The sequence below is a fragment of the Odontesthes bonariensis genome, chromosome 10 (genome assembly GCF_027942865.1).
Source record: "Odontesthes bonariensis isolate fOdoBon6 chromosome 10, fOdoBon6.hap1, whole genome shotgun sequence".
NCBI lineage: Eukaryota > Metazoa > Chordata > Actinopteri > Atheriniformes > Atherinopsidae > Odontesthes > Odontesthes bonariensis.
This window is the reverse complement of record NC_134515.1, coordinates 18,901,816-19,166,350: the sequence shown is the minus strand read 5'-3', so window position 1 is coordinate 19,166,350 and position 264,535 is coordinate 18,901,816. Positions and strand designations below refer to the sequence as shown.

General features: G+C 41.0%; 12 protein-coding genes across 35 annotated transcripts; 5 read left to right on the top strand and 7 right to left on the bottom strand.

Moving 5' to 3' along the window:
* The first annotated feature begins 23,053 nt into the window (after window positions 1–23,053).
* On the top strand, window positions 23,054–27,002 carry tmem9 (transmembrane protein 9). Its single transcript, XM_075476730.1, has 6 exons — window positions 23,054–23,170; window positions 23,283–23,425; window positions 24,551–24,642; window positions 24,736–24,844; window positions 25,135–25,266; window positions 25,375–27,002. The coding sequence occupies exons 2-6, from the start codon at window positions 23,336–23,338 to the stop codon at window positions 25,513–25,515; spliced, it is 564 nt and encodes a 187-aa protein (XP_075332845.1). The 5' UTR covers window positions 23,054–23,170; window positions 23,283–23,335; the 3' UTR covers window positions 25,516–27,002.
* Window positions 27,003–27,971: 969 nt separating this feature from the next.
* On the top strand, window positions 27,972–45,523 carry LOC142390879 (dihydropyridine-sensitive L-type skeletal muscle calcium channel subunit alpha-1-like). 2 transcript variants are annotated; one of them, XM_075476725.1, is made up of 45 exons: window positions 27,972–28,396; window positions 29,716–29,821; window positions 31,972–32,111; window positions 32,311–32,444; window positions 32,593–32,745; window positions 32,835–33,040; window positions 33,146–33,249; window positions 33,341–33,486; window positions 33,565–33,646; window positions 33,739–33,899; window positions 34,001–34,226; window positions 34,317–34,524; window positions 34,677–34,797; window positions 34,901–35,015; window positions 35,111–35,210; window positions 35,288–35,357; window positions 35,718–35,850; window positions 35,956–36,085; window positions 36,179–36,238; window positions 36,781–36,887; window positions 37,022–37,109; window positions 37,509–37,616; window positions 37,760–37,812; window positions 37,903–38,049; window positions 38,251–38,452; window positions 38,549–38,707; window positions 39,068–39,178; window positions 39,264–39,347; window positions 39,988–40,035; window positions 40,492–40,518; window positions 40,604–40,729; window positions 40,831–40,896; window positions 41,038–41,129; window positions 41,222–41,381; window positions 41,526–41,653; window positions 41,747–41,843; window positions 41,985–42,087; window positions 42,172–42,273; window positions 42,364–42,497; window positions 42,682–42,807; window positions 43,130–43,335; window positions 43,430–43,494; window positions 43,705–43,751; window positions 43,844–43,918; window positions 44,102–45,523. In XM_075476725.1, the coding sequence occupies exons 1-45, from the start codon at window positions 28,212–28,214 to the stop codon at window positions 44,405–44,407; spliced, it is 5,547 nt and encodes a 1,848-aa protein (XP_075332840.1). In that variant the 5' UTR covers window positions 27,972–28,211; the 3' UTR covers window positions 44,408–45,523. The 2 variants fall into 2 exon arrangements, with proteins under 2 accessions (XP_075332840.1, XP_075332839.1); XM_075476724.1 differs by having other exon boundaries at window positions 35,956–36,238.
* A 321-nt stretch (window positions 45,524–45,844) lies between these two features.
* Window positions 45,845–57,562, bottom strand: smc1a (structural maintenance of chromosomes 1A). The gene is made up of 26 exons (XM_075476728.1): window positions 57,171–57,562; window positions 56,432–56,620; window positions 55,815–55,927; window positions 55,461–55,664; window positions 54,185–54,423; window positions 53,817–54,075; window positions 52,356–52,496; window positions 52,164–52,246; window positions 51,975–52,074; window positions 51,468–51,575; window positions 51,128–51,313; window positions 50,639–50,818; window positions 50,376–50,522; window positions 50,052–50,189; window positions 49,837–49,953; window positions 49,648–49,754; window positions 49,411–49,552; window positions 49,180–49,325; window positions 48,918–49,071; window positions 48,724–48,831; window positions 48,338–48,494; window positions 48,093–48,247; window positions 47,798–47,949; window positions 47,637–47,706; window positions 47,412–47,522; window positions 45,845–46,688 (listed from the first exon to the last, which is right to left on the bottom strand). Exons 1-26 carry the CDS (start codon window positions 57,277–57,279, stop codon window positions 46,608–46,610), a joined length of 3,696 nt encoding a protein of 1,231 aa, XP_075332843.1. The 5' UTR covers window positions 57,280–57,562; the 3' UTR covers window positions 45,845–46,607.
* Window positions 57,563–57,655: 93 nt separating this feature from the next.
* On the top strand, window positions 57,656–61,886 carry ribc1 (RIB43A domain with coiled-coils 1). Its single transcript, XM_075476729.1, has 8 exons — window positions 57,656–57,884; window positions 58,125–58,345; window positions 58,473–58,690; window positions 58,814–58,928; window positions 59,219–59,337; window positions 59,926–60,162; window positions 60,502–60,668; window positions 60,782–61,886. Exons 2-8 carry the CDS (start codon window positions 58,147–58,149, stop codon window positions 60,861–60,863), a joined length of 1,137 nt encoding a protein of 378 aa, XP_075332844.1. The 5' UTR covers window positions 57,656–57,884; window positions 58,125–58,146; the 3' UTR covers window positions 60,864–61,886.
* Window positions 61,008–101,235, bottom strand: l1cama (L1 cell adhesion molecule, paralog a). Of its 2 annotated transcripts, XM_075476726.1 has the most exons (29): window positions 101,090–101,235; window positions 81,634–81,994; window positions 80,271–80,285; window positions 78,710–78,812; window positions 78,017–78,219; window positions 76,927–77,049; window positions 76,201–76,371; window positions 74,983–75,097; window positions 74,466–74,650; window positions 73,182–73,313; window positions 72,951–73,097; window positions 72,749–72,860; window positions 72,289–72,446; window positions 72,018–72,177; window positions 71,556–71,680; window positions 71,283–71,384; window positions 70,616–70,813; window positions 70,459–70,529; window positions 70,135–70,360; window positions 68,364–68,479; window positions 67,686–67,902; window positions 67,284–67,406; window positions 66,875–67,051; window positions 66,667–66,780; window positions 66,403–66,552; window positions 65,876–66,007; window positions 64,422–64,494; window positions 64,262–64,273; window positions 61,008–63,734 (listed from the first exon to the last, which is right to left on the bottom strand). In XM_075476726.1, exons 2-29 carry the CDS (start codon window positions 81,761–81,763, stop codon window positions 63,491–63,493), a joined length of 3,834 nt encoding a protein of 1,277 aa, XP_075332841.1. In that variant the 5' UTR covers window positions 81,764–81,994; window positions 101,090–101,235; the 3' UTR covers window positions 61,008–63,490. The 2 variants fall into 2 exon arrangements, with proteins under 2 accessions (XP_075332841.1, XP_075332842.1); XM_075476727.1 differs by lacking the exon at window positions 64,262–64,273.
* A 10,205-nt stretch (window positions 101,236–111,440) lies between these two features.
* huwe1 (HECT, UBA and WWE domain containing E3 ubiquitin protein ligase 1) lies at window positions 111,441–152,596 on the bottom strand. Of its 18 annotated transcripts, none has more exons than XM_075476706.1 (82): window positions 152,535–152,596; window positions 150,080–150,181; window positions 147,427–147,476; window positions 147,188–147,257; window positions 146,378–146,476; window positions 145,625–145,831; window positions 145,373–145,525; window positions 145,208–145,291; window positions 144,963–145,040; window positions 144,792–144,839; window positions 144,537–144,705; window positions 144,350–144,450; window positions 143,981–144,131; window positions 143,755–143,882; window positions 143,529–143,669; window positions 143,308–143,413; window positions 142,345–142,452; window positions 142,168–142,269; window positions 141,921–142,001; window positions 141,655–141,761; window positions 141,169–141,346; window positions 140,989–141,080; window positions 140,676–140,896; window positions 140,487–140,544; window positions 139,561–139,737; window positions 139,117–139,362; window positions 138,427–138,560; window positions 138,227–138,339; window positions 137,961–138,143; window positions 137,607–137,823; window positions 137,405–137,527; window positions 136,681–136,918; window positions 135,761–136,108; window positions 134,789–134,911; window positions 134,593–134,688; window positions 134,105–134,374; window positions 133,828–133,980; window positions 133,593–133,720; window positions 133,371–133,452; window positions 132,827–133,003; window positions 132,159–132,710; window positions 131,797–131,992; window positions 131,477–131,644; window positions 131,212–131,360; window positions 131,039–131,105; window positions 130,519–130,742; window positions 130,218–130,429; window positions 129,910–130,092; window positions 129,222–129,394; window positions 128,998–129,137; window positions 128,074–128,149; window positions 127,767–127,865; window positions 127,115–127,242; window positions 126,876–127,035; window positions 126,138–126,366; window positions 125,836–126,014; window positions 125,657–125,746; window positions 125,010–125,170; window positions 124,453–124,495; window positions 122,933–123,304; window positions 122,546–122,756; window positions 122,209–122,333; window positions 121,886–122,106; window positions 121,360–121,751; window positions 120,517–121,162; window positions 119,685–120,396; window positions 119,491–119,576; window positions 118,129–118,285; window positions 117,917–118,048; window positions 117,518–117,733; window positions 117,187–117,422; window positions 116,406–116,508; window positions 115,752–115,901; window positions 115,415–115,660; window positions 115,199–115,316; window positions 114,972–115,112; window positions 114,597–114,884; window positions 113,765–113,870; window positions 113,523–113,640; window positions 112,953–113,134; window positions 112,385–112,575; window positions 111,441–112,292 (listed from the first exon to the last, which is right to left on the bottom strand). In XM_075476706.1, exons 4-82 carry the CDS (start codon window positions 147,230–147,232, stop codon window positions 112,190–112,192), a joined length of 13,746 nt encoding a protein of 4,581 aa, XP_075332821.1. In that variant the 5' UTR covers window positions 147,233–147,257; window positions 147,427–147,476; window positions 150,080–150,181; window positions 152,535–152,596; the 3' UTR covers window positions 111,441–112,189. The 18 variants fall into 18 exon arrangements, with proteins under 18 accessions (XP_075332821.1, XP_075332827.1, XP_075332834.1 ...); XM_075476712.1 differs by having other exon boundaries at window positions 117,518–117,720; window positions 117,916–118,048; window positions 150,112–150,181; XM_075476719.1 differs by having other exon boundaries at window positions 117,340–117,422; window positions 117,518–117,720; window positions 117,916–118,048; window positions 150,112–150,181.
* A 233-nt stretch (window positions 152,597–152,829) lies between these two features.
* On the bottom strand, window positions 152,830–164,444 carry phf8 (PHD finger protein 8). Its single transcript, XM_075476703.1, has 22 exons — window positions 164,146–164,444; window positions 163,241–163,547; window positions 162,991–163,076; window positions 162,588–162,714; window positions 162,096–162,256; window positions 161,313–161,454; window positions 160,965–161,151; window positions 160,683–160,845; window positions 160,407–160,494; window positions 159,041–159,147; window positions 158,842–158,933; window positions 157,932–158,021; window positions 157,564–157,845; window positions 157,377–157,459; window positions 157,122–157,291; window positions 156,933–157,018; window positions 156,293–156,414; window positions 155,829–156,160; window positions 155,626–155,721; window positions 155,421–155,530; window positions 154,959–155,319; window positions 152,830–154,856 (listed from the first exon to the last, which is right to left on the bottom strand). Exons 2-22 carry the CDS (start codon window positions 163,336–163,338, stop codon window positions 154,768–154,770), a joined length of 3,072 nt encoding a protein of 1,023 aa, XP_075332818.1. The 5' UTR covers window positions 163,339–163,547; window positions 164,146–164,444; the 3' UTR covers window positions 152,830–154,767.
* Window positions 164,445–165,270: 826 nt separating this feature from the next.
* Window positions 165,271–205,543, bottom strand: wnk3 (WNK lysine deficient protein kinase 3). 4 transcript variants are annotated; one of them, XM_075476699.1, is made up of 25 exons: window positions 204,979–205,543; window positions 197,149–198,318; window positions 187,669–187,841; window positions 186,850–187,070; window positions 186,279–186,436; window positions 185,992–186,080; window positions 185,677–185,896; window positions 185,131–185,458; window positions 184,870–184,982; window positions 184,547–184,747; window positions 180,600–183,986; window positions 177,980–178,023; window positions 176,695–176,830; window positions 176,452–176,568; window positions 176,270–176,371; window positions 176,134–176,179; window positions 175,857–176,009; window positions 173,739–175,765; window positions 173,266–173,512; window positions 170,795–170,880; window positions 170,362–170,705; window positions 170,049–170,281; window positions 169,868–169,963; window positions 169,619–169,779; window positions 165,271–169,312 (listed from the first exon to the last, which is right to left on the bottom strand). In XM_075476699.1, the coding sequence occupies exons 2-25, from the start codon at window positions 197,851–197,853 to the stop codon at window positions 168,740–168,742; spliced, it is 9,960 nt and encodes a 3,319-aa protein (XP_075332814.1). In that variant the 5' UTR covers window positions 197,854–198,318; window positions 204,979–205,543; the 3' UTR covers window positions 165,271–168,739. The 4 variants fall into 4 exon arrangements, with proteins under 4 accessions (XP_075332814.1, XP_075332815.1, XP_075332817.1 ...); XM_075476700.1 differs by having other exon boundaries at window positions 173,407–173,512; XM_075476702.1 differs by lacking the exon at window positions 180,600–183,986.
* A 1,269-nt stretch (window positions 205,544–206,812) lies between these two features.
* Window positions 206,813–214,129, bottom strand: fam3a (FAM3 metabolism regulating signaling molecule A). The gene is made up of 10 exons (XM_075476698.1): window positions 213,825–214,129; window positions 212,555–212,586; window positions 212,357–212,464; window positions 211,968–211,991; window positions 210,836–210,959; window positions 210,445–210,503; window positions 210,294–210,344; window positions 210,117–210,201; window positions 209,441–209,567; window positions 206,813–207,976 (listed from the first exon to the last, which is right to left on the bottom strand). The coding sequence occupies exons 2-10, from the start codon at window positions 212,565–212,567 to the stop codon at window positions 207,878–207,880; spliced, it is 690 nt and encodes a 229-aa protein (XP_075332813.1). The 5' UTR covers window positions 212,568–212,586; window positions 213,825–214,129; the 3' UTR covers window positions 206,813–207,877.
* Window positions 214,130–214,319: 190 nt separating this feature from the next.
* idh3g (isocitrate dehydrogenase (NAD(+)) 3 non-catalytic subunit gamma) lies at window positions 214,320–221,812 on the top strand. 2 transcript variants are annotated; one of them, XM_075476696.1, is made up of 13 exons: window positions 214,320–214,436; window positions 214,657–214,704; window positions 215,062–215,073; window positions 216,659–216,756; window positions 216,841–216,956; window positions 217,109–217,169; window positions 217,285–217,417; window positions 219,400–219,533; window positions 219,662–219,764; window positions 219,856–220,002; window positions 220,127–220,221; window positions 220,328–220,388; window positions 220,840–221,812. In XM_075476696.1, exons 1-13 carry the CDS (start codon window positions 214,356–214,358, stop codon window positions 220,939–220,941), a joined length of 1,191 nt encoding a protein of 396 aa, XP_075332811.1. In that variant the 5' UTR covers window positions 214,320–214,355; the 3' UTR covers window positions 220,942–221,812. The 2 variants fall into 2 exon arrangements, with proteins under 2 accessions (XP_075332811.1, XP_075332812.1); XM_075476697.1 differs by lacking the exon at window positions 215,062–215,073 and having other exon boundaries at window positions 214,321–214,436.
* Window positions 221,813–240,926: 19,114 nt separating this feature from the next.
* On the top strand, window positions 240,927–258,029 carry avpr2aa (arginine vasopressin receptor 2a, duplicate a). Its single transcript, XM_075476693.1, has 7 exons — window positions 240,927–241,261; window positions 242,325–242,383; window positions 247,652–248,031; window positions 248,815–249,060; window positions 249,298–249,444; window positions 250,427–250,982; window positions 252,213–258,029. The coding sequence occupies exons 3-7, from the start codon at window positions 247,654–247,656 to the stop codon at window positions 252,410–252,412; spliced, it is 1,527 nt and encodes a 508-aa protein (XP_075332808.1). The 5' UTR covers window positions 240,927–241,261; window positions 242,325–242,383; window positions 247,652–247,653; the 3' UTR covers window positions 252,413–258,029.
* Window positions 258,030–258,381: 352 nt separating this feature from the next.
* On the bottom strand, window positions 258,382–262,787 carry ssr4 (signal sequence receptor, delta). Its single transcript, XM_075476694.1, has 6 exons — window positions 262,602–262,787; window positions 262,275–262,393; window positions 262,109–262,183; window positions 260,441–260,530; window positions 260,255–260,320; window positions 258,382–259,064 (listed from the first exon to the last, which is right to left on the bottom strand). The coding sequence occupies exons 1-6, from the start codon at window positions 262,651–262,653 to the stop codon at window positions 258,960–258,962; spliced, it is 507 nt and encodes a 168-aa protein (XP_075332809.1). The 5' UTR covers window positions 262,654–262,787; the 3' UTR covers window positions 258,382–258,959.
* Window positions 262,788–264,535: the final 1,748 nt, after the last annotated feature.

Sequence of the window (264,535 nt, the reverse complement as noted above, 5' to 3'; positions counted from 1 at the left end):
TTATTGGTTTGTTAAATAATTAATTTCATATATGATGATACACCAAGTATAAATCTCAGTCTTTTGTGCACATGCCTGCATAAATTGAGCTCTGGATTTTCTCAGCTCTATTCTGTATAAACAGACTAGAGATGAGCAGAAACTTATTTATTGCCACATTACTCTTTAATGTGAAATTTCTCTTTTGCTTTGACTGTTTTGCCTGCGTGGTCTTTTAAAGTCATGCCAATTCTTCAGTTCAGCCATCAACAGCAGCATTTAAATAATTATGGCTTTAAACAAACCAAATCTAGCATGTAGAGTGGCAATCAGTGAAACGAAATAAGCAATTTAAGTGATACACTGATACAATGTGAGGCATATTGTGTTTAGTTTGGGTGAAGCACCATGACACAGACCACACCACGGTTGTACCTCCACTGACTCATAGAGAGCACCAGCTCTGAAATGGATGATGACATGTTGCCCCCAGGAGGTATGTTGCTGCCAGTGGGCCGTCTCCCCCGTGGGACCTCTGTTCATGTTTTCCACAGTTAACAACACTGACAGATATCTAGCTATCAAGCTCCAATTCTATAACTATATAGATTAGGTTACTGTTTAAAGATTCAAATCATAAAAAATATGAATATAAACAGTGGTTCGTTCCATTTTTGTACAACTGAGGAAAAAGTTGCTGAAGACAGGCATCAGTAGTGCTACATTTAAAAAATATATCCTCACATGACTTGAAATTAGATCATTTATACAGGGATGCACTGACTGTAAAATTCTGGTTCGATACCAATACCAATGTTAAGGATGACTGACGGCCAATAGCCAATACTGATTTGGTTATTTGATTTTTGTCAGTTCAAATATATATATATATATATATATATATATATATATATATATTTTTTTTTTTCTCAGCAAGATAATAGAACATTTGCTTATTGAGACCCATAAAGTTCCTATGTCCCATTGTTTCCACAGACTGTTAAAAAAAATGCATTATTTTCTCTCTTGTTTACTTGAGCGTGCGTGTTTACTGTACCACAAGTGCAGCTCTGTAAGCAGAGTACATGGGTGTGGATGTGACTACATCCTGGTGCTGCGCTATTTCATTAGGCTCTGATTATGGGGCCTGATGCAGAGTGACAGTGTGCAGATTGAGTTGCACAGCCACTCTAATTCTCTCTATTAATAACAACCCTCCACACTGCCGTCCAGAACCACATTTATTAATCACAATTTGTCATCTGTCCGATGCTACACCCTTTCCTTCTCCTTCTCTCTCACCCCCTTTCTTCTTCTCTTTTTTGTGTTCTCTCCTCCTTCCCAGCAGGACCAGTTATTCCCTGCAACTCTCCACCTCCTCCAACCCTCAACATAGCCCAGAGAAATGGTCCAGCATACAGAGAGATGTTCTCACTCACACACACTCTCCCACTCACTCGAACTGCACTATGGAAGGAATCAAATTAATCAAAAACTCTTCAGCTTTAATTGACCAAAATAACTATTAACGGCTTGGATTCTGTTGACTGTTTTAGTAACACTCTCAAGACTCTAATAAATTGCACTAAAATAAACCTCAATTTGCAATCACAGAATGGTTGTGATGTCTTACAACACATTCAAACCATGTCCAATGTAATGCATCATTATAGGCACGCTCAACCATTCACAGAGAAAGCATGCAATGGCCTTTTGGAACACATTGATTTTTTTTCCACCATTAATCAGCCATCTGGAATTTCTGCGTGCACAAATACTGGCATTTAATCAATGTGTGTGGTAGGATATGCACAATGTATCATTGCATTTGTGAGAAAATATCTTCATCACTAAAATCACATTTCTGTTCATGTCTCATTCAAATGGCCTTTGACCCCACTTGGAAAGATGATTTATGAGTCAGTTGGTCCCCTAGGTCTTACTCTGCTACTTCCATTTTCAGGCTGTATTTTTGCTCGTTTTATTGGAAGTTTGAGGATAGTCATTAACCCTAAACTCCAATTTCATCCCATGTTAGAACTTTTCTCTCAGTACACTGTCCAGGAGCTGAAACCATGTGAAATCAGTCGGATCTTTCCCTGCAGTTTCAAAGCAGTGCCTTCACTGCTGTGCAATCACCCTCCACCAGCCCCCCTCACACAGAACGAGGGTCCCTCCACTGTTTTCTTTTAGCAGAACCGGTGTTTGGGGGGGAAACAGAGGCGATTTTCATGTGCAAATGTCAGTCAGTCCGCTTGCAGCAATCACAGGCCCGTCTTCTCCAGAGATCGGGGCTGAAGACACAGCTTGAATAATTTAGCAGCTCTGTGCCGCCGTGCTTTAGGGTCGCAACCTTCTAAAGTGATGACAGAAAGACGTTGGCTGACTTCCCCTCCCATTCTCTCCCATTACCACTTATTTACCGTTCATGATTCCAGGCAGACAAAGCAGAAGGCCACGCTGGGGAAGAAAAATCATTGACGCTGTATAAACTGTGTCATAAAGCAGAGCACAACCAAACAATGACATTTTCAAAGCATCCCCAAGTCGGAGGCGATTTGGCGATGGCCTCTTGTGCTACACTATGAAAAAACCACATGCCGCACACATGATCACCCAAGCCAACAGCCACAGACAAAAGAGATGATGGACACTCACAAAGAGAAAAGGTCGAGAAGTGAAACACAGCAGGGACCAATGTCAGATTGAAAACCGTACCAATGTATAGGTGAGGATTAAGATTCAGATAGTGATAGTAAAAACCCACCCAAATCTTCTCCTCCACAAGAGGAGAGATTACAGTGATTTTCAAGGTATGACAGGGGAAAGAACAGAGACAAGGAGGACAGAGTGAAAGAAATTGATCCATCCTTCCCGTACATTTCCATCATTCAGAGAGACAGACTGCACTGGGTCTGACAAGGGTGGTCATCGCTCGTCTGCAGTGGGGTTCTGACAGCAGCATGACGAGGACGAATGGACTGTCTGGCTATACCAACCAAAACACGTGCTGGTGGAGAAATTATATATTTATCTGGCTCATGTTTTTTTTTTTTCAGTCATTTCAGTTCCTTGTAATCCTTTTACCTCCACTTTTTTCTTTCTCTAATGCATTTTGTTTGCCTCATATCCTGCATTACGCAGCTTATGTTTCGTATACCGCTTACACGTAACATTTTCTTATATATCTATGACATTTATTTTTACGTACCAGAATTTCTGTCCACTGACAAATCTGGCATTTATCTGTGGCTTTTATAACACTACATCTGTAAAAAAAAAAAAAATCAAAGAAACAGAAAAAACAAGAAAACCATGGCTGACTTTTAAAGTACAAGAAGATATCATTGGAATGTGAAAAAGCAGCGGTGAACTGTGCATTAGTGATGCAGTGGGACGTTTCCATGGAGATGTCAATTGTGAAAGCCTATTAGGCCAGTCTGTGAGATGCACGATTGCTAAGAAACTCTGGGAGGAATCAAAGACATATCCTGCTTTTTCCTACACCCTCTTCTTTAACTCGTTGTCATTCACTGCAGCAATCCAGTCAGTCAAGTTTAATGTGGTCTGGTCAAACTGCGTTCACGGAAAGCTCAAAGTGTTGGTGGTCATGTTGTTTGACCTCATGTCTTCAGGACGCATTTCAAGGGCAGGCAGAGGGGATAGGAGGACAGATAGAGTGATCCTTCTGAATTATTGTGAGTGATCATTTGGTGAATAATGGTTGGGGGATGTCGAGTGTGCCATGATAAATTGTGGAGAGGAAGAATTACACTTTCTCATTCCTCTACTGTGTGTTTATCAGCCTTTCTCTGCCACACCACACCTTCTATATCGAAAACATGCATCCAACTTTCTCATATGTCCTTGTCCTAATAAGTTTTTAGACAGACTTTGTGGAAATGTCCTCAGAAGTCTTTTAATAAAGCAGCATTGTAATTGCTTAATGTGTTAACTATGTCAGAGATCGGCAGGAAATAATCAAATCAAGGCAAATAGGTTATCAATCAGTTGATAAATGTTTCAAAAAGACAAAAGGTGGAGCAGAAAATGTCAAAGAAAAAAATAAATGAAATAATAACGACGTTGCAAAATTTTTAAAGTTAAATTTGTTCAAAAGCAACAAAGCAGTGTCATGGTCAGTGGTTTTTTTTGTGGAGCTCTTTGTCTCCTTTTAGTGTTAACCTTGTCTTTGGGATTTTAAAGGATTTCGTTGAGCTCTTTGTTTGGTATTGATTTTGTTTTTTTAATTCAGGTTTTATTCTGCTCTGTAGCTTTTGTTAATATCTAGTGATTTTGTTTGGTTGGTCTTTATTTTCTTGCTCTATTATTTTGTATATTCACATCTGCCTGTCTCCCACTCATTTAGTCCTGTGCTTGGTTATTTCATCTCACACCATGAACCGTGACAAGCCAATGCTACTTTTGGCCAAAATTTCAACTTTGGTTAACTGCAGTGATGACTTTAACTGTCCATTGGTGCAAGATGAGAAGGCAGAGTAAAGAGACTGGGTAGTAGCTGATTCTGGTGGAGAGAGTTGGCTGCCATCAAGGACGAGCAGCTTAATGGCTTTGCAGGTGATACCTCGCCAACACTACAGTTGCCCCTCAGTTCTCTTCTAATCTGTCCATCCCCTTTACTCTGGGAAAAGAGGATGGTTTACTTTGGCGAGGCCACAGTGACATTCACACACCACTTTGAAGTCATGAGAAGAGAGTAATATTGGCAGAAATGATGTGATTCTGTGAGAGTTGTAAGGGGAAACAAATTGCTCTGGTAAGAGTCGAACCTTGGCCCTGTCCAACATAGTAGCTGGTAATATTTCAATGCCTATATATTCTAATTGCTTTAGGAACAATTGGTTGTTTTTTTTTAAAGATAAAAACTGAAAAATTTGGAAAAAAAACTGACATATTTTTCCTAATTTGACCCTGGCACAGATCAGCATCATATCACTGCTTGCATGGATGTACAATATCAGTCCCCCCCCCCCCCCAATTTTTTTTTTTAACATATGACTCAAAATTAGATTAATTTGATTCAGAGCGAAATTCCTTCTCATCAGTATAGATGCAACATAAATAATGAAGAAATAGTCAGGAACGATGTGCTTTTACAATACTGCAATACCCAAAATGCAGGTTTAGGGGTGGGGGTCAACCATTTCACACCAAACTCTTAAGAGACTGGAAATGTGTCCACTGTGAAACCAAAGCTGTTTTCATACATAAACAATAAGGAATGTTCGGAAAAAAAATCACATCTGGAGTTTTTCTGCAATTGCTCTATCACATATGGGCTCCATATCTACGATTCCCCATGTGAGATTGGTTCTCACAGAGAGCTTTGCAGAGCTTACATGAGGCAGGGCATGATGCAAAAAACATGTGCTGCGGGAATCCCAGTCTTTTGTTAACAACACACTGAAAGCCATAGATTAAGCTCCCCACCTACCCATGATCATCAACGATTTTGTGTTTACCAGTACTACATTCATTCGGACACATCTAAGCACACTCTGCATACACAGCAGCTTGCTAGAAATGCTACATTAGGAGTATCTGCTATATTCTCACATGGGTTTATTTGGTCTATTCAGTTATTTCTATTTAACTGACTGGTTAAACTCTCCCAGAGGTTATTACAAGGGCTGCATGTGACATATGCATTCTCACATTCGGCCCCTTTCTCGGCATGTGCAGAAAATTTCAATGCCGCAGTGCACGTATGGAAACGGATTAAGAGAAGAAGCAATTTTCTCAACCTTAAGTTAAAGTCAGGTGACCCTCCAACCTCCACATATCAATTAGTTTGCTGATATATCGCCCACATCCTTCATGGCATAAAGAATAGCAAAATGAGGAAAATTGAGATAATACTTATCTGTAGTTTGTGTGAACAAAAGCGCAAGGTTTTACTCTTGACATTAGGTATCTAATTTTGGGTGCAAAGTGGGGGGAAAAAAAGACTTTATCCTAAGAAGAGAGATGGATATTTTTGAGAAATTAGGGTGAAATGATATGATGAAGCCAAACAATTTGGATGTTAACAATTACCATGGAGGACTGTTTTTGAGAGGCAAAAATATCCAAATGAGGATGAAGGAGGGGTTGTTTTACTCCAACATCAGAAGCTGTCATCCAAATTACCCAAGTTTGCCTCACATCCAAAACAGTAGATTTTAAACTTAATGCAACAAGCACCTCAACAAATAATTTAGGTCATCACCAGGTTAGGTCAAACTCGTAGAAAGTACTTGGTTAAGGTTAGTTAGATATAAAAGACTTACCTCAAAACCAATCACTTCCTAAATGTTAGTCTTCCACCTGTTATGAATCTCCATATTTAGTTTACCAGGATACCAGTCTATTAGCTCATCTGGAGACAAAGCAAAATGTGGTGGAGACATGAACATAAAATCCCTCTGAAATACATTACTCTGAAAGTTGTGCTGGCTGTCATGGGGAAAAAATGTACAATTTGAATAAAATGTTTTTCATCTTGTGAATATTTCATGATTTCCCATTAGACCAGGGTGGATGTGGAGATGTTATGAAGGTGGGTTTTTCTTTGTTTGTTTTTGGGTTTTTTTCAGTTAAAGATTATGGACTGTCACAGACCAGAGCTAGAAGGTCAATCTCTTTCTAGGGACCCAGGAGGAAAAAGGACAGTGATCATGGAAAGATGACGGAGGAAAAGGTGAGCTAAAAAGCTCATAGTGACCAGTGAGTACAGCCTGGCCTTGAGGCATGGACTGAGGGCTCTTACTCAAGCTCCAGGGTTTAAGTTTAGCAGCAAATAGCCTGCGGCACCCAGGAAAGCAAAAAGGAAAGCCATAAAGAAAGAGACAACAAAGTAATGGCAGCCACATCTTTCTGAACAATTAGAAGATGCAGCAAGAACTGCTTTGATGGCGTATGAGGAGTGACCGCCAAAAGATATTTTTAAAGCTTTAACATGGAGCTGGGTTGAGTTTCTGGTATGATGCAGTGCACACCATGGATGAGTTCACTCAGTGAAATAATAAACTGATAGATGATGAGTTGACAAGCAAACAAGCGATAATGGCTGAGCGCATTAAACTGAGTTCCCCTTGCTCAGTAAACCATTTCTAAAGAATATGTGTTTTTCAAGACTTTTCATGGTGCATGTTATCATCTTCCTTCTCTGTGAGTGGCTTTGTTTTAATTCTTTTTGTGCACATACCAGGAGGCCCATTTCTCACTTTCTAATTGACATTCCCTGTTGCATAATGTTTCTAACTGACTGATCAGGTATCAGAGATAGAGTTCTTTGTGTAAATGCAGCTTGAATAATTCATACAGGGCTTTCAGAGCGAGAGAGAAGGGGCATTTTAGAAATCAGCTCGCTAGGCCCCTGACCATGAATAATTGATCTGAACTGATTAAAGTTTGCCGTGATTACCCCTCACCTCCCCAACAGAGAAAGCGCCACACCTGTGTTTGCTGTCTCTTTACTAAATCTTCTCTTTCTCTCTTTCCTCTCACTCAAACCTGTTTCCACTGACGACATATGGTCACACTGTATATGAAATTATGCAGCACACTTCAGTATTGTTGCTGTTTCATATTATCCATCAGAATTACTTTTCTTTGTAGGCCTTCGTTTATGCGCTTAAACAGAATTTTGGTCAATCTTTATATAAGCAAAATAAATGGCAAGGCAAGTTTATTTGTGGAGCACAATTTGTACGCAAGGCAATTCAAAGTGTAATATTGTGCTGCTGTTCTTTTTGCTGTAAATGCAAAAGTGCAGTTAGAGTATTCCAACTGCAATTCCTAAAGTTATTGATTAGCTCCAGAAAAACACATCTTTTTCCCTCCTTTCCCCTCAGGCTGTGAATCTTCTTGTTAGCCATGATAGACCCTGTATTTAAGCAAGCGTAATTGCAACAGGCAAACTGTCTGATACAATGTAACACTTCAGTATGCTGTGCTCAAAGCAGATTAGCTTTTATCAACCTGACCAGGCTAACTGCACATCTGCATTTCAGACAACACACATGAACGCAGGCACAGAGAACTCCTCCTGCATTTGGATCGTCTCTCACTTCTTTTAACCTTCAAAGTCCAACTAAGGATGCCACCTTGATCCATGTTCCAAAGCCATAGAAAGAAATGTGTGACAGAGAGCGACTTGAAGGAGGAGAGAAGCAGGGAAGGGGAGGAAGTGTGAGAGAGTGACAGCTAATGACAGAAGCTACAAGCTGTGACCTTTCGAGCAACCACACAAGCATGACGAACCAGGCTCAAGGTGACAGAGAAACTGGCTACTTTGGAGGGAGATAACAAAGCTCTGGGTGTTTGTGGTTTACCAGTCATGGTGCGACAGTGGTAAAGAAGATTATTGTTACACAGGTGATCAATAATATGAATTTTAGTTAGAGAAAAATAGTTGCTAGGAAAGGTGAAAGGTGAATTGACGACGCTGAAAAAGTTTTGCTGTCATTTTCCATCATTTCAAAATTTCATCAACATCCTCCATGGACTGTATGAGTGGTTTGCATGTTTAAGTGACAACCTGATCACAAAATTCATCATTGCAATCGCTATAGTTTTTAGAGAAAAATATTTTTCCGTTTGGATTGGATTTGTGCAGTAGTTTGGGGGCGATTTTTGACACACTTTTTCTTTTGTTATATGCCAAATTTTTTGCTCGGTGACCGATCTGGATGGCAGACAAACCACTTTAGCACACAGGCTCTTACTTAAACCAATGCTTATTGTAAAACCTATAGAGTGGGTTTTGACATTGTCTTGATACTATAAGCAAAGCCTTCCTTTGGCACGTTGCTCCAAACTTGTACATATTGCTCAGCATTTAAAGTGCCATAACGGATATGCAAGTTACCTATGCTAAGTCCACTATGCATTTGTTATGAAATGCAACATACAAATATGGACGTCAGGGAAGCTCCCCACCACACACTGTTTTCTTGGATGCATGATTTTTGTGATTACAACGCCAAGTGATAAAGCCTGGCCAAGTGGGAGAGGAGTGAATGGTTAACTACTGGGATTAGTTTTTGTTGTTGTTGTTTATGAAGGCAGGTAGAGTCCAAGGGGAGGTTTGTAATGTTCTTGTGTGCAGAAAGGAATTGAGTAATGCCACTGATGAGGTGCACCACCTGAATGATATCCAAAGATGATCCCTCTGTTTTAAAGAATTAACTGTTGTGCTATGGAAGAGTGGACTGGAAAACATGCAATACTCTACAGGAAATATGCTATTAACTTACCATCTCTAGGAGGCTACCCTTTACGTATGGAGAAGCTGCAGCTGGAGAGCAGACATTAGGATGTGTACTCTCAGCTGCTGGAGCGGAGGTGCCTTCCCTTGCAAAATAAAGCCTGAGTAGAACCAACCTGACCCTGAATGTAGTGTTAATGGGCCCCTGGGTGTGAACTGGAACTCTAATCATCCTCCTTTTTCAACAGATGAGCTCCAAGGGAAAAACAAGTGAACAGACATGTCCTCAGAGTTGGTGTGGTGGTTTTTATATAACTCTTATAGTTTGTTTGACTCTTTTCAAAAGGACTGAAAACCATTTTTTCACCTCTTAAAACACACCAATTTTATCACTGATGCTGGTTTTTGAATAGTATGCTGATAAAAAAGTTAGTATATACCCTCCCCTACCCCCCTTCTCTTTAGATTAGTAGATGCAAGGGACTTTATTATAAAATATAGTTTCAATGTTGATTTTTCTGTGGAGTATACCACAGAACATCTTAGTGTGTTTTCGCTGGTGAAAGTCTATGTCAAGGTTTAGGGTTTTATTCAATTCAAATTCAAATTCAAAAATACTTTATTTATCCCAGAGGGAAATTAAATGTTGATGTAACTCAATTAAATCAAGGAGTTATTATAGATGCTGATGGCTGTGGGCAGGAAAGATTTCCTGTAACGGTCCATTTTGCATCCAAACTGAAGAAGCCTTTGACTGAAGAGACTCTGTTTTCCGATAACAGTCTCATGGAGAGGATGTTCAGGTGTGACGAAGCCCCCGTCACTACACACAGGTGATACATGGTAAAGCACCCTCAGTCTCTCATACATGGATCATATTTGCATTGTTCCCCACTGGTTTGGTGGTGAGTGCACGCACCACATTAGACTAATGCTCAAATGTCATATCTCCAACAGAAGCACAAAAAAAAAACTACACTACTCATCATATTTGTTTTCTCCAGTTTTCTTTATTTTAAGATAGTTACCTGTACTGCTGCTGCCATCCTCCTGCTCCTCTGTGCCTGCCTGGGAGAGTAAACAGAGCAGCAGAAGCAGCAGCCTTTTATAATATGGTCGGCTGCGGACTATACCATCTCCCCTCTAAGTGGAGGGGGAGAGTTCAGGGTCTGTTCATATTTTCTGTTGTAATTGCTCAAATGGAACGTGATTTATTATGGTGATGGTTTGTATATGTTATGTAATGTTAATGGGGTTATTGCAGAGCCTGTGTGTGAAATGTGGTGGCCAGAAGTATTGTTTTCTCCATTAATTGGGTTGATTGGTCTTGAGCCGGGGCTTGGGGCTATATAAGGCTCAGGTCGACCAGACACTCCGGGGGAGAGTGTGAGGGCTGAAGTAAGGGCTTGTTTTGTGTCCACATAACTGGCTTCTTTATAAGATGTCTCTCCCTGTAAATAAACCGCACAGTTGAAGCACTACCTGCGACTCCAGCCATTTTGTATTTGCATCCCATGTATTTGTGACAGGGTTGTCCATAATTCTCTTGATTTCATGCAAAATCCTTCTTTGCATTATTGTCTCCAGAGGTTCCACAGTCGTCCCCAGAACAGAACCAGCCTTCCTTATCAGGTTGTTGAATCTTTTTAGGTCCCTGGTTCTGATGCTGCTGCCCCAACAGATGACGCCAGAGGAAATGACGCTCTCAACAGCAGACTTGTAGAAGATCTGCAACATCTTGCTGCAAACCTTGAAGGACCTTAGCTTCCTCAAGAAGTACAGTCTGCTCTGTCCTTTCTTGTAGATGGCTTCACTGTTGTGTCTCCAGTCTGTTGTCCAGATGAACACCAAGGTATTTATATTCCTCAACCACCTCCACTTCTTCTCCCATGATGGAAACAGGGTTTGATCTGACCCTGTTTCTCCTGAAATCTACAATCATCTCCTTTGTTTTGTTAACATTCAAGATGAGATGATTGTTCCCACACCATGCCACAAAGCGGTCCACCAGCTCTCTGTACTCAGCTTCTTGTCCATCTCTGATACACCCGACAACTGCAGAGTCATCTGAATATTTCTGTAGATGACAGGAGTCTGACTTGTACTGGAAGTGTACAGAGTGAAAAGGAATGGTGAGAGTACAGTCCCCTGTGGTGCTCCTGTGCTGCTGATCACCTGGTTAGACACACAATTCTTCAGTCTGACAAACTGTGGTCTGTTTGTCAGGTATTCATTAATCCAGGTGATTGTTGAGGCCTCCACCTGAGTCTTCTGGAGTTTCAGACGAAGCAGATCAGGCTGGATTGTGTTAAATACACTGGAGAAATCAAAGAACATGATCCTCACAGTGCTGCCTGCTTTGTCCAGATGACAGTGGGTTTGTTGAAGCAGGTGTATGATAGCGTCTTCAACTCCAACTCCATGGCGATAAGCAAACTGCAGGGGGTCCTGATATGTGCTGGTTTGCTTACACAGGTGGGTCAACAGGAGTCTCTCCAGGACCTTCATGATGTGGGATGTCAGGGCAACAGGTCTGTAGTCATTGATGACTGAAGGGTGAGTTTTCTTTGGTACCGGAACCAGACAGGATGTCTTCCACAACAGTGGTACCTTCTCTTGGGTCAAGCTAAGGTTGAAAAGGTGTTGCAGAATCCCACAGAGCTGCTCTGCACAGGCCTTCAGGACTCGGGGGCTGACACCATCTGGACCTGCAGCCTTGTTCCGGTTCAGTCTCTCCAACTGCCTCTTCACCTGACTTTTAGAAACAGAAAAGTGGGAGGGGGAGGCAAAGGGGACAGCAGCATCTCCTGTTTGGTTGAAGACAAACTAGTGGAAGCAGAAGAATCCATGACTGAGGTGGAGGTGGAGATGTTACAGGAAAGCTGTGGGTCAAAGGAGGGTGGGATGTCTCTTTGGCTGGGAACAGGAGGGGAGGATGGTGAGCTTGTTCCTGAACTGAACCTGTTGAAGAATGTGTTCAGCTCATTTGCTCTGTCCAGACTTCCATCCATCCGATCCTCCCTCTGCTTGAGGCCTGTGATCTTCTTCATTCCTGACCACACATCTCTGATATTGTTCCTCTGCAGTTTACTCTCAAGCTTCTTTCTATACACCTCCTTGCTCTCTCTGATCTTGACTTTGAGCTGCTTCTGTATACTCCTCAGTAACTCCCTGTCTCGCTCCCAAAAGGCTCTTTTTTTCTTGTTCAATAGTTCCTTTAGCTCACTGGTGATCCAGGGTTTGTTATTAGGGAAGCATCTCACTATTCTGGTTTGGATGGTGTTGTCCACACAGAAGTTTATATAGTCAGTCACACACTCAGTCATGGCATTACTGTAATGTCCTCTCCATGTGGCTTACAAAGAGAAATCCAATCGGTTGCATCAAAACAACCCTATAAGGCTTCTTCAGCTTCCTGTGACCACTTTCTAACAGTCCTTTTTGTGACAGGTAGTCTCTGGACAAGGGGTTTATATGCTGAACAGAGAAAAACAAGGTTGTGATCTGATTTACCCAGGGGAGGTCTTGATTTGGAAATGTATGAATCCTTGACATTTGTGTAAAACAAATCCAATGTCTTGTTTTCTCTGGTAGAGCAGCTGACAAACTGTTGAAAAGTTGGCAGTGTAGCAGAGAGTGAGGCATGATTAAAATCACCAGATATTGCCACAAAAGAATTGGGGTGTTGTGTCTGTATCTTAGCAACAACGGAACTGATGACATCACATGCAGTGTCGGCAACAGCTGAGGGTGGAATATAAACAGCCACCAAAACAACACTGGTGAACTCTCTTGGCAAATAATATGGACGAAAACTTACTGCCAATAGTTCAATGTCAGGACTGCAGAGACGACTCTTCACAGTAACATGTCCTGGGTGACACCATCTGTGGTTGACAAGCACTGCCAATCCACCCCCTTTCCTTTTCCTGCTACTCTTTAAATCTCGATCTGCTCGTACAGTCAGGAAGCCCGGCAGAGAGACGCTGGAGTCGGGGATATGAGCCTGCAGCCATGTCTCAGTAAAACACATAATGCTACATTCCCGATATTCTTGCTGAGTCCTTGTCAAGGCTAGAAGTTCATCCAACTTGTTAGCTAACGATCTTACATTGCCCATGATGATGGATGGCAGAGATGGTTTGAACTTCTTCTTTCTCTCTCTCCTCTTTGCTCCTGCTCTGCATCCACGACGCCTCCTTTTCAATTCCAGTGGGATTTCTGGCTTCAGTTGTTGAATTATTTCTGCTTTTCCAATGTTAATCAGCTGCTCCCTGTTGTAAACCACCCTGTTGCTATGGTTATGCATCATAACAAAAGAGCAAAATATACAAAAGTATTGGGAAAAATCAATCCAGCTGCACAGCATCCAAGGCAGGAAGGAACAGTTGTCAAAAAAATGCAATTTCTTCCAAGAAAAAACAGGAATGAAATTTAGAAAAAAGAAAAAATCTCAATGTGAGGTACAGAGCTACTCCAACGTGCTGCCACCCTCAGCGGCGCATTCTATAACGCATTATGGCACTCTATACACTTGGGTTAGGTTTGGTGTCTGCACTTTATTAATTACAAAGGTCACAAGCAGTTTTATGTGACATACCAATGTCCTGCTATCATTGTCTGAATGATCTGTATCACTGTAAACTTGGCACTGATTGGAATATAGCGAGACACATGTCTGTATCATCCTTCTAGTGTTTGGCCTGAACAGGCTGAAACTCAAGACTAGTTTGACTTTGCGCAATCAACGTATTCATCATATGAAACCTTACTTGTAGTTGATGATAAGGCCTCCTTTGTTATCCTGTGAGTTGTCCTGCAGGCCATAGAAATTTCTTTTGGTTCTGACCTTGGTCCAAAAAGCCCAAAATTCAAGGAACAAATTAGGTAGGCGTGAAAGCAACTTTAAATGAGCTTGGAGTCAGAAAAGGTGGCAATGTTTCTGGATCTAATTTGTATATGTTTTTTCTTTGCCTGTAGACTTTTAACTTTTATTTGTAGAAGCAGCGATGAACTGTGTTCTCCATTATGTTACTGAACTGTGGCTAACCCAATGAGCCTTGGCATTATATAGCTTTTTCCTATCTTTTGTTGCCCCATCCTTTATCTTTTCTTAGGCTGACATCAAATACTCATAATTTGAATTTTACAAGGATACATCTTGTCACGTTCACTGATGCTGGCAAAGGAGAACCCAAAAGCATGACAATGAGGCAGGCAATTAGCAAGGGTAGATCAGTTTTACTTAGTCCAAAAAACAGTCACGGTCAAAACCAGGCGATCAGAATAATGAGTTGACCAATCAGAGGCCTCCTTTCTCTCCCCCCCTGCGACGATATCTGCGACACTGTCTGCGGTGAGTTACAATTTTGAGGAGGTGCACCAGAGTGTCTGCGTAGTGTCTGCGTAGGGGGCGGGGGCATGTCTGCGTTAACTGCGACACACACGCAGACGACCTGGTTTCCGACCATAAATCAGGCTTTAGTGTACCGGTAACTATGTTACAACATCTATAAAATTAGATTAATTTATCTACATAATTAAATGCTCAAATTTAATTCCATGGTTAAACACGAGCATTGTTTTTAAGTATTAAATTTCTCTATAGTTCTTATTGTTCTTAAGATATTAGTTCATGGGGCGGTCGGTGGCGCAGTTGGTTAAGCAGCCACCCCATGTACAGAGGCTAAAGTTCTGCTGCAGCTGGCCCCGGTTCGAATCCAGGATCGGACGGCCCGTTGCTGCGTGTCTTCCCCCTCCATCTGCTTCCTGTCTCTCTCCAACTGTCCTATCCATTAAAGGCATATAAAAACAAAAAATAAAAAATAAAAATAAAAAGATATTAGTTCATGTTACAAATTAGCGCAGTAAAGTTAAAAAAAAAGAATACCCTTGTTGAATTCTACACAAAATACACACACACGCAAAAACAAAATAATCTGATCCTGACCAGGTTAGGTTCATAGGGTCTGTTACTATGGTAACTGGCCAAGAGGTTAAGTTACCTCTCTTTGTGAAACAGGCTAGAGCTACCCCTCTTTCTCGGGGTTGAGTTACCTCCCTTTGTGAAACGGAAAACTCAGAGTTTCCCTCATTTCAGGGTAAATCAACTCAGAGTTTTCACTAAACCTGCTTCGTGAAACGGACCTCTGGTCCTAAATTTTGATTTTGTCTAAGGTAACCTCAGGTGAACAGCAATACAAGACATAGTGACATAGAGCAAAGTGTCATTATTCATTCAATATAAGCTAGCCGAAATGCAGAAGCAGTATGTGAAAAACTATGCACACCCCATTATTTGAGAGCTTGTAGAGACATTTTTAGCAGCGATAATTTGAACAAATAGTTTTCTGTATGGTGTTTTCAGTGTCTTACATTATTGTTACAGTGTCTTGTCCAGGGATACTTGGACATGTGGTCCTGGGAGGCCAACAAAACACCAGCCTTCCAATGACCGCTCTTCCTCCTTAGCTACAACCACCCCAGAATCGAGAATACTTTGATAAATAGAAGAGTTCATGCTCAAATCAATGACTGGGTGTTCAGTTCCTGAGGCTGAGGTCCTGAGAACCTGCGCATACATGGGGAGAACATGCAAACTCCACACAGAAGGGCCCCAGTCAGGAACCCCCTCGCTGTGAGGTGACCACCGTTCAGCCCCACACTTGTTCAGTCTTTTTTAAATCATACACTGAGATATTTCTTCTGGTTTTTTTACAGTTTATCTGAGCAGTGCATGGTCTGACCTCAAAATTAAATTGCTGGGCCACCCACTCTTGGGATGTCTGTCTTGAATGCTTTCCACTTGTGAATAATTTTTCTCTCTGTAGAATAATCGATACTATATTTTGGAAAATGGCCTCATAACCCTTCCCAGATTGATGGGCAGCAACATTTGCTTGTCTAAGGTCCTGATGTCTTTCCTTCTTATCATTTTGTTAACACACAACTGATTGCTCGAGACCAACAAACTGCCAAATGTCTGCTTTTATGGATGTGCTCACACTTCATGAAGATCAATTATGACATAATTAGCCAAACCAAGCTTAAAATTGCCTCTAAAATCTATAGAAGCAGTAAAGGTGCATTTATTTTTTTCACATTTTGTTCAACCAAATTTATTTACCTAATTTTAAGACCTGGTTTATCACTGCACCCTCCATGGTCACCTGTATACTCCATACTATATGGTTCATGCTGCCTGAACACCACACCCACTGATCTACAGAAGTAGAGAAGAAGAAAGGGGGCCGTAAAGATATGTCCAGTTCAGGTCCCTGGTGGAGGTTTTCAAGTGGCTGGGTGCTCTGTCTGTCCTGTCAGCCCTGAGCTAACACCCATTCTAAAAAGGAAGAAGGGGGAAGAAAAAAAAACAAAAAAACTCCCAGATAGCATCACACACGGCTGGCCAGGGCCTCACCAGCAGTCCGCTTGTCTGCTCTCCCTTCTGCAGAGCCTTCAGAAGAGATGGGAGGAATACTAAGAGAGCAGGCATAGATTTTCTTGTGGGGGGGTGGGGGGTGAAGAAGAGAGCAGAGGCTGTTGGAGGGTGGTGGGCTTGACTGCTCACATCAAACTCCCCTCCTTCTCTCTCACCCCTCTCCTGCTCTCCTCCTCTTCTTCTCATCTGTTTGGCTCTGGAGGGACCCTGTGTTTGTCAGCCAAGCAGTGGAGCGTCTCCCTCTAACCCCACCTCCTACTGCTTCTTCGTCTTTTCCCTTTTCTTCCACAGTTTCTCAGTCTCGCTAAACCTCCACATCTTACTTGTTGTTTCTTTTGTAATTTTGTTCACCATCCTTGTTTTTTGTTTTGCCCACATTTGTCCAACAGCCTCTTTTCCTCTCCTTTAATAGAGAGCCTGCTGATGAATTCAATAAATATCAGAGACAGAGTGAGATATGACAGAGGCTGCGCAACAGGGTGGGTTGACTTTGATCTACTTGCCGCTGCGGCAGAGGGAAAGAAAATGGGAAGGGATCTAATGCAAATAAATTCTTTTAGTGAGGGAAGGTAACAGAATTCACTCAGTTAAGGATAGACAATGAGACACAATGAGCAAAATATATTGCACTTCTGGTCATTTTAGGTGTCACTGAGGAGCGCTGTAGAGAGCAGGCTACAAATTAAGTCTGACTTGAAGGGGAACTCGATCACTTTTACACATCAAATCCTGTTTTCAGGTCTCCTGGGTTTTTACTGCCGATGTGAGAAAATAAAAGTGCATCTAAATCCTTTTGTGGCTCCAACCAGAGCTGTGTTGGATCTGAAGCACACAAGTTTGAAGATAAAAACATCCGGGGATGTGAAGTTAAAAAGAAGGGGCAGAAGTTACATTGTTGAGGCGTCAGGGTTTGACAAAGAAGAAGAATATGAGGAATAAAGAATACAATATCTGTGGTCCTAAAGGGGAACATTGGGTTTTATTTTCCCTGATTTAGAGATTTCTTCCACTTCCTCAAAATGCTCGGGGCGAAATGAATTTTCTTTGTGATTCTCACATCAGCGGTGCTATTTCTTCATCTCTGCCTTGTCCACAGCTTTCACTGTCAACACAAAGAGTGTTGCTCCTATACAATTTCTGATAACAAAACATAAACAGTGAGGTAAACAACGAAAGCAGCATTTTTTGAAGGGCACATCACTGATCAATTTAGTTAAGTATTCTTTTTAAAGCACCCCAAACAAAATGCCATCCACTTGCAGTGTACTGATGTGGATGCAGATGTTTGAAAAACAGAAAGAAATTTTGGACAAATTAAATAAAAGCTGTGTGCTGAATCAACAGAGTTTCGGGTGTTTTTTAAACCAGAGACTTGGATTCATAAATATAGGGTACAAATCCATTTTGGACAATTTTCTTTTTCCGGTACATATCCCTATCCTCTATCTTCACCTCTCTCACCATCTCCTTCACTTTTTTCTTCCTTTTTCCTCCCTCTGTTTGAGCATCAGTCAGCTCAAGCTTGCTCCACACGTGTGATGAGATTATAGGGAGGATGTGGGGCTCTATTGATTTCTGAAGCTGTGAGATGACAAGTTTGGACTCATATCACTCTGTTAACATCTGATTCATTGCGAGACACAAGAAAATAGGGTATCAGATAGAAAAATACAACAGTATATCCATTCATCGTGTCATGATGCATGTGCAGGCATCTCTGTTGCAAAGATTCTATGTTTTACAACTTTTTTATCTAAGTTTTTGTTGAAATGCTAGGGGCAGTCCATCAGGGCACACTGCTAAGCTGCCATGTCAGTTTCAAGCAAATGCCAAAAAAAGGGATGCTGAGTTGCAGTGGCATTCGGTGTAGGTGGCCCCTGTGGACCAAGTCCATCATGCCTGCAGATGTGGCTCACAGCTGGGGTAAGTGGATCACAAACTGCCATAACAAGGGAATTGCTGAAGATGGAGAATGGGGGTGGCACTGACTATACCCTGATGAATCAAAGACACCCAAGTGAGTGAAAGTTTTCTCTTAGAGACCCCAATTCAGTTACACCAAACTATACAAACACCCAGAGCTAAGTGTCACATGTGATTTCCACATAGGTCCCTTTTGTTGGGACATGCATGAAAGATGTTTATGTGTTCTGTTTTGCTCATTGACTCGATTGGCGTCTTTCATTTTTGTCCTTAAGTATTCTATGCATCAGTGGATGAATAAATTAGATTCTGGACTGAAGTCACTCAGATGTGGGCATAGCTGGCATCTGTTGACTGGCCGGCCAAGCTTTGTTAAATTAACTTGAAGCTTTTCCAAGACCAAAGCCTATCACATCCTTTTATACCAACAACAAACCTCCTTCCTCCCCTGAAGCTATTTATCTACCTTTCACTTCATGTCACCTTTCATTTCTTGCCATTGTTTTCAGCTGTCTTCTTGTCTGACCCCTTATCTCTCTTGTAAGATGCATGCAGATTCATGGGTGCTTGCTGTTATATTTTTCTAACAATTTTTTTTTTCTACCAAAGCTCTCTTTGAAGCTTTCTCGCATCTCTCAAAACATCTTGGCCAACATCAAAGACCACACATTACAAGGGGCTAGAGTTCAACTGAGAGCCACAGCAGTTCAAGCATCATCTCTTCTTTTTCCTCCCCCCCCCCTTTTCCAGATTAGCTTGTTTCTCTGCGGCACTGCTGAGGAGGAGGAACAGCGACGGGGGGAGGTGTGTGGCTTCTCCTCCTGCATTTGTGTCTGTCATGTGTCATGGCCGCTCTTGGTTTTCATGTTCTGTCTGGCTGAGTCTCCTGCTCCAGCAGTCTCTGTTTCCTTGCTGTGTCCCTCGGAGGCAGGAGACACTCTCTCCTCTGCATCCATTTCAGCTCAGCTCAGTGTAGCTGCGCTCTGATCTCACCTTGATGACACAAGCTTCTCAGCAGACACCTTTCCCGAGCATGGGCTCAGCTGGCTGACAGGCAGCTGTCCGTATGGATAAAGCAGAACAGGACACACACTGTACGTTGGGTCACCATCACTACAGTTTTAACACCTTTGCGATAGCCACCCCTTTGATTGAGACACTTCACATTGAAGTGTCTCACACAAAAAGAAACATTCCTCAAACTAATATCTGGTGATGTTTTCCACCCTTGCTTCCTTCTTCTTTGACTTAAGCATGTTTAAAACAAACACAAAATATTTGTGGAGACATCTTACTGCGAGCATCTCAAGTGACTTTTAATTATTGAGCCTAATAAAGAGGACTTTGACTCAAACACTTGAGAAATAGTCCTTGTTTGATCACCGCGGGAAAGGAAAATTCAGTCACAGGGGCCCAAAACAAGCCAGTGGATGATGAAGACAAATGTGCAAACACATGTTGGCAGAATTGCTTTTTGGTTGAGCGTGATCGGCTACGCTCAGGAGGGCAGGCGCAGGAGTTGTGATTTATAGTTTTGTGCTGTCCCTGGACCACCACTGTCTGCTGCCTCCAACCACTGTAATTACCATGTGTGTCTATTAGAATAGTCCTGCTGCCCACAGTGTATCACCAGCTGAGAGGAGAGGAGAGGAGAGGAGAGGAGAGGAGAGGAGAGGAGAGGAGAGGAGAGGAGAGGAGAGGAGAGGAGAGGAGAGGAGAGGAGAGGAGGAGAGATCGCTTCCCACAGATAGTCTTGTTATTCAAACTGTGTTCTCTCCAAAAGCATGATACAGAGAAGAGTGGAGAGATACTGCAGATGATTACATAAAGGTCAAAAGGAAACATGCAGAAAGGTTAAATGTATCCAAACATGAAATTCAGGATGCAAACCCTCCACAGCAAGTCAGGTGTGGGAATTTAATTGAATTAAAAATCTCTGATAAAAACGTTTATATATATATACTTACATATACATTTAACACTCTGAATATATATACATATCACGATTTATTAATATTGAGCTTTCAGCCTTCATTATTAGGTGAATTACCTGCTATTAATATAGTTGAAACTATCATTTAAACCATGTGAGGAATACTCCTATGGGCTCTATGTGCAGCCTCACCTGTATATTTCACACTATTCTCAGTCCTTTTCTTTTTTAAATGACACTTTCTACATATTATCTGGTTCCAAAGTCTGCTTTGACTGTCTGTCTGCTGGGCAGGATTCGGTTTGCTTTACCTTGGGCCTTATAGCATCTCCTAGTGGGCAAACTGCCTGGCTGTTCTCAGGTCCCTTGAAAATTAAAGCTTTGAATAATGAGATACAGTCAATACTCCTCAGGTACCTTGACAAATAAGAGAAGTCGACACCTTCTGATGTTGTTTATTAGGCGGTGTTTTGCTGTAGTGTTTGCAATATGGATCATTTTCCCTTTGCTGTTTCATAATCAGGGCGTGAGCACAGTTCACCACTCACAGATTTTGTCAGAATATTTGTATCTGTCTGTACCAATACCGTTTTTTCTAGTTAAGTGCTAATAAACCATTTTACATAAGAGAACTAGATTTCTATTCTTCCTCAAAGAATTTTGCAAAGACTTCGTAAAAAAGGACGGATCACCTTTAACGTTTTCTTGAGGAGTCTGAAATTATAATGAGACCTGGCATTGAGCTCTGGTCGGTGTCACTTATGCTGTAATTGGCCTGAGGACGTAAAGGGCAGTCTTTCATCAAAGAGCACTGAGAACTAAGTGACTTACAATGACAGAGGTGAGAGAATAAGATTCACTGTGAGCAAGGAAGGGTGCACAAATCACCACCTGAAGAGGGTTTATGAGCCAATTTTGATAAACAAAGACTATGATTAGACAAATGAAGTAGTCCGCAATCTATTATTTAGCTAAAGTGTGAAAGCAACAGCATTCCTCCTCCTAAATTTGGCTCACATTTGCCATTTGGTGAACTACTGAAAAACAAATGATCTGAAATATACACTTCCTTTTCAAGCCATTTTTGCGACCATCAATGTAACTTGGCCCCAGTGAGTTTTATTCAGTCCTCCATCAGTTATAATCATTAAATTATCCTTCTGTCTACATTCACAAATAGCTCCCAGAATCCATCAAACATCAAACGAACCTAACCGGATCCCTTCGGATTCTTTGTGAAATGAAATGCAATGTCACAAATCTCCATAATACAAATTGAATAAACAAGTTCTCTGCCGCTTCTTACTGTGTTTTTTTCTTCTTCATTGTTTAAATTAAGGGTCACATGAATGATTGAGGTTGCGCAAAGGATGGTGTGCTGTTGTTTACACCGATGTCATAGCTCATTAGAGAAATAACCGTGGTCTCAATTGATCTCTGTGACCAAAGGCTCAAGTGGTTCAGGCTGAATTTGTGAGTCATTGATTTCTATGGCTTATTAGAGGTATGAGTAGCTTACTATACAGAGACATGTGAAAGCAGGATTACCAGGAAATAGGGATATTGATCGGGTCAAGAAGCTGAGACTTACATTACAAATTCTAAGACAGAGGCAGGATTGGACATAAGAACAGTGTTGGCGGTGAGATATGGGAAAATGTTATGATAAGCCACAAATTCCTTTATAAAAGATGATATAATTGTACTTTTATAGGTAATGCACATTATTCAGGTGATGTACTGTAGCTAATTATTTATCATACCACAGGGTTATCATTAATCAAACATCAATTTGTTGGCAGCATCTTAATCTTTTGTCCCATTTTATCGCTGCTTCAGAAACTCTCCTCTTCCACACTTTATATCCATTTGTTGTTGCATCTGTATAAATAAACGAGTGCTATGTGGACAGTGTCAAAGTGTCAACAGCAAGTTTAAGTTTGCACGACATAAGTCGTAAGTCTACACCACTCTGGGCATATTTGAGGCCTGTTTGAATTGCATTCACCAAGGCACAGATTTTTGGGGTTCTAAATATCATGGAACAGTATGTTATATTGTATTTTAAGGTATTCATTATTATCATAATGGTGAAAGACATTGAGGGCTTGCATCAGACATACTGAAAGCCCTACTTTTCACCTTAAAAGACTGGATTAACTTCATAAACTTTTGTGATGCTCCCGCAAGGTTATTTATTGTTCAAGAAGACGACATTTATTTCACATCAATCTTGCCCATAGAACTACTTTACTTTTTAAGATAAAAACAACTATTTAAATTTTACTTTTGACGAAAAAGAAATAGATTATTTCAGCCTCTTGTGTGACAATCCATATTTCATTTGAGGAGTCATGTAAGATACACAAATAGGTTTTTCATTTTCACGTTTCATTCAAAATGGTAATTCACAAAAAAAACCAAAAAAAAAAAACTGAAAAACCAATGGCAAGGTTCGCATGTAACTAATTCCAACAGGTCAGATTTCATTTTCCAATGTTTATTGTTGTGTTGGTCCAGCAGGCGGCGCTGTCGCTGCATGTTTCCTTTTCCGGAAGTTTGATGATTGTGACGACAATTCGGAAGCAGGAAGAACAAAGTGTACACATTAACTGTGGAGACGCAATTTAAAGCTGTATCGTGAATGCAAAGCGAAAACAAGGACTTCAGTTGGTGTTGTAAGGTAAGTTTATTGTAGAAGCCTGCGGAAGCCGTTTTTAGGCTCAGTATCACCCACTTTGCGTGGTGGCTGACTCTCACACCTGCTAAACCAGCCTCCTGCTGTGTTTTGACAGAGCGTTGATGGTCATCGTGCACCAGCCGTGCAAAACGTTTTCCTGGCAGTGAAATGTCGTCCGGCAGGGAAGGATCCTGGATCACTGTCGCCGCGGTGGTGACCGTGTTTCTGCTGGATGCTGCGGTTTTGGTCCAAGCTAAGGTAAAAGCACCTGGTTGATGCAGCTAACCCGCAGCACTCACATTTGGTCAAGGGGCTGGTGTTGCTTTTAGTATAGTCACTTACTTTCTCTTTGCTGGAGCGTTTCGCATACAGTATTTTCTTTAAGGAAATTAATAACACATTTTGTGTTTTGAACATGATGTTTAAAAATTCTCAATGTGATTCTGTGCAGTGTTGGGGTTGTTCACTGAAACGAAAACCAAGTCAAGTTTACTGTTCGTAGGCAAAACTGAGCACTTTTTGGAATAAACCTCAGTTCTATTTATTGTGATCAACATTTCAGTGATCTTTGGAATTACTCGCCATGCAGACAACACTGAAAACAGATATACCAGCGTTACTCAAACAGGAATCAATGTAAAAAATCTGGTCTATAAGTCAGTTGAGTTTGTTGGAATCCAGGTTGATCCACTTCAGTGTAATTGCACTTATGTTGTGCCAATTCTTAAAGAGCTTTTTGGCCCAAAAGAAATATTAATGATCGATTTGATTCTTCAATTCAATTCAGTCTCCGTCCTGAGCGTGCAAGGGGCGTCAGGTCACAGTGGAGAGAAACAGTCTCTTCCTGTTTTTCAACGGAAAGAGACTTCCAGCAGAACCGGATCCAAGGAGGGTAACCATTTCCCTCAGCTGGTTTGAGGGCTGGGAATACAGAGCAACAACACAAACAAACACAAAAACAATATCTGCAGTGAGAAAGGAAAAAAAACGTGAAGTAAAGGACAGCAATAATGGCACGGACATATAAAAAGAGCAGAGAGAGGGGAGGAGCTCTGTGCATCATGAGACATCCCCAAGCAGCCTAAAAAAAAAAATAAGAGATAGTTCAGGGTTGCCAGAGCCTGCCCTTAGTATAAGCTTTCTTAGAAAAAAAGAGTTTAAGTTAGTGTCTGCTTCCAGAACACAAAGGGGGCTGATTCCACATGAGAGGGGCCTGGTGGCTTAATCTTAAAGAGTTCTCCTCGTTTGCAGTGTAATACACAGTATGCCTTCCTGGAAAGATGCTGTTGTAAGAAGATGAGTTTTGGGAATAATCAAGGTGTGTGGCTAATGCTAATGGGGGTAAAAACAAGCCTGAGTCACCATTTTGACTTTCCATTGCAGAACTTTGAAGATGTTCGCTGCAAGTGCATCTGCCCACCATACAGAAACATCACTGGCCACATCTACAACAAAAATGTCACCCAGAAAGATTGGTAAGGGGAGCCTTTGATTTTTCTCCTTTCACAGATAAACGCTGCTGTGTGTGTCAGCTGTGTAGACAAACTTTTTTTTTTACTTGTTCACAGTAACTGCCTCCATGTAGTGGAGCCCATGCCTGTTCCTGGCCACGATGTGGAAGCTTACTGTCTGTTGTGTGAGTGCAAGTATGAGGAGCGAAGCAGCAACACCATCAAGGTATTTCGGCTTTCTTTTGGTTTCTTTCGGTCTTAAATCTCGAATCACACTAACCACCCGATAAAGGCTTTGTCTGAAAGTTCCTTTAGTCTGTTTGCTTAATTTAAAAAAATATATTAATTGTGAAATGTTTCAGTGGATACAGAGACGAGAGGTTAAAGTAATTCACTAATGGAAATAAATTAACTAATAAAGACAATTAAATTGATTTACTGAGTACAAACTTTTTAGTTGGAGTATGTTTCTGGCATTGTAACCTTAAATTCTGTGTCCATTTCTAATCATCACAGATAACCATCATCATTTACCTGTCTGTTGTTGGCGCGCTGCTGCTCTACATGCTGTTTCTGCTACTGGTTGATCCTCTCATCCGCAAACATGACACCTACACTCAGCCTCTGCACAACGAGGAAGACTCCGAGGTAAATCTGCAAACAAACAACGCACACACTGTAGATGCATTGATTAGTTGGATGTGACGCAGTGGATGTTGAATGCTCCTGGTGTTTTTTTTTAATGTGTTTGTTCAGGAGATGCGTCCGCCAGCGGACAGCGCGCAGGCCAGAGGGAACACGGTGTTGGAGCGGGTGGAGGGTGCGCAGCAGCGCTGGAAGAAGCAGGTCCAGGAGCAGCGCAAGACTGTTTTTGACCGCCACAAGATGCTAAGTTAAACCTCACTGGGTTTGGTGCTTTTCACTGTCACCAGCTGTTTAACTGCACATGTGCACCTACTGTATTAGTATTTCATCACTGAGAAATATTTCAAACAATGATCATACAAGCACTCATTTAATTTATTTTTAATTTATTTACCGTAACATAAGCTAAGTTGCAGTTTGGGGGGGGACTGCATGTTTTGTGTACTCTTACTGAGTAGAAATGCTCCTAATAATTTTCAGCAGATTTGGAATGTCTATATAGAGGGCAAAAAAATATTTTCGCCATTTGAGCAATTTTTCTTGTGGTATGATTTATAAACGTGCCTCACAAAGCGTATATTGGGTTCAATTAGATGACCTTGCTTATGTCGTTGCCAGTCGTTCCACATTTCTAGTTTACCACTGGTAATTCGTTGGTATTGAAGCTTGAACATACTCAGTTTTGTTTGCGATATCGTGTTTTTTGTTATTTAAAGTCTGTGTTGCTGCTTTCAGCCTCAATCTTTGCCTTTTCCTACTCCATGTGGGGAAATGTGTTTGACCAAACTCAAGATGTGTCTCCTAAATATTGCCAAGTTACAGCTTTCAAAACATAACAGATGGTAGGGCCTCCCAAGGAATTTGGCTGATATCTTCTTATTATTGTACTTTTATGAAATCATTTGTCTTACATTTATTGTTTTATATGGGAAAAAGGGCTTGGCTCTTGTAGACACATGGCCGATTCCTGTCCTTTATTGTTGCAGCACAACTTGAAGTCACATACTGTACTTGGAATGAAAGAAATGGGGAGTGGGACATTTATCAGAGTTTTAAAGCAACCCTTTTGGTGAGTCAGATCTCTACCACAGGAGAATGTCTGAAGTCTGTGACCCCATCAGTAGTGTTTAGTGTGACAGAATGACAGTAGGATGCCTCGTGGAATTGAAGGGTTCAATGTATTAAAAGAATTAAAGGGAAAATGACACATAACTTCATTCACAATGTGATCTGCTTATGTTTAGTTGCCAGTAATGTTTTATCATTTTTATTGATTTAAATGTTCTTCATACCTTTGCTCTCAGTGTATGTTTATTTAACAGATGGTTGACACACATTAAAAGAACAATCTTGATGCTTGATCCCTACAGTTGATCTGATGTGTACTAGAAGCTTTTTTTTTTTTTTCTCTCTCTCTTGTCCTGTTTGATGGAAATCTCCCACTCTGGTCTTTGGATTTGTCAAATCTCACCCATTTCAACATGCATGAGAAATTTAGGGCTGCTGTGTTGGACAGCATTCTCCATCACTATCATCATAACACAATGCGGTGGAATGTTTTCTGGAAGGTTCCCGCTTCATACCTCCAGCAGCACCTCAGACATGTAGAATCAATGCCAAATCGGTGTTTTAAGTTGGATTTTCCTTCAATTTTTCACCCATCTGTGTATTCATCTCCAGCCAAATGTAGGATTGATATGTGTATGGCTTGGTGTGAAATAAAAAAAATTACCTAGTCATTTTTCCAGATGTTTGGGGGCTTCTTTCCTTTTTCTTTTTTTTCTTTATATTTTTCCTGTTGAATGCACAGCTTCCTGTTATTGGCATTAGGGGGCGACATAGTACACAAGTGAACTCTTTCTGTCAGCAGCATGACTTACTTCTTTGTCATCAAATTTAGTGTCACATTGAAGACTTGACACTAAACTATTATAGTCTTATATTAACATTTGATAAGTCAGAGGCCCTCAGCCACAAGAAGAGGTCTATTTTGAGCTTAGTGGAAAACTTTTTTTGTTTCAGATCAAATGCTATCCAACTTTTTTTTTTTTTTTTTTAAGTCTCAAAATCTCATGTAACACCACCTCAACTAAAATTATTTTTATGCTTGGGTCACTGATCGACTTTCATTAATAACATGCATTGTTAGATGCATGTTATTAATGAAAGTCGATCAGTGTATGCTACAACAAAGGCACTCTGTATTTGCCTGCAGTTTTGACTTTTTCCCCATTAGGACATTATGTTTTTACCGCTGTGTGTTACAGAATATTGTGTTTCGATTTGCAGGTCACATAAACTAATATTCAGAAAAGCAAAACATATCTAATGTTGAAAGTGAGAGTGAGACAGTTTGCATTTTTAAAAGTGTACTTAAGTTATTTACATATGGGACTGAGATGGAACATGTCCTACTCCGTCCAACTCCTCTTTTGTTTTGTTTACAGTTTAGGGATCAGCTTCAGTGTCTTGTAGTCTAGCCCGCAGGCCCTCTTTCACCCCCACCCCCCAAGATGATGTTTCTCCCCTTCTTTTTGCTTTCGCCCCAACAAAGCTGCCCTTCTTGTTCCATCTTCCTCCCCCCTGCCCTCTTAATCATCCCCAAGCATGGCCTGCCCAGTGGTTCACAATCTAAATTTAAACCTGAGCAGGGCCAACTGCTTCTCCAGCCACTCTGGGCTCCTGTTATTTTTCTCTGCCGAGCTGAGCTTTTTCTGTCAGAGGCCCTCAGCCAGGAGGAGAGGTCAGTAGCTCTGCGTTAGGTAAACGGGAGCCAGAGGAAGAGGAGAAGAGGGGAGAGGGCAGCGGGGAACCCGCACAAAATCAGCTGGTCTGAATCCCGGAGGCCTTCACGAAAAGGAGTTATATTGCACCCAAGTTTGGGATTTTACACCAAGTGGTGACGTTTTTTCTGGAATTGGGAATTTTTGTCAGGTGGAGGCATCGGGATGGCGAGCAACGCAGAGGCGGCCAAGCCGGTCATCATGAATGAGGAGGAACTGAAGAGGAAGCAAAGGGAGAAGCTCAAGAAGCTGCAGGCCACAGGGGGTAACCCTCGCCCTGCAAGATCCCTCTTCTTCCTCACCCTCAAAAATCCCTTCCGGAAGGCCTGCATCAACATTGTGGAATGGAAGTATCCTTTATAGCTTACATGAATGTACATTTGCTATATATACACCTCTTAAAAGTGTTTCACTCTTAAATCGACAGTAATAACATTGTGTAGTGCTCTAATTGGTTACTGACAGCTGGAATACGCAGAGCTTGTTTCTGCACAGCAGTGAATTATCAGCTTTATTCACCTGTGGTGAGCATGCTCAGGCCAAGCGTCTTTCTAATCTGTGATAAGGCGATCACTGAAGTGTAAAGACCTCTGTCAGCTTCCCGTATTGTATCGATGTCTGGAGCCCTCTGATTTTCACCTGGAGCAAATCCATCTGACAGAGCAAAACAATGAATGAAATGTCACATTAAGACTCTTGAAAGCCTAAAATCTTCATTTTTATTTTCTATTTTGAAATAATGACTTAAATGCAAGCAGCCTGTGAGGATTCATGAACAAAGCGCAGGCTGTGTTTGTGAGTGAGTGATGTTAAGAACCCTATAGGGACTTTCCTGCTTTTAGTCTGATGTCCATTCCTGGATCGTACATATTTTCTTTCCAGAATAGAATGACTTAATCATATCTGTCCAGTGATGACAGCGTTATCTGCACAGCCGTTTAAGTTCATTATATATGAACTTGAAGTTTCACTGTGACTGCATTTGAAGTAAACTCAACCGTATTTTATATGCGCATGTTAGGGCAGGACATGTGTTGTTTACTGCTGAAAGTTAACCACATTGGTATGTGATTCTGCACCATTGGGTTTGCGTGTTATGAAGAAAACAAAGAAATACAGAAAATCTAATGACAGAAACATCTTTAGAACTTACCATTGCTCACAGATTTAAGCATAAATGAATGTTTAACAGTAGGACCGGACGTTTTTTTTCTCTTGATCAGTATATAAATGGTTTGTCATATTCTTGGGCCCTGCAGCTGTCCCACGGCATCACAGAGAGACATGATGCTGACCTGGCAGGGGAATTCTCTTGGAGAGCCCCCTATGGACGAGAATGAGGCAGCACGGGGGGCAGGGTTACATTAGCTGCGACAGCTTTGCCGGCTACCCGTTTTAGGGATGATGTTTCAGGCAGGATTTAAAGTCACTGATCAGTTCTGCAAAGCTGTTTGACTTGTTTTATTTAAGTGTAACAGAAAAGGCAAAGAATGACTCGCACAGATAAAGAAAAACTGACCATTTCTTTTCTTTTAAAATAATTCCTCACCTTTTCATTGTCCCTCAGTGTAACTGTGAAGTACTGTCTGTGTAATCCAAAAGCCTATGTTGATATGAATTTGGGGTCTCTGCATCATGTGTTGTTATAATTCTGAGTTTTCCCGTCAAGAACCTTTGAGATCATCATCCTACTGACCATCTTTGCTAACTGTGTGGCTCTGGCTGTGTTTCTGCCCATGCCTGAGGAAGACAGCAATAACACCAACTCAAGTTTGGTAGGTTTGAACACAACCCCCCTCTGTGATATATCACACATGAATAAATGGGAACTCTTTCTTTAGTGGATGTAGGTGATGTTATGTCCAGTATTGTACCATGTAGATTACTTTGTAGGAGGACATTTTCAATTTCGGCATATTTATTTGTTGAACATAGCTACAGCTTTAAGCCTGTAAAGTCTGATACTTAATGTCTAAAGGTTTCAGCTGCTCACTGGCCTGAGCGCCAAGCTCCATTTAAATAACTCCAGACACAACTCAGTTCTTAATTTGGAGTCCCATCTGTGCAGCAGAGTCATCAAACAATTGTGCCCTTTGCTCATCCGTCCGTGATGATCTTTTCATCCTTTGTGACCAGTGTTTTGTAAAGAGGACAATAGAATCCATGAGAATGAATAATGAAAATGAGGGCTATGTTGTGAGCAGAATTTTCCCCTGCATGGATAAGTTTGCCGAAGATCTTACATCATGAGCATGCAATAACATAAAATGATCAAAACATTTGTATTCTGCCTGAAAATCTAAGCACTAAGGAGTTTCACAGCTCCTCGCGGGTTATTCAGAGTCCATTTTTAAAGACGTGTAAATAAGCTGATAGATTCTGCTGATGTATGTTCAAAATATAATGTATTTCAGCATTGTAGGTGTGTGTTTTCACGGCTGAGAGGCTGTGGGTAGTGTGTTACGTATCAGAGACCACACAGCCCAAGGATGATTTAAGCCCTTGTGAACTTTATAATGTGCAAAAGATATGAAATCCTAGTCGGTGATATTGACATCCAAAAAAGTTGCACAAAAGTTAATCGTGTTATTGTATGAGAGTTTGCTTTCATAAAGTGTTATTAAAAGAAATACAGACAGAATACACAGTTATTGGAAACTGTTTGAAATAGCAGCTCAAACATGAATGAAACATTTCTATTGCTTGCCAGTGCTTGATTACAGCGAAAATGCAATTCACAACTTAATACATCTAAAGGGTACAATTGTTAAAGATCTTGAAATCCTGTCATCTCAGTGTTCAATGTTTTCTTGGAGGTTCAATCAGAAAGCCTTTAAGATCCTTTTCAAGACATGGTGCTAAGAAGAAACTCGGTGGAAGAAGCTGTGAAGGATTTCTTCTTATTATTTTGATTTACACAGCACAGCTAAATAGGCTTCAGGCTGACCTGGAGCAATCTGTGATACTGGTTGCAACCTGTATCATATGTTGCACGCTGAACCTAGAGGGTTAGAATCACAGTTAGAATTCATAGATAATCCACAGTCTTTGTGTGATTATATTCTGTAAACCGACTAATCCAATGCAAAGCTCTTTGGGAAAGAGGTGCGTACATCTGTTTGAAGAGATGTAAAAAGATTTACATTGCAAAATATCTGGCCTCTCGTGAGCATGAGATAATCCATTCTGCTAGGCTTCAAGCTGGTGGTAAAACACAAAAATTTTGACCAATCAACAAGTCATCATTCAAACTGTAAGCATGTTTTAATTGTGAGGACCAATTAGTGCATTTTTTCAAAGAATGGTTGAGGTAGACAAAATGGACTGTAACAGCATTGAGTCAAGTCCCATTGATTACTATTGGAGAGAGCTAAAATTCCATTGCAAAAAAAAAAAGATTCCTGCAAACTTGAAAGAGTATGGCAATGAAGAAGCAGCAGAAACTTCCTTCAAGACTAAAATTGACATTTCTCATAAATGTCAAATCACCAGCCATCACATGCTCTTCCACACTGAATTAAGTAGAGCCACATATTGCAAGGTAAACATTTATGTCAGTCTTGTTGATACACATTCATTTTACTTGTACCCTAGCCAAAATCATCAGGTACCCAAATCTGGCCCCATTTCTTTAACTTCTTTGCTTTGGCTCACTCACCAGCCTTCTCCAAAAAACCTTCTCGCTTCTTATTGCCATTCCTCAGAGGTGAAAAATGTAAGAAGAGATGGTTCACATGTGCTGAACATGTTGTGCTATTAAACATAGAAAGTCCAGCCTTTGCTGACCTCCAGTGGTTTAACTTGCTGTAGTTGCATGCAGGTGTACTCAATGACTCACATCACGACAACAAAAGCTTCATGTTTCTTTTTAAAACCTGCTATAAAGAGTACAATCCTAAAATGTGATCTGCTGCTCTTACTGCAGGAGAGTCTGGAGTATATCTTCATGATCATCTTCACGTTAGAGTGCTTTTTGAAGATTGTAGCGTATGGGTTCGTGTTCCATGAAGGGGCCTATTTACGGAACTGTTGGAACATATTGGACTTCGTTATCGTCTTCATGGGGTAAGATGAGCTCTGAGCTGCAGCAGGACACCTCAATTGCTAATAGACACAGCTTCACTTTGACACAGTAGTTTTAAGTGTTAGAAATGTAAATCTGGATCATGGTTCTTCAAAAGGCCAATTTTGTAATGCTTCATTTATTTCAAAGTTACAGTTTTGCAGTGTTAGGCACTTATGGCTTTATTATTATCTCTTGCAGTCTTTTCACCTTTGCTTTGGATACCATAAATACGATAGGAGGAGTGCCAAAGGAGAAAGGTGGAGGGTTTGACATGAAGGCGCTGAGAGCCTTCAGAGTACTGCGACCCCTTCGACTCGTTTCTGGAGTCCCCAGTAAGAGCCTGTTTTATCAGTCCACACATACTGCACACAGGTTCTGTGTAATAATGTCTGGATGTACAGCATGTTTCATTATTTGTGAGGAAAATAGTTCTGAGAGCTTGTGGTGCAGTAATTGCTTGGCTTTATTGCTTCCTTTCAGGCCTTCAGGTGGTGATGAACTCCATCCTCAAAGCCATGCTGCCCCTGCTGCACATCGCCCTGCTGGTCTTCTTACTGGTCACGATCTATGCCATTATGGGACTGGAGCTCTTTAAATGCAAAATGCACAAGACCTGCTACTACACTGGCACAAGTGTGTATAAAAGAACCCCATCAAACATACACGCACGTGAGCTTTTATGTTAAGTTGCTTTATATTTGTCTCTTTTTCTTCCCTCACAGATATCTATGCAACAGCAGAGGGTGAGCTGCCCGCACCATGCGCTCAAGCTGGTAATGGACGCCGCTGCACCATCAATGGTTCAGAGTGTCGGCCTGGCTGGGAGGGTCCCAACAACGGTATCACCCACTTTGATAACATTGGCTTTGCCATGCTGACCGTATACCAGTGTATCACCATGGAGGGATGGACTAAAGTGCTCTACTGGGTAAGTGATTTGTGAACATTTTTAAAGCATCCTTACAACTGCTCTTAATTTGGATCTAATTAATATTGGATGTGAATTGTTTAACAGTCTTAAATTGTGTCCCAGGTGAACGATGCCATTGGAAATGAATGGCCTTGGCTCTATTTTGTTCCTCTCATTCTCGTGGGCTCCTTTTTTGTGCTCAATCTTGTTCTGGGCGTGCTCAGTGGGTAAGACAGCTGTTATCCTCCATACACTCTATTTTGTGGTTTTGCTTTGGATAAACACTTTTTTTTTTTTTTTAATTTTGGTTCCACACAGAGAGTTTACCAAAGAGCGCGAAAAAGCCAGGTCACGCGGGGAGTTCCAAAAGTTGCGAGAGCGCCAGCAGCTGGATGAAGACCTTCATGGTTACATGGAGTGGATCACTCACGCTGAAGTCCTGGATGCTGACAGAGAGGGCAAAGGTCAGCGCTAAATATCACCATAGCACCCCTTTTACTTTAGAGGAAAATATCAAATTCTAACAATTATTATCTTGTTAGGTCTCCTGCCTTTGACCAGTGGTGATTCTGACACAGACAGCCTGTATGACCTAGAAGGCAAGAGTCGTATCATTTACTACTAGTGAGTCCCCTGTTCTGTAGGTGCAGTCATGCTGCCACGCATTATATCCATGAACGCTTGGCACAGTAAGTTGATGTTATTTTTGTGTTTAGTCGCCTGGCCCGTCGCTGGAACCGTTTCTTCAGGATGAAGTGCTTGGTGTATGTGAAAACCAAAAGCTTTTACTGGGTTGTGATGTTCCTCGTCTTTCTCAACACTCTAACCATAGCCACAGAGTACCACCATCAGCCTGGCTCGCTAACTGCCCTGCAAGGTTGGTGATTAACATATTTATTCTCATTAAACTTTTTGTTTCCCATAAACTCTTCTCCTCACAGCTTTAATCATTTTTCTATTCTTTTTTTATCTCAACAGATGTGGCCAGTCGAGTTCTGCTGGTGCTGTTTGTCGTTGAGATGTTTGTAAAGATGTATGCTCTGGGACCCAGAGCATATTTCATGTCTCTGTTTAACCGTTTCGACTTCTTTGTGGTGCTATGTGGCATCCTGGAGATGATCATGTTGTCAGCAGGCGCTGTGGCCCCCCTTGGTTTCTCTGTGCTCAGGTGTATCAGGCTGTTGAGAATCCTCAAAGTCACAAAGTAAGTCTGTTCCCTTCAAATCTTCATATTGCACTACTTTGAACCGGTACAGTGTAATTTGTAATCTTTTAACATCTAACTGTTTTTCAGATACTGGAAATCTCTAAGTAATCTTGTGGCCTCTCTCCTAAATTCGGTTCGCTCCATTGCCTCGCTGCTCCTCCTTCTTTTCCTCTTTATTGTCATCTTCTCACTCCTGGGAATGCAGGTGTTTGGGGGGAAATTCAATTTTGATGACCACCGACCCAGGCGCAGTAACTTTGACAATTTCCCTCAGGCCCTGATTAGTGTATTTCAGGTGAGTAAGATGCTTATCACCAGATGCTTTGGTTTCAAACCAGACTTATTTGATCTAAAGCTTTACAGCAGCTTGCCTACAGGAGCTCTAACCTGATGTATTCATTAGGATCACATTCAGTATTATAATTTCTCCCTCTAACTGTCTCACAGATCCTCACAGGAGAGGACTGGACCTCCATCATGTACAATGGCATTATGGCCTATGGGGGGCCCGTCATCCCTGGCATTCTGGTTTCCATTTACTTTATCTTCCTTTTCGTCTGTGGAAACTGTATCCTTCAAATTATTCACAAATTTAATCTTGAAATTAATTATGGCTTTTATGACAAATTCATAAACTGCTGTTCTTGTTTTCCTGAGCTCAATACAACCAGATATCCTCCTCAATGTCTTTTTGGCCATTGCCGTGGACAACCTGGCTGAGGCTGAGAGTCTGACTTCAGCTCAGAAAGAAAAGGCAGAGGAGAAGATGAAGAGGAAGCTACTAAGGTAGATAAAATAACATCTTTGAAACAGGTTAGAAAGTTTGATCTCTCCATGCATTACTACATTTTTCCCCCTATCCCTCTTTGTTAACCCTGCAGGTCCAAAATGCCTGACAAGACTGATGAGGAGAGGGAGAGGATAGCTAAGAAACTGGCAGAACAGAGGGCCAAAATAGAGGGCATGCCCACCACAGCCAAGGTTAGTGTTGTGTTTGGTATTACATTACAAGTTATGGAGCAGAAGTAACTTTAGTACACATATTTTTTTTCCCCCAGCTCAAAGTTGATGAATTTGAGTCAAATGTCAATGAAGTCAAAGATCCATTTCCCCCTGCTGATTTTCCAGGTAAGACAAAAAAAAGTTTGAATTTCTATTTTTGACAGAAAAACTTTAACATTTCTCAGTGATGTAGTTGTCACAGAAGGAGGTCACCAATGGCAGGAATACGTATTACTTTACACTGGCTGTTAACCAGCGCCGCTTTCTTGGCTATGTTCCAGTATAAGTATAGTAACCCATCATCACTATTAGACTCAACTATTCCTGGAGTTGTTTATAGAAGAGTTTAAAGCAATTTTCACATCATTCTGGTGTCCACTATTTAAAACCTGCCACATTAGTCAGTATCAGATTACATATCATACCCCTATTAAATGAATGTGTCACTGTACTGTAGAATTTTGAGTCTGGTTTTCTGCGTCATAGGTGATGATGAGGAAGAAGAGCCTGCAATCCCCATCAGCCCTCGGCCCCGACCAATGGCGGACCTGCAGCTGAAGGAAGAAGCGGTTCCATTGCCTGAGGCCAGCTCCTTTTTTGTTTTTGGCCCCCAGAACAAGTAGGAATCTGACAGGAATCCTGCACCACACATTGGCTTATGTTCACTGTGAACATAATCAGATATATTTTTGCCTGCGTGCACAAAATATTCTTTGCTGTTTAGGATCCGTAAGCTGTGCTACAAGATCATCAATGCTTCGTCCTTCACCAACTTGATCCTCCTGTTCATCCTGCTGTCCTCCATCTCCCTGGCAGCTGAGGACCCCATCGATCCAAAGTCCTACAGAAACAAGGTGATATCCAGACCTAAGTCAACATTCTCGGCAATGACTGTTGAAAGAAGGCCAGACTTGACTAAAAACTGTTTTCCTGTGCCCTTTTTCCAGATCTTGGCCTATGCTGACATTGTCTTCACAACTGTGTTTACCATTGAGATTGTACTGAAGGTAGATTCAACAGCAAGGAATGTGCTGTACATATCATTTAAGGCTTAATTTATTTCTGTGAACTGAACACCAAAGTTCAGGGATTTGAATGAAAATAGTGATAGAAATAAGTTCACCACATTTTCAACTGCAGCTAACATTTTGTGTTATTTCTGATTAACAAGTGTATTATATTCTCCAATACGGAACTGATGGATTAAAGTAGAGGGTGATGTTTTAAGATGTCTCCTGTTATTTTGCAAAGCTCAGATACTCACTGAAGCATTTTACATGATAAATAGATGCAAATACTTACATTTTAGAAGCTGTCAGCTGTGGCATTTTCTTCCTGAGAAATGACCTGGAAAAAAGAATAGATTATCAGAATAGTTGATAAATCATTTTCAGTTGAGTGACCAGTCAATAAATTGACTAAACAGTTCAACACAATATATGTGTTTTTTTTGTTGATTTGTTTTTTTTTTTGTCTATCTTTTAAGCGTAAACACACGCCCTTCTGAATCAGTTTTACTTTGTGTAACTGCAGTATTTGCCTCTGACAGATGACGGTGTACGGAGCATTCATGCACGAAGGCTCTTTCTGTCGTAACTCTTTCAACATCCTGGATTTGATCGTGGTCGGAGTTTCACTCCTGTCCATGGGAATGGAGTGAGTTTACACTTTAGAATCATCAAATTAGATGCAGAATATCATTGTCGCTGCTTTTTCTGGATTGCGTCATTTATCATTTCTACACTTCTTCATGCAGATTAAGACTTCTGTTTGTTATGTGTAAATTGCAGATCCAGTGCCATCTCTGTGGTGAAGATTCTCAGGGTGCTGAGGGTACTGAGGCCTCTCAGAGCAATCAACAGAGCTAAAGGATTAAAGGTATAGCACATACTTTTGATTATTCCTCTTGGTGAAATGTCTGTTTTTTCAAACAGTTGTAGAAATACAACAAGGGAATGACCCATGTGACATCATTAGATTGAGATCATATCGATACATTAAATGTTTGTCCCCTTCTACTGCAGTTGTCTGTTGATTCGTAGCAAGTTTAGATGTGATCAGGTAGTTTAATCCAGAGCTTCCTAAAATGGAAGTCAGGCCCTCTCTGAAGGGTCACAAGAAGGATCCGAGGGGACACAAGAAAAAATATGAACAAAAAATCGAAAATCAAACATCTTCTCTGATTTTTGTTTTAGTGATATTTTGGATTATTTTGGCTTTTTTGGTTCCCAGAAACCCTCACCTTTTCTCAGTATTGACTGTTTATTACTTTTACAGCATGTGGTCCAATGTGTGTTTGTGGCCATAAAAACAATTGGCAACATCGTCCTGGTCACCATGCTGCTGAATTTCATGTTTGCCTGCATTGGAGTTCAACTCTTTAAGGTAGGTGTTTTTTTTTCTTCTTTTTAACAAATATTGCTTCTATTGTACAATGGAGTAAAGATCACATTAACAATCAATCTTCAGTAAGTATAGAAGCTTTGCTGCTTTTGTATTGAATGTGTCACTAATCCTTTCCCTTCCAGGGTAAATTCTACAGCTGCAATGACTCGTCTAAAATGACTGCAGAGGAATGCCAGTAAGCAAACACCCTTCGCATATCAGAGATTTTTATCTGTTAGAGCTGTGATGCTATTCTAGAGTGAACACTCATTGTGGCTCCTCTTAGGGGATCCTTCGTGAAGCACATGGATAATTCCCTACAGGACACAGTGGTGGCCAGTAGAGAATGGGTCAACGGTGACTTTAACTTTGACAACGTGCTAAATGGGATGCTGGCTCTATTCACCGTTTCCACATTTGAGGGCTGGCCAAAGTAAGCCCTGAATGCATTTTGATTTGATAAATTGCATATTTTCATTCTATCTGTTTGATTGAATTGGAGGTCATTATATCATATCAGGTTGATCAGGAATTAAAAGCAATCTAATTGCATGTAGCCTGTACAAATTAACTGTATTGTATCTCTGACCTTTTTTTTTTTTTTTTTTTTTTTTTACTGCCAACTTGTTTCCAGACTCTTATATCGAGCCATAGATTCAGACCAAGAAGATATGGGTCCAGTTTACAACAACCGTGTTGATGTGTCCATCTTCTTCATCATCTACATCATCCTCATAGCCTTCTTCATGATGAACATCTTTGTGGGCTTTGTCATAGTCACCTTCCAAGAGCAGGGCGAGCAGGAGTATAAGGACTGTGAGCTGGACAAGAACCAGGTACACTAAGATGAAGCTTGGGACACTTAAGATCCAGTAATTTCTACTAAAATCTAAAACTTGTAACTGTTGCTGTTCTGTCCTGCCTCCCCTCAGCGTCAGTGTGTGCAGTACGCTCTGAAAGCTCGCCCTTTGAGGTGCTACATCCCAAAGAACCCCAACCAGTACAGGGTTTGGTACATTGTCACCTCCTGCTACTTTGAGTACCTCATGTTCTTCTTAATTATGCTCAACACGCTGTGTCTGGGGATGCAGGTATGTTAATCACTGTCATGTTGCAACCTAAGAACACAGAGATTGTACACAGGGTCACTTGGTATAATTCAGTGTCATGTAATGGTGTGTCTTTAGATGGTGGTGTAATTTACTTGAACATTTTAAATTATATTTAGAACATTGGTCTTGGACAATAAAAATTAATTTGCATTTGTGGATGCAGTGATGAGCTGTGGCATTAAAGGGAACCAGCTATCATCCATTCGCCAAATTATGATTTTCAACTACGATATTGGCCCAGTATTTCACAGCTGGCTCTCCCCTATATTTTACTCTCTGACATCAATTTAGTAGTTCTACCATGTTCATAATTAATGATTTTCTTTCCACTCTGAACAGCACTGCAACCAATCAGACCATGTTACCAAGCTGTCAGACACTCTGAACTTGATCTTCACTGTGCTCTTCACAGTTGAGATGATACTAAAGCTCATGGCCTTCAAAGCGAGGGTAAGCGCTTTCATTTTCTTTTTTTCTCCCAGTTACACACCCAGCCTTATTTCTTTATGTCAGAACGCTGTATGTCTTTGTCCAGGGCTACTTTGGAGACCCCTGGAACGTCTTTGACTTCGTTATTGTCATTGGTAGCGTTGTTGATGTGATCCTCAGTGAAGTCGATGTGAGTATATATACGTTTCATTTTAAACATATAGAATTCCAATTATTTCAGATTCTCATTACAGGTGCTGTCCAAGTCCCTTGTGGTGTGGAAATTAGGCATTCTCAGCCCATAGTGTGATACGATTTGGAATGATGGGATGCATTTTTTCAGTAGTCTGACCCAGAGTCTTAGAATTGTGGCCCAACAACTGATTGGTTGCAGGAGAACTAGCAGATGAGAAGGGGCCGGTAATGTGGTTGTCCATTTCCTCCTCACTCCTCCACCTCTACCCACCTCAATGCGTTATGCGACTTCTGATCCACTTCCATCACAAGGAATAATCACTATTATTGCTAACACTGTTTTCAGTTAATTTGTGTCTCATGTGTGTAGTGTGAGCACTTATAAAGAGCACATTAGTTGAGGAACTGTTGATATTCTATGCCACACAAACTCAGTGTTTTTTCTCTGGCAAGTCACATTTTTTCTCCCGTTGTTGCACTGCATCGTCCTCATTGTTTCATCCACAAACACAAACTTGTTGCAATTTCTGCACCCAAATTTTTTTCCAGTTCTTTCTTTCTTTTTTTTTTTTTTTGTATCTCCATCAATCTCTGTCCACCATGCACCTCACTCCTCATATGTCTATTCTCCACAGACCGCCCTGGCCTCCAGTGGAGGACTGTACTGTTTCCATGGCTGTGCTGTAAATATCTGCACCGCTGCATGAGTCTTGCTGTGTGAGCACTCCACTATGTTCGCTACTAAACCATAGATGTACTCTAATGAAACGTGTGCTGCTCGACCTGTTGGTGAGACATTCGTGTTCCTACTTTCTGTTGGATCTGATGCAGTAAATGTAAGAAAGTCAATAGGTTTGCTATATTGTGATACAGTCTGGCTCAACACTGTCATCATATTGATTGCTTAACTAAAGTGTTGATATTCAAGCGGTAAATTGTGTGTATTTTGTTCATTTTGCATGGGTTACAAATTGCAGCTGGTCATCTGGAAGCTTTGTAGCTCATCAAAGTGGATAAATGACTATCATTAACCCTTTTTGAAACCTTAATGGTGCTTTGTAGTTGATCAAACTACCTACTATTAATAATATTAGTATTTTTAATACAACTAACGCACCTACGACTTCTTCTTTGTGCAGGACACAAATCCTATGCAAGCAATTGCGGTACGTCCAAATTCTCCCGACTTTCACATTAAGCCATGTTTTTGCTTTACGTCTTTTATTCAGTTTGTGCCCTTTTTATCCATAGGCCTCTGAAAATGCTTCGGTTTCAATTACATTCTTTCGACTCTTCCGTGTGATGCGTCTGGTCAAACTGCTGAACCGCTCAGAGGGCATCCGTAACCTGCTATGGACCTTCATCAAGTCTTTCCAGGTCTTCATAGTCATCATATTGTTATTGTCGTCATTATTTTTTTTACATCCTTTTCTCCACTGTGCTTCTTACCGATATGTTTGTTTCTTTTTTGCCTACAGGCTCTCCCACATGTAGCCCTGCTCATAGTGATGCTGTTTTTCATCTACGCTGTCATTGGGATGCAGGTAGTCATCAGTATTAATTCTGTGAAAGACAACAATGTTAAACCTCTGTGCATTGTCGTGTTCATGTTTAAAGGTTGTCAAAACAGAGTCATATCTAGATAACTGGAAAAAGAATTTGACTTGGATTGTAAAAACCTTCAGATCTTCGGAAAGGTAGCCTTAGTGGATGGCACCCAAATCAACCGTAACAACAACTTCCAGACATTCCCTCAGGCTGTTCTGATGTTATTCCGGTGAGTATCTGAGTGATGTGGGGGTCACAGGATGTTGTAAGTTTAAAAACGGAGCCAAGATCTCACTCTTTGTTATGTGTTGATGTCTCCAGATGCGCTACTGGAGAGGCTTGGCAGGAGGTCATGATGGCTTCAATGTACGGGAAGAAGTGTGACCCCAAATCCGACTTCCTGCCAGGAGAAGAGTACACCTGCGGGTCCAATTTTGCTGTCTTCTACTTCCTCAGCTTCTACTGTCTCTGTGCCTTCTTGGTGAGAAGCAGCCTTGTGTTCAACAATCATTTTTGAGCTACAGGAACATTTGTGTTTTAGGAATTATCAAAGAAATGAAAATCATATTTTCAAAATGAAACGTTGTACATAGTTTTGATCTTTTCTTTGCTTCTCCTTCTCCAGATCCTCAACCTGTTTGTAGCTGTGATTATGGACAACTTTGACTACCTGACACGGGATTGGTCCCTTCTTGGTCCACACCATTTGGATGAATTTAAGAAAATCTGGGCTGAATATGATCCTGAAGCCACGTGAGCTTGATAGGACAAATCAGATTTGACATTAATTTACACTTTGAATACAGTGAGAGCCTTTCGTGATGAGTATAAATGTTTCTCTAACAGGGGGAGGATCAAACATCTGGATGTGGTGACGTTGCTGCGAAGTATCCAACCCCCACTTGGCTTTGGCAAGTTCTGCCCTCACGGTTCCGCGTGCAAGGTAAATGCAGCCAGAAAGCAAAATCATTTACAGTAGAAGCAGCTTGTGTCAAATGTAACGATGCAAACGGTCATTTGTTCAAAATAATTGTATGCAAAGCCATAAAAATAAAGTGTTCTGTTCTATCCCTTCTTTTTGTAGCGCTTGGTTGGTATGAACATGCCTCTCAACAGCGATGGCACAGTCACCTTCAATGCCACTCTGTTTGCTCTGGTCAGGACAGCACTCAAAATTAAAACAGAAGGTACAGCACATCAATGACAAGTAATATATGCATGTCCTTCCACTGTATGCACTTATTTGAACTGTTCTTAAATATTTCCATCAGGTAACTTTGAGCAGGCCAACGAGGAGCTGAGAGCTATTATAAAGTCAATCTGGAAACGCACCAGTATGAAGCTGCTGGACCAGGTCATCCCCCCTATAGGAGGTGAGTCAACGGACACAAATGACATAAAGAACATTTCAGCTTTACTGTGTAATCCAAAATGTCTCACACAGACAGCTCTGTGACTTACAGATGATGAGGTGACCGTGGGGAAATTCTACTCTACCTTCCTGCTCCAAGACCATTTCCGCAAGTTCATGCAGCGTCAGGAGGAGCTGTACGGGTACCGGCCAACTAAGAAGAGCGCCTCAGGTCCAGAGATCCAGGTGAACTGCAAATTCATTATATAAGTCACCAAAATATTGCATAACAATGTCCTTTATACACTTTGCAGTTACAGTATGTCCCCAGCTAACCTTTGGCTTTCTTTTACATTAGTGTTCATTTTCAGCGTGTGTCTTCTTCCTAGACTTTTGATTTTCATTTCTCCAACACTCCATGTTTTTCTAGGCGGGTCTGAGGAGCATAGAGGAAGAAGCAGCTCCAGAGATGCACAGGGCTATTTCAGGAGATCTACAGAATGAGGAAGAAATTGAGCGAGCAATGGCGGAGGCAGGAGAAGAAGCCATTTACCAGGTAGAAAAATCCTTTCTTCAGTGAAGTACAGTGCAATTAAGCAGATACATACTATCGAAAATACTTGTGTTGAACTTTTTAAATTAAAAGAGAATCTTCTTTAGTTTTTTTGGCTTTTGATTACATTAAATCTTTTCAAAGGCCTAATACGGATCAATGTCAAGTTTAAAAGTTGCCATTTGTATATCTATACATATATGTATATCTATATATATATGTATATGTATATATACATACAGTATCTCAAATCAGTGACTTCTTTATGTGATCAATAATGTGAGGCTATACCTGCATGTGTGCTTTACTTGCTTGGTTCTTCCAGCGTTCACATGGTCTGTTTGGTAACCGAGTAGACTCCTTCTCCGATGAACCAGCCAATGCTCAGCAGCCCCAGATGACCAACCAGCGACCCCTCCAGTTCTCCGAGAGCCAGCCTGAGTCTCCACCAAATTCCTCTGCCTTGGTGCCCAACACAGAATTTTTCCCTACAACTGCACCAAGCAACACTAACAACAATGCCTTTGCAGAGTGAGCGCCAACACTCACGCACCCTTACTGCTTTGATGGCATATCTTCAGAGTGGCGTCACGTCTGATGAGTTGCATTATTTGTTGTTTTTCAGGTTTTCATTTGAAAGAGAAGGCAGTCCAGAGGAATTTTACAATCCGTATGAGGACGAGGAGTCAGGTATGGTTCAGGAGAAAGAGGGCCACAATACACCTGCACGCATGTAAACACACTCGCATATAAAAACCAACATCTATACAAATTGTTCATTACAAAATGAATGAACTAATCCCGCTTGACACTAAAGACTTATAAAGACTAAAAGTAAAGCAATTTCTCTTCGTTGATTTTTGTTTTTACTATATTCATTTCTTCACCATTTTCTTTTAGACAACAGACGCTCCTGGAACTTCACTGTGAGAACAGACAAAACACAGGTAATAATTATATTAAAGCTCAACTCCACCCAGTGTACATTATGATGAGCAGAGTACAAATTTTAATGCATGAACACTTGTCATTTATGCAGTTCCCTTATGATCCTAACTATGGGAACAGTCAGAAGAGTCTGAGCTCGCATACTGCAGCCGACCAGCTCCGGGATGTGAGTGTGAAAGCAAACGCCACCTCCATGTTTAGGAAGTTTCAAATGCAACTGCATTACTAAATTACAGATTGCCAACCAAAAAGAAACAAAGTCTAATAAATTAAGTTTTTTTTCATAAAAGTGCTGCATAGAAAAATGGAACTGTATGTAAATAACACCCTGCTTGTTGCTTTTTTTCAGGCTCTAGTAAAGGGAGGTGTTGTCTCCTTGGCCAAAGACCCGGGCTTTGTAACCGAGAAGCAGATGGCTGATGCTCTGCACGTCCCCGTCCCTGAGATGCAGGGTGTGGCCCAGGGCATCCTCGACGAGCACTCCGGAAGCATCCCCTCTGTCAAAAAGAGACGCCCTGTTCCCGTCCCTCCTTCGAACCCCGCTGAGGTTAAACTAGAAACAGGCCGGCCTGATCCGGCTGTAAGGAGAAAGAGGCGTCCGATTCCCACGATTCCCACACAAAAGAAGTTGGATGAGGCCGACTCTGAAGTTTAGAGGCTTTTACCTGAGTTTACATCGTTAAAGTGGGTTTTTACACTAGCAGGTGGCTTCACCTCACGACGCACTACTGAGCTCGTTTCCCTTTTGACAATTTGTATCTGTTAGCCCGACACGAGGCCTAAAACACAGATAAATAAATTGTCAAGTGTGGTTGAAACTTAACCAAGGTAAAACAGTATATCTGATGATGCGACATCCTTCAGATTTATTGAACTAATAAAAACACTAACCTATCTCAAAGTTTACAGATTGACGCACTTCTTTCTTTGCTGAGGATATCCATTCCACTTTGGTTACAACCATGTGGGTGAGGAAAATGTCTTACTAAAGCCTCACAGAGGGGGGCAGGATGGTGGCCAGTGGCTTAAAATGTCTGGTGACTCTTTGTGTAAACCGAAAGAAGACTGCCATCTAGGTTGTGCTGTATTATATTGAGGACGGTGGTCAAGGACTTTTACTTTGTGGAGACAAGTTTCTCTGCATCCAGACCCAGAAAACTGCACTTTAAGGGACTCTCATTCTTACAATGCAAGTGAAAGGATTTTCTGGTGCGAAATTTCTAATACGAGGGTTTATCCTGTTTTCTTTGCTTGAAACTGTTGTTGGATGCAGTCGACAGAGAAAACGTATGTTTAAATCTAAAAACGACATATCCAAAGATCTAGTCATAATGAAGTATTTGCTCGGATTTAAACCATATAGTTAAGACTGCGTGTCACTCTTCTGCTACAGGTTTTATGTTTTTTTTCTTCACATAAACTTGTAATCTGTGTAGTAAACAGAAGGATTCTTCAGAACACCTGGTGTGGGGTATGGTTGATTTAGCTTGAAAGCTCTTTGAAAATTGTCATTTTATCATTTTTTGCGCTGAAAAGCTAACAGGCTTTCCGAAGGACTGTATTCTTGCTTCTTCTTTTTTTTTTTTTTTTTTTTTTACATCGTCCTCTATCTGCCCGTGTTTTGCTGTCGCACATCGTGTTTCAAGGTTTTGGAGATTCTGCTCGTTTGAGTGGACCTCCCACCTTAACGCTCGTTCACTTCTGTGCCATTAAGGCTGATGTTACTTTTTGTGTTCACACCAGTGGCAAATGAAATAAATAATGTAAAACATTTACGTCTACATTAGCTTTCTTTCTGAAACCAAACGCGTCAAGGCGCAATCACTTGGATCTGGAGAGAGTGGAAAAAGGACAAGAAAACGGGCAAGGATGCTCAAAATAAGTACGTAAAAACTGATGACGGATCCGAGCGCACCTCCAGCAGAAGCTGGTGGGAAACTACATGGACCACAAATAGCGAGACTCCCCCTTATGGACTGAAAGCTAACGCAGCAACATGCATGCTGCACTTGGAAGTTAAAAATAATCACGAGGAACAGCACCTAAAATTAGAAAAGGGTGAATTAAAAAAAACAAAACAAAGGGCCTTAAATAATTTAAACTGTATTTATTGAAGCAAAGCAATCAATAAAACAAACCAGACAGAATCGTTTCACTTGTGCTGACTTCTCAGTTTCCCTAAAGCTGATTCAGAAAATGAACTCAGGGTAAAAAAAGACTGTTGGTATTCCCACAGATGTAAGACCCTCTTTACATTTTCTTTGAAATAATTCTATTTAAACAATTTCACTAAGCTTAATGATCTCATTACAGCTCTGCCCGCTGGAGCCAATTATGGGTTTTATTTAGGTATAACACAAGGGAATGTATCCACCACACTGTATCAATGGTTTCCTGATTAAGATTTTTTAAAAAGTAGCACATAAGAAATGCAAATACATCTTTAAGTACACTCAACAAGGACAGACGAGGGCTTTAAAGCGCACAACTGAAGAGGGCCATGACAGTATAAAAAGTCGACTCAAGAATAATCCTCATATTTAACCACATGATACAAGTTAAAAGGTTTGATTCCCCATACACTTTCACTTGATTATGAATAATTTTAATAATGCTTTATAATGGCCAAATCAAGAAAAGGTCGCCCCATATAAATGTACATACATCTTGGGTTGTTTCTGTCTACACAGAGCAACCCCCTGCAAAACAATACTAATTTACTAGTCTAAAAAAAAAAAAATAATACATAATATCAAAAACAAGAGGAAATAAACACGGGGGGGCCTAATAGATATCTGTGACTACAGAGTACATGAATCATCCAACTTGCCAAACTGCTGGGGTTGGGAGTCACCTTATTCATTTGGATTTGGGTTGGCATCTGGATACTGCGAGAGGTCAAAGGTAAGCACTTTGCTGATAACACAATCTCCTTGCTGTGGAAGAAGAGAATAAAAATCTGTCATCTAATGTTTAAAGACTTTTACACTTAAATCTCAAAGACGTTGACATGATCATCGGACCGTTTCTTCTGGGGTCTGAAAGATATCTTTAATCGTGCCAAGTTTTAAACTAAATATGACAAATGTGCTCCAAATTCCTAATCCTAACCACTGATCACTGTTGTAGCGTCTAAGCGATTGGTCGGCGTCATTCACAACAGGTATCGCGGCGCACAATGAAACGACACAAACACAGGAAGTTTAAGCACACCTACCGAATATGAGAAGATACATCTAACTTTTGACTGGTGCTACATGTGTTCATATTTAGAGCATCTGGACATTAAAGCATAGTTTCAATCAGGTCATTTTTTATAAGGAGATTCACTTCTGGACCCAGTTTCACCACCTCGGGAAGTACAACTCATTCTGCGCTTCCTGAATGGATTCAGACACAGTTCGTGCTACACAGATATATCATGGCTTACAGGGTGGAATATCCTGATGACTTCAGTAGCTGCATTTAAAAATTCATACTTGAGAAAGGGAACTTGTCTTGATTACACTACGGCACCATCTAAAGCTCAACCCCATATCATATAGTTCTATGATTGCAACATTTCTCTGTGTAAGCTTGTGGTCTTACTGCTCCACAATATATTAATTTATGGATTCTATAAATCATTTGTTCGAAAGTTTAGAAAAATAAAAACAAACCTCTGGATAAACTCCTATGAGTGAGTCTGCCTTCGTGTAGAATTCCTCCTTCAGAGAAATGACGATGGCCTGGAAGTTTTCCACCGACTGGTCTTTGATGTAATTCGCCACCTTTCGGGGTACAAAGAGAAGGACTCACTCAGCCGCAATGTAAAGCCGCTCTGCTTAAATGACAAGCAGCACCAAATAGAACCTGAAAACACTGAATCTGAAGTCTGTGCAGACCTTGCCAATATTCGTGTTGTCCAGAGCTGCGTCGATCTCGTCCAGGACAAAGAAGGGGGCAGGTTTGTAGCTACAGAGTCAGAAGAGATGCGGTTAAAGACATTAATTCACAAGCAAGTCAAACATGAGTTAAGAGTCTCTCCTTATTTCGCGCTGTTTACCTGTGTATTGCAAATAGCAGAGCCAGGGCAGCGACAGTCTTCTCTCCTCCAGACAGGTTGTCCATTGGTCTGAACCTCTTCCCTGGAGCCACACAATTGTAGTTGATACCATCCAAATATGGTTCCTCTGGGTTTTCTGGGCCCAAAAATGCCTAAACAAAAAAGATTCAGTTAGTGTGTAAAAAAAAAAAAAAAAAAAAGTAGCTTTCAGTATATATGTACGGTATATATACTGAGAAACAACAGAGGATTATCAGTTATACACCAACTTAATTCATATAATAGTTAAACATACCTGGGCACTGCTGTTGCGTGACAGCGCCTTGTAGATTTCATCAATGTTGGTGGCCACAGACTCAAAACAGGTATTGAAACGATCAAATCTCTCCTTCTTGATCTGCTCAAAGGCTTGCTTGGCCTTTTTGGCTCTCTTACGAGCCGCCTCAAATTCTGAAGTAAAGACAAATATAACCATGAGATCACACAGAGTTAGGATAATATGGTTTTAAACCAACCGCCACCATAATTCTGCCATCTTACCATCGCTGGTCTCCTGGAACTTGTCCCTAACACTCTCCAGCTTTTCCATGGCCTTCATGTTGGGTGCGCTGATCCTCTGAAGGATGCTCTGCTGCTCATTCAGACGCTGCTGCAGTGTGTTCGTCTCTGCCTTGATCTCTTCCTCTGACAATGTGTCCTGTAGGGAGTCAAAGAATGAACTGAATAAACCTTCATATATTTAAGAACTGTGCCTACAACTATGGATGCATCTTTGCTTGATAATAGTTGGTATATAATCAACATTAATATCGCTCAGAAAAGCGAGTAGCGCAGGTTCAGAGTGCTCACTTTTTAAATAAAACAGCTGGCAGGGGACACGCAACACTATTAAAATCAAAGGTGTGTATGTTATTTAGACCATCTACCTTTAGGTCTTCTGACAGGCTGCTGTAGTCAATCTCTATGAGAGCTTCTTTAGCCAGAACACTGCTGGATGTCCTCTGGCTGCTGGACTCTTCTGTTTGGGAGCTCCCCTTGAAACACCACAATGAAAGAAAAGTGTGATTTTTTTCTGTTTCAGTCTAAATAAATGATAACATTTACGACCGTATTTATGTACCTCTCCCTGGCTGATGTCATCCATTGTTCCGGAGCGAAGCGGCAACCTGATATCCTGCATTTTGCAGGCCTGAAGCAGGTTGTGGCGGTCACTGCGCTTCTGCTCCAGTTTGGTCTCAATGGCAGTCACCTCCTTCTGAAGCTGGGTCAACTCTCTGAAAAAAAAAAAAATTAAATACAAAAATTTGCAAATTGGAATAACAAAAACGGCACCTTTACGTATGGAAAAACTATATTGAATGCATGCTTTCGCAGACACTGACTTGTTAGCGCCTCCCAGTTTTTTGCGGATCTCCTCCATTTCGTGATTTTTATCATTGACTTCAGATTTCTTTGTGAGGTGCTGGTTCTTCAGGTCCTGGAGCTGGGCCATTGTCTCATCAATAATTTTCATGTGTCTGTGCTCCTCCTACAAAAAACACGTCAGATTGAATTTGATCTCAGAACTGACAAATAAATGAAAAAGTTTTCATCTTTCACTTGATATTTTTTACCTTCTTAAGTCGCTCTATTTCAGCCTCATCCTTCTTAACAGTCTGTTCCCACATCATCACCTTCTCTTGATCCTCCTTCAGCTGGTTCTTCTCATAGTCCACCTGGATACCCAGACGGGTCTTCTGGGTCTCAAATTCAAGACTGAAGGCAAAATGGCATGAGGTTAGACAAGCATAAAAAAAAAAAAAAACAGGGCAGTTTCACCTCACGCAAACAGACGGATTTACTGAACTGACCGCTTCTTTGCAATCTCATTCTGCCTCTTCACTTTCTCCTCCTCAAATTCTCTGATGTTCCTCACTCCAATCTCCTTACAGAATTCCACAAACACCTCATCCTCCACCTGGAAAACAGAAAGATTTGTGTCACTGCAGTTCCACATATTCAGAAATTTGCTTCTGGGCCTCGCTTAGTGTGAGTCTCACCAGATTCATGCGGTCACGGAGGTCAGTGATTTCCCGCTCGCGGGACTGGATGATCCTCTTGATATCGTTTATGCGGGGGCCAAAGTTTGCAAGTTCACTCTCCAATTTGGACTTCTCCTGCACAACACAAAGGGGAAATAAAACAGATTTTAATACAACAGTCAGCATTTACAAATGGTGAGAGAAAAACACAGAACCGTAGCCCCGGGTCACACCTGCATGTTGAGGGACAGGTGTCGGGTTTTGGTCTGCTCCAGGTCACTCTGGGAGTACTTGAGTCTCATCTGCAGACCGTGGGCCTGAGACTGCACCTGACGCAGCTCTGCCTCCTTCCTCTTCGCCTTCATTTGCTCCTACAAAGAAACACAAAGAGGACAGTGGGATGAATTTACTTTGAGGGACAATTAAGTTGCAGTCAGTGAATATAAACTCTTTGAAACTTTGTTTTCCAGGTAATAATCAGCTTCATACCGTCTATAAGGGACAAAAACACAATCTCCTTGCGGTAGGTAAAAAAAAACAAAAAAACAAAACCTTACCTTGAGCTCTTCAGTAAGTTTTTCCTTTTTCTCCTTTAGCTTGTCCACTGCCTTTTCATCCCAACGCCTGGCCTTGGCTTTCAGGTCGCTGGCTCCTCCAGAGATGACTCCAGACTTTTGGAACAGAGTACCATCCAGGGCTACCGTCTGGACACACATGAGCGATGACAAATTAGGCAAAGAGAGGACGGTCCTCATATCTAAAAGATTATCAGATGGACTCACTAGCTTTCAATATTCTCATCCCAAACTAAGGTAAGTACCTTGTGTCTGTATGGCCCTCCAAAAGCAATCCTTCGTGCATCCTCTACGTTCTCGCAAACCAGAGCGTTGCCACAGGCATACTGGAGGGCTTTCTTGATGTGAGGAGGTTCATAGCGAATCACATCAATAACCAGCTTGGCCCCTCGCAGTTCTCTCAGTTTTTCATCTGTTGGTTTAACCTTTGACGAGACAAAATCAGTTAGAATTTAAAAATTCAAAAGAAACGTTTGTCCATTTACTCATCAGTGAAACTAACTGAAACCTTGAAACTCAAGACATTTTTTGGTGTTGGTGTACTTCAACACAAGTCGGAAAAACATAGTTCTAAGGTTGACAAACTTCTCTAAGGATGCTTTAATGTGGATTTAAGATTTATCAATGCCTATAAAATAAAACATTTATTCTTATCATTTTTTTGGGTTAAAAATACATATTCTTTTCAAACCTTTGCATAAGCAAAACCATCTGATGCACATTTTCATATTCACCTCAAGGTAGTCGAGAGGAAGGAAGGTCTCAGGCTCTCCTCTCTGCTCCTTGATGTATTGAATACAGTCTCTGCCAGTCTTCTCTGAGTCAACAATGATGGCATCCATGTTCTTGCCCAACACTTTGGTCACAGCAATCTGATACTTCTTCTGAGTGGGCTGACACAGGTCGATCAGACGACCATACTGAAAACAGAGAAGCATATTCCTCATTAAAAAGAATTTACTTTGAATCTACTCTGTTCTTTCATTATCAACCAAAATGGGAGGAAAAGCAGATGGGTTATTGACGGGGGGGTTTCTTCTTTTTTTGTACTGCATGCTGTCAGGATTGTCTCACCACTGAGCCTGGGTAGAGTCGTTTGATACTCTCCATGATCTCTGCCTTGCGCTGCTGTCGACTGTTCTCTTGCCTGTCGATTCTGGCATCGCCAAGTTGCTCCATGACCTACAGCAAAAAAAAAAAAAAAAAAAAAAAAGAATAAATAATAAAGGAGCAGACAGAGTTCTTCACAGCAGACATTTTCATAAGTTGACAAAAGTAAAGCCTAAGTTCTATGCGATACTACGTATGTAAGCATGGATTAGTAGTCCACATTGTTCAGAAGTCTTATATTCACTCTTCTGCTTTTCCCTCATAGGAGAAATGTCTGCAGTGTGAGAAATTGTTTGATTCACATGGAGATGTTTGTTGTTAATTATAGAAGAAGGCTACTCCCCTGCTAAAGAAGACGCTTTAAACATGCAAACATCAACTCAACGGCACACTAAAAACACCCACAACTAAGGAAACCATTTGAAGTCACCTATTTTTCTTTGGTTCTTCTTTTTCTTCTGTATCAGTTACCTGGTTAAGCTCCGTGTTGATCTCATCAATCCTCCTCTTGGCCATCTCCACCTCGTCTGTCAGCTCCTCTTCCATGCGCTTTTGCTCATCAAGTGACTGCCTGAGAAGGTAACCGAACAGAAGCATGAGACATATGACAACGATGAGCACAGCACAGAAAACTCCAACGCAAACATAAGAGCAGCATACCTGCTGGTGGTAATGTAATCCTCTAATTTCTCAATACGTTTCTGGTTTTCCTCAATTTCACGGATTTTCTGTTTGATCTTGGCCTGAGGAGAAATAACCAACATATGGTTCTATAAGTAAGAGCAAATCGATTTGTCCCACGGCAGAAAAAAAAAAAAAAAAAAAAAGACCCGATAATGTCCCCTTCTTTACCTCCGTCTCCACTTTCTTCCTCTCCTCCAAGTCAAGGCGATCCTGATCGGCCTTCTGGTCACGGTTGAACTTCTCCAGCTCCTGAGCCAGAGTGGCAGCGCGTTTACTGGCCTCCTCCTTCAGACGATGGTATTGTTTCACCTGAAGAAAGACAGAAACAAAGTTTATCATATTCAAAGTTCAATTTTACATTATGATATTGTAACAAACCTGAATTTATGAGAAATTACTGGATGAATAGCGATAAGCCAAAAATCATAGTTATAACAACGTGTCATGCGATTATAGAACATGTCAGAACGAGAATTATGTACTTTCAAAGCATAGTGACAGATGATATCCTTTACCATTTGGAATGCATTTAATCAATTAAAAAAGGTTAAAAAATGTGAATTGCACTCTCCTTAGGAGAGTTCAAATCTTTTGAATCTCTCAAGGAACAATATTCTTTGCCAAATAAGGATTTTTATAAATATTTGCAGATAAGGCATTATGTACAACAAAAAAATAAATCTCTTAAGTTTACTCCAGATTCATATCACTTAGAAATTTTCCTGATCAATAATAAAGAACACAAACACTTTATTTCTAAATTTTATTCAGAAATATGCTCCCTCAGTGTGGACAAACTTTCTTGGTTGAGGAAATCGTGGGGAGTGCTATTTAAATGTGAAATAAGGGTACAGGTTTGGGACAGAATTCTTGCTTTACCATCTAACATCTCAATCTGCAACAAGTTTAAAGAACTGCAGTACAATATTATGCATAATGTTTACATTTCTCCAAACATTTTCAGTAAATATAATGTGGGTATGTCACCAAATTGTCAAAAATGTAAAGTTCATGTGGGTACAAGGTACCATCGTCTTTGGGAATGCATTTACATTCAGAAATTTTGGAACAAAGTGTGCTCTGATATAAGTAAAGCAATAGGACAACAAGTGATTGAAAATCCAATGGTGTGTTTGCTTGGTCACGTCCCTGTTTCAATTGAAAAAATGAGAAGGTGGTTCAATCACTATTAATGCTAGCTAGGAAGAGTATAATGTTGAAGTGGGTGGGGGAAGACCCTCCATCTATTTCTGTATGGAAGTCCTTGATTGTCAACCTTATGACCATGCTGAAACTTGGACACTTTATTGATGGCAAAACTCAGTTATTCATAGACACTTGGAGGAAACCTCTGGAAGCAATGGGAGTTGAATGCAATGGAGACCTAAATGGGCAACCACTTTGGACCTGATCTGCTTTACTTGGACGCTGTGTTACCGCTATAACCATTGTATCTCTGACCAGTCCGCATTGGTTATTGTTTTTTTTTTTTTTTTTTGCTTGTTTTTTATTTTTTATTTATTTATTTATTTTTATTTTATTTGTTTTTTGTTATTATAAACGACTGTAAAAGTTGATAAATAAAAAATTAAAAAAAAAAAAAAAAATGTGAATTGCATCTTGTCAGACCTGATTTTCCTCCAGAGTGAGGTCCTGGCCCTGGCTCTGGGCTTCCTCCTCCATCCTTTCCTCAAACTCTTGCTTGGCCAGCTCCACCGCCTTCATCTCTTTATCCAGCTCATCCATGTCTCCCTTGCGCTTCTTGTACATCTTCTGGGCATTCTGCAGGGATTTTCGAGCTGCCTCAAGCTTCTTGATTTTGTGTGAGGTGTTCTCTTTGGCCTTGATGTATTGCGGCCTCTTTTGGTTCAACTCAGAGTCCTTCTCTCTGCGAGAAGAATGAAATGATAAAAAAAAAAAATGTGTTAAAAAAAAAAGTGCTCAATGGCACAGGATCAACGGTGCTATGAGGAGGCTGTGAAGACACGATCACTTACTTGATTTCTTTCTCGATGGTCTGCTGCTCCCTCATCAACCTGCCCAACTCTTTCTTCTTGTCCTTCAGCTCTTCCTCCACATGGTCCATCTTTTTACGGTCCTTGTCAATCTCCTTGTTCCGCTGGCCAAGCTCTTTGTTCAGTTTCTCAATCTCAGTCTCATTGTGGTATAGCTTGAAGAGCTGTAACTGTACACTGGCCCTGGCTACTTCATCCTTGAGACGCTGGTAACGCTCAGCCTGATAAAACAACGGGACAAAGAAAAACAGTGCAGTTAGAGATGCACCCATATGCCAGGGCCAACAACAACTAATGTTGAAATGTATTGCAGTTTCAGATAAGATAACCAATAACAATAATGGAAGAAATCTGATAAAGAAAAATGTTTTACTCTCACAGTTCTTTTTCTAGTGCAACATCAACCCTGAAGGCAGCCTAATAATAAGAACATATTGATTTACAGTGTAATTGTTGGCAAATACTTGTATTTTTGTTTCACTTCACTATTAAATAAAATGCAAGTATTTTACATTAAAAGAGCCAACAGCCCTGTGATATCGTTCCTCCCTTCTTCTGTTCTTAGGAAGCTAAAGGGAAAAAGACACGCTGCTCCATGGGTACTGTTGGCTGAGTAAAGGAGCTTGTCTTAATGTCAAAGTCAAACAGAATTCAAATATGTTTAAGATACACAACTAATTAAGTTAAATGATTGATGACAGAATAAATGTTCTTAGCTCAAGCACAGCTGGACAGAAATAACAACTGAAGATGATGCAGCTCTGCAAGTGTATGTTCTGCTTGTTCAACAAGATAAATTGTTCATTCATACCATCTTTATTATTGATGGGTTTAGGTGTGCTTACACAGATAATGAGGATCACCATTAATTTAATTAAAACAACCAGCACGGACTGTTTTACTGTCCAAGCTTTCGTCTTTTCTCGTTTGTGTGCACACGTGTTGAGTTGTGCATCCAGTATTCACCGCGCTCCATTTTATTGGACACAGTTATGACTCATCAACCACCGATATATCGCACTTCTTCACATGAATAAACGTTTTAGGTGTTTTGAATACCAACAAATTTTAACCAACAAAGTCCCACCATAAGGTCAACTCTTTGTTGAGAATGTGGCAGATGTGCTAAAACTTTTTACTAAAATGTAAAGGACCAAAAGTTAGGCAAATGTTTAATTTCAGTCCAAACAGGACAAATATATATGGAAGAAAACATCACTGCAGAGACAATGTATTTGATTCCTCCCTAAGAACATACCTCCTCTTTCTCTTGCTTGGCTTCTTTGCGCTCTGCTGCAATGTTTTTCTTGCGATGATAATTAAACTGCGTGTCCTCTTCTGCCTTCACCATCTCTTTTTTCCGTCGGTCATACTCCTGGGCCAGCTCTCCAGAACGCGAGATCTCCTCAAACAGTGCAGTACGCTCTTTGGGGTTCTTCATGGCAATAGACTCCACAGCTCCCTGGACGTGATGAAAAAGAATCAAACTGAGGTGAGCGAGAGGAACCGGCAAAATAATTTATCCACAGCTGTGTTAGCTAGTGAAGACCACTCAACACTTCTGAACTAAGATTAAAAAAAAAAAAACGGTGTGCCGATTACTTATTCTCACCTGAAAGACTAGGAAGTTCCTGGCCTTAATGAGAATGCCAAGTTTTTCCAGCTCTTCGCTATATTCAGGCAGGCCAACCACCTTACTGTTGATGCGATACTCAGAGGAGGAACCTGACATGGCAAAAACTTGAGTATTAGTTTATCAAAAACATTCAAAAACTGCTACAAATGTATTATGCTTATCATTCTCAAAATAAGTGAAATTAATAACAATAAAAACACGTGTTACATATCCAATATTTAGATGGCCAGTAACAAAAAAAAGAAAATAGAACAACTAGACTTAAGTGCTACAAAGAGGTCAACTGAGAGCAATCATAATTATTAACTGGATTTTGGGTTTATGGAAATCAGCAGTTGAAAACATGTGCATTTACATAATAATGTGAAGAAGTGCAGCCTATATGTACATGACTCAGACAACAGAAATAAACCACTTATAAATGTACTTTTTTAAGTTAAGTACCAGCAAACTCATAAATGAAACAAAGTTTACATGGCTCACTAAAACCCAACTAATCTATTTGGGAATAAAATTCTTGATTCTGATTTTTAAATGAATTAATGAGCAACTGAATTGCACAGTGTGCCACGACTGTCAATGACAATTCTTACCAATAATGGCCCTTGTGAAGGAGCGTTCTTCGCCATTATCTTCCTGGTAGACCATACTGACAAAGGCTCGATTGGCAGCTGGTTTTCCTACCGGCGCCCCATGGATTAGATCCTTCAGAGTCTTTACACGCAGGTTACTAGTCTTTTCTGCCAATACAAAGCTGATGGCATCCATAAGGTTGGACTTTCCTAAAAGAACAGCATTGAGATTTTTAGTAATGAGTGCAAACCTTGGAGAGAAACAAAAACATAAACTTGGTGAACTGTTTACTTGATAAATCGCACCAATTGATGCGATCCAAAACAACAATCCTGTAACATATAACATGATTTTTTTATTAGCTAAAAGACCACGACTTGTTGTGAAACGGCACTGTGTTGTTGTACTGTACAGTATTCTAATCCCCTCGTATGTACGGGTGAGTGAAACATCTAGGACTGCAAAGTATGAAACATGACAATATTAGATGTTTAAACAATCCACAGCAGAGCTTAATTAGTTCTATAACACACTGATGAAGGACTTAACGCATTCTACACGTAGGTAGCCGCAATCCCTAACCTAAATAACACTGAACAATATACCTTATAAGTGCTTTCCAGCAAATCATGCACAAATATACTCAAAGTACAAACTGCACATTGTGCTGTGTAAAGACAGCGTGTTTACCGTTAGACAATTCAAGCACCCGTTTGCATTTCCCTTAGAAGCTAGCTGATATTTGCTATCATAACATACCAGATCCATTAGGTCCGATGATCGCAGTGAACTTGTGAAACGGTCCAATGATCTGTCTTCCTTTGTACGACTTAAAGTTTTCGATCTCTATGAGTTTTAAATAACCCATTATTGTTGTTTTTGTGTCGCTGTTTGAAAAAGAAAAACTGGACGGAGAATGTTAGCTTAGCAAAATGCTAAAATTCAGTGTGTAGCGTACAAGTAATCTCGAAGACGAGGTGTGCATGCAAATGGATGAACCTTCCCGTTCAGTCTGTTGCTGGTCTGCGCCTACGTTACATTATTAAATGCACGTAAGAATTGACAAGCTAACAAGCGTTATATATCAAATAGTCTCGGAACAGTTGTGACAACAAAGCGCCATTTTACAGTTTAGCAGGAAGACCACCGAGCGCGCGAGACACGAAAATTCACAATTTCTCGCGAGACAAAGTTGGGCTAACGATTGTAGTCTCATGTTGACTCTGACAAGTTAGCTACTTTATAATAACTCAAGCTACAGAGTTTTGTTTGTTTTGTTAGTTGTTTTTTTTTATCACAGAGAGTCTTTGCCTTTTGTATATCTGCACAAATCTATTTTTTGTGTTATATTTGTGTGCAGATGTCACCATGGTTACCACGGGCATCCAAACACAGCAGGATTCGAACTGCTAGCAGGGACATTTATTCACTGATATTAATTCAAATAATTTTTATGAATACGTCGCGCTACAGGTAAGCATTGCTTTAGACAAGCGATTACCCAGTGTTTTTCAAGGCAAACAGAACTCATTTGAAGAGCTTACATCCTGTCTGATACTCGTATTAATGTAATAGTCAGTCCTTATGTCATGTACAATCAGTGAAGCCACTTTGGTATGTGATGTTTTCAGCTCATGACAACAGCAGGTTTGTTTGAAGATTAACTCAATGAGGTACCGGCCACAAATGAGTGTTGAAATTCTGTCTCTTCAGAGGCTGAGCAGAAACTGTGAACATGTACAAGGTGGACTTGCCTATAGACCAATCCACAGAAAAGGCTGTGGAGAGACGAAGGTCTGCAGAAACGGCCCGCAAGGCCCGCGTCTTCAACACCCGGTTACGTGTGATGGGCCTCGACCTAGATGCTTTGCATCATCAGGTCGAAGTAAAAAAACATCAGCAAGATATGGAAAAACAACGAGACAAAGCTTTTGGTAATTTTTTAATGTTCAATATAGAGACACTTTTTTTTCTTTTTTTTTTTAAATCGAGACCCTTTAAGTTTTTTATTCACCTTTCACCAGTTCTTATGATTGCTTACTAGTGTCGTTTTAATCTCAGATATGCTGAGAAAATGCCAAGATGAAGTACTTCTGAAGCAAGATACTGATGAAAAAGAGAAGCAAGAAGCTTTGTACACGGACCTGACCAAGTACTGGGCCACTCAGCAGCAAGTGGAGGACTCTCATGAAGCTGATCTGAAGTGTGGCCTGAAGGGGGCATTGAAGATCACCACGCCAGTGGCAGAGCTGGGCCCTGCCAGTATGCAAATCTTTCAGGTAGGCTTACAATGTGAGGCGGCTGCATTGTGTGCTTCAAAGACTAGTGGAACAAAATCCTGTGAATGGGTAGATAAATAATAGAGTAACCCCTGAAGCACGTTGTCCTTGTTTCATGTACAGGGAGAAGGCATCGGAGAGAAGGAAATGAGGAGAGAACAAATAAAAAAGACTGAAAGGGAGCTGCTAGCACAGATGGATTGCAATAAAAAAAAGCACATGGGAGAGAAGCACAGAGGTAAAAGGAATCAAGCAAGCAATCCCACACAAACACATCCAGACAATAATCACAGATGAGCTTACATAATGTACACCATAGCTGCTGTATATCACACACATGGTTCATGCTTTCCTGCACAAACAATCACACACTCCCACACGCAGTCCCATTCGCCAGATGACTTTGATGGATGCTCATCCCCAAGAGCTGTAATGTATGTGTGAGTGTGTCATTGAAGAGCTTTGTACAATGTGTAATGGGTAATTCAAAACACGCATCACATGATTTCTGATTCACGTGTGCCACAGAGACGTTGGTGAACAAAGAGCTGCTGCATCAAGACTTAAGGGGAGTTCAGCAGGCTGCACTAGAGGCGGAGTGTAAGAAATCTGTCCGCATCGCACTGGACAACTACAACCAAGCTCTGGTACAGAATACACATGTGCACACGCAGACAGGCAAACACACGCTCATCATTCCACTGATGTGAATGCTTGAAACAAAGCCCAGTGGGGTTCAGAGCTGTGACAGAGTGTGCTCAGGTGGGAATCTTAAATTAGAATTAAAAACTGAAAATGTTAAGCGATGCATACACACACTTTGCACAGGGGAGCAGCAATCACATTGTTTATGCCAAATAACATTGATGGTTTAACTGGTTTAATGTAAGCATGGGGACTGGGTGTCTTTAAAAGCCCTCATTTTGCTTTTCGCTCATTTGTCTGAATGCACTCATCTATATAAAATCATTGTAAATCCTTCAGATCGTAGTATTTAGCATGGCAGTTATGTGCTTTCATTAATAACCACTCATATAAATGATGCACAAGCAAATTCAACTGGCGAAGTGGCTCTCACAGGAGGACATGAAGCATATGGCTGAATCTTGGCTTTATTCTAGAAGTAATCATATTTTAGAGTTTTGTAGGGCTCCTGCTGTTTCAATTATTGAGGGAATAATTGATTAACACTCCCTGGGTCAGTGGTAAGGCCTGACCATATGTTGCTCCCACAGGCTGCGGAGCGAGCAGAAAACCTTAAGGAGCAACGTAGGAGAGAGGACAGGGAGAATCATGCAGAGTTGTGGCATACAATGACATCTGACGTGATGACAGAGTCTGCAGAGGCAGCAGAAATAGATGTGGGGGGAGGGAGGCCACCACAGATTCTGCCGGACAGGTGGAAGGGGATGAGACCTGAGCAGCTGAGTACCATCCAGAGGGAGCAAGAACGACAGCGCCTTGAGAAACAGGTACTTGAGACAATCTAAGATACATCGAAACCTCCATAAATGAATGAATTGTTCATGCTCATGTTGCATATTTCTCCAAGGTGCTGTTGTGTTTTTCCCTCCAGTTTTTCTTTCCACTTGTGTCAACTTCTCCACACAGGGTGTGTGCAGTATGCCTAAAGGTTATAACCAGTTCCAACCAGTACTCCAAAAGAAATAAAAGATTAAATGTGAAGAAAAAAAACAACAACAACAAACAAACCCTGTATTTTCTTATCATATTAACACTTAAGATGTGCCACTGCTTCAGAATAACAGCATTTGATCCCACTTAAGGCTTTTATTTCTTACTGTCTGTAGAGACATCTTGATGCTGAAAAGATTCAGAGTGCAGCTTGGGACCTCCACCTCCTGAAGGTTTCCAGAGAAGTAGAGGAAGAGGAGAGGAGAACAGCAGAGCTGAGGAGAGAGCACAGGATTCAGATGGACCAGTACAACATGCAGCTGGCCAGAGAGCAGCAGGCACAGTGAGAACTGCACACACAATTACACTCACTATCTGGCATACTTTGGTTGTAAATTAAGATTTTTTTTCAAGTTTCACTTACATATTATGTGGAAATGTTTGTTTCGGCCCCAGTCAGGAGAACCTGAACAAGAAGCTGTACACCAACAAACCCACCAAGGACTACTTTCATCAGTTCAACACCAGTTCCCGCTGACCACCTCACATCATCAGCTTGTCCTCTGAAATGTGCTAATATAATATACTAACTATATATCGATACTCAGTATGAATTCATTTTTGATAGCCAACATTGACATTTGCTGCCTGATACTGACAAAAAAGAGACAATATTTGTACAGATTGTTCCAGGTACTTTATTTTTCAGTCATATCCATTACATTGGTAGATTCATAATGCAGTTACAGTTATATTGGCCCATCTGTGGTGCAAGTCCACTGAACTCCTTTCGAACACAGGCGTCATCATTTCGCTAATGGTGCATTCTTAGCCCTCCATGTCTCCACCTGTTTTCTCTCACTTCCACTCAGGCGTTCTTATTTAAACTCTTGGTTTTTTAGATCTACAGAAGCTTCTTTTAAACAAACCAATTCCTTTTTAAGAGATTGTATTAGTCTTTTAACTATGGAAAAGCCATAGAAAAACCTAGATTTCATCTCAAAGCATGAAAAGCAAAGAGTGAGTGGCAGACCAGTGAGTATCTGTGTGTGTGTACACTCATCCAAAGCTAACATTTGCCCCAAATACCGACAAACACAGATGTTTAGCAGCAGATTAATGAGATAGAATATCAGCATATTTAATGTCAGGCATTGCTCCTGTACGAAAATAGATTTTTTTTGTTTCAAGTGTTATTTATCCTGAAGGGGCTGCTTCGGTGCTCCTAGCCTTTTTTTTTTTTTGACATCCCAGTTACTTGCTCAGGGACAGCCAGGTGACGTTTGGCCATTGGAAAGCTTTTATTTTTGAACAGGACAAGGACAAACTGGCTCACTGCAATCTTGCCCACATAACTGCATCAGGCAAAAACTCCACAGATATTCACTGTGCTGCAGCACATAGCTGGATGACATGTGCATGAATCCAAACTTAGTTTTCAGTGTGGTATACCTACTTTCACGAATGACACTAATATTTTTTTTGTTTGTTTTTTCTTTTTCTTTTTTTACATTTTGTGAACATCTAATGAACAAAGTCGTTTTTTTTTCCTTTTTTTTTTCCCTTTTGTTCCTCAACTATGAACTGTTTTTTTCTACGCCCAAATCTCACTGCAATCATTGGTCAAAAAAAACCGCAAAAGTTTGAATTCATAGCAATAGTACAGAAAAAGAAAACTTACAACTTGAAACATTTTTTTAAATTAAGCCGGGTGATTTTCAACCTGCGCATTTTTCTATCAAACATGTCTTTTTTTTATTATTATTATTTACATTCAGTGAAAAAAAAAATGAAAAAAAGTCTCTCTTGGTAACTTAAACATCTCAGTTTCTTCAGAGTCTTGGCACTCAAATGAAAACAGCCAAGTACAACATCTACCTTGCCCCTGAAAAGAATACATTCTTTATTATAAATACCAGCTGTCTACCTTCATGTCTATCATACATGAAATGGCAGTCATTACTTCTGTCTACAATATGCAGCTTGCATTGATAAAGGTCTAAAAATAAAGCTTGAGAGTGTTTGACCAAAAGACTCCACTCTCTAATCTTTAATAAATACTGCTTCTCAATCAAATTGTGTGGCATGAGATGGAAAGGTATGAAAAGATTGTTAATTAGACACAACAATGTTTTAATACAGTGTAGAAAGAGACAAAGACAGATACAGAAAGCTACACATTGATCTCAGAACTGAAAATTACAATTTCTTTTCCAATAATGACATTACACTTCAACAGGAAGGCGAGATTGTAATGATGTCAGTCTGGTGCTTTATGCAGACCCAGCAGGCACAGGAACCTATAAGGAGCATGTACATATCTATAATACTGTAATATGGCTGAATAGATAGATGTAGATGCAGCTATATACACCAGATGCTACTCCGCATTTTCACTGCAAGTTCCACTCAAACTTTTGCTTCACTTGATTTAAATTAAAACATCTTTATGAGATATGTTCCAGAGAAACCATGGGCTTATATACATAATGTAGAAAACAATAGGAAAAAATATATAGAAAAATCAGAAATGTCAGATATGATTTTGAGTTAAGTCACAGTTGTAAAAAAAAATAAATAAAAGATATATCACTGGTAAGTACAATCCGAGACATCAAATGGCAATGGACATACAAAATTATGTAAGAAATAATATCAGACATAATAAATATCTAATATTCAAGACTTGTTACAGCAGCATATGCTGTCTGTTTCCCTACACTGGGCTCCATCATCATCCTCAAAATTTAATTAATGCACTACTCTGCATCTTTAAATGACCACACCTGGACACCAAACCCCTGATATTTCTCAATGTACAATATTCTGTCTATGTTGCTGCAGGGCTGTTTGTTGGGAGAAATGAAAAAAAACTGGAAAGGGTAGAAATGAATTTTAGCTGTTTAGATTAGTTGTAAACTCTGCAGTTAAAGGACGATGGGAAGGGGGAATCAGACTGGTGTCACTTGGTCCATTGTTTTGGACTCTCCTTTGGTCAAAATAGTCCAATCAGTCAGTTGACTGCCAGGGGCATCTGAAAAGTCAGTGTATGATTGTGTATTGAACATCAACATACAGATCAGCAAGTCAAAAGGGAAAAGGAGCATATGGGCACATAAGTGTTGATATATATTGGTCTGATGGTCCCGAATGGAGGTGTGGGGGTTAATCAAGAATAGTGACTGAGTTGGGCATGCCATTGGTGGTAGGGGACACGATAGTGGGGTTGAGTGGGGAGTTATCTGGAAGGCCGTGGTACCCTTCTTGACCCTCGCTGACCAGAGACCCATCCAGATTGACCTCTGTGGTTATGGCACTGCTGCCATTGAAGTCCAGGTTGTCCTCGCTGCACAGCTTGCTCGCCTCACACAAGGACGGCTGGCTGGCTGTGCGCTTCTCCTCAAGATCGCTGCAAGTGGTGAAAGTAGACGTCAAAAGAGAAAATGTAGAACTATAAGAGGCTTTAAAAGGACTTTACTATCGTCACAAAACTGTGGGACAAATTGTATCAGCGATGTGAAAAACAGGTGATCATATGCCAATGTGCAAGTTGGGAATTCATAAAACTAGAATTTCATTATTTACTCAATTTAATGACGTCAGCGGACTATATTTTTACATTCTTTCAAGTAATGTTTCAAGCAAATGTGTAAAGAATTAATAATTCCAGACTATGAAATGTGAAATGTGCAAATTTTTATTTTTATCTTTATTCATTATCTTTATTATTAATATTCTAAGACTGTTGGCCAGACATATCAAGATTGATGGAGTCATCGAAGAGGTTGTGATGGACATTTTTCATGAATTTAGAAAGAGGCCAGATTACGATTTGATAAGGTTTGCATGCTCAAGGATGTAAACAGGAGAGTTAGTGGGCAAGTAAGGCATCGACAGGGGATAACAAATAAGTAGGTGAAACTCATCACAGCATACCTCTCTAGAGATCTGCAATTCAGGGGCAGGCATCGGACAAAAATGGGACAAGGAAAGGAACACAAAGGGTTAGGAAAACCAAACATTGCTGAGGGAATCAGGGCTGTGTTAGATATTTAAACAATCCATAGAGACCTAGTGTTAAATTAGTTTGACAAACCTGTACTCCCCAAAGGTTTCATCCTTCATTGGTCGTGCTTCTGAGTCCATTGGACCCTCTTCTTTATCTTTCACTGAGAATGAAACAGATCATTGGATTTTATTATCAGTAAGATCTTAACCATGTTTCTCTCTAAGCCACTGTCTCAGACATCAATAATGGCATGGTGTCAGACAGCAAGATAAGACGAAGTCAGTGTATGTGGAGCAAAAAGATTTACGTAATCTTCGTATGGTATTCATCTGGGTTTTTTCCCCTTTTTTTCTTTGACTTCCAAATGATTTGACAACCACCACTATCTAAATCTAAAACTACCAACTAAATAAAACACCTTTATTAATTACTTGTCGCTGGCAGAACAGACATTAGCCGCTTTCGGACAGACCGTTCTAAGAAAGTAGTTATCAGAACTACCCTCCTCGAATTTCGTTCTGATAACTATCCTTCCCCAGCGGAACTGTTTCAGTCTGCATTCGCACATGAGTCGGGACCTGATAGGGACTGATGCGCCGCGCGCAGCCGTCTGCTTCAGTGACGTGTTAGCCGTTAGCCGTTTAGCGCTACATTCAAACACAAAACAAAACGGTAAAAGTAATGAGAGTAGAAAAAACACCACCAAGAAGCTAATATGGAGAGTGGGGAGGCCACTGTGTTTATGGTCTGCATGATGGTGATATTAATCATGGACAATCACATCAGGCGTCTAATATCGAGGCTGGAAAAGCTCACAGAGAGAGTCAGGAGATACTTTTTCATTTCATGAAGGAAGAAAGGAGAGCAGAGCGCTGGAGACAAATGAGACCAGTGTAAGTTTAACTTATTAAACACCCGCCGGTTGTGTATGAGTAAACATTTCAGCCGTGATAGCATGACATGGGGCGTAGCTACCGACCACCACACACCTCCTCAGATCGTTCTATAGAACCATGAAAAGACCCGACCTCGGAGAAGGAGCTAAATAGTTATAGGAACTAAGGGAGAAAGCCCCGAGTTCCTGTATGTCCGAACACGGGAGAAAACGGCCCCGCGGATTAAAAGGTTATTAGAACTGCCAAAGGTTCCTACAGTCCGAAAGCGGCTATTAGCTGGTGTTTTTCTCTGTCCAGTCAGGACTGCAAGGCTGCAGTTACACTTGTACTGTGTGATTATCATTTCACACACATTTCAGGGCAGAGCCTCATCCTTACCAACACAGCAAGAAAGTCAGAAACACAGGCTTACAAGTCGTGTCTGAGGTGAGAGCGTGAGAGGGCTGAAAGGGAGAGGGGAGGCCTAGCTGTATCTGATTACAGAGGTATAGAAAATATTTAGGAAACCTTTTTTTTCCAAGTCAGAATACTCTTCTTTACACTGCTTCTTTCCAGGGTCCCCCAGTTGTAACACCAAGCACATTTTTTTCAGTGTTATCTCTTTACTAATGAGTGCCGAACACTCACGCCGTTGAGCCCACTTACCTGAGTACTTCCCCCCTTTACTCCTCTTGATGAAGCAGAGGATGAGCAGGATCAATAACAACAGCACAATGGCACTCACAACACCGATGAACCAACCCTGTGTTGCAAAGCTCGGTTGCACCTCTGTCACGTCTTTGGAGGGAAAATGAGAAGAAGGTTAAAAAAATAGTTCTTTTTTTTTGTGAAGAGCAAACAGGAGGAAAGCAGGAAGATAAATGAAAATCATGAAAAAGGAATGCACATGATAAACGAGGGAATAGAATCTAGAGCACACGAGACAGAGCATTATGCATCCTGACAGGGTGGCATTTCACCAGGGAACCAAAGAATACAACAAAATACACCAAACACACAAGTAACGGATGATTTGATATGGCTAACTGAGCTCTCTTCTCACAAAAGTCTTTGAAAACACTTCAGAGGAAGAGAGAAAGAACTGAAAGGCACTCTCTGTAGGATCCTGCTTTATATTTAGATATGGGAAGCTCAGAGGACAGAGTGGAGAAGATGAAAGAAAAGAGTGCTACCTGTTCCTTCTGTCTCAATATCAGTCTCCAAGAAGGATTTGTTGCTGTACATAAACCGTAGATGGTAATGAGAGCCAGGAGTCAGGCCCTGGAGCTGGTAGAAGCACTGAGAGGAGTTCACTTTCTCCGACTTCTTCCATTGATTGACGCCTGCACAAACAACATGAATCTCAGTTTCTTTTTTTGTTTCTGTTCAGGATACTAATCCTATGTAGTGACTGCACTAAGGTTTAACTTCTGCATACATTAGTGTGTATATTATACCTTTCTTATTGAGGTATAGGATCTGGAAGTCAACATTCCTGTGTCTCTTCTTGGCCACCCAGCTGACATTAACCGAGCTTTCCCCCACAGACAGGCTGATGTTTGCAGGGGGGGCTGCAATACATTTCGCCAAATATATTTAATGAATGATTCATCACAATCTCCCTGCAGGTTTGATGGTGGGAACAATGATAAACATGAAATATACCTCCATCTAGTGTGGTGGCACCCGTCATTTTGATGGGCTCTCCGTCTCCAGCAGCAGTGCGACCCCTCAGGTAGAAGCGGTAATGGCTCTGACGGTCCAGGCCCCTCAGGGTGAGGTGGGTGACTGTGGGGTCATCTATTGTCTCTACCTGCATGGGGCTGTCATCTTTCTCTGTCACTGATCGCAGCAGAGCACAAAAGACATTCAATCACTCTTGGATTGTCAAAGCATTGTTGTGGGTGGCACATAACTGATACACATAATTAGGATGTTATGACATCCTCATAGTAATATTGATTTAGCTAAGATTGTATTGTGTGATATCGTTCAAATAAAATTCAGTCGAGTTCAGAAGCACCAAAAAGGATTTACAGTGGATGGATGAGGGTGAAATATAAGCAATGCTCACTCTGTTGGTACTGCAGTAGATATCCAACAAGGATTCCATTGGGGTGGGCTGGAGGCATCCAATGCAGGGTCATTTCTGTCTCTGATGGGCTGTTTAGGATCAGGGATGTGGGAGGGCCGGGTACTAGCAGCAACACAAACACGCGTGATTAAAATCTGCCCTGTTTAAAAAGGAATCAATCATAATCTTTTATCAAAAGCCAGCCAGCACAAAAATAAAAATAAAAAAAATCTATCTCAAGTTTCACCATCCCTGTCCGTTATGTCCCATGCCAGCCATTCTCTTGTTCCACCTGTTTTTCTCCCTTTCTGTTATTAAACCTCTCCACATGCTTTGTGTATCACTTCCCTCATTTCTGCCATCATTCTCACCCCTCCTCTACATCCATTCTCTTATTCTCACCTCCCTCGTCAGTCTTGAAGGAGAGCTCTTCAGAGACAGGTCCTTCTCCCTTTTTGTTAAACACAGAGACGGTCAGGACATAGTGGGAGTACGGCCTGAGAATACTGATGACCTTCTTCACATCGTTGGGTCCAGCATCTTCCACCACACGGCTTTCAAGGTCCCTGGACCTTCGGCCCCGGTGGTGGCCCCTAGAGCCTTTTCGGACCAAGTATATCTGGTGACAAAAAATCATGCGTTAGCTTTTTGGAATGAATTCACAATATCTAATTATAACCATATCATGATCATATTGAAGGATGTAGTTATACGGTTATACATCTTATGAAAGCTGGCTCTCTTAAAGGAAAATGTATGGTCACGTTATAATGCTGCCCAGTAACTTCTTATCAATGACATGCCTTTGTTATTAAGAGATAACAAAATGCTGACAAACATTTAGAAAGTTAAAGTTTAGCAGAGAGAGGTGTGGGAGAAAATCTCAGACACCACCATTAATGGTTTAGGGTGTTGTTTTTGTAGCTCTCCACATCTACCACATCTACTCACACTTTCAAGAGTGTGAAATATGTTACCGTACACAGAGCTGAAACTATGGAACACCTAAGCTAAGCTGTTATCTTAGCCAAAATATAACACATGCGTTATTCATGAAAAGAGCTGTTACAGGAGCGGTACCTTGTATCCCAGCAGGTGTCCTCTGACTGTCTCTTTGTCTATTGCCGCCCAGGTTACTTTGATTGTGGTGCTGTTTATTAGTTTGACACCCACATCCATCGGAGCCTCAAGTGGAACTTGAACAGTGGAAGGTGACAGGTGAGAGCATGAGTTATGAATTGTTGTCTTTGGGTAATAAATTACCTCTGCATTAAGAGGCAGAGAACATCCCTAAATACTTTTTTTTTCTTTCTGAAATTTGAAGACTTGACCTAAAGGGACTCTAACATTAGAAAAAGGAAAATATTTTTTTTCATATTCCTATGTAAGCTGCTAACCATCAGGGTACAAAGATTGTCTTTAAGTTATTTTATGACACAGTAGTTAAAATCACAGTCACAGAGTGAGACAGAAAGCAATTTCAACTAATGCCTCTGCATGCAGAGGCTGTAAAGGTGCCGCAGATTACAGTACCCCCAGTTCTATGGGTGCTATAACCATGAGTGCACGATTCACAGCAGAACAGGCCCAAGAGGGAATTCTTTCAAGTGTCCAGCAAAACAACTTTGATTAAGAAAAGGATGAGGTATGCATACATGAGACAGAAGAAGAATACAACCCAGATCATGATGAATCATCCTCAGATGCAGAAGAAATACCCCAAGGTTTCCAAAAATTAGAGACAACTGGAAAAGGACAGCTGAGACTGATCTGCGTGCTTACATGGGGCTGCTAATCATAGGAGGTGTTTACAGTTCCCAAGGCGAGGCTGCATCTAGTCTCTGGGAAGGGCGATTTTATATGGCACAATGCCAAGTTTTCAAGAATGCTACGATTTGTTAGCCATGACTCAAGATCTGAAAGACATGTTACAGACAAACTATCAGTAGCAAGTGGGTTGAGTGGCTGCCATACCTCGACAACCCTGGGGCTGAAGTAACAGTGACTGCTTTGATTCAGAAGTACATTTTAATTATTTTCCAAAATATAAATGATTTTAGCTGTTTGACACTGATACTAATTCCTGATTTTGATCTCTTGTTAAAAGGTTGTTGTCCTTTCTGGCAGTAAATGCCCAGCAAGTAAGCAAAATATTGCATCAGTATATGGGTGGCCTGCCATGCACGATGCAATTATGCTTGGGAGATGCAAGTCTACATAAAGAAGCCGACCAGTGGAGGCCCAGACAAGAACCAAGTATAAAAAACAAGTATAACAAAAGGCGTGGCTGAGCCGGATGACAAAAACTAAGCTGTGGGACGAAACATGAACATGACTATGACAAAAACAAAACAAATGAGTAGACATGGCATGGAAACATTTAACATTTATTATTGACTTTGCGTGGCGTGGTGTGGCATGAGGGGTGAAAAACTTGGATTGATTGGTGAATGAGTGCAGCTGGGGACAATGAATACAGGTGACATGAGTGAACTAATGATCAGAACATGGGGACTGAGGGGAAAACCAACGGCAAGACTAACACAAAACATGAACTCAAAAACCAAGACATGACACAACCATGATAAAACATAAAACTAAAAACATGGAGAAAACCCCACGGACATGACAGCAACAACCTCATCTCACCCCCTACGTGTTAATGTTCTTGCTGTGTTTTCTTTTGTGTTCTTTTTGTTTTAGAAAAAAATTACATTAAGGTTGAGACTCCATGACAAGTAATTAAAATAATATACATATTGAATTTGTCACTGAATGTCAATAAAAAGTCAATTTCAACATTTCAACGTTTTTTGTTCATGTTAATTTGATTAATCATTTTCTTTTTTACCATCCTCCCCTGAGTAGCCGATGACAGGATCTGGTTCAGGTCCTTCGCCTATCGCATTCACAGCCTGAACTTTGATTTCAAAGGCAGAGAAGTTGCCGACGTCGTTGACAATGAACGGTGGTGTCGTTGTGTCGCTCATGTGCCACTTGGGCCCACTGCCCACCGCTCGTCTCCACTCCACCTTGTACTTGAAGTCAGGTCCATTGAAGTTACGTTTGTCCATTTTCTGCAATGACATGAATAGCAAGCAAGAAAACACAAATAAGTTTAGAAATATTATCTGGAGCTGCTTCAAATAATAGTACACTCAGATACTTGGTGTACCTTCCAGTTGATGACCAGAGTGTCCAGGTCTGCAGACTCACTACGAACATCTTCCGGGTTGTTGTCTGGAACTGAATTTGATCAACAGGTCAGTGTAGTTTAATTTGGGGCTTATCTTGACATCAAAAAGTGTTGACGACAAAATGCTGGGTTTTACCTGTAGGAGTTGTGTTGTGTATTTCAGACGGCTTGCTGGGGTCACTTTTGCCCACGTCGTTGATGGCAATGACCCGGAAACGGTAAGACATGTAAGGCCACAAAATGAGGACTGCACGCTCCTCGTTTCCACTTACTCTCCTCAGCTCTTCCCAACCCTTCTCTTTTGAATCTTGATCTTCAAACTCCACCACATACTCTGTTGAGATGGCGATAAGGAGCGATTGGAAAAGGCAGCACGAGAACCAAAAGGAAGTGATAGAAACATAAACACTCAGTGGAGCACAAAAATATGTTGAGCTTGTGTGATTAAAAGGTCACATGTGTCTCAACCCCCCAATCCCAGGTCACCATACATCAAATTAAGTTGAATTTTAGGTTAAATGTTTGGGCAGGTTATACTATAGTTAGGGTACATGTAAAGTACAATCTTACAAAAATTAAAGTAATTCAGTGTGATGTTGTCTGAATATATGACAGCAGTTTTAGTTTCAAACAGAAGAACAGAGCAAGAGCAGAGTAGATGCGGGTACTTAAAATCCCCATGGATGTAAAGAAGGCATTAAGTTGTGTAGGATGGGGGGGTAGGAACTGCATTGTGTCAGTGGACAGTCTCTGTGGTAATATAAACCAGGCTGTCTGTGTATGTGTGTGTGCGCGCACTAAACCTTGCACAAGGCTGTTGTGGTCATCTCCAGGAATCCAGCTGAGAGAGACTTCACGATGCTTTGAATCAGAGATGTGGAGAATACCAGGAGGGTCTGGACGGTCTAAGCATAACAACATTATCATTATTATTATGTCTGTGCTCGCCATGTCTACAAACATCATTTCAGAGGTTATATTAAAACCTGTTAAACAAATCTGTATTTATACAGTAATGTTGTGTACTCTGTCTAAGATAATTGGTGGTTTATTATCATGTAGCGTTGTGATCTTACCACATAAAGTAAGAGTGCCATTGGCTTCAGCCATGTCCAGTGAAGTGATGATCTGACAGGTGTAGACACCCTCATCCACTAGTTCCACATTAGCTATAATGAGGTTCGATCCTTCAAATGTGTATCTAAGGAAATATATCATATGTTAATGAAGATTCTCAGTCATGGAGGTCATGGTAATCATAGGAACTTGAATGAGGGCAACTGGACTTCTGAACAGAAGAAGCCTTTCGGATGGGAGGTAAAACGTCTTCAAGATCCAATAAGAAGTCCAGTTGAACTTATTCAAGCTCTTGTAAAATTATATGATAGTTATTTTCATTATCCCGTTCCCTTAAATTGATTATAACACATTGGTATGGTGATGCATGGCAGCAAGAAATGTTTTGTGTTTAAGCTTGTGTTAAGTTTCTAACATCATCTTTTTTTATAAGTGTCTATCATGTAGAGTGTCAGTCTAACTTTTCATCACTGTGGGATTCATAGAGCTTCTGATTGTTCTTCCTCCACTGAATGACAGGAGTGCTGAGACTGGCATCGATGAAGGCCACACACGTGAAGATTGCCGTGTTTCCAGGCTGCACCTTCAGAGCCTGTGGTGGTGACAGGATCACTGTCTTGTCTGGAGGGGAAAGTAAGGAGACACAAAGCTGAGACGAGCTTCAAGAGGTGCAAATAACATAAGTTGCTTCGGGACTCTGCTTATGTGGTTGCACATGTGTGTCTCACTCACTGAACACCTCCAGCTCGGCACTGATTGACAAGTTGGAGTTCTGCACTGAGCAGGTGTAGATGCCCTTGTCGTCATGGGTGACATTAGAGATCTCAAGCCCTCCATTGGTGAGCGGGTTAATTCTGGGATCAGCCAGAATGGAGGATGTCACCCTGTCCCTAGAAAGCACACACATCAGAAACTTGGTGAGCTGAGCACAAAATAATGCTTTACAGTTTCTGCCGATAAATTCACCGGTTTAAATGCCACTTTACCCTTTTAACATAGAAATAAAGCCTTTTTGGATACCTGCCACACTGACAAAATACACAGTCACAGCCCAGATGTACAGGCATTTAGCTCTTAATTTATGCAAATGAAGAGCTACTCATGCATCAACATTAGCTCTGTGAAGTACAATATAAAAGGCTACCAGAAAGCACTAGGATATTCAGAATAAGGTCACAGTCATCTGCCTTACCATATGACTTTGGGTTTAGGAGAGCCAAAGGTCTCACACTCAAGTAAAGCCTTCTGGCCTTCTGTATATGAGTAGATTTTCCCATCTTCAGAAAGGATCTGGGGAGGTAGCTCTGAAACAACATACACATTCATGATATGCAGGGAGATACACACACTGAAAATTCAGTTGAATAAGCGACATGTAGAGAGCAAACACCCACCAATGACATAGACATTGGTGTTGGTGAGTATGGTTCCATGTTTGTTGGAGCCCCGGCACTGGTAGATGGCAGTGTCTCCAAAGTTGACATCCTCTAGGATCAAAGATCCACTTGCTGTCACAGTGCGTCGTGAATCCTCATCAGTTTCTGTTGAAAGGTTACATAATGTCAGTTCATCTTAAGTTTCCAGAGATGTGTGTTGAAGTATGTTCAGGTAAGTTTGTGTCTCACCTGTGAGTGGGATCCCATTGATGGTCCAGGCGGTGGTAGGAGTGGGGATGCCATCTGCCTGACAGTCTAGTCTGACAGTCTCACCTGGGGCATATAACTGACTGGCTGGTTCTTTGATCCAATAAGGGGCAGCTACAATGAAGAGGATAAAAACACATGTGCTAAGTAAAATATTACATTTTTAGATTTTATTGCATCAAAACAAAACATTAATTGGTCAATGACTGCACTTGAACAACCGATTATTAACTATAACCCTGTTTTCTAAAAAAGTGCAATGTGAAATGTAAATGAAACTGAGAAATCATGTAGTCCTTGGGAAAATATTGTATTCACTTAGAATATTCACTTATTATATTCACTTACTGAAGTGATGCCAGCAACAGGTTTTAAAAAAGTTAGGATTGGTAAAAAAAAAAACACGTAAACAGAAACAGACAGCTCCATATATATGGTTTATACAGAGTGTGGGGCAACATATGATGCCATCCAGATTACGTTTTAATGGAAGGTCTTTCTTTTTTAAGAAGCAAAGACAAAACCAAACCTCGTCTTGCATGTACTGTATTACAACAAAATGGCTTTGTGATAAAGAGTCTAAACAGGCCTGTCCAGACTCGTCACCCTCCTAAAACAATTAGTGACAAAGGAGGTCCCAAACTGTATATCAGAAATCCTGTATCAAGCAAATATTTCATTTTTGTTTTACATTAATTGAAATGTGTTGCTGGCATCTTAATTTGATTTGTTGTCTTTGTACTATTTTCCAATTATAAGAAAACCATCTCATGCAGAATCTTTTACTTTTTTACAACGTTCCAACTGGAGACTGCTATTTCTTCTTCTTTTTTTTGGTTTACTTCAAGCAGAACTACATTGGTTTTACAAATCAGTACGATTTTACATGTCACACTGTGTAACTGTGAAAGACATGCTTACGAGGTAGGGGCAGAGTTATAAATAGCAGTTTGATGTTGCTTAGTGTGAAGTGTACAACAATGATTATGTGGTATCCTCTGTGACTAATGCTATTTCTGTAAGTGCTCCAACCTTACAACAGCACCAGAAAAGGCTCTAAAATGTATTTTTACCATCAAAATTAATGTGTTATTGTAGTTAACAATGTATTGATGGTGTGAGGTTAACATATGATATGTATGAACTATGAACTTCAAAATATCTAGTTGAAATGATATCAACATTTATGGTCTTTCGTATTTGTTAATGATGTTTCTCTTTAAAATTTTGTTTGTGTGTTTGTGCACGAGAGAGAGTGAGACACACCTTCTACGGTCACCATGTAAGTGTGAATGGCCTTCCCTTGGGTGTTTTCAGCGATACACTGGTACTCGCCCCCATCACTTTCTGAGATATTTGTGAAGCGCAGGCGGCGATCAAACATATCTCTAACAGTCCGAGATTCAGACATCTCGCCATCCTTCCTTAACCACGTAACTTCAGGAGTTGGCCTGAAGAAGGACAGTTAAAACAGGCACATGTATTGCAGGAAATCAGAGAAGATGTATGTTGAGATATGCAGGTGCATAACAGAGAGAAGAAATGGATGAGTATGTAACAGACAGGAAGAGAGAAAGAGATATGATGGAAAAAGTAAGCAATATATTAAAGAGAGAAGGCAGCAGGAAGCAGAGTTGGCAGATGAGAGCAAATTAAGTCAAGTGTGGGGAGGAAGGGGGTGGATGAAAGGCAGGAGCAATTGATTTAAAGGAGCGGCTTTAGTTTTCTGATTTATGGAGGCAGAGGCACACATATATGCCCACATGTATGCACAAATACTCACAGGCCTTGGACGATGCACTCAAGCTCCACTGTCTGGCCTCTGAGGGCGTGGTATGTGCTGTGGGATCCAGAAGGTCTCATCATGTGTGGTCTCCGGTTGCGCAGTACCGAATTGGCTGGACAAGGAGAGGTGGAAATGCATAGAAAAAGAGAAAGACTCATTCATATGTATGGGGATTTTTCAGATTGCTGTGCTGCTGACACAGCAGCTACCCTGACACACATACACACCAGGATGCAGGGTGGGGGATCATCTGGGGATTACTTTACCTCTCTAACAAATCATGCAGATTTACACATATAGGTCTGATGTGAACATGTGCTCATCTTTCTGACCTCTAGTTGGACCACAGATGCTGGCAGCCACCTCTCAGTGTGAGCTGCTTCTCATTACAACTGGGCCGAGAAGGTGATGGACCCCTTGCTGGCTTTGGGACATCCATCGGATACGGTCTCTGCTTTAGTCAGCGCAACATGCCACCACATGGTGCACTGACTTTGGTTTAACTACACAGTCTCTGAAGATCTCAGTAAAAACAACACTGCACATGCCAATTTAATACTGGCTCTTTAACATCGAAACTAGCATACACAGTGTGATTGATGGAAGCTCTACAAAAAGAGGAAATTGGTACATACATCTGAGTGTCATGTTTGGAAACAGAACACCATGAATCAAGGTTGTTCAAATTTATGGTTTAGGGAGAAATGTTCCAATGGCCATTTTACAGATTTCAAAGACCTCTGCTATACTTATTCCATTCCTCTGATTTTATCATGTCCATCAATTTTCTCTGAGCACTGAAGACAAAATTCCACTAACGATTCATCGAGTTGAAGTGGCAGCACAAATCTGAAAATCAAACTAACACTATGTAGATGTCTACAATCATTGCCAGCAAACTGGAAATATAATTGGTGATATATGGTTGAACAAGTTACTTTGATTTTATAAAACAGCAAAGAGAATTTCAACTGTTTTACAGAGTTTTACATAAAACTAATTTCCAATCTAAATTCATCTATCATAATTTACTTTGTACATGGTTTGTGATATAACCAGTTTGACGTGGAACCTGGATCAATTTATACCGTCACATTTTATTGGTTTGGATTTGAAAGAAATTTACTGTTAACCAAATTGTGTTTTTAAGTATCACCACTTCAGTTTATGTTGCATCAGTTGTGTTTTCATCAGCTGATCCAGAACAAAACTCACAGGGGTTGACCTTCAGGGAGATGGGTTCTTTTGTCAGAATCGTCCGCGTCGCCAGGTACTGGACGTTGCACGTGTAGTCATTCCTGCTGTCCTCTGTGGTTAAATGAGCAAAGTATAGGTTGCCATCCCTCCCTACCACCACACGCTTACTAAGCTGGATATGATGTAGCCCTGATGACAAAAGAAAGAGAGGAACGGAGAATGTGTCAGAAAATGTATCTGTATCTGCTGTCATAAGGAAAAACATTTTAAAAGGACAGAGAAGCTCAACATGATGTTAACAAGACAATAACACAACGAGACGATACAGAGGAAGGAGGTACAAGGATACGATATTTCTATGTCAGCTCTTAGTCATCCAGGACATGGTAATCCTAAAAGCTGACACAGAAAGCTGTGGGACTTTTCATTTACATATCTATTTTTCGGTAGCCTATTTGAAATAAACCAAACAAAAGTTTACTTGCTTAATACTTTCCCTCTTGGGATAAAATAAATAGTAAAATGATCATAAAGTATAAACAGACAAGGGAGAGTAGAGGCAAGAATAGATTCTTAAAAACATGAGAGAACCAATTGTGAAAAATACTATTTTCAAAACAAATTATCTCTTTTTCTCATGAGGATCGTGGAAAACAAAGGAAGGGTATGTAGTCTAATAGTCAGTTTTATGAGGGAGACAGGAAGCATTTAATAGATGCAGAGATGGAAAGGTAATGTACTCACTCCAGTCCATCCAGTGAATGATGGGCTCCATGGAGCTCTGTGGGGGGTTACACTTAAGAACCATACTGTTTCCCTCGTCAGCCTTCACATTAACTTTCTTTTCTTTCTGCTGAGAAGGGAGGACTACAGGGAGGCAAGCAAGGAGCAAATACACAGTGGTAAGTCTGTGAGAAAACAGGTGATAAACAAACACAAACATATGCAAAGATCTCCTGAGGCAATCCTCATCAAGTGTCACCTTAAAACACACAACACTGTGAAGGAAGAGGGTGATTTATAAATTTCCATTGGAGGAACTTCATGGAAGAGGTCAGGTAAGGTCTTTTGTGTAACAGATGATGAACAACGTGATTTCTCAGTCATGTGTGCATACTCTAACCTCCCTCCCCGCCTCTGCCCATTGTTGATAACCCCACAGGAGCCACTGAAAAGTGCTTCGCATGACATCAACTCAAGAGTGTTTCTGGGGAAACCGTTGTCAGGGAAACTGCGAGGGAAGGAGGTTGCCCAGGAGAGAGCCAGTCACACAGGTGGATGGATACAAAGGTGCTCTTTACTTTTGCTCAGGTCGTGTGTGTGTGTGTGTGTGTGTGTGTGTGTGTGTGTGTGTGTGTATACTGATTGTTATGTTATTGCATGTAATTATGTTGTGGGTGGTAGACATCTGAGCTTTGAGCATGAGCCTCTATCCACTAACTGAGCTATTTATAAAGCTGGCAAAGGTTTACCGCTTGCTCAGCTTGCAGCTTTTTAAATTACCGGTAACAATATAAATCCACAACAACGCAGCTCACTTCTAATCTGGACCTTGAAGGTATAAACACAGGCATAAACGAGAAGGAATACTGAAGCTGACATTTATGGAGGATATGGTCATTTTTCTGATAATTGAAAACATATCAGAAGATCACTGATTTGTTTCAGACCATTTCAAAGCATGTAGACTTGTTCCTATGGCTAAGGCCAAATGATTTCAAATCTGCAAATATAAGATTTATTGGTAAACGTATTGAGCATCCTCAAAACTGGACAGTTCTATCTTTGAACAACTAGTCAGTGATTGCTTTATAAGTCGTCCATGTGTTCTCACCATCAATTCTGAGGATGGCCTCGTTAGACACAGCTGTTCCCAGTCCATTGGATGCATAGCAGACATATTTGCCTTGGTACTGCTTCAGGGAGTCCATGGCATTACTGAGCGTGTAGAATGCAAATGTGCCTAAACGTTCAGTAACTTTCAGTTCTGGGTCACTGCCTGGGTCGAACTCTTCTCCATCCTTGGTCCATCGGAAACTTGAAAGAAGAGAAAACAAGAATAAATTGACACTGACACAGGACCGTTCATTCAGACATCAAAGTCACAGTCATTTCTATGTTCCTTTGATAACAGTCATTAACGTGACAAGATGTCACTGAGTTTGAAGGAACAAATGAATTGCTGTACATTTTACACAAGATGCTCCAGCGGGACTCAGAATCTTGTGCTCTGTAATTGCGATATTCATCTTGTCCTAGGCAATCGGAGCAGTTTTCCACTTCAGAGCAGCTAAGACACTCTGCGAGGAGATTGCTCGAGGGCTTAATGACATTTATCCCCTGTTGAAACAAGAACTCTGACTGCGAGAAGCTGTTCTCTCATGTAGTACTAATATGTAGATGTCAGCTGAACAAGGAGATGGAAGATCACTGTTCACAGATTTCTTAAAAGAATCTGTGAGTAATGTGGCAGCCTAAGACATAGACAAACAAGGTTTATTTTGTCTGGATGTGTGTGTTGACTCACATGGGTGGAGGGTTGCCAGAGGCTTCGCAGTTCATGGCAAAGTCCTCAACGCTGAAGACAGTGACAGACCCTGGCTGTACGGTGATCGCAGGAGGCCTCTTGACTGTATGAACACAAATAAAAATTAGTGCAGTCCCAACATGATTATAAAGAAAGAATCGTTGCACATAAAGACACACGCATTTTGAATAGTCTTGCAGGCTTTCAATTGCTGAATTCACCTGACCTGCTTCGCAAAATATGCCACCATAACTCCAGCTATGGCATGCAAACATAAATCACCCTGCAGGAGTGATAGACATTTGCATAGCCACGTTTAAAGGCTTAATAGACAGCACAGAATCACTCTAAAAACAGCTGCCTCCAAGTAAATTCAGTCAATATCACTTAAAAACACTCCCCAGACAAAAAGATGAAATGTAGGCCGTGGAAAAGAGTAAGAGCAAGAGAGAGAGAGAAAATGGGTTGAGATGAGAGGAAATTGATACAGCATAATGTAAGACAGAGAGTTCGTGTAAAGAAGATATATGGCAGAGTAAGAGACGGTGAAAAGGATGTGCAAGTCTGTGGGGGAAAGCAGAGATAAAAAGAGAAAAGTAATGACCACCAGTAGAGGTTTCTCTTTCTTTTGCATTTCTAATGTCGCACATTGAAAAAAAACTTGCTTGAAGATGTGTTAAAAAAGCAGGTTTGAAATTTTTACATGTTTTTATAAATGTACATCGAAAAACCTTTGATTACTACACACATGCGCTGTTTGCAGTGGAATATGAGTCAAAGCGTGACACTCGTGGGTATAGTCTTTAATTTGACTTAAAGGAAAAGAGACAGAGCTTGAATTAGGAATAAATCCACATTATGTAGGTAAATGGGTAAAGCTGTAAAGGGGGGGGGGCTGCAGAAGAAGAGGAAAAGGCACTGAAGATGGAGAGCTAAGCAGACAGAGGAGACAGATGAAAGTGCGGCAAAGAGAGAGAACATGCAGGGCAGCGAAAAACAGAGCAAGGGAAAAAAACAAACAAAAGGGTGAATACACAGAGAGAGGGAGAGTGAAGAAATTTAATGAAAGAATTCCCACTGATAGAAGAAATAAGCCGTTTCCTCAGCTGATCAAATTGAAGTTTAGGCTGCAGGCACTGCTCCAATATTGGCAGAGGAGGAGGAGAGGAGCTGGTGCTTAGTGCTTTAACTCCTCTTTATTTCCCGATGTCTTTGATCTGACAGCCCTGCTGCCTCCTTACAGACAGCAGCTACTCAAACTTCCTCCTCCCTGCTCCTGCAGGGATGTCACCTATTGGGAGCCAATGATGCTAAACACACTCACACAAAAACAGACACATGTTCACAATACCACGCTCACATTGAAAAGCTCACTAACATTGCACTACAAATGCACGGTAACCTGAGATTAGTTGAAGAGCAACATCATGTAGGGGGAGTATTTTTTTTTATGTTTGCAGAAAGGGAAAACAACCTCTGGGATAAAGGAAGCGTTTACAATAAGCTTTGACAGCACATGCATTAATACAAGAAACACATCGATAAGGTTGAAAGCACTTACGATCACTTATGTTGTCTGTTAATCCACAATGTTGGCCAGAGTAAAAGCAATGAAGGAAAATATTTCAGTTAGAGTAGATAGATTGATCAACATATAGATCAATATATATCGATAGATAGATAGATAGATAGATAGATAGATAGATAGATAGATAGATAGATAGATAGATAGATAGATAGATAGATAGATAGATAGATAGATAGATAGATAGATAGATAGATAGATAGATAGATAGATAGTGTCATGCTGTCACACAAGGGAACCAAGGTTAAGTCCAATTTGACCAAATATTGTCCAACATTTTCACTTTTCTAATATACTGTCAGGCGCAGTTGGCTTAGTTGAGCACAATAAAACACTTGGTAATTGTTGAATATCCATAATTGCATGGTTACAGGTTTGTCCTCTGTAATGGTGCCTGGCTTTTTTTGCTTCCTTGACACAGATTCTAACCCATCTCCCGTTATTGATCGCGATCACTGCCTCAGTAGCTCTAATCGACATGTCAGAGGCTGCCTAATTTAAAAGCAGAGGACACCTTGACCTTTTCCATCTTTTACCTGCTCCTTCTTCCACCTCGTCATCCGTCTTTCATCCTCCTCAGCCTTCTCATCTTGTGTCACCTTTCCCCTTTGGGGATTAGATGAGGAAATTTACTGCATTTCATCAACTTTTGAGTGATTTATGTGTGTGAGGCCACACACTGCTAGTTTGCATTCATACACTTTTGAATTATATGTGTAGGTAGTAATAGAGTGTGACTCATAGCTAGTAGTCTTCGATGAAGAGAGAGCAACAGAAGCAGAAGAGAAAACAATATCCACTTTCTCTCCACTGGAGCTTTGTGGGCAAGTCGGCAGCAGCAGAGGAGATGAAGATCAATTTCCCAGTAGGGCCACAAGCTCAGCTGTATTTCTAATGCCCACATATTGCATCGAGGAGGTGGAAGAAATGAAAACGAGTGAGGAAAAATCTTGCTGGATTTTTGTTGTATAACCAAGTTGTTGATTTAATTACTCCTTTATCAGATTCTGGTTCTCACCAAGGGAACCAGATCAATAGAGGGACTAATCAATGCAGTATGAGGGGATCAGTTACAAAGTAATTAGACACACCACATGCCCAGATGAAATCTAACCAAAGAAACGTCTTAGAGCTGTATTTTGAGCAAAACACACTCTGTGTTACTGAAGGAGAAACACATGCTCATACTCTTTTTCTTGCACTAATTAATCATGATTAAAGATCTTTATTAGGGTGTTTTGATGAATCAACAGTGTAATTAGCACAACAAATAGATCTTTGAACCACACTGTAGCATTTGGCTATTGTTATGTATATCATGATATTAATCAGTACTCACAGTTGAAGGGTATTTGTATGGCTGCTTGGCTGGACTGCGCACTGAGGAAAAGGAGGGTGAGGTAAAGGGGGAGGAGGTGGGGGGAGCGCTGCCCCCTACTGCAAACCTGCTGTCGCTGCGAGCGAGGCATTGCTCACTGTCCCGTCAAAGTTCCACCTGCTCACACACTTAGTAAAATACACAGAGACGCAACCTCGCTCTTACACACAAAAACGCACTGAAGCTGAGCAAGTATGAGGCTGTGTCTCCCGTGCTAGGAGCTTTGGCTTTTCCTTATGTGTCTTTTGGTCCCGCTTGTCTTGTGTATGTCCTTTGGTTTTCCTCTTTAAATCAGGTCAAAGCCCTCCTGCAGGTCTCCTCTCTGAAAGATGAAAAAAGAGAGAAGGGCAGGGAGGGGTGTTGGAGGAGGAGAGAGAGGGGCCATGTGTCAGAATGGGAAAAGATTACCGTGCACCATGTGGTCACACCAACAGACTGAGACAGCGAGTTAACGCGCCAATCAAAAGTCAAGAATACACATGGAAAGGACAAAACATTTACAATGGCTGTAAAAAAAAAACCTGCCCCTGCACACGCCCACACACAAAGTCTGCATTTGGTTTGAATGACATGACCAGTGGGCCATATGGAGAGGCCAGTCAGCAGGACAGATGGACAGAATGCCACAACAAGATGCTGAACAGAGCCTCTCAGCACCCAGATGGGCCACGAGCGAACAAATACAGACTGATGAAGAGTCAAATCTGATAATACGCAAGACAGACAAACAAATAGTTTTATAATTAGGTTGGCTGGTCGGGGCTGCATTGCGTGTACTGAACAACTCATAGCGAGATTGGGTGACAGTACTGTGATAAAGATGCGATAAAGATGCTATCACTCGTGGTGAGTGAGGCAAGCCACCCCTCCTGGGAGTCCATCCATCCTCCATCTGTAACATTGGAGTCGGTCCCCGCCGCAACAAGCAGGCTGTCCTCCCCCGCAGCACCGCGTGGCGCAGCCCGCTGACTGTTTACACTACTCAGTATCACACACAAAGAGCTGTTATGGCACACCATGATTGAGACATACATGCGAGACAAAAGAAATTGGCGAAAATAGAGAGAAAGGGTTGCTTGGCAGGTCTGCAAACTGGTTGAAGGAGTTTTGGCCCAACTCTCCACCGTTTGTTGGCAGTGCCTCAACAGAGTGATGGGTGACCTTGACAAGATGAAGGTGAGTGTGGAGAGGTGATGATGATAATGAGCAAGCATCAAGGGTGGGAAGAAGGTGGAGAGTGGTGATTATCATTCATTTTCTTCTATGAAGTGGGTGGAGGCTGGCACATGACTGTTGATATTTCACATGTCACTCGTGGAGAGATCATAGACCGATGTCTTTGAAAAAGAAACAGGAATGAAGGATTTGTCTAAAACAAAAGAGCCCAATTAGATCAAATGAAAGAACAAACAAGAGCTAAGTCCCTAATAAGGCAGTTTAAACTAACAGTATTAGGAGTAAATGAACCATTACACTTACTCGTTTGCCTTATCAGAAGAATGGCAAGCGTACTAAGATGGGGGAGATGAAAGAGTGGTAGGTGGGTGGAGGACTTAAGGAAAGATAAAAAGTGAAAAGCGGGGTTCAGGATGGGTGCGGAGGAGAACGAGAGGTGAAGCAAAGAAAGGAGACAGGGACGCTGATTGTAGGGGTGGAGAGATGAGATGCAGGAGAGGAGGGGTGACAGCTGTGACACTAATCCTATCCATCCCCTTGCACACATATACACGTATATGTGCAAGATCTTTCAATCAGTGTGCATCATTGACTTTCTTCTTTATCCTGTTCTTCTTTTCAAGTCTTTCCATTAGACCAAAGCCTCTTAAGTTGTTGTCCATTGGAGACAGACAGCCAATTAGTCTTAAACTAGCTTCTCCGAAATGCCATTAGAGGCAGATGAATGAAGAGCTAGTTGGGGTATTACTACAGCTGTTAATGTGATCTTAAGTTGGAGCTTCCCTGTCAGTTTCTTTACCATGGAGATGGCGAACTTTGTCCTGAGTGGAGCAAAGTAACTTGCTAATCAATGATGAGCGGCACATGCACGTGCACATGAAAAACATGTGCGCTTGTTGAGAGGTATACACAAAGAAGGTTGTAATGCATGAATAGGCTGACTGAAAGAAAAACAGGACAGACAGACGCACACCTCAACGGGTCTGACAGAGGACACCACGGAGATAAAAAGGGCACGGTCCAGTGGGCTCCAATCAAGGGGCAGACCTTGCTAAAGAATATTCCACAGATGCTTGGGATGGAGCAATAAAAGGGAACGCTATAATAAGTTGGGAGGGGTGAATAAATGACTATGTTGTGAAAGAGAGGCTAAGAGGTTGCCATGTAACAAGGTCAGCCCAGAAACCCAAACATGCTGATAGCCCAGACTGATGTGGCCTGAGACAAAAAAACTACACACACATACACGTAGACAAATTGCAAGCTGTGTGCACGGCAAGGAGCCAAGAGGCCACTCCATTATCGCAGGGGGGAGAGGCTGACACTGAAGCAGATGCCTGATTTCACTTCTTCTGGGTGACTGCTGTGTAGCTGTCAATGATCCAATCTCAGCACTGTTACCTGCTTCATTGGACGGGGTCAGAGGTCATGTGTGGGATGGCTGCTTGCAGCTGGGCTGAGGTGACCCGACAGTGTTTCTGGGTGCTTTTAAAAACTATTATCGCCACTGGGATGTCATACAGTGCAATCAGAAGTCATTCAATCACCGCGGAGACGATAGAGTGAATAGTGCATGTGTTGAGATTTGAGGGCGTGGTTGTTGGTTTTTTTTCTGCAATAAAGCCTGACTGCAGAAAATTAGCTGCCAACGGACCATGTACAAAACCAGCTAAATCGACCAAGTCAATTTTTTAGGTCAGTTAATTATTAATGAATTGCTGCTCTGAGGTGTTTTGCTTAGATAAAATGCAAACAACCCAGAGACATTGGATGATGCTTTTGGTGTTGCTGTCATTATCAAAGTTACATTTCAGAGTGCACCCCAACTGCCACCCATTAGATAGAAAATTACAACCCTCTTTCCTTTGTAAATGTTGTAATTTGCACAAATTTGATATGATGGTCGTTACCCAGCACATCGAGTGCTTAATAGGCTCCTCTGTCTGTGGAAAGAATGAAGCAAAAAGGCAAGATCAAATTTCAAAAGCCTAATCGTGTTCTGAGTTTCACACAAATTTTGATCTTTATCGTGAAACATAACAAAATCACTGTTTGATTTATGTTCTCACATCTTCACATAAAAAGCTTCTTTCCTTTTTTTTTTTAATATGAATGTACCAGGGTATATTTTCTCTCCATTACAGATCGTGTAAAATGTGAACACAGAAAGCATTAATCAGATGTCACTGGATTCATGGGTTTTTGCGTGTTGTGTGTGTGCGTGCTCAAACATGTGTGCAGGTCTTGTGTCCTGTCATGCCTTGCTTTTAAATATTAACTACTTCCAGCTGTGAAGATGTGTAGTAGAAGAGGATGCAGGACAGAAGGTGGGGGGGAGTAAAATAAATGAACACATGCCCCCCTTTACCCCTTCCACTACCCCCAGGGCTCGTCTGTCTCAAGAAACATCAGATGAAAGGGAGAAGGATGGAAGGATATTGGTTGAATGGATGGATTTAGAGAAAAAAAAAGAAATTGCATACTAATAAATGGAAAGATGGAGAGAGGCCATAAAGGAGAAGGACGGTAAGAAGACGGAAGGGTCAATAGGGACCTAAAGTGAGGAAGGGTGTCTTAGAAACAAGGTGATGCTGGTGGGGGGTATATGATCAGGCACCCTACAGAGTGAATTATTCATAAAAATACCCTTCCTGTCGGCACTATTTGCCCTAAATTCACCCAGATTCATAATTCATTTGCTTCCCTTGCCATTCATTTTGTTTGGCCTAGACTGGTGTTGACCATCTACATCGGCTGTCTTTGGCATGGCTGTCTGATTCTCTCATATCCACCCTCCCCTCTTTCTCTCTTTGGCAGGGTAATACGTAATGCATGAGCATGTTGCAGTGAGACCAGTCTCAGACCCTCTTTGTCGCCACCAAAGAAATATACCACAAATCATATGAAATAACAAGAGCTACCTGTTTCCTCTCTGCCCCGCAACTGTAACACAGTCATTTGTCATCTGTTATTCGCCACAGAGAATTACAAGTCGTTCTGTCATTTTCCAAAACTGTTTCTACTTAGGAGTCCAGATTTATAATAAAAGTATTTCCAAGAAGATGAGTACCCCATTTTCCTGTCACCTTTTGATCAATCTTCTTGTCTGTCTGCCTGCATGGTATCTGACACTAAAAGCTTTCTTAATATCCCCACCGATCCCTTTTCACAGTACATTTCACAGTCCCTCTTTCCTATCCTCTCCTCTTCTGTCTGCATTCAACTTATTTTCTCTCCATCACCTTTATAAACTGCTGCGGTAGCACTCTGGCTTGGACAATAGGCAACATGGCTGCTTAATTCAATATTTGCAACTTTAATGGAAGAGGGGCCTCACAGTGTAGCGCAGTGGGAAACCAATATCTTGCACGTGGGCAAGATATCCGTGGGCAAGATATCCGGCACTCTTTGTTTAAAAGGCCAAGTAACATGTGTTTCGAGAATGATGATGCATGGTCAACGCCATATGGAAATTTACCAGCTGAAAAAAAACGCTACAGCTTATCAGGCTACACAGACAGCACATTTATCAATACTGCTATTAGCATAAGCTCGGCAGTTGGATACTTTGCTACTCCCACTGGTGCCAAATGCGGTATAGTATGTCCCTCATTTTCAAAAATCCTGCACCTCTTAAGAGGACCCCCTCCTCACCATAACCCCTGTTGTTTTTGTCAAGGGTTAGAGGTTAATATCAGTGTGGCACAAAGATGGAGAAAATAAAGGTTGTCAGAGGATCCGTGAGGGCAACCGCCCACTCCCTTTCCATCCTGGTTGCTATGACAACACGGTCTCCACACAGCATCCCCCTTGTACATACAAATTCAGTTATTCACACACATGGTCACTAACAGGTTTGCAGTATCGCTTACATATGCACACGCACGTACACACTCTCTCATATGCTGGTGCAAATAAATTCACACACATTTATATATAAGAGCAAATACTGACTTCCTTCCTTTCTACACTATTTACACCTACTTAAAGTGACATAAAGCCGAGGGTGTTGAACTTTTTCAAGGATTTATGAGGACAAATAATTTATGGATTTGTCCAACAGAACGTTAAAATGCAAGAACAATGTACAAAGTCGTCTCATTCTCTCTTCGGTGCACTTTAACAAACACACCCTGTAGCCAAGACAGCAAAAAAAGTTACCTATAGTGTGATTTATTTATTGATGTTTATCCCCTTAAGATACAATGGGAATGTCAGAAAAAAAGAGGTGAATAATTCAAGATGGAAGGAGTGGACTCATTAAGATATAAGGGAGGGCTGGAGAAATGGATGGAGGGAAGGAGGATAGAGAAAAGACAACCAACAGAGAAAAATAAGGGCAACACCTGCGGGAGATCAAAGAGGGATATAACAACAAAGTCAACAACAAAAAGTCTGAAAAATTCATAGAAAGCTGAAACAAAGAGAAAAGAGTGGGATGCAGGGGGTGGGGGGGGTAATCACAGACATGAAAAAGGAGATTTGGTTATGGGATCACAGCCCAGTAATGATCAAAACAGGGTGTTACCCCATTGTACTCTTGTAGTGTATCAGATTCCCTCTGTGTACGTGTGTGGGTGTGTGCGTGTGTGTGTGCGCGTACCAGAAAAGATCAGTCCGTGTGTCAGCAGGGTCAGCTAATCTCTCTTGTCAGCTAATGGAGCTAGTCTTGCAGATGGAGTGCTGCCTCCAGCCCTCTTTTTTCCCTTCCAGCATATTAGCTGATGCTCACTTAAGTCCACAACTGATAAAGAAATTTGTTTATAGTCAGCCTGTCATTCACTTAGTTACAGGAAATGAAGACATATAGAATCACTAAGCAAAAAGGAGAAATAAAATAATAGAGCAGAATCATGACTGTCGACTTCTATGAGGAAGGAATAAATGGGTACAACATTTGGCTGGTTGTTTCCCATTTCCATTTCTTTTCAATTCATCTGTAGTATGGAGATGTAAAACAGATAACTTATTTTAATTATTTCTTTGTTGTTGTTTTTTCTTTTCTAATTTTGTTGTGTGTTCTGAGATATTTTATATTCTGTTTTTGTGTGTGTATGTGTGTGTTTTCTGTTTAGGTGTTGTGGTTTCTAACATGCTCGTGCGTTTTTCGTTTTTTTTTTTGAAAATGTTCCCTGTGTTTTTTCGAGTTGCTGTTTTGCGCCAAGGGGGTCACCGTACAAAACAGATAAAAACAACACACATAAGCAAATCCTTTTTTTTGTGTGCATTTCTACACGCACACGCACAAATACACGCTCTCCTTAAGCCGCAGCACTTGTGCTTGTGGGTGTCTTTTGCTTCATTAGCAGCACCGCGCCTGCAGCACAAAGCGCACTAATTACAGACACACCCTAAGTGTCATGCAGGACATAAAAAATACGCTGCATGCAAGCATCCCGTCAAATACCTCACATCCTCAAAGATAATATGCATAAGATGCACGGTGGTACTTCAGCATACTAGAAAATAATCTATAATTACAGCATTTCACATCCTGCTGCTTAAATACACACATTCAGGTACTCTAAGTAAAGTAGGAGCATGTAGTGAAGAATATATACAGCTTCTGAAGACATTCCTTGTGGAAGAGTGGTTTATAGTCCATACAGCAGGTAGTTAATTTTGTTAGCTCGAGTAAAGAGGGACAATCATGACGTTATGAAATTACATGGAAGAGCTATTAGGAGTGACCTTCTCTCTTCCCTCCTCCCTGGTTGATTTCCTCCTGCTCCATCACACCATCCCCACTTTCTCTCTTTATCTCTCGCAGTCAGCCTCTCCTCTTTTCTCCTGTTCTTTTAAAACAAATAGCTTCCTTCGTATTTCTTCTCATTTTGACGCACATTTTGACCTTCACTGACGCTTTTTCTATTTATGCCTTTGTGCGACATGTGCAGCTGGGAAGTGAGTCTCAGCAAAGAGGCTTCAGAAAACACGTTTGTGCGCAGCCATTTGTCGCTTGAAGAGAAAATTTAGACGAAGATCAGACGGATGAAAAGGAAAATTTAAAGTGTGTGAGCGAGAACAGCCTTCGGGGATCAAAGCCAAATCAGGCGGGCCAGTAGAAAGTAACCAACATCAGTGTCTGTCGCTGTTTGCCCTGAAAGCAGATGCAGCAGCTTAACACAGATGGAGATGACAAACCAGCTGCAGCAACACAAACACCAACACGACCAGAGGGAACCCCGGCACTGCAGCAGATGCTTGTATGTCTACACCATGGCCTTTATTAGGGCTCAAATCATTAACATTTACATGGCAATATTGATTGTTTTTCCATTCAGGTTACATTGTTATTCATAGAGAAATTGCAAAGAGAAGCCTGTAGTGCTCTCTGGATCAACTTCGAGTATGAAATGGAGCTTATGTGTGCACAAGTGTGCATGTCTGGGTTGCATCAAGTGAGGAGAGCAGGTGGGGGGGAAAGGGGCTGGAGGTGGCTGTTGCAGGTACTGATGTCTGAGGAGGGTCTGTGAAGGCAGTCCTTCTGCAGACAGAGAGGAGGGAGTGGTCCCTCGGGTCAGGTGATAAGTGGTCCATATAGCGCTGCAGGATACAGCTGCCAGCCACTCGTGTGACATGCAAGTACACGTGGCCACCTCCGCAGGGAAATTAGGCACGCCACAACATGAAGGGAGTGGCAGAGTGTGTGTGCATGTGTGTATATGAGACTTATTACCTTCATAATCAGATAGAAAATTGAGAGGATACGTTCTGAAAAAAAAAAACACGTGAAAATTAGAAGCCATTAAAAAAATCTAAATTGCTTCATCAAGCCCACATGGAATGCCACGTATCATAGCGCTATTTTATTCTGTAAACTGAACACATTATTCTATCATCATCATATGTCAGTGGATACATAAAGAGTCGTGTGGTTCAGTATTTTTCTCGAGAACACTGACACAAGCAGTGAAAAAAAACAGGGATCAAACTGACAGCTTTCCAAGTGGTGGAGGTCCCATGTTATATGTGTTCTTAACAACAACATTGTTTGAATAACATCCATAAGGTCATTTTTGCAACCAGCCTCCCTGTCTTCAGCTTACTGCCAGACTTTGTCAGAAACATTTGTCAAGGTCTTCTTAGGTTGGATGTAATCCCATATTTTCCACCACTTCAGGGAAATGAGCGGCTGGAAGGGCAAGGTCACTCAGTGCTTTGCTAACACATTTGCATGGAAAGGCCTCAGTGGCTTAACGACTGTGGGAAAGTTGATAGGTTATTTTTTCTAGTTCTACCGGGCTTGTGTGGACAAGTAGGAATCACACATGAAATTACAGAATTAATTAAAACATATAGCTGACACGCTTGCATCCATGCACAAACAGCATAGATTCATTGTCAAAGCAGTGCAAGAGGAAGAAAAATTATAAATCAAGAAATAAAACACTGCAGAGGCATAACCAATCAGATGCCACAAACAAGAGACTACAGTGCAGGTGGAGGATGTGCTGTGTTAGCTCAACGGTTTTAGTTAAACAGCTCACAAGACCGGGTGTGATTGGTATCTTCAGAATGATTAACCAGTTCAGACAATAACTTCGTGGCAACCCCATTAACTTTGTTTTAAAGTTGCAAAAGCAGCGCTTCTGTTTAAGTGCTGCCCATCTAATCAGATGCAAGGTCTTCTGGGGATGAGGAGAGAGATGTAGCATCCTCTCACAGCTTATGGAGTGGAAATTGAGTGGAAAGAGATGCAAGTGATGGTAAATGAACAGATGTGAAAGAATGAAAGAAGAGAGATGAAGCATAATCGATAGGTTCATCTTTTGTTTTCAACTGCAATTATTCAATCCTACCTCTCAAGACAAAGCTAAACCCACATTTGATATAAGTGCTGGTGTCCTGAATGCAATTGTTTATGGTTTTCCCTCATGGAAGTCTTTTTTTCTTCCTGCTGTGTTTGCGCTTTGTTTTTCTTTAGTGCTTTGAATTCTCTTCTGCAATCTGTCATATTGTCACCGATGTTTGCCAAAGTTCTGATGCTTTGCTTAAAAAAGGTGTTTCATAATAAAGGGAGAGAAATTTGCTCCGACAACACAGTTATGAATTACCATAAACTCATCCACTCATTAACCTCTACATCTGTTCTTCCACTTAGTAAAAAAGGGAAAAAAAACTAAAGAAAAGATCATTACATAGGTGTGTACACTGAACACAACACATCACCACATCAACATACACAGCAAAGCTCAGACATGAGAACACACACATGCACTGAGCAGTAGAATTTTGGTTTGGATAATTCTCAAGTCAGACGAGTCAGTTTACGATTTGCTTGCCATTCAAATGTGGCTGATTGATGATGAAAGACAGCAGGGAGACATGGGAAACAGAGTTTGCATGGTGATGTGGCTTTGGGGCCTTGTGCATGCATGGCCTCAGCTCAACTTGTTCACACCACCTGTGTGTGTTTGTGTGTTTACTCAGGGCGTGACGGGTCAGTATTGTTATGCATGACTCACTTTGTTTGTTGTAGCTTGTGCTTTATTGTGTGTCTAAGTGTACGTATGTGAATATAGGTGTCAATGCCTCTGCCGCCCCTCTCTTTTCTCACTTCGCAAATCACCATGACAACCTCCTGACTCCCGCTCAGCAGCACACAGCAAATATTTCTCTCCCTGCCCCCTCCCACATGTTCATCCTCCTCACCCTATCCCCCCATCCCCCATCTCTTTCTCGCTCTGTCATATATCTACTCTCCACCTTCATCTCCTGTCTCCTGCGTCTCCATCTCTTCCTCGCTCCCTATCTCTGTCTCAGTTCCCCTCTTATGTCTACATGCTACCATAGTTGAAAGAGTTCATCCTTCCTGGCTGTCGTCTTTGCAGAGAGTCTATCTTTTATTTGTGCTCCTCTCTGTCTGTCTTTCTGTTCTCTCACCCCTGCTGATTGCCTCTCACTATTAGTATGAAACCCCACTTTTTCTTTCTAAACTCCTTAACCTCTTGTCCTTATAGAAGCTAATGAAAGCTGGCAGAAAGCTTTGGTCCACATCTGTCCAGTACTGCACCCTCAGTACAACCACCTTATCAAGATAATACACATTGCAATTACAGGTAGCTTTCTATCAACCTGTACCATCAACCATTTTAGAGCTAGAGAGAGACAAGCCAGTCTAAAGGGAAATTTGAAGGCTGGCACAGCATCGATACAGTCCCTCGGTCCTAAGTGGCTCACTAACTCCCGTCACATCTGCTATCATTATCATCAGCAAACCATTTCTGCTCTGTAACTAAATCCAATCATTACCAATGGAGTCAGCAACGGAGATGTATTTGAGGCGGAGCAGCTTATGCTCTCCAACAGAGGAAGGCCAGGCGCCATCAAAGGCTGCAGTGTTATCTGAGGCGTACAGCCCTTTTTCTGCAGACCCCCGTCTCTGTAAATCCCCCTCCCCATGTCTTTACAGCCCCAGCCCCTCACGCACCACTCTGTAGTGGCGCAAAGAGATCAAGGACATGACATTTTCCAGAGCGCGCTCCAATTTTCAGCAAAGCGCGTTATGAGAGAGGGTAAACAGACAACCTGTTCCATCCCGTCTGGGTTTGTCTGCATATGCATCATCCGCAGTCATTCAAAAGGGAACAACAAACATATCTGGCTTTATATTTATATCTATTTATCTATTCTAGGATGGAGACAGAGTGAATAAGGAAAAAAAAAAAGTGGGATGTAGTTTAATCTCTTGTCTATTTATATTGTTTTGTGGAGCTGCACTGCTCCCTTCCTTTCTCTCTCCCCTTTTTTTTGCATCACATTCTCTTCCTTCTAGGATATTGCCCGTACACTGAAACCCAGCTATGGGTTATCTCTTTTTCCCTCTCATTTTGCTTCAGTTATGGGAGATGACAGAAAGAGTTTGTCTCTCATTCCAGAGAGAAAAAGGGGTAGAAAAACAGATACATAGAGGGAGGCCGCAGAGGTGCAGGGAAAACAGCGCTGACCTTTGCCTACGGCTAAACAGTCATATGAGATTCATATGAGACTTGAGCCAACAAGGTTTGACAATCCATATTTACTGTTCACACACAAACAAAACAAGAATCCTTATGGCCAGCTGTTTATACTCATGCAAATACACCCATGACTAGGTTTACAAGCAAAATAATTCATACAGGCACACACCTTCTCATGAAGAAAATAGTCCAGAGGCAATATTTTTGGAACAGTAAATCTTCTGTTACAGTGGCAAATATCTCAATAATCTCCAATCCCATGATAGCACAGCTTAAAACATGCTGATTGTGCTGGTTCCTATATAGGCCACCCATCCTAGCACTTCAGCAGCTCCTGCCAGACAGCACACTGTTCTGCATGACAATATTTCTTGGGCAAGTCAGAGACATTTTTCTTTATTTACACTGAAAGGAGAAACCAGCTTTCCAGACACCTGTGGAGGCGGATGGGACAAAACACAAGAAGTGTGTATGACTGCTGCACTGCTTGTAACAACCCTGTCACTTACAATGACTGTTTGCTTATTTGTCCACTTTGCAGCTATATGCTCGTCAAAACAAGGTTCACTTCACATATAGATAAAAAGACAAATATGTCTGGGCTTCTTGGAAGAATAAATGAAAAAGACAGAATAGATGGGGGAGTTGAGGGAATGAAAAACAATTTAAAGTTGGAAAATAGAGGTACTAAGAATTAACACTGCGGGTGTGCGTTTGACATTTTAATCACTACAGGATCTCTGTCCTTTACCCTTCCCATCTCTCTCAGCTACCTCTTCATCTTCATATCTCACAATGTCCTCCCATCTTCACCTCCACACTCTCACTTCCTACTTATTGCTCTGTTCAGGATCAAATTTTAATGATTCCATCAAGATTGTTGAATAGTTACTGAAATAAAAAAAGTCCTTTCTCTCTCTCACTGGCTTTCCTCCTTTCTCCCCCAACCCCACCTATCTGTATATGGCCTGGAGGAGGAAGTCTTTGCTTATGAGTATAATTACTGCATTAAGCTTGTTAACAATGTCCGGGTCCTCTGTGCAGTCCCTTCAGTTTTTTGGGGGTTTTTTTTTAGAACTCCATGCGGTTTGTTTGTGCTCCTCATCCCCCTCACCACCACCACCACCACTGTGACATCTGCACGCCTGTGTTTCCTTTCTTCTTGTTGCTTTCTCTTGGGGATTGTCCCTTTTATCTTTTCTTCGCATTAACAAGAAGCCTCACCCCATGCGCCCTCAGTGCTTCCTGCTACATCATTAAAGTCCTCTGCAAAAAAAAATTCAACAAATGATTTGCGAAAGTGGGCTCATCAAGTGTGCCTGGCATGTCCAGCCACAGCAACAGCTCAATCCCACCTGCAATGCAACAGAGCGTGATATGTGATGTGGACAGACAGTTTTATAGCAAAATGTAGAGTCTCTCCGCTGCAGCTTGTGCTTGCGTGAGGCTCTTTGCAGCGCCATACTCGATTAACTCTAATAAATACGAGAGAGCCAGCTCAAACAACTCCAACACCAACCTGATTTAAAAAAACGCCAAGTCAGAAGAGGCTAACGGGAACACTTTCCCAGACAGCATTCTGTTTAGGAATAAAGGATGTGGTGTGTAGTATTTCATTATACCTATGGCCACACCAGAATGGATGATGAGAGGGATATTGATCACAAAGAAAACAACAGTAGTTAGGTTATATAACTTCTTGCTTCACTGTGTAAAGTCTCTGATGTGCATACTTGAATGTTTTTGTCTGTAGATACAAGGATATTTTTCTATGTTCCAAAGAAAAGATTTTTTAATTTTTTTTATTCTGTCTGGATCTAAGTCGCGAGACACCTGGAAGGTACGTCCTGCTGATTAAACTGAAAGATGAAGCTTCCCACTCCAATTGGAAAAAAGCAAGTAAAAATGACATATGAAACTCAAAGAGCTCCTTTCTCTTAATCTAATCTGTCTCTTCTGATAATTCTTTTTTTCCCTTGACATCTGATATGCCTTTCTTCATACTTGAATCTCTTTCCTGCTGTTTATAATCAATTTTCCCTTCTTTAAACCGCTGTTCTCACAACCCCCCACCCTGTCTTCAGGCCTCTTGTCTGACATTACCCCATTTTAACCTTGTATGTCCCCCTGTCTGCTCCTCCAGCCAGCGGCTGCATCCATGTGGTGGGTGTTGTGTGTAATAGGATGGCACAGTAGGTGAGATTAAATTAGGCTAGTGTATGGGGATTACAACCCACTCCAAACCTGATCCCCTCCTACTCTCTGTAATCCAACTCTAATGAATATATCATGGCTGACACAGCAGATAAAACCGCTGGCAAGGACCTATAGTCACAACATCTCTGACATATGGAGAAGAGATAAATACAGACAGCCTGTTTACTTACATCACTTTAGTATTTGAGGATGCTGTGTCAGTTAAAGTGTGTCTGGATCTTTGTGCTTCGTTCCCAATCTATTTCAGTTATGTTTAATTCAGATTAGGTGTAGAGTGGGAAAGTGTCAAGTGAACCAAAATCAATAAACTTTGATGTAAACACTCCAAATGAATAAACCACAAGATGGATTCAGATAAGCCACACGGTGTTTCACAAATAAGGGAACAATGTTGCACTTCACCAATCAAGGCCACAAACCTAGTTTGGTCAGGTTATGACACCCCTGACGATGCTGCATGTCCTTTTAGAGCAGTTTAGCTTTCGACGTCATCAGTCCAGATCATGATTTGAAAGTCAAATTTTCAGACTTCAAAGGAACTTAATTTTGATAAGTAAGTCAAATCTTGGGCGTGCCCCTGCAATACTTTAACAGACCGAACACACTGGCATAAGCCTCCACATTGCAGTCTTGTCTAGTCTTCCAGGAAGCATAAAGAAACCTGCCGACTCATTGTCTGTGATGCGCCAGTCCCAGAATATAAAAGGCTGAACATTCCCAGATTTGGCGAAACAGCTCACAACATCTGCAAACATTCGGTGATTATTGTAAAGTACTTGTGTAACACACGTATCTGATAAGAGAGTCTGCTGATTGTCAGAATAAAACTGTTTTAGTGAGTACAACTGTTGGTAAAGGAGTAAACTTGGACTTTGAAATACATTCTCTAAGGGGGAAATACCAAGAACAACAATGACAATGGACCAATAAACAACAAAAAATTTTGAAAAACCGTATCAAAACCAGTAATAGTGTAAAACTACTGATCTAAGTTACCATGCCCCCAAAGCTTCATTAAAAATGCAGCTGGCCTCTCAGAAAGAAATCAATGAATTAGTAAACCAATAAACAGATAGTGAAATGTAATGAAAGCCAGAATGGAGCAATGACACATGAATTCCCTGAGGAATCACAATGTGGTCAGTGGTGTCAGAGATATTGTCAATTTTCTTAAATAGATTTTACATCATATTGAGATATCTGTGCTTCCATGGAATTTCCATAAACATTCTGCAGAGGTGCTGATGATGATCAATTTAATCCTGAATCAGTACTTTCCTTCACAGACATACATAAACTAAGCAACCTACAAAATTCTTCTTTGTATCAGGAAATGTGTAAAAGCTAACTGAAAGGCAAATGTAGCTATCTAGTTCAGGCTGTGTCTTTGCCTGTATTTTACACAAAGAGCAAAATACATAAAAAAAATTTACAAGGTTTCCTATTTTTAATTTTTTAATATCAACACAATGTTTTCATCACATAGCCAAGTATGAAAGGTCATTATATGTTCTGTAGATATAATTGGCTGCTAGTACGACAACTACCATAAAACACTGATGATGATATAATTAATTTTCTTGTAGTTTCTGTTATGAATAAATCCTGTATGATTCTATCTAAGCAGGACTGGGAGACCTTTCACAGTCTTAGCTCAACAGAAATCTATGAAGCTGAGAGACAGAAATGGAAGAAAAAGTAAGCAGCTAACCATTATTTTGTCCAAATTATTTTGGCGACCTACATGGTAACTACTATGACCAAAAGCAGGAATATGAAGGAATAGGATGCAAAAAAAAAGGCATAAATATTTTGTCTCTGAAGGACCAACTGTGATTAATACTTAATTCTAAAGCCATTCGCAAGCCATTTTCCTAATGTGTTATCACCAGACATCATTTTTCACAAATGAAAGGCAATAACCCAAGAATTTAATTGATGCATAAATAATGAATTCATCTGACAGTGGCCAAAATGAGAATTCATGCAAGCACAGAAATACTCAAAGAAATATCTTTGACAATCAACAGATGAGTTCATAGATACAGACCGATGCAGTCAGGAAACACAGGGTCAGTTTAGTGTAATTATAGTCACTGATGTGGACAATAAAGCCTCTGTCACAGAGCTGACTGTGGACCAGAAGGAGTGACGCTGCGGGGAATTCTCTGTGCTGCTGAAACAAAGATGTAATTTTGCTGGATGAAAAAGATCAGGACGGTGTCAGGGGGGCAAAGAGATGGACAGTCTCATATCCCCTTTCTTTCATATTCAATGAGTTGCCTTATTGTTTTGCTGCTTCCACTATGATTTATTATTTTATACAATGGCACTGAAGAAACTGAATTCTAAAGAATGCGAGCTTTTTTTGCACCATGAAAGAGAAACTAAATGACAAATGTTTTAAAAAATTATTTCATTTGAATATTTTCCTTCCATGATTTCTGAGGTTTTATTATTGGTTTGCCGGTAATTAATTTCTCTGCTGCAGTATCCACTGCAGGGCGGCGGTTTTGTCATTTTAACTGCCAATATCTTATTTGATCCCCACAGGAATTCGGCACTTCTCTCCCTCTCATGCCATTACACAAAAAGCTGTAATAAGGTAATTCACTCTGGCAAATTAAATTCATTTCCATACATGAAGCTTCTTTTTGTGCCCCTTTCCCCATCGCAGGTTCAATTGTATAACAGGGTTGAATTTATGAGTCTTTGTCTGCAAGCCTCTTTCCGGGAACTAATAGAAGCCTAAGTCATTATTTTGATTAAGACCCAGATGTGTTTTCCTCTGTCTGCGGCTTGAATACTGATATGACTGGTGAAACTTAATAACTATATTGGCATTAGGACAAGGAAAAGGGGAACAAAAACACAGAGGAAATAATAGGAAATTGTTCCTTAGTTTGAATGGTTTGATCCGTCTGAAAAGACCAAGTAGGAATTTTAATGTGATAACTGGAACAAGTTCTCTTCCACCTATAAAAGCCTTGATATGTACGCAAGCTATAAACCAACCAGCTGTCTTTTAAATCAATCCTTTCCTTACCCCCCTCCTGCCTCATCTCCCCTTTGCAAATTTCGGTCTCCCCTCTTACAGGCTTCCTTCCCACCTCCTCTGTTCTCTGTAAGCATTTACCCAAATCTGGCCTGTCAATCCACCTGACCCTTAGCATCCTAAATCACCACAATGTATTCTCCACCAAACCCTGACAGCATGTCTGCATGATCCCATGCTTGACACCCACTGGGCTGACTCCCACCTGCACAGTCTAAATCAAACAGCCTTCAAGCTGCAGCTTGATGGGTAACGGGGACTCTAGTTTGACAGCACGGTGAAGGTGCATTGGATCTTGACGCTGAACTACATACACACATGCACGGCGTTGAAAAAACATGTGCGCATGCTGGCAGTTAACTTAGGGTGATTCACTCACAATTCTTTGAAACAGAGCCAGTGAGTTTGTAGCTTTACAACTACGAATCTCAAAGGAGAATAAAAAAGGAGCCCAGAGATTAAAGTATTTTTGTTGACACTTCAGTCTGAGAGACTGTTCTCCCTCTTAACCCTTATTCTACAGCTTCAATGGCTGAATCCCAAGAAAGGGCTAAGTGTGGTCTTTGATCAGAAGCAGACGCTTAAGTAATCAGGCCGGAGAGGCAACATTAGAGAATCTTTAATTTAGTGCACTGCTGAGGGATGTTTACAGAGGGCTTGTTTGTGCTGCAGAAGATGTGTACGACAAAATGCGTTTATGTCTGTATGTGTTCATGTATCTTTGTTTGATGAGCAAGATGACTGACAAAGAGGTCCTCTGGCTATAACAGGTGGCTGAGGAGAGAGGGACCAGCACCGCACTGCTCTACTTTGGAGCTCCTCCTAACTTGGGAGCAGGTCAGTTTTCCCCTCCTACTCAACACCAGCTCTCCACTTCCACACAGGACCAACATGCCGTAAAAGGAATATGACAGAAGCATGTATAACTGACCAGCCATTTCAGGGTTTTAACTTCAGTTCAACCTATAATCTTTTTCAGTCATAATTAGTCTTATAATCTTTTAATAAATTATACAGACATCCTCCATTTGATCTTTTTTCCCTCTGTTCATATAATTCTTTATTTTGCTACAACACATTTTCCCTTGTGACCTTGCCCCTTTTTTGTATCCTTGCTGATTATCTCCTGCTGCACCTGTCAATACCTATTGCAGTGAACAGGCCTTATAAGATGCAAATTGCTTTGCCTTTCAAATGGAAGACCAGATTGCTCTCATCCATGTTTTTCATGCTGTTTACAACATCCTCCGTTGTCTTTCTGCCGCAGATTCCTGTCTTTCTGTCCATCTCTTCTCACATAAATCCCCATTTCCATCCATCTCTTTGGTGGAACAGCTCAATTAGCCAGTCAGCGTCAGAGGGGAGATTTCATTCTGCTCCATAATGTAGCAAGAGTAATCATAGACTCCAAGTCAAGCTACTCTGACAAAAAAAATCCTTTCTACACCAGCAGCTCCCATGACAGCCTGCCACAGCCAAACAAAACCGACTGCATTAAATAGAATGGTAATGTGACCAGCAGTGGGTCTCTGGAGCATTGCTGCCACACAGAGGATCCATACACACAGACTCATTCACTCCCACACCCTCCTCAGCAGCTGTATCTTGATCTATTGTGTGGCTGTGTGCAGTGCAGTATGTTTATGGGTGTTGTACAGATGGTAACAAGTCATTGTTGGGCAGTGTCTTCCCTCCCCTCTGGTCTCTCGATGGGGTTCATCTGGGACAAGCTGCAGGCAACTCAGGCAGAGGAAGAGCAGGCTCAACATCCAACAAGCACACACATGCACTGCCACGATAGAGTTGATACTGTTAGTGATCAAACTATTAGTTATATATTATTGTGAGTCCAGTCATGTCGTCGAGCACGAAACGCTCATGGTGTCCACAAGACACCAGACAGGCAGTAACAACCTTCACGGAACAAGCTCGCTGCCCGAAGCAACACTTCTAACGATTCAGGATCCTACATCATTAACATAACTGGTGGAGCATTCTCTTTCAGCGGGTCTAGAACAGGACATTTAAGAGGCCAAAGTGCTTGACAGTTGGCATCTGTATGGCATACAGCCAGGTGAGTGCCTCTTTTTCACTGGCACGCCTCCACAGTCTGCTGTGTGCGCTGCCCCACCCTAATTTTCTTCTTCTGATATCTCCTTCAGAATGACTATCTCTCTTATTGTCTCCTTTTGACATCTGAATCTCTCGTTCTTTCTGTCTTTATCGCAGTTCATCTCAACTTCCTCCTCCTTTACTTCAAAGCATTTTGTTCAGGATTACTTATCTCGGTCACTGCCTTGCCAAAAAATACAGACACTACAGCTACAAGAAATAGGACTGAAGGACTGGGGAAATTGTTCTAGACTGCTCTGCTGTGTTGATCACCACATAGTTAATCACACGTCTTCATCCTCCACAACAGTAAAATTCCTACTAGCGCATTTCTTGAGTCATTATTGCACGTAGCTTTTCACACATCTCATCTCAGGTAAGAAAGTAGACATGAGGCAATATTAAACTAAACTTATGACCAGTAAAGGGTTCAGTGAGGTGGTACAATAGTGCTAAGCACTGCTACATATTCAATATTAATGTCAGAGGAGACCCTGTTGCATGCAGATGAAAGATTAAGACACGGGAACAAGAAAAAAAGCATTTTTTTCTCCGACAATATTTTGTACCAACAGGTTATCCGTGACATCTGGTGATCCAGTGTTACAGTTACCTCAGTTAAGTCCAGTGACATTCGTTTGATAGTGTGTTGAAATCGACATCAACGTATTGTTTCATCTAACAATCCCCATAATGGATGGCAATGATGAAATAAGAGGCTGATGTCTATGATCCAGACATTCATCCTTTACTGCCTAAAGATGAGCCAAAGGTGAGATTCCATAACAAGCCCCCTCCACCTAACAGCCTAATTAATCTGCTCACCACAGCTCACTCCTGCTCTGTTTGCATTTGATGACAAACTGTCCCTCTCGTCCCAAAAAGACCCTCTTACCTCCACAGTGTGGCTCCTTTCCTATGAGAACTCCTTCCGTCCTCTTTCTCCCTCTCCTTCCTTATCTACTTGTGTCTTTTCTTCCTCTTCTCTGTGAAATTGATTGTGCCCCTCGCCTCTCGCTGATGCTGCAGTGATAGAAAAACACACCCTCATTCGACCGCACTCTCTCCCTCCCTCCCTGACTCTCATTGGCTGCCTGTTAGAGGTGACATCACCCTTCTTCTCTGCTTGCCTCCCTTCCTCCTCCTCCTCTGTTCCCTCCCTTACTCTCTCCTCACCTCAATCTCTGAGGATTCTGACCATTCCTTTATTGTGTTATCTTCCATCCTCTCTCCCGTCTCCTGTCCTCATCTTCCTCTGTCCACAGTCAGGATTACTAGGTCCAATGACTCTCTATTTTGTTTCTTATACTCATTGTCATGCAGTGTCAGGCATTATGATACATACTGAGCACATTGCCTGTTGCCCTTGAGGATGTTCTGTGCTATTCAGCTTCTCAGTCTAGGAGCTAATAAAGCACGAAGGTAAAACAATTTTTATTTTTAGTATTTTTAATCTCTGGGCTCAACTTTTACAGTGACTGGATTTCAGCTGAGCTTTGGTATCATGGTATGATCACAGGCTCTACTGGGATGAACGTTACGTAACGCTGCTGAACAAAAATGTGTCTGGAATCACTGTTGTCTCTCATGTGAGTGATAGTGTTGCACTGATTTACAGGAAATAAAGAGCTGGGGAGTCCAGGGAGTGCCTGGCTGTGTTAGTTTGCGCTGACAAGATAACACAATTGTTAAATGTCATTGTGTGGCTATAACCCAACAGACACGATGATAGAGATCTTTTGTTGAGCATGCTTTTGTCTGCTGCACTGTGATTAACAGTAATTTCTGTTTTTGTCATCTCTGCTTCCCCTGCAGCTCATCTAAAATTCAGAAATGCAAAACTGAATGCGCTTTCATTTCCTTTGAAAGAACTGTGTAAACTGGTGCTTTATACTTGAAAGCACTTCAGTTCTTATTTTGTTCTACAAAACGTTTTAGATCCTCTAAATAATTACCCTGCTCAATTTCACCTTCACGTCTACTTGGCCTTTTTCATTTGTTGCCTGCAGACTGTAGAATACTTTGCCCCCTCGCTGTTTTAAGATTACTCTAACTGGCACTTATTTTCTATTATGTAGATTTATTTATGAGTCTGCAGCTCCTGAGCAAGTACAAATGCGAAACCCCTGTCAAATGCAATGGATGCTAAATGTAGAGAACATAGTTCCTTTAAATTACTTTAGGGATGGCAAATCTGGTCTGTGGCAGATTATACAGCAACAGTTGACCACTTGGGTTACATTGTACAGAAATTTACATTTCTCAATTACAAGCAAAATGATCAGTCTTTGACATTATGGGACGGTGAAAAGTTACCGCTGTCGTTTTAAAGTGAAGTTTTGAGCAGGAGTTTGTTGGAGCACCCAGCAGCCATCAGCACTTTAAGGCAATGCCACAAAGCTTCACATCTGATGATCGATAACTTCATCCGTCTTTACATAAAATCTGTGGTGAGGCTATGTATAAGAGCAGTTCATCATTGTGCTACAGCGCATCCCAAATTCACATTGTTGAAGTTTACCACATAATGCTTAGCAAGGTTTACATCTTTGTTTATCCTGTTATCATTCTAACATTTGATACGTAGCACCATTGGCTTATCACGGTTGCTATACAAAATCCTCTGGGGAGGTAGGAGGTCATCTACAATCTACAGGAAAAGGACAGAGTTGCCCTGATGCCACTCACTGGTTTGTTGACTACTATTTCAAAGAAACTGAGACTGACAGATAAATACTCCAAACAAGTTTTAAGAATCGCTCAACATCCCAACTCTGTACCAAATACAGTCACTCCAAAAAGACCAAGATAGCAGGAGCTAAGTGTAGATATTGAGACTTCGAAACAGTCAAAATGATTTTGACTACTTCTTATACACAGATCCTCAAGCATAGCTGTGGATGTTCTGAAGTTTTTTTTTATATATATATGTAAAAATCAGCAAACATTTTACAATATATCTAAATGTATCACCTGGGCCCTTGTTTTTGTGATTGTGGTCTAAATTGGCTCTCTGTTGTAGCTACATAAGGTGGAGATTAACAGTACAGAAATACACAAGTTCTAGTACACAAATAACTTTTGATCCTGTTCCTGAAATAAAAGTGGAGGCAGAAAGACAATTAGCACAGTTACACTATCGGTCCACATCTGTTGCTAAATATAAAGCTCAGGAAATTGGGGCAGCACCTGGTCCAGTCTGGAAACCCTCTTCTCACTGATCTGCTGGTGATTTTCTTTGTGCATCTCCAGCTTGAGGGTGCCAAGCGTGCCCATCTGCCACTGCTGTCCAAAAAATCTGCCAGGCATTTGGACAAAAGATGCCACAGCAGCAGACAGCGTGGAAATAAATGATTGATGATGCCAGTTATGTGTGACCCTCAAGAGAGGCTTGATGGCCGAAAAAGGCTGCGAAGTCAAGTCAATAAAGGCACCAACTGTGGAGGGACATGGGGAGGAGTCAAACTCAGCTCCTTCTTCCAAAGAAGTGATTTCTAACAATATTTTGAACATAAAACCAATAGAGCAGATATCAGAACATAATGTTTTTGCAATTTTCCACAGAAGCTGAAGACTGACTCTGACTTTGTCAACAATATGGTTTCGGACGGCCAATATGATTCAGCTTCTGTTCAGTGCAGGCTCCTAAAACAGAAGGCCGTACGGTGAGATTTAAAGAGATGGAAGGAAATTTGCATTTAGGAAAGGAAGTCTCCCTCGAATCGATCTGTTGAGAGAATGCCTTGATTGTTTCACCTCGTCATTGCAAATGTTTCATGTCTGCTTAACCTTTAAGAGGACGCTTTTACTTCAACTGTCAATCTGTCATATAGCTGGGCTTTTACATAGGAATATTCATCTACGAGATGTGCCTGCACTTGCAAAAGCTCTCTGCCCATTTTTCTTTCCTCCCGGAGTTGACCGTAAGTGAGTTAGCTGGCAGACTGTCGGAAGAGATGGAATGATATACGAGTAGGAAGACAGGTTCAGTGAGAGGGAGGGGGTAAGCTTGTGAATGAACAACTTAAAGTCTGGAGTTGCAGGAAAAACATGCAGTCAGCAAAAGACGGAGAGAGAGGGCAAGACAATTCCATCAGCTTAAAAAGCAAGGAGAGCAGGGAAATGTAGCAAATGGCTGCAGCGAGAGTGGGGAGGTCCAGAGGAAGAGGAAGACAAGTATCGAGATGGAAATTGCAAAGTATCAAAGTAGATAGGGACATGAGAATAGTATATCAGAAAAAAAAAAGGGTTTTGGACACAAAAACACATAAATATTCACAGCTGGAATCTACAAACATTGTTTAATGTCCTCAAAGGTTCTCTTTGGTTCAGTCAAAGAAGAAAGTAGTTTAAAAGCCCAACATCCCTGCACCATCAGGGCGTATGGACGCATGAGGATAAAGTTAAAATGGGGACAACAGCTATGGTCTGGCTTTACCACAGACAACTATCTGCAATGGAGGACTGATAGGCTGAATGAAAGGATATGAAGAAAACAAGGAAATGCTTTAAGCCTATGAATCGAAAAATGAAAAGCATCTGTGGGTGTTGTGGCTGTAGAAAGAAGATAAATAGAAACAAATGGCAAAATAAAATAAAAAAAAGTCTGGATTTCTTCATAGTTTATGGGAAGCTAGCTTGGCAAAACATGAGGTTTATGGGATATACAATTCCAGGAACACAGATCCAGTGAGGAGAAATGCATCATTACTTTTACTATTTCCCCATCACAACATTATTCTTATTATTGTGACACGCCAGATGTTGAGGTTATAGAGCACTTTGTGTATTGAATGCCTTGGATTTCGGACAACACATTTTTTCTTTTTTCTTTACATATTTTTGACATTTCACAACAGGAAAAACACACTTATATAAATAATACAACTGCTTTAGTTCATTCACTTTTGCTGATTCAGTTTCACAGTTTACTGACTGGACATATGCAGTCTCGTTTATAAAAAGGTTCAAAGTTTTTACTTCAGTTAAAGCTTGAGATAATTCCTGACAATGTGCCTTGCATTAAACGAATAAAACCCTCATTTTACACCAAAGCAAATGAGAGTTCAGCCCTGCACCCAAAGAGAAAAGTAAACATTTGATGGATGAGATCAGGAGACTGAAGCGGGCAACACAACTTATTCAGAGGGTTGACAAAAAAAAAAAAATGTTCATATTCATCCATCCCTGTGTCTTCTAATTAATTACTCACAACAGCTGATAGGATCTCCAAAAGTGTTCATCAGGCTCATACAAAGATCCCCACAAGCTTGGACACATGCATATAGATGTGTAAAACTATAATATAACCACTACTGGAATTTTCTGCTCAATCAGAGAACTGATAGTGTATCCGTTTTATAAATGAGGCCCTTGTGCTTTTCCTCCAGGTGCCCTGGCTTGTAAAACACAAGATAAAAAAGATACAACTAATTTAAGAAAAAAAGTTTTTCTCAAAGCACAACAACAAAGCAGAAAACTAGCCAACGTTTTGGAAAACATGACAATGAGAGACCAGAAAAAACATTTAACAAAATAGAAAAAAAAAAAATTTAATTTGTTAATTAGTTTTTATGTGTTTTTTTATTTCTTACAGATGGCGTCAAAGGAAATTCGGAACATGCTGAAAGTGCCAGAAAAAGTCAGAAATTAAGCTTGAGTCAGCAGCATTTGGTGAAAACTGAAAAGAAAAAAAGAAAAAGAAAAAAAAGGGTGTTGATGTGACACAGAAATAGAAAGGTGTTAAACAACAAAGCCACAGATAGATCTTGAGTGAGAAGTGGGCTCGTTTTCTCCTACATTCCAGCTGTCGATGTGGCCGGCTTTTGGAGGTCCATTGATCTGGTTAAAGTCATTAAGCGGGCAGAAGGTCAGTCAGACGTTTGTGACCTGGCGTTAATCACTCGCTAATTGAAGGGAAATGACTGATTTAGTTTTCTGCCATGCTCAGAGTGGCTTGGCTTCTAAATATGACCAGCACTTTACCCACCAGAACATATCTGATTAAGCACGCTAACTGAATGTAAATAGCTCTGAGTCAGCCTCAAACAAACGAGATTTACCAAAGGTTAGAGCTCCATGACAGATGAGATGTTGTTGTTACCAGAGAGACAAAAGGAGGGCAGTGTCTCAGAGTGGAAATGACCATTTGCAGCTTTTATATACCCAAATTTAGCACTTATATTCAAATCAAGGCTTCGTATAGAAGTTTCTGCACAGTGTGCCATGTTTTTAATGCAAAGGAGTGACTGTGATTGCTTGTAAGTATAATGTGTTAGTATTAAATTGTATTTATCTTTTATCTCTAAAATATAAACAACCATCCCTGTCCTCGCAGTTCCTAAATGTCGTGTAATGGGGCAGCCACTGACACTATGCACACAGGTGGAGATCTGTTTAAACGGAACATTTACAGACGTTTATTTCAGATAATCTTTCAGTAGCTATTGCCTGCTGCTATATTACGTCTCTGCCTGTGGCTCAACAATATCACTACAGCCAAGGATAGCCTTCAGTAGTCGACCGCATTTTGTGATCTCTAATGTGACGAGGCTGAATTTCATGCAGTTGCTTGTCTCCTCTGAAATGCCACAAGGTGCCCACCGCTGCGCCTCTGAGGGGAGGTGAAGCAGAGGCTGGAAGGGGAGGGGGTTGCCCAGGCAAAGTGGTAGATAGCAGAGCGACCACAGAGACATGGAAACGCAGAAGTAATAAAGACTACGACCTTTACAGCAGGCAGACTTGTCATTTCTAGTTTGGATGTGGTCTCTGTGCTTGTGCTACACTTAATGAGCCAGACCTGAGCCCAGCTTAAAAAAAGAAAAAAAAATGAGAATGAAAAGATTTTCACAAATCCTGGTTCTTGAAGGACAGCGGGAAGCTAAAAAAGATTAGTCAATATGCGAAAAAGCAGACTCTAGTTGTTGTTGCTGCTCACCTCTCCAAACGCTGTCCTCACAAGGAGAGCAAAGATGGCAGCCTTATCAGGAGGTGATGACACACCAGACAGATTCAAAACATCACATCACACCTTCTCTAAGTTGTCACACTGCTGTCAAAACTGGAGGCTGCTCCTGTCCACCTTGATACATCAGGTTTCTCCTTCATCTACACATTTGCCGCAATAATTCACAACGTTTGCAGCTAGAAGTTCCAGAAATAGTAGAATGTGAGAGAACACACGACACTGAATCTGATCTGAAAGCTTCCACTGGGGTGCTTTATATGTAGAAATTCTGCCATGATGAAACAACACGTTATTTGCCTCGACAGTGAGCAAATAACAATAGTGCTGACTGATATTCTCTGTTACTGAAACCAGAGTTAAGCGATTAAGTGTAGGCCTACATCTCGCTTCACACGGTCTCTTCTATTGCTCTGAAAGACCATGAGACTTGACTGGGAACATTTTGAATGAATTCAGCAAAGAAAGGGTTAAACACTGCCAATTTACTTCAGTATGAATTAGAAACAGAAACCAGTTAGTCTAATGAACTGATTTTGTCCCTTTGCCCATTTGGGCTCTGCGCTAAAAAAGACCTTTTATCATTTTGCTCTGTGAACACAAACAAAAGTGATTTATCCTGCAGCCACTGAAGGCAGCAGCAGTAAACTATAAGACTGAAAGCTTTCTCGCTCATACACAAAGCAGCCATTATTAATTAACTCCACCAGCCTTCTTTCCTTCCTTTCCCATCATCTGTGATGAAGACAGAATCCTTTGATAGTTGCTCTATATCACCAACAAGCTATTCTTGGGTACAGTAGGCAACACACACACATACACTAGTTGATGTCTAACTTTGAAACAAATCCCAATCCATTTGTCTCTCAAAGTGTGAAATGTAAAAAGCTGAAGTACCACAGTCAACACACAAAGTTTCAATTCTTGTAGCAGTCAGTCCTTTATTGTTTCCTGGAAAAACAAATGGAAAACAGGAAGCTCGTGGAGAACTGGAGCAACTTGTTTGCTGTGAAATCCAATGATCCCCACGCAGTGGAGCTGGAACAATGAACTGGAAAAGCTATTTGGCAGCAGTGCTGAGAGATCCAGCCCCAGCTGACATTCACTGTAAACTGGCAAACTCGAGCCAAAGTCGCAACATGATTTCAGAGAAGTTGACTCGCATGTGAGGAAACGTGCGGTGAAACCTTTCGACAGGCAAAATTCTCTGCAAGGATTGAGTTTTCTCCTGTACAAGCAAATCAAAGCCTCGGCACAGCAACAGATGCTCGCAGAAGGCCGTGCGTGCTCCAGACATAAAGGGATGTGGCGGGCCAATGCACTGAAAAACCAGGTCTTAGAAAAGGGTCTGAAATCTCTGCATGACAGCACTGTAATTTCATTTATCACGCCTCAGCATGCACTAAATCAGACATGGACGTTCTCTATTCTGCCACCGGTGGGAGCAGGTTTGCAGCGCGAGCTGCGGTGGGGGAGGGTCAAAGAGGCAGAAAAGACACATCAGCGGGTGGGTGGGTTCAGTTCGATTTCCGCTGTTGTAGGGGGTCCTCGAGTGGAACGAATTCAGCACGCGAGAGTGGTTAAAGGAAGGTAGGTACACATGGGACAATGGAGAGAAAAAGAGGGAGCGACAGGTGCAGGCATGCAAGAGCTTAAGTGGAGGGGAAACCCAGGAAGGCACAACACTGGGTATTATGGCAAAGCAAGTTATACAAAATGATGAGCTCCAAATCTCTGGTGACATATGGGATTTTGTTAGTAAAACGAGGACTGTTACAGCAGAGATGCTTAACTTACGAGTGTGTAGATGTGGAAATATCAGCTTGTGTGTTATGACACTAAGAAAAGGAACTTTGGCCATATGCACAGTATGTCAGGATGTTGAGTGGACACAGATGGTAGGAAAAAACAAAAAACGTGTAGTTTACGAGAACCAGTATTAAGAGTTCTCTGCAGGAAACGAGTATGTTTGGGGCGTCCTCCTCATCCAAATCCACATTATAGGACACCGCCTGCTGCTTTAACTGTCATTTGGCACAGTGATGCTTATCAGGAGGAACTCGCAAGGATTTTCTCACCAAAGGATTTAACTCTTCAAGCGTGAACATCAGTAATCCAGAGACCTCTACATTTTCAGACTGCACTGTGGAAACTATAAAGTGTCTCATGAATAAAGCTCTTTGGAAATATTTTGTAAAATATGAAGTCGAGGAAAACGAGAGCAGACATAGAAAGAGTTGTCATATAGCAAAGGAATCTTTGCATGTAAGGTGAGCTGGTAGGCTGGTGAGGCCTCTCAAGCCATTTCAAGCCAAGTGATGCGGCTGTATTCAGACATGCGAGTTATAAACAAGCCGTGTTCATATCAGGTCTGGTCTGAAGGAGAAACAATTAGTTTGCGAGCGACAGATCATTTTAAAAACATCGGGTATGTTCAGTTTAAGAGTAAAATGCATTTCCTGTCAAATAACCCTGATTAAACTGAATCGTTTTTTTTTTCTAAATCTTTTTCTTTAAGGAAAATCACTTTCATGTACTACAAATTCTACAAACACTCCATTTACAGTGACTAGCAAAAATGTATTCTCCCCTTTAACATTTTTCCTATTTTGTTGACTCGTCACCAGGAATTTAAATGGATCTTTAGTTCCGTTAGTTTCCCCAGTGCCTGCTGATGAAAAAAAATATCCACAGCACAATGCTGCCACCACCGTGCTTCACTATATGTGGGGTTCTCGGGGTGAGGAGAGGTGTTGGGCTTGTGGCAGAGGAAGCATGGTGAAGAAATCTATTTCTCGTCTCATCTGAACAGAGGACTTTGTACCGTCTCCCACATACCTTTTGGTTAAGTTATCTGTAAGCAGTGTTTTTGTTTTCTGGCCACTTCTCCGTGAAGCTCAGCTCAGTTTATAGCGGCCCTATGGACAGACCCTTTCCATTTTGTCAGGATGTTTCTAAAAGTGCTCCAAGGGACTTTCAAAGTTTGGATATTTCTATGTATTTCTTTAATACCCCAACTCTGATTTGGACTTCTCCACATCTTTGTCCCTGACCGGTTAGGGAGCTCTTTCATCTTCATGATGCCTCCTAATTAGAGGTGTTGCAGACTCTGGAGCCTATAAGAGCAGGTGCACATATACTGAGGTCATGTGACAATTAAGTAAGGTCCACCTGTGCAACTGATTATGTGTCTTCTGAAGGTAGTTTGCAGCAGCAGATCTATTTAGGGGCTTCATAGCAAATATGTATGCTGATGTTTTTTTTGTTTTTTTTTCAACAAACAAATTTCTTTTCTTCATGTCAACTGAGTAATCATGACCAAATTGTTATGGTCAATTACACACCTACACAAAAAACAAACAACGAAACAGGTTATAACATCTTCTGGAGAAAAAAGAAAAACAGCAACGGGGTGAATACTTTCAAAAGCCACTGCTGCTACAATTTAAGCAACAATTACTGCAGAAAAACAGTTGTTTCAATGTTTAAAAAGGAAACATTAATTTTAAATTAAGCAAAAGCTGTCTGCAGTTGGCGTTAACCTGATCGCCAAGGCAACGGCTGAGGTGCTACAGGTCGTTTATAGGATTTCACAATAATTACTTGCTGAAATTTTATGAATGACATTCGTAGCGTCTACATAACTTCCAAGACTGCAAAAACTATAAAATGTGTTCATTTTAACTGTCGACATGTCACTCAACTTAAAACTGTGCAGAGGCTCAGTGCCTCAGGTTCTTAAGACTTTGAAACTAGACAAATAAACATGCCACACATTCATGTTTGTTTTGTCCGGTTAAAAGAAGGGCAAGTATAGCCTCTTCACAGCAAGACTTTTCTCCCCTCGTGGCAGTTTAGTCACATTGTCGTTTAACCCCCAGACTTTCTTGATATGAGCCAAAAATGTCTGCTTTAGCACAGGTCTATTCCCAGCCACGATGCGCTGATGAAGACGAGCAGATGAAAGCTGCGATAACACCGCCCCATCAAAACCATGTCAGTGCTGTCATCTGCATTTCATCAGCAGTGAGGACTGAAAGAGGGGACACTGTGGGCTGTGTGACATGAAGACGGCAGCGTCTGCAATGAGCTGCTGCTCAAAAGTGATGGTGTCAGCACAGCAAGAGAAAGAGGACAGTTGTTTGATTCACTGGTGTGATTAATGCAATGTGGGATTAATATCAGAGTCACTGTCCACGAGTACTCTGAGTGGACACATTGAAATTTGATTGAAAGAATTCACTGAAAATAAGGGCTAAAACACTGTTAAGAGACAATGAACGAAATTTTATGCATTTATTCATGTTATTCCACTCTGATTCAAAGGCTCAAGGCTGGGTCAGCGATTTAATAGCCAAAAATACTCTAGAATTTATGGTTATTGTCTTTTAAATCACCTTCAGGGTTTTCTCTTCATTTTTTTTTTGGTAACATCCTTCCTTAAAAATGCCACAAAACTTCGAAAAGTGCATTTTTGTGGATATCTCCAAAACATCTCAAGTCGTTCATAAAAACGTTCCCCATTGTCAAGGCTTGTGAGGTCACAAATTTGCAACAGGAAACCACCAACATTTTTTCCCCAAAGGTTTTATAACCATCCTGTTCAAACAACATTCTTTTTTTTCTTTTTACACAGCCAGAGAACAAAAAAAGATTTAACATAATAAACTCCCAAACCTTTTGTACAGAGAAATCAAACTAAATGAAGAAAACATCTCTTATATTAGTCCATGTTGTATCCTCTGAATTCCCCATTGCATTTACCTTAAATTGGGAAGGGAGACACATTTGTGTCAAAATGAGGCTCTCTGTGTTGTATGCAATGTCAATCAGTCTATTTCACTTGCTGGTTTTATCGGTTTTATATGGAATAGAAACCAGCAAGACTAGGCCATTCAACAAGTAATCCAGTAATGTCTATGATAGTGTGTGTGTGTGCGTGCGTTCAGAGGTTATCGGTGTGAATGCATCAAGAGTAGGCAAATCTAAAGTAAGTGTATGCATGTCTGTGTGTGTTAAAAGTCTCATGGTTTAAGCCAGTCCGAATCCCTCCGAGCATTCCTGAATGGCCAACAGCAGCATGTGTCTCAGCTTCTCATAGCTCTCATAGGCTGGAAGGTCCAGCTGGTTAAAGCTGAGGGTGGAGAAAAAGAAGAAAACATTGTAGAAATATACGCTTAAATTAGGTCAACGCATTTATTACTTGTAAACTTGCTGCATGTTTACCAGGTATGAGCGGATGGCAGGCGGTCAGTTGACCGATCGTCGCGGTGGATTTGGAACTTCTGGATGCCGTTCATTCCCTCCAGAGCAGCAAAACCCTGGAGTGGAACCTTGGATGTACCAGTGACAAACTGTAGGAACTTGGCCCGGTCTGCCTGGTCAAAGGACCGCAAGGCCCTCCAAAACCACTGGATCTACAATTTCAAAGTGAGCAAACGTGTGATAAATTAGTTCATTTCTGATTTTTTTTTTTTTTGCAGTAATGCCAAAAAGGGAAGCAGTGAGGTTCATGTTGTTTTGATAAAGACACGATTCAGATCATTTACATGGAAATTCTATCTTGCCTACTCTCACAGCTGCATCCTGTATTTTCTAGTTCACCTGGAATGTTCCACAAATAAACACTTGCCAGATCAGTTCGACTGAGCTGGAAATATAAGCAAAGCCAAAATATGTCCATCTCATCTTTTAATCTCTTAGGTGTAGGTTTAGATAGTCAAACTCCAAACTAACCGCTTTGTCACACACTTTAATATAACTAATATTTTTAAATGCATTTACTCATCCATACCTGGATGGAGCTGGACTGGTATTTATGATATTCAGTGTTGGCCTTTAGGTCATCGATGTCAATTGTAGGCAGGCCAGAGATGAGCAGCTCCAGCTCTTGCTCAGTGAAGATGGAAATCAGTCTCTTGGGGATGATCTCGTAGAACCCTTCAAGGAAGGCTGCCAACTGTTTGCGGATTGCTCCTAAACACACACAACAAACCCAACAACAACAAAAAACAAACAAAAACAAACAAACAGTGGGAACATTATTTTGGGAAACAACTCTTGGCATTCGGTCATCATTTTTTAAGGTAAATACGTGAAAATTCAAAGCTTCACATGCTAACGTAGCTGTGCAGCAGCTTCCTGCTGCAGAAACATATTTGACTTTGCTGCAAATTCAAAATCTGACTGCTGCCACCAAGTGGCTTCATCTATAATTACCAATTATGATGGTTTTAGCAGATTTAACCAATTACTTAACCAAGCATAAATGAGCACACATTTGCAAGTTATTTTTTGCACTTCATCGTCTGAATTCAGCCATAATGCTTATGGAAAATTAAATCTGGTGAACCTATAACCTCACCTGTCATCTTCATCTGGCACACCAGGTGTACATACTCCTTTTTGTTTTCCTCCGTGACAAGAATATTGGCGCCATTTGGCTTGAGGTCTCTCACTTCACACACTCCAAACTCCTGGACCTACAAACAAAAGTCAAATTTTAGTGACATGTTGGCACAGTAACAAATCACCTTTTTTGGACATCAAGTGCGATGATGAGGGAAAACAATAAACTATATCAGAAACACATAAGAAGACACAAACCTCTGTGCTGAATGTCAGCTCATAGCCCAGTGTAGAAACATCATTCTCCAACAAGTACACCAATCCTTGGAAGAATGGGTAGTCCTCACTTTCCATGTCTGTGTACCTGTTGAAACCACATGCATGAGTTCAGCATGTATTCAAGAGCAGGGCGGAAAGAGGGAGCTTAAAGGCGGGGTAGGGGATCTTTTTCTGGAAATTTTTTTTACATATTGCTTGAAATACTCTTCACACCCCCATTGCAACCAATTAATTAAAAGTTTTGACAAAAATATGAAAAGTTTTAGTGGCCTCTAGAACGTACAATCTAGGAAAAACAGTATCCAATCATTGTGAACGGACCGTTCACAATGATTGGATACTGATGCCGTCTATCAAACTGCAATCTGCTCCTCCCTCCCCCTCCTTCCCCCTGTGCGCGTACCCTGCTCCGTGAACGTCCAGAAGCTTGGCAGGAAGCTAAACTAGAGCCAGCTTGGCTAGCACCTAGCATTATTAAACGTATAGTTAGCATAAACTAAATACTAAATACTAAATACGGCAACGATCGATGCTTGCTGTCAGAACAGCGCTCGTGCACCTTCGTGCTCGTTCATGTACTCTAGAGGCGTGCCTTCGGGGGAAAAGTGAAGAAAAGGGCTGGGACTTTTTACCTGTGTATTTTCAAAATGCAGCTTCGCTGGACTCAAAATTCAGGATCTCCTACCCTACCTTTAACAGCTCTCATACAATTACACTATTTTATGTAGTTATAAAGAACGCTCGGCTAGGATAAATGGTGCATTTGAAAACATGTCTAGAACAATTATGTAACTACTGAGGGTTCATATACCTGACACTCTTGCCCAGGATGTGCTTGTAGAAGCTGCGGGTGAAGTAGCACTCCAGTAGCCTGTTATCATAGACGGCTTTGGCCACAACGCGACCCACAAACTTAAAGTAGCTGAGGTGGTTGGGATTGCAGTGGGATGAGGGGTTGATGGTGTAGGTGACACGGTCCCCTGGCGAAGTGCGGAACAAGGCATACATGGGGTTGAACATCTCCCGGGAGATTATCATGTACCATTCCCTCAGCAGGCCACCGGCATCCTGGCCCTCCTCCCCTTCAAATACAATGTACCTGTAACAGAGAGGAAGCACAGTATGAAGCAGGTTGAGCGTTTCTGAACTGAATAGAGATAGAAAAAGAAGAGTAATCAAGCCTTACAGCCTATTCTTCATGTCCTCTGGGCTCTTGCGATGCAGCTCCCTGTAGGAGTCTTCAAACACATGATCTCGCCTCACGTGGACAGCCATGTCCTCCTTCCTCAGCCCTTCGTCAAGTCGTTCCAACTCCTGGCGGAAGTACCTGCAAAGATGAACAGGAAGACCATTAGTGAATTAAACTGTTAAAAAATAAGGCACAGGACAGAAAGGTAAGATAATTCCCCTTACTTCCTCTTAACATCAAAGTCCAGGATGCGTATATAGTCAACGAGCACTGCAAAAGGCCCATCGGCCAAGTGAGTGGTAGACTGTCGCAGGATCTGATTAAGCACTGTGCGGTGAGTTTCTAAAAAAGAGAAAAAGCACATGTCCTATTAAAAACTATACGACATATGAAAACAAAACTCTACCCCCCCTCTGCTTAATAAGATATTTCAGACTAACCAGCAAACCGAAGGAATTTCTGAGTGTCTGGTGGCAGATTTGAAGAGATATGCATGGAGGATGGTTCCCTGGAGAAAAATGGGTCTAGGGATGAGGGTGTGGCAGGAGTAAGGGGTGCTGGGGATAGTGGTGGAGGCTCATCTTTGATGTGCGAAAGCTGGCTCTCCCGAGTGTCCCTAACAGGGGGTTTACTCTCCCGCTCAGTGGCATGAACCAGAAAGAAGGCCTCCACAGCAGGCTGGAGCACTGCAGAAACAACATATCAGTTATAGAAACATAGAACTAAACTATTTAAGACATACAAACACAAAATAACAAAGAAATTAATTTCACCGACCCAGTACGGCGTGCTGGTCATGCGACTCCTCCAGCTCTTTCAGGCACTCCCCAAGCATGTCCCATAATTCATCCAACAACAGCTGCTCACTGAGCAGAGGCAGGTCTGGAAGTTTCTCTTCACTCTCTGACTGACCATTTCCCTCTTCATCTAGAAGATCAGAAGTTTCAAATATGGTCAGAAATATTAGCATCATGACTTTTTGATGTTAGACTGCTCCAGAGTTTGCAAAGAAGTGCCCATTTGCCTGGTGATTGCGGCATGTACACCATACACTTAGTCTTAAATTCAAGCAGACTTAGGGTCAAAATACAAATGTCTGCATCAAGTTTGGATCATTGTTTGAGCAGTTTACTACGAATGCTGTCCCGCATCAGCCGAGTTCCATGTAACCAGTAAATGTGTCATTTCTTATTGCTTAGATTAAATTCTCTGTGCTAGGAAAAAAGACATAAAAGTAAAGATTTTATTAATATATATATATATATATATATATATATATATAAATAATAAAAAAAAACATTTCATCAAGGACAGACAATATTAATTTTATGTGTCAATTGCTAAATAATTTACAGGAAAAAAACAAAAACAAACAACAAAACATTAATAGAGGTTTTAAGCTGGCATTATCAAGCTGAAAGTGAGTTATACCCAGAGGCGCAGGGTCCTGCTCAAGAGGAGATGGCTGGTCCACATCCATTGGAGAATCATCTCTTTGTGCTGCCTGGGCTTCTGGCACTGACTGCACTTCAGACTACAGAGAACAAACCAGACGGAGGATGAAAAACAGGAAACGTATACAAACAAAGAGAACTGATTTTCATAGGAATGCAGCTTGACTAAGATTGCCATGCAAAATGTCATTCCCATGATTCACTCAGAGGAAGTATTTAGGGAAGGGGGCAGGGGAGGAAGCATGAAGCCAAATCAGCCAGCAAACAGACATCAATACAGCAGGCAGGACATTCACATTTACACTATCGACAGTGGTATTTGTCAATGCAAAGACACTGATACACAATGCAATGAATCACTGGCACATCTGATTGTCTGCTGGGCCTGTCAATGTTCATCATGTCAGCAGAGAAGATGTCGCACAGCATAAATGACCTGAGGTAGCAAACGATTGGGTGAGAACACACTGCAGCATATTTGTGGATTATAAAAAAATGATCTGCATTAAAATGCCAGGGTTTGCTTATTTTCCAAATATGCATAAAGCCAGTACAGCCGTATTCATATTAGACACGAGGCATTAAGTCAGTGGTTAACTGCCATATCATATCCATCTTGATGACCACCACAGTGATTATGAATCACTTTGATGCTCATACATTACTATTGTTTTTCATCATTTAAATTGGTCTTCTACTGTACATGTGTGCAGTGTGTGGGTAAGAGTATGCCTGCTGTCAGTGCAACCCATGCTAACCGTGGCAGCAGCAGCCGTGCCAGCAGGGGGAGCAGCACCAGCGGGAGCATGGGGGGCAGCCACTGAGGATCCGGCAGCGACGGCGGCAGAGGCAGAGGGGGCGGTGGGTGGGGGTGCCTGTTGGAGACGACGTGCACGTTGCCCCTCTCTCACCATCTGGATGATGGCATCAGCTTCTGCTTCAAGCTGACGCACAGCAGCCTGGATACTACTGGCGGAGCCCAAACTGCTGGAGCCTGGCATTTTAGAAAGTGAGGAATGCTTAAACACCGTTGTGAAAATAATGTATATGCAGATTAGGAATGCTGTGTTTATTACGTCATCTTGTTACCTAATCGCCCTGTCTGTTTGGCTTTCTTGTTGGCGCGTCGTGTGTCTTCACGTAGCTGGATAATAACCTGCAGCACTCGCAGGAAAAACTTCTGCGTCGAAGTCTTTGATGTTAGTGAGCTCATACAAGGAAGCTGCAATTCACGTCCCCCCAGCGTCCTCTTCTGTGCAGCCACAATAACGACACTCTCCGACCCGTCAAACCTGTTCCCAAACCAACATATGCAAACAAGCCAAGAGAAACTTTAGTTTTTGGCAAACCATGTGAACCACCAGAAGATACTTCGAGTTAATTTAACAAGAATATAAAAGTCTGTCAAACTCTCCTGTCTCTTCTCCGAGACATTTAAGTGTTGACGACTTAATGTCAGTAAGCAGACCAGAATGAAGATCGCAAACCTGCTAGTCATCTTGCCCTTCAATCTGCCAGATATGGAGGATTCCTCAGGAGGTGCATCTGGGGAATGAGAGTCAGCTTGTGCTCGTCTCTGTTGCTCTAAATTGTACTCCCTAAGTTCAGCAAGTAATGTGCCTGAAAGGAAAAAAACATGTTTAATTTGGGCAGAAAGAGGGGCATGAGCTGTAGCATCTGAGCAAATGCCAAAAACTGACCGATCTGCTTGCAAAGAGTGTATCCAAGGTGTCTGGCTCCACTGAGCAACAGTCTGAGCACTGTGTCTCTGGTGGAACCGTCTCCTCTAGATAACTGCAACAGAATGTTAGCAGCATCCTCCAGACCCTCCTCTGAGCATGAGTGAGATGTCAACACCTTGTAAAGAGGGATGGAAGAGGGGGGGGGGGGGGGGGGGGGGGTGGCGGCGGATCATCAATCAAACTGCATAAAGATGTACCCAAAAACAGATCAATAAAAGTGTATAAAGACACACTGACATCATCAACCGATCAGCTTAACTATACCATGTACACAAGTCCATGTCGCAAGACTTGTGGCTATACTAAGTCCAAAGCTAAAAAGGCAGCTAGTGACTTAGCTCATCTCTGGCTAGCATCCCACAAAATTAAAAAACCCACTATGCCAGGATAATGTTAAATCAGCATTCAAACCTGCGTCAAATGACTTTGCAGTACATGCAGGTTTTATTGGCTCCAGCTCGGTTTCAATAGGAACTCAAGTTTTATCTGCGCAGCATCCTTTGTCCAGTCAAAAGTAGTAAACTAGCAAGATTACCCCATGGCCCTGATTATCAAAACCACAGCATGCAAGATACAATGTAATGCCATTTCCATGTTGTCTGGTGACATGCCTGTCCTCAGAGAGGTAAATTGGATGAGTAAGTGTAAGCCGACAGAGCACCGAGAGTTTACTGCGACTGAAAGGTTTTAATTGGCTAGATTTTGTTGGCAAATATGCACTTGAACGCGCCACTTTTGGTATATAAAACGGTATCAGAAAAGCCTGTGCATCAAATATTCTAAGAAAAACAAATGATCCATTTACTTTGCATTCTTTTTTCATCTTTTACTTGAGACTGGAAGGGTTGTTTTAAGCAAGCAAGCGAACAAAATTTAATCACAAAATGACAAAACAATGACTTTGTTTATCTCATAGACAAACATTTTGTTCACTACAGAACAAGGCTGAAAAAATAAGCACGTTATAAAACACAAAATTACGACAAAGACGACCAGGACTGTTGATAATATAGTATCATATAATCAGACAAGAATAGGATAACATCCCTCTCCTAAAGGTCCAGCAACTCGTCTCCACAGCTCCCTGATAAACATAGCCCTGACCCTTTGAATCTATTAGAGAACGTTCAGGTTTTAGGAGGCAAATCCCTTTTGGATCAACACAGTATTAAAAAAAATAAAAATAAAAAAAACCTATGCTTTGAGGCTCAAAGTGTTCATCAATCATTCAGACTTCAGCCACATTTTCTCCTAGTAGGGATAAAAATTCACACAAAGTATAACCGTCTCCCTGTGAAAACGTGATTTTTCTTATCATACCTCCACAGAGAGTTGAAGTTGTTTCTCGGTGAGTCCTGCAGAGGCCATCTTGTCAGTCTCTGTATTGAAAATAGTGGCCCTCTTTCCTGTTTTGACAAAACACCCCCAAAATATACAGAATTATTTTCTAGTAAAATCTCTTTTTTAAGACTAAAACAATTTGAGGCATTTTGTTTTCGAATAAGAAGCAATACCTGTAGAGGTTGTTCCAGTAGACGTTGGTATAGAGATTGTAGTAGAGGATGTCTGGGAGGTTGTTAGACTTGTCCCTGAGGATGTACCCAGGCTTGCAACTCCTACAGGGGCCCCTGAAGCAGTCACAATGGGCTGGACAGAGCCAACTGACGTCATGCCCTGTGTTGTGACTGAGATTGTTGCTCCTGAGCTTGCAGTACTGGGGTTGACAGCCTGTGGCGTGGGGTGTCCAGCAGGCACCTCAGTGGCCTTGTTGTCAGGCAGGGCAATGGATATGAGGGAGAGCAGGCGCAGGAGCTTTTCAGTGAGCAAGGAGCTCCGCCTGATAACAGGATGAGACAGCATGTTCATCAGCTGACCAAGAGGGGAAGTCTCTAAGCTGTACTGTGCACCTTCAGCCTCTGCACTGCCACCAAGGGGCACTGTCTTCATAGAGGCTTTGCCTTTGCGGCTGACATTCATGTTGTCAAGTTTGACAAGCAGGTCCCAAAAATCTGTGGAGATGCCCAGAGACTGAGGCGTCATGGAAGAAGACCCCAAGGAGTTCTGGGTGTTGGAGGCATTAGGGTTGTTCTGAGACTGAGAGCCTGACCTGGAGCCCCCACCTCCGCTCCCTCCACCAGAGGCGCCTAAACAAAGACGAGAATCCAGGTCTGTAGACGAACCTGACAAATCCTTACATCGCTGCTGGGTGAAGTGGCTGGGGAACACCTGCAGGGTCAATCAAGGGGAAAAAAAAGAAAGAAAAAAAGGACCAACTATTATAACCTGAGAATCTTTTACATCACATATATGACAACAAATAATACAACAAGATAGGGGGACCCTTACCTTTGCTAGCTGGATAAGTGTGTCCAACACATGTCGACAGACCACTGGAGCAGCTTGTGGGTGAATGTGAACTGTGGAGCCTCCACCTGCAGCACATGTAACACTTGTAGCCGTGCCCGACATTCCCCCTCCGAGTGTTCCAGATCCAGTGGAGCCACCAGCTGAATGTCGATCAGCATGCTTCCTACCTGATGCTCGCTGAATCTGGAAAATGTTTGTCCGGCAGCCTAAGGCTGCATCCATAGACACTGAGAGCCAGGAAAGCTGGCTGGAGCTACGCGACTCCACCCTGTTCAATAGCTCTATGGAGGAAGATGAGGACGAAGAGGAAAGAGAGGAGGTGGCAGAACCTTTTATTCCACAGCCTCCGTGGCTGCTTCTCTTTCCACGGGAGTCTTCAAGACGCGAAGTCTCCACACATACCTCGCTCTCGCTGCTGCGTTGGAGGATAGACAACAGGCTGCGAATGACCCACCCACGTGTCTGAGAGTGGTAGCAAAGATTCCTGAGCACACGGTGAAGACGGCTGGTGTTAAGCTTTGGTTCGTCAACAAATAGCAAAACCAGCAGGCAGGACAAGGCCTCGTGGTCCAGCAGCAATCGTCCCCGCAGACGCAACAAAGAATCAACACTTGAACTGGATGGTCTGAGAAAACAAAAGTATTATACAATTAGCATATGAGTGCTTATTAATCAAATCTGACATTTTTAGTTGCATAACTTAAGCTTCTAAAATGTCATACATATCCTTATAGCAAAGAAAATGGGGAAAAAATAAAATAAAAAAAAGGGGGGAAAAAATTTAGTTTTAGACAGGGCTGATTAAAGTATTGTTAATTTTACCTGTGGTTTGTTCCTCCGCCCATTTGAAATGTCCCTCCTCTTTGAACAGCCAGCCGGGTGTACTGGACGCCACGATTGCTCCCCAACCGACTGGTGAAGGCCGGCGAGCGCAAGATGGCTGAGAGGGCTGAAGAAGAGCTATGACCAAACAGCCTTTCATGCATTAGTTGTCTCTGACGTGCCTCCTGCTCTCTACGCAATGCAGCTGCTTCAGCAGCAATATCTGGGGGCATGACAGCCAACACGCTGTCCTCCATGTCCTCAAGAACACTACGACGGAGCTCTGAGGGCAGAGTCTGAATAAAGGTAACTGGATCCAGGGGAGTGTCTCCCTGTGGAGGCTGCTGGGATAGCTCTCTTCGCTGCTGCTCAGCTCGTTGCTGGGCAAGAACCTAGGAAAGCCAATTTCATGTTTGGTGAAAAGGTCCCATTATCAATTACATCTTTATTGATTTGCTAGAAATAGCATATCTTATAAAAGTAAACAAACGCTTTGTCAATTGCAATCCAGCTCAATGTGTCTCACCTCCTCCTGAATGGCAGGTGGCAGTGCTGCCAGAAACTCTGGGCTGACCTCTGTCACCCCTGGTCCACTAAGTACAGGTGCAGCAGAGGGTGGTATGCTGGTGGTAGCAGGAGGGCGGGAGGGTGGTCTGATGCCAAGTTGATTTTGTAGCACCTCTCGACGGATGTCCTCAGGAAGTGCTGCTAAGAAAGAGGGATCCACACCCTCTGGCAGACTGATGCCTGTTAAGATTAAAAAAGTCAAATATAAAATGGATATTTATTTTCTTCATCCCCCTCTTTTTTAAAGTGAATTGAACAAGTGATGTATTAAATCTGATTTACCTGCAAGTGGGTCCTCGTCCTCATTGCTTGTAGAGGGGAGAGGCTCTTCCTGGATGGCCTGAGACTGGCTATCAGCACTATCACTTCTGGGCATAGTTTCCCCAGGGGAGGAAACAGATGTGGCGCTGTTTAAATTTAAAGATAGAGCCTGTTGTCACTCACTCGCTCACTAAACTCCCACAACAAGGAGGTTTGAGATAAACTGAAAATTTAAGTTTTGTTTGCATTTCAGGAAATGCATTAGGAAGACCAATTCACACGAATACTTGAAAACCAAAACTCTCAGGGGGTATTGTATGCAATCTGTTTGATAGAGATGATTTTTCAAGCTACATACCCAGTGTCTGCATCTGTCTGCCTGTCAGTTAGCCCACTCTCCCCACTGCCAGACAGCTCCTGAGACAACTGGGTGGTCTGGGCAGAGTTGGGAGCAGCTTCTTCCTGAGAAGCAGAGGCAGGGCTGCTTGTATCCATGGGGGACCCTTCCAGCTGTGACACCCCAACTGCTGCAGGCTCTGAGTTCTCTACAATGTCTGGACTTAGGGACACTGAGGGGAAAGAGAGGGATTCAAGATTTGTATCTTGAAGGGCTTACAAAACATAATAAATTCTAGCTTCAACCTCGATCAACACAATTGTTTTCATTTTATATATATATATATATATTATATCTGTCCTTTTTGTCTGGCTGTCTGTTTAAATATGTTTTTTAAAGTTAGTCTACCTTCCCTGCCTTCATCCAACGCTCCTCCACCACCACCACCTCCTACGACTCTCTCACCAATTGTGGGTGCCGGGGACATTTCCATCTGAGATGCCTCCGCTTCACTGCTCGGCCTCTCAGCTGCTGACAAGGGTGGAAGGCCAGCCCCTGCCAAAGCAGCCAGTGAGCTGGCATGCGACTCAGCCAGAAGCAGGTCAGCAATTGGCTGGTGGACCTGCTGACTAATGGCAGTCTCCAGGGAGACTAGGGCCTGTTCATGAGGAGCAGGTGTGGTAGGAGTGACCTCTCCAGAAGGCGGAGCAGTGAGGAAGCCCTCCGAGACCCTGGGTGGGTCCAGACACGACATCGTACCACCCTGAGCCTGCTCACCCTCTGTAACATCCAGGGGAAAGAAGAACTTATGTTAAAGGGAGGCATACATTTGATTATAATGCATTTGTATTGTGTGTGTATGCATTTCCTTGGTGTTTATTAACATTTACTCATGTTCACCATACAATATTAAGTGAAATTAGAAGACATTTCCACACAGAAATGTGTTTTCAAGTCATTACTGACTCATGTAATTAGTTACAGAAGGGACCTTTTTGTAAGCACATGCAGAAATAACATGATCACTTTTAACACAGTTGCATTAGGCCTCCAATGAGGAAGGCAGTAAGTTGTATAGTTATCTCCTGAATGGGGTGCACAATCCTGATCCCCAACAACAACACAACTTACTACCTCACCACAGCACAGGCAGCAAAATGCAGTGAATACTACATGCATATGGTCGACAGTGTAAACCAACATAAACATTGTAAATAAACGAGTGCCTTCGCATGATGCTGGTCTCCGAAGTCACTGAAAATAAACTGCAGGGATACCAACAACATTCTCCCAAAATTAAATCCTTCATTTGGGGTTTTGTTAATGGTTGTAGACACTATCGTTTCACACATCGATACAAAATACCCCATAAATAGACCTGCTGATGGCCATGGTCTATTTATGTGGTATTACAAAGAGTGCTTTGTCCCATCTGGACAGAAAAGTTTTACCACAGTTAAGTTGTAATTTTCTTTAAGAAGATGGGTGAACCCAAACTATGACAGTAAAACACACCCCACAGCATAAAATTTCAAATCATGCATCATCTGCATGTAAGAAGCCACACTGTACACTAGACATGTAATGTAAATATGCAGAGAAAGTGCTTTAAACAGCAATTAAGACCAAACATTTTCCATTTGAAACTCATCTAAGTCCTTTACAAGCTGAAGTGAGTAACTTCTTTGCAACAAATGAAGAAGTCGAGCTGACATGGCGTTGCCATAAGAAAGACAGTAGACTGTATAGTTATCTCCCAGATCTGGTGTGATCCTAAAACTATACAAACTACTACCTCATCCCACAGCACGCAAAACAAGCTGGCTGCTCGCCTCCGGATACCCTTCATTGAGTTGTCCTATTCAAGAGAGTCAAGGAATTTTAAAACAAAGACAGACGCTAAATTTAAACATGATAATTATCAGTACCTGCGGTGTTCTCTGCACCATTTACTGTTCCCAATCCAGAACCCTATGAACAAAAAGAGAGAGAAAATTGTGAAATAAGCAAAATGTAAATATCTCTGCAAAAAGATGCAATCAACTGTATTTACCCGTTTTCAAGTAAGTTGTACCAGTGTCGGTTCAACTTAAGAATCTTACACATCTCTTTTGAAATATATGCAATGTTAAAATCAGATCAGTGTTTTTCCATGTTACTCAATGTCTTTTTCAGCACTCTGTATTCACTGACCCTGTAAAAGTCCCTATTTATGAACCACCTTACACCAACAGGCATTTAAAAACATGTTTTAGTTGATCCTGACAGTTTTTGGGTCTAGACCTGCAAAACGTTGGTGTCACTCTGGAACCAGTTTTACTGTTCACTTATTCTAAGGCTGTTCAAATACAAAGAACTGGTTCACAATTAGGTACTGGACTCATCACTGGAACAGCCTCAATCAATAACGGGATGTACGGTTAAAAAAAATTAAAATAAATAAATAATCCTCCTCATACACATCCAACATGTATTCTTTACTAACCTGGAGGCTCTGTTCTCTGGCTTGTTCTGCTCCAGAAGCCCTCCTCTCATTTTGTTTGGCTTCCTCCTCCTCAGCCAATTGCCGCCTCCTCTTCTCCCTGCGCTCTTCCAGTTCCTCATCTCTTAGACTCTCTAGATGCTGCAGGATAGGCACCTTCACCACTGAAATCAGACACACTTGTCAGAACACCATCTTGATTGTGGTTGCATCTCAAATGTGCAGCAAGTCACCAAAGTCAGCTAAGCCTGACCTCAAGTCTTTAAACCCGGCAGATTGATTAATTGGAAAAAATTTACAGTAACCCAACAGACGTTAAAAAGGCGACAAACTTGGACTTGAATACTTCATTGAAAGTCTGGTCTTCAGACTGAACTATTATATCACTATGCTGCATAAAACAATATGTCTGTATGCTGAATTCTGTCATATTAGCCACTTAATTTTTTATTTTTCTTATTAAATGGAGGTCAAACTACTGGAGTAAATAGTATAAGGTAGGTTGCAAATATTTTCTCAATATAAATATTTTTTCACTCTACAACATACTGCCAAATAAACATCAATAGACAGGTGTTAATAAAACTGTTCCTCATGTTAAAACAATCAATGTATTATTTAAATAACTTTAAAGATGACAGTTAATCTACCTGCTACGCAGTCGTGCATACTTTCAGCATCCAGCACCTTACACTCGTCTGTCCATCTAGTTAAGGCAGTGGGAATGCTAGAGAGGGTGCCTGGAGAGACAGAAAGCACAAACATGTTAAGACAGTTTAGATCAACCACAGAACTGTAACATGGACAACAGCCCATCGGTCATCCTTACCGGCTTGTCCTCCAGTGCTGCTCTGCTCATGGAAGAAGTCATCCAACAGCTCATCATCAGAACGAGCGATGATGTGGACGTCCTCGTTTCCAACCAAAAGTCGAGCACGGCCGCGGGACTGTAGAGGCAGAGAGCTGGATAGCTGCAAAATGTCCGCTGCAGCACTCGGGCCCAACAATCTAAAATAAGAAAAAAGAACAAAACACAAACAAGTCTTAATTGTTTCTCACACAGAAGAAAGTGGGGGGTTCGCAGAGTAGAGATTTTGTTTAATACAGCCACAAATAAAACAGCAGTTTCACCTTTGCAAAATAAGTGGGGGGTTAGGCTGGCGGTTGTGAGGGTAGTGGACGTGGATGGTGTGTCCGCTGTTGGCAGTGAGTTGACGCAATGTTCGCTGGCTGCGACCCATTCCCTGTGCCAGTCGACTGCTAGTGCCTGCCACACCTAGAGTGAGGGAGCCATGGTCAGCATGGCGCACCATCAGTGGGTGGGAGCTAGGAATGTTGCCTGGGGAGGGAGGGATGTCCGCTGATGGAAAAAACAACAACAAACAAATCAGAAGACAGGGAGCAGAAATAAGATGGAAGCTCTGACTCAAGTCCATGTGATGCACATTAACTTTGGTTGTGTCATTTATAGCTATCATTTGGAACGTCTCAAACTTCAATGATACAAAAAGAGCCACTTGGGTGCACAACATTTTGGGCATGTCAAGCTGGTTTACTGGGATACCAAACGGAAATAAGCCACCATTGTGACAAATTATGTTTAATCTGTGATTCTGCGAGTCTAATGTAAAAAACCTGTGTGCTACTGGAACCACTTAAGAAAAACTTGGATGAACAAGACCATTATCAAAATTACTATTTTTGGCAATCAGAGAGCCCAGCTTTATTAAATTATGGTGGACTTGGTTTCATAATTTGACTCTGTGAGATAAAAAAGAAACAAGAGATTCTAATAGACGGTAAAGTTTATAGTAGCAACCTTATTATTCAATCATCAAAAAAAAGAAAGAAAAAGAATATCCTGCTTACCATTGTTGGAGAACATGTTGTCAAACTCTATGATGAGGTCATCATCCCTGTCAAACCTTTCAAAGCGGATGTGCGGAGCAGCGTTGATGTCAGGGAAATCTTCATCCAACTCCATCTCTGATCCTTCATCATCATCGTCCTCATCTCCTTCTTCGTCATCCTTAAAAGATACCAGCAACCATGAGTCTTGAGGATAACAATCAAGATCTCTTTCATGAACATGTTGCCTCCATCCCCACCTGATCCTCCTCCTCCTCTTCTTCCTCCTCTTCCTCTTCATCCTGACTGTCTTCATCATCATTGCTACCACTAGAGTCCTCCTCCTGAGTGTGTTCCTCATCTTCTGGTTCCAGAATGTTCATCGAGTCTAAGAGAGGAAAGAAACAGCAACCAAAGTTCCTTACAGAAAAATCTTTTCTTGTTCAAAGAAAACGTTGAAGTGTTCTTGGGTATGACACTGGACCTCACATTGCAACTGATGCATTAACTGACGAGAGGAAAAGTATGAGAAAAAGAACGGCGTTGGCTAAAGAAGGGAAAATAATCCAAAACAAACAAACAAAAAAGGTACAGACTTGGAAGTGCCGTATAGAAATGTATGAACACTGAGTGTGAAGGCACTTCACACCATGGCTATATGAATGCAGTCCATTTACTATTACATATTTATGAGATTTGTTTAATGGAGGCTTTTCCTTCAGTCACTAAAAGTATATATGTATTTTTTTAATTTTCAGGAACAGAGATGGGTTCAGGTGTATATATAAATATATATATATATTTTTTAAATGGACATTGCATTTTACAACGGAAAGTACTTTGTTTTACATTTGGCTTGAATCAAAAGTGCTATTAAAACTAAAATAGTGCTATAATAGGTCAATATCATACCTTCACGATTGGCCTGGAGAGTAGATGCCTGACTAATATTGGACGGGGCCTCATCCATCAATACATCCTCTTGCGATTCATCCTCACCGCTACGTCCCACTAAATAACAGAACATACAACAAGTGATGCACATGCAGTGGCCTCTGCTGTTTGCAGGAGTGCTCGAACTCTGAAACTTTATATCAATCATCAAATTAATTACTCTTATATAGCAAATAAAAAAAATATATATATATTTTTTGTGTTATGCAACTATATGCCGAAGTCAATTCATCTTCACTGTCATCTTCAAAATGGAATGGCTTACCAATAATTGTGCTGTTGACTGTGCCGGGATCTCTCTCTAAAAGCTCGTCAATCAGGTCCACCAACTCATTCTCTACCTACATTAACAGGAAATTATGTACAAATGCCATGTCAGCCATTAAGTAAGCAAACAGGGTGAATGAATACCATGGTTGTTGTTAGAAAAATGTCCTGAGGTCATCTATCCTTTAGTCATATCCACTTTTATGCTACAGCTTTTAACTGCAGAGGTTTGATATGAGCAGCCAGGGGCGCCAATTTATGTTTCTGCTGGTGGGTGCTGACCATGCTTGCATGACTTGTTGCCATTTTGACACACGCGCCCACACACACACACACACACACACACACACACACACACACGCTCTCTTTCACAAACACACACAGTCTACACACTGGTGATGCATACGAGAAGTTAATGTCAATGTAACCTAATGCAAAAGGCTCCAATGAAGACAAAGGAAAAACAAAATCCACAATCCGACAGTCCAATGCTGCAAAAAACAAAGTATTTTGTGAGGTTTGAAGTCTATCCATGGGTATTTACCTTTCCAGCTAGCTTGAAAAGTCCGACCTTTTTTATGCCTAACATCTACACTGCTACTGTCCTCGGTCGATGACACAGTAGAGTTCTCACTGGAAGACGGTGTCGGGTCGGTGGATATTTTTGTGACAAATTTGTTCATTTTGTTGGCTAAATCAACCACTATGCTAGTTGAACAGCAAGTTGCCATCCAGCCTTTTTGGCAGTTTATCTGACATCACAACGCAATGCGTTAATAGGTAGCGGAGTGGTCATTAGCAAATCAATGACATGTGTAGGCTGCCTGGCACACGTGGCTGCTCGGGATCCGAAGCACACAGAATCGGCGCCTATGTGAGCAGCTATGGGAAAGAATCAATGTGTGATACACTGGTAACTGACCTGCATAGCCTGTGTGCTCAGAACCTCTGGCTGACCCGCAATAACCACTGTGTCTCCCTCCGTTTCTCCATCCATCAGGTCATTGTCTGTGCCCTGGACCCTGTGGCTGCCATCCACTGGCTCTGCCTCACCAGAGTCTCCTGGAACAAACAACACATCAGCAACAGATACATGTGGACTAACCAGTCGAGTGTTGAGATTCGTCATCTGTCTTTTGTTGATACCTTGGTCCTGTGCGTTGCTGTTGTTGTCCCTGGCAGTGCCCACCGTGTCATGTTCTGTCTTGCTCTTGCTGGAACCTCCTTTGCCCCCAAATAGACTGCTGGGCTGGTTAACAATGCGTGACAGAGTCTCCAGAGGCTTAAGTGCAGCATTCACAGTGTTGGCCATGTTGGGACTAAAGGAAGAATAATTAAGAGATCTTTACAACCTAAATAATAACCATTTAGCAAAAGCTATTTGATTACGCGATAAAACTAAATTAAATATGGATATGGCTCAGTCACTATATTTTTGATAGGTTTAGTTAGATTAGTTTATTCAATCATTCAAAAACCAATACCACAGATGTAACAGTTTTTATAATAGTAACCAATTAATAAATGTGATTAATTAAACTTGATTATTACCAATCATTCAAAAACTCAGGGTTACTAATTTCCTAAGAAAAATCTTGTTTCGAGTTTCCATGTGCATCTATCCCTGTTTATAACAAGTCTCTGTACCAATGCCAAAGACAAAGTTGTCTTCTCCATTTTATTCCACTTGCTGGCAGGGATATATGTGGACCCAAAGCTCCAAAGACAGGGAAACGCAAGATTTACACGACTTATATTTAACCAACTATTTCAAAGTTAGCTTTTATTTGGAAAAAATAAAATAAAATAATCAATGAATAGTGTACTTGTTTACCTGGACAAATCCAAGCTGTGAGGCACACGGGCCAAGTCATTAACCAGCCCTTTCTTAAGAAAGAGCCTGATGATATTATTCATCCCATTATGTTGTGCCTTGGCCGCTGCTGTGCTATAGAAACTGGATGTGGAAGGACACGATTCCATGATGGTGCTGATAATGCACATCACTGCCTGAAGCCTGTTAAAGAAAAAACAAAAAGTCAGCCAAGAATTAAAATGGGTTTGTGCTGACAAACTAAACCTGACTAATCAGCTATTACAGTACTGATATCAGATTGTTCCATGTATTAAACTGTCATTTACCTGGCATGTTTTTCTGCGCCTTCCGTCATCCCCAGTGCTCGACTAAGGGCAGCCTTTACCTCATTCACCAGGGCCACCTGGGCATCAGTGCCTGTGCCGGCAGCTGCCAGGCTGGCTAGGAAGAGACGTGCCAAGGCAGGGGTGTCCTTATCCTCCGAGTTCTGGGTGTGAGGCAGCAAGTGATCGAGCACAAAGGCTAGAACACTGCAATCCTGTGAGAATACAACAAATAATTATCTCATTTAAAGACTAAAAAGTACATTGGAGTGAAAAGCAGAAAGGATCTCAATAAGCTGCCCACCTCCTTTATAAGCTCAGACTGTCCAGCGGTGTAGCAGTAGGAGGTGATTAGCGTGGCGATGCCCACATAGGAGCGCACCAGTTCAGCCAGTAGTCTCAGGATGGTAGATGTAGGCATAAGAGGCTTGCTTGCCTTTACTTTAGCCGCTTTACTTTCATCCGAGCTTGTTCCCTTCTCTCCTTCTTGTTCTTTTTTCTCCTCCCGCATCTCTTCTGGTGTGGAAGCTGAGGACATTGGCAGAAGACGATAAGACTCACAAGCTTCAGGTCATTTCTAAAAAAAATAAATATTACATTTGTTCGGAAGCACGTTTTCAGCTTCTTTGTGATTTTTTTTATTTTGCAGTGAAAATAAAAATTATCTAATTACCCTTCATCTCAATTTAACTGTAAAGAATAAAAACTATGACAAGTGCGTTGTCAGTCTGACAACATCACTGTTTTTCATTGCAATTCATTAATATGATGAGAGGTAAAAGAAGGATTGATATGTTCAGTTAATTTGCACATCTTTATCTCACCTTCTCCTTGAGGTGTGCCAGATTGGGAAGACTCGGCCACACCTCCATCAGCAGCAAACACTTGAGCCTGGGTGGAAGAGATGCAGCCCCGTTATTGAAAAAAACAAAACAAACAGCAAATGCCATTTTTCAAAAATCTAGATTATACATGACGACTCGTCACTGAAACTCACATTGATATGGAATGCTGACTGGGAGTCAAAGTCACTTCCCTGCCTGGTGAGCCGGTACTGCTGGTAAACGTCATCGCCGACATCCTGCAGAATCTGGCACAGGTCTTGACCACCAGGTACAGCTACGGCACGTTCTTCTGTACGCTCAGCTGTGACACACAGACAAATACATTTTTCTCTGAAATGCTGAAATGGCTTAATCCAGCATAACTAAATATAAGCGCCTACCACCAATAGTTTTCAGGATTTTATCAAAATGTCTTACGTTCTTCAGGAGCATGGTAGGCAGCCAGGGCATTGAGCATGTCATAGATGACCTCCTTAATAGTGTCAGGGATAGAGGGTAAGGGAGACAGTTTCAGGGGGGTTGTCTTCACAAGCTGTACAGCGTTGGGTCCCTTAATTCGAAGGTTCTCATACTCGTCATCGGATGCTGTAGAGAAAAAAAAAAATTACTAAAAAAAAACAAACAAACAAACAAAAAAAAAAAAACACTAAAAATTTATTTCCAATCCAATCAAAAGTAATTCCCCTTTGAATTAACTTCTAATCAACTTTTCTTCAGACATCTAAAATGGAACTCACTTGTTCCAGCTCCGCGGGGTGCAGGCAGTGCAATGCGGATACAATTGCTGGCTGTTTCAATAAAACACTCAGGGTTGCGACAGGCAGCAGGACCCAACACACGGAGGATATAATTGATTTCTCTAGAACCGAGGCTGCCTGACACCACTCCTGAGGTGGTGCTACCTGCTCCGCTCGTCACAGCTGAACGCACCACCTTTGGAAACGTATTAAGAGATTGGTTTAATAGTGGGAAAATAACTTTAAGTGCAAATCAGAAAGTGCCATTTCTGGCACAAAACACACAATGGTCTAAAATAAACAAGCCGTCTGCATTTTCATAAACAGCGAGGTTTATAAGAAGATTATCACAGTATACCAACCTTCTCCATGGTGTGCCGTAGTGTGGCCGGATCTTCTATGATGTGTCTGAACAGCAGAGTGACAAGCGGAGTGAAGCCATTGAAGCCAGAACTCTGTGTCAGCCCCAGAATCATCCGTGTACTCTTCAGCTCAGCAAACATCATTGCATAGTGGTGGTTGCGTGTAAGACGTAAACAAAGACGCAGCGTGGCATGAAGTGTATCAGGGTCAACAGGGACACTTATCATACTGACACAGGCCCGAATAAGAACAGTGGTCATGTCCTCGGTGAGGCCTTTGACAACAATGTCAGCTCCCTGAGAATAGTCAGACTCCAGAGAAGACGAGGGTCCAGAGGGGGTCTCCTTCAGCTGGCTGGAATCGTCCTTAGATGTACTTATCTCCACTGGTGCCCCTGAGTCCAGGTCTACCTGGCTTTCTTCTACTTTGCCTCTTTCTCCCTCCTCTCTCTCAGAGTCAGGAACGCTACCAGTCTTGGAAGGCTTGGGAACGCGAGGCACTCTCTGTACAGTCAACATCACCGGCCTTCTATTACCAGTCTCTTCATTTACCTGTACAAAATAGTGTTTTTAGTCAAGGACTCAGGACATGGCAAAGTGTAAGACAAGCAGCCACAAATCACATGCACATATATTCTTTGCAAGCGGAGGGAAACGCATGTGTATACCTGCACCATAGTGTTAAACAGTACAGTGTATCTTCGCCGTCCAGCTGTGAAGCGGACACTGCTCTCCCCAGCCCTCCATGCTGAGTCAATAGTGCTGTTGTTAGATGCACTGTAGCTACACCAACGGCCTGAGCGGTCATCAAACCATCGCCAGTTATTTCCATTGGGCTGCAGATACTAAAGGCCAACAGAGACAATTAATAAACGTTGCAAAAGAGCAGCAGCAAGCGTGAATAACTTCCAATCTAATGCAGAAAGTTCAAGCAAGAACTCTTCATGCCAGACAACAAAAATGTAATATAGACTTAACAAGGTTCTATTCATACAAACAATATTGTATAAACAAAAATAAAACCAAAAGAACTGAACATGTGGACAAGGGGCTAAAGAAAGACGACAAGGTTAAATTATTTGCCGTCTCGGTCAATGTACAAAAAAAAAAAAATTAAATAAATAAATTTACTTCCCTCTCAAGCTTCTTTTAATAAATACGTAAGCGTCCACCTTTAACAGTTTGTAATCTACAGCTTTCATTTGTTTTTACCTTGTTCATTTGTTCCCTTCGTTTTGAAGAGACTGCCATCTTTTCATAGAAGTCAATAATCAACAGCACTGGTGTGATCCATCTGTGAAAAAAAAGAAAGGAAACATTTTTTTTTTTTTTTTTTTTCAAATAATGAACAAAACTTCATAACTTGCATGTTATGGTTCTTTTGATTAAAATCTGGTAAATAATTTTCAAATAAAAGGTCTGTGGAAAACTCACTTTGGTGTCTGGATGTCTTTGTGTTCTTTAGCTGCTTGCAGACAAGGCTGCACAACTTCAAGGAGCTTGATTAGCAAATCAAGAATCCCACTGCTCTCCACCACTCTGGCACCCAATAGCTTCAATTCCTTCAAAACAGAAAATAAACCATTGTACAAAATGCATTGATAACCACCTGCCAAAATCATTTGACCCTCTATGCATCTTATGGTTAGAGAACTTTATTTCTGGGTACCTCGAACAGCAATGTGAGCAGCAGAATTCGTGTTGCTAGCTTGGAGGCCTGTGGCAGCGTTGCCATCTGTCTGGTCCACTCAGACACTGTCTTTGTGTCACTGGTAGTCAGGGGCTCGGCTGCCTTAATCAGTACATCCGCAGCCTCCCACACCTATACACACACAAATAAAAGAGGCACAATCAGGCTGGCAAGGACATTGGAAATGTAATAAAAACACACACACACACAAAAAAAAAAAAGAACTAACATCAAAACCTTTGTTACTTCCACTTACCTGTTGGACAACTTGGCCGAGGATGAGGTCCCTGTACTCGGGGCCACTCCTCTTGATGGCAGTCATCAGCAGGTCACACAGTCTGTAGACTGTGTCAGGCAGCTCATCTAAAAGATGGAAGCAGCCAGGCAGCATGGAATCAGTGAAGGTATGTAGCTCCTGGGGGTCCAGAGGCTCAGCTTCCATGAAGCGCTCCAAGCAGCGTGCCTCCTCCTCTTCTGCCCGCTCCCTGGCTCTCCTGTCGTCCTCCTCACGTCGACGTGCTGCTTCCTGAAACAGGGAAAACAAAATGATCTCAACAGCTGCTTGGCTAAATGTTATCAATCAATCAATAAATCTTTATTTATATAGCACATTTCATACCACAGGCAACTCAATGTGCCTGTGGTTACATGTTAATTATTTAAGTTTCTTCGAACAACAAATGTTTTAAGTCATGCCGCTGGTTTTTTCTTCTTTTTCATAACTGAGCGATAAAAATGACAAACCTCAGGTGAATCAGAGCGTTGCTCCATGCTGACCTCTTGTCCAAGTGACATGGCGATTGCTCTCATCATCTGGTCCTCCTCAGACATGGTCAAGTCCTTGTTGGGATGACAACAACAATATTAACTGCCTGACTTTAGGTCAAGAAAACCTTTGACGAATATAATTATTTATGTGTTCACAAGTACAACACCTTACCCTTACAGCCCCACCAAGAAGGGGAGGAGGATGTGTGAGTAGGTACTCTGTGGCCTGCTCCATGGTGCTGGTGTTCAGTAAAGCTTCCATGGCATGTTCTCTTGAGAAACCCATATCCATCAGCTAAAATACCACACACAAAAGTATTGTTTTCACATGACTATAAAAAGATATATAGAAAAAACATATGGAAAACAGGTGGGGAAAATTCAGCAACAAAAAGGTTTGAGAGTCAAGTAAGGCGATGGAAAGTGAAAGACGCCTGCTAAAAGGAGACTACTTATCTTCCAGTATTTTCCATGACAAAAGGGCCTCCACACAAAGTATCCCAATTATCTACAAAAAATCCAATAAAACTTTTCCCTTCACAACACTTAAAAAAAAAAAAAAAAAAGAAGAAGAAGAATCGAATCATCTGTTCCAAGTCTTCTATTGGCCCAAATACATCAAGCTGACAACTGGCACATCAGGAATGTCTCAACATCTGTCAAGCTTCTCATCTTTTTTACTGTATAATGCCCAGACCCCGTCAACATGTTTTTTTTTTTGGTCCAGCATCGATTATATGAGGAGACATAACGTTCCTTTGCTCTCGCTCTGCTGTTTCTTGCCGTTTGGTATAAAAGGGTTGCGACACAGTCAGTTTTTGATTAGTCCTCCCTCTCCTCTTTTAAACTCTTCCTGTCACTACCTCTTGTCTCAACTTCTACCCCTCTCTGACATCTTCTTATACCTGCTGGAGATGCTGCTGGCGGACCTGTGCGTGATTCTCTCTCCCTCTGCATCTTCCCTGTCATAAAACAAATGGTGGCCCAAGATTCAGTGCATGCAGAATATCAGGGATGGAGGGATTTAACCCAAAATGAAAGGCCAGTTATGACAGAGCGTGTGCAAGACGTCCCACATAATACCAACCCACAACAACACGCAGCTGAGGAAGATGCTAAAGTGGCAGTATGCTTTCTCACATACCTGTGTGAGCTGAGCCTGGTTAACCTGGGGCTCACGTCGAGGAGTAGAATTGGTCGATTCATCAGCTGGTCCTCCTGCTGGCCCAGTAGAGGGCGTTCCACTAACTGCTGGTGCTTCTCCCCCTGTTGAGGATCCTGCTGGGGGTCCGCTGGGTCCCAAAGTGCTAGTGGGGGCTGCTTCATCATCTGGACGCACAGTCCCCTCTCGTTCCTTAGCCAGACGCTCCTGGATAACAGGCTCGCCTCTTAATATGTGACAGAGGATGGCCAGCATGGATTCAGCCATCCTGCCTCCATACACCTTCAGTGGCTTCCTATTCCACAGACTGCGGATGCAGGTGAATGCAGCCTTCATGCAAGAGAGAATGTGTTACAAAATTAATAGAAAATCCTTCTACTTTCATCCCCGCTGAAGAAAAAAAAACCACCACATTTTTAGTGATTTATTATTATTTTTTTTTAAACCTGATAATTGCAGAACAGAAAAAACAAACAAACAAAACAAACAAAAAAACAAAATCAAATTTCAGATTTCAAGCTGAGCAGCAACGGTGAGCAACGAACAATTCTCTTCCTTCACGTAGAAAAAATATGCTTTTTCTTTTTTTTATAAATAGACCGAAGTCCATTACGGGGAGGTATAAAACATCTGATCAATTTATTGCCTTCTCGTTCCCCGGGAGTTTGCTGTGATTTGATAAATTCAAAAGTGACAGAAGCTAAGTTTTGAACAAAGTTATTTTGCGAGTTCACTTGGTTTATTAAAGTCTTATGTACTCTGGAGTTGAGTTAATTTGTCATTCTTAGCCTGTACACCACATTCAGGTCATTCATTTTGAATGATTAATAAAATATTGATTGTTTACGTAGCTGAGAATCAATCTGGGAAATTTAGCAATTCCATCCCTGGCAAATACTGACCTTCTGGGTGACTATAAGGAAGCGAAGGGCACTGAACTGGGGCATGGTGGGTGTGACTCCCGGCATTTTAGCAGGCAAGGAGTGGGGCGAGTCCAGCACAGTGCTTGGATTAACCATCTTCTCCACCAGCATTAACCAGGCATCCAGGAACTCCCCCGTCCCATCTGGGAGATCAGCATGCTCCAGGCCCTCAGACACAGGGACCTTTCCACCCATTGACAAGGCCCAGTTAAAAGTCCTGCACAAAAGCAATGGAACCAGTGAAAATCCTGTTGAAACTTTTCAAAAGGCTTAAAATATTGGTTTAAGCAAGAATTCCATCTATGCTCACAAAGAGGAAACGTCTAAATTTTCCACCACTTCAAAAGGTAGCGTAATCCTTCCAATGAGCATACACAAGGCTATAGTCTGTCGTCCTGCTATCACATTTACACAAGCTCAAAAATAAGTATAGTATGTTAGTTCTGTCCCCCGGAGCCATCACCACTGTCTGCTAATAGATTACTGTGACAGGAATCATCTTTTTACCAGCACTAACCAATGTACAGCAGAACCATAACAAACCTTTACTTCAATTATTTTTGGAAACAATATTTATTGATCAATTTAGAGAAACAAAAAAAAAAGTAATATTTTAATCATACTGATCAGATCATCAGAATTATATCACATAACCCATCAAGACAAAATACTCTTTTTGATGTCAACATATCATGGATCTTACTCAAACAAGGCATCGTGTCCCCCAGAGCAAAAGAACTTTTGCAGCATGAGGTGGTATGGGTACTTCCGCTCATCAAACAGCATGGGAGATGTAAAACCCACTGAGCAGATGAAGAAGGTCAGTCTGCCAGGAAAAACAAAGAACATTTAATATGGTTCAACATACAAAGTGAACAGTCACACTGGCAGCGGTCTTCTCTTACCTAAATCGAGGTGTGGGAGTGTAAGGTGGGGGCTGCCAACTTAGACCCTTGGTCAGAAGCTTGGTGAGGGCAGAAGCAGTGGCCCGGGCAGCAGGTGTAGGGGTGGTTCCTGTGCTTGTGGCATGGTGGGAGCGGCGTTGCCGCACTGGGGAGCCTACACATAACTTTACTAGGAGGCCAAAGAGTTCAGCCAGAGCTCTACCTAGCCTAGATGAAGCTGCAAATGAACAAAGTTTAGTTTAGCGAGAAAATAAATTAAAGGTTTAAAGGTTTATTGTGTAGGGGGCGGAAGAATCTCTCAAAATCTGAACTTTATTTTAAAAAATTTTGCGAGTGCCAAAGAAATGCTCTCACCAGAGAGTAGGGGTTTTATCTGTTTGATGCGAGTGGCCATGGCTGGGGTAAGTTTGGACTTTGCCTTAGGGTCTGATGTGGAGGGTTCATCCGTTTCCATGGGAGCCAAGGTGTCCCCATCTAGACCCATTCCTTCCAACAGACCACCAGCAGATGACTCCACAGACACAGCATCGGTATCTGCTGAATTTAAGTAGACAAGAATGAGTTTGGTGGAGGGTTTTAAGATAAGGCCATTGTTAAACAAAGTTAAATGTTTAAATTACCAGTTTTCTTGGAGCTAGAGGCTGCTGTTGCAGCAGTGCTGCCAGATGGCTTCTCCTCTTTGGGCACCAGCTTCTGCATGTCAGCCTGGCCAAACTCACATCCTGGAGGCAGACTGTTGGGCACAAGCAAAAAAGAGTTAAAAAGGACCACAGCCAGTTGTAATCTAAGAAAAAAAGGGAGTAAAGAATAAGAGACTAACCTGTTGGGAGTGCATAGGGACAACAGCACAGTGCTCTCCCATACGAGAGAGCAGTAAAGTTGACTGAGCTTGTTTAGAACACTCAACCCCAGCTGGGAGCCCCACTGGTTTACTGAGATAGCTCTGATCTCACTCTGTTAAAGAACAGAAACAATTACAGCCTGGACATCAATACTGAATCTAAAACTTCTTCCACAGCTTGGAAAAAATATATCTATACACAATTCTTGGTGGTCATCAGCCCCTTGCTGATTATCTTATTTACAACTTGAACCCAGTGTATGAGTATCGCATATCAGGAAAAGTCAGGAATAAAATATATCAAAACTTGATGTTATGGTAATTCTGAACACTACAGTGCTTAAACATAAGAGATCATTAAAAGAATAGTAACACTGACGGTAGTTATAAACAGTAAAATATGCAAAAACAACAAACCTAAAAGACACACATGAACCAATCTATATTAAAAGGTGGTATTTATAAGAGCAAAAAAAAAAAAAACAAGGTGGCAAATAATTAGGTGCAACTAAAAAACAATCTTTTGTATTATGCATCTTCTTTCTTTATAACTATTTTGTAAAAGAAAGAAAATGAAAAGGCTCACAGAAAAGCTAGCCTATAAGCATCAGCAACTAAAATAAGGTCACAACCTGTAAAGTTTACTCAAGAAAATACATCGATATTTACCTGTCCAACTCTGCAAGTATGGACAAACATGAGGATGTAGGCATGGGCTGCGGTGAGAGCATGTAGGAGTGGTGTAGCACGAGCGGACAGCGTGGCATCGGTGACGTGGCCTGCGTTAGCCAGTTCTCTAAGAAGCACAGACCCACCAGGCACCTCAATTGGTCGGTGGAGTGGCTCCAGAGATGCAAGAATACTGTCCAGCTGACACAAGCCCTCCTGAAGTACCTTAGGCTCATGTGAAAGTGTCTAAAGTGAAGAATTTAGGGTGATGAGGTGGGGTGGGGGGGGGGGGGGGGCGACAGGAATTGTATATTAAAATTAGCTTTCTTGCCAAATGTGGTAACCCAAAAAACATATGACCTGTTCATGTGGCCATTCAAAGAAAAAAAAAAAAAAAGTACAATATAATAAACATTGTACCAGTGATTCTTCTTTTGTGCTCACCAGTATGGATTTGCAGACACCAGCCACAGCTTGGCAGGCTGCCGAGGTGGGGAAGTCAATGGGCAAGTTGGGCAGGCCCAGAATAGAAACCAAAGGCAGCAACCCCTTCTGGTTGACAAACTCCTGACAATGATCATCTGTGGTGTTGTTGCTTAATATGGATTCTACAAACTTCATCTGGAAAACATGTGCATAGCAAAGTTATGACTGCACTGACAAATCAGCAAAATTTTGAGTCATGGCTCGAGACATTTCACATAACACGTGTTGCAATATACCCATATCAACAATAGCGAAAAGAAAATGTGTACTTCAATTCATTTTTTCATGGTTTTAATTCAGTTGACATTGTATTGATGGCAGACATCAGTTTATAAGTCTATAAGTCTAAAATCATACATAAGTGGCCTTAGGTAGGACGATCGTCCCCCAACTGGATGGTCAGCATTTTAACCCTACATTCAACCCCCTCCGATACGGTCAATGGCGTTTGACTGTAGAGGAAGAAAGGCTGGAAATTCTACATAGACTAAGAAGTGCAGTAGGAGTGTCTGCGTGAATGGTGCACATGAAGCAATTCGTTGAAGCTAGACAAATATAAACGGTCCACACTAATGTGCCATCGCACTTTTTTTAGTCTTAAGAGTCAATGATATTTTTGTATAGGTACAGTCACTCACTGTTCACATCCCTATCTTTGCATTTTAACAGTAGTTTTGACCCTCAGTCCCCCCCAACAACAATTACAAATTTCATGAGTTTGACAGATTACATTTTCTAAATATTTTTCTATAGCAATTGACTTGTTACAAATTATTCCTCAACTCTTCTAAAAATGACAATGATGTAGTTAGAATTCAGTACTGTGATCTCATTTCACCGTATAACCAAAAAAATATTAATCCAACTGAAGAATCAGAACTCACCACATTCAGAATATAGTCCATCAGAGGAATGGGTATGCGTTCTTCAGTGCCAACCACCCTGCAAAAAATATTAAATAAATAAAAATTAACATATAATGTCAACCAACTATTGAATACATAAAATACTGTCGAGATGTTTTGTAAAGAGTTGATGTTCTGTTCGAATGTGTTATGAACTCAGCGTCATACAGTTCAAGTGGCACTGACTGTCTGTTGCTCTCTGGTTCCCCCTGCTGCTGGGTGAATGTATGGAGGGCCTCCTCTTCTTCTTCATCTTCGCTTGAAGCTTCTTCGGCAGCATGGCTGGAGCGTGCTGGTGGCACAGCCACAGTGCCATCTGCTTTCTGAATAGATGGTTTCTGGCAGATATATTCTGGGGCTCGACCTAAGTTGCAGATCTCCTCCAGCAACTGCAACAGTAAATTAGCTTGAATGACTCTGCAAATTTTTTTTGGTAAAGCTTGAAAGAATGCTACATAAAAATAAAATAAAATGACACTACCTTAATAATGGCAGTAGTAGCATCTGTCTTCAAAGTGGGTTGGTGCCTCATGAGCTCATCCACAGCACTGCCCAAGTTAGAAGCAGTGTCACCTAAAGCAAACAAAACATAACGGGGCTTCTATTCAAATATGTTCCACCGGAGAACAGGTGAATATAGGCAATAAAAAGATCAACTCACCCAAAGGGTCAGAGCTACGGCGCCGTCGCATTGCAGGCAGATAGTCGGGGGACAAAAGCACTTTGAAGAGGCGCTCAAAGGGCTGGCACTGAACGAAAGAGTGCAGGCCTCTGGCATTCAGGCAGAGGGCACTGAACACATTGGGTAGAGATCCAAGCACCTCGCGAGTAGCAGGAACCTGACAAACAATATGATGGATTACCTTTTGTCTGCTTAAAGACCCTTTGTCAACCTGTGCTTTTTAGTAGTGTTGTCTGGAATCCATTTAACCATACAAAATGGAAGCTGGCCTTTTTAACCCATCTTGTACTTTTGAGCTTTGTTTGATACATCTGGAATTGACAGGGTGTATAGTATTCAAGATGTGGACACAAGGTAAACACCATTTCATTGTCAATCCATATCTAAATTGAGTAAGAAACCCAGCTCTAAGGTGGTCTCTATTGACTCTAAAGAAAAAAGAAAAAGGCACTGCAGGGAACTCACATCTTTGATGAGCAGAGCATGCAGCATGACATCAGTAAGACCATTATCCTGCAGGGAGGAGAGCAGGGATGGCTCCTGGAACACAAAAACCGTCACCACCTCTGTTGCTAGGGGCACAGAGGAAGAAAAGGAAATTTCAATAAATGAAGAAAAAGTTAAAACAGCAACATTAACTTCATACATCTAAGCAAACATAACAAAGTTGGCATCTCGATGATTAAGAGAAAGCTCAACTAAAAAGCAGACTTTTAAGCTCTAATGCTCACCCAAGAGGAACAGTGAAGGGCCATAATATTCTGCATTACTGATGATGTGCTTGAGTGAGGTAGGCAAGGACCCATCCATTACTGAAGAACACAAAAAAGGAAGGTGCCAAATACATATTAACAGCAGACATATGCATACTGAATTTTACAGATCTTCAGGAAACAGTTTAGGAAAATGCCCATGAACATTGATTTAAATACACAATATTTTGTTAATGCAACAAGTGAGTGGATAACAATGACTCACCATGGCGGATGCCATCAGAAAAAGCAGGGTCCTGGATGGCTTTCTTTAAGAAGTTTAGCATTGACTTCAACAGAGCTGCCCTCTGGGGGATACACTGCATACCTATAAAGATATTTTCAGAGACGTTCAGACGTGAGCATAATATATTTGTGTTTTGTGTGCCTGCCATTTGTGTACCTGCACGGGGTGTATTAGCAGAACTGCTCTGTGCTCGGTGGTCCGACTCTGGTCTAGAAGCAGAAGAAGTTGATGGTCCAGGGCTGCTCTCCATTGAAACCTCCGACACTGTGGGAATCCATTGTGTTAGCAAATCAGCAAAAACAAACCGGGGGGGGGTTATAACTTGGCAATACAAGCAAAAAGGCGTAGAACTTAAAAATATATCAGAGCCTTTATAAGCATTGATAAAACACCTCAGGAGCATCATATTAAAAGTCACTTTGCCCTGGACTCATGGAGCAAGATGTTCCAGTACATGTTGACATGTTTGCATCTCAAAATTACACGGGATACATTTAATGAACATTCACGCAGGGAACCCTGTGTCCAAGAATTTTTTTTGCTGGAAATAGATTTGGTGACTGGGGAGGCCAGAAAAACATACAGTGCTCCTTGTTCTGTTCATGAAACCACAATAACTTTAGCATGTAATGTGGTGAATTTATGGCCGTGGCATTCAAACAATTGATATATGGCCCAAGTGTACTAAAAAATATCCCACACACCAATACATCTCCTCCAACTGGAGCCATTTACACAGGGCCGATAGGGCCATAAATTCATCATGAATTTTGTTTGAGCAGCTCTTTGACAGACCAAAGAACATGTTGAGATTCAAATACATTTTTCCAGTCTGCTCTGTTGATGCACATCAATCTCAAAGTTGCTTTTGTTATTGTTCTTCTGACATGCTTTTCTGCTCACCACAACACTGCACTTATCTGAGTGAACATGGCCTGTCTGTCAGAAGAAACCAGGCCGACAGTTCTCATCTGGCATTTCAAATGTGAAACTGCCACTTGCCATTTTCTCCCTCCCCCATTATTAAATTTACATCATATTGAGAGCAAAGGTTCTACTATCAAAGTGCACAAGAAATTAAATGATGGAAGGTGAGAATATTCCATGTTTTAAACATACTCTCCATGTCTGTGTCCATGTCCTCAGACTCCACAGTTGCACTGGGCCTCTGGATCTTTGGTTTGATGACAAAAGGGCACTCTTTCCGTGACAAGTCTACCTCATGCTATGTAAAAGATAGAGATGGAGAAAGGAATGAGTTAATGCTTCAAGATTCAAATAAACGACTGTGCAGTGGCATCAGGAATGGAAAAACAAAAAACTGCATGCGCAAAACCCACCTCTAGCCTGGAGATGAAAATTGAAAGGCCGCTGTGGGACTGAAAGGCAGCCATGTCAAGGTTGGTGATGAGGTCCACAACCCGAACTGCTCGTGTCACAAAGGTGATCTGATCCTGCTCATCACCCAAGAACTTGATCACCTATCAGGTAAAACACAGAAAATAAATTATGTTTCTGGATAAAAAATAAATAAATAAACACAGGAATTGTAGGATTTGGTTATACCTTCAGAAGCGCTTCCATCATGCCACAGGAGACAAGGGCTTCCCCGCCAGCATCGTAGCTAGCCAGGTGGTAAAGGAATGAGAACAGTGCTGTGGCAAACTGGTGTGGGTAAGGTTCCATTAGTGGATCTAAGAAAAACAAAACAAAATTCCATCGTACTCCTCCTATTTTCTGGAGTATCATTTAATTAAGTTTCACACTAAAAAAATAGTACATTCATTCTCACCAATCATCGCCTGTATACAGTTGCGCACCAATACAGGCAAGAAGCCATGATAGGATGCTGTGCCAGTGCAGTCGATAATGTTGGAAAGCTTTGGTGTCCTCTCCAAATGGACAATTGAAGTTAAAGTGCGCAAAGATGCTGCCTTAATATCCTGACAAATAAAATAAATTATATTTCAGAAAGAACAAAAATATATGGTGGTAATTGATCTCGCTACTTTTATAATGATGAACATATACACACAAAAAAAGCAATTTTGGTGTCTCTGCCCATTTTACAGATACAATGCCACTGCTGAAGTGGCACATATGTTCAATGAGATAATCATGTGAAAAAAAAAGAAAAGAAAAAAGAAAACTAATTTCATACCACAAGCTGTTTGTCTGTAATCTGTAAGACATCCACTAGCTCCTCTATCAAGCCATTATACAGAATACTGTTGGCCGACTCTTGGAGTGCGTTGGAATACACTGAAAAGAAACAGAAAAAAAGAAATCATCAGAAAATAGACAACTTTTTCACAGAATTTCATCAAAGACCGAAAGCCTCTACTCACCCAGTATGGAAATGGCATGCAGTCGGGCCTGCACGGCTTGCAACCTCTTTTTGTGATTTGAGAAACCATGGGCCAGACGAATATGTGTGAACAGTAGGGTCTGCTTGTCTTTAGGGATGTTGTACATCACTGTCAGCGACTCCATGATCTCAGATGGACTTTCTGAAATCTATAAGACATAGAATATCATGTGAAAGGGCAGGAACCAACGGTGTCATTACTTTACAATCAATGACAATTCTTATCAGACTGTACCTTGTCAAGCTGCTCGATGTGGATATAATGTAGTGTGTTACTACTTGTCTGTTGGGTATATAAACAATTGGAAAATTTTAGAAAAAAAGTTGAGTGACAAAAACAGTAGTCCAAAAAATGTCATAGTTTCTATTACATTATGATTGCTTAACTAAATGTTTACACCTTTACCTTCCTTTCTACTTTGACCTCTGGGCCCGGTTCAGCGTAAAACTCAAAGTGCAAGGTGGTGGCACTGGGAGGATACTTCTGCTCATGAAACATCAGGGGCAGTGGAGTAGAGATAGTTTAAAAAAACAACAACAACAAAAAAAACTGTGGAATTAATATAACTAAATAGTCTTTATTGAAAAAACAAAAAAAACAAAAAAAAAACAACTAAACTAATGCTCCAATAGCAGTAGTTAACTGCTTACCATCATAGCCAGATCCCTGCAGCATTCAGCCAGACCAAAGCCATTTTCTTTCCCTCCCCAGCTCTGCAGAGGCAAACAAAGAGACTAAACAACACAACTCTTTTTTTTTTAACTGGAGAAAAACCTTAAATCGTGGCTATAGGAAAACAGAAGCATTCAATAAACCTCAGCCAGGTGTTGTAGACGAGCCAGAAGAGGTGTCCTTTTATCAGATCCAAGTCTTGTGATATAGTTGGAGCGCTTACTGAACACATAGAGCAGGTTCAGCACAGACAGGACCACTTGCATGTCACATGATGCTAACAAGGTGGTTAAGTGCTGTAAAGGGATGAGAGTGGGAAATAAAGAAAAAGGTATCAAGTTATAACAATGACAAACCATAGTGGAGATTACAACAGTGAGGACAAACTAGCCTACCTCTATGGAGCTGTAGAGATGCCTAGAGAAGCTATACTCAATGAGCAGAGCTGTGAAGTTGAGCACTGCCAAAAGCAAGGCTTTGAGCTGTCCATTGTCTGGACGGTCACAAACTAGCAGCCATGACATATTCTCCACAGTCTGGCCTGCATCACACAGAATTCCATCAAAGCGATCCAGCAGATCCACCCAATGGTAGAGCTCACACTGTTGATGAGGGAAAAAGAGCGGAGCAATATTAAATAAATATAGAAACAATACAGTCACAGATAAAGTAAAGATCAAATATGTTTGAACTCTACATTTTCCATAAAAAGAAAAAGAAAAAAGGCTAATCAAAACCGTTGTGGTCCTTATTCAAAATATCCCTGTTACACTGCATAGTTTGTGTTGTGATCACCCTGTATTTATAATGATTCGTCAGAAACTGCAATTATAAAAGCTGACTTCCAGCATTGTCGCTTGAGCAATAATACTGATTAGTGTACATCAGCAAGTAATGATTGATGTACCGTTTCATGCTCACTGTTAACCTATGTTTACACTGATTTGTTGAGAAACGTGTGAGCAAGACATTTAGCCATTTTCAATGTTTGTGAGAACACTATTTGGAAATGCTGACGTGCAAATACTTATTCATAAAAGATGGGAGGAAAAGAAGAAAACTTCCAACAAATTGGGGTATACAGAGTATACTTTTCGCAACACAATCCCAGTCAGAGTATGTGTATCAGAAAATACTCAGGGCCTCACCTTGCCAATATTCCAGGTCTTGATGTGTTGCAGTTCAACCAGCAGTTGTTCATCACTACACGCCTTGAGCTTCTCTATTAGTATCCTACAGTCAGCCGGCTGTTGGTTCAGAAGGAGCACAAAATATACAGTCAAGTAGTATTCATGGACACTGATATCTCTTCTTCAATAAAATTTAAAGTACAGCACTCTTTCACAGCACTGTGATTTACCAAGATGCTAAAAACTACCCAGTTATTTAATTAAACTCATCTCAGCTGCAAACAATATGTTCCAAAGGGTTTAAGAGCTGGTCGAAACCATTGCCAATTTCTACTGAGATGTGTCATCATATGGAAATATTCAATTCAACAGTCAGATTCTAATGAAGCGTAACAATAGTTTAACTCCTCCAGTTCTATGATCGCATCACAATTATAATCTCAGGAGTCAAAGAGCTAAGTTACTGTTGTGCTAACCAAATATGTCTTGCAACTGCTCAAGTGATTACTAATCTTATGACTTTTATTGCAAAGCATCAACAGGAAGTACAGCCTTAATATAACTCTGAAACAAAGAAATTGTAGAAGCCACAGTAAACTTGTCATGATAAACAGAAAGAGAAAAAGAAAGGAAGAAAGCCCCTCTTTAGGTTGGCAGGTAAAAAGGTGATTGTAAACCCTAAATTTAAAAAACAAATCAAGTAAGAAAATCTGTTAAATAAAAGAAGAAAAAAAAGTAAGCTTGTACTCCAATTGTGTAAAAATTTGGCACAAGTGAGGCTAAACACACACACAAAAAAACCACAAGGCAAGTAATATGCATACTTACAGCTTCCGTAGGAGTTTTCTTTAACTTGCTTCTGTCGACCTTCATTGTCGATAATCTCTATTTGCTGCTCCTTTTAACAAAAGATAAAACACAAAAAAACACATAATGCTGAATATTCTATTTCAATACAGAGCTACCTAGAGATGGGATCTGTTACTTATATATTTAAGCACCAGAGTCATTGAGATACAGAATGAATAATTCTAAATCAAATCTTAGCTTGAAAACTTGATACTTACAGAAATTTATTTGGCAATACCCACTTCACAGCATGTTCTAGTCACATTACCTGCAAAACAATAGTTTACATCAAACCAGCTAGTGTCATACACACTATGATAATACCAAACAGACCTTGTGTGATAGAAACGATATACTGAAATTCTACAGATAAAACTTCATTTTACCAACACTCAGGTCATAATGGGTTATATAAATTGGTATATATATATATTTTTTTAATCATAAAACACAATCACCAGTTTCAAAATTTTACAAAGCACGGAATGAATAAGCAAAGGGGGTTGATTATCGGCTTTTTCTTCAAACACGTTAAGTAGCTATCAAATAACTGGTCACAAACATCTATTAATGTGTGATTACGTTAATACATTTGCTTAATTTACGAGACGTATGGTCAGCACAAAGCAGATCGACGAAGAGCATTAGCCAGCAGCTAGCGAGCAACATGCGACACGAAGTTAATCAAATTAGGCTGGACTCCATCCATTGACCTGAAACATCTGTCTAACATTTGACAAACTCACATAAGATTTGAGTTAAACAATATATAAACCAACTATATAAGTGACCGTCACCAACTCTGTTGGACATGACGCTAATAGGCTAGAGTTACAACTACCTCGCTAACAGGCTAACGTCACCATAGCTAGCAGCAAAATGTTATTTACCCAATGTTAACATGTCGTTATTCACAGGCTGAATTCCAGTTACAAGTCCCAAACGACATGGGTTAGTCTTTAGACTGGCTATCAACACGTCTAACAAAACCAGACACACAGGGAAGCTCAACGTAGCGATGAAATCGGTCGATAACGTTTGCTGCGAAGATGTTGTTAACCCCTGACCAGCTAACACTTAGCAACCGGTAACATTAGCAAACGAGCTTCCCTCGAAATAGCAACTCACTCTGCCTTGTAAAAGTCAACCAAGTCACACACAAGTCGCGTGTGTTAACAACCAGCACGTAGAATGTAACCAATCAAAAATAAAAACCAGATAGGATCATTAGTGCTACAGCTGTCAAACCGGATCTCACCGATTCACCGCCTTCTCCAGACCGGACTCTTGACTAATTTAGGTCGGTGTTCCGTAGGCCGCAAAAGAAGCCCCACTCCTGCGTCGTCCCCGCTCTAACAAGAAACGAAACTGTAAACAGCCCTTAGCGAGGAGCGACAGTGACATAGCGATGTGTAAAATACCTGGAAAATATAGCGTTGCTTCGTAAGGTTCGGTGTCCCCGATTTAACAGCTACACAGTAGGGGCACGCGCTAGCCAGCAAGCTAGCTACCGTTGGTCAAGCAGCAAGCAGAAATGCATTATAACTCGCTGAATCATTGTCGGATTGGTCTAACGTGACACTGCGGGTTTTGCTTTTAATTTTCGTTCGAGTAAATTGACGGTTATCGAGTCAAATAAGAAGTGGGTCCATCCGTCCGGTGTACAACTGTATCCGCGCCTATTTCCATAGTTCATAGGCATTAGCTGTTGGCACAGTCATCATGACTCCGGGTAGTGTGCAAAAAGTGAATAACGTTACTGCTCGGAAAGAGTAGCCACTGCTGTTTGTATCGTTGCGTATTAAAATGGGGCAACGGACCTCTGTGAAATGCATCACCTTCACACATTATGCAGCTCTACGGTCCATCAACCCAGCAAACGTGCAAAAGCATTGGAACAACAGAGAATATCACAACATAATTCCTCATCACCATCCTCACGAGTCTCTTTAAGGTAAAACAACGGTGGACCTCACAATGTTCCTATACACATCTCCCAAATAACTAATATGCTGCTGATTTTAAACGGTAGAGAAAAAAAAAAAAAAAAAAGTCATTCAAACAAATACTTCCAAAACGTTCACAAAAGCAAATTTAGCACATTATGTTCATATTCATTCACACTGGAGCACATTGTTAAGGCTATATATATATATTATAATATATATACACACACATACACATACAAGGCTGTGCCATTATTTATCATCTCTGATGAGTCACGTTTTCAGTTCACGACTTAAACCAATACTTTACAATTTAATACTATAATTGCTATTGAAATATTTGCAGTAAATATAAAAGCCGAAAAACTGTATTTAGACAGTGTTGAAAGCTAAGAAACGTCAAGCAGGATGTTTTCTCATTTACAGTAATGAGTTTTTAAGGAATGTGACAATTTTATCAAGAATCTTTTGCTGCATCCATCTCTCCTCATTGCTGACACGGAGAAATCTTCAGAACAACCAGAAACAATCACCAGGTGCCAAGTGTATAAGAGACTAATGTATTTCATTGTGATTAGCTGAATATGCCATTTCATTTTATTTTAAATTACATTATTTTGTAGTTTAATTTCATTATATATATATATAATGAAATTAAACTACATGTCTGCCAACAAGTTTGCATAAAATTGCAATTCCTGTTACACTTTGGTCATTTGAAAGCATTTGCCTTGCTAAACAATATATCTGATAAAGCCCAACTCAACATCTAAAAGAAGGTTTTCTTAATTCTTTCTGGAGCATAATTTGAGATTTTAACTATATTCAGCAGTTAACTTGCAGTCCTATTATGGGGTTGATGCTGCCTGCAAATAACTTTGTCCCTTGTGTATGAATGTTTTTTTTTTTTTCCAAATCCATTTACCTCAATGAAGAGAATATGTCAGCAGTACATACCAGAAGCTGCTTTGGTTCAACAGCTCCACCGTCCTCATCCTTGATTTTCCAAGCAGTTTCTTCACACAATCTGGAAATATAATAAAAAATTAAATTAGGTTTAGCAGAGAACACGGGTGACGAATTGGCAGCTGTAATATTTTACTCTTGAAACGAAAAATTTTACAATTAATCGTGAGATTATGCCTATCAATGCATTAGGGAAGCAGAACTCAAGTAGCATGGTTAATCTTTTGATTTACTTCAAAACAAAGACACTTGTCTACCTGATAGACTTTCTCAATCCTGCACCTTTCAAGCTCTAGCATCAAAATGGTTTCTACTTAAAATGCAAGATGCCTCTTTCTAAAACCTCTTGTTTTGACTTCTTTGTTATCTGTAATTGAAGAATATGCCGCATAAATTACACAAAGTGGTCTGCAGTAGTAACAAATCAAAACTGAACTAACAAGACACCCAAAAGTATTGGTCTTTCACGTAGCAACGCTACTCAACTGTACATGTCTTGTTTCAGGTCAGTGAACTTGACTGTAAAGTGAGAAATGTCAAATTATGAGCAGCCCTTTTAACATCATCAGTGGACAGCCTGTTGCCATTAATGCTTTAATTGTTCATAGCAGGATTCAACAAGGTATTGGGAAACATTTCTCTGATATAGTGATTGATATTTACATACTAGCCTCTGGAGTTACTGCAGATTTGTGTGGTGCTCATTTATGATGCAAATACTCCATTCCACAACACCCCAAAGGTGCGGTACTTGATTCAAATCTGGTGAAAGTGGATAACATTTGATTGCGGTGTTCATCATCACGTTCAATAAATCGGTGCGGGATGATAACAGCTCTGCCGACATTACACACCATCCCAATGAAAGATGCCTAATGTGACCACCGTCTTCGTAAAAGTACCCAATATGGTCAGCAACAGTACTCAAGTAGGCTGTGGGATTTAATTGCCTTACTAGTGCCGCACGCCACCTAAGATGTTGACATGAGGCAGAATGGATCTATGGTTTTACACGCTTGCAAAGAATTTCAATTTCACCATCTGAATGCTGTAGAAGAAATCCATCAATACAAACCCATGTGTTATTTTTGTTTTCCAAATCAACTACTGTCTAATTTTGGAGGGAGCATTCCCACGATCGCCTATAGTTTTCTGTTCTTAGCGGACATGTTTGAGCGAGTGTCACCCTCTCTTGCGATGACCCATCTGCTTCAAGGACTCTTGGTTTTGTGTATTCAGAGATGCTCTTAATCTGGGCGCCAATCTGTTTTTTTTTTTAATGTTTGAAAATCCCAGTGAGTCTTAAGTTTCCAAAATACTTATATTAGACAGCCTGGCACCAACAAAATCTAAAGTAAAAAAAAAAACTAAAAAAAACAAACACCCTTCTTCCTCCTCATGTTGTTTTGGCTCCAACTTCAGCAGCTTCTTCTTGTACAGGTAACATACCTCTGAGTTACTGCCATGTGATTGGCTGATTAATATTTGCTTGAACAAGCAGCTGAACAGGTGTAACTAATTAACTGGTTTGTGAATTTAAAGCAAAACAACTAGGGCTATCACTACATGCTCTCAAAAAACGTATGTCTAAATGTCAGCCAATCATAATTCTATTTGACAGTATGAGGCTACTCTCGACGTGCCAGATTTAATTCAAAAACAGTGCATCAGCATTTTTTGTGGGCAACTGACGTTACTTATTGTTGGATTATCATATCCTACACAATAAATACAAAGTCTGAGGACAATATCCAGTATAAGTAACATCGATTCGTTTCCAAGTTAGCTTGTTAACTGTAACCGTAACAGATCAAATAACTTTGCCAGGGCTTTAGAAGTACGGACCTACGCAGTTCCAGCTAGTGTTCGCTATAACGTTAGCAAAGTTAATGGCTAATTACATGACGTTTGCTAGATTTTCTAGCACTTAAAGCTAACGTTTGTCACTTCGAATTCATTCAGTGTCGACGGATAACGTTAGCACATCACGAAAAGTCTCATTTCTGACCGTAAACAGATTTTAACGTTACCGGTTACTTGTTTCGTTATTACCGTTGACGGTGAGTGTCCATGGAACGACGGTCAGGCTTTGACTTGTGTGGAGGCACACATACCTATACACACTGAACATCAGCGTGTGTATGTGTGCGGCGGGTATGTTTGAGGGCTTCAAGAGAGCTAACTAGCTAGCACTGAGAGCTGCGCACAATGCTCTATCCGTGAGATCATGGCTAAATTAAAAATGGCGGTTTACACTGCAGAAGATCCATACTTTTCCCTTAAAAAGATACCATATAGTGATTTCGGCTCCAACCACGAACGCGAGTTATCATTGAAACTTGATACGCTTTAAAGTCTGACACGAGATAGCCAAAACCCCGCACCAACAGATTGGAATAAGCCTTTCTGCTTACCTCGAATGCGTTACATCTACTTCTCCATCTTGCACTAGTGTGGTACGGTAGTTTGGATCTCGCGAGAATACCTGCTATCGGCGTTTACCCAGGGCACTCCCTTGCAATTGTTAAAAAAAAAAAAAAAAAGACAATGCTTGTGTTTTCATTTAGATGCGGACATTCCGGCTACCTATTTACTCGTTTTTCCTTTTTCAACCTCATGATTCAATGTGCACACTAAAGTACACAGCCAAATTCTTCAGGCTTTATGACAAATATAGTTTAATGTTTAGTGTATTCAAACTCAAGACAATAAGGATGAAACATTTTAATAACAAATCTGATCACCCACCTTGAACACAGTAAGTTGCATCTAAAATTTAGCAATGGAATCATATTTTATATAAAAATATTACAGTAATTCATACAAAAGAAAAAAACCTGAGGACCGAAAATCTGAAGTCAATACTTACCCTTTAAAGAACCATTTTGTTTCCACTACAAATACTTTTTAAAAAGTACTTCAATGAAAACAAGACAAATTAATGTAGATGTGTTTCATACAACACATTCATTTGAGTATCTCAAAAAAAAAAGAAGAAAAAACCTACATTCAACATTTTAAAAGTTATGAAACCTGAATTTTCCAATAGACTTCAGTGTAGTGAAAACAAAACCATTAACTTTACCCACAAATCACACTTTAGGTTTTTCGTGGTACCAAAAAAAAAAAATTCCATGAAAAAACAAATTTTGCCCAGGGTAAATTTTATCTGGTTCAGGTTGTATTAAAACACATCATGTTTTAGACACACGGTACACGCAAACACAGAACAAAGTATGAACAATTGATATAAAACTAAATGGGTGAAATTTATCACGGCCAATTTTTTTTCCAGTACACATCCAACATTACACTAAAAAGACAATATGAACATAACATTACATTTAGTGCATACAAATATAAAAAAAGAACTATCATGTTTCTCAAGTACAGCAATGAATCATGTACAAGTTATGAAAGATTCAAAAGATTTGTAACTATAAAAGAAATTAAATTAAAACATATATTTACATATCAATATTCTGCACCTTCGCAAAGTTTTTACTCATTTACATCGACGCCTCCTCTGACATTTTATGACCAGTACGTTCTGATATAAAGCACATCTCTACGTCTTACCCAAGAATGTTGCCAACACTGGGGGCTCAAAACATGCAGGGAACTATTCTCGTATTTTTTTTCTGCTTTTCCTATGTATTTATATAAATTACAGATGTTACAAATATTTACAAGGACAACATAAACCGAAAGAAATCCGAACAAAGCAACGGGTGCAGTCTTTAGGTCGATGAAAAGAACCGAAGCACTGACGATGAGGACTGCGAGGCAAAAACATGCTACATTAAAACAGGCTAAAACAAACAAAAGCAAAAAAAAAAAAAAAAAAAAAAACAAACAAACAAACAAACAAAAAAAAAAAAGGTCTGCCTTGTTAAATAAATATGCAAGAAATAAATAAAATCCTATCATGGTTGTCTTGGAATCAAATGAAAACTTCTAATGTTATGTTTAGAGCTCCAAGAACCACACATGTAGCTGACTCTCTTACTTACAGTGAAGTTTTGAACAACTGTCTGTTTTAAAGACTGTAATACCAGCCGTCATACAACAAAAAATAAAATAAAATAAAAAGGCAGCTACATGCATAACAAAACTACAGACCGTAGTTAAGAGTTTGCACATAAGTGCATGGGATTTGGGGCTATACATACATTACATTTTACCTGACAAGTAAAAAAAGGCTATTTTCTTTCCCTTTTAAAAACGTATCGTGATCGGTACAATGTCTTTACATATATACAGTAGTCTTAACAAAAGAAATTATTTGGTTTTGTCAATTTATGCTTAATCTGCATTCGTGTTTTTTGCAATATATTTGCGCAATGTCAAATCTGTGACATTTAGAAATAATTCACCATAATAAATGTGCCTCTGGCGCATTAAAGTGATTCGAATCAAGTCACAGATGTGCCTCTGAAAAAGCTCCAATGCACATACAGGTAAGAGGAGTCGGGCAGAAAAACTGGTGAAGGACAAGATATGATGAGGTTTGATAACAAGTGAAAACAGTAAACAAATTTGTCCAAAGTAAAAAATATAGATAATCCTCTCCTTTTCCTTCAGACCTACTTCACATAGGCCTTTTCTTCATTCTTTCTATGTTTTCAGCCACGTTTTTAACACCTCTCACAAGAGAAGTTTGCCATTGCGGTGAATTTTCAGAATTTTTCCCAGTCTCTGCTTTGCGGTTGCAAGTCCTTTCTTTGGGCGTTTGCCTAAATTAAAATAAAAAGAGAAAAATAAGAAATAAGACATTAAAGAAATACAAACAAAAACAATTCTGTTAACATTTGCTCTCAGTCAATATTTGCACCTACCTTGACCAACTGCTGTTGTCCCTTGGCTGGCTAAACCAGTAAGGGATGCACCAGAATGAGAGCTGCTATTCTGAGGGGACAGGGAAGGTCTTCGAGAAGTAAGGAATACACCAGGAGCCATGGCTCCGCTGCCCCTTGGGCCTCCGGGGCCAAAAGGTCCTGGTCCTGCTGTGTATTCATGGTCTAACAGACTGGCAGAGTAATAATCCATCCGCCTTTCTGGGCTGACATCTGCTGCAGGCTCTGAAGCAGGTGCTGGGGAGAGAGGGGCAGGCTCAGTCTGAACAGGTGGAGGAGTGACAACGGGAGCAGGAGGACGCTGCTTTTTGGTGTACTTCCTTTTGGCAGGCTTTTGCTGCTCCTGAATCATAACCAAAATACAAACACGAGACTCGTCACTTTTTCAAAGTTTTTCACTGGGAACATATTTCTAAGACTAATGTGTTGTCTTGTCAAACTCACTTGTTGGGCCAATTTAGCAGCAGCTGCTGCCAGGCCGGTTTCTACAGAGGCGACTCTAGCACCTTCCCTGGCTGGTCGTTCTTGCTTAGGAAGGGTGGGCATCACCCTCGCTGTAAATGAAAACGGCTTGTTGAGAGATCAACCACTCCAAAGGTTAAAAGAAAATAAATCAAACCCGTCCTGCTGCTTTATTCAAGCCATGTACCTTTTGGGCTCCATGGCGTGTCATCCCAGTTTTTCTTCCGCTTCATCTTAGTTTTGTTGGCATGGTCCTCCTCGTCAGACTCCAAGGAAGGGTAAACTTAAAAAAATATTGATCCCTATAACTTTACATTTACAAACATTCATGCTTTGACTTAAATATATTTGAGCCGCAGTAGCTATAGTTATGGTGCTTGTATTGCTCACCATAATCGGAGTCCTTAAAACAAGTTCCTAGTGTCTCTTGCTCATCTGGACTCTCTTCGTCACTCAGATGACGGGCTGGCCTTTTTATTGGCCGTTTTCCAGGCCGCTGGATAACAGGCTTCTTCTCAGAATTTGCGGTCTTCTTGACACCGCCGGTCACCCACACAGCCCTGCCACCCTTTTCCTTAACGACCCCTAATCCCTCTGTCAGGCCCCCAGAGACAGATGAGGGAGAGGAAGAGGAGGAAGAGGAGGATGAGGAGGGGGGGTTGGCCATGGAGAGCATACCCTGGATGGCATCCCGAGTGCTGGGAGAGGCTGGGGCTTCCTCACTGAGAAATGAATAACAACAACAACAAAAAAGAAAAAAAAAACTTTATATAAAAATTGACACTTTGATATAACATCTTATATTTTAGACCATCATCTGGCTAAGAAATCACTGATGATAAGGGATATCTAACCTGAGTGCTGCAGAGTCTAAGCCTGCTACTTGCTTGCTGGCCTTTAATAAATCAAGGATGCCCCCTGCACCACTCTTCACTCCATGGGCAGCCAGTGCCTCTTCATCAGTGGTGTAGTCCTCCTGAAGCCACATACACAAACATGCGACTATTACTATTGGACAAGAGCTCTAATACTAACATTCTGGTGTACATGACATGACTCTTCCTGGTAAACTCTTGCTGTGTAAGCTACAACAGTTCTGACAAATCACTGTCTGACAGGCTTTCGCTGATAAAAATGTTTGATTCAAACTAACAATTTTGAAAATAACAATTTGTAGCTGTGAGGAAATGATCCTCATAAAGCAGGCAGTGCAATCAGGCTCTACAGGGGAAACAGTAATGATTTAAAAAAAGCTGGTAATATGAAGTCAATATGACGTGGGACGAGCTAGAATGACTTAAACACAATTTACACTTGGTATGTTTGATCAACAGTATAACACAGCTGAACTCAAAGCCAGAACAGTGTTGGTTATTAAACCTTTGCGCCTGGATCCTGCATATCTTTGAGACATGTTCACTGAGGCTTACTTACTGACAACATTCAGAACTGGCTGTACGAGTCATTATTGGTCTGTCCAAAATACGAACTCACCTCAATGTCAAAGTCAACTTCTCCTGGCTCCCTGATGCGATTCGGGTCAGAACAAGGTTTGGCTCTTGGGAGCTTCCTTGGAAGACCTAAGGTAACATTCACACATCGTTAGTTGACAGTAGGTGTGCGGTACAAAAAACAAATAAATGAAATATGCAAGTATATTTTTGTTTGAATTCAAATTCTTACCACTTAGTTTCTTTTTCTTGCTAGGTCCAGTAGGCTTACGTCGTGGAGGGGGCGTCTCGTCAATCTGCAACTCATCCTCAGTTTCTAAGTCAGAAAGACTGGATCCCTCGGTAGCAAGATGCTTGTACTTTCCAGCACTTCCTGCGCCATTACTGCTACCATCTTTCTTACTAAAAGCAAACAAATAACAGTTAAAAAGCCAAACTTTCAGAAGATGATAAAGCTAAAATATATGGCAAAGGCTTCATTGCTTACCCTTGTATCTTTCCATTGGTAAGCACAAGTTTCAGTTTGCTTTTATTTAGCTTTCCTTCAAACTCCTCTAATGGCAGCTCCAACTGGATGGGCATAAAGTAAATACAGTCACACGATGATCACACATTAACTTACACATGCACTCAAACAAACAAGCAAAAACTGAATATGTTTGCAAACTCCATACCTTGTTCTTGTGTTTGGATTTGCCAGGTTGTAATTTCTTGAGTGTATGTTTAGTATGGATCTCAATGAGGTCGAGTTCTCCTGCGTCGGCTTTAAGAACCCCCTTCTGATTCTTCTTTTTGGTTCCTGGGGACCCAAGACCCCCTAACACCTCCTTGGGCTTGGGTCCTTTCTTTTTTCCAGGGGGGCGTCCAGAGTTATGAGAGGAGCTCAATGGAGCTTTGGAGAGTGATGCACCAGGAAACTGAGGTCCAGTGCGGCCAATGTTCTGTTGAAATATATCCTGACAAAACAAAGCACAGTTTTTCTACATACCAATTTGACAAAACAATTATTATTCGTCTTTTTTGAAGTACTTCTAGTTTTTACCTCGACCAGACGAATCTCCTTAGCCAGGTCCTTCACTAGTGTCTGAGTATTGATGGTCTCTGGGATCTCCAATTCATGATCTTGTAAGGCCTGAGAGCAGGAAGATAACCATCAATCATTTTAACATATTAAGCAAAGTTTTGACCAACAGAATGGTATCTTTAAATAACTGTTGATATTGCAATCATTACTAATGGTAATGGCTGTAATGCATAATAAAATACATTTAATGACATAAACTGACATTATTGGCGAATATTCTTCTCTGCTTTCTGGAGTTAAATTGGAAGATCGACGTCAATCTATCATATTGGTGCTTGGAAATATTGAAGGTTTCAGCCATGTATGTATCAATATTCTAAACAGAAATAGCCTGAAACAATTCAAGCAAAGACATCTCCAGTTTGCATTTGTCACTCCTGCATGATTTTCTTTCCTTCTTTTTCAAATCTACTTTAAGGCAGGTAAGGCGGGAACCTTACATTTAGACTCAACTACGAACATGCAATAAGCCACAATAATTACTTTGTGTGCATTTCATAAGGGGAAATGACTTCAATGTTTTTAAATCACCAATTTTCTTTTGTACTAGGGGCAGGTCCTTCACGAATATCTAAAGATTTGTAGCGTCTCAGAAATGGCTCATGAAGGCATTGGAGTCTGCATAAGCTCTTCGAGTCACCCACCGCTAAAAATCAAGTTTATAACATTTTCAACACGTCCATGACATGAGCAAAATGAGTCATTCCTCCTATGAATGAGGTTTTCTGCTTCGAATCTCTGAAGCACATCTGAAAGGTTCGAAAGACCTCCTGTATGTTCCATGTAGACTGTTTGAAGGAACCAGCAGCAACCAATCAAGGCTACTTGTGAGGTGGAGCTTTAGAAAAGTAAAAAAGTGAGATTTTACCTCTTTACGCGTCCAGCCGCGGAAGGCATTGTTCAGGGCCTTGGCTCCATGAACGAGATAACTGGCAGGGTGCCTGCGATTTTCTCTCAAACCTAAAATCAGAACAAGACAAAATTTAAATGACAGTAGACAATTGCCATTCAGTGAGCTCACATGAAAACACAAAATGAACAATCTAAAACTGATTGAAATCCCTTACCTCTGAAAGTGTCAAGAAGGTGCTTCCCAGCATACCAGCATACAGTCTCAAAGTTGGGAAATCTGAACAACTCCGCTGTGCTTAATCTTTTCTCTATTTCATATGCCCTGAAAATACCGACACATACACCAAAAGCATGAGAAAAGTCAGAACATAATGGTTATTACCAAAATGTAGCAGACATTAACTACTGTTCATCTCTAAATACACTAAAAGTTCTTCTGCACGTTCATGTTTGAGTTTCCACCGCGCTGTATGGATTACACAGTAAAAGGGATACAATGTAGATTACTGAAAAGGTTGAAGAGGCTATAACCTTGCACGCACACAGCAACAAATCTGGCTATTGATACAAGTTGGTGCTAGTGACAAAGAGGCGGGAAGAGGAAGATGAGGTCCACCGCTCATTCGGCTGGATCAGCTACTGCCACACAAGGGCACAAGATGTTGAGGACGAGTAGCTAGCTCACCAAGGCTAGCAACCACCTATATGGGACTATATGGGGGGGACAATAGCAGCCATTCTTAGCATCTGATTTGGTGTGCCTGTGTTACCTTCTGTTATTTCCTGTGTGTGACAGCAGAAATCTTTGTCTTTTAAGGAAATGTCAATAAAAATACGTTTGATTTAGCTTAGTTCTGCTGCTTATGAATTAAACTATCCCCTGGGATGAAAATAAGGTATTAACAAAGTAAATACAGCAGAAAATGCATAACATTGAAATGACACTCACTGAAGTAAACATAGAGGAAATATAAGACGTATAATATCCCTTACAAATCAAAATACAACTCTTAAATGTGTGCTCATTCTTGTCCGTTTCAGTACTTATAACATAATGGTCTGAATATGGGCGTGCTCCATATTTAGGGGTGACTTGTTTTTACAGAGATTCAATTCTTTACTCCAGTTCAAAACATAAGTTCCCATCTACACTGAATGAATAGTCGTCTTCTCATTTCCCACCGTCGGCCTCTTCATGACCTTGCCATTGGCCAGATTAGTAGCTGGTCTAACCAAGGATTTAACATCCATAAGCTTCCAACTAGTATGAATTTGATCCCTTTTCCTGTGCCAAACAGTGAATGCAATGGCCTGTAAATGCCAGTAGAATCAGTTTAATATGCGAGGACAAGCAAATGTCTAATCAACTAATTGTGATTAGTCGTGGATGATACAAATGACCAGCTTTAAGAATAATATCCACTAAAACAATGGTTTAATTGCCCTTTCACTTTGGCTTGCCATTATAGTCTTTAGGAAAGTCACATTCCCAAGTGGTGTTCAAATATGAAGAATAATTCAGTCAAAAGTGTTACGATTAGATGATATTAAGATAATATCAAGAGTCCTGAGCAAACTAACCTCAGCTGCATATCAATATTAAGACTATGCAAGAAGTTTCCTCCAAAGGCCAAGCAGTCCACTGGAGTCAGCACTGCATGAATCCACCCTGGAAACATACAAAAGTGTTATTTGATTCAAACAATGGCCACATGAAATCAGGCAAATTACTAAACAGTTTTCCCTCTTGTGTGTTGGCTCTCCAAAGCTAAGTAGAACCTCTACAGCAATTGCTGAAAACACACACTGCAGTATGTCATCATTTTACCATTTTTCTGATAAATAACAACAACAAACCTGTTGGTATGAACAAGGTGTTTCCTTGTTTGACAGAACACTTGTAACACATATCAACCTGGTCTCCAAAGAACATCTCATTCTGGGTAGACGAGGAACTCCACCGCTCAAAAAGTGCCAGGTTGGCTGGGGTGGGAGAAATTAGGTAGAAGATTTTCTCACCCTGAGTAAACAGAGAGAGAGAGAGAGAGAGAGAGAAAAGCTGTTAAAATAGCTCCGCTTAATGTACATAAAAGGGAACTGAAACCTCACAAACTAGACTTAAAATATTTCTACTCTCACCCTCAGGACATGATACCACACTGAGGTGCCTCCAAAGTCTATGTGAAAGTCTGTGTAGCTATCTTTCACCCCCATCAGACAGTACTTCTGCACATTGGGGCGCTCAAACACAGACTCTTCAGGCCAAAGGTTTTCCACCCATGAGAGTTTCCTCACAATCTTGGGAGTTTCCACCAAGTTTGAGAGCCTACGACAAGTCCGAGACATACCTTTAGTCATTAACACAGGACAGCACACCATATACGATGAGATATATTTTTCAAAATCTTATCGAGAAGCAACATTCAACTCTAATAACATTAATAATGAGAAAACTGAACTCTCAGTAAAATCCCTGTCTTTGTGTACCTGGTCTCAGAGAACTCCAGGCTGATCACATTGAGCACTCGGTCTCTGTTAGGGCTGTTGTAGTATTCAACAAAGTCTCCCAAACGCATCTTCAGATCACATTGCCGAGACACATCAATCACATCGATCTCTTTATCTGAACCTGTAATTCAACAAGTTTTGTGACAGTGTAATGTCTCTAATAAATGTTGAAAACTCATAATATTCAAGTTTATTTGTATAGCGCTTTTCAAATGTCAGGCGCACACTCAGTGTGCTTTAAACAGAGTAAGATAACACTGCGTACATATTTTGAAAGCAGAAATAAAAAGAACTGCATAAAACATACAAGACCACATAAATATATTTAAAAAAAAAAAAGAATAAATCATTAAAATCTTACACAGGCTTTAAACCCAACCGAAAATGTAAACTTTTAAAACAAAACACACTTGTAAGCAGACTTGAGTTCTTGAGAGTTCCAGAGAGCAGTACCATAAAGCTGAAAACAACACGATCCAATTTAAACTTTATTCTCGGTATGGTGAGGAGACCTTAACTGATGATCTTAAGGGTCTATCAGGTGTGTATTCAGTAAGCCTTCAGTAAGGCTGACTTGCATATATAGGAGCAAGTCAGCCCTTTTATAGCTTTCAAAATAATAAGAAGTATTTTAAAACCAATTCTTTGAAAGCAGCTTAGGAGAGTTCAAGATAGGAGTGACGTGCTCACATCTTTATGTTTTAGTGAAAGAACAGTAGAGTAATTTGTTCAAGTCAAGTGTTTAATGAATAAAAACATTACCAATATAGTGCTCTACATCAGTGACGCCGAACGACGATGGAGGAAGGGTCATGCCTAAGCCGTCCCGCCTCAACACCAGGACAGGAACGCTGAATGAATGCTCTTCCAGAAACTCAACTGTTAGCTGTGCACCTGACGGCTTTAACAGGACTTCATCCGCACTGTAACAGCAACAGGCACATAACAAGGGATATAAGAACTATGATTGATGAAGAAAATGTTGAGCAAAGAACATTCAACAATTTTACTATGAAAAGACACGTTCTCAAACAAAAAAGAAAAGACTGCTCAACATCTACAACAGAGTAAAAATAGTGCAACATAATGCAATCAGTAGAGACAAACCGGTAACAATAAAATAACCTAATGTTTCCATTTCACTTTAAGTCTCTAAAACAGTGTGTGGTGTTCAATACATCACTGCCTGGATAGCATTGTTGTATATTTAAACGTATATATCAAACTTTTGCCAGTGCTAGACAGGGGTCTTACTTTGGGAAGGTGCGACTCCGTAGCTCCCTTACAAACTGTGGACTGCCAGTCTTAACAGGCCGACTTGGATCTCTTCCTCGAGCGGTGCTTCCCTCTGTGTGCTTATTGGCTCCGCGACGTTTGCGCACTGAGACAACAGACACAGAGAGTAACTATCGGTAGAGGCCCTCTCACAACAACAAACAAAGTATGACAGCACAACAACCTCAGAGATGTATGCTCAAAACATGCGTGAGTAAAGAAGCAGCAGCTTGATGGCCAAGGCTGAAAATGGCTTCAATAAGCAATCTCAAAACTACTATCCCCAGCTTTCGTTCCCTGCGTTTCATATCAAACTCCACTAGAAGTATCCATTAAAAGGTGATAATGGAAATAATAGAAATAGAAAAAATAGGAAACTTACTGACAGACGGCCCATGAGTGACCTGACAGTTCGGGCAGTGGTACAAGTCAATTTCAGCTGCTTTGTCCTCCTCTACTCCTACACAGCTACACAGAAAAAAAAACTTCTATCACACAAAGAATACTTTGCAAATCAAAGAGCTAAATGATTTACAAGTCCAATACTCGTTATATAGCACATCACGAACAACACAACATGATATTTGAGACTCTCTCTAGAATACAATCAACAACATCTAGACATATCGTACCTTCCATGAAACCAGTCTTGACAGATGTCACACTCGATCATGAAGCGTGTCACATCGTATGGCAGGCGACACAAGCAGTACACTGGCACCGATGCCATATTGACTATTGTGTGTGTAAAAAATTAAATGAATCCTTTTGTAAATTATGCAAGTCTGACTTCAACAGAAGATACTATGCGGCAAAGGTAAAGGCTTAATCAGTAACGTAATAACAATAATGTTACAACTGAACTGAACTTTAGATATTTCAGTTCACTTCCACATCCCCGTTAATGACAGACATATCCGCAGGGATTCGCTTGAAAACCTATTGAAACATAAAAAGTGAGAAAAAAAATGTAATTAGCCGGCCATCGGACATGACAATAATGCAACTACTCTGCATGCTCATTCGTTAAGAGATGGCTATATCACAACCAGCTCCTGTCATAACATACTACAAGTGCAGTCAGTTAGCTTAACAACGAAACGTGTTCCCTTTCGGTTGTATGGCATTAAGTTATAGGGTGACATCGTCAAGTTTTAGAAATAGAAATAAACAGTGAAATAACTTGTTTCGTATGCCCGTCGTTAAATTTAATCAGAGAAAGTTTGCTTCTGCTGAGGAGATGAAAACATTAACCTTAGCACACTGAGAGATTGTAACGTTAGCTGGCAGTTTGTAAACACACTTTGTGTGGCAACGTTTTCCAACTTGAATAGCAAGTAAGCTAACGTTAGCCGAATTAGCAAAGGATGTAGCTAGCAAACCACTATATTCAAGAAAGTTTAAACTTATACAACATTTTTGCAATAACTTTAAGTTTTAAGGGTTGCAAAAAAGTTTAATGAAGCTAGTGCAATTGGTTATTTCTAACCAAGGAGACTTCTGCTGGCTAAACTGGCATTAACCGCTTGCAACTCACCGAGCTGTAGCTCTGTGGCTAGGCCAAGCATTAAAAGGCGGTTGTAATCCCTACGCAAGCTCGGGGGAAGCTGCGGCCTTATTATGCAACGTCAATTATTAACAGTTTGCTTCACCATAATTTTGTTTATCGAGTCAGTAATGCTCAAATATAAAGGCCAGGTCCAGATGTTAACAATGGACCCGAATGATAGAACCTGCAGCCACCTAAACGAGTACCATAACAAAAAACAACAGCGTATTTAACTGCATCAGCGCCATTTCAAAGGGAATAACGTCAGCCCGTTGTTCGTCGTTGTCTGTCGTAGAAGGAACAATAAAGTTGCGGACATTCAAATGGAGTTGTATTCAGAAAAAAGAAAACGGGGAGAAATATTTAAAAAACTTGGGGAACTTGAATGCGGAATCTGAGATTTAGTTTAAAAAGTAACATGTAAATTACAGCACAGAGACACATTCTGCAAACATGGTTTATTCGAAAATTAAATTAATTAAAAAATTGTGAATTCTAGGACTCATAGTTGGTCTCTACAAAGGCAAGATTTTCAAATGGTTTTATGCATTTAATTCAAACATGATAATCCGCTTTCAGGACCTGATTTCATATTTTCAGTGGATAAAATGAAAGACGTCAGTTTTGTTTGAATGATTTTATTCATACAACTTTTATTCCATTGGACCTACAAAGTTTGCATAACGTCATGAATCCCCCAGGTTTAGTAGACAAAATCTTCACCCTGTTCGTGTATGACTTATGCTCCTTGGTCTTTCCACGTAGAAAGTTTTCCTCTGTCTCTATGAACATCTTTTAAACCCTGTAAATGTATCCCAGAAAACATTTAACTGGATGACTGGAAAGTGCCCGCATGTCCTTGTTATTTGGGCAACTTGTGTAAAAATTGCCAAATCTCATCTCATTCTTTTCTGGAAGGACAAAAACCGAATAAAATGAAAGCAGAGACCCTAATATGGTATTCTCAAATTTGAACTGAAACTGTAGTTTGACAGTAGGCAACAAATAAATGCTTCTGCATAGCCTATTTGCGTCAGAATTTGGTGCGCCAACTCGAGTCTCCACATCTCATTTGCTAAATATGGCCAGCAAATAAAAATGTAAAAAAAAATGTCATTTGAAGTTGAACATAATTTATTTTGATTAGTTACAAAACATAAATAAAATCAACAGCTGAATTAGTTACAATTTACAGAGGCTAAATCACCAGCAACAAACTTTAGTTCTCCTGTTTTTTTTTTTTTTTATGCCCAAATATACTTTAATCATTGGTTCTCAGTCATGCCATTTTGGGACTCCCCAGAATGTTGTTGCATTCATTTGTTTTAATTACATTAGACCTGCAACGCAGCAAGACAGCTGGTGTAATTCTGTATGTTTTATCCAGATTATCATTTATTCAAAAGGTAAAATGTGTGGTCACAAATGACCAAAATTTATCTGAAAACATTTAGAAATCACGCTTGCCCACCAGTACCCACAGAGGTATATCAGGAGAGGGAGTCCCATGTAAACAGGGATGAAAACCAGTGCTTTTCTAATTCCAAATAACCTCTGGTTCAAAGTGATGAGAACACAATTTTACAATTTGTACAACCCCATTCCAAAATACAAAAATAATCTTTATCTTTTAGATAACATTTTGGTAACACTTCAAGGACAAAGTCAGCTCCATAATCGTTAAGCTGTAGCTTGTTAGATACATGTTAGTATCAGACATAAACGGTGTCTCACCTTAACTATTAATGAACTACATCCCTGTGAAGATGTAGGAAGTCTTGAAAAGCAACAAATACAGAGAACTGAAATTTTTATACTCTAAATTCTGCAGTCTCTCAACAACCATACTCTTTAGTATGAACTAGTCCTCCTTAGCCTATTGTGGTTTTTATGCCTTTGACTCACATGAAGCAGTTCTTACCACACTGTGCAAACTCCTGTTGTCTGTGGCACACAATCTCTGTACTCTATAACACAGAACTGCTGCGTTGACTACAGGCTAACTACAACACCGAAAAATGCATTAAAGCTTGACCGTAATTAGTCAAACATGTTTTTATGGTGAAGTGCACTGATGAGCCAAAACATTTGAAGGTAATATATCTGCTGCTGACACATTACTCCGCTTGCATCTACAAAATGAAACAAATGAAGTGAGTTGGGAAATAAAGGAATGAAACTTTTAGTAACGTGCGTACAGCACAGCTATGGCCCACATTCAGCTTTTGATGGATGCAGTTACACTAAAAACCTGTGGTCAAAGACCATAAAAATAAAAAATAAAATACCAAAGAAAGCGGACAACTAGGCACCTGAGGACCTTGTTGAACAGTAAATATACGACCTCTATGACCAAATTGTCACTCTTTTTGTTTGAGTACGGTGAAATCTGAATGGCTGGTTTGAATGAAAGCAAAAAAACAAAAGGGATGCAATCCGTGATGCAATATAACATGGGACTATCACAGCTTTGCAGCACAGGGAAAAAACACACACACACACACACCCACACGCACAACAATGTAGTAATTTTAAAAGGCAACACAGGAATAACCAATTCAGTTTGGTTTCCCTCGTTAAAAATAACTTGGCAGTTTTCTTTTTTTCCCCACCCATCTTCCTCCTCAGCATGACACCGATACACTTTGATATGCAGAGTTCAAACCGAAAGCAAAGGGGGTCAAATGTGAAAGCCTGTGACACTGAAAGCAAATGTGCCCGTGACTTATCAACTATGCGGGAAGTAAAGAGTAACTGTGAGTTCCGTGAATATACAGCAGGAGCGAGCAGTTTGCACTCAGGCAAGTCAAATTAGTGATAAGGTCATGCAGTCTCGGGCTGAGTGTATTCGGATATTAACTGAATACAGATAGCATATTTCGAGCTTAACATCACATAATGAATTCATTTGATCATGTTAATTCAGGCTGTTTTCTGTTACGAACACAAAACATTACAAAGCACATGCTGTACCGTACACAACATTGCAAACAACGTGTTTGGCTGCACTGCAGAGAAGAGGGTTGCCAGATAGATTTATCGTGCTTAACTGTGTAACATGCTATTGTTTTTTTTGTTTTTTTCATTGCCCATTGAAACACATTGTGCCGTATGCCTACAGTTTTAAAAGGTGATGAAAAAAACTGTGCCTCTACAAAAATATTTTAAGCCTTACAGATAAATCAATATCGATGACCATTACTAATTGCACTTTTAAAATTGATAGTCCTTTCACTGTAAGCATTCAACCAAAAATGCCAACACTGTCAAATATTTTGTCCTTCTCGTCTCTCCTTTGGGAGATTTCAGATACAGAGGAGTTGGTTTGCAAACAAAAACAGGACTTGTATCCAAAGTGATATGTACTCAAATGTCCCATAAACACTCACACACACTCATAAATGCACACACTCATATATTTAAGACTTTTTTTTTTTTTACATTTTGACATCTAAACATCTGTCCTGACTGTATCGGTCTTTCACATTAATTTCCCACCTCATCCAGTAGCACCCTGGAATCCATATATACATTTCAGTCACAACCGTCTCACACATACACACAACTAACACTCCAAATGGATCAGCTTTACGTCCCGACCCACTAAGTATATCCATCTCTTGTGCGGCAACACCCATTCCGACATCCCGCCATTCCGACAAGGCTTTCCATCATATGAAATGTGCGTTACTCAACAGATAACAGTCCCTTCTTTCTGTTCATTTTTTTTACATGCTTTAAGACATGTGTACAGATGTGATAGTCTTTAAAAGCGTAATTAAAGCCTCTCCCCCTCTCTCTCTCCGCCTGTTAATCATCAAAGCTTGTGATGTTTGAATGATATTAAATTGATACTGAATGATAATTTAAGGGTCAAATCTACAGTCAGAGGGGAGGATCAGGTGGATGTGGGCTTATTTCGGAAAAAATAAAAGATGATGGCACTCAGGAGCCATCCATAAGGGCTGTGTTGTTACGATTCACGATAAATCTGATGTGTGCGTGTAACAGCTGTCATGTCGGTGTGTCGGATACCGTCAGATCCTGGCAATGTTTAGTCCGTGGTAATTTTCAAAACGCACTCCAAAATCAAATTAATGATATTCAAATAGTTTATTACACAAAAAGGAGCGACAAACACAGACAAATACTATTCACTTATTGATTTAAAACTAATAAACTACTAAAAATAATAATTATAATACGTTTTGGGTTGCCTAATATATGAAATTGGTTTTATTTGCAGTCCGACACACGTGAGCTGTCCTCGATGTCTGTAATTGCAATTATTAATGCTGCATATGATGCTAGCGTGCAAAAGACTGGACTCTGTCAGCTGGTTACTGTGACAGCTCACTGACACTGTGTTTCTGCTTCATCTAACATGTTTCAGACTTGCCTGATTTACATTAAGACCTGTATTTTGATAATAATTTATATAGTTGGTTTGCGAGGTTGAAATGAAAATTAAGTGTCGCCATTCCGACAATTTGAGGCCCATGTCGGAATGGTGGGATGTCGGAATTGCGGCATGTAAACCCATCTCTTAGACCTTCATATTGACCTCACACTTCACTTGGTTTCATTTCTGTCCCAGAGGAAGAGTAGAGGTGGGGGTTGTTTGGTGAATTTTGGCACTGGAAGGTAGAGCAGCAGTTGAGCAAGATGAGCAACAGGTAGAAGAGGATGAGGAGCAGGAGCAAAATGCTCCCCCGGTAGCAGCAGAGCTATCAATGGGTACAGTGGTGCCGGTGCCAGGCAGCAGAGACGTGGCCGTGGACACTGGCGATGTGGGCATTTGGGAAGGCAGCAGCGGTTGGCTTTGTGGTGGTGAGTGGGGGAGCTGAGTGGGGGGTTGCGTCTGTGATAGTGACTGTATGGGAGCTTGCATCCGCGACGGGGGTATTTGCTGGCAGAGAGGTGACTGCTGATGGGTCATCTGATGGAGTGGGAGAGACTGAGGGTGGTGTAAACTTTGCTGCATCTGTGGCACTTGAGCCACAAGCGTTTGTGGTGGCGGAGGTCCCGAGGAGGGCATGGTGCTCAGGCTTCCTCCACCTGTGTAATGAGAAGAGGCTGCCACTGTCAAGCCTGCAGGGGAAGGGGGGGCCTGGGGGTTCAGTTGTGCTGCTTGAAACCAACCTGGTGGAGCCACCTGTAGACATCATATTAATGAATGCTGAGGGAAAACAGTACAGTTGACTCTTCAAACACGTCTGTCATCAGAAACTATTCAGAATATTTTAAAATCTTTTCTTTTTGGTGTTAAAAACAACTTGATGCTAATGTCTTCCTTTGCTTTACAACAGCAGTATATGATATATACATCGAATAGAGCCACTGATGTGTTTGGTAGGACAAAATCAGAATCTGCATTTAAGTTATAAGAACAACAATCTTCTGAACACATAACCAGGTTATTTTTGCTTGGTATTAAGACCATGACAGTGTGTTGTCATACCTCTGATTGGCTCCAGCCCCCCAACTCCTGCACCTGCTGAATCTGCTTGATTTGATTCAGAGAAGGCTTGGGCGGGACAGGGCCCACCATCTCCTTTGTCCAATTATCAACAAGCTTGTGCAGTTCATCTGTGAATGTGCTTTTCCTTGAGGGACTGTGATCTGTGGAAGAATGAACTCACTCTTAGTACCAATGACAGGCATTCATTTTAAGTTGCATTGATTAAACACCATTCTGGCAAAGCTTTACCTCTCTTAGCAAGAAGTGAAGTACGATGCTCTGGGTCACGGAATGGCGCCAGTCTTCCCTGTTCGCCACCTGAAAAAGTACTTGACTGCTGAATCCCTGCGGAAGAGACATACAAGATATAGTTACGCAGAAAGTAAGTAATAGATAAATGTGAAGAAGAAAAAATTCTTTAAAGACTAACCAGAGTGAGTTACTCCATTATTGTCCATGTGAGAGTGAGGCCGGGGCCGAAGCTTAGTTTTGCCTGGCCTTGGCCTGCGTGGAGAGAGGACTGGTGCTGCGGGAAGAGGAGCAGCTCGGGAGAGAGAAGCAGGCAGACTCTGTCTTTGGTCTTTAAGAGAGCGAAGCTGTCTATAAAGTTCCTGAAGCTCTCTGTTCTGCTGGGCCTGAAGATAAACCACCTCTCCGATGTGCCTACAAAAAAAGAGATTCCTTTTATACTGTATATAAATAGAGACTCTGTGGAACAAAGAGAAAATGAGTGACCGTCATACTTCTCCTTGAGCTTGTGTAGTTCTTTTCTCAGCTCTTCGTCCTCTAGCTCAATCTCATCATCATCATCATCACTGCTGCCCAGTGGTGAATGGCTGTGCCCAAGACCTCGAGACAGGTGGGCCATTGATGGGGTTCTCTTACTTTCTTCTCTGTCCCCTTCCTTTGTCCTTTGAGATTTCCTCCTCTCCCTTTCCAGATCAGGAGACACTGGCGAGCTGTCAGTCTGCCTGTCCTCTTTCTTTGTCTCAGCCTGGGTTACAGAGAAGCGGCCCACTTTCCTGTGAGTGCTACCGTGACCTGATGGCATATCTTTTGGGGGAGAGGTCTGGGGCACTCGAGTTACCTGACAGCAGAAGATGCAGGGGATTTTAGAAGCATGCCCAGACAGATAAAAAGAGAAGATTAAAATCAAATTAGGGGTATTAGTCCTACCTGAAATCGCCCTGTGCGGGACTGAGGCGGATTTAGTGGTGTCGCCTCCTTCTCATCTCCAAGAACCAGACCGCTTGATTGTTTCTCTGATAAAGAGATAGGGATGAAAAACAAAAAGGGGATGCAAGGACATAGAGACAAGAACACAGACACACGTGTACAAAGAGAGTAAAATGAATATCGATGAACAAAGAAGCAACACAGAAAAATGCACACCACAGAAAAATGCACACCACAGAGACATACAGGTGCACACAGACAAACGTGGGGCATGGAAACAAAGAAACCATGTTAAAAATGACTCATCAATGTTGCACATCATCAGCTATTAAAACTTAAGCAGCTTTGCATGCAGGTCTTTAAAATGTGTAGACATATGTTATGTTGAGCGGATGCCAATGTCTAAACAACAATCTGAAGAATCAATGTACTTTTTTTTTTAGTCAATGCGAAAGAAACGTCTGTTGGGCATGTGGGGATGAGTGGTAAAAGCGTGTTGCATTAAAAACAAAACTGTAGTAATTACATTTAAAAGTATGCAAGATGTCAGTGTACCCCACCCACCCACACATCCACTCTTCATTCTCACTGAAACACAACTGACCCACTGAGACAACACAGCCCATTATCACATTTGAGACCAACCAGATCAACAGTGATATTAGTCAGTGTGTCTGACATTCAGGATTACTACATTAGCAAATTGTGGACATGGATAATAATAAGAATTATTCAAGATAATCAAAGGAAAATAAAATAAAATGTGCAGTCTGTTATGGGTGTTACTTACAGATAATGGTCCATTATTAGTCACTTGTGTAGAACATAACATAGATGCTCATGCATGTGCTCTTGTAGCAGAGGATCTAAGCTACTGCTACACATGTAACACATATAAACACAAATACATGCAAAATGGGGGGAGTACTTTAACAGCATGATAAAACTCACATGTAAAAAGCCTACCTACTTACAAGCCTGGCAGTACCTCGCAGACCCTGAGTTAATGTACACAATGTATACAACCCGGTTTCCAAAAAAATTGGGGCACTGGGTAAAATTTGAATAGCAACAGAATGCAGTGGTTTGGGTGCTGCACACTGGAGTGGTCGTTAGCACAGTCGCCTCGCAGCAATAGGGTGCGAGGAAACTAAGCTAACGTTTCTGTGTGGAGTTTGCATATTCTGCCCATGCCAATGTGGGTTCTCTCTAGGAACTTAAGCTTCCTCCTATTGTCCAAAAACAGGTTAATTGGTGAGCATAAATTGACTATAGGAGTGAGTGTGAGTTTGTGTCAGTGATGGCCTTGTGATCGACTCACACCTATCCAGGGTGTAACCTGCATCTCACTTTATGATGGCTGGGATAGACTGGATCCAGCCTGTCTGTGACCCCGAGTAGGATAAAGCACATTTTTCTGCATCATCTAAAGCTTTTAATTACCCAGATGACGATATTCACAAAGTTCTTTGAAATTCTTTGAATTCTTATGCTGTGAAAAATTTAACAGCGCCAGTTAGCCTAATTATTATTCTTTTTCTTCTTGAAGCATTAAACAACTCTGCCAGTCTTTTTTTTTTGCCCTTCATTCACAATCACAGCTGGTACCTAATTCAGAATGAGCACATGAGAAAAAAAGGCTTTTGATGATTTGTAAATCACTGAATTCACAACTTCTTTGGAAACAGGGTCTCGATCTCATTAATAGAATCTAAATATTTAATATATTTAATACAAAGGTTTATCCCTATAGCTACATCTCGTTCAACTACATCCTAAATTAGAGCCTCATTAAGTAATGCTACGCTGTACATGTGTATACAGAGAGTGCAAAGGTATTCTGAATGATAACCGATCATTTATCAATTTAGCTACTTCGCATCTATCTTATCTGTTTAGGATGTGAGTTTCACGGCGCTGTCTACACTGAGCCAGCAGGTGGAGGTGAGGAGGATGCTGTTGGCAGTGACTGTAGGCTTGGGGCAGTGAAGGAGGTGTCTTATGAAGGGACATGTCCTGGGCACAAGTCACAGCTGGGTTTAACTCCAGAGCTCATCTGCACCTGGAGGGCATCAGGTTTTTGATGCCAACCCCTTCCTACACTGTGACTATCTCCCACCCTCCTCTACTCGCCAACGTTCTCGCCTCTGAGTAACCCATGCAAAAAAATAAAAATAAAAAGTTGGCAAGGAAATTAAATTTAGTAAAATAAAAAAAATACAAACAGCAATGTATGCAGTGGTGTCAACACTGACGTCACATGGAGACTAAAGTAAAATAACAATATACAGAACATAATTGTCTAGTCGTAAACATTATCATCCATTAACATTAAACTTTATTAATTCTTAGGGTTAAGAAAGTTATTTTACTATGTTAACCTAGTATTAGACATTAGATGTAAGTCCATGACCCAACACCCCATTCTCTCAGTCTCGCGCTCTCTCTCTCTCTCCCTAAGAGGACGCTACCTTGCTGGACTCTGGGCTTCTTGAACAAGCTGGCGGAGTGGCGCAGTTTGCATGCCCAGTTTTTGAATTTTCGAGTCCAGGATTTCTTGCTAACAGGATTTCTGATACTAGGACATGTCAGGTTTAGGCCAAAATATCCACCTCCTGCATTGTGCTGCTGCTGTCCATGCCGGAGGGGGATCGGGTGCTGATTGGAGGACCATGAAGTATCTCCAGAGGCACTGGTGTCAGAGTATGGGGGTACAGCCTAGAACAGTTAAGACAGTTAAGAGTGGCTGTATGGAGATGAGACGTAAAAGGGAGAGATGCTTCACATTTAAATTTGACAAATAATCACAGACATCTGAAAGATAACAGAGTGGAGTCACATTTACACACTGAAACATAAACCATAAAATAAAGTTATTTCAGCATAGTGAGAGACATATCTAAGAGAGAATTTACTGGAAAGGTTATCCTCGGTATTCACTCACAAGAATGGTTGGTTCTCCTGGTAAAGGTGGGTGCTGGGAGCCTGCAGAGTCATCCTGACTTGGAGGGAGGAGAGAAGTAGGCACAGTGGATGAGACAGGAGCAGAAGGGTGCGATGGGCCAGGCTGCTGGTCTACTGGGCCCGACTGCACAGGGTTGGGCACTTCTGAGGAAGCTTGTTCTCCATCTCCATCTCTCTCTGGGTCAGAAGAGGTGGAAGAAGATCGGGAAGTGGTGCAGGAGGTAGTGGAGGATGAGGAATGGGGGGAAGTATCTGAGGAAGAGGCAGGTGGGGGAAAAGATAAGTGGTGGAGAGACTGTGGCTCAGATGACTCATCACCTCCTGCAGAGGCAGCTGATGTAGGAACGGAGGCAGCTCCAGCCAGTGCTACCCCACTGCTATATTCTTGATACAGCAAGTTCCTCAGCTTTTCATCCAAAGTCTTCATACGGTTGTCACCAAATTCAATTTTTGGGGGGCCTTCACTGTCTGACTCGGCCACAGAGGAAGGCTGAGCTGGGGATGGTGTCATTGTCAGGGAGAAATTGGGTAAGGGGGCTTCAGCAGTGCTCAGATGGAGAGGCGGCAGAGAGGAGTCAGATGAAGGATGAAAAGGGGCAGAATAGCTTCCTGTGTCCTCAGTGACACTCGTCTCTCCCGTGGATGCCTCTGACTCTGACATCTGTAAAGAGGACTGCTTCTGTAGTGAAAACTGCTGCTGTCTCTGGGGTGTGTGCATGGCTTTAACCATTTCCTGTTGTTGCTCAGAGTGTTGCAGCTGTTTCTGTGACTGCAAATGTTGTTGAACCAGCTCAACAGGCATTTGGATTTGTTGTAGAATCTGCTGTTGAGGTACAGGGCTAACATTTAGCTGTGTCTGCTGTTGAACAAGGTGTTGACTCATGGGCAACATTTGGCTTTGAGCTACAACACCCATAAACAGCTGATGTTGCTGTTGCTGTTGCTGTTGCTGTTGCTGCAGCTGCTCTAAATGCATTGTCTGTTGTAGATTAACCTGTTGCGGCTGCTGCTGATCGATGTTAGGCTGCTGCTGGGGAAACATTGCAGCATGAGGTGCCATGACCTGCTGCGCTAACTGCTGAAAGTGAGGCTGTTGCAGCAACTGTGGGGCATACTGCGAAGTTTGCTGTTGAGTGAGCAGTGGTTGGGTCTGCTGAAGGGGCAAAAACTGATGGAGCGGCACAGGATTTTGTAACACATCTGCATGACCTGGCTGAGGCAGCACTTGCACCTCAGTCAGCTGTTGCTGAAGTGATACTTGTGTTTGCATCAGTTGCTGTTGCTGTAATTGCTGGAGAGACTGTTGTGGTGCTTGTTCTTGCTGAAGCGGAATTTGCTCCTGATAGACTTGATGTTGTGATAGCTGTTGTGTTGTTGACTGTTGCAGTTGTTGTGTTGCTGGTGCCTGCTGTTGTGATGCATTCTGTAGCTGTGGCTGTGGTGCCAGTGGAGCCGGTGTGGCCACCTGCTTTAATGTCTGCTGCTGCTCTATGCCAAGTTGGCTGACTGAAGACATCAACGCAGCAGGGGAAGGGGAATTAACAGAGGCTGAAGACAGGTCAGCTGCTGCTACATAAGATCTTGGTGCAATGATCACTGTATCTGCTATATTTTGAGCTACAGCGGAACAAACATTGGTAACAGGACGGGTTAGGTTATCAGGAATAATGGTTGTTGGTGAAAGGGACACAACAGAAGGAGCAGTGGACAAAGTGGGGATGTTAGCGGCACAAGGTATTGCTGTGGTTGAAGGAGCACTGGGATTTTGGTCAGCAGAAGTTGAAGTGAGTACTGGTAATTCAAGACAACTTGAGGTAATGAGGGGGAAAGAGGCTGGTCCAGAGATGCTTTCAGAGGGAGTGGTTTGAGGAACAGGGACCACAGTGGTTGCGGGGGCAATAGAGACAGGGGCTGAGACAATGGAGACTGGGGATGAGTTGGAGGAAGGGGCGGTTGGGGGAGAAGCCTTTCCGGTCAAGGACTCCAGACTCTGGGATCCTTCACTTTCTACACCAGCAAGGAAAATCACAGTTAATTTCTGTTATGTTTAGAAGTGTTAATAAGCCATGGCATTAAAAATGAGTTAAATAGAGCTCACCTTTCTCCCTTTGAGGAGATTGTGGAATCCGTGAATCTGTAGTGGGCGGTGGTGTGACTGCACCCTGGCTGGAAAGAGAGTCTCTATGACGAATGGTCTGGTTGATAAAGAAGCGCCAGCGTCCCACTGGAGAAGAATAGGCCACTGAGTCCACTGAGAAACCAAAAAGACGGTTTATCACGTGTTACAAGATAAATTCTAGCATGTACAGCATTTTTCCATTCTGAAACATTTTGTAAATAAGAAAATATATTCATTTATATATTCATAAACTCACTTGAGCTAGTAGGAGTGCTCACATGTAGCTGATCAACTGATCCAGTCTGACAGAGAGAAAAATATCCAAATCCATTATCATTCAATATAGACAGAAAAATGAGCGAGTCTGAGGTGACAGATGCACGTCAACATACCAATGAATGTGTCTGAAGAATTTCTTGGGCTTTCTTAACAATTGCCCTAAGCTCCTCAACAAATTTCTCTTTCTCTATATCAAGGACAAAGTCCTCCTCCACCTGCAACCACATGCCAAATATTTAATTATGCGATGACATTTAAGCATGAATGCAAACACTGTAATGCATGAGACGTTTACCATGTAATCTGCTATGTCCTCAGGTGCATCTCCTTCAATATCAAACTTGAATGTCACCATCTTGTTGCTATGGGTCTCCAACTGACATTCTACCATATTGTCCCCACTGCCAGATACCTATGTAGACAAAGGCACATTATCAGAATATATTTGGTCTTTTCAAAACCAGTATCTCCTGATGTAAATTCATATAAAAAAAAAAAACAGGTGATTAATGCAGTTTATTATATGTCGTTTGTTCACCTGGAGCATGCTCAGCTGAAACTGATGTGAACCTCTCTCAGGCTTCTGACAGGAGGCCCGTCTCTGACTCTTTAATTTCTCAAACTTCCCATTTGCCACAAGCTGCAGGTTGTCTTCGCCATTAGCTGTAAAAGACCTGAGAATGCCATAGATGTCAAATACTGTGTTCAAGACGTATATGAAGTCACTGACTAATCTGTGGGTATAGGCAACGTAAACATTGTTGGCAAATTCTAGTATGTGCAACCCCAATTCCCCAAAAATTGGGGAGCTATGTAAAATAATGCTCCTCAACTTAAAATTGCACAGACTTTATGAGCTACATGAATAAGATCATCAAAGTCTCTTAGAATCTAGAGAAATCTTTGTGTGCACCACAATGCACAGCCAAAAATCTATACTGGATGCCTGTGATCTTTGGGCCCTCAGACAACATGACATTATACACAAACAGGATTTTGACATGGAAAAACAATCATGTCTGTTCACTGCACCATCCACAAATGTAGGTTAAATCTCCGTCATTCAAAGAAGAAGCCATTTGCTAACATAATCCAGAACGCTCCCACTTTCTCTGGGCCGTAGCTCATTTAAAATGGACTGAAGCAATTGTCTCGGGGTGCATTAGTGTCAATGACTTTGGCAAGTTGCACATCTGAAAAAAGCGCCCTCAACACTGAAAGGTATATTCAGATTTTAAAGTAACATGTGCTCCCATCCAGACGTCTTTTTCTGGGAAGACCTCCCATGTTTCAGCAAGATAATAATAAACCGCATACTGCATCTATTACAACAGCATGGCTTTGTAGCAGAAGAGTCATCCTGGCTGCAGTCTGGAACTTTCACAAAGTGAAAACGTTTGATACATCATGGAGGGCAAAAATACGAAAAGGACGACCCAGGACTGTTGAGCAGCTAGAGTCCTATATCAGATGAGAATGGGACAACATTACTCTCCCAAATGTCTCCCAACTGGTCTCCTCAGTTTACAGATGTTTATTTCAATGTTAATTTAATGTTTTTTATGTTCTATTGTGAATTAAGATGATTTAAGATGACTCATACACTAAGAGATAAAAATGTTTTCACTCTGTCATCAAAGAGAGAATGTCATGAAACTACGACACTTGGTTATGGGCCTCTAATAATAATGATTAAAAAAAAAGAATAAAATCTGTTCGTCACACCTCTGCTTAGCTGCAAAATGCTTTTAGGATGTCTCTCTATGGAGCTTTTTAGAAATGTTCTGTATATGGATGTCAGTTTATATTGTTATCAGACATACCCTGATGAAGAATGATGTTCTGCACTTGTCAGGTATGGGCCATCCTGCAGAGTCGTATATACACATACACAGATAGTACAAATACACAGATTGGAAGAAGAAAAAAAGGTTTGTCAACATTAGATGTAAATAAAGCAATAATGTGAATTTGGTTAACAGTAGATCTGCACAGAAGTGCAGATGCTCCTCAACTGTAAACGCATCATTTAAAATGATCTGAAATAAAGGAAAATAAACCAATTTTACACCAATCAGGCATAACATTAAGACCGCCGACACTGCTCATCTTGTTACGACACAATGTTCTGCTGGGGAAACCTTTATTCTGACATTCACAGGGGTGTTACTTTGACATTTGTCAACCACCTAAACATTTTTGCAGATCAACACTATCCTACAATAGAAACTCGCCCCAGTAGGACAGCAGTGGATCCCACAAAAACTGCTTAGGAAGGACTCAGAGAACACAACAATAAAATAAATAAATAAATCCAATTTGATGGCATCCTTTGGCATCTGTGGGAAAAAAAAACGCCCGATCAACAGAGTCCCTACCCCACAATACGCCCAAAGGATCCACGGCTAAACTATGTGTATCAGAGACCCTTTTGCAATCAAGAATGCCATTAGATGTTCTTTGTCTTTGCCCTGACAGGTCAAAGCTATGTTGGTGGCATTAGGACCCCTAAAGAATATTAAGCAGGTGGTCGTAATATTATGGCTGATCAGTGTATGTAATAAGAGTATTTTCCCAAAGCTTCCCAAAATTATTCAGTGTTGGCGTTAATATAATCAATATGAAAACTACAGCCACAAAATTTATCCCTGAGCACAATTATTGGCACCCTTTCAATGAACTGAAATGAGTTCCCCAAACAAAATAAAAAACACAACAATCACCAGTACTTAATTTTGACCCCTTATGAGAAGATAGATTTTTGAGACCATCAGAGATGTTATAAAAGATTTAACAGCCCCAAGGGCCACAGGGAAAATGGCAAAGATGTGGAAATATGTTTTCTCAAAAGTTTTCAATATTACTAATACGTTTTAAAGTAATAAAACAGGCTTAAAGAAGAGGGCACAGTGGAAATCGCTTCCACAGAGCTTCAAGATGACCTCTAGCAATCTGGGATGGTGGTTTCAGCTGCACAACATTGGGCTCCCCGAGCAAAAGTCAAGAGGACACCAACAATGAAAGAAACGCATTTTTGAAACTCTTGTGTTAGTAGATATCCAGCATTCTCTCTCTGCCTGACCTTGTTCATGATCACGTTCTACCCCACGGATTTCCCTGTTCTGCCTTGCCCTCGTTGGATATCTCTGTTCTGGACACCGACCCTGTTTCTGCCTCTCGACCATCGTCTCCTGCCTAGCCCCATGAAGGGATTGTTTGCTTCTGCCTCCCTGGATCTGACCTTGTTTTTGCCTCCCAGAATCCGAGCTCTGTTCTGCCCCTCAACTGGACCCCAAAGGTTTTCTAGACCTCGCCTCTGGTTCACGCCTAACCATCCCACGAAGGAACAGAACTTCTGCCCACAGCTGCAAGCGGATTCCGAAAAGGTTAGTGGCAACCTTTCAGAACTCTCGATCATTGTTCTAAATCTTTGCAAGCCACTAACCTGTTTCTCCCTCCCCAGTGATTCCAGTCCTGCTGCTGGTGGTTCCTGTCCAGAACTCTTTTGTTACAATAAACCTGTTAACCCTTTGTTTGCTGTCTGGCTGAAATTCTGGGTTCTCTGTCCCATCCCTTACATAGGTAGTCCACAGTCTTTGTGGGATAATGTTCTATGGACAGATTAAACCAAATCATACCTCTTTGGAGCTGCAGATCATTTCTTTGTCAAGGACAAAATGCAGAAAAGAAAGCCCTAACTACAGTGAAGCATGCTAGAGGTTCTATCATGATGTCAGGCTGGGCTGTTTTGTGGCCTCTGTTACTGGAGGCACTGAATGTCTCAAATAAATCAATATATCAGAGGCATATCAAGGCATTCCGAGTTAAAAAAAAAAAAAAAAAAACTACAGAAGAACTAAAATACTTGGGTCATTCAACTGGTTGTGAACGACACAAACAGCAAGACAAATTTAATTAATTAAAGACAGAGGTCAGAGTGAACTGACGGAAACCTTTGGAGAGAGAAAATCTGCCACTGGAGTCTGACAGTCTTAAAATAGCTTGAACATATGGCAATTGACGAGTGACAGAAACTATTAGACGACAGGTGCAAGAAGTTTCTAGATGGCAACAAGTGATTAGACGCTGTATGTTTTTGTTAAAGGTTCTGCAACTAAATACTGGTGCAGGATGCCAATAATTGTAACCAGCTAACAATCTTGTTTATTCATGTTTAATATCTGATTAGAATATATTCTAATAAAACAAAGATTTTCATTTGCTGCAAAAATTCTTCACTTACAGGTCAAGTGCAGAGCTTGAACAGCTCTAAACCAATAATAATCCAATAATTCTGGCCAACACTGTGAACAGCTCGAAAAATATACATCTATTTCTTTTCCTTTTTTCAATAAACAGTATATGTTAGTATGAAAAGAGGACCACTGTGTCAGTCATGTCAAATTATTTCATTAATACAGCAAACTTTCATACTTCATGTACCTGAGCGATGCCCAATAGGGAAAGGTCACAGTCTTGCAGCGAGGCTTGGGGCAGTATAGGAGCATTAAAGTCAAGCGATTGTAGTGTAGTAACAGGTGGAGGAGAGGTGGGAATAAAGTCGGCCTGCCCTGGCAAGGTTATCTGGGTTGCTGGCTGAGATGTAGGAAGCTCTGTAGCAGGAGCAGTGGCAGGTAGTTGGGATGGAAGAGATGGTAGTAATGTTGAGGGACGCGAGGTATGTGAAGGACTGAGGGGCATTATTTGTGCAGGAAAGACTGTGTGAGACAGAACAGGCTGTTCGGATATTGGTGTCTCTATGTGTGTCTGAGTATGAGAATGAGTTTGTGTCTGAAATTGGGTCTGTGTTTGGGAGTGTGTTTGGACTTGATTGCTGGTCTGTGTGTGTGTGTGAGCTGGCAGCATCTGCATGGCTTGGTGCTGTGGAGATGGAGGGGCACCTGCGACTAGGTGACTGTAGAGTGGCACGCTCCTGTTCTGTGACAGAGGCTCAGCCACATTACTGGGGCCTAACTGTGAAGGGGGCTGAATCACCAGATGTGAAGTAGGGGGACACTGTGGAGGAAGCTGACTCTCGTCAAAGGCTGTAAAAGCCTGCTTTAGAGGAGGTGGTTGTTGGATGGTAGTCGACATGGGCTGTGCCTGTAACTGGACCTGAGGGGTAGGTGGGGCTGGTGGTTGCTGTGCTTGAGAAAGCTTCTGCAGCTGTTGCTGGTATTGCTCAGTAGACTGAGGCATAAATGTCTGGGAGATTTGTTGAATGACTGAAGAGTCGCCAGTGCTTCCAAGGGACTGCTGTGGGGCCTGAACTACTGGATGTATTCTTGTTTGGCCTTGAACTCCACTTTGCACAGGATGAGGAGGGATATTACAGTTTATAGGGTCAACTACTGAAGAGAAACCATCTGCCATAGTTCCAACACTTCCTGCAGAGCCAGGAGAAAGAATCATCTGTTGATACAGGAGTACTGGTTGCTGGTGTGCCTGCTGCTGGGTAATATGAGTCAAATCCTGCTGTACAGTTGACATGGCTTGTTGGGAAGGCTGAGGGACATACTGGGAGGTCAAAAAACCAGCAGAAGGCTGAGAATGCACCTGGCAAGGTGGTTGGCCTTGGGCTTGTTGTTGAATCATGGGCTGGATGAGCCCTGGAATTTGAACACGTTGCTGCACACAAGTCTCATGCTGGATTTGACAAGGAACTGAAGCAACTGCAACTGGAAGCTGAACAGTAGCTTGGCTTTGTTGCCCAATCATTTCAATATCAACTTTTTGGACCTGTCCATGTTGTGGCTGAGACTGGGAAATAGCTGTGTGTAGAGGCTGAGCCTGGATTAATGGCTGAGCCGATACCTGACTCTGTGCTGGAGTTTCAGGTCCAGGATAACTAGTCTGCAAAGGACTTTGCTGGGTCTGGATGACTTGCATTTGTCCCTGCATCTCTGATGCTGAGGGAGTTGCATGGGTACCAGTCACAGCTTGAGATGCCTGTGGTGCTGACTGGGCTAAAAACTGGACTGGGATCTGACCTTTCCTCTGGAGATGAACCTCACTTTGTCCTTGCTGTGTGAGGACAACAGGAGACGTCTGGGCAGGGAGCTGCGCAGTCTGAATTGTCATAGGGACCTGAGCTTGAGAGATGATATGAGTTTGGTGATGAATGGTGTCAGTACCAGTTGGAATCACTGAATGATGAGGTTCCATCACAGATGTGTGGTACTGTGGCTGAGCAACAACTTTTGGGTCCTGTTGAGCAAGTTGTACTTGCTGTTGGTGCTCTATCATTTGCTGTTGAGCGGTATGATGCGTAAACTGACTGGTGTTTCGTAAGGAAGATTGCTGCTGAATCTGCAACTCAATGTTGCTTTGTGGAATAGACATGGGCTCTTGTTTTTCAGTATGCTGAAGCTGAATGATGGCAGCATGCTGCTGCTGCTGCTCTTGAATCTGCTGCTTCATCAGAGCCTGTTGCTGTAAAATCTCTGCCTGTTGCTGTTGCAACAAGACTTGTTGTTGATGTTGTTGTTCCAACTGTTTTTGCAACAGAGCTTGCTGCTGCTGCTGCTCCAACTGTTGCTTGAGTTGCAGTTGCTGTTGCTCTTGTTGCTGTTGCTGAGCTTTATGCTGGAGCTGCTGCTGCTGTAAAATTAGCTGCTGTTGTAAACGCTGTTGCATTATAGCGTGTTGCTGCTGCTGCTGCTGCTCCATCTGCTGGATTATGGTTTGCTGCTGCAGTTGTTCGCTGTGATGTTGTGTGTGCTGGGACTGCTGCTGAAATATATTTGTGTGCTGCTGTTGCCCACTTTGCTGTTGCATCTCTGGTTCTGTTTGAGTTACACTTTGGTGTTGCCCGTTTTGTTGATATAACTGGCTTTGCTGCTGCTGCTGCTGCTGCTGCTGCTGCGAGGGAAGCTGTTGTCTTTGTTGTTGCTCTAACTGATGTTGTATTAATGCTTGTATTGGTTGCTCTTGTTGCACAAGACCTTGCTGTTGCTCTTGTTTCTGTGGTATAAGAGCTTGTTGCTGCTGTTGACCCATCAGTTGTTTATGTTGCAGTGCTTGCTGCTGTTGTTGTTGTTGAAGCAGTGCTTTTTGTTGCTGCTGATCAAGCTGTTGCTGGACATACAACTGGTGTTGCTCAAGTAGCAATGCCTGATGCTGCTGTTGCCCTTGCTGCTGCTGCTGCTGCTGCTGCTGCTGCTGCTGCTGTTGTAACATAGCATGGTGTTGCTGAAGCTGTTGTTGAAATTGTTGTGATTGTATCATTGTATGCTCACAGGGATCAGCTGTTTGTTTCAGTTTAGTGGCCTGGGGTTGGTCCGCTGGCTGTGGTACTGACATAGCTTGTTGCTCCATACCTGTCTGTGTTGTCAACATGTGCTGTTGAGAAGTTGGCTGGACATGCTGGACAGGCTGCGGAGGCTCATTTTGAGGTTTCTGGACAGCTGAACCTGAAAGGCTGTGTTGATGCTGTTCTGATGGCGGCTGAGTGGCACTAACTTGTTGTTCAAGCAGAGAGACTTGGGCCTCCATTTGCTGTTGTGACTGTTGCTGCTGAAGGGCAGAGGCCTGGGGATCCATCCCTATCTGTTGTTGTGGGACAATAGTCTGCTGTGGGATAACGACAAGTGTTTGCTGTGGTGCGGAATGGGGAATGTCAGTGAACTGCACGTGAGTGGCAGGTTGTTGGGTGTGCTGAGAGAGGGGCAAAATGGTCCCTGCTTGTGCAGCAGGATCACTGACTGACATGGATGCAGTGAGAACATTAACAGGTGCTTGTGGGGATATGGGGGGTATACATGACTGTGAGGGGGCCATTGATCCATGAGGAGTGTTGGTTTGAAATGTATCAGATGGGAATGTTTGTGACTATTCAGTGATAATGAAAAAATGTTGATTGAAGTTGAAGGAAGGGGGGGAAGAAAGCAGCAGAAAAATGAGGTTAAGAATAAGCTTTGGCAAGGAGTATAAATTATAAACACATTTAACTTGAATTAATAGTAAGTTTCCCACAGTGTTTTAAAGCAGATGAGGATTGCATTATTTGAGATATAGGCCGGCACAGCTTATGTTTGAAAAAAATGAATGCACCTCGGGGAAGTAAAATATCAAACTAAAGATAAAAATTTGATCAGAAGCACATTTTAACATTACAAGGCTGTACGTTTTTTAAAGAGAGAGTTTGACTTAATTCTTGCATCTCACTTCCTCAGCTCTCAAACTTCCTGGGGGAAACTGTACAGTTTTTGCAATTATGAGGTTGATTTGTAGTTGTTATTCGATATTTAATAGTTACTTAAAGGGAAAGAGCCCAAATGTGACAGAATAGTGAGACCATAGATTTACTTCCAATAGCAATGATGTTAACTGTTGTGACTCCAGTGTAAATATAGCTTTCATTTCAAGATGTGAATTTTCACCCTTTTCACCTGAAAATATTGTTGAGGTATACTTGGGGATACCTGTGGAACCATAGTGCTAGGTTGAAGAAATGTCTGACCAACAGGTCCCCCTCCACTTTGGCCAATGGACATGCTGGACTTACTAATACTCTGACCAAGAGGGAGATTTGGAGCACTTCCGCCCTCACCAGTTGGGAGTGTATGAGGATTAGCCAATACACCAGTACTCTGGAACCACAGGAAAAAATAAATTATGTACAACTTATTTTCAGCACAGTGATTTAAAATGATAAATAAATAAGCAGTTAATTATAATTTATCAATGAAGTGAAGCATAGACCCAGACATACCATAGTGTGGAGAGTAGTTTGAGGGTGGGAGCATGATTCCCCTTGTTGTGAGTATGCCTGGCTCTGTTCACTTGCGTAGGATTCACAGCTGGCAGACCCGATGCTCTCCCCTTCTACATGAAAGACAATAAAAAAGTAAGATGTAAAAGCACAAAATATACATGCTTGGCCGAAAACTTCCGATACGTCAGTTGCTTTATAACCATATGTTCATTGTAAACTCTCAGTATGTGGTGTGTATCATACAGATGCATACTCTACCTGGCAGGTTAAGGGTTGCCCCACTGAAAATATGTTGCTGCCTGACATGCTGATCCACTTCAGGCAGCTCCTCCGACTCCTGCACTACTCCTCCAGCTCCTCTTTCTCCAGCACCTGCATGTACGGCTGACCCCTGCATCAGTGACGAAGGGCAAGAAGGATTAGAAAATGCATAGGAGGTGAGAGTGGAGTCTCTTCGTTCCTCAAAGCCTTGCTGAAGGAGCTGCTGTTGTCGACGCTCCCTCGACTTTTTGATAAGATTTACACGGTCCCTGATGGATTTTCCCACCACCTTGGCATCACTCTCATGGAAGAAGCCTGACTTCACCTGTGATAACAGAGGGGGAGAGTTAATTAACAAGTACATTTATGCTGAAGGTTTCTAGGTCAGTAGGATGTATTTTGAAGTGGCTAACAAATGAGCTCAAGGATTTTCCCCACCTGACCTTTACAAAAGCTTTACAGCATCAAACCTTCTCCAAGGGAACCCTATAGAATATCCAACACCTTTCTAATCATCAGTACTAAATCTTTTCTGTGTCTCACCATCTCTAGAGCCACCTCCTCAGCACTGTCATTCTCCAGGTCATAGCTAAACTCGATGGCCTCATTGTCCTTGTGCTTCCCCTTCAGCTTTTTGGGGTCTTCAACCCAAATCCGGAGAGCCAGGCAGTCCTGGGTGCCTGTGTCCTCCTCTGCCAGCTCCACTCGAACCCCTGTGTCCTCCCCAAAGAATGCATGGTTCAGGAGGTCTCGAATGGACAGTCTTTCAAAGGGGAAACAGAGACAAGTATGCTTAATGATCATCTGATAAGTAAATCTGCCTGAGAAGGTTGTGTTATGACGATAAAGCCTACTAACCTCTGACATTTGTTCTGCCGAATGCAGCCTTCAATAATCTCTTTGATCTCTGGGTCATTCACTTTATCAAAGCTGGCTGGCTTTATACCCTGCAAAAAAAACGTGTTGTATTCATAGAACTAGGTTTTTGGAAATTGTATATTATCATTAAAGACATTTGAATCATGGGTCCAAACTGTCGGGATCATATTCACAGTAAATAACATCAAAATAAATTAGATCTTTATGTTTCATCGCCACAAATCTGCTGTGACACTCAATGCTGTCATTCAATCAAAGACACTCACACTTGTGACTTTGCGATAGATCTGAGCAGCATTTTGGCATTCAGAGTAGGGGTATTCTGAAGTAGCCATCTCCAGCATACACATCCCAAAGGCATACACATCCACTGACTCATCATAGTGCTCCTCATACATCTCCGGAGCCATGAACTCTGGGGTTCCTGTTAAGACAAGACAGTGGTTCCAAGCTAATAATAACCCAAACAGTCTGATACTACGTCATCACTCTTTCTGTTTAAAAACTATATATACTGGGATATTATTTTGTCCACAGAGCAGACATGCCCAACTCAACAGATGAATTGACACTGAGTTATACAGTCCAACAGAAATACAGTCAATTTAATTGGGTTAAATTGTACCAAAGTACCAGAGTGCCATCTGTTAGTGGTCTATGTTTATATCAAACATGGTCCCTCGTTAGATTTTACAGTGATTTTGTAAATATTTGTTAACGGTGCTTCCATATGTCGCTGAGGCTCTCTTTAAGGATCCTAACTCAATAATGGTTTTCTATAGCTGCTACATGACTGGTATCATTCTCAAAAGTAGCTGGTCTACACATGCAGCCTACCTATGACACTTTTGGCAAAGGACGTCCTCATAAGTGTGGCCAGTCCAAGGTCCCCAATCTTGACTGATCCTGTGGGACCAGTTATGAAGATGTTGTCACACTTAAGATCCCGGTGGACAATTGGTGGAGTCCTGGTGTGAAGGAAGTGAAGGCCCTTGAGAATTTGCCTGCACCAGCTCCTCAGGACCTTGGGTTTCATTACCTTAAAACGTTTCAGATAACTGTACAGAGAGAGGAAATGCAATCAAACTCAAAGGAATCCTGTAATCAACCACAGACAGACAGAACGCCAGGGACCAAAGCTGTATAAATCCCTTTCAGTTCCAAAAACATCATCTTGATGGATTGTGACACTTATTCTGTATATAGTAAGATTAACTTTCTCTCCCATAAGTAATAGTTGCTTTAACTAAAATCATAAAGTTAATCCATTAAGATCATTCTTCCAGGTATGCCCAGTAAAAATGACTGACGAGAAAAGAAAAACTAACATGAGATGACAGTTGATATTAGCTAACTGGTCTTTGGTTCACAACCTCAATGGGTCCCATGGATACTACAGCTGAAACGAAATTATTCAGATAACATCACTTAGAGAAACTAGTTTGCATTTTGTAGAATGTAACTATTTATAGTACTAAAGTAAATGCCATGTCAATGTCAAGACATTAAGAACTTGTTAGGGATTATCACATTTATTTTAATCAGGTCTGTGATTACAAGATTTTTTCTGACACCAAGGACCAAATGACAAACCCATACACAAGAACAGAATTGATACTGAGTAAAAGGTAATAGATACGAGGATTAAATACTGACGTTTTGAGTGTTCCTGATGTCATGAGTTCGGTGACCAGTACAATGCACTTCTTTCCACGGAGAACAGACTCCCACGAATCATAGAAGCGGACGATGTTAGGGTGCTGAAGCCCCTTGAGCATCTCTGCCTCCTCCTTGAAGCGTTGCTGCTCTGCCTTGGTCAGTTTGCGGTCCTAAGGTGACAGGTACATGTCATGTTTTGCGGTTGGAGTGTTGACATTTGCTTCCCTACTCTGTGGCCGGCAGCTCCAAAAGTAGCTCCACAGATTCCCGAAGAACTGCTTCCCTGCTTTTGTGTCCATGGATTTGAAACACTATAAGACTAACTTACCTGTTCATATAAACACAATAACCCCTATTGCCACTAGATGGCACTAATAATATAGAGTTGAAGTAATGCTAAGACAACACCCAAGCTTTATAAAACACATGTCTGCTGCATCTGCCACAAATCCCCAGTATGGCGCACAGACTGGATGCTGCAGAAATCGAATTCACTGCACATGCAGCATCCCAGAGAATAGACATGCCCACTGATTAATCTCGTGTTAAACATTTTTTTTCACAAAGCGAAGGCGTGCTCTGAAAATAATGCATGTTTACTGAGAGATCATTTATTGCTTTTTTCATATCTATTCATTCTTATATTGTTTTAAGTCATTAATGATCTCACGATAAACACAAAAATGACACAAGGCTTTAAATTACCAGTGAGCAGAAAAAAAAAGTATTCTTAATTAGATTTATGATGTGATTAAAGCGATACAATGTAACTTCTCAAAAAGCCCACTCTGGAGCTCACCCTTTCACTTTCACTTTTCACGTTTCACGTTTGTTGACGAACCGGCGAGGAGTTAGAAGGTGCAAGCTATGTCGACCAAGAAGGTAAGAGTAATCAAATGTACCTGGAAGCGTGAGAGGGGTCTATTTGTTTTTGCGGTAGGTGTGCCAGAAAGCAAGTCGAAGTACTTCCGCTCAGCTCCCGGGCCGCTCCAGCAAAGTTACATAGCGCAGTTTTTCCAACTTAGACCCCCGAAGGGCATAGGAGACAGGCCAGTCGTAATATTAAAACTCATTCTAGCCACACAATTTTTTTCAAGCTGTTATTTTAAGGTAGAAATGTTACATAGTATTGCTTTAAGTGCAGGGAAATTGACAGCAAACACAACACTGACAGTGAAAACCTTTTATTGGAGTGAAAATAATGGACGTCTCCACTGAGTGTTTATTTTTAGACTTGTCACGAGCAGCTGTTGTTGTCTGCTGTATGTGTACAAATAACTGAACTTTTGGGGGGCCGAGGTCTTTTGGCACGACATTGATCTTGTGATCTACTCTGGGGCATTAACAAAGTAAAAAAAAAAAACAATGAGTCATTTTATTTTTCATTTTTTCCCACAGGTTTTGTCGTGAAAAAGAGCAACTTCTGACTACACAAAAGACAATTGGAGAAAATGATAAAACAAAATAAGAGGGTGTGACTTAATATCTGCGGGGGGGAGTCCTGGGCAGCAACCGCCGTGTCGCAAACAGACCGCACTAAAAATAGAAGTCATCATAACACTGGCTTTCCGCTGATCGATGCCATTGATGTTGAGCTTTTTGCTTTACACAAAGCCCATCAAAGAGAGACGGTGCCCTGCAGGTATTCCGAAACGGATTTCCCCGTTATGTCGTGCTATTTTTCTACAACTTTACCGATAGAATTTTTGTCCCCGCTGCTTCTTTTGCAACCAACGCCCGTGTTTAACTTTTTCTTTCGCTCTCTGTGCACAGGTTCTGTGTCCTTTTCTGGAAATGCCAGCGGAGAGGACAATCCCTTCGCCCCTCCCTTTTCAACAGGGAAGTGAAGTAGCATCAACAAAAAAGGCTGCTCCTTGTTATACAAATTTGGCTAAGAATAAGTTACAAAGCCAAGGCCTGCCCTCACACCTTCAATCCTTTACACAGCATCATGTGACTTTTCCTAAACAAATGTTCTTACATGTACATCACTAAATGCTGGTGTCTCGAACCATGATAGGTCTCTAAGCTTCCAGTCCCTATCCCCCCAAAAGTTTGCATGCTTTTTTCTTACATCAGATCCCAACTCAGATTCATTTGTATAGCCATTTTTAACTGCTTCAAAAGAGTGTGCTAAACCTGGCCAGGAAGCACAGCCTTTGTTTAAGGTTAAAGCACCTATGTCCTCTTTCTCACCCCTCTTATGAAGCCTTGCTCTACTTAACTGTCTGTTACAGTGTGAGACAGAAAGCTTGCCTGTGTGTCTCTGTCTGCTGCCTCCTCAGCGTCTACTGTGTCTCGCTGAGTTTTGAATCCGACAGCCTTAGCTGTCAGCAAATGTCACAAAGAGTTCAGTTAAACTGTGTCTAGACAGATTCCCACAAAAGCCATTCTTTCATTCTGTCCATGAAAAGTACAGAAACTTTTAGAATTTCCTGCATTTCTGCATGAACGCTACCTGGCATATCATCAGATCTTTTATACAAGCCCAAAAGATGGGTGAATGAAATTAAACTAAATGGAAAAAAACTCTTTATTTATCCCAAAAGGAATCTATATAAAGACAGCCCATTTGAGGAAATATATGCAAAATATCACACTGGACTATCTATTTATTCCGTAACAATGATCCGTTGTAATGATTTCCCCGAGTGGCAGAAAAATCTCTGGGATTGACAGTTAATCTATAGGAGAAAGCAGAGTCAGGCGTTTCAGGTGTGGGCGGGTTCCCCGAGTTATACGTAAAAGAAATAACTAAGCTATCAAAAGTAAAAGGACAGATGAGACCAACACAGAACATTCTATTTAAAATGAGAAGCACAATGTTTGGAGGAAAAAGGAACACTGCATTCCAGTATAATAGCCTTATGTCATCTGTGCAACATGGTGATGGCAGTATTGTGGTTTAAGCCTGTTTTGCAGGATCTGGGCCAGGGTGGTTTTCCATCGCTGATGAAACAATAAGTTGTATCAGTGAACTCTACAAGGAAATATCAAGTCAAGTCAAAGTGGCTCGTGTAGGTAAAACAGACCCCAGCCAATTCGGTCTTCCCTCAAATGGTTAAAGAATAAATCAAAGTCCCAGCCTTAATCCGATAGAATTGTTGAAGAACGATTTGAATTGAGCAGTATGTGTGAGAAAATGTTTAAATAAGGTACAATTAATGGAACTGTTTTTTTTTTTTTTTTCTTTCAGAAGCAACTTACCAGGAGCAACAAGCAGAGTTTTTTTTTAATCATTTTTGTTATTTGTTTAATTTAATTCCATTTATCCACTATCAGGATTTGTGTGAAAATCGAAATGTTGGGGGGGGTCACAAACTTCTAGCCACCATACAAACTGATATTATAAGTCAGGTACTTCCCTCAGATACTCATAAATATTTATAAAAATTAAATTACTCTTCCTCATCTTACCAAAAAGATAAAATAGCACGTAGCCACCACGTGAAAACGTGACCTAACATTCTGTTGAACATCAGATAGATGAGAAAGCACAGCTCTCTGTTAACCTGATGGCAACTGAACTTGTCGGCGTCAAATTTGAATGAGCCCTTTCTTTAACATTTTGAAACAGCAAAACATCCAAGCAAATAGTCTGATGTAAGAGAAACTGTGTTCAGTCTTATGGTTACTAAAATGGTGATGTAGTAACATTTATGTATCACGTTCAACACGTTACGATCAACTGATTTCCCCTGCCTGCAGCACCTCACTATTCTCTTTTCTGAACCTAAAAACTTACTTTTATAACAAAGGGGCGTGTTGCTATGAGAAACCCGTGACCCAATTCTGTAGCTCCATAAATGATTGGTTTTACCAGGTAAACGTTCCCCACACCAAACAATGTTCGCAAAGCAAAGCCACAGACTCACAATACGATTCAGCAGTGCAAGACATCACGCAAAGCGAATCAGAGGCAAGATTGTTTGAAGATTATATTCACAAGTGTGAATCCTTCCTTAAAGAGTTTTCGGCCACACACAGTGGAGATGGTTTCCTCAAGTGCAGGAGTAAATCATGTTTTTCTCTTGTTCATAACAACTATGCTGGAGAGCCATTAAACCAATCAGACAGCAACCAGACTTCTTTAAGACACTGACTGTTAAATAAGCCCAAACATGGGAAGAATGGCCAACACAAGCTGCTCCCATTTACCACGAGTGGCTTTACACAACCACAGAGCACCATTACAGTGATATGACGTGTAAAATTAGGACCCTACAAGTGGTTTCCTTTTAAATGTGAGCAATGCGGCTCGCTCCGTCACTGTCATTGACATATGTGACAGAAGATGCGAGGAACATTAATATAAAAAAAGATCAGGGTCTGAATGACTGATTGTTGTCACTCTAACAGTTTGATGAAGCTGATGATGTGATCCATACAAGTTGTTCGTCATTTCTGCTAATCAAATATATATAAATAATTTCACAATCGTGTCAAATAAAAAACATAATGATACTTTTCAAGAAATAAAACAATCATATCTATAAATGAATAAATATATTTTTAAAGATATATTTATATTTAACATATTATTGATGTGTAATTAAGATTAGTTGAGGCTAGTTCAAACAGACTACAGCTGAACTGAGCGGACCCGAATGGAATCAATCCGACCAAACTGGCCAGACAGTTCGCCTCGTTTTCTGTCAATGCCCACGTCGACCACATTACAGATTCATTTCCACTTCCTTGCGATGTGCGTGTGTATTAAAATATCATTGTTGAACCCGTTAATGCATTTTCTATGCTCCGGTTTTTCTTTTTGCCTCATTCTGCAATCAACATCACAGTGGCTGAGTTTTCTCATATTTTCCACAAATGGTTGAAAAACAAAAAATACAAATTCATAATTTCTTACGTTATATTTTTGGGACCTTCCTTTTATTCTGTCCATGTCTGCAAAATCTTGCAATTATACTGATGTGTAGTACATCTCTGGCAGGCCTAAGCACTACAAATTAGTTAACGGAGTAAAACAACGCAAGCGAACCTGTATTTTTCTGGGATCAGACATCTGGCAGAGCAGAAGGTCACCGGCAGCAGGTTATAAACTAGCCTCGTAAAACACCGGCATAAATGGACAGGATATAACTTACAAGGCACATTTGGTAGGTGGTAAGAGGCTGGGGTCATGAATACCAAAGCATGCGAGTCCTAAAACATCTATTTTGGCAAACACAGCCCTGAGTGTCAGATATCACAGGGATTACATTTAGGTGGCATCTGAAGTCTGAGGAACCCACAGTGGGGTAAACAGGCTGATCAAGAGCACCATCAACAACTAGGGGATATTCCTCCTCGCTGCAGGTGGATCTTTGTACATTAATGAGGGTGCATGCAGTATATTTGCTTTGCAGAGTAGGTGTAAGTGTGTCAGCATTTGAAAATCCAGTGTGGCGGATGGTGGCTAGGATTAGATTACTGTAAGCTACAACAGCTCTGACTAACAAGATAGATTGCTGCAAAAAGGCTGTCCCGCATACCAGATTAAAACTCCTAACCTTTGGGCCAACCTCACAGACCTCCACAAATGACTTCAGCCTTTACACAGCACTAGCCACTTTGTTAAATAAGCGCGAGTGGGTTTTCGGAGCTCTGACTGAGACAACTCCACTGCTATAATGTCAAGCTGGCCCACCGACAGAGTCGCAGCATCGCCGTTAAAACAGCTTTAAGATAACAAAACAATAACAAACAGAACATACCCATAAACAATTCTGCTGTTCAAACTAAAGAGCACTACCTGATGTGAGATCTGATTACAAGGGCTCCCATTTTTGTCAGAGGATTACCTTAAATCATGCAATGGCAATTATGATGATAAGTGATACATATTCATTGACTCCTAATTAAGCTGTACAGTTAATGTTATGTTGTCAATGTTGTACATAATAAAATAGAAACTGAATCTCTGTTGCTGGTTAGGTAATAAAGACTGAGGATACGGCCCCAGGGACACTTGCCAACTGTCGGTGACCCGGATAAATGTGTGTCTGGCCAGTTTGGTTGGATTGATTCCATTCGGGTCTGGTCAGTTCAGCTGTAGTCTCTTTGAATGAGACTCTCCTAATCTTAGTAACACATTAATAATGTGTCTTTCTTTAGCTTTTCTTCACCCAACTGCTCTGTCATCATCCAAATCAATCAAGCTAATCCTCAGGTTCTCCCTTCGTTGTGGTTTGTCGGACCAAGTTAAAAAAAAAAAAAAGCTACAGTAAGAAAATAGCTTTTAAAGAATATTTCTAAATTGTTCTTTTGAAAAGGTATGATAGGGACAGCAGTTGTTTTTTTAACATGAAAAAGCCTGATGGCTACAAAAAGAGATGATGTCCGATTTATGCAAATTATTCGATTACTATGATATTCATGGTCAAACTGGAGGTCAGAACTGTCCTCCTAACCTGGCATTTGACTGCAGACCTAAATTCAAAAAGCTCTGGGGCAAAACAAATCAAATCGCCCAAATATTTCAGTTTCTAAACTTTATTAAACTTCAGTTCTGAGTATCACTCTTGTCCTGCGAGTGCAGCAGCACTAAGCTGAGCTGGACCAGTCTGGGATGACTGGGTTGAACCAGTCTGGTTTCTGCCACCTGAGTTATGCTGTCTGTGCAGGGTTTTTGTTCCAGCCTGACAGGCACCCACTGTAATTAACTCCCTGGATCACTCTGCATGCTCACTCAAACAGACAAAAAGGGAAGGGGGAGAGATGGGGAGGGAGGGGAGAGAGGAAGATAGAGGGAGAGTGATAGGCGCACTAATACAGTGACAAACTGTATGTCTGATGCAGACAAACAGGCAGCAGTGCCCCACACACAGAAATGCACACGATTGATTCAAATGCATCTACTTTGGGTAATAGATGGCTACATGTATAGCTTTGCCCTTTTAAACGTGTAATTCACAGGGAAAGCAAAATAAGAGAGAGGGTGTCCGTACTGTGAATTGAAGTTACACACTCCTTCAAGCTGCATTTGGACAGCTAATCCCCTGGCTTCCCTCAATTTATGGTCACAAGAGGAGAGGAGCATGGTGCCCCAAGGCTGGAGTCTCAAAGGAAAGTGAAAAGCACTGGATTGTCTATAGTCCTTCCCCACCAAGTGCATTCAAATTGGAATTCTTGCACAGATACCTCATGGTGTTAAGTTATCATATCCTGTAAATTCCAACAGCCATCCTGACCTACATATTTGAGTTGACTTTACTTAGTTATCAGTATATCTACTTTTTGAGTTATAGTTAATAGCATTTGTATGCATTTTTTTAAGGCATCGGTTTAAATGCTGTTTCAAAGTAAGTTGAACTAATTGGATTCAGTGGGTAATATATTCAGCTCTTGTTTATGATCCCTCTGTTTTCAATCAATAAAATCACAGAATTGTATAGAAATTAGTTCCCTTTTTTTCCAGTTGAGAAGAGAATATGTTAACTATGACTGAGGACAAATTAATGGCCTAAATGTAGTCACGGAGTCAGGTCTATCATTAGTATCACAGCAATGTATCATTATTATTCTGATCACTACTGTCCACTCCAACGGCACTTCGCACTGGAACTGTGCACATGCTCTGGGGAGGTGCAGTAAATAGGACAGATCATGTGCCCTGAGAGACTAGAATGTTGCACTGAATGTGGCACTGGATTCATCTATAGGCGTGTGACCACGGCCTTGTGTGCTGCCAGTGTGTATGTGCCCGTTGGTGTGTGTTAATGTGACAACTTAGCATTAGCCACAGGACTGCTCTCTGGGAGGAATGCCACAGTAATCCTCCGTTTGTATCATCGTCTCCCCCCCTCTGTCTCTCACCATCACTTCCTGTGTCTGTCTTTTCATTTTCACACTCACACCCTTTTTCCTCTCTCCTAGCTGTCCCTCTGTATGTAAGAATCGCCATCTGTTTTTCTCTCAAATCATTAAGCTGTACATAATACACAATCTAATTAAACATTTAGTGATAAAAAGTTTGTTTCTTTTTGACTGTCTTAGTCATTTCTGAGTGATGTACTCTGTTTTATAACCAATAACAACAAGTCTCCCTCCATAGGATTTCATTTGACCAGTTGCACTTTCAGAAAAATAAAAAATAAAAAAGGATATTACAGATTTAGTATGCGTGCAGCTTAAGCCTAATGTCTTTTCATTTTCAGCAAATGCTTTCCCAGCTTAAAATTGCTCTCCATGGGCAAAGGCCAAAACAACATTTCTGAAGTAAGGAAAGTAAGTTATCTGTTGGCAAAAACATATTCTCAATGCTACAGAAGGTTAAACATGCCACACAAAAAGGGCAAGATGACTGTGTAAGTAGGGTTGACCACCAGCTGCGTAAGAAGTAGCATTGCTAAACTGCTGATGTAAAATTGATTCGCTACCTGTTGGAATAGTACCAGAAAAGGTGATGTGGGCACGCCTACTGCTTGTTAGTCCAATTGACGGAGGCTGATCTCAAGGATTAGTCAAGGCTCTTGTTTTGGAATTAGCTCCAAACCAAACACATGACTGACTTTTCTCACACAAAGCCAACACTCAAATCAGATGGCTTACTATAACACTGCTTGCTATTGTGAAGTTAAGAGTCGGAGGGATGCGTTTCTACTCTCTTCCACAAGTCCGTCTCCCACCGCATGTTGAATTCTTACCAGTTAACAATGCTTCTTATTAACTCTAGGAATAATAAAATCCGGTTGGCTGCAGCATGTAAAGACTTGAACAGTACTCTCACACTATTTCATATAATTATTTTCCTCCCACTGCCATGTCCAAGCATAACAAAGAGTTTCATACAGTAATATTTGCAACAGCCATCACATAGTGCATTCTAATGAGAGGTCTGTTTCACATGACCATTTCCATTTCATATCTCTAACATTTTACATTGCAGAAGAGCATTACACTGTATACTACATGACTCAGTCTACTTTCGATAGGATAATGTGAGGATTACTGGCAAAAATTGCTAGTTCAACAAAGAAACGTTAGAAAGTAAGGCAGATCAAGTTGTCTGATTTCAAATACTGTGCCTTGGTATAGAACATACACATTCAGGAGTACTGTTTCTAACAGGAGACCCGTTACAAAAACAAACTTACGGCCTACGACTCTATCATTCTGAACAGTCCTTGAAAAAGCCAAATACTCCATTTTCTGTTTTTTGCTGTCACAGATGATGCTTCTCTGTTTCACCCTGGTCTCCACTGATCTGTGACCCAGAATGCACAGTAAGCTGGCAATGTGCTGACATTTAGAGACTGCTATGCATAAAAAAAAAAAAACATACTCAGCAGTGCCCTAATTGGTATATATATATATATATATATATATATATATATATAGTTAAGTACTTTCATTTGTGTATACGTTTATAAGTGCATCATTTATCCAGGGTGTATTCAATCTTGCATATGACTCTGTCAGCTAACGCAGACTGTACAGGCGAATGTTTGGCAAAGTAAAGAACATAGTTAGTCTTACCTGAAGTTCACACCAAGCCACTTCCACCCAAGTGTCAGTGTCCAGGCCTTTATACACAGTCTTAAACGCTCCTCTGCCGAGCTCAATATCAAACTTGAGGAACCTTCCACCTGGAGAGGTGGCTACAGCCTTCATCTCTGACTCCTCCTCTTGATCACGGTCCCTCTCCCTCACACTTTGGGCAGGTGCAGATGAAGGAGCATCTTTGCCAGGCTCGTGGCCCTGAGATGGATCATGTTCTAAGTCTGCAGAGGAAGAAGCAGTCCCCTGCTGCTGGGCACTGACAAAGCCTGGTTCTGTGGAGCGCAGCTCCAGGTGGGGGGCACTATGAGGAGCCTCAGGGGGCAACTCCAGCTCATCATCCTCCTCGCAAATTTCCACGCTCTTCCTGAAGAAGCGCTTCTCCCGTCTCAGTCGTTTATGACCAGAATCGCCTGGTAAGGAAGGCAGGGAGACCAAGACTGGGGACTCCTCACAGAAGGTTTCTTCTTCTCCTCCTCCCCCACCTCTTCCAATTCCTCCATCCTCCCCTCCTGTCTCTCTCCCCTCTTGAGTCCGGGAGGAAGGGAAGTCCGAGGGGGTGCTATGTGTCCTCTCCCTCTGTTGGTTGGCCCTGCCTTCCCGCTCCGTATCCTCCTCTTTCTGTCCATCAGGTTTCTCTGAGGAGTCCTCAGTGCCTGTGGGCTCTCCTGGGTCAGTAGCCATGGGGAATGGTCTTTCCCAACCCGCCTAGACTTCCTCCTCCACCTCCACCTCCAAACCTTAGCTCCTCCGACAGTCTCCGTCTCTCTCTCTTTCTGTGGTCACCCACTCAACTATTTCAGTCTGCAAGGCTGCTCTTCAAGTGCTGCAGGTGAAGGCTTGAGGCTTGGTAAACCTGGGGGTTGTCTCACTTCTCCCCTGCCTTCTTCCTCTCTGGATTCCTTTTTTGCTGCTTTTCGTTAGTGCAGAAGCGGGAGAATACAACTGCTGAAGAACTCTGTCCTCACTTTTCTTCCACCCATTTCCTACATTCCTACAGAATCCTCTTGTGCAGCAGCAATCAAAGAAACCCACACGTCTCTCTCAGTGAAAATACTAAACCTGGAGTTTTTTTTTTTTTTTTCAAGCCTTTCAAGAAATCTTCAGAGCTTCTCTTTCAGATTGTTATGTGAATATCTTCAAATAAACCTGCAATACAAAAACAAAACATTCCATTAATATTCAGGTAGTTTACAAGAGAGAATTATTTCCATTTTGACACATCTAGATCTCTAAAGCAAAGGTATGACATATTTTAATCAGTATGCAAGCAGAGTTTGAAAATCTACAGACTTTGCATGAAAATTTAAACATAAAAAAATTAAATGTTTTTAAATGATCCATTTTCAACAGATGCTTGCAAAATTGACCTGAGGTACCTGTATTTAAAGCTTAATCTTTGTACATTTAAATGAAAAATGTCAAGGACTGTTTAGTTGCAAATCTATCTTGAATCCTCCAGTATATGGTTATGAGTGTCCTCTGACCAAAGCTGTGTTCAACAGTTCCATTAGTCAACAGAGAGCTGCAGCTGAGAGAAAGCAGTCCCGACCATTAAATATGGATGATGATCTACAGGCCAGTCGTGTGTGAATAATTTATACTCAGAGGGACTCTTAAACTTGAATGACTACAACACATCTACAACTGAGGGCTGATTAAGATACGCAGCTGTGATTATCATCAGCACAGGCGTCACCAGACAGTATTAAGCAGTGCACACACAGTCCACTGAAGCCACTTTACAGGGTGACATGTTCAGGTATTATTCAGCAGAAGGTGAGTCTGAACACATCAAGTTTCCCCTGACAATCAGCAGGGTCAGCTCTGTCACTGATTGACATCAGTTAGGTATGTGTGTACAGTATGCTTGTATCAGTTTGAGAAGACTAGTAGGCATCTTTCTGATGGCATCTTGAGGTTCACTCCTCCTCTTTCATTCCCCCATCTGTTCCAAGGTATTGTATCTATAATTTGTGTTCTAACAGCCTACAATCTCTGAGTGGTTGTTTCAGCTGTTTCGTGAAGACATTTCTCAGCCTGAAGTTTCTCTGATGAAAGTATCTAAGAGACAGAGTTGAGCTACCAATCACAGATGCAATAAAGCCTGAAGTCACCACTCTGAACTTACAGGAAGAAAGTATTTGTGATGCAGACGGACAACAAAAGCTAGGCTTGTCATTGTATTGGGAGTGGATCAGTGAGGTAAGCTGAATGATGGGGTCAAGGTCAGGGTCTTAGCTCACTTTAGATATTACTTTACAACTAAACAGGTAAATCTTTATTGAGCTTCAACTGTTAGCCACCCCTGTCACAACCAAATTCTTAAGGGTTACAGGACTAAAGACATTATAAACACCACCTTTGAACAGTCAGCGTGGGCCCCCCAAAATGTCCCAGCAGTAAATCTAGACCTTTCCTTCAATCGGGACAATCATGACCACCAAAGATGAGTGTAGCCTTTTATCTCTCCTATAACATGGTCATTAACGCTCACATCAATCCTATTGTGTCCTTAGATTCAAAGTAAACAAGGCTGACACACAATGCTAGCAGCTGTCAGTCAAATTAAAACACAATACGCTGATACTAGACCAACTGCTAAGAGACTCTTTAAAGAAAAGAAAGAATTCCAGTTCAGCTACATTCCCAGGATAGAGACATATGCTGGAAGACATGCGGTAATTAGTGTTGAGCACGTAGTCTCCAACGTACCTCAGCACCACAATGCAACAGAACTGGTTATGAAATCATTGACTGTATATGGATAGACAGTATGGACTAAAGGATTAATCATACTGCACTCTATGTAATTATAAATAGCAACAGATACATAATGTTATTTAGGTAACTTTCTGGAACTTTGATTTAGAAACCATTTACAAGTAAAACTTCAAGACATTACATTTTGTTTATTGAGTTAATTAAGCGCTTCTGCTGCTAAGCCTATGATGACTTTACGTAACCTCCAATATTAAAGCAGTAGTGACGAGAAAATGTACAGCAAGTACAAATTGATTTTCCAAATAAAAATGATAGAAAAGAAAAAATGTAAATCACAATTTGACTGTTTTTGTGTAACCAGCTTCCAGAAATCAAACTATTCTATGATCAGCATAACTTTGTCTATCAGCTACTAGATTTCTTTTTTGCAATACTGTAAGCTAAAAATATTTCTATAGTACTAATCTGATACTTAATGTAGAGCACCTAAAAAAAGAAAACTAAGAAAACTAAAAGAAAATAACTGAGATACGGCAACCCACGGGGGACATACCATCGAGAACAGCGAGTCTAAATAGGTAAATCCTAACAGGATGTGGAGAACATAAAGGGGGAAGAGCAACAGGCGATAAAGAGAGGGAAGTTGCCCTTTAAACAGGAGCTTATTCGCTAATGTCCCCAGGGCAAGGAGTTCCCATGAAAGCCACATACCGGACAGAGTTATCACAGTACATCAAACACGTTCAGCTTCATCACTGTCTCTCACACCCATCAAGTCCCCCTTCAAAACACACACACACACAACACACAGATATAAATATCAGACACACACCAGCAAGTCAGAACAAACTTTGTTTCCCTCTCACTGCCTTCTATACACAGACAAAAACACACACACAGATCAAAAGCAAACTGTCACTTACACCCAAACCACATGTCCCCTTTTCAATGAAAGAATGCCGACAGGAATTTCCTGACACCAGCCAAATGACCAAGCAACTGCTCATGTGACCAAATGTGGCAAACCATAGTTGAAGATAATAAAAACCAATGCACAAGCTGAAACTGTGACATCTCGCTTGGACAGCAAATACATTCCAGCGTACATCAAGTTCCCATGTCAGATTCATTGTCTCTTCAGTTCTATACGAGTGCTTGAATGCCTAAGAACTGAACATCTGTTGTGCAGCACTGGGCCTGTCCTAAAGGATTCTGGGAGGCTCCGACAACACCTGCAGCGGCCTAATAATCCTTGAAATGTTAAACCAAAATCATTGTGACATCTTTACGTCATCAGTGCCAAAGATGTTATTTATATTTTAACCTGAAAAACTCACAGGTGCCATTCTTTTTTGTCACCACAGTTTTTTGTTATGTAAGCTCAAAGTGTGAAGTGTCAACTTTGACAGCTAAAAACTTTCAAATCTAATCAAAATTGCACACAGAAAAGTCCCAAATGACCCAACACCAAACCGTAACTTGAAACGCAACAAAAACACTGCAATCCCACTGCACATTTCCAGCTACTTAAGCTTACCGGACTGCCGTTGCAAAATTAGGCTGGCAGACAAAGGGTGAGCCAGGGGACTCTGTGTGAGTGCGCAGACAGCCATGTTTTTGCAATTGAGGGGGACATGTAGATGAAAAGAGAGAATAAAATGTGGTGTGGGGGACAGGAAGGGAGTGCAGTTGGTGGGAGCAGGCGGACAGTAGAGTTTCAAACACAGAGAGACAGGGAAGGAGAGATGGAGCGAGGGGGGCCAGCCAGCAGAAGGGGTGGGAAAAATGTGTGAGTGAAAGAGAACAAGAGGGAGATAAAGAGGAGGGGGTGAAAGAGACAAAAAAGGGGCTGGGGGAGGGCGGATTTTGCCTGATAAAATATGTGCCAATGTTTGTGTGAATGAAAGCAGTGACTATGGCTAAATTTCTGTCTGAACAAAAGCAGCTGCAGATGTGCACAGAGAGGAGAGGAGAGGAGAGGAGAGGAGAGGAGAGGAGAGGAGAGGAGAGGAGAGGAGAGGAGAGGAGAGGAGAGGAGAGGAGAGGAGAGGAGAGGAGAGGAGAGATGCTTTTAGTGGTTCGTAAAGTTGAAAACACAGTGTCATTACATTAGCTTTGGAATAGTTTCCGTCAGTATGTCCAGTGTACAGAGGACTGAACTTACAGCAGGTTGCTGTAAAGTTTTTAACATGCAAAGACTTCAGTCTGAATAAGGACACAAAGACTAGGAAAAAAAACCTAAAGAGTGACAATGTTTTGGTTTTTTTGGGGGGGGCAACTAGCTTCATTCAGTTGTTTGTTTCTTTCCTTTCAGACTAAAATAATGAAAACATCACAAACACCTTTTGGGCTTTGATGCAGAACATTCAATTAGATTTGAATATTCACCTTTTTTAAACTGATTTATTTACCCCATTCAAACATGAAAACATACCTTTTACTGTACTTGGCATATTTGGGTATCTAAAGCTACAATCAACTGAAATCTTTTTTTGCAACCTTGTCACTTTGTTTGGGGCCACCTGGGTCTAAAAACCTGTCTCAGTAATTCATTCAGATGTCAGACTCAGCTCATAATATAATTATTATGCCAGCCTGCCAATCTTCATCTCCACCAATAACTTCAAATTAAGAGCTAATAATGTCTCACCAACACTTTGTCCATTGTTTAACTGTGCCAACGGTGAGTCTGGGCTGATAAACCAATCCAAGCTTGGAAATCTGACTTCTTCTAGGCATTTTCCTTTAATTTTACCAATTGGAAGTTGAACATTTCCCATTTGTTTTTTTTAATACAGCATCACTGGGGAGGTATATATGGTCGTAATAGCGGAATCGCCATGGAAAGGAGGGACTTGTAAACATTGGGTAATGTGTTTCGGACCGTTGGTTGGATAAAACAAAAAGCCATGTAAAATGATTCCAACAGGATTCTGAAAACCTTGAGAGTCATTTTCCACCGCTGTCTGACCCTTTAAGGATCAAACGATGAACACTAATAGCTGACATTGTGCATAATTTGCCTCGGGTAATTAAGACTTTAGGACAAAATTGCAAACCTCTCACTGAATGTATGTTTTATTACTTACTGCTCGGGTGTAATTCAGGTATTCAACTATGACCATCTGAGCATATTGCTGTTGTTATAGGTGTGTTTCAGTTTTGTTCTTTATCAACTGGCAGGTGCACAGCTGTGCATATAATCCCTTTGCTGATCATCAGACTAAACGTGGTCCGTGAAACTGCACCAGGAAGTCTGCTAACCTTTAGTATATACACGATTCAGGAAACCGAAAGAAAAAGAAAATAAATCTTGGCGGAAAACCCGTTTGCCTCGGGCGTAGATCAAATTAAAACTAAGTTCAAACCTGCCAAACTTTTTCCGTGTTTCTAAGTGATGCAACACCAGTCTTCTTCCAGGACAGTACGACTCCCACAGAGATTTACAGAGGAGATGGGGGGCTGACTGATGTGAGGAGACGGGCCAGAGGTAGCACAAGGTCTGGGAGCTGCTGGCCAAAATTCAAATGGGCTCCATGACAAGAATCCGCCATACCACAGATCACAGCTCTCCACATTTGAGCTCAGCTTTTAACACGAATACGAAGATCATGATTACGAAGTTAGGGCATTTTTGAAAGGCATGACTCCTGTCATGCAGCCACATCACTGCAAGTTACAGGCGTAACACCTTCAGAGAGTTACACATTCAGAACTGAACTCACAGTTAGGTGTCTTTAGCAATAGATCTCAAGAACCACCTTAAAAAAAAAAAAAAACAGTCAAATAAGTATTCTTAGAGCCGAGTAGCTGAAGGAGAACACAAATAAAGCTAGACAGACAACAGCTTTTCCTCAGTGAGCACACATGTGGTTCAGCACGTTGCTTTCCCCGTGTTGCGTCTTTGAAAAGCGGTGATAAAAAAATATCAAATGCTTGCCACTCCAATCAAACCCACAATGGTGATTCTCATCCCATTAGGGAAACTCAAGGCTGAAAACACAACAAGAACTTTTGTCCAATCCAGGTCAAGCATGGGAGAGTCGAGTGTAGGTAGCGGGCACACATGGACCACTGTTCGCTGGGAGAGAGACAGACAGAGAGAATATGTGTTATCTAACCCCACCCCTCCCTCTTTTTGTTTGCTTTCATTCCCCCCATTGGGCTCAACCATCCAGTTCCAAAGAATTCTAATCCAGGTGAGAGAAAGGCTCCTTAATCAACAAATGATGGACCAGGATTACATACTACTAAAGTGCCTTAATACTAGTTGGGCTCAAAGTTACAGCTGAGCCCCCTCTTTTTTTCTTACATAGGAGCTGTGTCTAAACTTGCAAGCACAAGAGCCCAGAGGTCGGGAAATGTTCATCAGTTGGCAGCCTTTTTTTCTACCTTATTTAAAGAAGTATCCTCTCTACAGTTTGGGGAACACCTCTTTAGCTGCCAGAGGTGTCAGCATCAGCTCCCCTGATTAGCAACAGAGCAGTTAGGAAGGGAATGCTTCGAGTTACACACACTTTGTGCCAATACTACACCATCATCACGACAAAAACAGACATTATATATGTATTTCTATTCAACTATTTGAATTTTCTGACACACTGTAAGTAAATTGCTTACAGCAACGACCCCATTGTGTGACTGCCATCCTGCATTCACTGGCTCTGGAGCAATTAATGTTTGTTGTTCAGAGGTTGTAGCGTTCACAGCACAGCGATGCCTGGATGTGAAGTCCAGCTAGTGGCTAACCGTGAGCTCGGCTGACTTTAGAAACGTCATGCCAGACGCAGAGTACAACCACCATACAGGGAGAAAGCGAGTACATGAGACGACTGACAGCACCACAAATCAAAACCCCCCCAAACCACCCGGACCCCAGGTGCCCTGAGCACGGTCCACATCTTTCAGCTAATGGTCCTTTAGTCTTTTCAGGCCGAATTATTCAGAATAACAATGTGAAACAGTGGAGGTTTGTAGACCCTAACAGACTGGACACAATAACGTGTCACTGGGAGCCAAAGGCTCGTAGACACACACACAGTCCTGTTTGCGTTGTAATTGAAGAAAACAACAAAAATCACTCACCCAAATGTAACACCGCAGCTCGTCGGTCCTGCGATGTCTTTCTTTAACGACCAGCTGCTCAGCCCCCGATAGCTAGCAAACTCACTGTCAACTGGATTTTTATTACCTATCTACAAGCGCTACGGTTATTTACATGAGGCAGACACAGAGCTCTCTCTCTCTTTTTTTTACATACAGTAATAAAAAGCTTGAGGGTAAAAAGGCTTGCTTTTTTTAGGCTCCGCTTGTTTTTCTTTTCACATTTTATTGGCTTTTGGTGTCATCGGCTCGCAAATCCCCACCAGAGTCGTCGAGGTTTCGGTCTGTGTGAGACGGGCAGAGAGCACTTGCAGTACGGTGTTCCAGCTCAGACGATGCTGGTCGTTGGTTTACAAATTTTCTTAGTCGCTGCTCGTTTCGTCGGCACCAAGTTGTGCGGCCGTCCATTCAAGAGAGTCCGGAAAATATCAGAGACTTATGTACATAATTTACAACGGACGACTCCAACGGCCTTCGGCAGGTTCGCGTGTGTACTATCAGAGCGCGCGCTGCCGGTCCGTCCTCACTTGCCACGGGGAACATCACCATCCAGAGGACGCGCAAACCGGACAGTTTGGGTGTACCGCCACGAGAGGGCGCTGCGCTGCATGTTTATGTTCACGGCTTATTATGTGACTTTACTGCTGCTTTCAAATGCGATTCGTAAGATTCCACTTCAGGGGATGATTGATTGTAAATGTCTTTAAAATAATAATAATAATAATAATAATAATAATAATAACAACAAAAGCGCGCAAAATCTTAAAACACGTTGCGTGGTTTGCAGATAGATTATATATAATATGCAGTCAATGCATTGAAGGAAAAATACATTTGCACAAACTAGTGATAAAAATAAGTACTTAGTATGAATACCACCATTTAAAAACATTGCTTTTCAAGTGACAGTCTTTGGCACATCAGCATTAGGGAGGAACTGATATATTCATGAGCAAATACTGTTGCATTTTTCTGTTTTACTTAGTCAAGTAGAGGCAAATTTAGAAATAGTGTCTACATATATTTTGGAAGCAAAATCATACCCCCCAAAAAACTATAACTATCAAATAAAAGCAAGTTGATCTGAAAGTATTAGATTCTCCCCAACTCAGCTCAATACAGATTTAAACTGCATAAATTAGTAAACTACAAGGTACCGTAAAACTTTATTTTGTAAAGTTGTGTAAATACATTATTGTTTTTAGGTGGAGGTGCAAATATGTGTCCGTAAACCTCTCGCATACTTATGTGTATACTACTTATTTTTTTCCAACACTCCTGTAAGCTCTGTAAAAGTTAAAAGTTCTGCTTTGGTGACAGTTTCTTTAACTCGAATCATAAAATGCTTCCCATCTTGAGCTTTTATTGTGGCATAAATAAAGCATGATTTAAAAAAAAACGAAAAAACAAACAAACAAACAAGGAGCACACACACTATAAGGAAAGACAGATGATAATCCAAGCTCACTGAATGTGTGGACAGTCTCTGCTTCCAAACTGTAACTCGAATTCACAATTTTACTAACGACACATGAAAGCTCCAGAATACATTTCAATGGAACAATGAAATTATTCGGGTTTGTCATTATTCCGCTAGTTTTCCGAGCACCGTGATCCTGTCAGTGGATTCACAGTCAAACCAGAAATATACTACGTTGAGTTCGTAGTCTTTATCCCCACCAGAACATATACTTAGAGAAGCAAATGCCTTGGGCAGAATGAACTGAGTAACCCCCATGAGATATAGACCTTTGTCGCCCCCTGGTGGCACTTAAATTCCCAGGACCACGGGGAAAAAGGAGAAAAAAAAACAAAAAACATTCAGACATTTTTATTCATAAGTATTGTTGTGACAAGACAACAACAGCAATGTTTTGTAAAAAAAAAAAAAAAAAAATGGTTTTACAGATGGGTCACATAATCAAATCCAAAAAAGCCATTTAAAATGTATTTCTACCCATACAGATAAAATAATTTATTTCTTCACATTTTCTATGTATTAGGCCTGCAAGTAGCTAAGTGAATACATTCCTACTAACACAAAAAAAGGCCAAACAAAATACACACAAAGGTTGAATAATTAAACAAAGCACTTAGAGGAAGGAGACAACATTACCCACAAAATCCAATTCCTGTCGTCTTTGTTAACATATGAAAATAAATAGTTTTATCAAAGTGGAACTTGAGTCAAAGAAATCTGTAAACATGTTATAGGCATCAACTGCTGCATGTCAAAGACACAACGACAGCTATGTCACAGCATAATAATATAAATATATTACCTAATTAAATATATTAGTGTATTCAATTCTAAAGTCTATCCAAAGGCCTCACTTAGGACTCTTAAAAACTACTCAAGTAGTTCCACATGTTTTCTGATGTTGATCAGTTTGGTCTTTTTCTCTGTGGGGTAAGTATTTAACTCAATCCTTTTGCTTTAGTTCAGAATACACGACCAACAACAGTTCTGCAAAGAGGAAATACATGAATTTCCTATAATGGCTTTGGAAGTTTTGCTCCAGCTGTATTTTCAATTCTTGTAATTCAACCATCGATATTGCATTCGGCATAAAAACATTTGTACTTTCAAGGTTTCCCTCAACCAGACATAATTCCTCTTGTTTCAAAGAGCTTAATCAAGCTCAAAAGCGGCTCACAAAGCCTCATTCAGAAATGTACCAAACATTAAGTTCCAAGTCAAGGCAATCTGTGCATTCAATTAATTCCTCTACCTTGAGAGGGAAACAAAATATTGTGACCAATGTTGATCTTGAATGGTTTCAGCCAACCAGCAGCTCCTTGGCTTTTTAAACAGTCATTCTGTTTCCCTGCTGCTACGTCAGGCGATCCTACGATCTATCTCAGGGCGTATAAAACGGAGTTAACCCTCAAGTGGTGGTCGCAGGGGGATGCAGCCATCCATCTCCAGAGACTCGGGCCAGCCTTCATACTTGTTGCTGCTCTTACTGTTCTTCATGCGCTAATGAGGAAAAACAACAGGCAAATAAAACTGGGCTACAGTTGAATAGGGGAAAATAAATACATAAATGACCTGCTATCGTCTTTTTCTGAGCTCTTTTCCTTGACCTCGAAGGTAAATATTGTGAGGTTAAGGAAAGACGGTAGGAGAAATTCATAAGGACTTATAGAAGAAGACAACCACACTGACACTAAGCTGTGATGAGGGTTTGAAGCACTAAAACTAAAGATGTAAAATACATATTCAATGAAAAGAGGCTCTAGATACTTGGTCTAATGCAATTTCGTCATATTACACAGAGATTGTATCATATATATTAAATGAGTATAATAAGACACATACTATTACTTTGCTATCAAGGTTAGCTATTTAAAAAGGAAAGAAAAGGGTACGAAATGAAAGATATTGTTGTCACAGGCTATTCACTCCCTCATGGTCATCCACAGAAATCACAGTTAGTATGACTGGATATTAGTATGACATAATAGCGCATCACTTTGAATGTTGAATTCCACGGGGAACTGAATTATCTCCTTTCTTTCACTGGGGATGTTAGAGTGTGTCCGATGCTTCGCGACACAACAAAAGGAAGCAACAAAGCCACTTTTCTTAGCATTTTAGAGAATCTAACCATCTCTTATCAAGGCTACTCGGATAAACTCAGGTCAATATACTTTAAGGGAAAAAAAACTATTCAACTGGTCCCCTTAAGTCAACATAACAGAGAGGGACCAGGTTTTCATGGCGCAGCAGCAGCATCAGTTGCTAACTGAGGCTTCATCTGTGAGGCGGAGATGATGACACAAGGTTATGACTCACGTTTCAACAAGCACTAACGGAAATGTCTGGAGAACATAAGCATGTTTCATTAGTTTTATTACAGGAATATACCATAGCTTCAAATCCTATACGATTTACAGCCTGCACAGAGCAGAGGGAGAAAGGATTGTGGGCATGTTCTTTTCATTCATTAAAACCTGCGCGTCGGTACCTTCACCAACGGAGTTGTTTTACAGTTCAAAACTTGCCCAAAATAATACAAATATTAAGTCTTTTGTTTGTGATTCAGCTAGTGATCATCACTGCTCTCTCAACAGGATAACACTGGCTAAGTTTTGAAACAGAACCCCGACCATTAATTGTGATCGTATATTTTATATTTTAATTCTCTTTTTCTTTTTTTTTTTACAGAATGGATCAGCATCACATTAAAACATGCAACTTAAACTCTTCCCCCAGCCACTCTTCAGTATTAGTATCAACGGTGGTCTTGCATAATCAGACCATCTCCACAGCTCCATTTAAAAGCTGGAGAATGGTGTGGCTGCACCATCATCATTCCCGTAGCATCACTTAATGATCCACACACAAGGATGTTGGACGAAGCCAAGCCCAGGAGGTATTGATTTTGTAAAATTATACCCCGTTTGTTTTAAGAAACGTGTAATCGGAATTGTGACATACCTGCTCAAAGGGACTCTTATTCTCAATGCCCTTGGCTCCAACAAACACCCAGCTGTCTCTAAAGGCCAGCTCCTTTATCGCTGTGCTCCCAAGCTCCTCAAACAGTCGTCGAGACTCGTCGTTCATTCTACCAGAGAGAAAATAATAACGCCACTTGGTGAACGGCTTGTAAATGGAACAGTGAAGCAAATCCTTTATGTTTGAGGAGATAGCAGTGTTGGGTCTTTTGTTACATGGACAAGAAACTCATTTTTTGCCAACGCGTGCTTCCTGACACACAGTGTGACGGTCTCACCTGTAACAAAAACACCAAGAATCGAATATGACTCTGGTGTGTTTGAATGGTAATCAAGCGGCCTTATTTACAACCGTGAAAGAGCATTTGAAGGCAACGGGGACGGAAATTTCTTGACGTTGCAACGTCTACTCAGAAACGTGAAGTGTCCAATTACAACCGATTAAGCCATTATATGTGACATGATTACCAACACGACTTTTTGTGTTGGATGTTCGGCCTTCGTGCTGTTTAGCCGTTTCATTGACAGAGTTCAACATAAATATAATACTTCAAGTTGTTGACAGCATGCAAGCAAAACGCATTTCACCAAATTTAGCTTAAATGTTGCTTTCATTTGTTTACAGTTAAAACTGATTGAGTGTTGAAGTGGATTCATACTTTGTAGCAGCATCGTCAAAGGAAGCCACAAACACAAGGGTTCCCTCATGAAGCGGCCGTAAAAACTTCAACAGGTCAGAGACATCTGAAAACAGACATCAGGCGAGGTGTAAGCGGTGGTTTGTAAATGTATGACCTGTATGACGTTTTACACAGAAATGCCAATATTTTAATCACCTCCTGCCCACATATCAAAGGTCTTTGTCTCTAAGAGCTCACCGGTCACCCCTGAAGAAAAGAACCATCAGTAAAAATGTTACAAATAACCACAACTAAACGTTTCAAAATTAATACAACACAGTTACAAGTAGAATAAAGATATTCTTACCATTAACTAAAGCTACGTTAAGTCCCCTGCCGACATTGTTCTTCACGCTGCTCAATAACCTGTTGGGCAGAGACACGGGCTTTGAACACACACTGTATTTACATAGAGTAAAAATTGATTTACACTTTCTGAAGCTTAAAAAAAAAAAAAGAAAAGAAAAAGCAACGACGCATGTGAGAGGGCCAAAGGCAACAAACACGAAGCGATAAGGGGACAAACAGACTAGATCAATACTTGCATTCAGCTCCCCAGACAGACTTGGAGGCCTCGTTATGAGAGCACAGAGGAAACGACAGAAAACAGAGTGAAATAAAACAAAATAAAGAGGTGACAGCAGAGGGAGACAAAGACAAAGATGAGGGGGCAGCGAGTTTTAAGTACAGAATCTCACATCTTGTCCTCCACGCAGATTTTGGGGCCAATCACATTGGCAGCACCAGACACCAGACGGAAAGCCAAATGCTTTGGGGGACATGGGGCCGAAAGTCCACATTTATACCTTCGGGGGGGCAGTTCTGTTGGATTGCACGATACGTTCGTCAAGTCAAAGTCACACCAAAGTGCTGTGCAAACAAGAGTTAACATACCCAGAGAAATGCAACACAAACAAAGACACGGTAAAACACTATGGGCAGACTGGATAAATGAACTGCCACAGGGTAAAAGTGGTAAAAGCATTCCATAAGAAGCACAATAAAACAGAATAAAAATCAAGGTGTCGAGCCCCAACTGAATCGAATGCTGAAGAAAAGAGAGGAAGTGGGTGGTCAAAAGTATGGAATCAGATTTGAGCCAATAAAATTCAGGTCAATCAAAAAGACATTTAAGTCACTGAACAATGTATTTTTCTTTTACTTGGTTGACAACATATCCATTTGTTATCGGTTGCATCTACCTCATTCCTTCTGATCAGACCTTTGCTCCGACTGTCATCTCTGCATGCATGCTGACAGCTCTATAGCAGCTTTTGTTTACAAGCTTGCTCAGAGGGGTTAGGTATTAATTTTATTTATTTATTTATTTATTTTTGGAAAACACAAAAATTTAATTTCATACAAAAGCATCATGGAAGCTTCTAACGTCTGAGCAGGTCTTATGTGAACAGGGCAAGTAAACCAAGAGATTAGGAGCGGCCTCTGCAAAGGCACTGTTGCCTCTTTTTTTGTAGTTAGATCTTGGAATCTCTAAAAAATTAATTTGCTTAGTTAACCCTAATGTTCTAGCAAGAGTAAGAGTGCACAGTGCTCTTGACGAGCTTGGGCCAGACCAGCAAGAGCGTTAAGCACTAACGGAAATAAAATTCTTAATCCTGAAATAAACAGGATGCAAGTGGAAAAGGGACCACACTGGTGTTTTGCGATAATACTTTCTCTGCTACATTTTTTCTTTTAGCAGCTGCAGACCACAAGGACCCGACTGATTGCAATAATCATTAATGCCGAGCTGAGATGAGGACATCCATACATTTTTCAAGATCTCGTTATTGTGATAAGAAGCTTATTATTTGATTTCCTTCTACTTACCAGGTGTTGTTTCCACACTTGTGCCTGAAAACAGAAACAAGTTCCTCAGTCAAATGTGCTATGCCTACATCAGGAAAAACTCGAGAATGAAAAAAAGAAGCTAATTCTAAATATTCCTCATCATTTAGTGTCCAATGTGTACGATTTCAGAAAATGGAGAAAACACTCACTAGAGCTTCCAAGAGCCCACTCCGAAGCTTTCCAGTTACTTATTTTGACCAATTACCAACTCAAAATCAAATTCAATTATCAAATTATATCCTGCATTTTTACATGAAAGCAGCTGGAATAAGAAAAAAGATCTGGCATTTCTGTTTCATAAATGGTTCCCAATAAATGTCATTGCCAATTTGCTGATCAAATAAACATGTCAGAATGACTTATGTTACCACTGAAGAAATGTCGCACAGACGAAGCACTTTCCCCTCCAAATAAGCTGCTTGCCAGCAGCCAGGTGAGCCCCACCAGGAGCAGCACAACCACAGCTCGCAGGGGGCCTGTGAGGAAAATCAGGGCACACCAGGTGAGGCTAAATACACTCAGGATTGCCACAGGCTCATTGAACTAAGACCAACATTTCAGCCCACCTGTCAATCTCATGATTCACTGTCTCACAGACCTGTAGAGAGAAAAAAAATTAAAAAAGAAGCAACAGTCAGCTGATAATCAGAATCAGAATCAGAATCAGAATAACTTTATTAATCCCTTGCGGGAAATTCTTTTGTTGCAGTGCTCTTATTTACAGGAAAATAAAGATTAATAAGAATAAGATAGGGAAAAAAATAAAAATAAAAATAAAAATAAAATAAGAATAAAAATATCAATATGTACAAAAATAGAATAAACAATAAACAGTATTTACAATGCTACTCAGTAGCTAATTATTATTGAAAACATCGGGACACCCTGATGGAAACAGTGCAAACATATTTTCTCCTCCAAAACATTTAATTAACATAAATATCAGATATTTTCTTCAGTTGATTGTACCACTTTGCAAATATGTTCACTGGCAAACCTGTGCTCTAATGTTCAATTTGGACTGCCGAGACTCCCGAGATGCCAGACAAATTGGTACAGTTCTTTTTTGGATTTTGGACCTTGGAGTCCAAAAGATTTATCTTCAGATCATTTGGTGAAATGTTTAAGTTCTTTTTTGTATCTTTTCTGTGGATCCAACTATGAAGATAGTTTCTGGGTCGGCTAGTCCTGCATTGGCATTTTCTCATCTACACCATTCGGATAGGATTTCCCATAGAGGGTACATACAGGATTCATTACCCAACATGATTTCCAATCCCTTGTTTGACTCATCAGATTCATTAAAAAGCACAATTCTAAAGTTTATAAAGCGTTGTCTCGTTCAAATACGTTTTAAAATCATCAGTTAAATGTTTAGTTTTCACGTGATTAAATCAAACTGAATGACAGCCAAGTAGTTCAACAAAAGTACTGTTCGTGACAAATACATTTTGCAGTAAGGATGAGAGACGTAATAAACAGTGTGAAAACAAAAAGAACTGTTTAAAACTGAAACATAAAAACATAATGAAAACAGTGGAGTAAAAAAAATAGTCCTTTGAAGTTTTAATTTGAGTTGCAACTTTAAAGGTTTTGAAACACATTTTTGAGGGAGGCGAATGGCTATATTTGTTTCAAACACTCAAATAATGGAGCCTGCTAACCACAAGACTTCGGTTCACTTCAGAGAGAATTTTTCTTTCTCTTGACAGCAAGATGGCTCTGCAGATATGACGTGGATTAATACATGAACAGAAAAGACAGGGCAAAAGCAAGTCATTGACATTATTGATCCCCTTATATTTATACTTTGAAATCAAAAACCATCAATCCTACCTACTAAGTCCACGTTTAAGGAGAGTACTGCCTTTACTCGTTGCCTTATTAGGGCGTTTATTCAATGGGAATATAGCGGAAAGAGGAGCTGCTGTTGCTGTTCTCCACTGGACCTTTACGATTTCTTTCGCTGTTTCTTCATTGAAGCGCCCCCATCATAAAAGAAAACTACTAGTATAAAGAGATTCTGCAGCCAAAAGCCTAGTCTAAGTTTTAATGCTGCGTTAGCGACCAGCATGGAAAAAAATTGTGTCTACACAATTCGTCTTCCGGATATACGCAAGTTCAGCCCCTGTGTACAGAGCCACAGAGTCTGCGCGAGGAAGTTCACGTGACCAGAATGATTTTATTTTTTTTCAATGTATTTTTTTCCATTACAGTTTGTATTTTTTCCAGTTCAGAGGCTATCGCAATGAATAAACTACTAAACATACATACCTTAAATAAACTGAATCATTTTTTATTTTTACTTTTTAAATTTTTTTTAAAGCGCGAGCACAAACCTTTCTCACGCACGACCTTAACATCAAGATGGCTGCCCACAGTGCTGTGCTCTCTATGTCCAAAATTGTAAACCCTTTCCTGGGTGGACGCCTTGGAAATACGGTTAAAGTAAGACGATTGCTCGCTGTCATTGTATTTGTTGTGCATTTTGCTGCCAGGCTCTAAATATTACTCATTTATTTAACCTGAAGACAAGGTCACAGGCTTAACATCATACGGCTGAATTAGCAAACTAGCTACCATCACACATTTGAACTGGTTTTCCAAAACAGATTCTTTGATGCACACACAAACACCCTAAACCATCTGTGTGCATTTTGTTTTTCAGATATTTGGGACCACTTTGACTTGTCACCGGAATAAGTCGATTCTTACTGTGAGTAATTAAATCTGCTTTCTGCCCTGTCAGACATGGAACATGTGATTGTGACACCTTTAACACCTAATCAACATGTAATGGCCAAAAATCACTGCTTTTTAACAACTCTTTATCTCCGTCCTATATGCCTTTGCGTTAACGTTTAGGAGTTGTTAGAAATTAATTTGACCATTTTTTTTTTTTTTTTTGCCTGATTCGTTGTGCCCAGAGCCTATTAACATTTCCACTCTCTCGGGGGAGGAGAGGTTATAGTATTATTGTGTTTGTCAGATTCGGATGCAATATGTGCTTGTACAAAACAATCGAACTAATACTTGACCTTCTGCTTTCCTTGCTGTTCGTCACCATCAACAGAAAGAAAATATTGTAAGTAGCTGCTTTTCGATACAGATTATTAGGTTACGTTTTATTCAGGATTATGGGGAGTATTGCTTTATCACGTTCTATCTGTATTGGTTAATAAAAATACAGGTTACACAGTATTATAGTTGTTGTTACATTTCAGATGGATAACATGGACTCTCAAACCTGGGGCTGTTATTTTACAACTGGAAGTATTTCGCAATTAACCAAGTTGTGCTTGATTCACAATATTCAACATTTAAAAATGTATAGAGCTCAGTCCTAAATTACCCTATTAACTGCTTAAAGGATAAGATCGGTTTTTTGACATTGGGCCCTTGATTTCACATTATAACATGATGTTCTACTCACCCCTGCTTGTTGTTGGTCATTTGGAGCTGTTCCGAAGATATTCGAGAGGCGTCTGGCTGCTCTCTTGAGATATTCGGCCATGAAACGGTTTCCTATGGGCAAGCTTATACAGGCACAAACTATGCTGTTTATAATTTATTAATTACTGTACACTAGCACTGATAACGTGGAGGTGCGTCGCTTACTTAAAAAAATCCGGGTTATTGTAATTTTGATTTTTTCGTCGTAAAGTGGGTGTTACTGACGTCATCGTTGTGCTACTACCACAGACAGCCCACAGACCTGCTGCCTATTTATTCATTCGGCTAAAATTCAAAATTAGTAACCCGGATTTTTTTAAGTAAGCGACGCACCTCCACGTTATCAGTGCTAGTGTAGAGTAATTAATAAATTATAAACAGCATAGTTTGTGCCTGTATAAGCTTGCCCATAGGAAACCGTTTCATGGCCGAATATCTCAAGAGAGCAGCCAGACGCCTCGCGAATATCTTCGGAACAGCTCCAAATGACCAACAACAAGCAGGGGTGAGTAGAACATCATGTTATAATGTGAAATCAAGGGCCCAATGTCAAAAAACCGGTCTTATCCTTTAACATTGTGAGTCACGGGCCTACCTGTTGGTTTGATTGTTTGGATTTTCAACATTTCCTTGTCCACTGCAGCATGTCAGGTGACTTTCATGTAAATGACAATTGTTTGAAATAATCACTCAAGCGAAGGAGCAGTTGTCCACCTTTCTTTTTCTTTTTTTTTTGCCGATTAAGTGGTAATGCAGTTGGAAGCAGAGAGTAGTAGAAAAACTTCATTTTGCAAGTTCAGATACAATGAATACAAAGAAATGAGTAAACAAACAAAAATAAATCACTAAAGTCACTACATTTTTTTTTTATTTTTTAACAGTCCGTGGTTGTTGATCCTGTATCTGCAGATTGGAAATATTATACTGTTTTCTTACAGTATAATAAGCCATGTTTGATTATAGCAACATAATAGTTAATATTAGTTATATAGTATTGGTATATTATATTAGTAAATATTAATGTAAGTGAAAATCTAATAAGCAGGAAATATGCAAAGTCCGTATCCAGGAGTGTCTATCTATTGTAGCGTCTGTATATTTGACATATAATTAGTACAAAAGCATACATGTATCCAGATTATTGCAAAAGTTGGGAAGCCACCAGTGTTTCTCTTGTACTAAGACGGTTGATAACGCGTTGCATGCCATTGTTACAGCCTCCTCCTGCTAAGTATGGCGGCAGACACACTGTGACCCTTATACCTGGTGATGGAATCGGCCCAGAGCTTCTTAACCATGTCAGAGAGGTTTTCAGGTTGGTTAGACTAAAACTAAATCCTGCTTAAAAGCGTCCACAGACGCCTGATGGTTTGCTTCCTGTATGGTTTTATGCTGGTAGGTTCAGCTGTGTGCCAGTGGACTTTGAGGTGGTGAATGTAAACTCCGCTTTGGAGTCGGAGGATGATATCAACAACGCCATCACTGCAATCCGTCGTAATGGAATTGCCCTTAAAGGTAAGCTGAATTCTTTTTTTTTTTTTTTTCTTCTTCTTTCAGTGTCACAATTGGATCGGGAAAATTTGAGAATTGAGTCAGACCTGCATGCCGTTTTCTAATCGACCATGATGCTGATATTTAACTTCAGAACCGCTTAACTCTTCCAATAGGTAACATAGAAACCAACCACACTATGCCGCCCTCTGTCAAATCCAGAAATAACCTGCTGCGGTAAGTGTAAATGAAGTATTCAGATAAATTCCTCTTTTTTGTCAAAGGGCTCACATTTCTTACACAAATTGGTCCTTTGTGATCGCGTGAGCCGTTGTTTTGTCTCCTTTGACAGAACAAACTTAGACCTGTACGCCAACGTGATGCACTGCCAGTCTCTCCCCGGAGTCCAGACTCGCCACAAGAACATCGACATCATGATCATCAGGGAAAACACAGAAGGAGAATACAGCAGTCTGGAGCACGAGGTCAGACAGAACAAGGAAATGGAGGGAAAAAAAAATAATAATCAATTCTACTCTCTTATAAAATGTCTGCTCATGCTCCCTCTTGTATAGACCTTTTTCGACCTCGGGTCTTTTTTTTGTTTTTTTGGCAGTCTGGTGCCGTCCGTATAGAAGTCCTCTGCCACATGCTGACACACTCGATCAATACTGACCTCATTAAACTGAATGGATTGTTGTGATGTGCTCACTCAACAGTAGATACTGTTTCTAAATTTCTAAAAAATATTAGGTTACTTTAATTGACAAACGTCTAAAATGTTTCCATGAGCCTAAAATAATTGTCAGAACATTTTACTGAAATATTATTCAAATGTTATGTTGGCCGTGAACAACTTGTTACGTTAAAATAATATCATCCAAAAATAAGGGAATTAATCAGTCGTCATGTGTTTGCATCCCTGTTATGAACAGGATGAGAGAGGGGAGACCGTGAGGACAGAAAAAAAATGAGACAGAAAACTGTTGGAAGTTATTTTATAATGGACATAAACTGTATCCGTTTCTCTTATTTCGGGAGTAGCTGACGTGCTAGATGTTCAGGTGATGCATTATTTTAATGTTAGTCAGACACAGACCGAGATGAGCGACTGTGACTGTTGATTGTGTCTTTGATTCTGGTACAGCGTTGTGTTACTCAGTAGTGGAGATGTGCCTGCTGTTGTGTGTGGGTCTCGCATGCTGCAGTTTTTTTGTTCGGAAATACTTTGTTGGTGACCGACGACTACAAAGGTAGTTGTGCTTGCCATATTAGCTGCTGTAGGATTGGATTTATCATCATCTGCAAGATTGCAGACATTAGTTGAAACCAACAGAATACTGTAAAAATGGTAAGACTTCATGTTTATGAAGTACGTGCCTACGGTGTATTCATTTCCCTTTTCAAACTGTTGCTATATATGAATAACAATCAAGTCAAAAATGCTGAAAACATTTCAATATGTCATGTGAAGTTAAAAAAGAGAAGTTGAGCTAGCAGAGCAGAAATTAATAAGAAGACCTATTTGAAGCTGAATGGTTGGTTCGTTTAAATTCATGTTTAAGCCTAACAAGCTATGGAAATGAAAGATTGTAATGTGTTTCTCTTGTCTTTGGGACTTTTGAAATCCTAGTGTGTTTACACTACACAGCCGATCTGTGACCGGGGGGGGGGGGTCACACACTACAAGATTTTCCACCAGACTTGGCCCCTTTAGTTGTTGAATCGAAAGTGACATTTTCTCTTCACGGCTTCTCTCTCAAGTCTGTCATATCGTTTGCATGAAGCATCAAGTAAGCATGCGCATTGGAGCCAACAACAACCCTAACCCCAAAGTCTGTTCATTTTCCTTGGAAGACCATAGTTTCTCCACGGTCCTCTCTGTCACATTCTATGTTTGTTTGTTTTTACTTTTCCAGGTTTCATCATGCTGCGTCACCGCGCCCGTGATCTTTAGCTTCGCTGTGAAGTTGTGACGTGCAATTCAACCGCAAACATTTGGAATATAACAAAAAACCATCACTACTTTAAACACTGCCCAGGGTTAAAATGAAAACGGCTGAAAAAACTAAACTTAAAAAGGCAAAGTAGACTCAAAAGTAGGACACAACACTGACTTTTCAAACGTAAAATGTAATAGACTTGGAAAGAGCAATTTTACAGGGCCTGAAATGAATATTTCATAATAAAGGGAGTTCCCCTGTTTTTTGCTTGACATAGGTGGAAAGGACTTTGCAAATATTTGGGGGTTGGGTTGGGTTAAACAAATGGCCCAGAGAAGAGGCAAATCAGTTCTGCGATCAGTGATAATCAATCATAGTGTGACAGTTTCAAAGATAAGATATGAGAGATGAAAGGCTAGACTGACAGCTTTCCAGTCCCTGGGGGAACTTTAGCTGTCATAACATACAGTTGTTGAACTTAAGTTGTAATTTAATTTGTTATTCTCCTGACTGTCTTGTCTTAGAGTGTATCGGGGGTAGTGGAGTGTCTGAAGATCATCACCAGGAACAATTCTCTCAGGATTGCTGAGTATGCTTTCCAATTGGCCAGGGAGAAAGGTCGCCGCAAGGTCACTGCTGTGCATAAGGCTAATATCATGTAAGTTCATCTAGTAAATAGTAAATGTCTCCTCTCTGAAGAGGTCTGGCCCCCTGAGTCATAAATTATGCTGTGGGTTTTTTTTTTTTGTGGTGGGAGTATTGAGTACAGCATTTGTGCTTCCACAGGAAGCTTGGTGATGGCTTGTTTCTGCAGTGCTGCAGAGAAGTGGCCTCTGGATACCCAGACATCAAATTTGACAGCATGATTGTTGACAACACCACCATGCAGGTTATAGTTGAACATCTTAATGCATCAGAGTAACAGTTGTTAATGTTCTATGATCTCTAAAGTATTCACCCACCAGTGTTTGCGTTTTTAGCTTGTGTCCAAGCCTCAGCAATTTGACGTAATGGTGATGCCTAATCTGTATGGAAACGTTGTCAGCAACGTGTGCGCTGGCCTGGTGGGAGGGCCTGGCCTCGTGCCCGGGGCCAATTATGGTCGGGTCTATGCTGTATTTGAAACGGTAAGTGTTTGGAAATGAGCAGTTGGTTCTTTCTAATGTTTTGAAATGTGTAAAATATGTGATTTTTGTCTGATGCATTGTAACTCAGAGCTTTGTCTCTTTCTTGCTCTCTTCTGGCCCGCAGGCCACAAGAAACACAGGAAAAAGTGTTGCAGGCAGAAACGTAGCAAACCCTACTGCCATGCTGCTAGCCAGCTGCATGATGCTGGACCATCTTAAGTAAGCTCGCACCTTTAGTACACATGTTGCTGTTTTATCTGATCTTTAATCTTGTGAGTGTGGCTTACTTTTATTGGAAGTAATTATCTCTCCTGTACCTCTCCAGGCTTTATGACTATGCCACCTTGATCAGGAATGCAGTCCTCATCACAATGAATGAAACCAGGGTGAGTCCTCAGTCCCTGTCTGGCTCATTCCCTCACCCGTCATAAAGATAATAGGCCATCGTTGTGTGAAACAAGATTACAAGCCCTTGTGGCAGGTCTGGCATGCTTCCTAGAGATCAGTACAATACAATTGCACAAAGCGGCATTATGTCCTTTTCACTGTCATAAAGCACCAGTCAGGTTATCCACCGTGCGGTATCGGATTTAGTATTTTGTGGCATTAGTTACAGTCTTGTGGTAATTTAAAAATCAAATTGGTCTTATCATGTCTATTTATTCTCCCCGGCGGATCACAACAAACAGACACTTAAACACAAAGCCGATATTTGAACATAATATGCGTCAGGAGACTCATCCCAAAAATGCTAAAATTACATGTCGTCTTTGAATTTTATTTAATCAGTCATCATCTTGGAACATGTTTGACAGCATCGTGCTCTTCTTCTTTCAGTTGCACACGGCTGATCTCGGGGGTCAAGGCACCACTTCAGAGGTGGTTCAGTCAATCATGAGGCTCATCCAGAGTAAAGCCCAGCTCACATCAGAGATGTAAACCGTCTCCGTGGATACACTGTACTCCCAGTGAACAGGTGTCTGTACTTAGAGCAGGTGCACAAGATTAGAGCGTATGTCCAAGCATGTCTGACTCCAAAGTCTCACAGTTTACTGATCTGTTACAGTAGAAACAATATTTTATCCACACTTGTGTGTTTTGCATATAATAATGAGCTATAGTAGACTTCCTTTTTTTTTTTTTTTTTTTGTATACTTTTCATGAAATTCCAGTATCACTCCCATGAGATGATACAATTTACTGTAAGGATACATTTGATTTCTGGAGGTTTATTGGAAAGGTTTGTTCATTATTTTAAAAAAATTTAATAAATAAACGTTCTCTCACATTTGGTCTGGGAAAAGGCCTAATTTTACATCCCGTCATTAACCGCGTGTTAGAGCAGTGATGATTCAGGTGTGCATCTTCCACGCATTTCACATGCTCCATTATGGATTATCTTTTAAATGACGACAATGTTACAGCCTTTTTAATCAACCAAAGCGTGTAATGTTCCTTTAAGGTCTTAACTTTTTCTTGTCCAATCGAGTTGTCTATTACATACTGATGTGTTCTTTTATGTTGATATAACGTTAACTGTAATTTGAAAATGCTGAGATAACTGTTTCCATTAATGCTGTGTCATCAGAGCATGAGTACATCAAGTCATTGCTGTGAAAGGTAAACTTTTCTTTTTTTTTGCTTGTGCTACAATGATCTTCTTAGCAAAGTGGATTAAATTGCAAGGTTTTGTAGCTGTATTCGGGCCTAACCACACAAGCACTCCTGAAGCCTGATATGAAAACACATCATGTTTGTAGATGGGCACGGATAGTCTATAACATGGTACCAATAAAGGAATCTAATTTAATTGAATCTTTGAAAGAGATTTAATTTTGAATCCTCCTTCACATGAGTTTTGAAACATGTGACCCCAATTCCAAAAAAAGATTGCACATTTTGTAAAATGTGAATTTAAAAACACAATATTGGTTTTGTGAGATTGGTTAATCATGGAGTTATATTATTTTTTTTTGCATTTTACAAAGCTCAAAAACTTTGTTTTTGGAATTGAGGCTGTAGGAAATGATGCCTGCTGAAATGGAAGGAGTCCCGAAGCCGTCATAAGACTGCAGTCTGTGGCGTTTCATGCTGTTGGAACAACATTTATTTAAACAAGGCGCACTTGATTAACTGACAACAGATCCTTTAAACAAGGAAATTAGTTTATTGGATCTGCTGTGTTGCCATACAAGTTTCTTTTAGCAAATATCCTGTTCAAAGTAAGGAGAAGCTCTCTTATCCTACTGTTTGTTTTGCAGTTTAATGCTCCATAAATATTATCTGTATTATTTGCATGATAAGTTGCTGTTTTACGTTTCGTCACTAGATGGCAACACCACTTTCTAGAACTCCTCTTAATCAACTTGGGTGACGTACATCCACATATGTAAACTCTACTATTTGCCGTCTGACAAGGACAAAAAGCAGAATATGTAAGCTCTTTCAGAATCGCTGTTTCTATAGCATCTGAAAAGAAAATCGCAAGAGCCTCTGGCAGGCGGACCACTCCACATAATTGGGAACACTAAGATCATTTGTATCATGTTATTTGTAGGAATCGGGCACTTGGCCTCAGACCACACATTTCTAAGATAAACCTGATAAACTTTGGCTTATTTCTCTGTTGTAATTATCCCAATTTATTTACTTTTTTGATATTTCTTTTGCATCAAACCAAACCATTTATTATGGTTTCACCTGGGAAAAGTGTTGATTACTGTTTCATCAAGATCTCCGACCAGTGAGAGAAAAGAGCCAAGCAGATGGATGTAATCGGGCTCCGTCGTTCAGCGCTGACCTCTTGCAGACATATGTTGTACAAATAATCGCAGTCCACATCTTTTCTGTGATGGAGCCCGCAGTCGTATGGGGTAACATCTGAATGTAATGATGCTGGCCAATTTATCATCTGGGCAACTCTGTGGGAAAGTTGCAGGCTATTCCCTCTGTTTGAACTTTTTTTTTTTTTTTACACTGAACAGAGAAATCCTTAGAGATGAGGCCTGTTCTTTTTTAGATTTGTATTGACTCGGGGATCAACAATCGTACACAATCATGCTGTGTGAAATGTGAGAGAAATTACTATGCACAAGTGCTTAAGCCTTTGCCAGTTCACGGTCTTTTAACTGTTTCACTCTCTCCTCGTTCATGTCAGTTATTTATTCAACAGAGACGGCAGACTGGCGCGTGAATGGCTTCAGTCTCATACCACTCTTGTTTACCTCACCATACCTCCCATCATATTTCATCCCTGTTATGAACTACAGTCGTCACCTCTCACCTCTCGGTTCCCCCTCCTGAGCTGCTGCTTTGTCCCCTGTGAGCTTCAACTGGAGCCAAGCCACGAGGCAGATGGACAGGCGTTTTGGGAAAGCAGAAAATGTTGCAAGAACCCATCGGTCAGGTGACCTTTATGGGCCGCCTTTCAATACTTGCATTAAAACCTTATTCAGACCTGCACTGTGGTTTGTGCTGCAGGGCTGCATTTCACGTGGCTCTTAAAATGACAAAAACAATCTGTCAACAAGGAAAAGTCAGATGTGGAAAATTCAGTTCGCTGTCTTCTTGTTTGCCCGTTTGTTTTCTTTTGGAGACTGAAAGCTGGAAAAACAACAAATCTATTCACCTTCAATAAACTCAGGTTGGAGTACACACAAACTGTGCTGGATATATCAAACCAAAATTGCACACAATATAGGCTTACTGCTCCAAGATTTAAAAAAAAAAAAAAAAAAAAGGTGTTTTAGGTGTTTGCCTTTCTTGCATTTTACTGGGAGGAGAGAGTTCCTAAAAATGAGCATTTAAACTTTTTCGATGTGTTTCAGACCATTTATGTCAGCTGTTAATTACATGAAACTGAGCTCACACTCCAACCATCCTAGTTGTCTGTTTTACATCCAAGCTCACAGTCTATGCAGGCCGCCAAGGGGCAATTATTTATGGTCTTTTAACTTCCTAATGAGCTTAACTTGTTTATAATCATGAGCAGCCACAAGAACAAGCTTTATCTTTGAGAAAAGTACCAAAGCTTCATCTGCTTTCCGGTTTACTGTTCTGCTCTTTCAATTCCTCATTCATTCCTCTCCTTTCAACGCCTTTTGAAACATGGACTTTAATTATTTTCTTCTTCTGCCTCTCTCAGATTAATTTTAGCTTGACGACTTGAGTCAAGCAGCAAGAGTTGATGCTGACTTCGAGTTTATTTTAGGCCTAGAATTTTCTTCTTTTGGTTTCCAGAGACCTTTGACTCTTTACTCACATTTTGCATCAAATCACAGGACGTTGCCATTACTCTCCTTACCTAAACGGAAACCAGTGATTTGTTTTGAATGCAGACAGATTGTTGCATTTGCCTTTTCTCCTCATAAAAACGACACATACACACACAGGTAATGCATTGGTCCAGTGTAAACTAGTACGTGATTTCAAATAAATACCCTCTAAGATTTGTCTCATGTTGATGTGCTCTGCTACACAGTGCAGGTGACCCTTATCAATCAACTTGTCTCAGATCGACCATTACTGAGGACAGCTGAATCCAATTCAACAGCTCTGTTCCCTTTCGTTTCTTTTTCTTCCCCCAAAAGCTATAGCCATACCGAGTTACATCAGCAGTCAGCTATTCCTCATTACTCAGTCCTGGCCGAGGGTGTATTTTCAACCCTCCGTGTGTCCTCTGTTTTTCTCCTCACAGGGACTTCCATTGTCTTCTTAGCAGTGAGGGCCCTAACCAGGGGCCCATTAAAGAGCAGTAGTTGCTGGTGATGTTTGCTTGAAAATGGATATGGAGAGGAGGTCAAGTAGGATGATTTGCGGCGGAACAAAGAGGAGACGGTCAACATAATTTGAGGAAGTGGGAGGATGAACAGCGAGCCATATAGCTTATCTCCTATAGTTTTTTAAAAGAAAAGGGAGTTAACCAGCCAGCTCCATGTTTCAACATTTCATCAGTGTTCTTCAATCTTTAAAACTGTAAAGGAGTTCAATCAATCATCAGACTCATGCCAACCTCCATGCGCACCGATAGCTTTTCCAGACGCATACCAACTCGCGAGGCCACAAGATGCTTTTCGTTGCAACTGTTTGGGTGTTACCCCCCCTCTCCTTATTTTGGGGCTGATAACTTGTCCACCTGCAAAGCATGAATCTCTGTAATCACTAGTTTGATGACGTTGTAGTACCTCTGAGCCAGTATGGTGCTTCAAGTTGGTCGTAACCTTACAAACTTGCCCTGACTTTGTCAAAGTCCCATGCCTCGATAAGTTCTTGTTCCATACCAGGGGCACCCCGTTCTGAGCTCGTAGTCAAAACAGGAAGCCTACATACTTATGTTGTGCAACTCCACTGCTTATGTTGGGCCTTGCAAACAAGATTTGAAAATCCATAAAGTTCTCCGTTACATCCCCATGGAGGTAATCCGAGGCTCCGGGTATAACTGTCTGTCTGTACATGTGCATACTGGAAGACTATTAGGATTCTATGCATTCATAAATCTTGGTTATAAGTGCACATCTGCATGTGATTTCACCACAGAGATGCTTCCACTCATTCCACCTGCCACTCGAGCCAGCCCTTTATGTGGCCCGTCCCTGATATCCTGACCTGTCCAGTATGGTTGAATGTTGCATGCAGACGAGTGAGGATATGTGCGGCAGGCTTTGGTGTATTGTGTCTAAATCAGACCCTGTCTGTCTTGCTCACTTTTCCTGCACAGCTTCACACTACATTTTTCCTCTCCCTGGCACGAAAAGCATCTTGGCAAAGTGAGAGTGAGGGGAGCCTGTGAGCTATTTCTGTTTGGCTTTATGTTTATGATTAGCTGGAGGGCCTGCGCTGCTTGTTGGGGTTTCTGAAAATGTTGACATGTTGTCTTTAATCTGAGGTAAACTGTTTGGACCATTGTGGCACACTGGCCAGATGTAGAGGAAGCAAGGGAGGAGAAAAAGGCAGTGATTAATTAGATATTGATGTGATATTTGTTCCATCTGATTCATTCCCGTCCTTCTTTCTTGGCAATATTTCCCCGCTTCCCTCTTTTTTTTTTGGTCTCTTATGATCTCTTTTGAGGGCTTCATCCCTTCATCACGCCATAAATGTTTCGCTGTCTGTGCCCTTGGTGGAAGTTCAGGGGGTTTTGCCAGAGTTACATTACATCACAGCAAACATGCCGCGCTCTTGACAATCTGCGTCACACAGCACTGATGTCATTAAAACTCCGCTGCCTCGGAAGTTAAGCATCTTGGCACTTAGTCAACTTGGCAAACCCACACTCTCCAAATCTGCGTTTGTTGGTTTAAAAAGGTGCGTTCTCTTGGTTGCTAAAACAATATGTTTAGTTGGCAGTGACGCTCGTGTAGTTTAATGTAATAAATCCCCTGCATGTCCTGCGGTGAGAGACCGTCTCCTCGACCAGGCGACAGCAATCAACTGTTGCAGGTGAAGCGTGGTAGGTGGTCCTGAGGTACAAAACACAACTATATGAGACAAAATACAACATCAGGAAGGAAAGCAGAACAACAGTGGACATTACAGAAAAACAAAACCGAGCCAGAGCGTTTTTTTTCTTCAGTTTTTTTAATGAGTGTTTTCTGAAAGTGAGATACTTTTTACATCATGCTTTCTGTTTTAGTGCAGTGTTTATCCATTTTTAATATGCTCGTGTTTTTGTTTTTGTTTTTTTTTGGGGGGGGGGGACTTTCAGTATATGTTCATTGTAAAAAAAAAAAGTTAACTGTGTAACATTTTGTGAATTCTGTTTTCTGAAATGTTGGCATGTGTTGTCTCTGTTGTTCATTTGTTTTTCACTCGGGGGGCCATTCTAAAATGTTTAATAAATAGGTTAAATGTCCCCAAAGACAAGTCTGTCTTTTTTTTTTCTTTTTAATTCCCTGAAGCTAAATTCTCTCTACAAGTGTTCAGAACATTCACAAAACAATAGTTGTTTAAAGAAAAAAAGGAAAAGCTCCCCCCCCCACACACACACTTAAATTCTCCCTTTTCATTGTCTCATGTAATGTAGGACTATTTCCTCAAAAACTATTTTGACCCCCCCCTTCTTTGTCTTGAATGTCTGCACCACTTTCTTCACCCTCCGTGGGTCACGCATATCTAAAGAGTTTTGATGAAAACAGATTTCTGCAAATCCACCAGAAAACTCAGCTTTGATTACGTCTGTACGTTCACTCTGACGGCCTGGCAGGATTCTTCTCTATATTTTTCCGTCTGGTATGAGCTAAACGGGATCATGCCATCATTAAAAAAAAATTAAAAAGAAAGATAAGGAAAACAGAAATGGGTTTTTGTTGGGTTTACTTATGTTTTGACGAAAGTTAATTTTCACTATTTGAAGAATTGATCCCCTGCTATGACCTTGGTGACCCAGCCAGGAGGCTGCAGACTGGGAACACAGTGCAATTTTAAATTCAGCCAGAACACATCTGGCCTCAGGGAAGGCTAATCAGCGACATACTTGATGTGACCCAGTACAAAGCCACCAGGGACAGGAAAGATCTGAAAGCATAGTCTTTATAGTTATTTATCTTACCATCTTTGTACAATTCCAGTTTTTGATGACATGAGGCTGTTGAGACATTTTGTCTCTGATTATTTGTTGATATTCTGCCATTAGGTTAACTAAATGTATTTTTTATTTTATAATGATTTGAAAAAATCATTACATTCTATTATATTTTACATTTCACAAACCGTCACAACTATTTTTGCAATTTGGGTTTTAAACTTTTAGCCTTAGCATTATTTTTCCCAAAATAACATGCCACTGTTATTGTCTTTTGGGGTTGCAGTGAAGAACTACATACTTTTTTCCACTCACATTCTCTTTCTGATGCTGACCTGATGTTTTCTTTCATGAGCCCAGCAGTTCAAAGCTCTTATCCACGGCTTCCTATTGCATAATCTTAAAAAAGCAAGGCAGATGGCCCAGGTGAAGACAGGCTATGTGTTCAACATATGGCTTCATGTTTTGGATTTTTGCTATGACCTCATGCAGTTATTTCACCGAGCTATTTCTATGCCATAGTTACTCTTGAGAGCTGTAGTTTTATCAGTTTTGTCTATGAATTTGCCGCAGCTCCTACATTTAGTAAAGCGATCAGAGACAGATGTGTTGGAATGAAGCTTTCGTGTGTGGTTTTCTGTGGTCAAACATTTGTTTCCACGCTTTTGGTGAAGGAGAAACAACACAGAGAAGGGGTAAACAGGAGGGGTTGCCCCTCAGGAGGCAGCTGGAATTAAAGAAGCAGTGTGGAGTGACAGAAAGTGGCAGCAAGTCATGACAATTCAACAGCCCAAGCTCTGATGCCATTCATTCCTTGTTAGCTCTATGTGCCACCGGCTCATTTTCCACTGAAATTCAATACAGAAATCAGCCCTAATCCCTGCTCTGCTCCACTAAATGACTCACTGCATACAACTGACTCTAAATATATCTTTCTTATTCACACCCATTCATTGCCACTGCATTCATAAAAATTGAATCAGGACCAATGGTTTTACTTGGACACAAATTTCTGATTCAGCACTTTTCATAAAAGTCAACAACACATGACACGGTTTGTTTTTGTGAAATTACTTCGGCTAATTGTATGCATGATGGGCAACACATGACCTCACGAGCAAGGCTCGGCTGTTTATGTTACTTTATACACCATGTGACCTATTGTCCACAGGATATCCACTAAAAGGCTTAAATTAGCCAGGGCCCCCCAGTTTTAGTTTACTTTGCAGAGAGGGCCTTACCTCGATCCCCAAAATAGCAGCGTAAGAAGTTTCCCCAACATTTGGGAATTACATACGAAAAGAGAAATGCAGCATACTACTTCAAAGAAATTACATCAATTGATTTACAAGACTCTGTGGCCTTCACAACACGGACAATGAAAACACATTTACCACCGCCAGACACTAAAGACTTGTCTTCTTTCTTTCCATCTTTCCTATTTGGCTGGTTGATGCCTTCGCATTGCTGGCCTGTCACAGCCTTGTCATTGTAATCGCAGGAGCCCAGACTGAGCATTAGCAGATGGAGAAAAAAATCCAAACTCACACTTCCATGTTGGTTTGCCAGTACTCTCAAACCAAGGTCTGTTATACAGGACACATGTTTGTTCCAGCATCCAAAATTCCTTAGGGTAAGATATCCTTTTATCCCATGAAAGAGGGGGTAGAAATTGTGTACACTCATACCTTTTCGTGGCCTTTAAAGTCAAAGTAACTCTTGGTTTCCACAGCCCGTCCTGCCTTCTCTCCCTGGGAGCTGAGGGGGTGCTGCCGTAAACACTTTCACACTACAGTACACTTCACATCGGTGGCATCAGACTTCAAGGATGTGAGGCCTAAGAAACTTTAGCACAAACCAAACGGCCAAATGAGTGTGTCTAGATGTCGTCTGGCAAAACCAATCTACCAAATTAGCACCATTGGTCAGGCCAATCTCTGAGTCTGATCGAGTGTTAAAACTCCTTCTTAACATGAGAAGGCTTCAATGAACAAACAGAAATGGGTAGACAAGCACTCACGCACATTACAGACACACAGCACTCCGCATAGGTGAGGAGGGCCTCACTGCAAAGGGCACTAACCTGACACCTCACAAACACTCTATATACGTATGGTGACAGACACACTTAATGTTTCATCAACTGTAACTGGAGATGAGAGCAATCCAAAACCCTCTTTCGTGCATGTTTGTATGTCTGTGTTTGTGCATCAGCCAATTTTTTAACCACCCTTTTCCTGCAATTATTACCTATTGATACCTTCTTCAAGGCTTGTCACAATGTGAAATGTTAAATATAAAACATAATTTGAACATTTAAAGAAAAAATGCTGTGCATTATTTTTGTTTAGTACAACTTCACTCCAAACAAATTTGAGCTCTCAGGTAACTTTGACCAAAGTCTCACACCTTAATGGGGCTGTTGTCCCAATCATGCTTGGCTGTGGTGCTTGTTTGGTTTCTGAGTCAGGGAAGCCTGGAGTCTGGTTTAGCTCCTGCTCTCATACCTGTTCCTCATCAGCCCTCGTCAAGACGCCTTCTTAAGGATCTGCAGGAGCAACCACACTTCCCCAGATTGTCTCACTGCTTCAATCTGCTGGTTCCTTCATTGCTCATCTCGCTCTGGATTTGCCACCACCTTGCCCCACCTTTGACTCAGTACCACTGCACCACAGCAAGCATCCTCCCATCCACTCTGGAACCCAACCTGGACTTAGTAAGGAGAAACCCACACCATTACCTGGATGACTTTCTCTCTCAGACCATCACTAACCATCTTCCTCTCTTCTCAGGGTTTCCCGTTCTCCTGTATTCTCTCTCTGGTTCACCACATCTCCTGCCTTGAAATAAACCTGGTCTTTACCCAAATCTCCAAGTGTCAGCATCTGCTCTTGGGTCCTTTTTGTGAGTCAGCTGGGCATTATCCGTGACAGCTGTGGCTTTTTTTCACACTCAAAGTCAAGTCCTGCAAAACTGAAAGCTCGACTGATTCCCTACACCTTGATCCGGCATGCAGCAGCTCTAGATATTTCTTTGCAGCTGCCTGGCATTGTGAAAATTAGACAAATTGATATCTGCAAAGCAGAACAATCTAAAAGAAGACAATTTAGCCTTGTCAGGTAGTTGTTTCCCCAACTTAACAGGAGCGCCTCTGCACAGAATGAAGTGGGCACAGACAGTAGTTCAGTTTCCAGACCAAAACACCACTAAAAACATTTCAAAACTTTATTGCATGCACAATGGCCCAGTTATCTCAGATAACTACACACACGCATTCAGCAATAGAAAATATAAATACATAAAAATCTCAAGGACTCTTACCTTGCTACAAAAGCCTTCTATGAGCTGTGATACTTGAACTTGGAAGTCTGAATTTCTAAGGTCATACTGAAAAAGAAGAAAATCAAATCAAGTCAACTAAAGTCACCATGAAATCAGATTTCTGAGTCGAAAGTTCGGAGGAACCTTACAAGCCACGACCTCTCAATCCAACATGGCTCCTATAAAACATGTAAAAAGTGGTAATAGTTGCAGTAATAACCTGTTAATTTTCTTTCATGAAATCTGTCTGCTATGGTATTTGTGTGTACAAAAGTGTCATGTGTTGTATTGCTGATAATAGCTAGCCTGGTCAGTGACCACAACAATGAGTCTAACATGCTGGGTTTCCAATTTCCAACTAAAACATGGACTTTAGAAAAGAAAAATCTCTCTGAAACGTATATAAAAAGAAATTGTGTCATATTTTATTTTAGGTGTGTGGAGAACCAAATAAGCTTTTACTTTCTTAGCTTAATGGAAATTTTCACCATAGTTTTGCATGTCACTATAACATATTAACACTGCCTGCCACCAAGCATGGGTTTGTGCCATTATAAATCACAATGAAAAAAAATGACCAGCAGCAACAGGCTAACGCATTTCACTCTTTTGCATAGGCTGCACATTACTTATTGCCAAGAGTTACTAAATGAAATTGTATTCAACAACACATCACTGCATTACATAATAGATACAATGGTTCCCCTTTAATCATTGCATGAGTAAGCCAAGTATTTCAATGTGGAAAACCACACAGGGGCTCAGGTACACACAAATACACACGTGATGAATCCGATGTGGAACTACGCTGACATATAAACATACCACATACTTTTCTCATGCTCTTCACAGAGAAAACTATTCATCCTTCCCCCCTCTCTCCCTCTACCTTAGTCCTTCACACTTATTTCACACTGCACTCATTCAACCCGTCTACCTTTTTCCACCTCTGTAGATAAATAAACACCTTCACCATAATCATCATTAAAACTATGACGTCAACGCTATCATGCACGCAGGCTTTTGCGTGATGCCTTAAACACTCCTCTGAGTGCGCACATACAAATATTCACAGTCACGCAAACACTTGGAAGAGCAACATTTGAGCTTACACAGTGCTTTCCCTGCAGAGGTACACTGACAGAAAGAAAAACACCAACATTTAAGGTGAAAAGGTAATATGTGTGTGCTCACATCCAGCAAGTCGCCACTACGTGAAACAGAGTGGATTCCCAGCTTTTATGTTGCTCCCATTCACCGGACTACCGCCATGGAAGGTTTGCTTTTCTCCTCAGGCTCTCTTTGTTTGACTCTTTATTTACAAAGGGAAACTGATACACCTACATTGTCAGTGTTTTCTCTTTTTTCTTCCAGCTGCAGCTTTTCATCTGTCTTTTCCAGTTTGTCCTATGATGCCTGATCGAGTCTAGCCTTTTGGAAACAACAGAGATGTTCCAGGATTCAGGGAAATCTGTCTAAACAAATGGCTGTAGCTCATATGATTGCTATCTCCACTCCTTCACTGCCCCTCATTTCTTCATGCACTACTGCTCTTGATCATAAAAAAAATCCATAATGCATTAAGGCATGCAGGTATACATGATGTGAGAGACTTGTTATAAGCAGCTTTAGAGCAAAATAAAGTTTGTAAGTTCCTATTAACTCCTCTGACCTCCCATTCTCTGTGCATTGTGGTTATCCCCTCCCTATAGGTATCAATCATGCACATCGTCAGCCTCACATGGCATTTTAATTATATTTCGACCAGAAACCAACTATTAGTCCTTTGCTGGAGTACCATCTTGCCCCAGGTTTTCTGTGTGTTTGTGGTAATTTGATCAAATAGTATTTTAATTGAAAATGTGCACTTTGTTCGCTCAGTATCAGCTAGACAGTCTCAACAAGATATTCGTACAGGGTGTCTCTACAGGGTAGGACTACAAATTTAGGTAATAGTTTGGTTTGGGTTACTTTTGTAATAAGATAGTGTGTACATAACATGCATGGAAAACTATATACAAAGTAAAAAATGCATATCTAATCAAATATCTCTGTGAGGCTGTAATCTTGGTGCTGGATCTGGAACTTTTAGATGTTTTACCAAAAATATATTTAAGTTACAGCTACAACAAATATGGGCTTAAGGGAAGACTCTCTGGTTTAATTTGTAGCAACTCACATTAAATTTTAAGGAAATGTTTAGGGACTACAGCTCTTTAATAAAAAGCACCCCTCTTTTTCCCCCTCAGAAAGTATGAAACTATTAATTCAGCCTCTCTGAATGGCCCTGCTGTTTCGCTGATGGATTTCTTTTGTTTTCGCAGCTCTTTTCACTTCCATTCAGAACTCCTTTGACCCCATGTTGTGAGTTCACACCGGCAAGCTGTTCATCTGCTTAATCAATGTGGAAAACATAAAGGAAATTTCCACATCTTCTCATGACACAAACATTTGAGTTGAACACATGAATACATCTGAACCCCTGCAAAAATACAACTGATCTTTAGGTAAACAGTTTAAAAAAAAGAAGAAGAAAAAACTCAAGGGTGTGCCAGTGTCCACACATTTCCATTTCTGGCTGTAGTTCTATCGTGAGGTTAAACGTCGTTAGAGACATCAGCCACAGCTCCTTAAGTAAAGCCTTCAGTGAGATGTCTTGATATGTACTTTTACTTTGTTTAGATATTTCTGCATGCATGTTATGTATAAACTCTTTTTATTACAGAATAAACGCAATCCAAATTGTTACCTAATCTTGAGGCCCTGCCCTATAATGGCACTGTGTGTAATAGTGTTGCCTAAGACCCGTTTTCCAAACGTATGCTGAAGGAATTAATAAACTTATTGCTTCCTATTCGAGGGAAACAAGAGTGTCTATAGCAAACCCATCACAATCCATCGAAGAGTTGGCAAGACAACTGGATGTTTCACAAACACAGAAACATAGAGGCTGTGCTGATGCCAGTGGAAAATATCCAATATTAACAAGCAATACAATTTGTCATCTGGGGATGGATAAACAAAATTTTTTTGTTTTGACAATAAGTCACTTTTAGGCATTTTACTGGATATGTGTAAACTGACCTGTGGTGTGAAAGTAAAGACAAAGAAATGGTGATGTTATTAGCACTCTGCAATCCATCTTTTGTGTTGAAATAGCTGACCTGAGTCAAAGTAGTGGACTGCCGTCTAAAAGTACGGGCTTAGTATATTCATCCATCCATTTATTCATTCATGTTTCCAGACACATTCACTCATCCATTTTCATCCTTTTCTCACCCACTTCATCCAATTCAGGGTTGCGAGGCAAATGAAGCCTATCCCAGCTGCCATTGGGCAGTAGGAAGCAAGGTACACCTTTCACAGGTTGCCAGTCCATCACAGGGTCAACAGAGAGACTAATTACCATGTATGGTGGGGTAATTATATACAAAAACTCATTTTCTTCAGACAATAAATGCTGATAAACACAAATAAGTTGTTATTCACTCAATTTCCATAATGAAATACTGATGCCCATGTCCCTAACACATCAGGTTTCTGTTCCATCTTAAGGTATTTTTACAACTGACAAACCAACTTAAGCAGTCCAGTCCAAACATAGATAAAGATACAGCATGGGTTTCCCTTTGATGCACTTACATACAAGCATCACAGACTGTTGATGCAGCAGGGTGTGTTGGCTTGCATTGCGAAAGTGGGTGAAAAGTGGAAGGCAAAATCACCACCACACTGTAAAGTTAATCCTGGAACCCCTGTAGTGCTATCCCCCCACATCTGCATTTCCATCTGCAATCCTAATTCTCACACTCAACACTACTCTAAACAAACCTCACTCAGCACGGAAACATGCGCCATACAGCACTGCTTACACACTCTGTGTACACACAGGCCACACGGCCTCCCACAACCATCTCATTGTGCTTACAGTCTGTTTTTTTTTTCTGGATGAGCACGCAGTTCCCCCCGCACCGTACTCTGTTCTGCTGTGGTGTCACTGGTGTTCCAATTCTTTTCTTCTCCCCTAATTTTACCTTCCTCTCTTTTCTGCTACCCCACCCCCCAGCCTACCTTCTCAGGTTGACTATTTTCCTCTCTGTGGATGTGGATACCTACATTTCCATCTTCAAAACATTTTCTATGCTTGAATTACAGTCCAGTTTTCCCCATTTGTAACCGTTGCGTTTGCCACAAAAGACAAGGCAGGTGAAGGATAAGGGAAGATGGATAATGTATGCAGAATAGAAGGAAAAACAGGAAAATAGAGGGAATTATTCTATTTGTTTTTGATTCAGCTTCACCTGATTGACAGTTCAAATGGCACATCCTTAAATGCAGTGCTCATTAGTGGCTCAAAATAAACCATTTCAAAAGCATTTTCATGTTTAGTCAAAATCACAAAAGCAATTCTGCATCATTTGTTTAACCACCCTGTCCCTTGTTAATTTCCCCAGTTTGTACCTTTCTTCTCTTTTGTGTCTCTTGTCCACCTTATTCATTTCTGTTGTCCTATCTTTTCGGTCGATATACTTGCTTGGTTGTTTTTGCTTCCCTTATCTGAACCTTTTGTATGTTTGCTGTGCACACAGATAATCCATCATTGGCATCTCGCAGCAAGAGGGCTCTGACAGAATAAGTAGAAAAAAAACAGACCAGTACATTGAGTACCTACAAAGAAGAGAAGAACCAGATGAGAGAGAGATGAGAAAAACAGTTTGGAAGTTTTGCTAGTCACCCAGCAGAAAATGCTTATGCACCCTCTGCGGAAGAGGCCTGTTCTCCGGAACCCTGTAAAGAATGCCTCAGTCCTCATTACCTAAATCCCAATCTCTCAGCAGAAAACAAACTTCATGCAGAAGTTTGGGCACCTCTGGTCAAAGTTTTCGCTACTATAATCAAGTAAGTAGATAATTGCTTCTTTGAGCTAAGATGTAGATGTTGTTTTTAGTTTTATACGATTTCAAGTTGAGGTCTAGCAGACCAAGAGAACTTCCTGAGAGAATTACTCTAAAGGCAAATGAAAACCACATTTTCACAGGACAAGACATTCAGGAAGATTCAGCAGACTCTGGAGTGGTGGTGCAGTGATCTGCTGTGCAGCCACTGTTGCATAAACATGACCTTCTTGGAGCAGATTCAGGGAAAAATGTGTTCCTGCATTTTTCGCAGCATCGGACGTTTACTGATAAACATCCAAACAATGCATTTTAGTAGCAAGTCCTTTGGACTGATGGACTTAACTTCAGATTTTTTGCTGCACTGAACACAACGGAGATTTAAAGAAAAAGACTGAAGAATTAAAAGGAAAAGAACACTTCAACTGTGAAGCACCGGAAGGGATCAATCATGCTTTGGTCTATATTTTACAAATATTTTAGTTAAGAATGATTTAAATGAAATATCATCAAATACAGGAAGCACATATCAGGCTATCTGTGTTAGTAAATCTGAGGATGAAAAGAAGATAGCTTCTACAACAACAGGACGACCCTAAACACACCTGAAATCCACAATGAACTACCTCAAGAAGAGCTGTACATATAAAGGTATTTTGCTGGAAGAATGGGCAAAAAGCTGCCTACAAAATTATTCACAAACAATACTTACCTAAAGGCGGGCTGTAATACTGGAGTATTGGATAAGCAGGGTGCCAAAACTTCTGTAGATTCTTTCACTTTTTTTTTCTAAAACTATAACAGATGGAAATGAAAAAAAACACAATCAATTTAAAATACTTAGAATATTAAATAAGTGTTTTATTTCTATCTTTATCCCGTTTCAAAATCAGGTCTTCTTTTACTCATTCAGTAAAAGGGAAGTTAGACCATGCATGCTACGTGAATCTGTGCCTGCTACTGTATTAGATATTGATGATAAACAACGTTGAGGTTTCTAAACTGGTTCTACATTGAGAGAACATGACGCCTGCAGAGAGCAGCTGTTTATCTTTTCTTTTTTTTTTGCCGGAAACTTTCAACACCTCTACTCATTAATGACTGCAGTACTTAAGAGAAATGTTGCTTGGATAAATGTGAAAAAAGATTAATGGAAAAGCTGGGTCATTTTAAAAAAAGATTTGGCTCTTACATCTGGCGTGTTGGGGGCAGACGGATGAAGGCTCAGGAATAGACAGTAAATATCCAGAAAGCTACTCAGATTGCCATGGATCAAAATCTAATGGCTCAGGTTTGACATTCCAGAAGCACAGATGTAGTCTTTTATTTGCGTTTGAATCTTATCACAGTTGATCTTTCAACACTTCATAATACAATCCAAATAATACCTATTGTGTTTTTAGTGGTACTTGAATAGAGGTAACAGTGAAAGAAAACAAAGTAATCGAAAACAAGAAAGTAACATAATTTACCATGTATGGCCAAACTTTACTACTCTGTATTTGAAGGACTGAAGAGAAACACTCACTATACAGCTCATATATTTTTTCCTTCCTCGTAATGTAAAAATGGAAAATGCAGTAATATTTCACTGCAGTATTACTGCAGCATGTTGAAGAAATGACAAACATCCACAGTCCTGGGATTTATTTTTATCCTCCCACTTAGTTAAATGTTTTGGAATGCAGTTATACCAAGAAATGAATGATTCTGAAAATCTACAAAATACGCACATACAAATCTTTTTTTTTGTTTTTACTCAGCTTCTCTACGATCCTGTGACTTCTTAGGGTCTTTATTGGATTGGATGAAATGGTTTCCCGCTCTACACCCCCCGCATACTTTGTAGATGCACGGGAAATACACTGCACGCTGTGGTTGTCGAAAGCCTTGGAATACGCTTAATACAGCAGTGTTTGGTGTAATTCCGCGCTCAGTTATGTGACATACACGTGGGCCCCATCTGTAGCTGTGCGAGCTAATTGCTGAGATCTATTGTCACAAGCTACCATTAATATTCAGCTTGGCAATGTGAGTCAAAGATCTCCAGCTGAATAATCTCTGTCTAAAGTAGCTATTAGTATGAAGAAGCACACACACATAATGGCTGTTTGAAAAGTGCTTACGGCTATTGTACTGTGACCATATGCAGAGCCTTCTACATATTTGACAAATGAACTGACTGCTCCTCCCTAAAAATCATGAAGAGAGTATGTCATAGGCAATCATTTGAGTCTTTTGATTTGAACACAAAACATTCATCATGTTTGCACTTTTGATTACGAAACACAGAGATCATCTCCAAATGCAAACCAAACCATAAACCAAATGCAACATCCCTCACAGTGGGGTTTAGTAACATGCAAAACATTTGTGCAACTCGTGAAGACCAAAAACACGATAGCTGAATCTAACCACCGGCACGTTTTTTTAATCAGAAAGAATCTAAAGGAATTTGAAACTGATTTAATCAAAAAGAAGGCAGATGTAAGATAAAGTCAGGGAAAAACACAGGTGAATACTTATTATTAAGGCTTCATGATGGCTTGTCAACTCCTCAAAACTTGGAAGCATACTTTAATGTGTAAAATCACTTTTATGGACATGCAACTGCAGCATTCGCCTTCAATAAACGCCTGGTGCTTAAAAGCGTGGTTTCGCCCACATGCCAACAGTTTTCACTCTTTTGGCGTTTGAGACTTTTGTCCCTAAATTTTCTGTCACTACCCACCGTTGTGACTCAAAGTTCATCAGCATCAACATTTTGTTTGCCAAAATGCAGCAGTATTTGTCTCAAATACGAATACAGTGCTCCTCTTTCTTCTGAGAAAGATAGAGGAATGTTCCTGGAAAAAGACGTTTTCACTTATATTTCAAAATGTAATTTGTGCCGTGAATAGCACACATGAAATTCTTGTCATTTTTACTGAATTGGGCTTAGGGTAAAAAAATAGAAAAATAAATGACTTATATGGATCCTGTACTTCTAAGGCAAGTTACAAAATATCTATCCACAGAGGTTTATTGCAGTAATTTGAACAAAAACCTTTTTTTCCAGCTCAGTGGCTACTGTGAGAGCAGTAACTGCATGCCTGAAAGAGGGATGGGATGTATAATTTTAAATGTCAGTTAAAGTTTTGCCAAAGTGATTCATGATTAAAGCGTCTTATGGAAAAGAGCCCTGAAAAATAGCTTTTCCTGGTTATCAAGGATCCGCACAAAATAAATGAACCCGGAATTCTTCTTTGCTCCATTATTCAGGAGTCTTTTGACAGTTAATGATTCTGTCAGATGTTCTTCAACTTTTCTCTTTCAGCTTTTTTTGTCCATTTGACGAAACATTCATTTTTACGACTCATCTCTCCGTGTTGAGGTTGATGCTGGCCAAAAACAGTCTGTAAAACGGAGCAAGATGAAGCTAAACATTGAAAAGCCTAACAACACCTCTCTACAAATAAAGAGGTCCCAGAGAGAAGTCTTTGCAGAGGAGACCCCAACTTAGGTAAACAGCGGTCACTTTTTATTTCTGGTACAAATAGGAGCTGAAAATAAGCTCCAACATGTGTGAGAATGCTCAGGCAGAAATCTCAAAGGAAAAAAAGTTGTTTTAGATTGAGACATTTAAGGTTTCCATATTCCTTTTAAACTTAAGTGCTGCCTTGTGACGGAACATGATGAGCAAAAGATGTTCCACCTGATGATGGATTATGACGATTCAATTTGGGAGGATGTGTTCTAATACAAATATTCCATAGCGTGCCTATGAGGTTTTGTTGTCCTGGCCTGAAGAATCTGGACAAACTATTAATTACCTAGCCGTTATCCATTTGAACTGATTTAATTTGTCAAGTAATGCCTTTTTCACTTTGCTGCACTCAGATTCTCCCTTCATCTGCTCTTGGTCATCAGTTGTCATGTGTGGCTGTTAAACAGGCAAAGTGGATTAATCCTGCTGCTTTACTGCGTTGTAACAAAACGTCCTCTAAGACCGGAGGAGCCTAGATAATCACATTAGAGTGATTCTCAGGGAACTCAGTCCCAACTCTTTAGCTGAGGACAAAATGGTTTGACTGAGGGAGGCAGATCATGTGAACCTGGTGGCTTCCAGTGGGGAAAAGGGCCAGGTTTTATGACATCATGGGACAATCCAATGTCTGCTGACCAGGGATCAGTACCTTTGGGCTGGACAGACAGTGTGCCCCGTAGATAAACCATGCTGCCATGTGTGGCTCTAAGTCTGTGCTGATGGGCGGGGGGGTAAACTTTAATCATGCTTTAAAAATGTCAATGAACTTCAGTTTGCTTGATACTTTGAGTTTCACAGAAAAACCAAGAGTAACTGACAAATTTTGTTTGTCAAAATACATCAGGGTACATTGCCAGTATTTTCCTTCTTGGTTATTCGTTCGTTCTTCAGGTCAAAGTGTGCGCATTCAGGTTTCTGTGAGCACAGGGCTACATTAATTCCCTAGGTGCACACCTTTGAGTGCTTGCACGCATGCCAACAGTATTTCCTTACCAATATCACGTATGTGTGTGAGAGAGACAGGGGGAGCGTTTTAACATTGGAATTGAAAAACAGCATTTTTTTTTTCTTTATGGTCTAACCTTCTGTGTGTACTCCAAGGGCGTGACCTGCCGCTAGCCCGGCTGAGTCAGCCAAACGGCATTTGTCATTAGGTGTAACTGATCCGGCCCTTGTCCTCCAGCAAAAAAGCAGATAGAAAGGCAAAGAAGTGCATAACAGGGGAAAGCTTGGTGTCAAAACACAAGCAGTGTGTATTAATGACTTAAACAGGGCATAAATCATTACATGGGGAGGTGGGAGGAGGGAATGTGCTTATCAACCTTCTCTTTGGTTTGTCACTCTCACAGACACACTCTCACAAGGAGGCACACACAGGTTTGAGAGCATGCAACACAGAAATGTGCACACGCACATGCAAAACACATGCACATGCAACACATGCACATGTATTGACACAGTTGTCGCTGTGTGTTTCTCTCACACACGTACACATACACACTTCATAGATATGTGTAACATCCTCTCTCCACTCCTGGCAGCAGGCTCCACCCTCAGTCCTAGAGGACAGGCTGGTTGACCCAGGAGGAGGAGATAGCTGAGGAGGGAAGAGGGAGGGGGGGAGCAGACGGAGCTGAAATTCATTTCTGCTGCTGGTGTTGGAGGCACAGCACATTGCAAAAGCATATTGAGGCCGAGAAAGGACCTGAGACACACATGGCTACTGAATGGATTACTCTGATAAACAGATGTGAACTACAACACAGAAGGGCCAATATAAAGGACTTACACAGACCTTGCAGAACTTCTTTGGGACACTGATCAAAAAAAGAGTTACCAGGGCTTTTTTTTTTTTTTTTTTTTTGTCCTGACAGATTCATTCACTCGCCAGCTGATAATACCTTCAATGGAAAAACATGGATTGACAGAAGCGATGTGAATGTTTTGGGGCAATTTTGGCTTGTTGTATTCCAACTGCAAAACTGAAGTAAATCATAAGTGAGTACACAAAATGTATTTTGCCAATATTAATACGTTTGATGAGCATCACTGATATATTTAAAATTATTAGGATTTTATGTCTTTACTGCGACCCTTGTAAAAACATCCAATCATGGTTCTTCAGTGAGTGCATTGACTAAAAATGCTTTGTAGGCCACCGGTCTGAAACTTGTTCACATTGTATTTGCACAAATTTGTTTACTGAACGATCTAGGTCATCCCTCCATATGTTTATGTATGCAAGAGAGAAAAGTATGGCGCTCAAGCTCTGAATGCAAATCTGAATGTTTTTGATGGTTTTAATCTTTTCATACATTTCCACAATTATTATCATCAACACTGACATGATTAATCTTATGATATTCAAATTGGTACTTTGCTTAAACCTTACAATTAATTTGGATTTAAGATCAAATTAAATAAAATGTTTGTGTTTCAATTTATAATAACATTTACAAAGAAGAAAAAAGAAACATCATACTTTACTTAGACAGTGAACCTGTAAGACTTTTTTTTTTAAAAAAAAGGTTATGCTCAAGATATAAATCTTCTTCTTGATTGTATATTGCATATTTTAAATATACATCAATATGCATCATTTGAAAATAACTTTTTGTTAGTTTTGTACTTTGAAAAGTAAAACTACAGTTTCTTAAAACGTTAAATGTTGATTAGTAACAGGCTCAGCTACATTAATATTTAGTCTTTACCTGCATATTTTACTTCAAATACTGAAACATTACAGTCTGCTGATTTATCATATAACAGACCTTTAGTTTGTGATAAAATAACACTATTTAGTTGCAGGTTGTATGCACAACTTTCATTTCTAATCTTAACATTTGAAATGTTTTGTTATGACACAGTATTCTAATTGGACGTGACTAATCTTGATTGGAAGCGTTTTATGGCAGAGCCGCACAAAGAATGTGCACCTCTAAGTTTTTCCGTAGATTAAGAAAAGCTTAAGGGAGCTGTCAGGTTGTTAATGTGATCTGCTCTTGCATTTAATATTAATGGACTGTAATGATGACTCTCTTAATGCTTCTTTGTCCTGCAGCAAAACAGAGCAAGAGAAAAACACACACATGAGTAAGCCTGCCATGCACTGACAACAAGGTAGGTGACAAAGGCATATCCTCACCTTGGGATGCTCTTGTTTTCTGTGCATGCGTGGGGGTTTTGTGTGTCTGCTTCTTTACAAATATGTGTGTGTCCTTCCCATGTTTTGAAAGGAAAATCAAAGGTCTTTAGATGACAGAGAAGATTTGTTATTGCTGGTTGGATGAGTGTGTGTGGTGCGCATAAGTTTGTATCATCAAAGCTCGTTGATTTATTGCTCGACTTTAGAGGAAGATTAAAATGACAGAGCAGGTCATTATAATGCAATATTTTCCTTGACATTGAAGCAATAATCACAGGATTTTCTCTCTTAAATTGTGTAGTTTTATGACACAGCAGTTTGTCAGTTTCCAAACATACAATATAAATGAAGCTGTTAAAGAAAATCTCTCGAGGTTGTCAGGTGAATCAACAAACCAGTATTTGGCAGTGACTAAGTGCAGCAGGCTGGCTTTGTTCAAAAAGGGATTTTCCAGTCATTATTGACTTTTTCTTCTGTCTAACACAATCTAAAATATGCACAAAGTCCCTTATGTAATTGTTGCCTCCACCAGAAAAATTATCCTCATCATTATGTTATGGTCACAGTCAGCTCAGTCTGGTTTCTAATAGGAAATCATTTCATCATGTGGTCCAGACCTGACCAGCAAACCTCCAGGCGTGTTTCAGTTGAAGTAGTAACACGGCAGCCAGCTTTCCACGATGCAGGGGCAGTGCCCTAAATTTTACATCATGTATTGCTTTATAGGGCACAGGCTTGTTCGTAGCGTGCTAGTTAATGATACATAACAAGTAAAACAGTGAGTGGTCTTACGAACGGGCTTTATCAGTAATGACAAGAGGACTTGGACCTTATTTAAAACCAGCCCCTGTGAGTTCCTGTGAGCATGGAAACAAACTCACTGCCATATTTGTGAATACAAACTCAAGCAGCAGAACCAAGGCACAACACAGCTGCAATGTCGGCAAGTGATGACTTTATATCAGTGTGCAGTGAGGTGTGGTCCCCTATTATTAATATCTAATGGGTTGTTTGGGCAAGACATAAGCAGCAATTTGTGATCACAATCACATACTGACAGAGGGGAATACATTTGGAATAGAGAGATATGAATCAGATTTTTTAACGAGTACAGCAGCTGCTCCGTACAAACTGAAATGCGTAAATATATATAGTGTCCAGATGTCATTGAAGTGAGTCATTCAGAAGGTGAGTTTCTACTACATGTGTCTGTTTGCCAGTGGGGATCTAATCCACTGATGTATGGGGGTTGAAAGCAAAAAGTGGGATTATAATTTATTTATCATCGAGATGAAATGCCAAACAGCTTCGGTGGCTTCAAATGACTCATCTGGGCCTTTACCGTGTAAGAGTCTATTGATCAGTGTGTACATATTAAGACGACCAGCATATGCTACACACAGTGGTATGCTTGTTTCGTATGCTTAGTCTGAGTCATCTTGGATGCTGATTGGGCCAGACTATTTTAATCCTGTTTCCTGCTGCCAAAGTCTATTAATGAGGTTGATATTTGAAATCAAACAAATATTAATAAGCATATCAGAAGCAGTTTCCTCTGCAACTTTGATCCTTAATGACAGGGAATGGTTGATTGGCTGTGAAAGATGGAGGAAAATGATGAGGGGGAAAAAATCGAAAAGACTAAGAAGAGAAGAATAGAGAGGGTATTAGCAATATGCTCTTTTTGTTTACACCGGGCTGCTAATGAGGATTGGGATGTCCTCAGTGATCAGGCTGGTTCAAACCTGATCAACAGAAGTGAAATCAAGGGGCTGAGAAGCCCAATCAAGACAGGCAGGAAAATGACTGATCTTTGATTGCGTTCAGAATACATCACCAAGTGTGTAAGCACCTGTTTGTTGTCAGTTAGAAAAAAAAAATCTTCCCTTAAAAGACTACCGCAAAGATTTAGCAAGGCTGAGCACGTTTATCACAAGTTCCCTTATACATCACAACTAACCAGATTCCTTGTTTCGAATGCATTTTGAACATTTTAGTCTGTGATTCTTCACACCCATCATTTCCTTTCATTTCACACAAAGTGTCAAGAACCACGCTCATTCCCGAAGATGTTGACTCCGTAAAATGTTAATAAGAACAGAATACAATCATTTGCGCATCATTAAAACAAATTTTTTATTTGAAATTTGTTTAAAGACAGCAGTCAAATGTTGATTGATCTTGATTTCTAAGATGATTTTCAGTTTAATACTAGAATCAAGTTTTTAAAAAGTTGGGACAGCAACTAAGTTTCCAGCTATGCATCATCGCCTTTTTGAGGATTTAAAATGATAGTACTTTTTTCAACCAAATGTGCCAAAGCACGCCTCTTTAAGACATTTGGTACTTAACTTAGGATGAGTTTAAAGGACTCTTGTTTGAAAATGGCATATCTGGAACTTGGTGTAGTTTCCAAAGGGAATGGCCAAAACATGTGCAAGCAGCTCGAAAGGTTGACTGAGATTATGAAAGAAGCAAGTGCCCGGTGGCTGCGGTATTTTTAAAGCACTTCAACCACCTGTATCTCTCATCCCTGAGGCCCTGTGAGTTTGAGCTCCGTGTGCGGAGAGCAGTATGAAATGAAAAGGACATGAAAATGTATGGCTGCGCACCAGTTTGCATCTGGAAAAGAAAGCATGTGGGGCTGGTGGAGAGGGTGCCTCCATCATTAATCAGACTGAAAGCTTTAAAATAAAGAGGGGAAGCAATGTAGCGGACAAATTCCTAAATGCAGTGTTTACAGTCTATCCAGCAGATATGGGATAATTTGTTCTTTACATTAAGCTAGTCAGACAGATGGGATTGATGGGATGTGCTTAGAATACATTAAACAGTATCCGGCACAGTCCTGCAGACACGATGTTCCTTCTGAATGTAGCGTCAGTTTAAGGAGATTCCTCCTCAGATATGGGATACAAGGACCAGAAGTTTTGAGCAGTGCATGGGTCTCCTGTACAGTAGCCACTAAGCAATTTAAAGATAATCTATTGGATGTCTGGGTGCACAAGCAAGGCTAATGAGGCTGGAGCATTTAGAGAAACAGACAATGTCCTTTGAGAGTTCAGTAACAATAGAGATAATTCTGAATTTTTCAGAATAACACTTAGATGGTCAAAAGATCTGCCAGAAAGGAGGATGTGCCGCACAAACTATTTCAAATCAACAGATCACCCATCCATCCATCTTCTATACCCGCTGAATCCATCGGTCGGGTCGCAGGGGGGCTGGAGCCTATCCCAGCGGGATCGGGCGAGAGGCGGGGTACACCCTGGACAGGCCGCCAGTATCAACAGATCAATAGACTCTAATTTATTATTTCATCTCACTTCACTGAATACATTTTGGTGACATAATTTGATATTACTGTAATACTGGATTCAGGTCTATAGGCCTCAATTATACCTCATCTGCACAGAGGCATATAGGAAAAAAAATGTTTTACATCAGGAGTTAGTCCCATGGGCAGATATACATAATGAGATTATTTAGGAGTTATGAAGGACCACAGCAGCTTTAATAAATCCTCTCATGAATTATGCTATAATTACAGAGAAGGGCACAAGGCACCTTAGATCCGACAAAGACAATGCTGGGAGATTTTCTCGTTGAAAAAAAGGCTTTGCCGTCCAAACCCCCTAATTAAAGAAAAGTAATGAGCAGATGATAAGAAGGAATATTACAGCCTTTGATCCAAATGACTTCTGGATGATGCCAAATTTTTGAGAAACATTCTCAAAACCTGGCATGGGTGGAGAGACAAAAGCTGTGCTCTGAGAAATGGTTTTGCACATATCCTTTCACCCATATCTCCACATCCGTACTCAGTGGAGATGACCAGCTGGCCTGGTCTGTCGTGCATTCATCTGCATACATTCCTCTGGCAAATCCATTACGTAAAGCTTGAATTTATTATCCACCGTGTTATCTCATGCACCCATCAGTGAGTGCACCAGCACTTGCAAATTGGTCATTAGGTCTAGACGTACTAGTGACAACAGCCTCATGATGGCTTATTAGTCACACTTGATTGCTCTTTATTATCACTATACTTTCATTCCTATTTTTAGATGTGGAAAATTTCCAAGCAAATATTCCGTGCAACACGTACCTAACCACTCCTTGCTCATGAGTCAAAATGATACCTTTGTATAGTGTCAATCAACTCACTATTCTTGATAAATAATGGCACATAGCCATCTTTGGAGCTATATTTGTTCACCTCCTTATTCTTTATTTCATAATCCTACATTACAAGATGTATTCTTTTTCCTTTTATGGGATGTTTATTTCCGCTGCCTCTCACTCTTCTTTCATCGCACTGCATTTTTCCTCACAGACTATATTCTGCATGCAGTTTATTTGACCAAGACTGCCCCCAGCAACCCATGACTCTGTTTCTCAAATTGTCGTCTCATTCCAATCAACTCTCTGTATTTTTGAGGCATTTATTTAGAGGCAAGGAAAATAAACGTACAGTTTATTGAGATGGAGAGCGAGTGTGACATGAGGAAGAGAAAAAGAAGGCTGGGATGCATGAGAGAAAACTGCGAGAACATGGAACGTAGAGGGTTAAGCATGGGATGAGAGCGATTATGAGTGCAGAGGTGAACGAAGGAGATTGGTGGGATAGAGTGGAGAGCTGTCAATTCAACCTTGAGAAAGTTTGAAAAAGAAAATAAACCAGGCTAAAAATGCGTCAGAAAAGAATGGGAAGCTTCGAGAGATGAACAAACAGACAGGCTGAAGAGTTATTAAAAATTTGGAGAGAGCACCAAAGCACAACAACATGCAGCATGATTGGTACAGTGCCCTTCATTACTTTTAATCAAATTTGATCAACTTACTCAAGAGAATCTATTTGTAGGGCTATGTGAAACTGCTACTGATGCTCTAATGACACATTTCCTGTGATCAAACCTTGTACCAAAATTTATTTTTATAAAAAGGCCCAAGGGTTTTGTATTCTCATCAGCACAATGAGTGAAAACATTAAGTCCAAAATTACTCAGCTGACAAAAATAGATTCAGTTGGGGGGAATTTAATAATGAGGTCGAGGAAGATACTGATGCTGTGTTAAAGTCAAACAAGTAAAGTGCTTGTTAATGAAAAATTGAAAAATGAAGCATGTGCATAGCAAAATCTGAGCATATGCAGTGGTATGACTGTGCACCCATTTGATTACTGCTTGCCATACTGCATTGGGCGTTGTTTGGATTTTCCAACAATAATTTGTGTCTTTCAGGAATGGAAAGCATCAGCGCGGAAACAGACTGGGATGGGTTAGAGCTCTCTTCCCTGAGCTTCACAGGAAGAAACAATTTCTCCTCTTTGTTTGTGTCTGAACTGAACTCATTCAACACTTCTCACAATGGGGGGTCCCTGTTCGGGCTCTTACCTGAGAACGGCTCCAACTCTACACCTAACACCCTACCCCAGCCCCGGGTGAGGGATCTGGGTCTGGCCCGGGCTGAGATTGCAGTTCTCGGGATGGTGCTGGCTCTTACCACGCTGGGGAACAGCTTTGTGTTGTGGGTGCTGTTGAGGAGAAAGAAGCACAATGCGCCCATGCACCTGTTCATGGTCAACCTGTGTGTGGCTGACCTGGTGGTAGCTCTCTTTCAGGTCAGTTCACTGATATTGCTTAAAGCAGTATTAGGGCAAAAGATATGGCAACATTTGACAAAACATTTAAATCAGACATTGAAAGTCGCATTTTTTAAGTTGGGCGACACACTAGAACATTGTTACATTCTAAAAGGTAGTATTTTTTCTTTCTATTTCTATTTATGCATTTTGGAAATCACTCACTGACAGCCAAGAAAAACTCTAACAGTGGACGGGAAAAAAAACTCCACATTTGCGCAGAAGAAGGCTTTTAGGTCAAGGGGTCTACTGTGATAACTGCCCTTGTTTCGGAAAAATTGAATGTGAACCAGTTTTACGTTTACAATAGTAATGATTCATGCACAGACAGTATGAACATAGATGTCATGGTCAGTTATGACAATCATGATGAAGACTATGTTTATTCCAGATCCCTCTTTAACTTAACTGGGATGAGATGACTTGTGACTCTTGACATTTTTATTGTCTACCGCCTGAAATTTGTTGTGCCATTTAAAGGTTATTCTTATAAAGCAGTTCAAATGTTAATCAACTGTACTGTGTTGTGTTAAATCATACAATTTCTAAATGAGAATTTCAAAATAACAATATGAGTCTATAACACAGAGAAATAAGCTATACCAGACACAGGTAACAAAGGCAATACTGAATATCACTAGATTCATCCTTCAATATTTCTTCTCTGCATTTCTGTAAGATATAGTAAAAAAAAATAGATATATTCTCCATTGTGTGAAAAGCAACTTTTACTGATTGTGTGTTTTTTTAATCTGTGTCCAGGTTCTTCCTCAGCTAGTATGGGACATAACGGAGAGGTTTCAGGGGCCTGACTTGCTCTGCCGATCCATCAAGTATTTACAGATTGTGGGAATGTTTGCCTCCTCTTATATGATAGTTGCCATGACAGTCGACCGACACCATGCCATCTGCTGCCCTTTGCAGGCCTACCGTGTTGGGGCAATGTCCCGCTGGAACACCCCTGTCATGGTGGCCTGGGGCTTGGCATTAGTCCTTAGCATACCACAGGTGAGGAGTAGTGAACACAAACAAAACCTTTCATACACAAAACACAAACACACGCACAAATAAAAACACACCGTGAAATAGGAACTGAGCAGGTGTTCACACCCTGATTTCTACAGCAGAGCTCAAGATGTTGTTCTATTTTTAGCTTGATGACGTCACCACAGCTCAGGTGAGGCTCATTTACCTTATGCTATGTCTGTGGGTGTGTTGATCACCAGTTTGTCTTGTGTCTTTCAGGTGTTCATCTTTTCTCGCTCAGAAGTGGCTCCTGGAGTGTTCGAGTGCTGGGGTCACTTTGCTGAGCCATGGGGGCTGAAGGCCTATGTCACCTGGATGACTGTGGCTGTGTTCCTGCTGCCCGCCCTGATCATTACCATCTGCCAGGTAATACTGGTTGTACTGGCAGTTTCTCTAAGTCTACTGATAACAGCATTACATCTCATGGCAACTTTATCCAATAATGACGCGAATGGCATGAATGAAATGCAGGGTGCATTTGGCAGCTATTGTTCAGTAACCCATGGGGCACTGCAGTTGGTGTTATGCCGTATCCCATGGTAGACAGGCATTCTGGGCTGCTTCCCATGTGTCCTGCTCTATTTAGGGAAAGATATTTTCAGGGTCCAGCTATTTCTCCTAATTAACACAGCACTTGGAGGTCCACTGCTGAGATGGCTGCCCACTCTGTAAACCTCCTGCCAGGAGGAGGAATGTACCAGATCTCAGCCAAACTAAGAATCTGTGACCCCTACTTTTAATATCACATTTCAGATAGAGAAGCATATTTTGACATTTTTCATGAGAGTGGAACAAAGATTGAAAATGTCCTGTATGAAGTAAATGTAACAGTTTCAACAGACTCCACTGATTCTATCCAATGTATTGTATTGCTACACGGACTGGAATTGTGTATTAGACAGTAGTACTTTTTTAAAATGTATATAAAGTTTTTTATTTTTTTATTTTAAAAGAAAAAAAATAGATAAAGCTGCCAGAAACAGACAGGAAAAAGAAACAATAGCAAAAAGCGTGAATCACAGATTTAAAGGACTCATGTACTGGGTCAAGAGAGCCTCACAAAACATTTTTCAGCAATAAAATTTTATGGTGGCTTATCTGGGCCGTAGCAGGATAAAGTGTTTAGTAATGTTCCATAAAAGTGTCTGACACTGGTTTATGGCTGAGGGTTAAGGCCAGTTCATGCTGCCTTTTGTCAGAAATTTCTTGTCAGTGTTAAACTGAATTATCTGCCACACAGACGAGGATCCGAAATTGGCTTGTGTGAGTCATAAAACTAACCTGTGAGAGATAGAAATGTCACCACATTAAACTGCCCTAAAACTATCTTTATATCTTTATCTTTCAGATACGAATCTTCCGCGAGATTCACAACAACATCTACCTGAAGTCAGAGAGGATGGTGATGGCTGAGCTGAAGAAAAGTGAAGTCCTCTTTCGTTTCCACAGCTTTAAGAAGGAGGATGAGGGGGCCCGGGAGAGGGGGAGGCAGGCATCCAGGGGAGGGGGCAGGGATGGGAGAGGACAGCTCTTAAAGGGTGCAAATAACAGCCCACACAATAACATACATAACAGCCAAGTTGGAGAGTGTTACGACTATGTACCTTCTGCTATTCAGTATAGTAACTGCCATGGGGGACACATAACAACAACAACAACATCGCCAGGGCAGCAGCAAACCCTGAACAGCTCAGATTTCCATGAGTCCCGCAACAACTCGCCACGCTGCTCTCTTGATTATGCCCACCCTCAACCTCCTGCCACTCCACCTCCAAGCATTACAAAAGCCATGTCCAAGACTGTGAGAATGACCCTGGTCATAGTGTTGGTCTATACAATTTGCTGGTCGCCTTTCTTCATCGTCCAGTTGTGGGCAGCCTGGGATCCCAACCCTCCAGACCAAGGTCAGTCACGAATACTCTGTATTGATGCAACATCCACCTATGTATGCAATTCAACCTTGAATAAGCAAAAAACAAACAAACAAAAAAAAAACAACCACAAACATCGGTGTCATCGGAATTTCAAGTGAATCACTGATGTTGTTTTTCCTAGATGGATTGAGTCTCCTTAGCCCAGTTAATCCCTTTAATTGCCTCGGATGGGCAAACCTAACCTATTTTGCAGTGCTGGAAGGCAAAAGCTAAGTGTTTAGGCTTGGTTTACAACAGCAAGCCCTGATCAGTGTTGTTGTCCATCGTAGTGAGAAAGGATCCCTCATTACTCCAAGCATCATTCCAAGAACCATCCATTATTCCAAGAACAAGCTCCAGCTCAGATGTGGTAACAGTGAGTGAAATACAAGGTCAAAAACAATGTTTATTTTGACCTACAACCAGGAACCTCTGGATCACATCTCTCTGGCCTCTGTACATTTTGGCACACAACTAGCATCTGTCCATGTCTTTACTGGCAGCCGCTGATGAGGCAACCAAAGACGACTAGTGTTGCCTTAAGTTGTGGTTGACGGTACGTACTGAGTGGGTGTCGTCTTATGTGAAGCGAAAAACAGACACTAGAGAACAGCAAATAACCTGTTTATTTCCCTCGTTGATTTTGCAATGCAGTCGGATGTTGACATTTCATCTTCACTGATTTGTGCCAGCAGCCTGAACGCATTGTTCAAAATCACAAGTGGACACACAGGACAAGACGTGCAAACTTGTACGCACAAGACAAGAGCGCATGCATATACAAAGCAACCAACTGGCAACCAGCTCCTCATATAAACACACACACACTAAGCTGATTTATATCAGCTTTTGTTTAAAATAATCTTTTTGTTATCTACCGTCCTCTATTGGGTGCAGTGAAATAAACTTATTACAAAGAAGACTTATTAATAGAAGTAAAACAAAATGAAAAAGGAAGAATGTAAGGTTTTGTCCCTCTGGGATATTTATAGTGCTGTTGCGCTTTCGAAAGGAAATCAAGTGAAAAACAATAACTATGAATGCTTTATATCCAAACTAAATAGTTGTACATATTCATGTTTGTTTCCTGAGAGAAAACAATGAGCCGTAAACTGTGATCTGTCCTCACCTTGTCCTCAGCTTCTCTCTTTACGTGGAAAGTAATATTTTCACAAATATTTTTCTTGCATTCATCTCTTGATGTCTGTGTGTCCTCTGCAGGAGTGGCCTTCACTATCCTGATGCTTCTGGCCAGCCTGAACTCCTGCACTAACCCGTGGATCTACACGGCTTTCTCCAGCAGCGTGTCCAGAGAACTTCAAAACCTGCTACACTGTCGGTCACGACTTGGCAGGCGGGGCTCCCTGCCTGACGACTCCACCACCACACACACCTCCACCGCCAAGGACAACCTGTACTGACAGAGGCAGATGAGACGGAAACATTCACACTGAGATGTGCTTGGAAGTATATGCATGGGAGCACACGCACTCGGTGCAAGGACGTGCTGCTGCACACAAATCTCGCCGCTGCCGCCGCCACCTACAGCATCACAGCTTGAAAACAGCCTGACCTCCACCAGATGTTTGCAGCGACAAAGGACAGCTGTACTGTCAGCAGGACGTATATCTGTAATCAACTGTCTGCTCCACCCCAGCTGTAAGGAGGGGTGGCATTGAAGATGTCAACACCATTTGCAGTCAAGCCCTTCAGTGCATTTGCAATGCAAAATGACCTGGAAAGTAAAGAGATTTTCACCTCAGTAGATTTTAAGTTGGATCTTGTGCAGTGATTCGTGTTAGAAGAAAAAAAAGAAGAAAAAAAAACAAACCTCTGGCTTTACTCAGACATAGCAGAGCACCAAGAATGCAAGGGTGGATTTCTGCATTCATGGCCTCATGGCATGCCTAATGTACAAAGCAGCAGACAAAGTTATGAGTGTAGAGAAAACTAAGCAGCATTAAGAGAGGATGAGACAGCTGTCGGGCTGAAAGCAGACAGGGGATACCATGAATGTCACAGCTGCAGGAGTGGTCCTGAGAAAGCTTTGGCTGAAATCTAATAATGTGAACAACTTTTTCATATCAAAAATAGTGGATTAAAAACAGATGTTTCAGGATGAATTCATATTCAGTTTAGTCTAAAGGATTGGTCGGAAAGATGGACGCAAATTCACTCTTGGCGATGGTGCAAATGAGTTAGGACACAGCCGCACGAGGAGCTGGAATTCTGCGAATCAACGCGCCGAAAAACTCACACCCACGAACATAGAGGAGTGACAAAGAACAGAAAAACAGGTTTTCCATTACTAACTGGGACGCAATTATGAGACTGCATTTTGTGCGAGGTGCAGTGTGTGATACACAAACATTACGGTATGTTGAAGACACGGGGAGGAAACAGACATTCAGCAACATTCCATGTGTAGTAAAAATAATGTAAAGTATATTTATTGAATATGTGTGGCACATTAGATATTATCACAACTTATGTAAAAGCTGAATGTAACTGCAATGGTCAGGTGTTTAGGAGAAGGGGGGGGCAGTCACACCAAAGATTTTCTAAAGCTTAACAGGTCTTAACAGAACAGATAAAACATACTAAATGTTGAGTGAAACTACTGCACGTCAGCTAAACTGCAGATCTGCTTAGGAAGAAAACTTCATATCAACAGTGAAAAATCTTCAGTCAAGACTAAGTGCCTGTGATGTCAGTTAGATGTTTTTAGAGGGGCCTCGCTCAGCAGGTTAATCTTCAAATGATGTCAGCCAAGTTTTTCTTCAACAAAGCTACCATCAGAGCAGGGATCATAAGATATGTTATATCACACCATGAGCCCACCCCCCCCCACCCCTCTCCTCTTCATCACCTCATCTATTGTTGTATAGAAAAGAAAAACAGACACACCCATATAGATTTATATATTTCAGCTCCTGTTACTGTCTTTCTGATGCAGTTTGATGCATTTTCATCGATGGAAAGAGTTAGTTATCATGCCCCACAACTGCACGACAAACTTAATATTATGACTTTTTTTATTGTTTTGTTGTTGTTTTTTTGTTGTTTTTTACTAAATATAACCATATGTACCACTGTACAACAGTAGATTTGATGAATCTGTGTTTGAGATCAGATTAGAATTTACTGCATTTTGTCGACTACCCATTTCAGATGAGATGCTCCTGATAATAAGTTTGTTTTGTTTCATGCTGTCGACTCACACTCAGCCAGCTCTGAACATCCTTTTTTTTTTTTTTACATCAGAGAACAGTGTTATGTCAATCTGCAGGACAATACTGGGATGCTTTCAAGGTGTCTCAGGAGTGCTCGCCTGGGTCGAAGGAGCAGCCTCACCTCTTCCTCTAAGCGCACAAAGTGTTTGGGCCTCCAGCACGCCACTCGGCATTTTCTCCCCAGACATAAGCTCCCTACTTTGATTCTCTGCCAAACAAAAGACCACAGCAAAAACATCCCATGTCTCACTTTTGTTATATCAGGAAATAGATGAACTTCTCCTAAACCTTCGGGAGTGTTCCTGTATTTTTCCTTTCTCTGTCAGGAAGTTGAGAGGTCAGAAGATGATTCATCTGCGCTGAAAGGGCCACACTTAAGATACATCCAGCTTTTCAGATCAATGCGAGAGCCTACAGCCGCCTGTCATGTGCATTATGCTATCTGCAGGGCTATTAGTGAGCATTAAAAGAGCTTAACAATGAATGTATTCCAGTAGATGGAGAATTTGCTGACACAAACACAACTAAATATCCACTAAAAATAGAGGCATCATTGCCGGTCATTTCCTTTTGACTGGTTTCCTGAGGGTAAAAATCTCTCAACTGCTGCTATAACTGCAACCACCATCATTCCTATCTTAAACAAAGAATATGATAGATGGCCGGTAGGCAGGTCACAATTTTTCTCTAATCATATGTGATAGTGTGGGCGTGTTTATGTTGAATGCTCTTGGTTTCCATACTGCAGGGCCGATGTCTAAACTCAAGGTCACCTCTTCATTACAGTGGGGCAACATTTCCTGCCAGGAATGAAATAAATGACCCAGCGTTTTGGCTGTCACAAGGACAGGAAAATAGGGCATCTTGTGTCTTTAGATCAATTTAAGGTCAGCAAAGGAGTACAACCAGTGGCACTGAGGAATGACAGAACCCTCTGGCCTTGACCACAGTCAATGTAAATCAAGCCCGGAGCTGGGAGCTCTACCCATGTGAGCAATGGGTGTGCATTGCTTAACTCAAGATCGCTCCACAGACCCGATGACTGCTGAAGCTGCCGCTAAGCTCGTTCCAAGACGACTGGAGGCATATCTGGCCTGGACCAACTTACACAACCAGCTTCAGTGTGTGTGTTGGGGAGGGGCAATTACTCATTCTTTATAATGTTAAGAGGAAGCCGAGGAAATACGATAGCATTATCATGACTTATCAAAACGTTCTTTTCCTGCATCTTCTTTTCTCGCCTCTGAATTCTTTTGCATCCTCTGTGGGATTTATTCTGTATATAGCAGCAAGTTTGATTCAACAGTGTTCACCTCGTACTTTGTAGAATACAAATTTACTGATTCAAGAGCTTTGTTTCTGAGGGCCATTTGGGGTCAAGGTTAGCCTTTATCACTCTCTGCCACCTGTTTTTTATTACTCGAAGTATCGTTGTTTTTACACCTCAACATGCCCCTGCAATTTCTTTTCTTCATAGTAAAAACAGGCATGTGCACTTGGTCTGATAAAACCTATTTTATGGGAGCTCATTCAACATGCCTTCACAGGATTTATGTGCGGATAAATGGTTTGTTGTAATGCGTCTGCTCATGTTTAACCTACAGTATTTCATGGCTGCAGGCCAGCTCAGGCGTGCGTGTCAGTGACAAAGAAAAGCTCAATACCACTTGCTGACCTCCTAGTGTGAAATGAAAGGTCTCTAATGATGAAGAAAAAGACTTAAAGCGATTCAAATAGAGAAAATTGAGCAGATTAGAGGATGCGCAAACAGGACCCGGAAGAGGGAGATAATGGATCAAAAGGCACAGAAGCTTAGATGTGACTGTAAGTTTATTCTTTCCTAACTTTATAAGATAAAAGAGCTGCACATCTAACACGCCTCACTGTGCATACTCATCCATGAAACAACCAGAACAATAACTGTTATTGTAGAGAAGGAAGCAGGCGTAGAAAGTGTACTTTTTGATGATTGAGTTAGCCCATAGAATAACGAATAGGAAAAACAATGCTTGTGATGGACTGTAGACAGAAAAGCGTGACTCCATGTGAGAATCATTTGTGAGACGCCAGTTTCCACATTGTTGAATCCCACTAAGCCCATCAGTGTCTGCCCCCGGAGTTGGTGTTTTATACACCTCTGTCCGAATGTTTTTTCTCTGCTTCACAGCACAAACACACACTCGCGCGCGGACTCCTCTACAGTTGCTCTTTTTTATTTTTTCTCTTTCTTTCTCTTGGACTCGTTGCTGTTAACATCTATCATCCAAAATCTTCAGTAAATTTGCTTCGAATTTTCAGGAAAACTGCTAAATTTAGCAAAGAACATCTTTAGATTATTTTTCTTTTTAAATCAAAACGATCAAGTAATTGTAACAGACTAACACTGGATCAATTATTTCTAATGGAGTTCCAAATATTGAATATATTTAGAGTGAACTGCAGTTTCAGATAAAGCCTGTTCTTTGAAGTCAATATATTAGATGTGTTACAAGTTACAAGAAAATCTGATGAAGTATTTTAGAAACCAAAACACTAAACTGAAAAGGGGCAACTCTTCCCTTGTACTCCTCCTCTACAGTTATTCTTATTACATAGTAAAATGTTTTGTCTCATGTTATAATGAAGATTAGATCTTGAGATGTATGCAGTACCCTAAAAAACAAACAATATTTTGCATTAATAAATCCCAATTAAACCCTGTTTTGTGTAATGGTTCAAACAGAAACATATATATGAATCATATAAACTCCATTCATCGCTAAGGGGGAAGAAATTATGGCTTCGTATTTCAATCTTTATCCTCAATCATTGGCACTTGTGTGTGGGTTGCAGTCATCCACTCTGAACTGAATCACAACAAAGAGGAGGACAAGTCTAATTTCAACACTAATTCAGTGGTTTCTGACTGTTTGTGCGCTCCATTTCTAACCATCCACCCACAGATTAATAGGTGACTCCATTAGAAGGTATCTGGATTCACTCCTGCACGTCTTCCCAGAAATAACCCACATGTCTCTATTGTCTCCTCGCCTATATATGCCAAAGGAAACAATCTGAGTGCTTACATTAATGGTGTGTGTGTGTGAGTGATGACAAAGCCATAGAAAAGCAGACATCTGGTAAACATCCTGTGTTCTTTTACTGCACACAGTATTTATTTGAGGAGGTCATGTTACTAAGTGTACAACTCTTGCATTAGTCTCACGGGGCAGAGCGAGAGGTGTGTGCTGGTGTGGCGAGCAGCGAATGTAAACGTGGATTTGGGACTCGCGCAGAAATAGACTTGCTAAGTTTAAATCTCTCCAGCAAAGTAGATGACCTCAGCACAAGTTTGCTTTTACTGCCGACAGGATGAAGGTGACAAACTGAAGAGGAGGTAAAGAAAAACAAGTGCATCATGCAATGTGTTGCTTTAAATTGGCAACAGCCTGCTCTGAACCTGTAAAAATGTACGTGTGATCTGTCAAGACACTTAAAACACAGCACAGAGCTGCCACATGGTGTTCAACTGGTGGCACCGCACTTCTGAAGTTAGGGAGGGAAAAACAACTACAGCAGCTGCTCACTGACAAAACACATGAAACATAATAAATATATATATACACACATATATTTATGGTGGTGTGCTCTAAAAAAAAAAAAAAATCATTTGAACTGTTAGCGTGCTGCTGTGTTTTAACATAGATCTCACTTTCTAAGAATGCTGGGGGGGTGTCTTGGTGACAAAAATAGCCATCATGTCGAACTGGAGTTAAGCCACAACCTCCAAGCTTAATGTGTTTATAGCAACTACCGATACAGTACCTGCATCCAAAACATTTCCATTTATAAATAAAGTATAAATCTTCATAGAGGTTTTTTTGCTTCTCTTTTTTATTTGGGATGGAAAATAGAAACTGCAGCTCTGAATAACAAGTTTCCATCTCTCTTGCAATTAGTCTGTGAAATATAAATCTGCTTGGATGTGGTTATCACTTGATCTCAATGAGCTCAGGGAACTGTTAAGACACTGCCAGTTTAAGGCTGGCAAACAAAAAAAAAAAAAACTCCCATCACAGCTGACATGTGTTGCCTTGGAGAGAAAGGTTGTTAATTTTCCAGTTCATCTTAGAGAAAAAGGAATTTATAGAGGCATGAACCAAGACATTACACAGGAATTATAACAAGCCATTTATTAATTTTCCTGGAAGAACCATGTCAACGAAGGCCTGCTCAAACCAGCCAGCGTAGTCACATAAATGGCATTTTATGTGTGGAAGGCCTAACGCCGCAGGTGTTCAAAACGTCTTCCCAACTCTCACTCTGGCCAGTGTACCCACACAGAAGAATAGTCTAGCCTGGATGAGTCTACATTGTTTAGGCAGAGTCATGTTGTGTACTCACACAACATGACTAAGTTTGTTTTCTTTATTTATAAAGTCATGTTTTTTTGGCCTGATTTTTAAAAAAAGAAAAACAAGTCCATTAAAAAGGACATGACCACTTTTCACAAAATTAACCTGAAAATTAGAAAAAATAAAACTGATCACACACAGACAGTCTGAATTTATGACAAAAAAAAAAAAAAAAAAAAAAAAAAAAGAGGAGGCGGCTACTTTTGCTTCTTGCCACGGAGCACAAAAAGTGGAAAAATCCCGCTGGTTTGGCTGCAACACTGGACGATGGATTGGTAGTTGAGCTCCACCAGAATTCAGTCTTTAATGATCCTGTGGTCAAACAGTGACTGTGGATCAGTTTATGCCTGGATGGTGCCCTTGGCACTGAAGGCCATGTAGTAGACCAGGATACCAATCAGGGCAGCTACCACCTCAGTTGACACCCATGGGCCGTTCCACGCACCCTGCAGTAGGGATATTGGACGAGAAAAGAAGAAAAAAAAGAAAAACAATCAGAGACCATATGGCAATGTAAACAGTGACCAACCGCCCCCCTCTGAATGATGTAGATCTTAAATGAGCAGATAACTTGATTTCTTTGTGACTTGGAAAAAATAAAAATAAAAAAAAAATAAAATAAAAAAAAAAAAATCAATGACTTTTTTACCAAAATGACAACAAACTAGCCAATTTTATATTTTAGTGATTTTGTTCGAGGAGAATAAACAGAACATACTGCTGCGTAACCTCATCCATTCATTCCGAAGCTACAAGTGAATAACAGAGTGACACTGATGCAGTGAGGGCTTTGTTTAATACGAATGTAGGGAATCTGGTCATGAATCAAATACTTATTCCAGTAAGACTCTTGCGCTTGCTGATCCCTTGTTTAACATCCAGAGCAGCTAAAAGCTTTGTCTCTAAATAATAATGTCACTTAACCCGACACACCAGATGGTCCATTTCACAGAACTATCTGAGAACTGTTCAGTAGCAACTGCACAGAAAAGCAGGCCCTTTGCAGGCGATTAGATGAAGCATCCGCCTATCAACTTCACAAGTAAACTTCAGCCAATCAGATCAATGAATACGTGCCATTATTGTTGTTTGTCACCTAAAACACACCCGTAGATACCAATATTTTACACCATTTGGTTTGAACAGTTGCATTTTGGCCAAAAATTTACATCATGGCTTCTGGATTCTATTGCGATCGTGGTCTTTGGAATCTCACAAACATCCAGCTGCTTTGAACGTAAATCGTCACTACAGTTACACAATGAGAATACATTTGTAGGGAGAGTAATGAAGCCTCGAAAAGTTATTCATTTAAGTGGATCATTCAGTTTGATGTTCAGACTTTTTGTGGTATAATAGAATCACTTGTGCCACAAAATACCTGAAGTGAAAAAAAAAGGAGATATTTTTGGCTCTTCATCTAGTAAAGTGGTCATGCATGTTAGGTTTGTGAAATCATGTGCGGGAAATGTCTGCCACATGATGAGAGATGTTAGACAAGAAAGTACATCCACTAGCTGGAGAATCCTAACAAGAAGTCTAGAGATGCTGTAACGGTCTGATGCAAAACTAATAACTGCTAAAATATCCTGAGTGCGCCGTGAATGAGACTGAACCCTGTCTGTAGGAGACTCACCCTGTGGTCAATGTTGACAGAAAAGAGAGGCTGAATGGCATTTATGTCTTCATTGTTTCTCTGGGCCTGGAACATATGAGATGCAGATATGTTATTCCGATTGAAATCCTGTTATTTATAAGAAAATAAATAATTGAAATTTTTTTTTTTTTTTAAAACGACGATCCAGAAGGATCAAACACTAACCTTACGCAGGGAGCTGTAGGACTCCTCGTCGAAGAATTTGACCTGATATGTTCCAGAGCTGGCCTGTTTGTGAGGAAGACTCCAGGATACCTGAAAGAGTAAGACTTATGTTGAGCTGGTCCTCTCCCCCATTGAAAGCATCACTTTTTTTCCAACAGTTTGGGCGGGGGGGGTGTTTTATGGTTTCATGCACAAAAGCAGAACTGTTGTCTGAACTTTTTTCAAGTATCTTATGGCTGATCTACACTCAAAAGAGAGGAGAAGAGTCAGTCAAAACTGAGTTTAACAACCAGAAAACTATTTTATTTTTAAGTTTAAAAAAAAAAAAACTGTTAATATGGCAGCTGACTATCAAGCTCAAAACTTGAAAGGGTTTATATCTGACAAGCTTAGTTTCAAAGTACACTCACTCTTTGAAAGCCACAGTCCTTTATCTATTGTTTCTCTACTTCGTGGATACTCAGGTCACTGTTTTGGCTGCCTTAAATGCCATTCTGCACCTTCACTGATAAGTTTCTGCTAGTAAAAATCAGACCTCAGTAAATGCCATCTCCTACCAGCTACGTTTCTGCTCTCTAAAGCCATTGTGAGCTGGAGCTCTACTACGTCCACAACCTACAGCAGATAGTTAACTGGTTTGTGTCCTGCAACACCGAGCTAACCAAGGCTGCAGAGCAAAAGTGTTATTAACTTAAAGTGATACTCCGGAGTAGATTCAACCTGGGGTCATTTGAACCGTGACATCCAGCCAAGTAGCCCACCCGCAGTTTTTTCGATATTGGCTGAACATCAGCTGAGTTACTGAGTTATCCCGAATAGCTTTGTACAAGGGTTAATGGATCCTGGTCCGTATCTCCAAAATTACCACACTAAAATCACATGCCATGACACCAAACTTCTACAGTAGTACAAATATGGTCTGTACTCACCAAACGATGCATTTGGAAGTTTGAAAATAGTCCAGGAGTTTATTATTATCAACACAAGCCTAATAGCTTCTCTGCAGCTAAAGCTGCGTCGACGTCACTTCAGAGAGCTGGGAGCTTCAAAGTAAGATGAGGGTTGATCTACTACTGTAGACAACAAAGTATATGCTATATTCTACATGTTTTTTTATGAATTTTTATGTTGTAGAGTTGTGAAGTTATTTTATCAATGGAGAAACTGAGCAGCCTTGCTTTGTTGTCTACAGTAGTAGATCAACCCTCATCTTACATTGAAGCTCCCAGCTCTCTGAAGTGACGTCGACGCAGCTTTAGCTGCAGAGAAGCTATCAGGCTTGTGTTGATAATAATTAACTCCTGGACTATTTTCAAACTTCCAAATGCATAGTTTGGTGAGTACAGACCATATTTGTACTACTGTAGAAGTTTGGTGTCATGGCATGTGATTTTAGTGTGGTAATTTTGGAGATACGGACCAGGATCCATTAACCCTTGTACAAAGCTATTCGGGATAACTCAGTAACTCAGCTGATGTTCAGTCAATATCGAAAAAACTGCGGGTGGGCTACTTGGCTGGATGTCACGGTTCAAATGACCCCAGGTTGAATCTACTCCGGAGTATCACTTTAAGTGATCAAGCACTAACCAACCAGTTTTCCAGCACTACTGAATAAGATACAGCGAGAGAAAGTTGTTTAAGCAGTGGCTGCATGTGATCCCATACCTGGTATTTGCCAACATCCTGACCTCTGGTCACAGGGAACTGTCTTCCATTGACATCAGCATACAAAGTCACACTCTGGAGAGGGCAGAAGCAAACATCAATGAGTTAATCACTCGGTGGCATCAACTACTGCTCCTACTTTGTGTCTGGTGTGCTGTGCGGTTACCTGTGCTCCGTTGGCACAAGCCAGGCTCAGTTCAACGATGAAGACGGACTCGGAGGAGATGACGGCGTCAGACGTGGTGTAGGCCGACGGAGTGATGACTGGGTCTGTGCAGCCCTCTCCTGTCACCACAAAATACAGACCTGAGCTTAACTAAATTCTGAGACGCACATACATCAACTGAACAGTATTAATAAATACTACACAGTTCACATAGGGTTTAAAGACCAGGGGAGGCGATATTATGAACTCAGTACTAGCTAAGGCTGATTAGCATTACGGGATAATTAACCTTAGAAAATCTCCTTCCCCGGTTCTCTGCCCACCTACCCGAACAGGCGGCCACCAGCAGCGTAAGAAATGCAGCTATCCGGATCATCATGGTGTCTAAGAGGTTTTATATTTTCCCTGAGGTTCAGCTGAGGAACTATGCTGCTTCTTTCACGTTGACTGAACGAAGGAAGTCCACCTCAGCTCACCGCTGCGCCACGTCTGCGCTTGCGCTGCAATGACGTTGACAGTAGTGCCGCTTAGGACTCTGGGAAAAATGAAGTGTAGACACGTCATCTGAAAGGAAACTGAGAAATATACTCTAAAAAGTCCCCAAATCCTTTAATAAATTATACACTGTGGTAGATGGCATCTTTTAAAGCGTTCTGTTGAATAAAACACATTTCAAGAAACCTTAAAATGTTTGCCTTGAGCAAACATAAAACTCACACAGAGCACATTTTTTTTAAAAAGCACTCTTGGAATTGTTAATTACCATAATAACCAGTAATGTATCCATTCCATTTTGGTGCTTTAGTCCAAAGGGTATCTACTGTGTGTATGCTACTGGCCGAATGAAATAGTTACACCCATGTTATTACTGCCCATGAAAGTGGTCGTAAACGTCTGTTGGAAACAGTAATATTTGCTTTTTGAGTTTGTGAAACCATTTGTGATCTGTGACCTTGAACCTCTGACTCTATTGTCATGATAGACATGTCTCTAAAAAGCTTGAAAGTTTTTGTTGTTTTAACTATGCATATATATAAAAAAAATGAACAATGTTCATTCTGTCCCGAGTGTGTAACAGCTGTTCACCCTTCCCAAATAGGCCTTTGGAAGGGTCATGGGAATCTGACTCTTCCGCAGTCATGAGTTTAGTGGCTCGTTGAAGACCTACAACTCTGCTGCGTGAAGAACCAGAACTATACAAGACAGCTCAACAAAACTGACTGTCAATGTGTCCATCTGTACATTTACATTCCTGCATGTAGTCCTTTCAAATAATGTCCAGAAAACATTTGCGGTTTTTGCAAATACAACTTTGGAAGGACTTTGTTACAAGTTCTTTTTATGGTATTGTGTTCAGTTCTAGGGTAAATTGAGGGGAAGGCAAGTCTTCAGTTTGAGGGCCCAAGAATATTTTGCCCTTTTTAAAGAAGATGCGATCCTTTCAGCCTCAGTCAGCAGCAACAGGAAAAAGTCACACTAGTTTAAGTGTGATTCTCTTTTAAGAAATGGTAAAACTTTCCCATCAAGGTTGTGCTCCAAATGAAGTAGTTTAATCATTTTGGGGATTTCTCAAATGAGGGCAAAATTGAGCAGGAGACTGACAGCTACTGCATACATTGGTGGGGAATTCAAAGTATTATACCAGACCTCTGTGGTAAACATCATCTGGATAGCAAAGCGTTTGCTTTACATTCCAAACATTATTTATATTTTGTGTTGTGAAAGAAAGAATGACATTACATATACATGTGAGAAATAATAGTAGGCTACATCCCATAAATTGGTAGAGTTCATACTGATCTCACGGGCTGAAGAGCTTAGACAGCCAGGTGGAAACGGAGTAGAGCTGCTGCTCGTTTCGCATTAAAAAAAAAAAAAAGTCGGTTGAGGAGCTTCAGGCATCAAGGGCAGCGTTGCACAAAGTATCAATCATGAAATGTAAAAAAATAACTATTGCAAGTAAACACTCTTCATGAAGCATTTTCATGTGAAGTATGTGAAGTCATACAATCAAAGTAATTGATTGTATGACTTCACAAAATGACAGCGCATCATTGTGTGAACAGCATGCTACGAAGTTTTGAATACAGGATAAAGAAAGGTCAAAAAATAAATAAAAAATACTTAAGTTAAATATGGAAAGTCAGGAAGCTGAGTACACACACACCATTCTGACAAAGAAACGATACATTCTAAATCATTACTTTTTGTTTTGAAATGGCAAACAAAGTTAAGAGATCAATCCAATAGACATGCTGCGG

Excerpts from the sequence above, each read along its gene's own strand:
- huwe1 (XM_075476706.1), bottom strand. The coding sequence starts at position 147,232 with ATGAAGGTCGACAGAAGCAAGTTAAAGAAAACTCCTACGGAAGCT. Across the intron at positions 139,738-140,486 it reads TGGACTATATTCTGAATGTG|ATGAAGTTTGTAGAATCCAT; the intron begins GTGAGTTCTGAT and ends CATGTTTTCCAG. Across the intron at positions 131,106-131,211 it reads AGTCAGCATTCCATATCAAT|GCTCAAGTGTTTGCTGCTGA; the intron begins GTGAGTTTCAGT and ends TCTTCCACCCAG.
- ssr4 (XM_075476694.1), bottom strand. The coding sequence starts at position 262,653 with ATGATGATCCGGATAGCTGCATTTCTTACGCTGCTGGTGGCCGCCTGT. Across the intron at positions 262,184-262,274 it reads CTTGTGCCAACGGAGCACAG|AGTGTGACTTTGTATGCTGA; the intron begins GTAACCGCACAG and ends TGCCCTCTCCAG. Across the intron at positions 260,531-262,108 it reads AGGATGTTGGCAAATACCAG|GTATCCTGGAGTCTTCCTCA; the intron begins GTATGGGATCAC and ends TTACTCTTTCAG.
- idh3g (XM_075476696.1), top strand. The coding sequence starts at position 214,356 with ATGGCTGCCCACAGTGCTGTGCTCTCTATGTCCAAAATTGTAAACCCT. Across the intron at positions 217,418-219,399 it reads ACAGCAGTCTGGAGCACGAG|AGTGTATCGGGGGTAGTGGA; the intron begins GTCAGACAGAAC and ends GTCTTGTCTTAG. Across the intron at positions 219,534-219,661 it reads GTGCATAAGGCTAATATCAT|GAAGCTTGGTGATGGCTTGT; the intron begins GTAAGTTCATCT and ends GTGCTTCCACAG.
- smc1a (XM_075476728.1), bottom strand. The coding sequence starts at position 57,279 with ATGGGTTATTTAAAACTCATAGAGATCGAAAACTTTAAGTCGTACAAA. Across the intron at positions 51,576-51,974 it reads TCAACACGGAGCTTAACCAG|GTCATGGAGCAACTTGGCGA; the intron begins GTAACTGATACA and ends TTTTTGCTGTAG. Across the intron at positions 46,689-47,411 it reads TCATAGGAGTTTATCCAGAG|CAAGGAGATTGTGTTATCAG; the intron begins GTTTGTTTTTAT and ends CTTCTTCCACAG.
- avpr2aa (XM_075476693.1), top strand. The coding sequence starts at position 247,654 with ATGGAAAGCATCAGCGCGGAAACAGACTGGGATGGGTTAGAGCTCTCT. Across the intron at positions 249,061-249,297 it reads TAGTCCTTAGCATACCACAG|GTGTTCATCTTTTCTCGCTC; the intron begins GTGAGGAGTAGT and ends TGTGTCTTTCAG. Across the intron at positions 249,445-250,426 it reads TGATCATTACCATCTGCCAG|ATACGAATCTTCCGCGAGAT; the intron begins GTAATACTGGTT and ends TTTATCTTTCAG.
- wnk3 (XM_075476699.1), bottom strand. The coding sequence starts at position 197,853 with ATGGCTACTGACCCAGGAGAGCCCACAGGCACTGAGGACTCCTCAGAG. Across the intron at positions 178,024-180,599 it reads CCCTATTGGGCATCGCTCAG|GATGGCCCATACCTGACAAG; the intron begins GTACATGAAGTA and ends ACGACTCTGCAG. Across the intron at positions 176,010-176,133 it reads GAGCACTCCTACTAGCTCAA|TGGACTCAGTGGCCTATTCT; the intron begins GTGAGTTTATGA and ends TTGGTTTCTCAG.
- ribc1 (XM_075476729.1), top strand. The coding sequence starts at position 58,147 with ATGTACAAGGTGGACTTGCCTATAGACCAATCCACAGAAAAGGCTGTG. Across the intron at positions 58,929-59,218 it reads CATGGGAGAGAAGCACAGAG|AGACGTTGGTGAACAAAGAG; the intron begins GTAAAAGGAATC and ends CGTGTGCCACAG. Across the intron at positions 60,669-60,781 it reads GCCAGAGAGCAGCAGGCACA|TCAGGAGAACCTGAACAAGA; the intron begins GTGAGAACTGCA and ends TTTCGGCCCCAG.
- tmem9 (XM_075476730.1), top strand. The coding sequence starts at position 23,336 with ATGTCGTCCGGCAGGGAAGGATCCTGGATCACTGTCGCCGCGGTGGTG. Across the intron at positions 23,426-24,550 it reads CGGTTTTGGTCCAAGCTAAG|AACTTTGAAGATGTTCGCTG; the intron begins GTAAAAGCACCT and ends TTTCCATTGCAG. Across the intron at positions 24,643-24,735 it reads AATGTCACCCAGAAAGATTG|TAACTGCCTCCATGTAGTGG; the intron begins GTAAGGGGAGCC and ends ACTTGTTCACAG.
- LOC142390879 (XM_075476724.1), top strand. The coding sequence starts at position 28,212 with ATGGCGAGCAACGCAGAGGCGGCCAAGCCGGTCATCATGAATGAGGAG. Across the intron at positions 32,112-32,310 it reads TTCGTTATCGTCTTCATGGG|TCTTTTCACCTTTGCTTTGG; the intron begins GTAAGATGAGCT and ends TATCTCTTGCAG. Across the intron at positions 43,336-43,429 it reads AACAACAATGCCTTTGCAGA|GTTTTCATTTGAAAGAGAAG; the intron begins GTGAGCGCCAAC and ends GTTGTTTTTCAG.
- phf8 (XM_075476703.1), bottom strand. The coding sequence starts at position 163,338 with ATGGCATCGGTGCCAGTGTACTGCTTGTGTCGCCTGCCATACGATGTG. Across the intron at positions 163,077-163,240 it reads CAAGACTGGTTTCATGGAAG|CTGTGTAGGAGTAGAGGAGG; the intron begins GTACGATATGTC and ends TTTTCTGTGTAG. Across the intron at positions 154,857-154,958 it reads GACAACAGCAGTTGGTCAAG|GCAAACGCCCAAAGAAAGGA; the intron begins GTAGGTGCAAAT and ends ATTTTAATTTAG.
- l1cama (XM_075476726.1), bottom strand. The coding sequence starts at position 81,763 with ATGCCTCGCTCGCAGCGACAGCAGGTTTGCAGTAGGGGGCAGCGCTCC. Across the intron at positions 67,903-68,363 it reads GACACCTGCTGGGATACAAG|ATATACTTGGTCCGAAAAGG; the intron begins GTACCGCTCCTG and ends TTTTGTCACCAG. Across the intron at positions 67,407-67,685 it reads CTTCAAGACTGACGAGGGAG|TACCCGGCCCTCCCACATCC; the intron begins GTGAGAATAAGA and ends TGTTGCTGCTAG.
- fam3a (XM_075476698.1), bottom strand. Across the intron at positions 210,504-210,835 it reads ATCTGCGTGGAGGACAAGAT|GTTATTGAGCAGCGTGAAGA; the intron begins GTGAGATTCTGT and ends TCTGCCCAACAG. Across the intron at positions 210,202-210,293 it reads CTTTGATATGTGGGCAGGAG|ATGTCTCTGACCTGTTGAAG; the intron begins GTGATTAAAATA and ends GTCTGTTTTCAG.